Below are 288,358 nucleotides of genomic sequence, written 5' to 3' on the forward strand. Positions count from 1 at the left end.
ACTGTGTTGCCCACTCTTAGCCATTGTGTTGCCTATATCTAGCCACTGTGTTGCCCACTCTTTGCATACACCTAGCCAATGTTGATTGATAGCTGATCGCTGCCCTGCACTCACCCATCATGCCCAACATCACACCCCCACCGTCAGCACTCATCCCCCCACACCCTTCCTTCCATCCTTCTTTACCAAACCCACAGATCACAAACCTAGCACACCCTCGACGCGCCCCAGAGCTACTAACTCTAGAAATCAAATACTAGGCCTCCGCTCCAGATCCTCACCGCAAACCAAACCAGACAAAACTGTAAACAAACCAACTACAGAACACCACAAACTGGCCACTACCAAGAAGACAGCCAAAGGGCACAATACCACCCCACCTCCACTGCCATGCCCAGATTTACAATGTGCATTAATTAATGCCAGATCCCTCCCTGCCCACGCTACTGAAATTCATGACCTTCTAACCAACCTCGACCTTGACATTCTCGCCATCACCGAAACCTGGCTACACAATGCCGCCGGCCCGGCCATCTCCCTAGCCATCCCATCAGGATACTCCATCCTTAGACAGGACAGAACACTATCCACAGGTGGGGGGGTAGCCCTCATAGTCAAAGATCACCTAGAAATAAGACAACTTTCCTCCAAACTAGGGGAGAACGTAGATTCGCTATCTGCCAAAATCGCACTTTCTCCCAATACCACCATCACCCTCAATCTAGTATACCGCCTACCAGGCCCAATACTGGACTTTCAGGACAACCTCTCATATCTACTAGGGGAAAACCTTAAAACTACAACCAAAACTATCCTTTTAGGAGACCTTAACCTGGGACTCCACGACTAGAAAGACAGACCCTCAACTATACTAGCACAAGTTCCCCAGGAACTGGGCTTTGAACATAAAGTACTCCATCCTACCCACAACAAAGGACGTACTCTTGACTGGATAGCTGACCACAGCTGTGGCATCGACATCAGCTCCATCACACCTACCCCATGGTCCGACCACTCTCTCATTCACTTCCTCAACCCTATTCCTAACAACTCAGGAAAAAAACTCAAGCCAGCACCTCCAGCCCTGGCCAGAAGCGCCAAGAACATCACCAAAGAAAATATCCTACCTTACCTAGACACCCTCACTTCTAACCTCCCTGCCACATCAGACCCAGCTGCGCTGGCGGATATCTACAAATCCACCATTAGCACTGCCATAGATATCATCGCCCCTCTACAAAAGAAAAAATCAAAAAATACCAAACACTCAAATACTTGGTTCTCAGCAGAACTAAAAGAATTACGAACCAAAAAATGCAAAACCCTAAACCTATGGCAAAGCGCGCCCAACGCATTCTCGCTATCCTCCTACAAATCACTGGCCACCCAATACAAAAAAAGTATCATAGCAGCCAAATCCGCATCCTACAATGAAAGAATCTCCAACGCCTCCTCTGAATCCAAAGAGCTTTTCGCCATCTTCAAGGAACTATCCACACCGGCTACTAAGTCTCAAGAGATTGTTAAGGACCAAGCTTGGTGAAACACCATACAGTCCGCCCTCATAAACAAAATTCAATTCCTCCAAGCAGAAATCATAGACCACCACAAAAATCTCACTCAGCACAAACTATCAGCATCCCATACGGAAACTGTGACTGAGAACACAAATACTAAGCTCTTTACTCCTTTCAAATTTAGAGAAGTCTCAGAAAAAGAGGTAGTCGACATCGTCAACAGAATCAAACCTTCTAATTGTAAAGGCGACGCCTGCCCCGCTAAACTAGTTAAAGACTGCGTAGAAACACTAGCACCATTTCTTAAAACCTTCATCAATGCGTCCTTCAACTCAAACTCAGTCCCAACCAGCCTAAAAGAAGCCTGGGTGCGCCCTCTTCTCAAAAAACCCACTCTAGATCCCGAAAACGCCAACAACTATAGACCCATCACAACCGTTCCCTTCCTGCTCAAGATCCTCAACAAACTTGCCTACACACAAATACAGGAATACCTGGAAGAAAACCGCATTTTAGGAAAAAGGCAATCAGGTTTCCGCCCGGGGCATGGACCGAATCAGCCCTTTTAGACCTCAAAATCCAACTAAATGACATCATGGACAAAGGCAAACCTGCACTCTTGCTCCTGCTAGACTTATCTGCCACCTTTGACCTGGTCAATCCTGATATTTTAGGCACGCAACTCGCCAGAAGCCATCTCTTGGGTCAAATCATTCCTCGAGGGCCGACTTATGAAAGTCTTTTCAGACTCTGCCAGCGCTACCCCAACCACCATCCACTGTGGCGTCCCACAAGGGTCCTGCACTGCACCCACCCTATACAACCTCTTCACCCTCCCACTGTTCAATGACCTGGACCGTCGTCACATAGCATACACCAATTATGCTGACGACACGCAAGTCCTGCTCCCTCTCACAGGGGTCTATGAACAAGACGCAGCAGCATTAACCAAGATCTATACAGCCATCCAAACCTGGATGACAGCCAATGGCCTCTGCCTAAACGGGGACAAAACAGAGATCCTACTAGTTGGCACCAAAGAAACACTAAACAAACTCCCACCGCAGTACAAATCCTTTAACATAAATAACTCCACCATCACAGTCTCCACTGCAGTAAAAACGCTAGGAGTATACCTTGACTCCACTGTCTCCATGACACGGCAAGTCAATGCCATAGCCCCTCTGCCGCACTAACCACGAAGAAAATCAACGCCGTTAAACAATTCCTATCCACTAAAAACTGCTTGGCCGTAGCTAGAGCCACAGTAGGTAACAAATTGGACTATTGCAATGCTCTCTTCCTGGGCACGTCTGCACAAAACCTAAAAAAAATGCAAGTCACACAAAACAATGCTCTAAGAGCAGTCCTAAGCATCCCTAAAAGGGAGCACATCTCCCAAGCCAGGAAAGAAGCCCAATGGCTACCAATAAAAGAACGGATACTATTCAAATCCATGGCCATCACCCACAGATGCCTTTCAGCCAAGGCTCCGCCCTATCTTTCTGAAAGAATCACCCTTAACACATCCACTAGACCCACAAGGTCACACATGACCAACCAGGCCTACGTACCCACATTCAAAAGAAGCAAAGCCGGGGGGTCTAGCTTCCAACACCTAGCACCCAAAAACTGGAACGCACTCCCCACAGCGCTTAGGAACGAAAACTCTTACCATGTCTTCCGCAGACTACTCAAAACCACGCTGTTCAACTAACTCCACCTCACCTTCCTAACTGCTTTTTCACAACTGTATGTAAATAAGCACAACTGTATATAAACATGCATATATGTTCAGCACTGTATCTATATCTATACCATGTTTGCCTGTAACAAGTAAGAATGCTTTCAGCGCCACGATGCCCCTGGGCAGATGTGCGCTATACAAATCCAAATAAATAAATAAAAATAAATAAATAAACCCAAGAAACCTGAACATAGAATAAGTACACTGAGGCTATTTCACCTTTTTCTTGGTTTCTTCATCAGAAGTTAAAAATATGCAAAATACAGAATGACATGTGTAATGCACAATATCCAAGTTCTATTTCAAACCTGTTTCAAAGATGAAAAGGGAGCATAATAAACACAACTCATTTGCAGATACTTTCCCCACGATTAATTATGAGCTTCAAAAATGCTCTGCTGTATAAAACTAAGCCTTTCCTGCAATGGGTTTCAAAACATTCTATTGGCGATAATGCCCAGAGTTCTGGCAACATTAGCCTTGAACTCCGCAACAAATCTTGGCAGAGAACAAGCTTCTGTCACATCTGAATTTTATTGCATTAAAGAAGAAACATGAACACAGCTGCCTACATTTACAATGTACAGTGGAGCACCTAAAGAAAATTAGCTACCCATTCTAAACTATCTGATACTAAGCATTCACTCATAAGCTTGCTCCTCAATTGACTGAACTTACCAAAAAGAATCTTTAAGTGTGCGTGTGTGTCCCGAGCTGCCAATGACCCGAGTCTAGCAGCCGGACAGAAGAATTATTTATCTGATTCACTCCCTCTGTACTTGGAAAGAGCCCACGGAGTTCTGTGCCAGCCTATTTGCCACGCTTCTCCCCGGGTCAGCCAAAGAATAAGAGCGCCTGAGACTGCAAACTCTTCTGAGACAACTGCCACCCAGGAGAACGAGAGAGCCAGCCCTCCCTCCTGCCAACCTTTTTAACCCCTCTAAACTAAGACTGCCCACCATGTAGGTTCTACTTACACACAATATAGAATTTGCCTGCCTTGCTCTGCGATGTCACCTCCCATAGCCAGCCCTCTAGATAGTTCTGAAGCACGTGACCAATCTATCGGCTTAGAGCGGAACCAAATCAGATGGAAAAGTTACATTTGCCCTGTTTCCTGCTCTGGAAGTCTTTTAAACAATAAACTAGGTTTTTTCGCATTCCATAATTCTGACTTGTTACGTCATCATTCAACAAAGCGTAGCCTTAATTCTGCTTGTTTTATTTGTTGCATATCCAATCTCATCTTGCACAGCCCAAATGCCTTGCACACTGGGTTTATCAATCTGCACCAAGTTTGTACACAACATTCGTGAACTGATTTGCTCAGAATGGTAATAGGGAATATGCTAGAAGCTAGATGCATAAGGTAATTAGTATATGTTACTATGAAAAGGCCTTTCTCCCTCACGGCAGGTCATCGCGGCTTGACGCTGTGGGATGCTGTGGTTCGTTCCCCTTGTCAAGCTAAGGATCATGCCGCTAACTCAGGCATCTTCCATTCCAATCCACAGGGAGCCGCCCCTATTTCTGCCCCCTCTGATGCAGCTATCCCAAGCATCCTCCTGCCAGCCCTTCCTGCCATCAGAAACAAGCATCTTGGTGCGCGCACACGCTCTGCTCCACCCACCACCCTCTATCTCTCTCCCCGCCAAAGAAACCTGCGCCTCAGATCGAGGTCCACAACTGTGCCAAAGGGACACGACACTGATCCAAAGGTGAGGCAGGACTCTAAAAATAATGTTGTGACACCAGTGGCTGATATGACCACATATATTTCGCCTAAGGAGAACACCACATGTGCAATTGTTAAGTTTGATTTGCATCCTTCCAAGACTTTGATGAAGGGCTCCCACACGCCACGATAAGTGAACTATTATCATCACCGGCCTAGTACCGTTGTTACTGACCCCACTATGCCCATGCCATCCAAATGTGATTGGCACTGTACTGCTCATACTGACCCCACTATGCCCATGCCATCCAAATGTGATTTGCACTGTACTGCTGATACTGACCTCACTATGTTTATGCCATCCAAATGTGATTTGCACTGTACTGTTGACACTGACCTCACTGTGCTCAGGACTCCTGAAAGTGATTTGCCTTTGACCAACACAGACGTTTCAGATGTACCCATACCAGTGCACAATAATGGTTACCTGCCCCTGCCTGATATTGCTACAGACAGCCCTCTCACACCAGTGATGGTCAATTCACTGAACCTTATCAATGTCATACCTACTGCCCCCATAACCTTTAAATGTTCATTAATCAATGCCCGGTCCCTCCCAGCCCATGCATTAGACGTTCATGACCTCATTATCAATAGTAACATTGACCTACTGATATTGAGTGAAACTTTGCTAAATGATACCTCGGGCCCTGCCATTGCTCTAGCCATCCCAGCAGTCTATACCATTTTCAGGCAAGACCACACAGCCCAAAAAGGAGGAGGGTATCCCTTATTGCTAAGGAGACAATTTCAATCAGAAGGCTCGAAGAGGAATTGAGTGATACATGTGACTACCTTCTTCTTAAAGTTAACCCTTCCCCCACCTGTACTATCACTCTCCATGTAGTATATCATCCACCAGGGTCAGCCTGGACTTCCAGGAAAGCCTTGATTCATACTCTTTCAGACAATCTGAAACCTACTACCAGATCCATATTAAAGGTTGCACCCTTCATTGGGTGGCACATCACAACTGTTCTGTCCTGATAACAGATATTTCTCCCATTCCATGGTCAGACCATCACTCCATACAATTTGACTTGAACCTCACCAACAGGCCACTGAAGCTAGTGACCCCGTTCCCATTGGCTCTCACTAGAAGTTCTCGTCAGCTCACTAAAGAGAAGCTTACTCCATGCCTCTTGGGGACTGCCTTTCAGCCCCCTTTTTCCCATGACCCTGAGGTCTTCGCTAGCACATTCAAGTCTGTTATCACTCAAGCGGTGGATGCTATTGCTCCCCTCACGCTTCAAAAAGTAAAGCGGTCCAAGCATTCCAATGCATGGTACTCCCAAGAGCTCCATGGGCTTCGGGGCAAGAAGAGGAAAGCCCTGTCCACTTGGAAAGCTAAACCAAATGAGGCCTCCAAACTGGCCTTCAGAAATGTCTCCAATGAATGTAAGGTGGCCATTATTAAAGCCAAAGCAGCCTCATTTAATACAAGGATTGCTAACGCTAAGTCAGGGACCAAAGGAATCGTTGCCATCTTTAGGGAGTTGGATTCTCCTATCACCCCCCACAGACTCTCCTTAAGGACACCAATTTGTGTAATGATATCCAAGCTGCCTTACTGGATAAACTTGACACCTTACAAAGTAAAATACTCACAAATCAACAGGCTCTCAGACACCAAATTGCTAACCTTCATAGCAATAGGTCTGTTGGACCTGGATCTGAGGGACCCCGTCATTCAACTTCAAGGAGATAAGTGAACCTGAAGTCCTGGCACTCCTCAAATCTATTAAACCCTCCAACTGCAAAGGAGATGCCTGTCCGGCGCAGCTCATTAAAGACTGTGCCCCTACCGTGGCACCTTTCATCACAGCCTTCATGAATGCGTCCTTCCAGTCTGCCCATGTTCCAACTGGCCTTAAAGAAGCTTGGGTACGCCCTCTCTTTAAAAAACCCTTGCTTGACCGCAAGGTCCCAGGGAACTATAGACCTATCACTACAGTTCCATTCCTATTAGAAATCCTGGATAAGGCAGCTTATCTGAAAATCCAAAAATTCCTTGAAGCCAACCATCTTCTGGGCCTTCGGCAGTCTGGTTTCCGCCCAGGACACGGCACCGAAACTGCACTGTTAGACTTAAAAAATCAAATGGATGACTTCGATGATGTGGCCAAACTGGCGCTCCTGTTACTCCTTGATTTATCTGCAGCATTTGACTTGGTGGATCATAATACACTCTGCCACCATCTCTCCTCTGCGGCACACTTCTCCCCTAAGGCTTGTGCTTGGATCACCTCGTTTCTTCATGAAAGTGTTGTAAAAGTCTTATCTGACTCAGCCTGTGCACACCCGAGCAACATTAAATGTGGCGTTCCACAAGGATCCTGCATTATTCCTGCCTTATATAACCTATTTACAAGGCCACTGTTCAGCATTCTGGATGCCCTGGGCATCTCACACACTAATTATGCGGATGATACGCAGGTGCTAATCCCCCATACAGTGATTACAAGTCCGACATGAACACCCTTAATTCCATTTACTCAACTATCTATACCTGGATGGCAGAAAATTGGCTTTGCCTCAATACTGAGAAAACTGAACTTCTGCTTATTGGATCCACTGCAACTATCGGACGACTGGACAAACAGTAAAGTTCCTTCCTGATTGATAACTCTTCAATCAAGGTTTCCCAGGTGGTTAAAACCTGGGGTGTACTTCTAGACTCCAAACTTACTATGGACAAACCGGTCAATGCTATTGCTCGGACCTCTGCATACCACTCCTAATTGCTCCATGCAGCAAGACCCTTCTTATCTAAACAGAACTGTCTCACCTTTACAAAAGCAATAATAGGCTCCCGACTGGACTAATGTAATACCCTCTTTGCAGGGACCTCTGGGAATGGGAAAAATATTTCCATGCTCCAAATAGTACAGAATAATGCTGTTAGGGCCACAATAGGTATCTCTAAAGGGGAGCCTATCTCTCAAACAAGGAAACAGGTTCACTGGTAGCCTGTCAAAGAAAGGATCATCTTTAAAACTCTTGCCCTTAATCATAAATGCGTCCATAATCTTGCTCCTCTCTACCTGGCACAAAGAATTGTCAAACCACTTTCAACTAGACCCATCAGAGAGGCCTACTCAAATAGAATTGTCATTCCCAAGACTCTGAGAGTTCGAGCTGTGGGTGCAAGCTTCCCCACCATGGCTGGAACTCACTGGAACACCCTTCCACATCACATGACTCACACTCTGCCTTTCGCAAAGCGATTAAGACGATGTTATTTGTATGAACACAGATTCTCTTCCTTGGTCTCTCCAAGGCTGGATCTGAAATCTGTAATGTATTTTTTTCCTGACTGTACTCCTCATCCTTGAGGTGTAAATGTAATGACAACTAAGCGTATGCTCTATGTAACCCTTGAGCTACTACCATGAACTAAGCTTTCTTTCTTGCTGTAAACAATACAATTCCATGTAACAGCGCCTTGATGCTTTTGGTCTGTAGTGCGCTATACAAATACAAATAAATTAAAAAAAACAAAATGTTAGTCCCACGGCGCACAACAATTCAGTCCATGACTGCGATATGGTATAAAATCCATGTTGTCCAGTATCAATTTCGAATTCATCTTTTAGCTGGCATGTGCTTTATGTATTCACAGTATTGACATCTACTAGATTCAGCCTGAGTCTCCCACACAAGTCTCACACTGGTGCTCACCACTGGGTCCCAACTTTTACCCTTATTGAAATGTGGAGCCCTATTTGAAATTCAGAATGCATTTTCCTATACACCCTCCTTTTTTTTCTGCTGGCACATAATCAAAATCACTGCAGGAAATGAAAAATAAACATTCAATATTACCGGCTTCAATACATCCATGTGATCTTGGGCACACAAAAAAATCTATTGTACTTTGATTTTAACAATTAACTCAATTAAACAAAGCTATAAGAATTAAACAACATGCAATTGATAATGTTCATACATCATTAAAAAAACATTATATAGATATTTTTTAAGAAAATGTTGAATTCTTTGTTATCTTTCCATACTTACATATATTGTAATCTCCTGATCACCTTTATCCTTCCTTTTTTCTATTTGATTTCTTCGTTTTGTCTTCTTTTTATTTTTAACATTTCTTTTGGTATCTTCTGTTTTGTTTTATAAATAAGTCAGTAAAAGAAAACTAATATTACATTCAAAACAACCATTGTCCCAGCGGCATCAGTAAAATCCAAGTCAATGTTTGTAAAATTAATACAAATAAAATATGATGTTTAAAAGTCTTAAAACCAAAGCGAGAGTTCAGTCAGAAAATCCAGTCAGACTCTTGTCTAGGAAATGGTCTTTGGTGAAGTAAACCTCCATCCTCTGCAAGTGGGACTACCTTCCGTGGTTACCACCTTCACTCCCTTTTTCGGTCATGGAGTCTTTTCCAGGGGGCTTCCAGGGATCGGCACACCCCAACTCCCAGAGCGCTAGCGGGATAATCAGCTAATTTCTAAAGCAAAGAGAAAAAGACACATTAAGAATCAAGTAAATCAATCCATTTACTTTTCCCTTTTCATTTGGATATCTGAAATCAGAAATGAATTATACACATAAATGCACATTATACACAAGATACAATATGATGTAGTGAGGACACTTCTTCAGGATCATCCGAAAATAACATAAATTAAGCACAAGGATATAACGCGGCACTCTTCCAGGCATTTGTTTCAAACACAACCAATGTAACGCTCACCTGGCTCCCACGGAGGCGCTGGTCTGGTCTGGGTTGCTGTGGACTCTTCAAGCGTGATGCGCAGAATTCGGACCACCGATTGAACAGGACCCCCAAATCTTGCTTGTCTGGCCCGTAGGAATATCCTTCTGCAGATGAGAAAGGGGATTAACTGTCTGCTGAATAGTGTGCTTGCTCCCCCTTTTCCCCCTTCGTTCTTCTCTGACTTCCTCCAAAACCCCCGGTTTAAGCTCACCTTATGGTTTGGAAGGATGAACTCTCCGTCCTGCTTCAGGAGCAGGGGCGCGTGTTCGTCCAGTTACTTCACTGGTTTTCAGAATGGCGCTGGCAAATCCACTTGACTTTTCTGAGCGATACGCCGTAAGTATGAAGATGCAAAAGTTCAAGTGTGAGCCTCCTTTTATGTTGTTTTTTCCTAACCTGTGATCTGTCCTTTATTTCAGGTGTAGAACGAAGGCGATGCGTTGAGGGGTTAAATTGCCGGTGGTAAAATCAGGTGAGTTAGTGCTGAGGGCGACCCCTCTAAATGTCTTTATAATTCCCCAGTAATGTCTTTTGTCCTTTCCCCATAGGGGCTGGGGTGCGGTACCTGCCAAAGATGCGGCGCCGACCCGAGATGTGGAATGGTTCACCAAGAAAAGCCGGTAAGTAATATGGCTGAAAATTCGGCTTTCTTCTTGTGTTCCCTTGCTCACCTTTTGTCTCTTCTTCTCTCCCCTAGGTGCAGGGATGTGGCGACCGGTGCTGAGAGCCGCGATGGAGCCGGGCGGCGTCTCTGGAACAGGTGAGTGAAGCGCGGCGCTGCAGCGAGCAACGCGGTGCTTTTAAATGGAAGTCTTCCTTCAGGAATGCTGGCGTGAAGATTCCGGATGCAGGTAAGAAGGTTGAATAAGTTCTTGGTTTTCACCTTTCTCTTCTCTTCTTTCCTTACAGGTGTTCCAGGTTCGAGGCGGGCGTGGCTGGAGTCCAGGTGCAGGAGCTGACACGGTGAGCGTTCAGCTGCTGGGAAGCAGAACAACGCGAAGCACGTGTGGCAGTCCGGGCGTGGCTTAAATAGCCTTGGAAGAAGTTCCAGGTGAGTATTCTTCCACAGCCCCACCCAAGTAACAAAATAGTTCCTTCAGAAAAATAGTCCCTCCTAAGCCTCATTTGGCTTGGTTCTTCATGCAGCATGGTCTGCATTAGGTGAGTATGCAGCATGGTCTGCTTCAGCTAAGTGCACCAAACACTTCCCTTTATGAGCCTGGCGCCTATGGCGCCAGGATTGATGTCTAACATGAGCCCGGCGCCAACGGCGCCAGGACAGAGTCCAAAGAGCCCCTATAAAGGGCCGCTGGGCTTTTACCCGGGGGCGTGATGCCTGCTCCCGGGTGTGCTGGGCCTGGCCTGGTGCTTCGGGGGTAGGCATCATGACAACCAATTTCAACACAGCATCTAATAAGAAAATAATAAAAATTAACTAAGTATTTACCTATTTACAATACCCCATTCTCTTAGTTATCTATTTATATTGTTGTTTACTTTGGGAACATTTTGGGCTCATATTTCCATTTTTGTACTCACCTGTTTCATCCCTCCTTTTCTCACATACCATTATAAAACATATACAGTTACCTACCTGATATATCTCCCTTTACCTCCAACTTGACATATTTTCTTTAAAAAAGATTGATACCTACTTACCTTCTATTGTCAATCTTATTTTCAGAATACAATCATGTTTCACTCCCAGCTAGTCTCAATTTGCTCTAGCCTTTTCACCTGATGCTTCCAGTGAAACGGCTTAATCTGATTAACATTGTAGGGTATTTTGTGGAGGTTTGGGGCCTGACGGTATTTTATTACCGCCGAAAAATAACTTAGCAATAATCACTCCTTGTATTCAGATTTGGCCATGTGCAACAATAGTACAGTGGACATGCACTATTTCAGCACCCAGGCATGCATATTTGGGATGCGTGGTTGGTAGGCGTGGTTGGTGGTATTTTGGTGAGCATTATTCCCTTGTTTTATTGGTGGCCCCAATGTCCAGAATCCCTTATCTTTGCTTAGATTTTTCGTGTAATCACTAGAGAGACCTCAGGCCTACATTTCAGGAATACCACATTTTCAATGTTAGTGTTAGTGTTAGTGTGCCACCATGGGCAATCTCACTGACTTATTTACGACAGAGAGCTATATGCGGTAATTTTGTGGTAATTTCCACTACCTTATATACGGTAGGGAACTATGTCCAGAGAGTCTCTCTTCCCGTTGGCTCATGTACCTCCAACGAGCTATGCTACAGTCACTCACAACTGTTCATACTGAATCTGACATGCACACATCTGTCTTAAAATGACCATTGCATTGTTTAAAAATTTCCCCACATCATCAGCATTGTAATGGTAAATAGTAAACACACCACCCGTCTGCTTTCAAATATCTTTCTGTATTATAAAAGTTGCATTTAAACACGATCTCATTCTTTACAGAAATAAATACAATAGCACAGTAACAGCTTTGTCTATGACACACTGCAAAGAGAGTGGCGGAGAACAGAACTCAAATTGCAACATTAGCATTTGATTAAGGCATGCACAGGAATCCTACACTGACTGCATATTCTCGTACACACTCAGCTCCCACACTTCTGTAATTACCTTATCTCTTTAGTTGTTCTCTTTCTGAATATGGCTCCCTTGAAGATTAACCCCAGTGAAAACGAACGCTTTTCGTTCTCAAACCGGGGTTATTATCTGGAATCCTCAGCTTCTGCAGATAGGAATGCCTCAGCCAGGGGAAAGGTCCTTCTTCCAGCTCTGCCAAATCTTGACTGACTTTCCTCTTCCTCAAACTCCCCCCAGCAAAAACCTGATCACTCCCTCTAGCATGATACTTGCTATGACGCTGCTCCAATCAGAATTAATCACGCCATCTCCTCCTTCTCTACACAATGGCTCATTTTTATAGTAATACTTTGTAACCAACTGATTTCCTGCCCTTTCGAGCCCATTTGCTTCCTGTAGTTATGTGGACAGGGCAGCAGAGAGAACAGAAAAAAAAATGGATGTGCGTTTAAAAGTTCACTTTCAGAACAGGCCTAATTCTGCAGTGGAGACACATTTTTATTAGTGGATTATGTTTCATTAGTCAGGTTAGTTATAAGTTATGTTAGTTGTTATTTTCAAATGTGTCTCTCGCACCATAGGCATTTCAGGTGAAAAATAGTGTGCATTTTTAGATGAGCACGTGTGCTTTTAACTGTAAGAATAGATTTGCATCTTATATGTTAAAATCGTTTTTGACTGAATAGCCTGTCTTTTCTTGTTAATCTGGTAACACATATAGCAATGCACCGCATCCTTGTGGTGGTGCTGCAAAAAAAAAAAATTGCTACCTGTGCAGTAGTGCTGTACTCTGTGCTGTTTGCTACCTGTGTAGTAGTGCTGTACTCTGTGCTGTAACACGCCAAATATCCTTACATACCCTCCTTTTGTTTTTAGAATCTGGCTACGATCCAATCCAATTCCTAAAAACAATTCGTTCTTTTTCTTCTTTTCACAATATAGCAATCCAATAAAATGAATATTCATGTGCATCAATGAAAAAGTTGCAATCAATACAGTATTCATCTGAGTTCATTAGTTTACAAAATGTTCTACATTTGCCTTCTCAGTGGAAGTGGCATTACTCTAAGCTTAGATTTTCAAGTCAATTAAAAACAATGAAATAAAACAACTAACCAAAACAAATAATTAATATAACAAATTAAAATAAATAATTAAAATAATAAATACGTGGAACTCCATATGTCAGCACTCTTGTCTGTCTCTGATATGTCCCGACCAGCGATGTCATTTGGTTCATTCGAGCACACTTTCATCTTGGCAATCTTAGATCCATAGGAGTCATCTTTTTCAGCATTCTGGTTATCTTGTCTTCACCTCCACCTGGAGGCAGGCATCTTTTGGTCTTCATCCAGGGGACTCCAGGACTCCATCGTCTCCCGTGGGCTCTGATCCCGGAACCTCCGACCAAATAATGTTAATTGTCTAAATCAAAATAGAAAATAAACAAATTAAGTACATAGCACAATACTAACTTCACCCTTTTGCCAAAAATAAAACATGCCTGGTAAAAATATTTCGTTTTTCTTTTTCTGAAATTAAACACAAGTTAAAAGAAAACAAGCACACATAAACAGCATTCAATATTTAATACATTTTCTCTCTGCACACCAACCATGAGCTTCCATTATATATTTATTTATTTATTTGTTTATTTTTTTTATATTATATATTTTTACATATACTACAGTGTTTATGTGCCATTATAACAATCAACTTTTTAACTTCTTTGTCACTGCCTCCTGATTACACCCATTTATTTTCTCTTTTTGTGTTCAAGGGACTTTATCTGTTTCTACATGCTCAAGCTGCCTGATCTCATGTCTGGGATGGCATGGTTTGATTTGATTTACATGGACAAACTGCTCTATTGCTGTTTCACCTTCATTTTTCAAAATTTTATAAACCACAGGAGAGACCTTATCTATAATTCGAAATGGCCCCTGCCAGGCTGCTAGAAATTTAGAATTTTTCTGTTTACTTTTTCCAAAATGAAACTTGTACACCTGATCCCCTACACTGTATTCCTTTACTGATGTATTTTTGTCATAATAAGACTTTTCACTGTCAGCGGCTCTTTCCAGATTTCTCTGCACAAAAGCAAATGCATGTTGCAAATGCCTCCTCAGTTCATCAATATATTCATGAACTGTGGATGCACTCACAAGGGTTTGCTCATGTGTTCTGTATAGTAGGTGTTGTGGTAACACCATTTTCCTACCTGTTAAGACCTCATGGGGGCTAACACCTGTTGCTTTGGCAGGAGTCGACCTGATTGCCATCAAAACCAATGGTAAACGCAAATCCCAGCTGGAACCTGCTTCTGCCACAAATTTCTTTAAAATATCCACAACAGACCTATTGCTTCTTTCAACTGTACCTGAAGACGCCGCCCGATATGCGATATGTAGTTTCCTTTTCACACCTAGTATTTGCCATACCTTACTCATTAGAGTACTTGTGAAATGACTTCCTCTGTCTGACTCAATTCTTTGTGGCAACCCAAACCTTGAGAACACATGGTTCACCAGCAATGTGGCTGCTGTTTGCGCACTACAATCTGGTGCAGGAATGCATTCAATCCACTTCGACATCAAACATACCACACTCAAAATATAACGGTGTCCCCTGCTCGACCTTTTTAAAGGACCTACATAGTCTATTTGCAAATCTGACCATGGGAGAGTTAGGCCTCTTTTCATCAATGGTGCTCTATGCATTGGTGAAGCAGGTTTAAATTGGGCGCATACTAAACATCCTCTAGTATATCATTCCACATCTTGGGACATATGTGGCCAGTAAGCATAATCTTTTAGTATTTCTAATGTTTTTTTGTGAACCTCTATGGCCTGCAGTTATGGCATCATGTGCATGGTGTAGCATTAGTCCTCTGAATGAAAGGGGTACTGCCCACTGTATTTGCCCTGTTATGGACTCTCTAATCATGAGTCCATCCTGTAATCTAATTCGTGTTTTGTTCTTTAATAGCACCCTCAACTCTTCTTTTCCCATACAATCATTTTCTGTTAAAGGATTTTGTTCAGGATCTATCAAATGATTATAATAGATTCCCAAAATTTGATCATTCTTTTGTGCCTCAATCAAATCTTGGTCTGGCGTGTCATGACTCCACTGCACCACCGGTTGATCTACCTCCTTTGGTGCTTTAGAACGTGTGACTGCATCAATTTGTATTTCACCCATTAAATAATCAATAGGTAGCAATTCTCCCATCACAGCCCCAATCTTAGCCAGGTGGTCTGCCTTATCATTTCCCTCCTTATCCTCTCCTGGTGTTTTTAAATGCCCACAAATTTTTCTCCAGTATATTGTTACATTATTTTCTGACACCAATTTGTCTATGGCTTGTATCATTTTTCCATGTTTAAGTGGCTTTTTGTTGTATGTAACCATGCCTCTTGCTTTCCAACCAGGCAAATACTCCACAAAGCTATTCCGTGCATAGTCAGAATCAGTCACCAGGACAATTTCACTGAACTTTTTATCAACTGCAGTAGCAATTGCTTTATAAATGGCTGCCAATTCCGCCACCTGACTGCTCCTATCTCCAATCCTCATCCCTATACTGGGAACGCCTTCACATTTCAACCAGACATTTCCTATTCCTGCCACTAATTGTTTATTACTGTCATTTTCAATGTGAAAAGCACAACCATCCACATATACAGTTGGCAAATCCTTGCATGTTTTTTCATCAAAAGCTTTGTGTGGTGATTGTTCAAATTCCTGCAAACTAGTTTCCACTTCCATTTCATTTGGTATTTGTTCAGCTGCACAGTCATGTAAGTCAGCTAACCCTTGAGCAATTGGGCTCTTTTTATTTTGTCCATATCTCACTTCTACGGGAAAACCTTGTAATGCCAGCGTCCATGAAGTGATTCTGGATTGCGCTAGATTGCCTGATCTAATTCTTTTACTCTCTAAAAATTGCAAAGGTTGATGATTCGTTTCAATAATCACCTTTTCTCCCTGAACAATGGGGCGGAAATGTTGTAGCGCCCACACAGTGGTTAATAGGGCCTTTTCACATTCATTAAATTTCATTTCAACTTGGGAAAATGCCTTACTTGCATATGCAATGATTTTGTGATTCAAATCGTGTTTTTGTGATAACACTGCTGACATACAATGTTCAGAAAAACCTATTTCTATAAAGAAATCCCTGTCCTTTATGGGGTATGCTAAACATGGTGCCTTTACAAGACATTCCTTTAATTTAGCCACTGCATCAGACTGCCCTTTTTCCCATTTCCAGGGAGTATTCAGTTTAAGCAGTTTAGTCAATGGTTGAGTGATGTCTGCATAATTTTCAATGAACTTTCTGTTATAGCCTGTCATCCCTAATAAACTTTTTACTCCTTTCACATTTTTAGGATCTTTTAATCTTTGTATGGCCTCTATTTTCTTCTTTTGTGGATTTAGCCCATGTTCAGTCACTTCATGCCCTAGAAAGTTCACTTTTTTCTTGCACCATTGTGCTTTTTGCAAAGATACTTTGGCGCCTGCTTTCTGCAATTGGCCAAGTACATGTCTTATTTCATCAAAATTGCTTTTCAGGCTTCCATTTTTTATCAGGACATCATCCACATAAACTATTGTTCCTCTTTCCGCTGCATCCGGCATGGCCTTTCTCAAAAATATGCCAAATTCACTCCCACTATTGATGTACCCGAACGGAGCTCTAAGCCAGGCATATTGAGTCCTGTCGAATGTCTTTGAGCAGACTCAAGGGACATTTTGGCTGACCTGATTTCCATTACTGTGGCTGAGGGTTCTTTAGATTTAGGTCTAGTATCTTTCATTTTATCACTTTCTCTACCCTGACAATAGAGTACCTCATATAGTTTTGTGCTTTGATGTACAATCCATTCAAGGGACTTGTCACGGTCAAATTCACGGACCAATTGGGATATGATGTCTTTCTGTAGCCCATAGAAGTATGCAGTTTTAAACTCATTGGAATTTGAGTCAAAAGATACATCAAAGCGAGAAAATGCTCTTTTTAAGTCTTGTAAAAATTGGCGAGGGGATGTATTAGGTCCAGCAGTAATTGTGTACGCGACTTTCTTTGCCTCCTGCAATGACTGAAAAGGAGAAAAATGACGCCTAATTTCTTTTTCAAACTCCAACCAGGTCATATTCTGCTGTTCATTTAATCCCCTTATGATGCTGGCCGTCGGGGCATCTAAAGTTAAATGAAAATATTGTCTGTACTGTTCCTTAGGTATCTGGAGTGCTTTAAAAATGTCATGCACCGCTTCTAAGTGATCCTCAATGCAGCATTCACCTCCCTTTTTAAATGGTTTGATCAGGGCTTTAATGGATTTCATTATTTTTATGGGGCTACTTGTTGCAATGCATGGAATTGCACTATTTTGTGATTCAATCCTGTTTTCAGGTGTATGAGATTGGTGGCTGCCCCCAATGGGAGTATCAAATCCCCCAAGGGCGCTGCAACCAAGTTCAGTCACCGGCCCAGCCACTGGAGCACTAGCTCTTTGGGCAGAGCTAGAATTCACCTCCACTCCATTGAATGTGGTACCCTGCCGCCTCTCCTGGGACCTGGGAATGCACATTTGCTGTTCTAAGTCCTTACACTTTTTAAGGAGTCTATTGGCTTCATCTTGCAAATAGTTGTTTTCACCATTCATTTTATTAATCACCTCCTGCATTTCGCACATTTGCATTTGGCATTCATTGAACTCTTTATTTCTCTTGTCTCTTTCTTGAATCATTTTAATCATTTCTTGTTCTGCACTCTGGAGATCACCTTCTTTTTCACAATGTTCTTTTTGTAAAATCTGCATTTCTGAAACAACCTCATCTTTATCCTGCCTAATGTGATCCACTAAGGCTTTTAAGTGTGCCAATTCTTGCTCACTATCTTCAAATTGTTTCTTGCTTTTGGATAACTGAGTATCAAAGTCTCTGCATTTTAATTGCATGTCTTTTTGGCATACATCCAATTCTGCTCTCAACATTTCCTGATTTTTACTTGCCCCCTCTAATTCAGTCTTTAACCTGTTAATTAGCTGAGTATCATTCTCTTGCATTCGCAGGGACTTGTTTAAAATAAACCATATTTTGCCGCATAGCCGTATTAAACAGTCTTTCTCTGCACTTTTATCGGCTGCATTCAATAATCTTGTAAGGCAGACCAGAATTATGCTGCCTTCTGCAAAAATATTGTCTAGTTTTTCTTTCTGCACCTCACCCTGAATGCGGTTACTCCATTCTAACGTGCTATTCGAAGACCAATTCCCATGTGCAAATAACTTTGCCTCTAAATATTGCACTATATCTGAGAATGTGGTTTCCCTTTGTGACATTCTGAAATTCGTTTTTAGTGGCACACTGCTATTATAAAATGGGTTCCCTTTAATGTGCAAATGGCAGTGTGAGACACGCTTGCCACGCCCAGTAGGTACTCTATGATCACTTTCCCGGCCTGCAACGCACCATAAATATGTAGGGTATTTTGTGGAGGTTTGGGGCCTGACGGTATTTTATTACCGCCGAAAAATAACTTAGCAATAATCACTCCTTGTATTCAGATTTGGCCATGTGCAACAATAGTACAGTGGACATGCACTATTTCAGCACCCAGGCATGCATATTTGGTATGCGTGGTTGGTAGGCGTGGTTGGTGGTATCTTGGTGAGCATTATTCCCTTGTTTTATTGGTGGCCCCAATGTCCAGAATCCCTTATCTTTGCTTAGATTTTTCGTGTAATCACTAGAGAGACCTCAGGCCTACATTTCAGGAATACCACATTTTCAATGTTAGTGTTAGTGTTAGTGTGCCACCATGGGCAATCTCACTGACTTATTTACGACAGAGAGCTATATGCGGTAATTTTGTGGTAATTTCCACTACCTTATATACGGTAGGGAACTATGTCCAGAGAGTCTCTCTTCCCGTTGGCTCATGTACCTCCAACGAGCTATGCTACAGTCACTCACAACTGTTCATACTGAATCTGACATGCACACATCTGTCTTAAAATGACCATTGCATTGATTAAAAATTTCCCCACATCATCAGCATTGTAATGGTAAATAGTAAACACACCACCCGTCTGCTTTCAAATATCTTTCTGTATTATAAAAGTTGCATTTAAACACGATCTCATTCTTTACAGAAATAAATACAATAGCACAGTAACAGCTTTGTCTATGACACACTGCAAAGAGAGTGGCGGAGAACAGAACTCAAATTGCAACATTAGCATTTGATTAAGGCATGCACAGGAATCCTACACTGACTGCATATTCTCGTACACACTCAGCTCCCACACTTCTGTAATTACCTTATCTCTTTAGTTGTTCTCTTTCTGAATATGGCTCCCTTGAAGATTAACCCCAGTGAAAACGAACGCTTTTCGTTCTCAAACCAGGGTTATTATCTGGAATCCTCAGCTTCTGCAGATAGGAATGCCTCAGCCAGGGGAAAGGTCCTTCTTCCAGCTCTGCCAAATCTTGACTGACTTTCCTCTTCCTCAAACTCCCCCCAGCAAAAACCTGATCACTCCCTCTAGCATGATACTTGCTATGACGCTGCTCCAATCAGAATTAATCACGCCATCTCCTCCTTCTCTACACAATGGCTCATTTTTATAGTAATACTTTGTAACCAACTGATTTCCTGTCCTTTCGAGCCCATTTGCTTCCTGTAGTTATGTGGACAGGGCAGCAGAGAGAACAGAAAAAAAAATGGATGTGCGTTTAAAAGTTCACTTTCAGAATAGGCCTAATTCTGCAGTGGAGACACATTTTTATTAGTGGATTATGTTTCATTAGTCAGGTTAGTTATAAGTTATGTTAGTTGTTATTTTCAAATGTGTCTCTCGCACCATAGGCATTTCAGGTGAAAAATAGTGTGCATTTTTAAATGAGCATGTGTGCTTTTAACTGTAAGAATAGATTTGCATCTTATATGTTAAAATCGTTTTTGACTGAATAGCCTGTCTTTTCTTGTTAATCTGGTAACACATATAGCAATGCACCGCATCCTTGTGGTGGTGCTGCAAAAAAAAAAATTGCTACCTGTGCAGTAGTGCTGTACTCTGTGCTGTAACACACCAAATATCCTTACATACCCTCCTTACATTAGCATTTGATTAAGGCATGCACAGGAATCCTACACTGACTGCATATTCTCGTACACACTCAGCTCCCACACTTCTGTAATTACCTTATCTCTTTAGTTGTTCTCTTTCTGAATATGGCTCCCTTGAAGATTAACCCCAGTGAAAACGAACGCTTTTCGTTCTCAAACCGGGGTTATTATCTGGAATCCTCAGCTTCTGCAGATAGGAATGCCTCAGCCAGGGGAAAGGTCCTTCTTCCAGCTCTGCCAAATCTTGACTGACTTTCCTCTTCCTCAAACTCCCCCCAGCAAAAACCTGATCACTCCCTCTAGCATGATACTTGCTATGACGCTGCTCCAATCAGAATTAATCACGCCATCTCCTCCTTCTCTACACAATGGCTCATTTTTATAGTAATACTTTGTAACCAACTGATTTCCTGTCCTTTCGAGCCCATTTGCTTCCTGTAGTTATGTGGACAGGGCAGCAGAGAGAACAGAAAAAAAAATGGATGTGCGTTTAAAAGTTCACTTTCAGAATAGGCCTAATTCTGCAGTGGAGACACATTTTTATTAGTGGATTATGTTTCATTAGTCAGGTTAGTTATAAGTTATGTTAGTTGTTATTTTCAAATGTGTCTCTCGCACCATAGGCATTTCAGGTGAAAAATAGTGTGCATTTGTAAATGAGCACGTGTGCTTTTAACTGTAAGAATAGATTTGCATCTTATATGTTAAAATCGTTTTTGACTGAATAGCCTGTCTTTTCTTGTTAATCTGGTAACACATATAGCAATGCACCGCATCCTTGTGGTGGTGCTGCAAAAAAAAGATTGCTACCTGTGCAGTAGTGCTGTACTCTGTGCTGTTTGCTACCAGTGTAGTATGTTTGCTACCAGTGTAGTAGTGCTGTACTCTGTGCTGTAACATGCCAAATATCCTTAACTAAGTATTTACCTATTTACAATACCCCATTCTCTTAGTTATCTATTTATATTGTTGTTTACTTTGGGAACATTTTGGGCTCATATTTCCATTTTTGTACTCACCTGTTTCATCCCTCCTTTTCTCACATACCATTATAAAACTTATACAGTTACCTACCTGATATATCTCCCTTTACCTCCAACTTGACATATTTTCTTTAAAAAAGATTGATACCTACTTACCTTCTATTGTCAATCTTATTTTCAGAATACAATCATGTTTCACTCCCAGCTAGTCTCAATTTGCTCTAGCCTTTTCACCTGATGCTTCCAGTGAAACGGCTTAATCTGATTAACATGGACAGATTGTTCCACTGTTAATTCTCCCTCCTTTTTAGCAATTCTGTAGACCACAGGTGAAACCTTATATACAATTCTAGATGGTCCGTGCCATGATGCAAGAAATGTGGCGTTTTTATATTTACCTTTTCCAAAATGTAATTTGTACACCTGGTTGCCTACCTCATATTCTCTCACAGATATTTTCCCATCATAATATGACTGCACTGTCAATGGCTTTCTCCAGGTTTTGCTGCTCAAATGCAAAAGCATACTGCAAGTGCTTTCTCAATTCTTCCACATATTCATTGTTAGAGATATTGCTGACCATACATTGATAAAGGTGGAAAGAATGAACTCAATATGTGGCACAGAAAACAATTCATAAACATGGAAAACAGGATTTTGTTTCCAAGAGCTGCAGAATGAATTCTTGCCGTGTTAAACGGAAATGTATAATTGAGGGGAGATGCTTAGGGCGTGTGTGAAAACCCATACCTAAATTATGAGGGGATGCTTAGTCGGTCTTTGAAAACCCACACCCAAATAAATTATTCAACCCACTCCTTTACTTATGTGAACATGAAAAAAAGTATAGTCTCTATTTCTGATACGGAGATGAGCAGAAGGGTTTACTACAGTCAGTCTTGGAAGACAAAACAGACAACATCCTAGCGTTAACCCATTTCCAACCCACTAGCCTGCCCCGCCCTCCAGATTATTATTACATTTTTTTAAAGCGCATCATGCCCATAGGCTTCAGTGAACAAACAGATAACAGAAAAAAGCATTGTCAAAATAAGGAGGACCAGGGAGAATCGCTCCTTATGTGCGCTCCAGACAATTGACCCAACAATGTCCAAAGGCACGTCCGGTACACTATTCCTGCCTTATCTAGAACATAGATTTTTATTTATTTATTTATTTATTGGACATTTGTATGGCGCCTATACACAAGTGTTTCTAGGCGCCAGAAGAGAAGTTGGGGAGGGTGGAGGAGGGGCATGGGAAAGAAGTAGAAGTAGAACAAATAATGGTTATATTTGCCGTGTGACAATCCTATGATGCAATTGTTAGACGAGGTGGTAAGTGAAGGGGAGGGGTGACGAGGCAGAAGTGCAGGAGTGGGGTTCCCAAGGGAGTGGGTAGATTACTTTGTCTCCAGGGGTTTGTCCTCCCTTTATATCCATAATGTTCACATGACTAACCAATTCCGGGTAAAACATGTTGGTGCTGCCGTCTTTCTGTTTACATCTTCCACAGGGGAGGGAAGACAAGTCTCCACCCCTATGACAGCATACGCTGCAAATGAATGGTTTGTTGTGTGAACAAGTTTAGGCGATGGGATCCATTGGCAACGAGCAGATGTTCTTGCCCCAGTAACCCGAGGCTGGCTGAATGTCCAAAGTCAGAACTTTCTGGTGCCAATATAAACACGGTGTCCTAGCCAAAGTCCACTAATATTTAAGGCAAATAATAAATGTATGTGGTACAGGTGTAAAGATATACCAAGGATTTTTAAAGAGAAACCATTTTCACTTGACTTCTTTTGCCAAGGAAGTGCTCCTGGACCCGCCCCTCTCCCGATTCATGAACCCTTTCGTTCCCATGTCCAGTGTATCATTTCCATTTATTTAACTATTTTTTTATGGGTCATTTATTATGCGCCTGTACACGCGTGTGTCTCAAGGCACAACGAGGCAAGTGGCGTGAGGGTGGAACGATCCTCCTAGGCCTTGTGCATTCAGATTGTACAAGTGCAGGGTATTTATAACGCGATTGGTTTCAAGAGCGGATCCGGGATTCAAACCTGTGTTGCTCAACGTGGTCTTGTTTCCAATAACCATGTGTTGCCACAGAGCTATCCTCCCTTCATAGTTTAAATTGCCTTTCCACACTTATGTGCCTAAGATCCAACTCTTAGTAAAAAGGCATATTTCCTTCAAACTAATATATCAAGTCAGTCTGCCAAGTCCTTCCCCTGAGATGGTAAATGCTAGCTCCCTCTTTGTCCTTTAACAAGTCAACCTTGTCACCGTCCCATGCACCGCATATGTCATAAGTATCTTTCATTTGAGTCTTCTTTATTTTTTCATTCACATTTTTACTCTCAACTAATCATCCTTCCCAGAATGTTGTTGATACCAGGCTTACACTTACATCTAATACAACCAGACAAACTGGATAATGAGCCTCTTCCCCCATGTTTTTAAATTTTTTTAATTCTTTATTTACATTTTAATAACCAGTACATAGAAATGCGATAACCCACACATTTTCATAATATAACCAGAAACGAGATAAACAAGAATAAACAGAAAAAGAAAAACCAACACACCCATATGCATCATCAAAGCAGAACTGGTACATAGTCAAAAAAACACCCCAGGCCTTAGCATGTATATTCAATTTAACAATTTTTCTGTAGATAAGTCTCTCAGTGTTCGCCAAGCAGTTCATTTCTGCAACGCAGTCCTCCGATACTGGCGAAATGCGGGATTTCCAGCTCCTCAAAATCATTTTTTTGCAAATGCAAGCACTTCTGAACAAAAATGTCTTCTCTGATAATGAAAGGTCTTCAAGTAGATCACTACATCCTAAAACCATTGTTTTGAAATCCAAGTTAACATTTTGATTCAAAACCCAGAGGCACATAATGCGCACCTCATGCCAAAAGCCACCGACCCTTACGCAATCCCACAGCAGATGTTCCATACTACCTTTCTCACTTCTGAAACACCAGCAAACATCAGAGTCTGACAAACCTCTATTTTTAAGCCTTTCGGGGCTCCAATAAACTCTAGTGAGAACGTTCACTCAAACTTATCGAGCAAAGCTTCAAATTAGCACACATCTCAAGCCATACGTCAGAAGTGATTTCACAACCCAGTCTTCTACTCCATTCATTCAGCAAACCAGTATTTTCTTTATAGTTCCCAACAATATGGTGATAGACCCTGTTTGCAGGTGACTGATCGCCAGTAGTGAAAAGTTCAGATTTCGCATTCCCATCACAGTGCACTTCACTAATACACCTCTTCAGTTTATTGAAGTCTGAGATAGAGAAATTATCAACAGTAAAATTTGCACACAACTCATCAAAGTCAATCCATTTCCCATTTTTATAAACATCGCCAATCCATTGAATTCCTCCAAGAAACCAGTCCGGCCAAAACAACACCGTGCCATTATCTGTAATAGCTTTATTCTGCCAAATAGATGCATCAGGCGATTTCAGAGCCACCAAACCACACATATCATAGATATTCTTCCAAACGTCTCTAAGAAACTCAGTTAAGGGACACCTTTTACCGTTTCTGCTAACAGTCGTAAAACCCGCTCTTGGGGCAAGTGGGCCTGTCATGCTTGCCTCTGCCACCGCCCACTCACTAGGAGATTCCCTCAGGAAGGGAAGGAAAAATTAGCATGAGAAAGCTAAATGATACGCCTTAAAATTTGGAACACCAAGTCCCCCCTTCTCGACAGGAAGCTGGAGTTTCCAAAGCCTAAGTCTTGGAGGCTTCCCATCCCAAATGAAGGATTGGAGAGTGTTATCAATCAATTTCCAATAATACTGGCCACTTCTCAGGGGAAGCATACTCAGAATATAAGTAATTTTTGGCAAAGCATTCATCTTTAGAGCATTCACTTTACCCCACAGAGATAAGATGTAAAACCGACCACCTTTGGACACTCAATTTCAGTTCCCTGCAGACCACTCCCATATTCTCTTCAACCATATCACCTATAACCGGAGTGAACCAAAATCCCAAATACTTCATTTTTTTCTCACACCATTGAAATCCAAAAACCACTACCAAAGATTTATCACAACGTGCAGTTACTGGCCTCACCTCCGATTTGGACCAATTAATTTTGTACACAGCCACTTCATGAAACCAATTGAGTGTGTTCATCAATGAATGTAGTGACAAATCCCTCATAACTAATAAAAATCGTCCGCGTATAACCAAGTCTTTTGTTCAATACCGTTAAAGGAGACACCTCTCAAATTCACGTCACACCTTAGAGCAATAGCAAGAGGTTCAATGGCTAAGACAAACAACAGTGGTGACAGTGGACAGCCTTGCCTGGTACCCCTTTGTAGGTCAAAAGATTCAGACAAGAAGCCATTTGTTTTAACATCTGCTGTGGGATGAGCATATAAAAGGGCAACCCATGCGATATATTCTTCTCCCATATTCATAGCTCATGGTAATCCATCAGGTCCAGGAGTCTTCCCAGAATTCAGTTTACTAATGGCAATCCTGATATCATCAATAGTCACCTGACTGTTCAAAACTTCTTTCTCATCACTAGTGAGTTTTGGAATATTCAACCTGCTCAAGAAATGTTCACCTTGACCTGTACCATCAGACTCATTCCTATATAGATCAGCATAAAAGTTCTTAAAGACTGCATTAATCTCACGCGGGTCAAAAGTGGTCACACTATTCCCATCCTTGATTGAAGTAATAGCTTCCTTGGAGTGTTGCTGTCTCAGCCTGTAGGCAAGCCATTTATCACACTTTTCACCCCATTCAAAATAAGCACATTTGATCTTATACAAGTCTCTACTCGCTTTCATACACAAAATGTCATCCATTTCTTTCTTCAATTTCTTCAACTCATTTCTCTTACCAATATCATTCGGATCACATACCAATTCTTTCGTTACCTCAATAATACGATTATCAATATCAGAATTCAACCTATCCATTTTCTTCCTTTTATTGCTAGACAGACCTAATGTAAGACCTCTCATTGTACATTTGAAAGACTCCCATATAGTTTTCTTACTAAGTTCATCCGACGAATTTTCCAACACAAAATATTCACCTTCAGTCCTAAGTTTCTCCAACAGGACATTGTCATATAAAATTGAGGTATTCATTTCACATTGAAATGAGCTACAACATTCAAAGTTCAAAGCTACATTCATAAAGATAGGTGTATGATCAGTGACTGCAATAAAGCCAATTCTGCTGTCCAACAGATTTGCAGTCATTCCTCCTGCCGTGAATAACATATCAATCCTCGAGTAAGTAGCGTGTGAGCCGGAGTAAAAGGTAAATTCCCTGACATCAGGGTGTTGCAGTCTCCAGCAATCTTTCAAGTCAAAATCTTCAATAAGAGCCCTAAACGAGCAATAATGTGCATCCCTCCTCTGGAACGTCTTTTGTGTAGAACGATCAACTGAAGAATCATTAACCAAGTTGAAATCGCCGCCAAGTACAACATTAGGACAGTCCAAGTCAAGCAAGATTTGCGACATCTTCCCCCATAATGTTGTGTGTGGTCAGAATGCTCCTCTGGCCCCCTGAGCCCCCCAGCCACAGACCACACACAGAGACATGCTTGCTGTCCGGGCTCCCCGGTTGCTCTGCCATGGCTGTTGCGGTGCCCCGTTTATTGAAAACACACAAGGCGGAATTACGTCACTCTGCTGCGTGTGTGCCCTTAAAGGGGCAGACACCACACTCCTCCTTTTTCATATCAAACAACAACAGAAGGCAAATACAAACATGTCAAAACTGGTACACTGCACACAAGATAAATACCCCTTTATCAGCTTCCCTCCAAGTTCCCAAGTCACTGTGCAGCCTGTGGGCTGGGCACACCAGGTCAGGGGTCCAGTATATAGTCATTGGGATGGGCATGCTTCCCCCTCCCAACCCTTTGGGAATATCTCCTGCCCGCCTCCCGGATCGGGCCCTCCTCACCTGCATCCCCTCGACCTAGGGGACTCGGCAGATGGGCCAGGTCACCACCCTCGTCCGGTATCTCACCACAGTCTCTTCTCAGGATCGCCCCCGGCCTGGTCTCACCCACCTTCTTGAAGAAACTGCCATTGTGCATGACTGTGGCAGTCTCATCCGATGCAGTCACCATCAAGCCCCGCACCACAACCACATCCATCGGACCCGGCTCATACATTAGTGACTGCTTTTCTTGTGGATGCCGGTTCTGCACAAGTACTTCATCCCCAGGACTCAGCTGCTGAGGCCCTTGCCTGATGCTCACTCTCTCTTCCTTTGGCGGATCCTCCTTTCCCGCTCCACCTGAGCGTCATCAATTATGGTCAGCTCCCGCTCCTGCACTTCAGGGATCAGACCCCCTTGGTCAACGCTGGTGCCACTCCAGTGGATGCATGTGGGGTGGTCCTGTATTCACTTAGGAACTGATACAGTGCCCGTTGCAGGGAGTGTCCTTTGCCGTGGGCAAGGTAAAAAACCTTGTTCAGAGTCCTCATGAATCTTTCAGCTTCTCCATTGGCACAGGGGCCAGACTGGTGTAATCGTCCGATGCTGTATTCTCCCATCAGCTAGGTGAAGCTGTCCCCGTGGAATGGGGGTCCGTTGTCTGAACATAGGGTCTGCGGCAGGCCATGAGTGGCGAAGATCTTTTCGAGGGCCACTGCCACCTTGTCAAAAGAGACTGATTCCACAAACTCCACCTCAGGGTACCTTGACCACTCATCCATCACCACTAGGAAATGAGTGTCCTGGCCTGTGGACCCAAAATCAGCATGGATGGTCTCCCATGGCCTAGTTCCTCGGGGCATTGTCTCAATGAGGGGCTCCCTTTGTGCTTGGGCAGCCGCCTGGCACCATACACAGGCAGAGACAAACTCCTCCACCCGTCTCTCAACGTCTCTCGCACCATAGGCATTTCAGGTGAAAAATAGTGTGCATTTTTAAATGAGCATGTGTGCTTTTAACTGTAAGAATAGATTTGCATCTTATATGTTAAAATCGTTTTTGACTGAATAGCCTGTCTTTTCTTGTTAATCTGGTAACACATATAGCAATGCACCGCATCCTTGTGGTGGTGCTGCAAAAAAAAAAATTGCTACCTGTGCAGTAGTGCTGTACTCTGTGCTGTAACACACCAAATATCCTTACATACCCTCCTTACATTAGCATTTGATTAAGGCATGCACAGGAATCCTACACTGACTGCATATTCTCGTACACACTCAGCTCCCACACTTCTGTAATTACCTTATCTCTTTAGTTGTTCTCTTTCTGAATATGGCTCCCTTGAAGATTAACCCCAGTGAAAACGAACGCTTTTCGTTCTCAAACCGGGGTTATTATCTGGAATCCTCAGCTTCTGCAGATAGGAATGCCTCAGCCAGGGGAAAGGTCCTTCTTCCAGCTCTGCCAAATCTTGACTGACTTTCCTCTTCCTCAAACTCCCCCCAGCAAAAACCTGATCACTCCCTCTAGCATGATACTTGCTATGACGCTGCTCCAATCAGAATTAATCACGCCATCTCCTCCTTCTCTACACAATGGCTCATTTTTATAGTAATACTTTGTAACCAACTGATTTCCTGTCCTTTCGAGCCCATTTGCTTCCTGTAGTTATGTGGACAGGGCAGCAGAGAGAACAGAAAAAAAAATGGATGTGCGTTTAAAAGTTCACTTTCAGAATAGGCCTAATTCTGCAGTGGAGACACATTTTTATTAGTGGATTATGTTTCATTAGTCAGGTTAGTTATAAGTTATGTTAGTTGTTATTTTCAAATGTGTCTCTCGCACCATAGGCATTTCAGGTGAAAAATAGTGTGCATTTGTAAATGAGCACGTGTGCTTTTAACTGTAAGAATAGATTTGCATCTTATATGTTAAAATCGTTTTTGACTGAATAGCCTGTCTTTTCTTGTTAATCTGGTAACACATATAGCAATGCACCGCATCCTTGTGGTGGTGCTGCAAAAAAAAGATTGCTACCTGTGCAGTAGTGCTGTACTCTGTGCTGTTTGCTACCAGTGTAGTAGTGCTGTACTCTGTGCTGTAACATGCCAAATATCCTTAACTAAGTATTTACCTATTTACAATACCCCATTCTCTTAGTTATCTATTTATATTGTTGTTTACTTTGGGAACATTTTGGGCTCATATTTCCATTTTTGTACTCACCTGTTTCATCCCTCCTTTTCTCACATACCATTATAAAACTTATACAGTTACCTACCTGATATATCTCCCTTTACCTCCAACTTGACATATTTTCTTTAAAAAAGATTGATACCTACTTACCTTCTATTGTCAATCTTATTTTCAGAATACAATCATGTTTCACTCCCAGCTAGTCTCAATTTGCTCTAGCCTTTTCACCTGATGCTTCCAGTGAAACGGCTTAATCTGATTAACATGGACAGATTGTTCCACTGTTAATTCTCCCTCCTTTTTAGCAATTCTGTAGACCACAGGTGAAACCTTATATACAATTCTAGATGGTCCGTGCCATGATGCAAGAAATGTGGCGTTTTTATATTTACCTTTTCCAAAATGTAATTTGTACATCTGGTTGCCTACCTCATATTCTCTCACAGATATTTTCCCATCATAATATGACTGCACTGTCAATGGCTTTCTCCAGGTTTTGCTGCTCAAATGCAAAAGCATACTGCAAGTGCTTTCTCAATTCTTCCACATATTCATTGTTAGAGATATTGCTGACCATACATTGATAAAGGTGGAAAGAATGAACTCAATATGTGGCACAGAAAACAATTCATAAACATGGAAAACAGGATTTTGTTTCCAAGAGCTGCAGAATGAATTCTTGCCGTGTTAAACGGAAATGTATAATTGAGGGGAGATGCTTAGGGCGTGTGTGAAAACCCATACCTAAATTATGAGGGGATGCTTAGTCGGTCTTTGAAAACCCACACCCAAATAAATTATTCAACCCACTCCTTTACTTATGTGAACATGAAAAAAAGTATAGTCTCTATTTCTGATACGGAGATGAGCAGAAGGGTTTACTACAGTCAGTCTTGGAAGACAAAACAGACAACATCCTAGCGTTAACCCATTTCCAACCCACTAGCCTGCCCCGCCCTCCAGATTATTATTACATTTTTTTAAAGCGCATCATGCCCATAGGCTTCAGTGAACAAACAGATAACAGAAAAAAGCATTGTCAAAATAAGGAGGACCAGGGAGAATCGCTCCTTATGTGCGCTCCAGACAATTGACCCAACAATGTCCAAAGGCACGTCCGGTACACTATTCCTGCCTTATCTAGAACATAGATTTTTATTTATTTATTTATTTATTGGACATTTGTATGGCGCCTATACACAAGTGTTTCTAGGCGCCAGAAGAGAAGTTGGGGAGGGTGGAGGAGGGGCATGGGAAAGAAGTAGAAGTAGAACAAATAATGGTTATATTTGCCGTGTGACAATCCTATGATGCAATTGTTAGACGAGGTGGTAAGTGAAGGGGAGGGGTGACGAGGCAGAAGTGCAGGAGTGGGGTTCCCAAGGGAGTGGGTAGATTACTTTGTCTCCAGGGGTTTGTCCTCCCTTTATATCCATAATGTTCACATGACTAACCAATTCCGGGTAAAACATGTTGGTGCTGCCGTCTTTCTGTTTACATCTTCCACAGGGGAGGGAAGACAAGTCTCCACCCCTATGACAGCATACGCTGCAAATGAATGGTTTGTTGTGTGAACAAGTTTAGGCGATGGGATCCATTGGCAACGAGCAGATGTTCTTGCCCCAGTAACCCGAGGCTGGCTGAATGTCCAAAGTCAGAACTTTCTGGTGCCAATATAAACACGGTGTCCTAGCCAAAGTCCACTAATATTTAAGGCAAATAATAAATGTATGTGGTACAGGTGTAAAGATATACCAAGGATTTTTAAAGAGAAACCATTTTCACTTGACTTCTTTTGCCAAGGAAGTGCTCCTGGACCCGCCCCTCTCCCGATTCATGAACCCTTTCGTTCCCATGTCCAGTGTATCATTTCCATTTATTTAACTATTTTTTTATGGGTCATTTATTATGCGCCTGTACACGCGTGTGTCTCAAGGCACAACGAGGCAAGTGGCGTGAGGGTGGAACGATCCTCCTAGGCCTTGTGCATTCAGATTGTACAAGTGCAGGGTATTTATAACGCGATTGGTTTCAAGAGCGGATCCGGGATTCAAACCTGTGTTGCTCAACGTGGTCTTGTTTCCAATAACCATGTGTTGCCACAGAGCTATCCTCCCTTCATAGTTTAAATTGCCTTTCCACACTTATGTGCCTAAGATCCAACTCTTAGTAAAAAGGCATATTTCCTTCAAACTAATATATCAAGTCAGTCTGCCAAGTCCTTCCCCTGAGATGGTAAATGCTAGCTCCCTCTTTGTCCTTTAACAAGTCAACCTTGTCACCGTCCCATGCACCGCATATGTCATAAGTATCTTTCATTTGAGTCTTCTTTATTTTTTCATTCACATTTTTACTCTCAACTAATCATCCTTCCCAGAATGTTGTTGATACCAGGCTTACACTTACATCTAATACAACCAGACAAACTGGATAATGAGCCTCTTCCCCCATGTTTTTAAATTTTTTTAATTCTTTATTTACATTTTAATAACCAGTACATAGAAATGCGATAACCCACACATTTTCATAATATAACCAGAAACGAGATAAACAAGAATAAACAGAAAAAGAAAAACCAACACACCCATATGCATCATCAAAGCAGAACTGGTACATAGTCAAAAAAACACCCCAGGCCTTAGCATGTATATTCAATTTAACAATTTTTCTGTAGATAAGTCTCTCAGTGTTCGCCAAGCAGTTCATTTCTGCAACGCAGTCCTCCGATACTGGCGAAATGCGGGATTTCCAGCTCCTCAAAATCATTTTTTTGCAAATGCAAGCACTTCTGAACAAAAATGTCTTCTCTGATAATGAAAGGTCTTCGAGTAGATCACTACATCCTAAAACCATTGTTTTGAAATCCAAGTTAACATTTTGATTCAAAACCCAGAGGCACATAATGCGCACCTCATGCCAAAAGCCACCGACCCTTACGCAATCCCACAGCAGATGTTCCATACTACCTTTCTCACTTCTGAAACACCAGCAAACATCAGAGTCTGACAAACCTCTATTTTTAAGCCTTTCGGGGCTCCAATAAACTCTAGTGAGAACGTTCACTCAAACTTATCGAGCAAAGCTTCAAATTAGCACACATCTCAAGCCATACGTCAGAAGTGATTTCACAACCCAGTCTTCTACTCCATTCATTCAGCAAACCAGTATTTTCTTTATAGTTCCCAACAATATGGTGATAGACCCTGTTTGCAGGTGACTGATCGCCAGTAGTGAAAAGTTCAGATTTCGCATTCCCATCACAGTGCACTTCACTAATACACCTCTTCAGTTTATTGAAGTCTGAGATAGAGAAATTATCAACAGTAAAATTTGCACACAACTCATCAAAGTCAATCCATTTCCCATTTTTATAAACATCGCCAATCCATTGAATTCCTCCAAGAAACCAGTCCGGCCAAAACAACACCGTGCCATTATCTGTAATAGCTTTATTCTGCCAAATAGATGCATCAGGCGATTTCAGAGCCACCAAACCACACATATCATAGATATTCTTCCAAACGTCTCTAAGAAACTCAGTTAAGGGACACCTTTTACCGTTTCTGCTAACAGTCGTAAAACCCGCTCTTGGGGCAAGTGGGCCTGTCATGCTTGCCTCTGCCACCGCCCACTCACTAGGAGATTCCCTCAGGAAGGGAAGGAAAAATTAGCATGAGAAAGCTAAATGATACGCCTTAAAATTTGGAACACCAAGTCCCCCCTTCTCGACAGGAAGCTGGAGTTTCCAAAGCCTAAGTCTTGGAGGCTTCCCATCCCAAATGAAGGATTGGAGAGTGTTATCAATCAATTTCCAATAATACTGGCCACTTCTCAGGGGAAGCATACTCAGAATATAAGTAATTTTTGGCAAAGCATTCATCTTTAGAGCATTCACTTTACCCCACAGAGATAAGATGTAAAACCGACCACCTTTGGACACTCAATTTCAGTTCCCTGCAGACCACTCCCATATTCTCTTCAACCATATCACCTATAACCGGAGTGAACCAAAATCCCAAATACTTCATTTTTTTCTCACACCATTGAAATCCAAAAACCACTACCAAAGATTTATCACAACGTGCAGTTACTGGCCTCACCTCCGATTTGGACCAATTAATTTTGTACACAGCCACTTCATGAAACCAATTGAGTGTGTTCATCAATGAATGTAGTGACAAATCCCTCATAACTAATAAAAATCGTCCGCGTATAACCAAGTCTTTTGTTCAATACCGTTAAAGGAGACACCTCTCAAATTCACGTCACACCTTAGAGCAATAGCAAGAGGTTCAATGGCTAAGACAAACAACAGTGGTGACAGTGGACAGCCTTGCCTGGTACCCCTTTGTAGGTCAAAAGATTCAGACAAGAAGCCATTTGTTTTAACATCTGCTGTGGGATGAGCATATAAAAGGGCAACCCATGCGATATATTCTTCTCCCATATTCATAGCTCATGGTAATCCATCAGGTCCAGGAGTCTTCCCAGAATTCAGTTTACTAATGGCAATCCTGATATCATCAATAGTCACCTGACTGTTCAAAACTTCTTTCTCATCACTAGTGAGTTTTGGAATATTCAACCTGCTCAAGAAATGTTCACCTTGACCTGTACCATCAGACTCATTCCTATATAGATCAGCATAAAAGTTCTTAAAGACTGCATTAATCTCACGCGGGTCAAAAGTGGTCACACTATTCCCATCCTTGATTGAAGTAATAGCTTCCTTGGAGTGTTGCTGTCTCAGCCTGTAGGCAAGCCATTTATCACACTTTTCACCCCATTCAAAATAAGCACATTTGATCTTATACAAGTCTCTACTCGCTTTCATACACAAAATGTCATCCATTTCTTTCTTCAATTTCTTCAACTCATTTCTCTTACCAATATCATTCGGATCACATTCCAATTCTTTCGTTACCTCAATAATACGATTATCAATATCAGAATTCAACCTATCCATTTTCTTCCTTTTATTGCTAGACAGACCTAATGTAAGACCTCTCATTGTACATTTGAAAGACTCCCATATAGTTTTCTTACTAAGTTCATCCGACGAATTTTCCAACACAAAATATTCACCTTCAGTCCTAAGTTTCTCCAACAGGACATTGTCATATAAAATTGAGGTATTCATTTCACATTGAAATGAGCTACAACATTCAAAGTTCAAAGCTACATTCATAAAGATAGGTGTATGATCAGTGACTGCAATAAAGCCAATTCTGCTGTCCAACAGATTTGCAGTCATTCCTCCTGCCGTGAATAACATATCAATCCTCGAGTAAGTAGCGTGTGAGCCGGAGTAAAAGGTAAATTCCCTGACATCAGGGTGTTGCAGTCTCCAGCAATCTTTCAAGTCAAAATCTTCAATAAGAGCCCTAAACGAGCAATAATGTGCATCCCTCCTCTGGAACGTCTTTTGTGTAGAACGATCAACTGAAGAATCATTAACCAAGTTGAAATCGCCGCCAAGTACAACATTAGGACAGTCCAAGTCAAGCAAGATTTGCGACATCTTCCCCCATAATGTTGTGTGTGGTCAGAATGCTCCTCTGGCCCCCTGAGCCCCCCAGCCACAGACCACACACAGAGACATGCTTGCTGTCCGGGCTCCCCGGTTGCTCTGCCATGGCTGTTGCGGTGCCCCGTTTATTGAAAACACACAAGGCGGAATTACGTCACTCTGCTGCGTGTGTGCCCTTAAAGGGGCAGACACCACACTCCTCCTTTTTCATATCAAACAACAACAGAAGGCAAATACAAACATGTCAAAACTGGTACACTGCACACAAGATAAATACCCCTTTATCAGCTTCCCTCCAAGTTCCCAAGTCACTGTGCAGCCTGTGGGCTGGGCACACCAGGTCAGGGGTCCAGTATATAGTCATTGGGATGGGCATGCTTCCCCCTCCCAACCCTTTGGGAATATCTCCTGCCCGCCTCCCGGATCGGGCCCTCCTCACCTGCATCCCCTCGACCTAGGGGACTCGGCAGATGGGCCAGGTCACCACCCTCGTCCGGTATCTCACCACAGTCTCTTCTCAGGATCGCCCCCGGCCTGGTCTCACCCACCTTCTTGAAGAAACTGCCATTGTGCATGACTGTGGCAGTCTCATCCGATGCAGTCACCATCAAGCCCCGCACCACAACCACATCCATCGGACCCGGCTCATACATTAGTGACTGCTTTTCTTGTGGATGCCGGTTCTGCACAAGTACTTCATCCCCAGGACTCAGCTGCTGAGGCCCTTGCCTGATGCTCACTCTCTCTTCCTTTGGCGGATCCTCCTTTCCCGCTCCACCTGAGCGTCATCAATTATGGTCAGCTCCCGCTCCTGCACTTCAGGGATCAGACCCCCTTGGTCAACGCTGGTGCCACTCCAGTGGATGCATGTGGGGTGGTCCTGTATTCACTTAGGAACTGATACAGTGCCCGTTGCAGGGAGTGTCCTTTGCCGTGGGCAAGGTAAAAAACCTTGTTCAGAGTCCTCATGAATCTTTCAGCTTCTCCATTGGCACAGGGGCCAGACTGGTGTAATCGTCCGATGCTGTATTCTCCCATCAGCTAGGTGAAGCTGTCCCCGTGGAATGGGGGTCCGTTGTCTGAACATAGGGTCTGCGGCAGGCCATGAGTGGCGAAGATCTTTTCGAGGGCCACTGCCACCTTGTCAAAAGAGACTGATTCCACAAACTCCACCTCAGGGTACCTTGACCACTCATCCATCACCACTAGGAAATGAGTGTCCTGGCCTGTGGACCCAAAATCAGCATGGATGGTCTCCCATGGCCTAGTTCCTCGGGGCATTGTCTCAATGAGGGGCTCCCTTTGTGCTTGGGCAGCCGCCTGGCACCATACACAGGCAGAGACAAACTCCTCCACCCGTCTCTCAATGTCCGGGAACCAAACCTTCTGTCGTAGCCATGCCTTCATTTTTGCAATTCCTTGGTGGCCCCAGTGTGCTAGCTCAATGACTTGGGAGACCTTGCACAATGGTATGACAATGCGGTCACCCCTGAGCAAAAGCCCTGACTCAACAAACGTCCGTTCATCTTTTACTCTCCACAATTGTTCTAGCGACGATCGTGCAACCTGGGTCCTGTGTACCAGCATGTCCACCACCGACTTCCACAATCCTTGCTGAAGGGCCACCTTTAGTATTCGGAAGCACTCATCTTCGGCCCCCACCTTTTCCAGCTCCTGAAGAAGCACTGAGTTTGGGGTTGCCGCCTCCACAATCAGCCTCACGTGTTTGTCAGCCTCCTCCCCACTGATGTTACCATGTCCTTCCACTTTGCTTCTGGGGTGCCTAGACAGATAATCTGCAGCAATGTTACTGCCAGGCTGATATACCAGCGAGACCCCATATTCCAAGTGCGGCAACATCCACCTCTCAATCTGGGCCGGAGGTTTGTAAGACGAGCCAGCCATGATGGGCAGTAAAGCCTTGTAGTCATTTACCACAGTCACCGGCCACCCCAGCACGTACAGGTGAAAATGCAGACACCCCATAGGACTGCCAGAGCGTCCCTCTCAATTTGTGAGTATCGCTGCTCTGTCTCCGACAGTGCCTTGCTCAGGTAGGCAATAGGCCTAATCTCCCCATTAGCGTCCGTTTGGGTGAGAACTGCACACAGACCAAAAGGGCTGGCGTCCACCACGATCTCTGACAACAAAGATGGATCACAAAAAATGCCATAGTGTCCTCTGCCATCAGAGCTCCCTTCACATCTTCAAAGGTGGCCTGCTCCAGTGGACCCCATTGCCATGTTGCCTTTTTCTTGGTGAGACTCCTCAGGGGCTCCGACCGGGAGGCTAGGTTTGGGATGAGCCAGCCACAGTAGGTGACCATCCCCAAGAAACTCAGGACTTCAGACACATTCTCTGGGGGCCTTGCCTCCACAATCTCCTTGACCTTTCGGGAGTCAGGTGACACACCTCCCTCCTTAACACGAATCCGAAAAACTCAATGTCTTTCTTTAGGAATTCGCATTTTTACTTATGCAAAGTGATTCCGAGCACCTGCAGCCATTCCAGGGTTTTCGCAAGCCTCACCGTGTGCTCCGCCTCCAACTTGGCAAACACCAGGATGTCGTCACTGATGTTGAGGACCCCATCCAGATCTGCCAGAGCCCCACGGACGATGCTCTGGAACACCTCTACTGCAGAAGACATCCCGAAGCTTAGGTGCTTGTACCTTTAGAGATCTTGGTGCGCAGTAAAGGTGGTTATATACCTTGAGTCCGGATGCAACACCACCTGATGGTAGCCCACCGGTAGGTCTAGCTTTGAGAAGAAACGGGTCCCTTACAACTCCGCAATGATGTCATCGATTGTGGGCGTGGGGTGTCTTTCACGTCTGATGAGCTTGTTCGGGAGCCTCATGTCCAAACAAATCCTCACGGAATCAGGTTGCGTTAGCTTTCTTGGGATTATGTCATAATGTGTGCTGGAGCCTGATTATGGGCTATGTGTGTTATTATGAGCGGTGATGTTACTGACATGGAATGTGGAGTGTTGGAGTGTTGGTGGAGGTTTGTAGTGCTGGGTTCTGTGGGTTTCAGTTGGACCTAATGTGCTGGGCTGGATGGATGTCCCAGTGCTTTCTCTACCTTACAACTACAGAGAATAAACTTACTTGTAAACTTATCTTCTGGTGGTTCCTGTTCTGTGAAGAAGGTGGCTTAGTTTACATCACTGGCAACAAGATGGGATCCTGCTGGGAAGGAGCAGCGTAGGGGAGCACTGCCTTCCTAAAGACGTCCAACCAGCTGTGTCCAGCCCTGCATTGGCTAGAGGAAATTAGCCTGTGTAGCTCCTGTAGCCCGGATGGTGCAGGAGTGGTGGAGGTCAAAGGTCAAGGTCCAGGAAGGGGGTCCTGATCATCCAGTTGGAGCACTAGCTCTTGAGGACCTGAAAGGAAGAATGGCTGGGAGCCGTTACGTCTGGCTGTAAAGCGGGCGACGTGCAGGCTTGTGAGGTGCTGGCCATGTGTGTGATTGGCGGCAGAGCGGGGCGCCTGCCACAGCCTTCATTTACTGTGATAGCGGGCGTTAGGCACTGCAAGCAAGTGGAGCTGTTTGCCACTTGCAGTGTTGGTGTTGGAGGTCATGGAGCGTGCTGTGTGGCGGGCAGCTCAGCAACAGGGGGACAGTGTCATGGACTGCATTCATGAGTCCGTTGTAGATGTTTCCACCAGGCTGCTGGCTGCCGATATGATCACGTCGGCTGTCTTGGAGAGGGCGTCCAGCATGGGTTGCTGGAACGCGTCGCAGGACTGGAACGCACTGTTGTTTCAGAAGAGCCGGACGTGATCGCGGAAGGTGCTGGAGAATCTTCTGTGTCATGGGGAATGTTGGCGCTGTCCGAGGAGACCATGTCAGGAGCTACTGGGCCATACAGTGTGGCTATTTGCCGGTATAATAGAGTCTGTGGCAGGGTGCAGCAATTGTTCCCTGGATGTATCAAGGGGACGCAGGGAGGTCGCAACATGCTGGAGGTACAGCGCTCCTCTATCATCTGCATCAAGGGATGGACGCGGCAGCAGGATTTTTGCAATGGGTGCTGCAGCGTGGTAATGAGCTTAAGAGAGCTTGATCCTGACTTGTGGGGTCTTTCCAGGATGAAGGCGTTCAAGGAGTTGGAGGTCTAATCAGAGGTAGGCGTTTGGGGAGGCCGGTGTTGTTCTAATGCTGTTGTGTATATGTAGTGGCCTCAGGGTTAGTAGATGTATGGGTTTGGGCCTGGGTCGTGTTAGATTGTTTAAGGCCTGTTAAGATTTATGTACTGCTGTTGTGTTTATGTCATTGGCCTGCTGTGTAGGACATTTCCACTGGGTTTGCAGGGTGGACTCGTGGGTGTGGGGTCCATGGGTAATTACAATGCTTTTCACAATGTTTTGTTGCAGGATGAGTTGAATTGGACATGTGGGTGAGGGGATGGCGCAGGGACCTTGGCGCCATGTAAATTATTTTTTATTGTTCTGCATCTTTTGGACATGAGGGTGTGGGGCTGTCGCAGGAACTTTGGCGCCATGGACTTTATATGGTTATTGGTTCTTGTGGGGTTTTATATGTTGTTCTGTGGTGTTTGTGTTGTTTGTAGGGGAGATTTCCCAGGGTAATCTCTGGGGTGGCTGGTTGGGCTCTGGAGGGGCAGTGAGGCGCTGTCTATGTTTTGGTTAAGGGGCAGTGAGGTGCTGTCTATGTTGAGTTAAGGGGCAGTGAGGTGCTCTCTAGGGTGCGGTTAAGGGGCAGCTAGGTGCTGTCTATGTTGTGGTTAAGGGGCAGTGAGGTGCTGTCTAGGATATGGTTAAGGGGCAGTGAGGTGCTGTCTATGGTGTAGTTAAGGGGCAGTGAGGTGCTGTCTATGGCGTGGTTAAGGGGCAGCGAGTTGCTGTCTAGGTATGTGGTGAAGGGGCAGTGAGGTGCTGTCTAGGGTACGGTTAAGGGGCAGCTAGGTGCTGTATAGGGTGTGGTTAAGGGGCAGCGAGGGGCTGTCTAGGTATGTGGTTAAGGGGCAGTGAGGTGCTGTCTAGGGTGTGGTTAAGGGGCAGCGAGGTGCTGTCTAGGTATGTTATAGGGATAGTGTGTTGATGTTGATGTATGGCGGTAGGATCAGAGTTTTGGTTCTGATGTCTGGCGGTAGGATCAGAGTTCTGGTTTTGAGTTTTTTTGGGTTTGGAATGTTTGAGTTGGACATAGACATGGTGGCCACATGTCTGTATGTGGCTTAGAAGTTGAGTGGAATAGTTTGGTTGTGGCGTGTGGGGTCTCCACCGGGGAAGGATGTGTTGTTTGGTTCCTTCCATTGTTGTTGTTCTTCAGCGGGTGTTATAGCTGAGTTGTGTTCAGGCTTTGGGGAGGGCGTGTGGTTTGGGTTTAGTTTCTTTGTGTTTTGCTTTTTTAAGATCTTGGAGATTTTTGTGGTGTAGCAGTTTGTCTCAGTGGGAGTTATTCTGAACTGGGGTGAGCTGTGTGTTGCTATGTGATGATTGGGGTGTTCTTCCATCTTGTGATTGGTGAGTAGTGTTGCAATCAAAGTGTTGTGTTCTAGTTTTGGGTCATAACCTTTTTGTAATATTGTGTCTGCGCTGTATCCTGATTATGGGTTTAGGGTTATGTTAGTGGTAAGGAGTAAGATGTGTCATAATCTGTGCTGGGGCCTGATTATGGGCTATGTGTGTTATGATGAGTGGTGATGTCACTAAATAAACAAAAGCGATGGGTATCACCTGAACCGTGGACCGGGGGAGCAATATACATAAGAAAACAGGACAAAGGTCACACGGGTAGATACAGCAACTATTCAAATACTAATTGATTCAAATAAATGTGGAGAGGGAAGAGGCTCAGTCAGATAACCAATTATAACATCATATTTTAATATTTATCAAAACCATCATAATAGCATAAAAATGTTTATTACATTCACAGAATAACATCCTAAAATACATTTAAATGTAAATCAACATAGAAAATATACTCAAATATCAAAAAATCTATCTAAAAACAACCTGTCAATTACTGCTGGATGTAGTACATCTCCATCTATATTTCATAAACAGTATATATAAATCACTATGAAGGTGCTGTCACAAAAGTGTGAATATGTCAATATACATTTTTATGTATTTTAGGATGTTTTTGTGTGAATGTAATAAACATGTTTATGCTATTATGATTTTTTTGATAAATATTAAAATATGATGTTATAATTGGTTATCTGACTGAGCCTCTTCCACATTTATTTTAATCAATTAGTATTTGAATAGTTGCTGTTATCTACCTGTGTGACCTTTGCCCTGTTTTCTTGAGTGGTGATGTCACTGACTTGGAATGTGGAGTGTTGGAGTGTTGGTGGAGGTTTGTAGTGCTGGGTTCTATGGGTTTCAGTTGGACCTAATGTGCTGGGCTGGATGGATGTCCCAGTGCTTTCTCTACCTTACAACTACAGAGAATAAACTTACTTGTAAATTTACCTTCTGGTGGTTCCTGTTCTGTGAAGAAGGTGGCTTAGTCTGGGTTGTCAGTGATGTAAACTAAGCCACCTTACCCACGAGCTATGAGGGACCATCATGCACCGCTAAACCTTCGCCGAAGTGCCCTGGAAGTCAGCCTTAAAAAAAACTGTCAACTGGAGATGGGGACCGCCGAGGAAAATGAAGAGAAGCACTGGACAGCCGTCCACCGTCGTCGACCAGGGTTCGCAGGTTTTCTATAACCGCTGAAGGCCTGTCAAAGCTGTGTTGCCCAGAAGTGGGAACGGCTTGATGCCAAGCCGCCGACGACAGGAGCCGCAACGCTCTGTTGATTAAGACACTTTGAATTCAAGGATGCTCTCGTCAGCATCACCGACTGCTTTGTCCCGCCGGAGAAAGTCAAGGCCACCGACGTGCTGAGGAGCATCCACTGGTGGGTTTCCCGCCACCCGAAGACTGAAGAAGATGCAGACGACTCGACACCCTTGCTAGGCCCAAGTTCTTCAGTGACTCTTTTTGCGGCAACAAACTATCATCGTCGAGGTGCTGCGTGGTGCACCTCATCTTCACAGGACATCCACGACCGATCATCGATGAACACTGCCAGGACCGAAGCTACTGCCTCCATGCCTTTGTTCATCAATTCTTCAAGGGATCTCGACGATCTGTGGCTCCTGCCTTAAAAGGAGCTGCTCAAGAAGGATCCATTGACAACCTGACGTCGAACTCTGCTATTCCAGGTACCTTGGAGCGGTAGATCCTTTTTAAAGGGATATAAGACTCATATAAACAATATACGGACAGGGCTTGTATTATATCTTTATTTACAGGTTTCCCAGGTGGAGGATCCTCCCACAGAACTGTGTCTATTGGTAGGGGCCAGTATTCTGCCTATTGTTTTAACCAACCTGCTTCCTCCTATGTCTATCGTTGCTTCACATTATCTACTGATTCATATGACATTTGAACTGAGTACAGTGGATGCATTTTAATGGAATCAAAGAGTAATTGTGGTACCATGTAGAAACTGTATATATTTACCATTTTAGATTAACTTAAGCACAAACTGTGTTATTGTGATTGGATACATAACTTGGACCTAATAAAGAACTGTGTTTTCACTAACATAGTGTGTGGAAATGCCTTTGTGGGTGCTTGGGGACTAGACTGTACTTAAGAACCAGCCTGCATCACCTCCTGAGAGCTTAAGCCTTGATTGCTTGACCCTCGCTACCCTAGAGAGAATCTTGGCTGGGGTGCCCTGTGCTTCCACTCTGCCATATAGAGAGTAGGAGTACAGACACCCCCCTCCAGTCTTTACAATCGAGAGCCACCAAATTGTCCAGTTCCTTATCAACCAGGTCCTGCAGATGGAATAGGACTCTACGATGCTTCAGCACAATAGGTTGCACTGATTCATCAATGTGCAGTCTCACCAGTTCGCCGGCCATTCGGCCTATTCCTTCAAACCGCCGACTGTATTTCATGAACAGCCCCTGTACGTCTTCCACATGTACTGAAAAGGCGAAGCTCACAAAGCCCAATGCTTCGGCTGCCGCACAGCTCAGGGGAGTGTTGCTGCTGACCCTCGTTATGTAGAAACGGGCCTTGATGGGACGAACCTCCATGCTCATCCTTTACCACCAATCACCCGGCCAATGGGATGGGCTGCTCCCTGCCAAAAGTGAATATCCGCACCCTGGGCTTCTGTAGTGTGGGCGGTGCCACCATGGCATCATACTGCACCCTGGCCTTTACATTGACTGATGCCACTGTGTCCACCAGCACCGGTACCTTCGACTCGTTGACATTCACAAGGCATCTTGGCTTCCTTCTGGTGGTGGTACATAGCGCGCCAACAGGAGAGATGAAAATGTTCACCTCCTCATCCTCCTCTTCATCTTTGTCAGTCACACCCTCCTCTCCTTGGTCTACCTGGGAGACACTGGGTGGGCGCTGTGGCCTGAAGAAACCTGCTCTCACTGGCCCCCTTGGTACCACAACTGGCACTGGAGCCTTGCACATACGAGCATAATGGTCAAATGCCCCACAACGTCCACAGGTTTTCCCCTGCGCTGGGCATTCTGCAGGGTCTGGAAGGTCATACCCACACTTGATGCAGGATTTGGGGGCCCTGGCACCTCTGTCTCGCTGGCCATCACTTGGACGTTGCGCCCCTCTCCCACCTTTACCGCGGCCCACAGCACACACTTCCTCTGCCTCCCCTGGACGTGATGCTGCATCCATTTTTTAATCCTGCAGTTCCGACACTTCATGGCATCGGCCAAGTTCTGTGTGAGACCTGGTTCCCGCAGCACCTGTATGAGCAGTTTTCCTGATGCACAGCCTTGTATGAGTTGACTCCTGTCCATCATTTGGGGGTTTCCCAGGCACATGACAGGGACATCTGGCCCAGTCGTCCATAGAAAATGTCCAGAGACTCATTGTCTTTCTGTCTGGCACTGCACACCACGAAGCGTTCATAATCTGCGTTGGCCAGCGACATGAAATGCTCACGCAGTGCATTCTTAGCTGCCGTGTATGACGCCTCCGCAGGTGCCAAGGACTGAAAGAATTCATGAACCGCTGGTCCAGCCGAGTAGATAAGTGTGGCCACTTTACTATCCTCATCCGTCTTACCAGTGGCCCGGAAGTACATGTCGAACCGATCTATCCAAAGCCGCTACTTTGGTCCAAGGCTTTATGGTGCCCCAGAAATATCAAACTCGGGCATTGGTGTGAACGCCCCCTGCTGTCTCAGTGCCTGTGAACCCATTGGGCCTGCTGGTCCCGCCACCGCTGGCGGTGCTCCTGCACCGCCATCCTGGTAATTCATGGTGGTGAGCGCACGATCACCCCACAAGGATACTGGGGCCGCAACTCACAGATGCCCCCTTCGAGGCAAATGTGCCAAAATATTGAGCATGAGGGTGTTGGCTAACAATCCCCTCTGGCTGGTCCTGATGACTTCCTCTCCACCAAACAAACCGTCACAAAGTGCTTCCCCTGGCACCCCGTCCAGAATGTCCAAAAATTGGGCATGCAGCCACTCTCCTCTACTCCACCCTAGGGCTTGCTGTATCTGCATCCCCCTCCACCGATGTCCAAAAAGCTAGGAATAATGGGATAGTATCCCCAGTCTAGAGACTGGAAGCCCCAAAGATTTTGTGGGGTGGGGCCCAGGGAACACAGAAGACAAAACACTCCAGGCCTTCCCTTTCCCCTCACCTAACACTCGACATGTGAAAATTGTTAAAAACACTCCAAACGTGATCAATGTGCAGCATAATGCTGCCCCCTGCGCAGGGGTTCCAAAAATTCCAGAAAATGGCAGCCTACCGCGTGGGCTCTGTCAGCTCCGGCTATGCGGCATGAAGATTGGAGAAAAATGCCTGTGTTTTTTTCACTGCCTGTGCCCGGGTCTGCGTCAGATCACTCCCACAACTCGTTGCCACTGTTGTGTGTGGCCAGAATGCTCCTCTGGCCCCCGTGGGCCGCACCAGCCACAGAGCACACACAGAGACGTGCTTGCTGTCCGGGCTCCACGCTTGCTATGCCACAGCCACGCCCCGTTTATTGCAAACAAACGCGGCTGAATTACATCACTCCACTGCGTGTGTGCCCTTAAAGGGGCAGGCACCACACATGACAGGCCTTCTGACCTTCCATAACTGTCACATCATTGTCCTCTTTGTTGCGGGGTGCTGAATAATGAGCCATCTCACGAGCTGATCTATCCCTAAAACAAAAGTTCTTGCTTCCCCTGCACCTCGCATGTAGCTTATAGCAATAAGTAGAGAAAGGTTTGCATCACCAAAAGGGGACAACAGAGGGAGGAGCAGGTCTCTGGGATATCTGGGAACTATGACACTACACACCTGGGCACTGGCTAAGATAATAGGCTTTTTCCAAGGCTTCCTTGATACAAACTTTCTTACCAGTGGAGTTTCCATTGTCAGAGTAACCTTTAAGGTTTCATCCGTGTCAAAATACATGCAACAGCAGACATGCCAACCCTCCCGATTTAGCAGGAGACTCCCGATTTTTAAATGAAAAATATTGCAAAATATTGCAATTTTTCACGTTCTCCTTGTTACGTTCCGCCCTGCGTCCCGCTACGCGGTGACGCAGGGCGTCCTAAATAAAAGCCCCGCCCCCGCGTTCGGGATGCAGTTCCGGGGCAGACCTATAACCAGCGTGGGTGTTTGATTCCTTCGGCTCCCGCTGGAGCTGCGCCACAGGCCGCGCGGCCTATTAGCATTGTGACAGCCCCCGCGCGCAGGCCGCGGGCCGACAACACAACAATGGCGACGAGGCAAGACGAACTCCAAGACAGGCTCGGTGCTGTGAAGGCACCATAACGCCACACAGCCATCGCGGCTAAATTTTTGGACACCCGGTGGGGGTGCCATCACACACGTGACCCCCCCACCCCCAAAAAAAAAAAAAACAAAAAAAAAATTTTTTTTTTTTTTTCTCCTTCATCAATTCATGCTCTCTGCCACTAAGACCATAGTTCTTCCCTCCGGAAACTGCAGAACCAGGTGGCATCGGACATCCAACACGGGAGAGCAGCATCACAGTGTGTGGGGAGCGCCAGGCCCTGAGTTGTAACACGGCGCCTGGGTACGGCGGCACCTCCAAGGTAGGCCCAACGTCGCAGCATTGGTGGCCGTCGGAGGTACCTACGACACACGGATCAGGTCCACGCCAACATGGCGGCCGGCACATCCACGCCTGGGCCCTCCACGCCGTCCAGAATTGCGGCAAACCTGTCCATGACGCCACCTCTACCTCGAACACAAGGCACTTCGTCGACACTGGTCCAGCCGTTTGACCCATTCACGGATCCGTCGTCATGCGGACCCAGATGGCAGCTGTGGATCCAGAAGTTCGAGATGGCGATGGAGTGCAAAGAGATCACAGCGCCCAGGAAACTGAAGGCACACCTACTACTCAGCGTGGGTGACGAGGTATTGCGCATTTTCAATTCCCTGAACGTTGATGATGGCCAGGATGGGTACCGAAGCGCGAAAGATGCCCTCACTGATCACTTCCTCCCTCAACTAAACCCAGACTATGGCCCTCATTAGGACCCTGGCGGATTTTTTCCGCCATCGACGGACTTTTCCGCCATGGCGTAAAGTCCGTTTACGCCATGGCGGATGGTGGACTTACCGCCCCATTCCGAGGTCGGCGGGGCGGTAAGTCCCCATTGACCCATTTACCCTTCCCCATTCCCATTTCGGCCCCATAGGGTATAATGGGAGTGGGGAAGGAGTTAATTACGCCACCGTAAATTACGGTGGCGTAATTAACACCAAGGTCCCATAGCGCCATGGATTTTTACGCCCGCAAAAAGCGGGCGGAAAAATGACCATGGCGCTCTGGGAACTCGGAATTGGCGGTAAGGGGTCGGCGCAGCTAACGCTAGCGTAAACCCCTTACCGCCAGGGTCATTCATTCGGAAAAATTGAGGCGCCTGATACTTAGCGAGAAGGGTATCCCCCTACAGCGGATCCTTGAACTAGGACGTCAGAGGGAACTGGCACACACCAGAGCGGCCAACATGGAGGCCACGCTACACAGGCTGCAACCTGCTCTCAACACGGCTATGGTAGCCCGCATCACCAACAAACAATCCTCGAGAGACGACAACAGTGGCGGATACGGCCAAAACAGGTGGCAACCGCGCATTCCGGGACCCACAGAGTGTGGCTGGTGCGGTGGCCCACGACATGGCCGTCGCAACTGTCCTGCTCAAGGCACCACATGTGGAGCATGTGGCCGGAAGGACCATTACGCGAAGGTATGCCGATCAACGGACATCCCCATACAGCCCCTGCAGAACCAGCCGGAGAAGGTCGCGACCAAGAAAAAGAAGCAAGCCAGTGCCAGAAGGGTCGCAGTGGCCAGCTCTTCCACGGAGGAGGAAGGGGATGACGTCTCGGCGATGCTGCAGGCCCCCTCCAAGGACACAGACAGGAAAGGAAGGAAGGTATACCTGGTGTCTGCCCTATGCCAGGACCGAGGACCTCGAAGAAAAGCCGCCCGAAGGCGCAAATGCATGGTCACCATCCAAAACCAGTGCATTCTCATGACCATCGACACAGGCGCTTCGGTGAACGTCATGCCTGAAAGCATCTTCCTGACTCCAAGTCCTCCACCAGAGCTGAAAAGCACCGACACTCTGTTGTATGCATACGGCTGTCGAAAGCCCCTGCCGGTAATTGGCAGGTTCCGCACTACGCTGGAACACGGAAAAAACAGACTATGGTCCAAAGTCTATGTTGTGAAGGCAGGTGTTGAGAGCCTCCTGAGTGGGGACGCAGCGGAGGATTTGGGAGTGGTCCAATTCATCTGCCATGTCAACGAAGAAAAGGAAGTGGAGCAGATGCTGAACCAATACCCTGACTTGCAAGAGGGCATAGGCTGTCTAAGAGGCAAAACCATCAAACTTCATATTGATGAGACAGTGCAGCCGAAAGCCGTCCGGCACCGGAGAACGCCTTTCCACATGAGAGAACAAGTGGAGCAGGAACTCAAGGCACTGGAAGAAGCGGGTATCATTGAGGAGGTCACAGGGCCCACACCGTGGGTCTCTCCAATGGTGGTAACACGGAAGCCTAAGCAGCCTGGAAAGGTGCGGATCTGCATAGACATGCGCCTCCCCAACACTGCCATTAAAAGAGAACGCCACATAACCCCAACAATCGACGAGATTGTGGCTGACCTCACAGGGTCGAGCATATTTTCAAAGATTGATCTCAAGGCGGGGTATCATCAACTCAAACTCCACAGAGACTCTCGATACATAACAACGTTCTCTACGCATTTGGGGCTGCGGAGATACAAACGCCTAAGTTTCGGAATATCGTCTGCTGCGGAGGTGTTCCAGCAAACCATCCAGGAGGTCATCCGGGGCATCCCTGGTGTCCTCAACGTGAGCGATGATATTCTGATTCACGCCCCCGACAAAGAAACACACATCAAGAGGCTTCACGCCCTACTGGGCCGACTACAAGATGTTGGGCTCACAATACACCGGGAAAAGTGCGAGTTCCTCAAATCGGAGATCAATTTTTTCGGATACAAGTTTGGCAGCACAGGCATCTCCCCTGACCCGCAGAAGATCGCAGACATCCAGGCGGCAAGTCCACCGATGACCCCCACAGAAGTGCGCAGTTTCTTAGGCATGGCCACCTACTGCGGGAGGTTCATCCGAAACCTGGCCACACTATCTGAGCCGCTGCGGGAACTCACCAAGGCCAACGTCAAGTGGGAGTGGGGGCAAACATGCCAGGACTCGTTTGAAAGCATCAAGGACTCCCTCTCCGCTGACACCAAGATGGCCTACTATAACACTGAACTGCCCACAGAACTGTTTGTGGATGCCAGCCCTGTGGGGCTCGGAGCCATCCTAATGCAAGTCACGAGGGAAGGGGAGAAGAGACCGATTGCATATGCATCGAGAGCCCTCACAGAGACCGAACAAAGGTACTCACACATCGAAAAGGAGGCCATCGCCGTGCTGTGGGGGTGCCGGCATTTTCACCTCTACCTATATGGGCGTCATTTCACGACGATCACGGACCACAAGCCCCTACTACCCATTTTCATGGGAACATCAGCACACCCTCCGGCACGAATTACCAAGTGGTTGTTGCACCTCCAGCAATATGACTTTGATCTCGTCTACCAACCAGGCAGCGGAAACCCGGCGGATTTTCTCTCCAGGCATCCGCGAGAGGCCACTCAACAAGAGATCCAAGTAGCGGCAGAGACAGAGGAACACATATGCCAGGTGGTGCGCGCAATGAGGCCCAAGGCGGTGAGCATCGAGGAAATCGAGGCGGAAACGCACCAGGACCCGTGTTGTGACTTAGTGAAAGATGTCATCCTTTCCGGTGACTGGAAGACTTTCATGAGACACACACACAACAGAACAGCGGAAGCAAAAGGGTTTCTGTCCGGCATATTCACAGTGCGGCAAGACTTGTCAGTCACGGAAGGTGGACTGTTACTACGAGGAAACCGCATCGTGATCTCTCTCAAACTACAGGACAGGATAGTGGCCCTAGCGCATGAAGGACACCAAGGACTGGCAAGGACGAAAGCCCGCATTCGGCACCGAGTATGGTTTCCCCAGATCGAGGAGCGGGTCGAGACACTCGTTAGTACGTGCCTATCCTGTCAGATAACGGGGGCCCCGCCAGACCCGGAACCCATCATATCAGCAGAACGGGGCCGCTCTCGCTGGGAGGCCATCAGCATTGACTTTTGCAAGCTCCGAGAGGGCCTCCACCTGTTGGTGGCCGTCGATGATCACTCCCGATACCCGGAAGTTGAGGTAGTTGAGTCCACAGCAGCTGAAGTGGTCATTCCGGCCCTAGAGAAAATGTTCGCAACCCACGGGCTACCCATCTCAATCAAAAGCGACAATGGGCCACCGTTTACGGGAGAGGACTTCAAAAAGTATCTGCAGGAACTCAATGTGAAATATCATCACATCACTCCAAGACACCCCCAGGCAAATGGGGACGTAGAACGATTTATGAGGACTATCAACAAGGTGCTCAGAGTGTCTAAGGCTAACGCCAGCCCCTGGAAGGTTGACCTCTTCCGATTCCTCCGAAATTACCGGGTCACGCCCCACAGCACAACCGGCGTACCGCCAGCGGACCTCATGTTCGGCACCGTCATCAGATCCTCGATCCCGCATCACCCAAGCAGAACCCCGGACACGGTGAACGAGGAACGCACAGAGAGAAGGAGAAGGGATGCCAACGAACACATGAGCGGCAAGCGGAGAGCGAGGCCGTCCCATCATCAAGTGGGTGACCAGGTCATCATGCTACGAAACCCCTCCAAGTCAAAACTTGACACCAGGTACGAGGAACTTCCATGGACCGTCAGCAACCGGCATGGAACCATGGTAACTGTGACACGAGGAAACCGCCAAGTGACGAGAAATGCGTCATGGTTCAAGGCCATACCCCGTACCCTGTGGACCGATAAGGAGGGCCCTCGGGAAGGCGAGGACACTCCTCCCAGTGAAGAAGAGCCGGAGGCCATCCCTGAGGAGAATGGAGCGGGGGATGGAAACTGGGAGCCGGGGGATGAACCCGGCCTCGAGGGCCCGAACAGCGAAGACGGAACAGAGCCTGAAGCAAGGGGGAATGACCTCCGCGAAGGGCGATACAGACTGAGAACAACGACGAGACCGCCAGCCAAGCTAAGTGACTATGTGTGGTAACTGGTGCCTTGGTGCCATGAACCCCAATGGCAGGGTGGCTGAGTGTTGAAGAATGAAAGCTTATGTTGGACTTCGCCGTTGTTTGGCAGTTAGAGTTATGTGTTTTGTTTTGTTTTATAATAAAGGAGGAATGTTACGTTCCGCCCTGCGTCCCGCTACGCGGTGACGCAGGGCGTCCTAAATAAAAGCCCCGCCCCCGCGTTCGGGATGCAGTTCCGGGGCAGACCTATAACCAGCGTGGGTGTTTGATTCCTTCGGCTCCCGCTGGAGCTGCGCCACAGGCCACGCGGCCTATTAGCATTGTGACAGCCCCCGCGCGCAGGCCGCGGGCCGACAACACAACACTCCCGTCTATAATAATTCTATCCCCAATGCATTCCTATGGGGAAATTAATTTCTCCCGAATTCTCTCGTGAAATCTCCCTCCCAGGTGCCTCAGAATGTTGGCATGTGGGGAAATATCCCATACAAATTCATTGCGAGCGTCCAGATCTGTATCAGGCACTTGCCCCACTCATGCCCCAAGCACATAGGCATCTCCGTGATGTGAGCACCCTGGCATTGGAAGAAGTGGCTTTAATGACCAAAGATGGGGGAACGAGGTATTTGACCTCTCTTTGGCTTTTGGCGTCCCGAGTGGGTAGCCTGCCAAGGTCCCCACAGAGTACTACTCCTACGAATCCTCTTCAACTTTCCTTTTGAGCGGGGATTTAAGTGTGTAATGGCTATCAACCCTCCCGTCTCCAGAAATGGCCGCTAAGCAGGGCTCTGGCTTTCCTCGAGCTGACTTCTGCATCCGAATTCCCAGCACTTCCCTTGTCAGTAAAACAAAAGTGCTTCATAATACTGTTTATTACCAGCAGAGGTCACTACAAGTCATGATTAGAATGGCATCTTCAGTAACAGACCTTTGGAATTCCATTATTTCCTAACATGGAAGGGAAGTATAGAGTCGTATATACATTGTCTTTGGAATGATTATAACTGAGGGACTGGAAAATGCCTTGGCCTATTTTGATCAGATTTCGATTTAAGTCGATCTTAAGACTAAACATTAACACTTTAAAACACTTTTAACAGACTTCACTCCCTTTCACACACTCGACTATATCTTTTTTACGACCCCTTTAATTGTATTCCAAGGCCAACAAACACGTATTAGTCCTGGCGCTCAATACGTGTTACGTCAAAACACGACTTCGTGGCCCCTCCTAAATTTCTGATGCCAATTAAAACACTTCTGCGTTAGGTCACCTTTCCTCCGTGAGAGTAACCACCCTGGAGACCCGCCCGAGGCACCCAGATGATGTGACGCACATCCCAGGGCAGTGTCAGAGGCCCAGCTGGCCTAGTCCATTATGATTTCATCGACAGCAGCGGACGCATCTTAGCCAATAACACGATCCCTCCCGCCATCTCCTAATGATGTCACGAGAGGGGGTGCCATCCCCACCCACACAGGCACAGGGCCTCATTAGCTGCTTTCAGGAAACACCTGGTGACCTGTCGGCAAGTCACTTAATGTCTGATTGTTACACGGGGTTAGGTCATGGAGACCAGCATTGTCGCCCTAGTCTGAGAGGAGGTGGCATTTCTCGACATCCTTGAGGACAATGCATCAGGAGAGACCCGGGGTGAAAACCTCCGACCTCCAGGACGCGTATGATGACAGCAACTCGAGTGAGAGCAGCAGCGAAGCCTCCCTGACAGGCTCGCTGCTGCCAGTCTCCCAGCCGGCCGTCACGAGGTGTGTGCTCATTATCGCATAGTAAAGGTTTTGACAGGTCTCACCTAAAGGGCTTTTAAATGGGTGGATTGGCCTTTAGGGAGTTAACCCAGGAGTTTGCTGCCTCTGGAAGCACGCTAGGGCTGGCTCATGTGACTTACGGTCCCCCGACCATATGTCCTGCGCGAGGCCTATCCGTGCCTAGTCTTGGTCTGATATGTGACTTAGAAGCAGGCCCACCAGCCCTTCCAAAATGCAACGACCTCTAATGGAATCCACTTATTTCGCATTGGGTGGCTCCCCTCCACTGCCCCCCACTTTTTTCAGAGGGCACCTTGATATGCTAATTTCTGGTGACGTCACAATTGGTATGTCACTGAGTCCCCTCCCATTTTTTTTATGACTTGACCCCTGCTAGCTGTCATTCCTGGGTATGTTCATGTCTAAAATTCGCCACCTTTCCTGCAGTCTTGACACAGGACGGACTCTGACCCAACGCCCGGGCCCTACAGGAGCGAGAGCGATAAATATCATGTTTATCCTTCGGGCCCACGTCTGGGGGCAGGCTTGCCAGTCCTTGACACCCGGCCGTACATCTCCGGGAGGCTATCACCAGCCACGTGTTTTCGGGACTAAGCACAGGCTGCCTTGCAAAGGTTAACGGTGGGTGAAGCCGGGGTGAGTGCAGTGGCAGATGTAAGGCAAAAGGACCTGCAGGCAATATTGACAGCAGGCGGAGGTTAGTTTGGATTAGTGCGACATTAATTAAGTTGAGGGACAGATGTTTCATGCAACATTTAACCTGTTAACAGCACTAATCACATCCTGTAGTACATGGTCTGCTTGCTGGCCTGGTTAAAATGATAAGATAACGGTGGGAGACCCCGTGCAGTCCTGGCTGTTTGACTTCAAAGTGAGATAGGCAGAGCAGGGTGTGCCGTCATCCCATGCGCTCTTGCCTCAGTGTTAAATCCGCCCCTGGCCGAGTGCCTAACCCGTCAAATCCTGGGAGACGAGGAAGATGCTGCCACAAGAAGTGTCACGTGCTCAGTCTTTGTGGTGTTCCACTTCCGCCTTTGCCCGCTTGACGCCCGCTCGAGCTTCCTTTATGACGCACGGCTGCAGCCCATTGTGATTGACGTCTACTCGCACCCGCACAAGTGGGGGAGGAGAGTCGTGGGGAAGCACTAGTGAATATTAAAGAATGTTTTTTTGTCAGGATTTATGTTTATTAGCTGTAACATACACAGGTCATGTGATTAGACACGTACACACTGCAGTTATCAACTCTAGATGCTGATGAAATAGCTCAGGGATTTTTTTCTGACAACTTCGTTCTCTCTTTAGAGTTTTTGTGAACAGATCTGGGATCCAGAGCACTATTGCCCAGCTGGGACAGTCATCGTTTTGGGGTGAGTCCAGCTATTTGATTGGTTTGGTTTTATATGTAGCACTGCCTTCATAATCCTATAGTACATCCTGCCTCCTGTTCTGCCGCTGGGCCCAGTCAATACCTCCATTGTGAAATCTCAAGGTTGCAAATATAGCCCTCACATTCGCATTTTCCACATACTCAACATTTTGCACATTTCAATTTTATCCCTTTTTAATGTAAAAAGACCAGCATATCGCAACGTCTCGGGAGGATAGCTCAGCGGCAACATGCTCGCCTTGGAAGCAAGACGACATGGAGCAACACAGGTTCGATCCCTGGGTCCACGCTTAGAAACCTCTGGGTATTAAGCGTGTTATAAATACCCTATCATATCAAAAACAAATTACACTGCTCCGGTTAAGGCCAGGGAAGGATTCAGGTAATTTACATAGAGATGGACAAGAAATGGACAAAGCCAGGGGAGTTGCTAGGTCTAGAAAAGACCAGGGGCTAAGCTGATGTCAGAACTGTTGGGATTGGGGGCTAGCTAGTCTTTTGGCTGTAGCTCCTGGGATTCTATCCGGGGCTACAACCAAAAGATCAGGGGCTATAGCCCCCTTATCCCCCCTAGCAATGCCCCTGGACAAAGCCAATAGTTTGGGGGGACAAAAGGAGGACGTCTGTAGCCATGCCGCCAGCATCCCAGGTCTCTGGCAGGGGGATTGTGGATACAGCCGGCATGGCCAAGGGTGGAGCGCCACTTTGCCAAAAGTTGTCACCAAATCGCCAGGAAATTGCCTTGTCACTAACTGTGCCATCAAATGCCACGGTGCTTGCACCGCTGCCAAGGCTCCCATTGCATGATTGGTCATGGACTATTCTCAAACGGCATGTGCCATGCTTTGGGGATCACACACTTCTTACCACATGGATAAGATCTATGATATTCAAAAAGAAGATGTATTTAACAAGTGTCTACACCACAAGACAGGACAAGAAGAACCAATAATATGTCAACAAAACACCTTAAAAGGTATTTTTATTATTTAAATCTGTAGAGTAAAACACTCCTAAAATGATCAGATTACATAAAATTCAATATTAAACACGATGTCTAAAACATGCAAAACATACACTTTACAAGACACAAGGAAACACATACTGTGTGTTAATTGTTGTAGTGATTGCAACGTTTCTCTGTATGAAATTTCACACTGGAGTAGTTTTTCAAATTCTAAAGTGCAATTGGTATATTTTTCTCAAACCCAACTTGTACAAGTTTCTGTCCTTAAAACACAGACAAATGTAGGACATTCATCAGGGGTAAAATTGCTTGTGTATTTAAAGTGATAATTCTTCTTTCCTATCACTTTCTTTCTGTCTGTTCCTCAACAATGATGAATCCTATGGGTTAAAGACACTGGCCCTCATTACGAGTTCGGCGGTAGCCATGCCGCTATTGGCGGCATGACTGCTGCCGAAATCGCGTCCGTGTCCTCGGAATAAGGACTTACGGGCCAGTTCGGAAGGCCCGGTAATTCCTCCCTCCAAGGACCCGGACACGGTCCTTCCCCATTCCCATTTCAGCTCCCATAGGGCTGAATGGGGATGGGAGAGGGAGCAAACAACGGGCCATGCCTAGCTGATCAAACCTCACATATGTAGGGCAAAAGAACAAGTTATAGAGCCCACTTTTATAACTTATGAGGGATTGATGGAAACACCCAGTAATAACATAAACATAATGTCCACACAATGTTCTCTATCACATACTTGACATGGTGCAAAAAACCAAAATCATTATAGCAAACAGCACAGGTATAATTAGGAGGAATGACATGGTTAAACAATCCCAAATCGTTATTGCAAACAGCATAGATTTTCATACACCATATCGGGGAAACCCACAACAGAAACATATGGTATACAATATCACTGAGCTTATCCTTTACAGGTAGGATGATTTACATTTACCGCCACTTGGAGGTTACAGCTGTTCCAAGATTTATTTCATCTGTGAAGTACATATATGCGTGTATGCTAAATTGCTAAGTAAATATGGTGAATCATATTGTTTGGTTTACAAACCTTAAGTCAAAACACATATATATCTGACAAAGGACACAGCTTGTAGCATCTGCGTTCACCACTTTCACAGACCAGTGGAAATATCTGGTAATATCATAAAACGCATAGTATCATGATGACTTCCTATGACTTTAATTCCTTAATGGAGTGTTCCAAATGATTATTGCCACATTATTTCCTTTACTGTGATTATTGGACCTTTTCGTGCATATACCAACACAAAGTTGTCTTTTAACAACAGAATATATTTCATATAAGGTCTGCCATTTAGTGGTTAGGGTTGTTCCCAGGTTTTTATACAGTATCTTTTCCATCTCCATTCTTTATGCCTATATGACAACAAAAAAGTTCCTTAACGAGTTGATTGGGCACATGGGTATGTATCTTGTATGCATTGTGCCACTCAATATTTTCATTAAGACCTTCAACATGGCTCTTAGTAAAAAAAATGTTTGTTCTAAACTCAATAGTTTTTTGTTAATTAGATCTTGTGTTCATCCTCTTACATGTTTCAAGATGGTCCAATTGAAGTCAGTACACTTATGATCTCTTTCCAAAAAGTGTTTTACAAGTGGTGCCTGATCTGTCTTATTTTTGATACAACTCTTGTGCTCAATCAATCTCGTTTTACACTTACGATTAGTTTTCCCAATGTAAATGTATTGGCAAGGGTGTCTTGTGGGTAGACACCTGTTAAATACATCTTCTTTTTGAATATGGTTGGTCATGGGCCATTTTACCAAGAATTGACAGGCATTTGTGGCATATTGCAATCGAATGCACCATTGCCAAGGATGGCATTAACTGCCCAGGGCCTTGCCTCATTGTGAAAGATCACCATTAAATGGGCATAAGCCTATCTCTTTGCCAAAGATGGCCAATAACTGCCCAAGTAGCTTACCTGGTTGTGAAGGAAATCCATTATTTATCAGGTACGTGCTGCATTGCCAACGATTGGCATCCAATGGAAACAACTTTATTGCCAAGGATTGCTGTGAAATGCCAGGGTACAGTTAAATTTCTGCCCCAGCGCCTCTGGTATAAACCCCTGTGACCACCCTTCCCCATGCCCAGCTCCTCTCTATGATGTGCAGGTGAAGAGCGCAGTAGCGCTGCACTCTTCTCTTCCAGCTGGCTCCTTCTTTGCCCACAGTAGGAGAATAATGCAGGGACAAACGCCTCAGGCAGGTGGGCAGAGCTCTTGGAATGCAAGAACGCTTTGGGTTGGCTTCCTGGTGCTTACATTTCCTCACTGGCCTTCCTGCCACCCCGCCCCCCCCCACCCCCTGCCATTGTGAGACAAAGAGCACCTCGTTCCTGCTCTGCTACCTATGTGCGGTTTTGATGTGGACTAGGGGAGAAAACACTCTGCAGCACAGCTTTGCAATATAGGAGAGGCTTGCGCTATTTCCATGACACCATGGAAAGAGAAGACAGATTACGTTTATGCGGCACGCAGAATAACAATGTGTGCGCTGTCCAATAGGCTCCACAGCCAATATCGCTGCATAACAATGTCTATCCCTCATTTTGGGTGTGGCTTGCGCCACCACCCCAAGCAGCCAAAAGCAAAAGGCTGTTAAGAATATGAAGGTATGGGGTGCCACACATTACAAAAACATATAAGGCAAGTAATAATGTGAAATAGAGATGGGTGTGTGTTTTGTAATGGATTGGAGGTGAGAGAGCTACCACACAAGAAAGGGCTGGTTACCAAAGAAGTACTGTTATTTTTCCAGCCACTTTTAGTTAACCAAAAAGAGATATACAATATTTATGTTGAGAAACTAAAACACAACGCTGTAATGTGGGTTTTTTGTCCGTTCATGTTGAGATTGAAGTAATACATACCTGTGACCAATAGATTGAGACATGGAATCCTATGACTCCTAAATTGATAGGGTGTCCGATAGGAAAACGAGGTGAAAGGCTGTGAGTGGCGTGTAGGGTTGGGAGAACAGGCCAGACTTGCCTTTCAGAAGCAGCACTGATTTCCTTTGCCTACAGGCCAGTGCAACTTTGGGGGATGATGATTGGTTCAATGCCATGACGTTTGTCTTGACAGGAGGAGAAGTGGGAATCAGCAGCAGCAGCAGCGCCGAATCTCTTGCCAGGGGAAGGAATAGCCCAGACGCCCCCAAAGCCTCCATCTTGAAGTCCTTGTCTGCCCTGAGAGACTCCAATCAGCTTGCCGACAAGCCCTGGCTGCAGCGGAACGCCCTGCTCGCGCTTCTCGTCATCAAGTTTCTGTTCACCACTGCGCGTGGGTGGTTTGGCAAGGCATGCAAGACGTTTGCAAGGTAAGGGTAGTCCCTTCTTCGGCATGTGGAGCAGAGCGAACGAGTAGAGGAAAGTAGCCAGCCCAGGGACAGAGGGGCCGGTCCCTCTTTATGCTCGTGCACACAGTACACGCACGCGCTGCTTGAAACACTTCCCGTTTGACATAAATGCAGGACCACAAGACGAGTTGCACCTGCACATTTTTCTGCCTGCAGATATGAACGAATACTCACATGTTGTTTCAAATACTCTGCATGTAAAAAAAATATATACTGTATGTAGATTTTCAGATAAATCAACATGCCATTTTGTCTTCCTAAAAACGCCAAAGAGGAATAGTCATATTTTCGTCTGAAAAGAGCGTATTTTTGAAAAACAGGTAAAATACGACTTCCACTTTGGCATTTTTAGGAAGACAAAATGGCATGGTGATTTATCTGAACATCTACATGCAGTATTTCTTTATCCACTAGATGGCAAAACACGGCAAAAACAGTATTTGATATGAGATAATGAATGATAAAAAAAACGCTTAAACGTTATTTATATAAACACAATTACAATTTTATTATTTATTTAAGAAGGTGGATCTACAACGAGTTTAAAGACCCATAACCGCCAAAGTACCTAGCGGTTTTTTGCTCCAGATAAAGGTTGGTGGTAACAGCTTGTATGTGACGCACTCTAATTCTAAGAGAGTAAGTGCAGAGATAGACAAATGCATCGCTTCAAATGGAAGCACCAACAACGGCAATTCATGCATTGTGGACCGCATGATAACCACACACAATGTATTCACAAACCAATGGCACGAAAATGAAACTGATTAGCCAGGAAAGGTTAAACAAGGCGCAGGTGTACTCAGTGACATGAAAGAGTATACATGGCAAGTGTCCCAGAAAAACGCCATGCAGCAGCATGTATAATTATGCTCTCGTTGGCAGGCACGTGCCAGCGCGGAAGCCAATCTTTGAGGGAGCCGTTGGCATGTATTCCTGCGATCGCTGTAATGCAGTGAGCAACTCTGCTGTGCTTATGCTGCAGTGTGTAGCATGTTGCACATCAACACCGTTATGTGCTGTCTGCCTTCAAACGTCATTTTCTAAACTATTGTATTCTGTAGTTGTTTCACATTTTCCTTCAACAGCAGTGCGCATCTGCGGACTCTCGAGTGGGTACCTTCCCAAAGAACAGGTCAATGGGCCTTGTTCGTTCTCGACAGAGGGGCGCCGGTGGACTATTTTTTAACCATATCATGTGTTATTAACTGTTTCGGGCATAGATCGTATCCATATATTTTAATTTGCATTGAATTGTGATAACTCACGAAATGGCCACTAAACAAGATGATATCCTTACTGAATTTTTAGTGATTGTAGTGTTTTTTGTTTTGTGCTACAGGCGAATGGAAATGTCTCGTGCTTTCACACAGAGGCTATAGTCATAACAATTCGTGGAGCTTTTTCGGACTGGAAACATATTCACGAACGCCTCTAGAGCACGGAGGACCAGCAGTGTCTATACAGTTGAACATTGCTTCAGCAGAACACGTTCCTGAAAACCCCTATCCCCAAAAAACAGAACGGTCCAAATACATGAGCACCGCTTCCGCTGTAACACATTGCTGAGCGTCCAGAACAGCGGCAACGCCTGCCAATGCCAATGACAGGCTGAGAACACCCCATGGGAAACTGCTTTTGATAGGTCAGATGTAGCCCTGTGACAGCCATGGAAAGCGGACACATGTTTTTATAGAGAAGGAGATTTTGAGAGGTTTTTCAGAGTTATCTGGGACCAAGAAAAGGCCGGCAGGATAGATGTAACAAGGAGCTGCACTTTGAACGGGGGGCGGGGCGAGGGGGTGGGTGGTGCAGACAGCTGGATCAAATTTTCATCATGGTTTATCATTTTTACTTTTGGAACATTAATGTTATCAAGGACTTTTGCTTAGCTTGATCTTCGAAACAGAGGTTATTTTCGGTGCGTTTTTTAAATTCTGAAGGCACCTCCTGGTTTTTCCAAGTGGGTGTTTACAGTGATTGTTTCTGGACGAATCTGTGTGAGCACCGCGCCGGCCATAATGTCGACTATTAAATTGTCGACTCCCATTATGGCGCAGCGCATTGATTGTGCAGGGCTTCATCGGGCAACTCAAAGGTCCAGGAGGATGCAGAAAGCTTCATTCACGGTTTCTTCGTCGGGTGTCTATCCCAGTGGCCGACTCGGCCTATAGTCGCCATTTAAGCAGGTTTCCCCCATTCATGCACAGCCTAGGCTGTCAATCACACAGCAGGACGGGTTGCATTCAGGCATTCCTAGAGACGGGATCCCCTCCTCACATCCTGTCCTTCCAGATACACTGGAGCCAGAGGCAGGCTTCAGGACTGAAGCCCGCCAAAGGCAAGACAAACAAATGTCTCAACCCTGTCTCAATGCACAGAGTAAAACCCAAGAAGGACCTCACAAAGAGAAAATGGTGAAAAAAGAAGACGGGCCAGTTTGCCAAAATGCTCACCCATTGGTGCTGTACTGCAGCTGAGGGTTCAGCCTACCATAGAAAAGCACAATGGTAGGAAAAATTAAACCACTACCACCAAATATTTTAAGTAGTGAGGCTAACATAAAAATGCTACATGAGAATGTTTGTCTGGCTGCGGGAATTCAGGAAAGATGGCCACATGGCCTCCAAAGTGCATACGTTCCTAGAACAGTTCAAAGTTCTGAATGAAAGCCTTCTAGTGAAATCGTCTGAGGCATTGAATTCAGAGATGTCTGTGGGTAGATGTGGAAATATTTGCAGAAATGTATCTTTAACCTCGTTGAATCTGAGAGAAAGGGTGAGACAAATTAAAATCCTGAACAGGGTGTTTTGGACCCCACAGAACTTGTATATGAGGGGATTGTTAATGTCTGAGGCTTGTTGGAGATTTAAGTTACAGAGAGGAACATTTGAACACATGATATGGGAGTGTGGATCTGTGAGAAACCTTTGGAGGGAGGTAACCACGACAATTAATCAAGTCTTAATGTTAGATCTAGATTATGATTGATAGTATTATTCTAGGTGAAGAAAACCTGATAGAGGATGTGTCATATTCACAAAGATGTTGGTTTTTTAGAGCATCACTATCTGCTAAGAAAATTATTCTAAGGTTCTGGAAGAGTGATCAAACTCCATCTGTTTATGATTGGCTGAAGGATCTAGAACACATGTCAAACATGGAAAGCTTGATCTTATGCAAATACAAAAAAGACGCTTATTTGAAGATATATGGGGAAAATTCCTAGAAATGTAATTGTTTAGCTCCATTGGTCTTTAAAAACTTTAATACTGTTCTAAGTGATTTGCCACACATGTGAATTGTTGCATTTCTACATGTTAAATAAGTTGTAATAATTGGCACTGTTAATGTTCTTTGTAAAATTCAAATAAATATGTGAATATATATTTAAAAAAAGGGATACTAGATAACCGCCCCAGCACTCCAAATAAGATGGGTTGTGCTGGACCTACAAAGAGAAAAGGTAAGTAAAGTCAATTTCACTTTACTATTCCTGGGGACTGTAGTTCACCCAAGAAAAGGTATTTAAACCTTGTGAGAAATCTAAAGGGATTTCGCTGTGACACTGCACTGAATGTGCTGTTTGTCACCATGCAAAAAGTAGATGCCTATGGAGTTTGTCAGACTCCAAAAACAGTGAACACACATCATCCAAATCAGGTCAAAACACATGAGAGAGTGAGAAAAAGGTCTCACTCACTCCAGGATAAAAAGTAAAAGTACTAAAGTCCAGCAAAAGAGCTGGGGGGTCTCTGAGGTGGAGGGGAATTAGCACAGAAATGAGAATTCTCCCCAACTGTGCCCTTCATCCCCATACCCGCCTCTCCCTATCCACTTACCTTATCGGCAGCACACAGTGAAGTGTGCCGCCGTCTCTCTTCCAACTCTGCAGTGTCATTTCCTTCCACTTGTGTGGGTCTATACTGACGCTGCAGGGTCCTTTCTCTTCATTTTTGTTTTCAACTTATCCTCTGCTTACCAGCAGGGAAACCCCCCGCAATCTCCAACTCCAGTACCTGCGCCCAAGAGGAGCAGGGGACACCCCGCAACCCCTGCTCTGCTTGGGCTCAGTAATGGGAGTCAGTATTTTGTGCACACCTAAAGGCGCATCAACGTAGTGGTCGCAGTTATGGGGTCGACATTTTTATTATTATTTCTTTCTGGACTAGCAAAACATTACCTTTCTACACATCAATTTTGTGAGTACCATATTGCTGTGTTATGGATTACAATGGCTTCACTCATTTAGATTGGCTGTAGAAGCAAAGTACGGAGGCAGTAAGGATGCTAGATTAGTATTTATGTGTAGTCTTAATAATAGGGCGAATGTCTTACTGTTTCTATTCATTTATTTTATTTCTAAATAAATTCATAAGTGTCAACTTGGCCTGAGGGCATCAGAGCACTGTACACGTTTTCATGAACAAAATAAAACAATGTAAAATGTACACATCCTATCAAACCTAAAACTGATTGTTTCCATAAACCCTAATTAAAAATACAGTACTCACTTCCAATATACTGCTGACAGACTAATACATCAATCCAGATAAAAACTCTCATCACACATCCAAATCCTAACAAAACATATCCTCTAACCATGGCTTAAAAAGTTTCTTGAATTTTGGGAAGTCTTCAAACATCCTTATGGGTAGGGTGGTCAGCGGTTTTAAAGCACCTCCGGAAAATGAACGTTTCTTGGAGAAACTCTGCTTCAACATTGGTACTTCTAAAATTAGGGATTCTCGACTGCATGCTCTCCCTGGAACCACCTGAAATCTTCAACTCACTTAAAAAATATTCTTAAAATGTAACGCTTTATACACCAGACATATCATTTTAAAACGTATCCTCTAATCACTCGGTAACCAATGCAGCTCCTTCATGATTGTTGAAATGTGATCACATTTCCTCGCTCCCTGGACCAATCGTGCAACAGCATTAAAAATAGATCTCAGTGGAGTGATATATGCATTTGGGTTCCCCATCAGCAAGGAATTTCCAAAGTCTATTCTTGATAAAAACTAGGGATTGAATCAAAGTGCGAAGATGGGAATTAGACAGAAGTGGTTTTATTGCTGTTAATGCACTAAGATGAAAATTAGCTGATTTCACTTGGCTGTTTATTTTAGGATTCATAGAGAGTTGCACGTCATTCACAAACCCCAAGCATTTTACTGAGGTAGTGAATTCTCTAGAGGCTCCTAAGTAGCATCGTTTTTTGGAAACTTTCAACCAAGGACTGATCGGGTTTCCCACGACAGAGCAGTAGAAACGCGGAGTTGCAGAGAGTTGAAGTCTTGCAGCTTTTTCTGTTCGTTTGGAAACCATGCCTACTTGCTTACCTGCCAGTCTGCTTTCTCTTTCTACTGATGGGAGGACCTGTTAAAACCTTCAGCCCGCCGACGAGCAGCCGCAGAGTTGCCGAGAGTTGCAGTCTTGCAGCTCCTTCTGTTTGTTTGGAAATCTTGCCTACCTGCCAGTCTGCTTTCTCTTTCTACTGGTGGGAGGACCTGTTAAAACCTTCACGCCACCGCAGAGTGGCCGCAGAGTTGCAGACAGTTGCAGTCTTACAGCTCCTTCTGTTCGTTTGGAAACCTGGCCTACCTGCTCACCTGCCAGTCTGCTTTCTCTTTCTACTGGTAGGAGGAACTGTTAAAACCTTCAGCCTGCCACGGAGCAGCCGCGGAGTTGCGGAGAGTGGCAGTCTTGCAGATCCCACTCCTTGACAGCCCCCACAGTCATGGACGAGGGTCACCTGTTGAGGAGCTCGAGGCACCATGAGGAGGATCAGTCTCTGAGGGACATGAGGCGGGAAGTTCCCATGGAAGTCTGTATACTGCCCCTTCCTCAAAGTGAAGAGGAGGAGAAGTCTTGCAGGAGGGGGACTGAAGGTAAGCCTGACAAGCCCCAGGGCGCTGCTCACGCCAAGTGGAGCTCTGCTCAATCCTCCCATGCATGCAAACGCACTATATGAGCAAGAAACCAGAGCCGTCACGCTTGAAAACGATCTAAATAGCACAGCGGTTAATCCTTCCTTCCGCTCCTACCCTGGAGAACTTGTCATATGTGCCAGAACTGTTAGGCGGCACGTCCGTACACAACACAACTAGCCCAGCGGTCAACACAAAAGACCAACTGACCATAAACAAGAACACCTTGAAACATACACGTCACCCGTCAACTTGGCGGAGAGAAGACCTGGATGGGAAATCCTTCGTAACACCCACCAAAAACATTCAACTCCCTTGCCATCCCCTCTCTCCACCCCTCTAGGCTACCCAGCCAAGAGTTAATACCTGTTGCGGGGTCGCAGCCCTGGAGCCCTTCTGGGCTTCTGTCTCCTTCAAGTAGCGGGCCTGCAGTGCTTGGCTTCTGGGCCCGGAGCCCCTTTCTCTCCAGTCGGGGGCTCTGGAGGGCGGCCCAACGCTGCACGTTATGGCTGAGGTGCACAGGGAGCCAGTGGGTGCTCGGAAGGAGTGTCCTATGGTGGGGGTCAGGGAGGCGGAGAGGTGCTGTGGAGCCGCGTCCGCAGAAGAGAGGGTCCTGGCTGGCGACACGGCTCCGCTTGGGGGTGAGGGGACATCGTCCCTGTGTGAAACCCAGACTGAGTCGCCGGGGAGCGGGACCCGACCATAGACGTCGTGGAGCCAGATGGGGACAGAGCTGACTTGTTTTCTCCCTCGTGTGAGAGTGGAGAGAGCAGAGTCCCCGCTCTAACACCTCCCCCTAATGTCAAAACAGGGGAACCACATCTGCGTCAACATAAACAGAAAACGAATAAAATGGTAATAATAACTCAATCAACGTCAAAACAGACCAGGAAAAGACATACAAGAAAAAGGATGCAAAACTCTATACTGCAAAACCCAAGGAAGAGAACCGAAAGGAAACAAATTGTGCCTGTGAAGGTAATTCCAGTCCTAACACCACTCTCAGAACAAAAAAAAAAAACAAACAAGGCTTGCGGCCAACAGAGAATTCCCAAACGGCACAGATTACAACACCCCAATCCTCGGACAAAGCGCTTGGGAAGAAAAATTGTTCCAAAAAAATCATTTATATCAGCGAATCTAGCAAATTGTTTTCTCAAAAAAACGCTAGCTTGTGGGAGCAAACTAGAAAAAGAACCTTTAATAGCCCACGAGATATCAGATGCAGAATTACTGGAAAGCACCAGAAATTAAATTGATGGATCTTGCCACCAGCCCACCCAGTCAGCTCTGGGTGAACTAAACCGGTCAGGGCCAAAACTTACTCCAGAACCAACTATAACACCACACCTAAAAGCAGTTTGGGAACCACATATAGTGCCTTGCGTCGCACTTCACACACCAAATGATTTGACTTCTAACAGAGCCCCCCCACAACCAACTTCCTACTAAACTGGCCAAGGAGGTATAAACCAGCAGAGTGACCATGGTGATAACCTCCAACCCCAGCACAGGACAAGAGATGAACCTAGAATAAACGTGCCTCAGGAAAACTCTACACCGGACATGTGCAAGCAGAGGGAGGTGGCTTTAGGCCTCAATGATTACGTGATAAAAAAAATATCCTGCAATGCTTCCAGATATCACAAGAGATATCACAACTGTAGGCAGTAGAATGAAAGGAAAAGTGCCAGAAAGACCTTACCCTCATGAGACCCAAGATGAAAGTATAATTCTGCCCCAAGATCCCTTGACCGCCCAACCAAGTGACCCATCAAATGGCTGATTGGACCAAAACAAACACACCTTTACATACATCTTGATAACACCAAATTGGAATGACCCATTAACCAAGTGCCTAAAACACCTAGAAAGCGCCTGTCAAGTAAACTTGGTGATCAAACATGAACTGAGAGCACTAGAAAAATGGACTTACTATCCATAATGTCTACGGTCACGATAACTCTTGCTCCGTTCTCAAAGTTATATGAGGCAATTCACGAAACTTTAAAGGACCACACCTCATTGGTGGCAGCAATGCACAACAAGCTGACATACTTGGAAGGGCACTTAATATCCCCTGTCCAGGCTCACATCGATACCCAGCAAAATAAGACATCCGTAAGTAACCAAATTACCTTGATGGACCGCGAAGAGGAAAGCCATCATATTGAAAATCTTCAGTCAGAGGAACCACCCAATTACGGAAGCAAGCCAACCAGCACTGAAAAGAACCTACCACAAGTTCAGCCTGTACAACCAGGCATCCTCAAAGGCGCTCTGAAAAAAGGAAAGAGTAAGAAGGAGGAATTAGCATTGCAAAAAAAAAAAAAACAGCAAGCAGGACCCACAGGGGCCGTAACTCACCAAAAAAGTATCAAAGAATCCTTTATCTTGGAAAATCTTAAAGCTTCCCTGAATAACCTGACATCAAGGGTCCAAGCACAACACCTGGCCGATATGGATGGACCCTATGTTAAGCGCCAACTCTAATCAGCAGCGGCCAGCATCAGTAACCAGATCGCAGGCTTCTGTTGAAATTCGGCAAGAACATATTTCCACTACTCACGCCGAGAGCGAGTTAAACTCAGGCATAGTTGTCTTGGTTGTGAACAAAGATTCAGAGGCCACTGTAGATCTGATGGACGTATCAGAATACTCCTTTGAGTACTCAGAATCGGAGCTCCCTGAAGCCGGAGACACAAGGACAAAAGAATCTACGAGTTGCGCAAACAACTCTCAGCCAAAGACAAATAAGACAGTAATGGCAGTCAAACCAACTCCTGATGAAACGTTTAAGCAACTTCCACCTCTACCTTCTTCTCCATTTCTAACCCTTTCTGAAAAAAGAAATAAACAACACCTCCAAGAGACCAAGAGAAACCTATTACAAAACTAATGAATACATTCACCTAAGAATAATGAAGTGGAAAAAGCATCAGTACAACAACGTACTGGAAGGCTGACAACAAACAAAAAACGATACAGGTCGAGAAGTACAGAAGTGGATGATTTCAGAAAGATGGCTTCCGTGAGACAGTATCCTTGTATAGATGAAAGTGAATTGACAAGAAATGGAGGGCTCGATTGGAAAAAACAAATACAGAAAATGATCAAAACAAGAAGTGGGCGTCATCATTACCTCCCATCACGCAACACAAGGTCTCTAAAACTAATACGAATCCTGGGAAAACGAGACCACTTGATCTTAAATTGCAGAGCAGCCGTGCAATTACTTCAGTGCATCCCGAACTTGAGGTCGATAACTTCAGATGACAAAAAACACGTGACCGACTCAGTATATCTTCACATTAAGTCTGCAGCAGTAACAGCTACCCTCCTCGAAGCTGGGGACAATTGAAAACTCGGATTTGATTTAAGGCCAACGAATGGTGTAGAACACCTAACCACAGACCGTCCAAAAAGAGATCAACAACCATTGAGTCCCAACAACTCATCTAGGTCATGCCCACAACCGAGAATGAAGGAATCAAACTCCGTAAAAATGCCAACAGCACCAAATCAAACACTGGAGAGAGAGTCGAGTCAGCTACAGTTACCAAAATCAAAAACACGAATGGCCCAAAGAAATTCACCTGTAGAACAAGTCTGGGACCCTTCCAGAGTGCCACATGGACCCAGACTAAGACTTAAGGTCTCCTTTCTTCCGGACAACTGAACTGAAAGAACAACAATCGCTACCTAGGAGGACTCACTGAGGGCTTAGAGGAGCAACCGAGGAGTTGAGCTTCCAAAGCTGCCTCAATCCTCACGGCCGAATAGCAACCCAGGAGAAGACACCACTCAAACCCAAAACCAAAAATGGAGACCCATATAAAGAAGAAAGAATTAAAACTAGGATCCTGGAACACACAGGGTTCAACCACCTGACAGCCCCCAGTGACGTGAACCTAGCTTGTTTTGATATCCTGTGCTTACAGGAAACTCTGTTGATCCACAAACCCCCACTGGACGGTTATGATACCGGAGCTGCACCAGCAATCAAAGGAGATGAGGGGCGGCCAGTCTCGGGCCTACTAACCGCAGTGAAAGCTGGTTCAGGCGTTTCCATCTTAAAGCTGCTGGTCTCTGAACTCTTGTTCCTTGTCCTGTTAGCGAGTTGGTCACTGGCTGAACCAGTTAGTCACAACTAAAGTCAACGGGTTAGCAATCCTGTCTCAACCCATTCATGGTTATAACACATAAGAGACAGAATACATTTATTCAATTTGTTCCTCAATCTCAGTTCCCTACATATCACTCTCTGTCCCTACAGAAAAACTAATTATCCCTCAATTAGATGTAACTCGCCCTGGTAGTGTGCTGATGTATCACCTATCAAGGTTAGGGGATAGAAGAGGAATCTCGCCCTATCCTCTCTCAATGCTTTCCTAATCTGCTAAAACTAGGCGCACACTACTATTGGAAGAAGTCAATCTGACTGCTTTTAATACTATTGCTTCCATTTCGTGTGACTTATCAAAACGCTAAAAAAGCAATAACATATGAATAGTAGTTTTACTGATTATGTGTCTCAATGTTGATTCATATTGCTAAGAAATAAAAATAAAAATAAAGACAAATGACGATGTAATTTTTACAGGCCCAATTTTGTTATCTATAGGTACAGGGGATTAGGTCGTCAGTCCAATCCACTCCTTGTCTACCGGTTTCAGCGGTATCGGACCCACTCTTTGCTTTCTTCAGGCCTTTCACTGTGGCAGCTATTATCACAGAGATAATGTTTTAAAAAGACAATCTTCTCAGTTGTTGTCTTGCGCTCCATCTTTCACTGTCAGGAGAGCGTCTCAATTTTGGATGTGGGACATCACAATTTTCCTTTTTTCCGTCCCTAAAAGGGGAATATATACAAAAGGGGGACTGTCAATACTTTATATGTCTACAGGTGTTTGTGTTGCAGCTGACACAAAAAGGAAGGCTTACCTCTCAGGATGTCTGATGGGTGGTAGTGTGTCATTCCTTAGGTTTCAGCAGAGCTGTATCGGTTCTTTCTTTTTTTTTTCTCTCTCTGGGGTGATATCATCTGTGGGTAAATAATACCTACTTACTATCATTTCACAAAACTTATTCCAGCATTCACTATCTCTTAGATATAATCCTTGCTAGAGGTGGTCATAATACTCACCCCAAGGGCTGTATTCTTGTCTTTAAATGTCTGTGTCCCAATGTTGGCCGGATTTAGAGCCCGGTCTGGTGTTTAGGTAGCCGGTGATGTTTCAACAGGGTACAATGCCCTGTGCCCGCTTTTGAACACCTAGTCAAATAGAGGGGAAAATTAAGTATAAGTCCAAATATTCAATCCCTTGATGTATTAGGCTTGTATATAGCAGGCGAGACTCACGCTGACGTAACCTTTTAGTGAGTTATACCAATATTCATTTGTGCGTTATCTAAGTCTGCCACCATATGTGGCTAATTAGCCTGATGCGTACTGCATTGGTCACTCGTACGTCTCCTAATGTGTTTCGCACATTATAGAAGTATATTCCACATCATTACGTCCGTGTGGGGGTATTGATTGATGCCTCCGCCTGTGCACGCTTTATCACGCGTAGTGCACAATAATTAGCCTAACGTGTGTTGCAGTGGTCGCTTGTGCTCCCTCCTTATGCGTTTCTCACTTTAAAGAAGTAAATTACAGCATAGTTTGTTATGTTTTATATTTGCAGATTATATATTACTACACATAGGTTCCCTAGGGTTAGTTAGGAGCTGGACATATCAACCCCTTCCATAGAGAAAGGCATGCCCTTAGTGACTATATAAAACGTAACAAACTATGCAAAGGAATCTACAAAAATATACCCTTTCACAAACAATCTGGCTGTGACACACTCTGCACATGTATATATTATACATACATAGCGAGTCAAACAACAGGGCTGATCTGTTCAGCTCACATATAACCTCAGGGACTCAGTATGGACCGGGATGGAATTAGCTGTCGGCCACTAGAGAATATAGAGCCAATACGTTACTAGCTCGGATCTAAGCAAAAGTATATTTGGGTACTAGCATCTTAGTGTGCCTATTTAATAACATCAATAACTAACATGTGGCATACCTAAAATTAGATTACGAATATACCGAACGCGGTAATAAGACTCCAATGAGCAAGGAAAGCAATTGCTGTAACACTTGAACATTAGTAATAAAAACAAAAAGAGGATCATACTGCCTCGAGTAAACAACGTCATGTGCCAAAACAAACAAAAAGCCAGTACCTCCTAGATGGCGGAAGCTACACTGTTCGAAGCAGACGCTGGCTGTGATACGTGCTCCAACAAAAAACAGAGGTAAGAGCATAGCCGCATGATTATTTTTGTTGTGCCGTCCGTAGTCCCGAATAGAACACCCTGGCGCCTTCAGTACGAATAGTGAGGCCCGACGAACTTGACTACACATCCGGGTATAACTGGGGGTTTACCTGGTGCACTGCGCGTGACACAGCATCCAGCCATCGTGGAGAGGGCAGGAGCCCCATCCATTTCGAGTGCCCAGGCGAGTGCCCCGATGCCTTATGAGCCCTAATTGCTACTTTATGCCAGGACCTCGCCAATGCCCAGCACCGCACCTATTTTCTGGACATCTTGTCCACAATCTGCATCTTTGTGCAGCTCATCCACGAGCGTCGACATACTACCAAAACAAAATGTTGGGCGCATCGCGGGATGAGAGTGAGGCTGGGTTGCCTCTTCGTTGCTAAGTAACGTTGTTTGTTCCCTATTTAAAAGGAAACATCCGCCAGCAGGCAGAAGATCCGGCAGCCACAAACAAGGCCATTATAAGGCCTTATACCCTCTTTGCCCCTGTTCGCCTAAATTCGTCGGTGTTGCCTACAAGCTTCTGCCAAATCTTGGACCTATATTTACGCACACCTACGCAGCAATCATGGAAGTATGGACTTACTGTAAGTAAACAGCATTGTTTGACCTTACATCTTGTGTTACCCTCTACGCACTCGCTATCCCACCCCTGTCCCCTTCTCTATTACCGGGTGCACTACTGGATGCCCCAACCTTTGTTCACCACACATTTGTATGTCTCCACTTAGATGCACACTGTTTACCAAGTAAACGCCGCCTGAATATGCCCGACTACACCATCCCATTGTGCCTACCTTGACTTGCGCTAGTTAGCCCACTGTGCATAACTGTGTTTGAGTATAACTGTGCCTAACTCTGTTTGAGTATTTTAGAAGCATATTGTGCCTCTTTTGGATTATACCAGCTCATCCCACTGTGCCTAACTATGTTTGAGTATTTTAGAAGCACATTGTGCCTATTTTGGATTATACCAGCTCAGCCCACTGTGCATAACTGAGTATGAGTATCTTAGAAGCATATTGTGCCTACTTCGGATTATGCCAGCTCAGCCCATTGTGCCTAAATTACACTTGGAAATAGCATAGCCCATTGTACCCACCTGCACCTGTGCTATTGCAGTCCACAGTGTCTACTCCTGAACTAGCCCACTATTATCCCACTGAGCCCGGAAATAGCATAGCCCATTGTACCCACCTGCACCTGTGCTATTGCAGTCCACTGTGTCTACTCCTGAACTAGCCCACTATTATCCCACTGTGCCCAACCTGGACCGCCTGCATCCCACTGCCATTATGCACCTTCTATGTCCTAATAGACTCCTACTAGGTGCTATACTTACTTACTTTACTATATCCTCCTTTATGACGACTTCAAATAGCATTCATACTCCTCCCACCATGACAGTTACAACATCCCTTAAGCTTAGCCCACAGCAATAACCCTCCATCATACAGGCTCCATGTAGTACTGCTGAGAGAAATACAAGACTGCGTGCACGCTTATCCAAACTATATGAAGTACCAGCAAAAAAAGTAGATAGACTAAACTACCTAAAAAGGTGCCTACTACACAAAGCATCTATAGAACCTCAGTCCTGACTAATTCTAATAGACCCAAACCGAACTCTGCCAGACATACTAGTATAAACAATTTACCATATGTCTCAGAAACTTCTTTACCTAATCTTAAAGGGGCCCTAATAAATGCAAGATCCTTAGTTGCACACGCAACCGAGATATCTGACATTATCTTAACAGATAACCTTGACTTCTTGGCCATCACAGAATCCTGGTTACATGATGCTGCAGGCCTGCCCTCTCTCTGGCAGTCCCTGATAATTATACTATCCTGAGAGCGGACAGACATGTCTCTCTATACGTTCATCTCGGAACATATCTTCATCTGTTATGAGAGTCAATCTGTATCCCTCCTCAAGAGATATGACTGTCTTCCGTGTTCTGCCTTCGTCATCTACTCCTTCAAGCATTGCTATTTCCCCTCATACTATAGCTGCTTCCATTTCTAAACGAATAGTCTGTCCTTTTTCCTCATCTATAGGTACTTGTGGCCTAAATAAGAACTCATCAGGTATTCTCACACTCTTCCATACTAATCCAGGTAGCCATGTTAATAGAACTGCTCAACATATACATAAAAACTTCCAGGTCTACCAGAACTCCTCGAAGCAAAGGCCAGTATAAACTCTCCTACGTTTAAATAGTGTATTGCTGGAGTGAAGCACACTATTCCTTGATCAATAAATGAAATCGTCATGTTAAGTCTTTAAATCTCTTCCCAAGATGTTAACTGCTGTCTGTTGTTAATATAGCAAGGGGACAGACATGTCACATTCCCCTAGAGAAACAGGTAACTTATCAGTAAAAGGAACTAAATTTGTAGCTCCAGAGAACCCTTGAGCATTCATTCCCCAGTGTCTACAAGAAAAGAAAAGGATCGACCCTTGGTTCCTCTTGGGGGTCTGGTCTTACTGATAGTACTGAACACATCTAATCACCCTGTGAGCTTTCCTATTGACGGTACAAATTCATCCCAGTCCCCGTAAAAGGGTTTCCTCCAACCACAGTGACATCCCCAATACTAGGTGTTAATAGTTGCCCTTTATCCGCATTCTGTTGTGTTTGCATAGGTGCTTGTTGTGACTGCCCATGCAGTGAGTACATTTGCACTGCCCCCTGTTATGCCTGCTGTGCTTGCAGTGCCTGTATCTGGTAGGATGTGTGATCCTGGGCAAAACCCTCTCGTGTTTGTGTACTATATGGTGGTGGATAAACTGTCCCCCCTCTTAAAGGTTGTCCATTTTGTTGCAAGTTCACTCGTCTTCTACATACGCGCGCAATATGCCGTCATCGCGCAATTCCAACATACTGGGGGTGGCCCTCTGGCAAACCCACCTTGAGTATTATGACTTCCATTCTGGGCATTTTGAAATCCATCTTGCTGGTTCTGAAATCTGCCTCCTATTCCTCTGAAGCCTACACCCCTACCTCATGGCCAAATCCCATATCCATTTTGATCCATTGGGTGTGCATTATTCACCTGTGATGTACCCATTATTTCTTGCATTTCCACTCCTCTGCTTGTCAATAGTGCCCCTTCTATAGAAAACTTTGACAATTTCTTCTGAACTAACTTGGCTTCCTCAATCTTTCTGTTCTCATCTTTCTTTTTGTTCTTCTCTTTTAATAGCTGACAATGATGCACAATAGTTAACTGTATCTCAGCCCATGGCTCCGCTTCCATCCCTACTTGTTTTTTTATCTATCTCTGTACCAGTTCTGGCAATCCCGGACACAAAATATGGTAAAATAGTTCCACTGTTTTTCCCATAGATGCGTTTCAAGCTGCCATTTCTCTTAAATATCCGGAATATAAGCAATAGGGTCTTCATCTTCCTTAATTTTATGTGTCATAATTACACCCATATCTGATGTGTCTGGATTCTATACCCTGAGAGCCCTCCAAACATCTGCTCTGCAATTATTAAATGGTGCTCTATCATGCACTGTGTTTTGTGCTGCCACACCCGCATATCCCGCTCATCTCCAAATGTTGTCAGCTCTCTCTCCAAGAATAGCTGCCAATAGACCTTTTATGTCTCCTATGGCTAGCGTGTTTCCCCCTGTCATTTTCTCTAATTCATATATCCATTTCCCAGCCCCGAAGTCAAACTTGGGAGTTTTAAGTTATCCTCATCCATCGGAAGCCATGCAATATATTGCGGTCTTGCTCCCCCTTCTCTAACAAGAGGAACTGTGAGAACCCCATCCCATAGTCGGATCCCACTATTTGTTTACCAATGGCAGGGGTGATTGTCCCTATGCTGATAACAACCTCAGCCTACTCACATAAGGTGGAGACTCTCCTCTCCCACTACATGATTGTCTTTGGGGAAATTCAGGATATTGTGTAGGATCTGGTGTTCTTTCCTTAGGGTGTTCCAGATTTGACCATCTCACCTCTTTATTCATCTGTTGACTTCCCAGAGGAACGCGTACACCCTCTCCCTCTGTCTCACAACCTGACTCTCTTTCCTCATCTCACATTGCTAGACCCCAACTAGTGTGTTTATCATCCTCCTCTATCTAAACTTAATCTGCTCAAATACAGTGCTCTGCGTCCATCACTAAACATGTTTCCCCTCATCCCATGGTTTAGATATCGGGGATCGGGTACTGCTCCCTCGAGTCTCATACTCGCTGTCCTGCCTTATTTTCTGATATATCTTTTCAATCCTTTCTCCAATACTTTCTGCATCATATCCTTCCTCTTCCTGTACTACGTTAGGTGTTTCTTGACTTCTTTCTCTCATCGGGAGAGCTTCACTTATCTTGTCCCATTGCTCCTGTATTTCATTGCTTGGTCTTATTCATGCTTTAAGAATAAGACTACCATCAAGACGTTGCTGCCTTCTATTTTGTTTTATCTCTTTGTCCATTTCCCTTTGCTTTCTCGCATCCCTTCTTGCCCTCTCTTCTTGTCTTTGTTCTTCCCATCTCACTGCTTGTCTTTGTTCTTCTTCTCTGCTTCTCTGTAATCTTTTTTCTTCACTTTTTGTGCTTCTTCTTCTTCTCTTTCTTCTATCTCTCTCTTTCTAGTGTCGTACTTCCTTTGTTCCCCTGCCAGATTTTCATCTTTTTCTTGTTCTTCTCTATATATCTGTTCACGTTGGTCGCTACTTTTTCTTCCTTGCTCATCCTCCCTGAATCTCTTTTCTCGTTCCCTATCCTTCTTTACTTGCTCGTCTTTGTCTCCTCTTTGCCTAACCTCCTTGATGCTTTTCCCATATCCTTTTCTCCTTTCCATCTCTTTATTTCTCGGTCTATGTCTGTCGATATATTCGATCTCTCACCTCTTTCTTCCTTATCTCGTATGAACTTACAGGCATCTTCCTTCCTTTTGCTCTCTTCTGGACTGTCATCACTACTGTAAGTAGGGGGTTCATATGTTGGGTTACTATACCCCCTGCTGCTTTCAGTTCCTTTAAAGGATAATCTCCTACCTCGTCTCTATCTGCGCTCTTAATTTAGGGCAAAGTAAGAGGAGCTGAGGACGCAATGCCCTGTCCATTATGCCGATTAAGCATTCACGCCTCCGTTGGTGGGTCCTCTTTCTCCTCTTGATACATTTTCCAAAGTTCTAAAACTGCCATTCTCTTCTCTAATTTCTTTCCTGTGGGCGCAGCGTACACATATGTGGTCATGTGTTATAATACTGCTTTTGACAATGATCCCCCTTGTGGTCATGACATGAACATTTTATCAGCTATTCCCTTTACCCATTCTACACTGTACTGTTTGAGCTTGGACCCATGTCTTGGTAGTGTTTTACAAAGGTGCATGAGAGGAGTGTCCTCCATAATGACAAGTTGCACTTGACTGTCGATACTTACAAGATCATTAATAAAATCTCTATCTCAAGGCTTATTGCTCACCACTTTTAATCTCAAAACAACAAATATGAGCACCATCAATCGCTGCTCATTCCTCTTTTGTTTCAACAATCTATCTGTATCCGGATTGGCGCCAATCGTTTACTACACCTTAACTCAAAACAACGTCACTTCCAACCTTTTCACCTTCTTACCTCTCAAGACTTCACACAACAAATGATACTTAAAACAATAATACAATACACATTAATAACCCTTGTGATCTACTCTACTTCCCTTTTCCTATAACCTATTTATAGTAAGAGGTATACTTTCCCTGCCTCCAATTATATTACCCTATAAAGGGTTTAAGACGTCACCTTTCACAGTCCTCACTGTGTGTATTCTCTCGCTTAATATTCCAATTGGAATTTGAAACATCTTCTATTTCCCTTGAAATAGGATTACCTAAGCGTTCCTTTAGCTACACACAATTTCATGTTACCCAAAAATATCACGATCCCGCCCCTTTATATTGCAATTTCCCTTAGTCTACTTACATCCGTGCATCAACTCGAGGCCTTCGGTATCAACTCCTCCTGCAATCCAACAACTCCGCCTTCCGTCCGCGGAGCACCCGTTGAAACCAAGCAGGGATTTCTGCAAAGTGGGACCTGCCCACCATCTCAGCTCTTCTTGCAAGTTTATTTCTATCGGCTGCTCTTCACAGGAAACTCCAGTATGTTACAGCTAATTGCGGTGGATGCCCGATCATCCAAATCTCTGAAGTCAAACTGGTTTGGATCCGAAACCATACTTTGCTACCATGTGAGTGTATGGCCCTTTGGAACATGCTTGTAATGAATGGGATTACACCAGAATAACTCTGAGTCAAGTAACCGGACAAATTAAAGAAGATGGCAAGTTACTGTTTTATTAACATTTATCTAAAACAGGGAGGTTACAACGAACATCAATGGATGTACACTCATTCTCTTAATGATCTCCACAAAAAATACAATTCTTATACTCAATTATGCATCAGAGTAACGTCATACTACGTGCCAATAGTGAAAAGCCTATCAAGGGTCGGATTGGTTAAGGGAAACATCTAGATATACACTTATATGTGAGCTAGGATTGTTATTGGCTGTCCTTTATCGGGTGGACTTATGCCTACTTCTTAGAACATGTCTTTTCAGAAACATCAGATATAGTTTCTTATTGGTCTTACAAGCTATACAGTCCTTTGTTATATGGAGTAATACAATTGGTTGGCACGCTTGTGCCATGTCTGGAACATTTGGTTAATTTAGCAGCACGTAAGCCCAGACCCAGATGCAGGGAGATAGGACATGAAGCTACCTCACTACCCAATTAGCCCAGCATCTCTCTTCACCCATGCCTTCTGCCGTGAGATTGTCTTTGTACTTGACCTTGTAGAGTATTCTTGTGTTTGAGAATGCACAGGAGTGAGGGCACTCGCTATCGTATCTGGAACTCAAAGCTCAGGCTCTATTTCCATCCTTGGCTCATGTGACAGGAGACCACCATCTGGTCCATTGTGCAGCTTTTAAATGCTCTGAATGAATCTAAACTTGCCATCCTTTGTGTTCTTTCTTGCACCTTAATGTCAGAATATTCATCCTTCGCACACTCATTCTTCTTCAGAGTAGATAGCTGACCGCGATTTCTATGATCTTGACTTCAGGCCAGACAGCCTCGCCATGTAGTTCCATAAACCTGCTATTCTGCTGAAACACAGCTTTTCATTCTCCCTTCATGGTTTCTGGCTTATTTATTTCACAATACCAATATCCAGTTTCAGTACAATGGTGGCTTTGCCTGCATTCTATTTACTACTCATAGCTTGCCTGTACAATGACTTGATCTACCTTGCGTTTCAGTGTCTGTACATTCATTGAACTTCTGTTTTCTGCAGCACTTTAACCTTTAACATGTAATCTTTTTCTTTTACACGTTGATAGTTCACTCGATTCTTTACTTCATTATTTGTCCTCTACTATCCATACATTGTCTTCAGTCAGTATCTTTGAGCACGCTTTCTTGTGACGTCATCAGTTCACTTTCTTAGCTCTTTCTCATTATTTCATGGAGTTCCTCCTGTAGATTGTCATCCCTTCAGGGGCACATTCGATAGGGTTGTCTCAATGGTTATCTCCTTCCAAATACTCTCTGTGGTATTGGTACGATAGCAGGTGTCAGGCAATGCACAGTCTCATGTCCCGAATACAAGGGAGGTAGGGGAGTGGAATCTCCTGCAGATATATACAGGTGCTCCTCTACAAGAGTAGCCACATGGATCAGGTTACAGAGGATCCAGAGATGTGGAAGGAGGCAGCGGCAGAGGAGCCAGAAAGGTAGTGGATGGCAAGGGAGCCCAAGAGGTGGGGGACAGAGGTGGCCGAGGAGTCAGAGCGGTAGTAAATGGCATAGTAGCCAGAGCAGTAGAAGAAGGAGGTGCCAGAGGAGTCAGAGAAGTGGTAAGGAATAGCAAGAGAAGGGAGGAAGCTCATGAGGCAAGGGAGGCACCTATCAAATAGTAGGATATTGGGCTTAGGTCACGGACATCCTATCACCAAAATACGTGGGGTAGGAGGATTGACATCACATGACCTATGACCTTTGACCTCTGATGACATCACAGGAAGTGATGTTATTTCACCCAACCCCGAAATGAAATCACGGGAAGTGAAGGAACCCAACCTTTCGCCCCTTGACAGAACAGGAAGGGGCATCATATAGCATTGTTCCGAAGTACACTACGAAAAATATGGTTACGATATCACTATAATGTGATATACATTTCACACCAGAATGGAGCGTCATATGTATCATTAATATCAGTGTGTATAGGCCCATATTACCAAATTACTGTGAATGCAAGCATACATCCAAGGCCAAATGATAATACGTTTTAATTAAGCACTTATGCTTAAGCGCTTTATATAGAACAAATATACATACAATATCACCCAACCAGTGTTGGTACTCATTTATTGACCTCAGAAGGATGAAAGGCTAAGTTGGTGTTTAAGAACAGACTAAATCAGGGAGGCGTGCCTGAAATAAACTTTTAATGAGTGTAGCAATAATTGTATAGGATTCCATAAAGACACATTATTTGTTATTCCTGTTCTTTCTTATTTAGGGTCACTGCTCAAAGTGTTACACAAGTGCAACCCCCTGTTTTTTTTTTAAAGAAGCCTGAACAAGAAAGCCAGGCACTCCAGAAACAAAGAGCTGCATGGCCCTGGCCACAGCCAGCCCAGGAGCTTACATTAAAAAAATAATAATAATAATTAAACACAATCTTTTTTTTGTAGGGGTTTCAAGGGAGTTGCGACCCCTGGCAATCCCCAAATGACGTCCCTGACAGAGGACCCTTGACGATGACAGTGCCATTTAGATAGACATTAATGATGACTCTGAAGGTCTGGAAGGGGGCCAAGAGGGCCCCCTACCGAGTGCCACCATTAATGGGAGAAGAGGAGGAAGGAGAGAGAAGTGTGACCATATGAAGGGTCCATAGGTTGGGTGAAGGAACGACAAAGAAGATGTCATTGAGAGTCTGTCTGGAGGAAGCACTGACATTGGTGTTAGCAATGGGAAGGCCTGGATTGGAGACCAGGGTGTCCTTTTTGAGCTTCTTCCTTCCAGTCTTAGTAAGAAGAGTAGGATAGGAGATAGAAAAGTAGTTAGAGAAAAAGGGGGATATGAGAGCACCATAGTGGGTGGTGATATGGGGAAGACAAAGAGCAGGCAAGAGGAGAAGAGAAGGAAACACTGCCCACAGGGTGCAGAAGGTGGGGATTTGTGAAAAGGGGGGTAAACAGAGGGAGCAACAAGCAACAACAGAGCGCAGACAGAGACAAGTAAGCAAGGGCAGCAAAAGGCAGTGAGTGGAGAAAATGGTGTGGGGTGAGCAGGCCCAGCTCAACCTAGAGAGGAAAAAACGGCCTGCAGGGCAACAGTAGTGATCACAGTATAAGAGGGAACCTAGAGAAGAGGAGAAAGGCCTAATGGACACAGCAAGCAACGTGCAAGCACGCCCAGGAACATTTGCCTAGAGGGGAGATGCAGAGAATGCAGGAGAAATGCAAAGAACAGTGATAGAGGCCAATAACCTAGACGGGAACAAATGCAGAACATGCAGGGGAATCCAGAGAAACAGTGATGGAGGTCAGAACAACCACCTAGATGCGAAAACATGCAGAGGATGCAAAGGAAATGCAGGGAAACTGTTGCAAAGACACAGAAAGCATAGTACGGCTACCCAGGAGAGGGAATTCCTAATGGATGCCTAGAGACAGTGCCGAGACAGTGCATGGTGAGATTTGCATTGTAATGGAAGTAATGTCAAATTGACCACGAGTTATCACACAGAAACCAATGGACAAATCTGAAAGGGTCAACCAGGAGTTGGAAAAGTATCTACATTGTTATCTGGTGTCTGGAGAGAGTTTGGTAGAGTTATTGTTAAAACAACACGGCTAAGGACTCCACCTCAAAGTCACTGTTTTTTGTAATTTATGATTTTCTCCCTTACATAACATGGATGAAAACCTTGAAGGAGGGGCAAATTCTGCAGATGGAGGACAGACTGCAATTAATGAGGGAGAATTTAAAAAACACGGTAGAAGCCATACAGAAAAGTAAATTAAGTCATAAGAGGCTTGCACATTCTAAGCTTAGTACCGCTCCTAGGTATCAGGTGGGGGATGCGGTCTGGTTGTCTACTAAAAATATTGCATTGAAAGGAAGACAATCCCAGCCCAGTTGAAATTGAGGATTCAGGGATTGAGTATGAGGTGCAGGCAATTTTGGATTCCTGCTGTGTTAGAAGGAAATTGCAATATTTGATTAATTGGAGGGGCTTTGGTCCAGAAGAGAGATTGTGGGAAAGGGTAGAAGATGTGCTTGCTCCCAGATCGGTGAATAGGTTCCATCAAAGAAATCCAGAGAAGCCTGGCCCTGGGACAGGGCCTTACAGAGGGGGTACTGTCAGGGCCCTGCTGAGAAGGTACTTCCAGAAAGGGAAGGTGGTGCATAAGGTTGGGCAGTGCTTCGCCTGTTAATACTACGTTTAGGAATGTGTGTGATTGTGTCTATACATTACCATGTTTCCTTATCAGAAGTTCATTCAGGAGGCTGGAGTGATCCTGTTTCAAGATGGTGGAGGCCTTCCTAGAGGTTGATTGGCTGGAGTCTAGAGAAGGTTGCTTTGGAATGTTGAGATGTGTATTCTAGCTGCCTTTCATTCCAGACACTAGCACGTCTCAGCAACTCTAAGCTCCAGGTGTATTTAGGATAAAACAGCAAATAATTGCCAGAAAGCTGCAGAAAATCTTCCACCCGGTTCTCAAGATAAGTGAATATATATTTGTAGTGTTAGTTAGTCGCTTACAACTTTGAATAGAACTGTACGTAAATTCAACTTAGTAACTGTATTAGTGCTCTAATGGAAGACTGTAGTAGAAAGCTCTGGGGAAGCTGGTATTTGGATGATCGGTGACACAGGAACATTATCTGCTTCCCATCTAGAAAAGTAACACGCAAGCATCAAAGCCCATAATTTGAGAAAACAACCTCCGGTGCACGCGTACAGCGTGTGACGAGGGGATCGGCCGGTAACCAGGCAACAAGGTGACGAGGTAGCAGCAGTGCTAGGGGGCACTAGGTCGTCTCGTAGGAAAAGTAAACAGAAGCAGAGCGATTAACTTAAGAGACAAACTGATCTCTGGAGTGTGGCAGCGCAGTGTACACATTTTAAGGCCAATATGTGAACTACAAAAGACGCGTGGCTATGTGGTGACTTAATAAAACTTCTGTGAACAACCAATAAAATCTTAAAAGTGCAGCGGCGCAGTGAATTAAAAGGGGAGTGGTCAGGGGTGGACTGGCCTATAGGGAACTCTGGAGATTTCCCGGTGGGCCTCTGGACACGGCCTCTTTTGTGTGGTAATTCCAAATTTTCACATAGGAAAAACATCTAGCTTGCTGAGAATGTGTCATATGGAGCCACTTTGAACATTATTTCCAGGGCCTCTTTTGGTCCCCAGTAATTATTTCTAGGACCTCTTTTAGTTCCCAGTCTATCCCTGGGTGTGCTCAGCACAAGAGAGAAATACCCAGTGAGTGTGGCAGCGCAGTGAAAACAGGGAACATAATAATAAAAGATAAGGCACAGCTGCGTCAATTAACAAAAAGACTTTGCAGAAAGCATCATGCACGTATAGCAGAGAAGAGTACTTAGAGCAGACAAATGAGATTTCAAAAACCAGTTTTCAAGTACCTATAATGAGATGGAGAGAATAGTGACATGAAAAACAGTGGTTCAGGAGCTACAATTCCAAAACCCATAGAAGGAAATCTAAAGTTTCAGTCAGTCAGTTTGGATAGCAATAAAGTACTAGAACATTTAAAGAAACACAATAGAGGTTGTTTCATATACAATTGTTGAAGTTAGTAAGACATCCAGTGAGTCTCTCTGCTACATCTTCAAGAGAAGAAGTATCAGAAGTATAGAACCACAGTCAAGTCAGTGAAGAAAGAGGGAGCACTCGGAGGTGCCTTAGAGCAAAAGAGGAGACAGACAGGTAACCAGAGAGAAGTAACTCTACAGGAGGAGAAGGGAATGCAGAAGGTAAGGTCAGAGTATTACTCATATATATTTGGTTTCTACGTCATCAGAATCAGATTGGAGATCTAAGGAGGAGCATCAGAAAGGAATCCCAGTCCTTTTTTTTTTATTGTACACACTTCCCCTTTCCCCTTGAGGTTGTGGGCTCAACAGTAGTCAGAAAAACTCTTGGAGTCCATGGCTTCAAGCGGTTAGTGGGGTTCATCTTCAGCCTGGGATCAGAAGCCAGGGCCTGTGTCAGGTCCTGGTCAATCTTGTCCACAGGAGCTACTGACCACCACAGAACCCCTGGTGTACAGTCAACAACTGATTGATTAAACAGCTGAAATCCAAACTCTCCAGAGGGAAAGGGGAAGTGGATAAAATGAAAAAGACACAGACTTCCTGTCTTCTCACTAGAAAATATCTGCAGAGGACGAGATAAACAAATTATTTCGCAAACCGCACCCTCTACCCTATGCCCTGACCACAATCAGTACCTGTGCAATCCTCTTCAACAGCTAAAAGGAAATTTCGGTATTCTTCCAGATTCTGAGTTAAGAAATAGAACCTTTGGTTGACTTCTCTTCTAGATCTCTATGATTTGTCTCTTAAATCCAAACTCCCAAAAATGTATTAAACTTAGTAACTTCAGAAATTGTTATTGTTTGCTTCTAACTCTTTAAAAAGCTGCTCTCCAGGTTAACTGCTCACCTAATTGCTGAACTGTGAACACTGACCGAGATCAATGTCCTGCTCTCCAAAGAATTAGCCATCCTTAAATTCTTCAATCCGAAGCGCTGTCTTTATATTTAAGTGGTTCATGCTGCATGCATTCAGGGTGTGGAGTTGATGGTTGGGAAGCACTCCCTCTGTAAATTAATAGTTGTTAAGGACCAAACCCAAATGAATCTACAGGATAGACGTCCTAAACCAAAAGAAACAGAAATATGCAAGTGTACAAAGGTATGGAGCCAATGTATTGAGTCAAATCTTAAATAACTCATAAACCAGTCCACCCATGACCAGACCTGACAGCCTGTCGCTAAAAGAAATCCTACAAAACCTTGAAAAAGAGACACTGAGGAATGACAAAACATGCTGGAGAAGCAGTGAAGACTGCCAAGTCATCTTCACAATGAAGGATAGCAACACATGCTAGAGACTGGAGTCAGGAGTTTGAAAGCATGAGTTTCCACTCATTAACAACATATTTCATGATACAGTCCTTAATATTGTCATAAATGAGCACATCCAACCTCTCGATTTGCAAAACATTGATACATTTATGATTTAGTCCACAGCGTAAACATATTATGCATTGTAGCTCTTTTTCAAGACTCAAAATAGTATTTCATTCAAGATGGTTGTAGCAATAGTTTCGCATTAGTAGACTCGTTTAAAATGAACAGCTTGATAATGAGTTCCGCAGGCATGCACATTGAATCAAATTGCCATTTTAAGAATCACAACCAGTGTAAATATCTTCAGATTAGTGATGATGTAGCTATATGTTTTTATGAGGAAGGCAGAAATGTGAGAATGATGCAGCAGTGTAAAAGTGAAAAAGAGAAACCTGGCACTTTTTTACTTCTTTGGTCTCTTTTATTTGTTCTAGAGTTTGTCACACATGCCATATCATTACAGTCATATCACACTGGGCAAGCACACAACATGTGGAAACACTGCTGTTGGCGAAGTTCCACGAACAACGTCCAAGGTTAGAGAAAAAGGATATTTATGTTTTGTATGTAAAGTATCATGTAACCTTAATTGTGGTGTCACTAGTGCAATACCATAGCATACATTTTAAGTGCATTCATTTTAAAACATGTATATAGTACAACACACACTCAAACACATCTTGACACTGATAAGAAGCAGTTACTGTAGTACCCAAAGATCACAGTGAGAGTATTTACTCTCTTTCGAAAAAGACAAATCTTACGTTCAGGGCAAGGTCCTAGGACCTCAAACAAAGCTAAAAAGGATTGCCTCACAGTATTTGCCAGTTCTCTTTAACCCATGCATTCTCATTCGCCCAGTTGGTGGCATAAACAGACTGTTTAGTAGCCTGGATGGGCCTCCTTTGTTCGATTTGCAGTGTCTTTAATTCTGCCTAATGGTTGGGTTGGGGCATTATATAAGGTGGAACACCAACTAGAAATCACTTCTGTGAGTTGCTCACCCTGTGGCAAAGACCCCTGCCTGGCATTGGGGAAACCTAGTGGAGTGACCAAGGTGGTCAAATAAGGATAGCTGAGGACACCATCTACTAAAGAAATATCCATGGTTCAATATGGCAGCTGAAAATAAATTAAGGCAATGATTCAGCGTCTCTCCTTTCCTCAAACATAAGCATTTCATACATTCAAGTAGCTCTTACAATTTGTTGACAAAGGGGCTCATTACAGGTTGGCCGGTATGGTAATAGCGTGCCGGTATTAACATATACTGGCACGTTAACTGTCAGGGTAGGCTACAGGTTGCGTACTGGCAGGGTTGATTGGGGCCCAGTTGTTGTACAGAGGGTGGGAACATGCTTTGTCAGAACGATATGTTAAAGAGGAATGGCCAGGGTGTTTGTTACATATCTTCCTTAACCTAAGTTGTCCGGGTCACCCAGAGCTGATTAGCCGAAGATGCAAGAACAATCACTTGGAATGTTCTGTAGGACTTATAACTGCCTTTCATCAAAGTTACAGTAGAGTCAGGTTGTGGATTTTAGCGTTCCCCAAGGTAGGCTCACAGTGAACCCTGTTTCAGATTAGAGTTTCCAGAACAAGTCAGAAGATATTAATACCAGTAAAGAGGAGGTGGTTTGAAGCTACGGCTACAGGGCAAAAACAGGTGGGAGTGCAGCATAATGCAAGCTTTGGTTTAAACTGTGAAAGTTAAAGTGTACAGAGAAGCCTGATCGTTAAGCTGGGATAGAACCCTGTTATCTGCGCAGCAGTGTGGAAAGAGCTGAAACTAAAAGACTCATTAACTGTTTAGCGAGTCTGGCATAGGCTTAGCGCACCCGAGGAAGCAGTTGTGTAATTACTTGCGTGAGGAAGTCTCAGCGTGCCAGGAATCCAGGGGAAGAACTCACAGTAGGCAGCGTACACGTGTGCCTTCCGAACTGCGTGTAAGGAGGAGCTCAATTTGGCAGCTCTGGAGCTCAGCTCGCGTCTCGTGGCGGCTCACCTTGTAAATTCGGTGCTCAGTGGTGGTCATTGCGTAGCACGGCTTGTGGCTTGCAGCAGCTTGTCTTGTGAAGAGACTTTGCCGCCTGTAATTTCGGAACAGTGTTCTGTGAGGGATTCAGAAATCACGCATGCGCAAGCAGGAAAGTCAGAGTTTTCGGAAGGCTGATCTTCAATTCATAGCAGTTACATCATTTATCGTCACACGTTCACACACCTTCGGATCTTTCTGAAAACAGATCTGCAACTCTAAGCTAATAAGCCACTAGTCATTGCACATGCGCACAGCTTTAAGGAATTCGCTCCAGAAAACAAACTGGTGCAAGCAAAGGGAGCTCTGCAAGACTTTCAATGGTCAGAGTTAAGAAGTCAATGCATGAGCATACTCTGATGAGACCTTTTGGGAACCATTGTTAATAAGTTAAAAACACATGAGCACAGTTAAGGGATTTAAATGCTCAGTTACACAGCTAAAAGGATTACTTTCTTTCATCTATTAGAATAAATGCTACATAAGAGGTAGTGTAAATAATTAAGGTATTTAGATAGGGTTATGTTAGTGCAACAGGAAAAGGGCAGAAAAAAACTCCAATATTTTAGTTTTCCTGCTTAAGAAAGATAAAGGTGAAAAAGAAAGTGAGAGTCTAGAGCTCAAAACCAACCTCGAGTCATCGGCAGAGGTGAGACAGGTAAGAGTAAGTTAAATGACATTTATTAGGAGAAATTATTTTGATTTTGTAAAGTAGTAACAATTTGCTCTTGTTGTCGTTTGCAGAACGTGGTAACCAGAGCGGAGCCAGTTGGCAGAGGGACACCTGTCTTTCTATTATTTTATCCAGCGCCCCTTTCCCCTTCCAGGGATGTCTAACTCAACCATTTCTTCAAAAGGTTGGGTTGGAGACGTCCAGATGGGTTCTGTGGGAACAGCAGCTCCTGCAGAGAAGTTAAAGTACGGAACAAACCTGACTGTACCGCACTGGCCAACTCTGAGTTTGCTGGTGAGGTGGCGGAAGGACCTCCAGCTAAGAGCTAATAGCCCAATCTCCCTTTAATGGGCACAGCATTCTGAGAAACAAAGAAAACATGTAGCATGCAAATCTTTTTTCTAAGACCCTAATAATGGGCTCATCTCAAACATCAGGGGCACTGTGGTGTGTTGGACATAGTCACCATCCATTTTGTACTGAAGCAGAGCCACAGGGAACCAAGTTGGTCCAGCTGCTAAAATGATGTGCCCCCGCAGTGGGTGGTTGAAGCAGGATCCCCTGGGCTCCCGTGGTATCCCCATACCAGTGAGAACAGTACACCCAGTAACACCAGGATGCCATTCACCAACCTGGTGAGTTTTCAAGCCTCCATTCCCCTGAGTACATGAGAGAGGAGCAAGAAAAAGACCAGAGTAAGACGCGAATGCAGAGCGTTCAGCATTCATATCGTGAACTGGCAGATTGCCAGAAGTGAACAGAAGATAAACACTTGATGCAATTGAACACAGACACTGCAGGAGACTGTGTGTCAGTCTCTGGAGGACACAGAACACTGTGTACCAAGGAGCTGCTGGAAAAGATGGTCCAACATGATGCTAATGTTAGGTAGCACCTTTACATTTGTGGAGACACATGTGAGCTAAATTCAATAATTAATCAATGCAGAGCGGCTCATTACTACAAATTTAAAGAACCATTAGAGGAAATTGAACAAAGAGCCCCACCCAAGACCCAGAGAGAAAACCCTAGCAATCTGAGACAATCGCAAAATCTGGTGCAATTAAGGAGAAAGTGTATGCCCAAATCAAAGAGCCTGGCAGAGCCAAGTGGGAGCAACTGCAGACTGCACACAGAAGAACATATTCCTTTACTGCTTCCTGCCGAAGCAGGGATACCACCACTTGATCGAAGGTAGCTGTTTTTCTGGAGGAACTGCTGGTGACCCAGACTCTGATACAAGGATGTGAAGCCTACCAAAAGTCTAGGAAGGACCTGAACACTAAATGCGATGTAACCAAGTGAATGCTGAGAAATCAGGTCTTGGAATGAGCTATCCAGGTGAAGGCTGAGACAGAAGGTTGTGTAGACCTACATAAGGGAATTCTCAGAGTTAAGGTTGTGGAGAGACCTGAATCCATGAATGCTAAAAGACTGCATTACATGAATCATTGTTCGACTGCACTACAGTGTGTAATGAAGAACCTAGAGTGACAGCGATTGAGAAAGACCTGAGGCCCAGAAATAAGGACAGCATGACCATCCCAGTGAAGACCATGATAGTGCAGCCGTAATCAGCATTATGTCCCAGGGGAGTGATGCGGTACTCCCCCATTGGCCAATTTCCAGGCTATACAATCCAGTATGGCTCTCAAATTTCGCATAGCCCAGAGATTAGCCAATGGTGGAAGGCCTGCCCATTCCCACCGGCTCACTGTGCTGATAGCATTGCTCTCAGCACGGCACTCCCATGAGGAGAGGGAACGCTGCGCTGATAGCCCTGCTACCAGCCCTGCATGGCTCTCAGCCTGGCACTCCTGTGATGATAGAGCACCACGCTGACAGCTGCATGGCTCTCAGCATGGCGCTCTCTCTCATCATGGGAGCACCAAGCTGAGATCCATGCTGCCTTGGCGTGGCACTCCCTATTCACTGGAGCACTGCGCTGACAGCCATTAGAAGGATTGGTGGACAGAGCGTAAAACATATCAAGGCCTAGCCACAGGATTCAAAGCCAATATTAATGTGGGTTTTCTTAGTTTATATTTCCTCTCACATGTGGAATGTAAGACATTCATCCCAACATGATCTTTAAATCCTATCCTTTTCTGACCAGAGTTACTGGGCTTGTGTTCTTAAAAATAAAATATGTATCAAAAACGATTTAACAATTCCTTTGACCAGGGAAATCCACATATATTTGTTTTCAAAGCTCCATACTTGTGGCCAGTTTTTTTGCCCAAATTTGTAAATAGCTTGACCATTTTTTGAGAGAGAACTCCAAGCCGTTGGTAAAGTTTAGTTGCTGCCAAGTTTATTAAACAGTTTTACTGGCCTCCTGTGCCTAAATATGCCCCGTTTGCCATGAACACTGTTTTAGGATTACATGCTTAGAATGTTGCAGGAAGGTCGAGAGAAAGGGGAACTCTCCCAGGATCTGAATATGGCTGAAATCATGGTCATCCATAAAAAGGAAAGCCCCAAACCGAGTGCCCATCATACCACCAAATCTCACTACTGAACGTAAAGGTCCAACTCTTAGCAAAAGTTCTAGACAATAGACTGATCCAGCTGATAAGCAAATTGATACACCTGGATCAACATGTTTTCTGGTTTCGTCCCCGGGAGGGCTAGCCGAATGAACGTGCGGAGGATCCACAATGCCCTGGCGCTCTTTGAGTCGTTGGTCGGCCCCCGTGTGGTAATGGCACTTGATTCAGAAAAGGCCTTCGACTCGGTTGAATGGGGGTTCCTTTGGGCAGTGATGGTCAAGATTGGGATTTGGGACTCAATACACCAGCTGGGTAAGACTGCTATATTCCCGACCAACAGCCCCGGTGTGGGTTAACGGACATATGTCCCACCAGTTACCGTTGCAGAGAAACACGCGGCAGGGGTGCCCTTTATCGCCCCTACTGTTCCTCATGGCAATCGAGCCACTGGCACAGATCCTAATAGAACAGACTAGGCAATGTGCCCAGGGGCGGGGGGCAGAATCTCTCTATATGCAGATGTCCTTTTGCTATATCTGGGAGACACAGAGGGGTCCTGTCCTAGGACTATTGAGATATTACAATACTGTGGCCTGAAGATTAACTGGGAGAAATCAGTGATTATGCCAGTGGTGGGGGGAATTGGAGGCCTTACCAAGGGGCTGTCTTAGAGTGAAACTAGAGAGTTTTAAGTATCTGGGGATACAGGTACAGAGGGACATGGGAAAATGTGGGGAGTGTAATCTCAAACCAGCAATCCGTCGGCTCCAAGAGGATGCCAAACATTGGGCCACCCTGCCAGTGACGCTCCTGGGGAGAGTCAACCTATTAAAGAGGCTAGCACTTCCTAGGCTACTATATTTACTGCAAAATACCCTGGTCCAGCTCTGTAACAAGCAGTTTGACACGATCAACAGTCTGATTAGTAGTGTGTTGTGGGGCAGTCAGAGCCCTCACAATGAACTACATACATAGACGAGTTCAGTGTGGGAAGGTGGCTGGGGTTGCCGGACATAAGTACTATTTGGCAACCCAAACAATTGTGGCTAATGAATGGCTGTTTGTGGGGGATCTACCAGACATACGAGACTCGAACAGGACATTATGCAGGGTGTGGACCCACTTCAAATACTATACGGGAGTCCCGGAGGGTGTCACCTTCCCCCAGCATGACAACGAATAGTGCATATGAGGGAAGAAATCACAAGGGCAATGGGGTGGAAAATGAGAATCTCTATTATCCAACATCTATGGGGTAATCCAGGTCTGGGAGAAGTAGAGAAACTGGGGATCCAAATAGGCTGGGTTAGAGCTGGGATCATGAAAGTGGGGGATGTAATAGAGCCCTACTGTCTTTCCAGGGCTTGTGCGGTAAATATGGCTTTGGTCAAGGAGAAATATATACTTCATATGCCTAGCACCTGCAATGGTGGCGCAGTTCCGAGATGACCTGGAGCTTCCCAAACATAGTCCCCTGGAGGTCAACCTATTCAAGGAGGCACTGCAGAAGAAGGGAATCACAATGCTATACCAGGCTATTAACACTTTCTCGGCAGCCCCATTGACTCAGCTGGTGGAGAGGTGGGGAAGGTATCTGGGTACCTTAGAGAGCGAAGAATGGGTGGACACAATGGTGGCAACCAGGGACGTAAGCGTGTCCTCGCGGATGAGGCTGATCCAATTTAAAATCTTACACAGAGTATATTATTCGAGGGGCCGGCTTCATAAAATGGATTGAGCGGAGGACGATATGTATCTGAAATGTGGAAGGGCAGTGGGGACCTTCTACCATTTGCTATGGGAATGTGCTCTGGTCTCGAATCTATGGGACAGAATACTCTGCAAATTAAACAGTCCTGGGTACAATAATCCCAAAGGAACCCAAAATGTGCTTACTGCACATTAATTGAGAATATGAGAGGATGAGATGGGACAGCAAGTTAATTGTGATTGTAGCCATGGAAGTAAAGAGGGACCTGGCAACCAAGTGCAGGTCCCACAATATGCCCACAGTCCGGAACTGGGAGGCGAGAATGGAATACTGCCGCAGCATGGATAAAATAATATACCGGAGTAGAGGGACGCCTCGGAAATATTTCAACATTTGGGGGAAATGGGAAGTGAGCGTGGGATAAGTGAAGATGTGAATGGGAAGTGGGGGGATAACTCGGGAGTCAGGGAGGGGAAATATAATGTAAGGAGTGAATGGGATGCAGAGGTCAGGGGGGTGTGGCTCAGGGAATTCCGCATTGTACTTGGTTTTGTTTCTTGCTGTTTGGTGTTACTCCTTTATCATGAAAATGGCAATAAACAGAGTTTTTTTTTTTAAAAAGTACTGATATTGCTGATCATTACATTTGTTACACACATTTTGTTCATTGCCTAAAAAAGGTTGGGGTCCCCTGCAGTAAATTAACAAGCTCAGTCTATGAGAGACCCTGAGAACACGAAGGTCGTAGGGCCATCCCTACCTGTAAAGAAGTGAAACAGGTCTGGGCAAGACCTAGGAAAGCTGGGAACACACTTGAGAAGGAGACCATCAGAGCAACCCTGCTGAAAGATTCTTGAAGATCTCTGAACACCGAAAGCCTAAGCCAAAAGAACTGTTCTGGTGAGACTCAGCCAGAGACCTATGGATTGAACCTACTCAGAAGCCAGGCCTTTAGCAAACTCAAAGTCTGACAAAGAAATTCAAAGCATCAAGAGTAGGGTCCGATCCCGACACTATCCTCTTCAGCCCTGTGAATACCAGAGGTGGGTGACACCTACGGGTTCTCACTTTGATCAAACCTCGATTTTGTGTTGGCTTGAAGTATTTGAATTCTTTTCTTAGCATTGGGTGAACAGGGAGGCTAGCAGGACCCATTTAGACATTGAACACTATTTTGTTGGCCAGATTAGTTTTAACATTTGTATTTTTTCGTGTGGGGGTGTCTGAAAGCACACAAAGACTTATTAAGCTTAGGTAAGAGACACCTTGCCAGAGGACTTGAAGCCAAGGAATGGAAGATGAGCACCTTGAACCTGACCTTACTTTGACATTGTTGTAGAGTGTATACCTATTGTATTATAAACTGTGCCCCAAGTTTCTCATCTCTGTACTCATTTCATGATACCCTTCCTAGGCACTCTGAACTTTTCTACTTTTCTACACAACTCACAACGTAAGTCCATGCAGACTTCAGAGCATGTTATACTTAATAGGGGCACTCATTCCGTGGGCCCGCTGTAATCTATGATGCCGCGTTAATTTCCTTGAAGAGCTAACTGTCAGCATTCTTGCATGGAAACAGCAGCACATTCAGGCATGCTTTTCCTATGCACCACTAAACAATTCTGTGAACTACAAACAGAGGATCCAGGTTGTCTGCGAACAGAAAGGGACTGCCACAGTGAGGAAAGTAGTCAAAATGGCCGATCAGCCTTTTGAAGTTTTTGTCCAGTCTCCCAAGTCCTAATCGAATACAGATGAGGTTATTACAGGCATCTGACAATGATGTACCCTCCCCCATTTACCTATACAGGTGCAGACAATCACAGAATACCAGGCGTGGGGAAGTCGTTACAAGGCTATATAAGCCCAAGGTCTGAGACAGGGAGTGTGAGTGTTTGAAATAGGAGCTGGTGTTTGAAATAGGAGCTGGCGTCTGGAGTTTGGAGCAAGTTGGAGAGTGAGGAGGGAATTTGGAGCGAGAGTGGAAAGAAGAGGTGGTTTGAGATGAGAAGTACAGGTAAATCAGGAGGCGTTTGCTTAGAAACATCCAGAGAAGGGCAATTTGAGACATCAGGAAGAGGTTGGAGAATCAGGAGAACAGCGAGGTCATAGTCAGCCAGGTCATGTAAGCCTGGGAGGGCATGCTCGGCCCAATGCAGAGGTTAGTCAAGCCCAGAGTGGGAGGAGGAACAAGTATGTGGTACTGGTGGAGACCCGCGACTTCTAAGGAGCTACTGGGCATATCAGAGGTGGTTGTATCCCACCAACTACCAGAGAGAGCAGGACAAATGCAAAGTGAATATCACTGAGAATGTGAGTGACAGGGAAGTAACCCACATCTTGTGAAATGTGTAAGTATGTGCTGACACAGCTGAAACTCCTGAAAAGATCCAGATTACCTACATTTAAGTTTTACCAAGAAACAAATATTTGGGTGTTAAATAAAATTTAGTTTAACCTAAGAATTGTGGCCGCCTCTTTGAGTATCCCACTCGCATATATGACAGCCTGCATCTCTCAGCGACTCTCAAGCAACATGTGAGTCAGGATACCACAGTTTTCCCCCGCCTGTGCACCTGAAGTGTTGTCTGCATTTTCAGCTTTGTAAGGGTTAATTGTGGGCTGAAATTGTGGCAGTGAACTCACTGGATCCTATATCTGGCAGCTGTGCCCTTTCACGTGCATCTCCTTGTGTTGGATGTCTACCTAAGTGATCCTGCAGTTTGCCAGTTTCCTTCAACGTCTAATGTCTCCTTAAAACTTATGATTGTTATTCAATTTTATATTTCATATTTTGAGGCACGCTGATGTCATCATAGAGCATGGTTGATATGTGTTTAGTAGTCTTAGAGCGAGGATGATGATGATGTTTTTTTCTTGCAGATGTATTGGGGATTTCAAGAGTGTTGTCATTCTGCTGTTGATTCTGGGCTATTGGGGCTGGCCTATCGATTTTCCTGGTTCCTTATCAAAATACCTCTATGCGATCGAGCAGAAAGAAGCCCAGATAAGAACGGTCACCTTCCACGAGTGGCAGGTAAGAGTTTAATGGACTACTTTCCTGACCGATCAGATGAAGCGATGGATGTGATCTGCCCTGAGTTCAGTAAAGCCTTCAATACTGCTTCACAGAGGAGACGTGTAAACATATGTTGCCTTGGGATGGAATTCTGGTTGATAAGCTCATTTAGAAAATGACTTGGTCATAAATGGCCGAGATGTACATGCGGGTCTGTGACTCAGAGAACTAATGCATGCACTACAGGGGCTTGAATTTGACCTCATGATCACCGGTTTGAAACCCGACAGGTCCACTCAGCTCTTCACCCGTCTGGGGTCGATAAAATGCGACAGGTCCACTCAGCTCTTCACCCGTCTGGGGTCGATAAAATGAGTAGCATTGAGTTGGGTATTGCAAAACATCTGTTATGTGTCAATAGCGCCAAGATAGCTCTGTAGGGGTGAGCCTGCATGCTACAAATTCACCTGTTATGTAAGTCGGTAATAAGTGGGTGAACAAGGATCTATGCATGGTCCAGTTTTTTTAGCGGCGTTTAGAAGGGACATGACAGGGAAGTTTGCAATTATGGCATCTCTATTTGTAGATAATCTATACATCTATAAACGTGGGTTTCACCCCACTAGGGTCACAGAAATTGTGGCACTATTGATGCCTGGCATTTGCCAATTGGTAGATTCTGGAATTACATGAGCTCTTGTCCTATTGATCCTAAGTGCTGAGTTTGACACAGTTGACTGTGACATCTTATTTGGTCACTTGATGAGATTTGGGGTGTCTGATCTAGCAATTCAATCGATTCAATTGTTTCTATCAGATAGATTTCAGATCATCGCAAAAGAGCCAGACTTTTCAGGTGTTGTTGTGTTCCAATATGGGATGCCACAAGAGTTGGCTCATCCCCCCTTGCTTTTTATTTATACAGTTAGTCCCTAGCTAGACTGCTGCCGGAACACAAATAAACCATATAGAAAGAGGGGGCCGTTATTATTGCAGGATATTGACCCACTGCTATATGTTGACCGGAAGCAAAGCCGAGGGCTGTAAGTTGGGGAAGGGTAATTATTACAATCGATAATGACACCTCATGAGATTTATATGGCTACAAGCAAATGGAGTTGTGAAAATAAACAGGAAAGTGTTATTGTGGGGAAAAAAAGCACAAATTAGTGACTAGTCATGTTGATTTAATGGAACTAGTAACAATACATTTCACACATTTTTATGTTTTATTGTTGTTTGGTAATTTGGGGAGTTGCACTGCACATGTACCTCTCTGCCTGTACATAGTTAAAGGCAATTGTGTTTTATGGTGTTGGCCAGGCTTCTGCTCAAGACATATTAGGGCTCATTATGAGTTTGGTGGTATGTCGGCTGTAATACCACCGAGATACCATCAAATGGTATTACCGTTAAAAAAGAACTTAACAATCCAAACTGCTTTAAATGCTTCCTTGTTGCCGTGTGCGTGCTCCAAGAAACTCGGAAGCCTTGATTGTTGTGGTGAACGCGTGTCCGTTGGACTGCTATGCAGTCCCTCTTCTCTTTCCTCTACACGTTATGTGACGCAGACAAAAATTAAAGGAAAGGAGAAAGAAAAAATGCTTCTGCATAGCACACCTATGAACGCCAGACGCATTTAATGAGGCACCCGACTCTCTCCGTACTGACGCAGAAACAGCGGCACTGTGCCTGCGACCATCCGTGCTCCGAAAAAACACAGGGGTAAGAGTGTCTGTGGTTCACTGTGCCATAGTTGATCGCCGGCTCATTTGTTAAGTTGAGCGTGTAGCTCACCAACTCCCAAACAGACTCTATTTCTTGGCATTTGAGTTCATAAAAAATAAACTTTAACTCATTCTCACTATTCCCAATAAACTCTGTGATTTATCAAAAACACTGAAAGTCTCAAATATTTAAACAATCCCCTCTGGAGCTCAGCATCATGTCCCACGTTGACACTAGATATTTCTCAATGTTACTTTCAAAGGGCTTCAAATTCGAGAGCTTGACAGGATAGCTGCTGCCACTTCTGATGAAAGGCAGTTTAGAATATTGTAAAGATTCCAAGCTGCCTGCCTCACTACAGAACCTTCAATTATCTCTGCCATCTTACCTTGAGCTAACTTCTCCTTCCTGATACAAAATGGTTAAGTAAAAGAAACCAGCTCTTCACAATACTATAATACCACTAACTCAAAACTTCTGACCCAAACTGATCTATGAACCTTTGTTAATCTAGGAACCCTTACAGTCCGGTGGCATTACCACTACTGGCATTACATTTGGCGGTAATTCTGCCATATTACAAGTGGAGATTTGGCGGTATAAATCCCCATTTTATAGGGATTTTGGTGGTATTACCACCGGCGAAATTACTGGGTGGTAATACCACTGATTTATTTAGGTAAAGTGGTGGATCTACCTCTCTTGTAGTTTGACAGTGCAGGAAAAATAGAGGTAACAGAATTACGTCCACTTTATTCCCCCACCGCTAAACTCGTAATGAGGCCCAGTGTTTGGAATGAGCTCTATACCAGAGATTATAGACTGCATACTAATTGGCTGGGAGGAGGTCTATAATGGAAAGCATGTGCTAATATGCCTTATTATGCCCACGTACATGATGCCCACATACTCATAAACTACAATGTTCCGTCAGAAGAATTCCTAGCCTGTCTGAAAACCATTGATTTCTGGTTGGATAGCAACAGATTAAACTGTACCAATTCTAAAACAGAGGTTCCTATAACTTCAGTCCAGCTAATCCCACATCCTACTCTCTTCCATGGCAAGATGACCTGGGATCTCCTCCGGTCCCAGCCTCAGTGGTCAACAACCTTGGCATTTGGATGGACACCAAACTGGACTTTGAATCTCAGATTAATGAACTGCCACAAATCTGCTTTTTCCAACTCAAGCTACTGTGAAAACCCCATTGATCATTAATGTTTCAGTGCCTTTATGGATTGACTACTATTTATTTGGGTCTCCCTCAAATAATTCTCTCTTAACTTTTAAACCCAGAATGAGGGCTAAATGTTATGATATAAGACTAGATGTTAGGCTTAGCAAAATATAGAGAGAGTTATGACCATCAGATGAAGAGAAGAGATTACTCTACAGATTACTGACGAAGCTGGATCTAAATATTGTACCTTCTCCAGAAGACCTTATCCTAAGTTATGCTAAACATTTTTTATAATGCTCAAATAACAGTGGTTTAAAAGTACTGATGCTTGCCTGAAAATTACTGTATTGTTCCCCCCTCCCAGGCTATCCAAACCTTAGTCTATGGAGGAAAGAAAAAGGGAAGGGATGAAGTGGCAGAGGAAAGAGGGTACAGATAAAGCAATCAGGGGTGTTCAAATGGGAGAGGGCATGTTAAAGGCATAAGATTCGGGTTGTTGATAGTTTGGATGCTTAGCGATAAAAATAGATCCTAGATCAGGATTGCAAAAATTGGGAGGGTACTTTCCAAGGAGTCTGAAGGAGGGAATATTTACATTATATGGAATACTGTAGCCAGTTTTGTGTCCAGATCTGTAGACCACGTTTGGAATATTGCATCCAGTTCTGGAGCAGAATCTCCTGCACAAGGGTATATTGAGAACCGTCTAGAAACTGGAGACCAATATTGTGCACAATTTAAACCCTAAACACACAAGAGTATTGCAAGGGTCCAGAAGTAAGAAACGTGACACAAGTTTGGTGGAAATGATTATTATAGAGTTTTATTGGTCTTAAAGAAATGAAAAGGGGTAGGGGCAAAGGCCTAATTGTCTTTGAGCACTATGAGGAGTTGCCATGTCTCAACACATGAATACTATGGACCTGGTCAAGATGTCCGTCAAACAAAATTGCCCATCATTCTGTGTCTTAAACCTATTTTCATCCCTTACACTTTCAATCTAAACAGAAGGAAAGGGGGTGTCTTCTTAATTCCCGAAGGAGAACTCTCCCGTTCTGGATGTTGACACCAAAGTGCAGTTCTTCTGTGAAAGAATGTATACAGTTCAATGTTCACTGTTCGTCCAACCTAAAGATAACCCAGTTCCCCGTTCTGCTGGAAGGAACCTCTTCCTGGGTTTCTGGTACCTCTTGTTCACAACATTCTTCATACATTTTTCCAATTTAAAGATAATTCAGTTCCCCGTTCTCCCGGAGGGAAGCTCTTCCTGAGTTCTACTTGCTTTCACAATAACGTTCTTTACCAAATCCTCTGGGAAATTCTCTGGTGTTCTCAATGTCTAAGTCTAACTGCTATTCTGGATTACCCCATTCTTCACCTGTCATACACCCAGTTCCCATGGGTTCTTCCTTTGTATTAGAGGGACACTATCTTACCAAATGCCCCTTTTCTCCACTAGAAAAACAAATAGTGAGGAAAGGTTTAGGTGTTCTAATTTCCTCGATTTTAACCTTTATCCTGCATTATTATTGGTCTTTTCTCCTCGCTCTATGACTGTCGGGTTCCCATTTTATTTCATTTGATTATGCCATCGCTAGTCCTCTATCTCTCCTGGACTGTTATTTCAGTGGCCAGGGAACAATGCTCCAGGGTTCTGCTTATATTTCTTTGCTCCCATCATCCGCCTTGTGTAAAAGCCTCAGACGTTTATTAGCCTCTGTATGGTTCTGGGCAGTCTCTGTCGCTATGGTCATACTAGGTCTGTTCATCTGAAGGATGGGCCTTTGAAGAGAAGGGGGCAGCCTATTAACAAATTGCTCTAGTGCCAGAGTCTCTAGTACTTCTGTGGGACTCGATTTCCCTAACCAGAGAGAGAGTGTTCTGGAACCTAGCTCCTAACTCCACATGAGTTTCCCCAGGGTTCAATTTTATCTCTTGGAACTTCTTATAAAGGTTTTCTGATGGCCCTCCCTTGAGAAGCAAACCCTGCTGGATTTCATCATACGCTGTGAGTCCTAGGGGGTTAAGGGTCTGATGAGATAACTACAAATCCCCTTTTAATAACGGTGCTAAGTAGCAGCTTTTTAACTTATTTCCCCAGTGGAACTGCTGGGCTAGCGCTCAAAACAAAAAATAAAAAATATCCAAGTCTTCTTCATCCCTAGAGGGTTGCAAGATTCCATGTGGGGTGGGGGGGTTAGGGGTCTTTGTTGGGATGTCATTATCCTCGTAATTCCCACCTGGAATCTGGCTTCTGCTTCTACCTGGTGGGACACAAGACGCTCCAGCAGAGCCTCTAAAGTACTCATGGTGGGATTTGGAATTTGAGAGGCTCCTAGGTCGATAGTCAACTTCAATGGGATTAGGTCATGTAACACCCAGTTGGGGATAAAAGAAAGTATCCCCGGCACATAAGGTTGTGCTGGGGATCCCCGAAATGTAAAAAAAAGAAAATCAAGTCCCCGACGCGAGCCGCGCCGGGTACCCGGAAGAAGGGAAAAACAAGTTGGAGTAAGGGACCTTCTAGTTGTAAGTTAGACGAAGAAGGAAGAAAAGGTGGGTCCCCAAAAAGGAAAACCTCCTCTTCACCTTTTTGGGTCTTTTCTTCACCAGCAAGGGTCTGCAGGTTTGGACTAGGGAATCATCCTCAACTTCTACACATTTTCCTTTAGAGCTTGTCCTGTATTTTTCAGTTTCATTATATGCTTTTCTAGATTTTCCCAAGCTAGGTTTTATATCAAAACATCCTGCGGGATCTCTAGGGACTTTTATTACTAACTTTATCTTTTGGTGTAGTCCAACTGAGAAATCTGACAGTCTCGCTCCATCAGCTAATGAAAATAAATCTTTGATGGAGTATTGCAATTTTCAGTTTGGTTAGGAGCGACTGCTTAATAGTATAAATGAGCTGAGATGGGGAAAGTCTTAGCTGAACTTGTTCCCTTGGGAATCCTTAACTATGATTAGCATAGGGAAAAGGGAGGGGGTTGTAACTGTTCTAAAGAACCACACCAAGGATGCTAAGTGGTTCAATCTACCTCTGGAAAGAAGACAAAACATTATTTTATCTTGGCTATTGAATTAGGGGACTGGTCTCCATCTTGGTTACTCTTTATTCTTGGTCGGGTTCCCCCCAGTTTGCATCAACCAGGTTAGATCCCACCCTGACACCATATGTAATGGTGCAAAAGTAAGAAACCTGACACAAGTTTGGTGGAAATTACTATTATAGACTTCTATTTGTCTTAAAGAAAGGAAAAGGGGTTGGTCAAAGGCCTAACTGTCCCTAAATACTCTGAGGGGTTGCCCTGCCCCAACAAAAGAATACGATGGACCCGGTCAGTATGTTCGTTGGACATAAATGTCCACCGTCCTGTATCTTAAACGTATTTCGATACCTTACACTTTCAATCTAAACCAAAGGAAAAGGGGTGTCTTCTTAATTCCAGAAGGAGACCTCTCCCGTTCTGGATGTTGACACCAAAGTGCAGTTTTTCTGCAGAAGAATGTATACAATTCAATGTTTACTGTTCATCCAACTTAAAGATAACACAGGAAACTCTTTCTGGGTTTCTGGTTCCACTTGTTCACAAAATTGTTCACGTATTCTGCCAACTTAAGATAACCCAGTTCCTCGTTCGGAAGGAACCTCTTCCTGGGTTTCTGGTTCCTCTTGTTCACAAGACTGTTCATACATTTTGCCAACTTAAAGATAGTCTAGTTCCCCGTTCTCCTGGAGGGAACCTCTTCCTGGGGTCTACTTGTTTTCACAACTACATTCTTTATGAAATCCTCTGGGGAATTGCTCTACCCCCAAAAACAAGTATCTTTCCCAGTCTCTTGTCAGGTCTGGTTTACTAATCTTCCAGACCTTACCGTAGACTTTTCCAACAGTGTATCAAGTCTGACTAAAGTCAGGTTTACTCACCTGCCAGACTTGATTTCCATAACCTTCAACTTCAGAAATCTGAGTGTTTTGGGCTTCATCCCGCTCGTTATAAATCTCCCTGTATTCAGATGGGTCCTTGACCCTTATCTATTCCACTGGTGGGTTTTGCCCGTTCTCATCTGGCTCCCAGATCCTGTTCCTTTGACTTCACAGGATCTTTGTCCCTTCGCTACCTAGTATCCACTTGGACAAACCTGGTCTACTACCCTGCCATGTATGTCCCCTTCTAGGTGTACTCCCAATGTCCACATCTCTCTGTTTGCCTCTGTTGTTATTCCCTTGTGTCACTCGGGACACGTTTATCTGCTTCACACTGTTCGAATTATATTGTATAGTCTTTCTCTCACCCACTTGTGCTCTTTGGGATGTTCTTATTGGTTTATAAAGTGTGTGTCTATTTGACTGTTTCCCTTTTCGTCCCCTTGTAATCTTCGGGGTGTTTTCATAAAATTTGCAAAACTTGCATTGTATCTTCTCTTTCACACACCCTTGGGCTTTATGGGATGTTAGATTTATAAAGTTCATATTATATTGTATATTCTCTTTCTCACCCCCTTGGGTTTTTCAGGATGTTAGATTGATTACGTTTGTATTATATTGTATAATCTCTTTCTTACCCCCTCAGGCTTTTCAGGATGTTTTCATGAGCTCCTTCAGCTCCCTTACAGCCCCCTTTCCCTACCTTTGGTTACTCTTGGGTCAGCCTCCAGTCTCTTTTGGGGTTGTAGCCCTGCTTCTTCGCTCCCGCCGCACTCGGTATCCTTCTCCTCGCAGCTCCAGCATTTATCTTTTGGCGGCAGCTGCCTACATCGCTGTTCTTGGGTGGTCTTTGCTGGACGTGCTTCCTGTGTCTCTGCTGCTGATTGTCAAGGCTGAGTCTATGCGTGTATCTGCAGGAGCTGCTGAACCTCAGCAGACCCTCAAGAGCGTTATGCACTCAACTACATAGAATACACAGCTGAGCACGGAACACCCTCTGAGGAAAGGGGAAGTGGATAAAATAAAAAATCAGATTCCTTTCAGCTATCTCACAGAAATCTGCAGCGGAAGACAAGGAAATAGCATATTTGGTTAACACTTCCCACTCTCAATCCCTTGTTACTCTTCAATTATTTCTAAAAGCATTACCTGGTTCTCCTCTGCAATCTGCCTAGAGTAACTCTGTAGTTGATCTGGAATTCTTACTCCATGTGTGCATGAACTCTAGCCTTTTTTGTTTCTTGTAATGTTCTTTATAGGAATGGGTTCAGAGAAATTGTAGAATCTTGTTGTCGCTTCCACCTTATTTAAAGAAATGTTGCCTTTCTGGTAACATTTTCTGTGAACTGTACAGCCAATTGTTCAAAACTAGCACAATATGTTCTAGAGTTTAGCTTTTCACACTAATCCTCTTATGCAGCTGTGTGAATTCCCATTAACGTAACTAGCTTTGCTTAACTTCTGTTCCTACCTGACTCATGAACAACACTGAACCTCCTCTGTTGCCTTAGCTGCTTCAGAGCTCCCGCGCCTTCAGCGCTGTTCCTGTGTCTGGTCTCCCAGCCTCAAAAAGTCACTGCGCATTACCGACACAATAATAATTAACACTCGTCTCACCTTTACTCGAGGAAAGAATTCTGCGCTGTGTGCCCGTCCAAACCTTGGAAAGCGAAATTTAAAACCGTGCGACTCGCAGCCAACGTAGCAAATCCTATGTAACACGTGTTATCAGAAAGCTTTCATTTTAAGGAAGCTCTGACACTCTGCCGTTCCTAGGCAACGGTCTGCAAAACGATCTTACACAAAACTCAACGTGTTCACCAAGCAATTTGCTGGTTTGAGCAAAATGAACTGTGTCACTATATTAACAATTGGAATCTAAGAAACACTAAAGCCCTGATTCACAGAGCGTTTCCAATGGGTTTTTGCCATTATTAAACACTTCTGTGAATTAGGCCCTAAATGTTTAAACACATACTCTCAGTCTCTGAAGTTTTCTTCCCACATTAGTTTGCTCACATTTAGGTAAGTCTATAAACAAGGATAACAGAAAGGTTTCTTTCTTTTCCTTAGCTTGGGTTTTCTTGAAGCCCTTCTACTTGTATCCTGCCTTTAGCTCGCTTTAGTTGAGACAGCGTTCTCCTTTAAACTGCTGGGCCTCTTGACTTTACCTGGAGCTTCTGACTTCACCACCTACTCAGCTGGACTGTAGACAATGAAAGGCAGTTGAGATAGTTCAACAACTCACCTTAAGCCTTCTTTAGCCAATCAGGGAGTTGGTTGAAAACCAGCATCTTGGCTTGGCATGCTGTCCACAGTCTGAAGGCGCCAGTTAAGCCCTAACTCTATCTAAATACTTACTCTGAATGTAATAATAATTTAATAAATTCAACAAATTAGCAAGGTATGACTAGAGACCTGGGATATGGACCAGAATTAAGGGAAACCTGACACCGATCAGGTCTCAGACCTCCCAGGTACCTGTGGCAGTCCACGTCCCAGCCTCCAATCTTCAGGTACCTCAGAACGAGACTAGCATCTCCTTCCCTGCTCCTCCGGGGCTTCTTCCCTTTTTATCATTATATTTTCCTTTGGGCAGCTCCACAGCGTGTGTTGGTTCAGCGATGGACTTTCGCCTCCTTGCTTCATCTTGATCGTCACAGTGATGTTTTGCATCAGGCTTGGGTGAGTCTCCTTCTTCCTCATCCCAGTGGTTTTAAGGATGTCCTCTACTAAACCATAACAAATAGTAGTATGGGGGACCAAAGGGACCTGAGTGGGGTTTAAGGAAGGTGGGGACACAAAAGCGTTGGACGAACATAGCGTCGTCCCAGTGCCCTTGTCACCATTCCCATGAAGGATTTCCCTTTCCATGAGATCCTCCCGCTGAGCACCACCCCCATTGGGACTAACGGGTAGCGGCCTCACCTCCCTGCCCTCATAGAAAGATGCCTCCGCCATGGAAGATGTGACAATACCCAGGGATTCATCACAGTATGCACACAATACAAGAGGCTGTTTTTTACCTATTAGGAGCGTTTCTAGAACAATCGTCCACAATGGTTACTCCCATGATGGTATTAGAGTCAATGAGAGAACAAATTGCAATAGACACTGGAAAACAAATGCTAAAAGGTAGAGCTGAAGCATGAGACCATGCAGGGTCTTTGAGGGTAATTTTAGAGCAGTGGTATTTTTCATACCAGTCCCCGCTACCCCCCTTGAGTACAAATATTGTTTCTGAGCCTCCCTACCTAGGGGTTGCCACCCCTTAGGGGTCCATACAGGATTTGAAGACCACTCAAAATATAAGCAGATTTTCTACGGCTTATATTTTCTTTTAAAAGCAGTCCCCTTAATCCTTTTTTATATTGAAAACAGTAAACTTAATCCCATTTCAAAGGATCTGGGCACCCCACCGGACTTCCTTCGAGCCCCCTAGAGGGGCCAGGCCCCCAGTTTTGAGATCACTGTTTTGGAGAAATCGTAATTTGCACTGTAGGGGACTGTGAATGTTTCAACGTATTGACTTTACACATTTCTTTTATACTGCCCAATACAAATAAGCGTAAATGCCTGCTGCAATTAACGCTTGCAGCAGGCATTTACATAAGATTCCAATGGAATCCATCGGCTTTTACTGGGTGGAAAAAAGAGGTGGATTCCATTGGAATCCATTGGATTACGGCTAGCATGAACATCTCATACTGGTGGCATTGATAGGAGAAGTGGGAAAGGGGGGTGGACATGTAAAGTCTACCGCATTCGCCAACTCCACCTGGCAATCATCTCAAATCATCTGAATTTGTAAAAGTGGCAGTTATCTTTCCCGCCACTATTCCTGATTTATTTTTTTAACCAATTCTGGGTTTTTAGAAAATGATCCAAATTCTGTGTTTCTTGGTCATGAATCTGCAACCTTTGGTGCGTCAGGAGTTTTTCAATAGTACTCTCATGAACCCTAGCCAGCATAGTCAATGGCAAAGGGTCATGGGAGTCGTAGTCCCAAACATCTGGAGAGCCACAGGTTACAGACCACTGTACTGGGTGATACATGGATTTCTATCTTGCTCCACGTGCAAATGATCCCAGACAACGGGTGGAAGATCTATGATATTTCTGAGTCAGTACTTGTAAAACGCACACTCAGTCCCATGATAGACAAAGGTGGCTGAGCTGCAACACAAGATGGAAAGGAACTAGCAACCCATCCATCTTTTATTCTGAATCAGCCCACTTGGTTAACCATCAAAGTGGCACTTTTCTCAAAGATGCTTACACCAAACTTCTCTAGAAGTCTCTTATTAGTCTGTCTGCTTTGTGTCTGAGCTAGTCACCCAAACCGCAATTTTCTTAACCCTCTCCTGACCCCCACACTTTCTGGTTTATTCTTCCCTTCTTTGGCTGCTCAATAACCTTGAGTTGTTCTGCTTCTGTTACAGGAGGAGAATCAACGTTGCAAAAGCACTCTGGAAACCCTGAAGTAAGTAGAGCTCTTACTATTTAAGAAGGACATTAGGGAGGCAGGAGATGGTAGTTTGAAGTGGCTTATAGGGGGTTTAAAGCTCTATACAAGAAATATAAATATATACAATATATATATATATAATATATATATATATATTTGTATAACTATATGTATTTGTATAACTACATAACCATAACCATAGCTACCATACCTACGGCAGGCCCTGTAATATATACATACATATTATGGTTAAGTTGTTCAACCCATAGGAAGAGCCCTTTTTGGATGACTTATAACTCCCCCACACTGAACGAATCCTCACGCAACTTTACAATATATGTATATGGCCCTGTCAGATTGATCCTGCGAAGTTTGGTGAGGTTTCGTCAAGGGGGGGCAAAGTCATAGGAGGGGTCCCAAAATGTGTGGTTTTTCCCATAGACACAATGGGAAAAAATGTGTATCACGTCTACAGCCCAAACCGCTGGACGGATTTTCACCAGATTTGCGGTAGGGGTGACGGCTTAGTCCTGAAAGCGTGGTTTTGTAGATTTGGTGTAAATCTGTCCAGACGATTTTTTTAAACAGCCAAAAAGTAGGTAAAATAAATTAGTGATATCTGGATCGGTTGTGCAGATTTGCTTCCCAGTTCGGACCACAGACGGGCCTCTGATTGGTCCAGAAGGTGACAGTACTGGTTGAGGAAGATTAGTTGGAGTATGACAGCCTACTACTTGCTTAGAAAGGAAAAGCCTTTCTGAGAGCATTGCAGTGGTTGGATTGGGTTTGGCGGCGCATGGAGGTGGTCCCATAGGAGTACTGTCCAGGTATTCCGTGACCAAGTACAACGTTGCACTCAGTGCATTTCACTTTGCTAGTTTTAACCTTTGGTATATTCCCACATTTGTGATGTCATCTTTCATGTTCTGGGTGTTAGTCTTAGCAGTGCACGGTGGTGGCGCTATTTCTGGTTGCTTAGCTTAGCATAACTGGCGAATTTCTGGGGGTTTTCGGTTTTACTTGTAACCATAACGTCCCTTTAACAACATTTTTTCATTGAATTTCATAGGGTTTTATTAGTGCAACTTAACCATAATGTCCCTTTAAAACTTTGGTATATTCCCACATTTGTGATGTCATCTTTCATGTCCTGGGTGTTAGTCTTAGCAGTGCACGGTGGTGGCGCTATTTCTGGTTGCTTAGCTTAGCATAACTGGCGAATTTCTGGGGGTTTTCGGTTTTACTTGTAACCATAACGTCCCTTTAACAACATTTTTTCATTGAATTTCATAGGGTTTTATTAGTGCAACTTAACCATAATGTCCCTTTAAAAAAGTTTGTTCTGCAAACTGCTTTTCCAGTTCCATGTCAGGTACTGGGCTTTGCTTTTACACATTTTTGGTCATGAGGCAATCGTGTTTTATTCAACCTGTTGTAGGTTGAAGTTACACTAAACCACAAACCCAGATTGCGGTTACAAGTGCAGAATTGGTCAAATGATGTTCCTGTGACAAGGAGCCATTTTGACTTGCGACCTGTCGAGAATATTTGCAATTGAACCTGAAATGGGCCATCGTACAGGTTTCTCTTTCTAAATGTTTTGTAGTTACTTTTCAGTTCGTACTGTGACGTTGTTGCCTGTGGGTCTGATGAGAAATGCAGGCACTAAGAGGTTGAATTGAGCGGGCACTAATAGGAACCTAGTCCCACTCATTTTACTGTTTACTCTTAATAGTTTCTCTACTTTTCACATCTCTTTTCATAGCTCCCAAATGTACTTTTTGCAGTTTAATCATGCTTCTTCATACTGCTTGGTTGGCTCTTTGAGGCTTATCGCATCACTTGGGCTCCTGCTTTGCTGTTGGGCAGTAAAACAAAGTAAAGGACTGTGTTACACGGTGGTTACACGGTGCTTCCTGATTCTTATGTGGGCATGGAGGAGACTGCAAGGACAATGCACTCTGATTAACCCCTTAAGAGCCAGGCTATTATGCAAGTCTATGCAAAAAGGACGAGAACACTCGTCCTTGGCACTTTTTAAAGACACACATTTTGGGAGGTACGCTGCACAAGCGGAGGAGCAATTATTCATCTCCTTGTGCATCTAGTTTGTTCTTCTTAAAATCCATGGTAGCACCTTGTTGGCCAAAACAAAAAGTGTTTTGCTTGGCTCTATATGTGCTTTAGGTATTCACGTTTGACACGCCTCTACCCCATTCCATATTTTGCTTACATAACAATGCCTGCATTCATCGTTCCCATAACCACTACTGCTGAACCATTTTGGGGTCATTATCAGCACTACAGCATCTCCCAAAAGCGGGGTATTCTCATAAAATTATTGTGCAGGATAAAAAAATCTGAACATTCCCTCCTCCCCTTGAATGTAGTTTTTTGGAAAGGATAGAGGTCGCTGTACCACTCGTTTCCTTTGCCTGTGAACCACCAGCATTATACATTGAAGGGAGTGGAGGTCTTGTATAACATGTCATATCAGGGTTGACAGTGACAGGAAACGATAAACTAAGCTTGGACTTTTTCTAGAATTTTCAAAAGGAAAATCTCCCTAGACCTTAGTAGCAACATCTAAATGGTAATCTGATGTTTTGACCAATGAGAACAAAATGAAAAACGATCCATGAGGACCCCCTTCTTGTATTTATCCCAGTTGTCTCCTAGACAAAACCCTAACATATGTCTTCATCCATGCTTCCACTCCCCATCTGTCCCCCTTGCTCTCACCGGCATGCCTGCCAGCGCCAATGTTCCACTACTTATTTTTTTAGACTTCTAGCCTTCCATACAACACACACATCTATTCATCACTTAAAAGGGATTTGTTTTAGGCAGCGTAAAGACAGGCAGCCCAATCAGATGTAGCCATCTTCCATTCCAGACTGACCTTTGCACCCGAAAACCGGATCATACAGTAATCCATGTCAACCTTTCCCCAAACACACTTTAGAAATCTAGAAACAAGACAAGTAAACAGGAGGGCGATTTTAAATGTAAGAGTACATTGCAAGAACTGGACCACTTCCTTGTGCACTTAAGTGCAAAATGTCCTCTCTGTGCAATTTTTAACTTTCAATCACGTAGTGGACACATTAAGAGCCCCTTACTGTTCACTTGCCCACTACATTAGAGGAAAAGTTCAAACGCTTCCCATAATTATCGATTGATGGAGACATTTAAAATGGATTCCTAAGCAATCCGCCTACTTTCGCCAGGTGGTATTTTAAGGTTCCCTGGTATTCCAGAGGTTTTCCACCAGCTGAACATGACTGTGTCAAGTGCACTTAGAAAAGGAGGCAGTCGTGTTAGGTTCTATTCTGATCCCAAACTTCACCTGACAAATGCAAGATAATCACCTGGATCGGTGAAAAAGGTGGAAAAAGGGTAGCACCATTTTTGGTATTTATACTCATCTGAAAGACTGTCTAAGACTCCTGAAAGACCCACTCAGGCTTCCCTTTCAGAGTCTTGCTCTGCTGTCTTAGTGGTTACAATATTCTCGTGTTGGTCTCTACCTTAATGGGTCTCTCTCTCTCTGTCTCTCTCTCTTTCTCTTCTCTCTCGCTCTCTTTCTTCTCCCTCTGTTATCCCCCCAACGTTTTACGTTTTACAGATGTTTTACATGTCCTTGAGTATTAACTGTATCTTTTGAAATGTCAGGGCTTTGCAAGCCTTTATACCGAGGATTACCAGGGAATTTCAGTACAAGCAGGGTCCTGCGGCTTTCCAGATGTTTTGAACTATGACCCCTTTGCCGCTCAGCCTATCCATAAGCTATACTGGCTGGTGCTGATGGGAGTTGTAGTCCAACACATCCAGAGAGCCAAAGGTTGGAGACCCTTGAATGATTGGGAATTTCAGTCTAGCCTTTGACCCCTCATTGAGTCTCATTCTACGCTCAGGAATATCTGTATTTTTCAATTCCGCTCCTCCTTACACTTGATGTCGCTGTACTGTTTCGAAAGCATATGGACAGCATTTTCCTTTCAGACCCCCTTCTTAAACTTATTTGTGTAGAGGTTTCACAGTCGGTGTATGGCTGGGGACACAGAACGGATCTCACAGCAGCTAAGGGGCTTTGGGAAAGCCCTCTGCAGAAACGCTGCACACAAAAGCCCCCTTTTCTGTAGGCTCGCCTCTGCGAGGATCCGACGAAGGAAAATTGTTCCAAATAAAAAAGCTTTTCTTAAAAATGTCTGTGGTAATAGTCGATACAAAAAGTTCCCTTTTTCAGTCTCCTCTTTAGTTTCGACTATTAAGTGCTGCTCAAGCACCACCTACAAAACAACACAATTGCACAGTAGAACAGATACGAGGGGGCGGGATGTGAGGACGGATACACATATTTTGGATGATGCTTGGGCTTGTGCGTGAGGTTTGAATTGTATGCACCCCTTGACTGCCCATGGACACGCTAATCCATATGACTATTCTCAACCACTTCTTGCATCTCCATGCCCAAACATGCCCTACTGGAATTTCTTCAGGCTAGCTGTGTCATGTAATAATATAAAACGTACCTGCTATGCCGAGCCTGCCACTGTTATTTGTAAGCAGCCTTCTGGGTGTTATTGTTATTGTTATTGTTATTGTTATTTTGCATTTATATAGCGCCTTATATACCATTGGTATGGTCTGAAGGCGCTGGTAGGTTGAACGCCCTTGGGAACCGAAGTTCAGGTCAGTATAGAGAGTAGAGGGAGTCCAAAAGTGCGTGTGCGCACTAGGTATGTGTGCAGCTGGTGCGGAAATCGAGTGGTAGCTGCTTCTTAGTTGTACGTGTGGTGGTTGAGAGGTCAGGAGTATGTGTTTGCTCTGGTTGGTTTTACCCAGAACGAGTGTGGCTGCGTTAGGCCTGAGGAGAACGCCTGGCTGGGGGGTGTGAATCCAGCAATGATTACTTAGAGTGATGTGGAGTAAGAGGGAGATGTGGATATGAGAACAGTTATACCGAATGGTGTCATAGTATCTCTGTGTTCTAGATGAGTGGTGGTGTAAGAGGGAGAGTAAGCGTGGGGTGTGGTATGATGTATGTTTTCATATTAAGCATCGTCTGTTGTACAAATTCGTCCGTTCCTCATATTCGTCCGCTCCACACATTCGTTCAGTCATTATCATCGTCTAGTTCACACCCTCGTACACTTCTAAACGCTGCTGGGAACAGTTCTGAATTCAACTTTCACAGAGAGGCTATTGGGTGCATCTTTTGGGTGCATCTTTCAAGTGTAACTGGGTACACTTCTAAAATGCTATTGGATTGATTGTAGCTGTAAATCTTGATGTAATACAAATGTATTAGCCATGTCTGCCTTCCAGCAATTCTGGAGTGTGCATAAGTGTCAGATAGCCATTTGACAGGCACTGACATCCTAGGCCCACATACTCGCACCGTTTGCTAGCTGTTGCCGTCGTATGACTGGGTAATACCATAATGCCAGTGCCTGGCAAATGCCTATCCAAGGCCTACACAAAATCCTACATTGTTGGCTTTAATGGAGAGTGGATCCCTCCTTGCCCACGAAACCCCTGATTCCTCCCCCCTTACCTGCCTAATTGTTTTTAACACTTTCCACTTTGCTCAGTATGTTTTTAAAATCACTTAACTGTGATAGTGGGCAGAGTCTACAATGAAGTCTTATGGGAATTCAGGCTGCACATACCTGCCTTTAGCACCAAGCTTATTGCAAAAGGCGTATTCAGAAGACATCTTCCCATGTTAGCCCCTGCTCAGCAGCTCTTTCACTGCACTCCAAGCTCCCCCTCCCTTAAGCATGGGCTAACGTTCCTACACTGCACCTCCAAGTACAACTGTAATTGAATGCCTGTGCTCTGGCTGCCTGGTCTACACTGCCCTTCCAGGTGCATCTGTCCTGGTAATTGAATGCCAGCGCTCTGGCTGTCTGGTCTACACTGCCCCACCAGGTGCATCTGTCCTGGTAATTGAATGCCAGTGCGCTGGCTGTCTGGTCTACACTGCCCCTCCATTCCATATGCATCTGTCCTGGTAATTGAATGCCTGCGCGCTGGCTGTCTGGTCTACACTGCCCCTCCATTCCATATGCATCTGTCCTGGTAATTGAATGCCAGCGCTCTGGCTGTCTGGTCTACACTGCCCCTCCAGGTGCATCTGTCCTGGTAATTGAATGCCAGCGCTCTGGCTGCCTGGTCTACACTGCCCCTCCAGGTGCATCTGTCCTGGTAATTGAATGCCAGTGCGCTGGCTGCCTGGTCTACACTGCCCTTCCAGGTGCATCTGTCCTGGTAATTGAATGCCAGCGCTCTGGCTGTCTGGTCTACACTGCCCCTCCAGGTGCATCTGTCCTGGTAATTGAATGCCAGCGCTCTGGCTGCCTGGTCTACACTGCCCCTCCAGGTGCATCTGTCCTGGTAATTGAATGCCTGCGCGCTGGCTGTCTGGTCTACACTGCCCTTCCAGGTGCATCTGTCCTGGTAATTGAATGCCAGCGCTCTGGCTGTCTGGTCTACACTGCCCCTCCAGGTGCATCTGTCCTGGTAATTGAATGCCAGCGCTCTGGCTGTCTGGTCTACACTGCCCCTCCAGGTGCATCTGTCCTGGTAATTGAATGCCAGCGCTCTGGCTGCCTGGTCTACACTGCCCCTCCAGGTGCATCTGTCCTGGTAATTGAATGCCAGTGCGCTGGCTGTCTGGTCTACACTGCCCCTCCATTCCATATGCATCTGTCCTGGTAATTGAATGCCAGCGCTCTGGCTGTCTGGTCTACACTGCCCCTCCAGGTGCATCTGTCCTGGTAATTGAATGCCAGTGCTCTGGCTGCCTGGTCTACACTGCCCCTCCATTCCATATGCATCTGTCCTGGTAATTGAATGCCAGTGCGCTGGCTGTCTGGTCTACACTGCCCCTCCATTCCATATGCATCTGTCCTGGTAATTGAATGCCTGCGCGCTGGCTGTCTGGTCTACACTGCCCCTCCAGGTGCATCTGTCCTGGTAATTGAATGCCAGCGCTCTGGCTGCCTGGTCTACACTGCCCCTCCAGGTGCATCTGTCCTGGTAATTGAATGCCAGCGCTCTGGCTGTCTGGTCTACACTGCCCCTCCAGGTGCATCTGTCCTGGTAATTGAATGCCAGTGCGCTGGCTGTCTGGTCTACACTGCCCCTCCATTCCGTATGCATCTGTCCTGGTAATTGAATGCCAGCGCTCTGGCTGTCTGGTCTACATTGCCCCTCCAGGTGCATCTGTCCTGGTAATTGAATGCCAGTGTGCTGGCTGTCTGGTCTACACTGCTCCTCCAGGTGCATGTGTCCTGGTAATTGAATGCCAGCGCTCTGGCTGCCTGGTCTACACTGCCCTTCCATATGCATCTGTCCTGGTAATTGAATGCCAGCGCTCTGGCTGTCTGGTCTACACTGCCCTTCCAGGTGCATCTGTCCTGGTAATTGAATGCCAGCGCTCTGGCTGCCTGGTCTACACTGCCCTTCCAGGTGCATCTGTCCTGGTAATTGAATGCCAGCGCTCTGGCTGCCTGGTCTACACTGCCCTTCCAGGTGCATCTGTCCTGGTAATTGAATGCCAGCGCTCTGGCTGCCTGGTCTACACTGCCCTTCCAGGTGCATCTGTCCTGGTAATTGAATGCCAGCGCTCTGGCTGCCTGGTCTACACTGCCCTTCATCGCTGTCCTTCTGCTTTATCATAGGTCTTCTCCTTTGTGACGTTCCTCCCCTTCCTCACAGTGGTCACTAAGCCAAGTGAGATGAAAGACAGGCCAGGAGCAAATTATTTGTCTTCACACTGCTTTATTAGGGGTATTTTACAGCGGAAAACCAAATAAAATCTCACAGGGCCAAGGTTGTGCACAAAATAACGTAATCTGTATCCGGATGTACATTCACCAGGATGTGGTCAGTAAAGTTAGTGCCTCATGTGGAGGTTCCAAACGGCTTCTTGGGCTTCTTCTTTATTCGCTCTCACTTTTTCCGCAAAGTCACAGTCTATAGTATTGGTAATTCTCTTGGCAATTATCTCCTGCAGTCAGTAGACAGTGGGGATGCTTCCACCTCCTAGGTGCACTGAATCTGCACTGAATCCCGATGACTGTCTGTAGTGGGAGTCACACAGGAGCTTGCATTCAATTCAGGTCCAGAGCTATAGGACGACAGGGCGACACTCTTGGGCATATACACGGTTCTTACTAGGCCACTCACCACCTCCTTCCTTAGAGCCCTTGTCTACAGCCTGTTAACCCAATCTCTCTCCTCCTCGACATATCACCACAAACTTGTAAGTAGGGAACCCTGACTTATCCCTCTTGAGACACCACACTGTCAGCTGACTCACCACACTGTCAACTGACTCCTATCGCACCTCCTTGTTAATCTCACAACCTTTAGAGTTATGGCAAGTATGTCCTGCTCTCTCCTTCTCTTTTCTCCACTTCTAAGTTCTTTACTCCCCATAGCTCATCCTATCCCTTCCTTCTTCATAGTGTTTGTGCCCTCCCTGACTTATACGTGTAAAAATGAATAAAACAGACACTCCCTGGACAGGGAATAAGGCACAAAAGCGCAGGCTGCGAGAGTTCAAGGAAAAGTTTATCTAGATCTCTGAGAGCGCTCTGACCACATCAAGGTTACAACACAGTTATATAGCACATTGGCATATCTAACATATGATGCTACGTTGGACCCGGATTGGTCGGCCAGGGTGGTGTCTTAGGTGTGGGCATCATCTCTTCCTCCGGGTTGGTTGCTTGGTTGGTGGGAGGATTGACGTCAGACATCTGTGCTCCGGATGGGTGAAGGTCAGGTCGCTGTGAAACACGGTGGTCACTATCTAAGCTAAGAAAATACATTCTAAATAATGCATGCACTAAATAATGGTTGATCAAAAGACCCTCAGTAGTTTATCATGTCATTGTACAAATTACACAGGGATCTATATCATCTATAACATTTGCGTTATACAGGTCACAGGTTTACAGGTCTTGCCCACCATAATACTCTCATTGAACTGTGGGGTTAGTCTCACAAGAATCTCAGGTATGTGGCATTTGTTAGTATTGGGCACGTTATACTGCAGCAGGGGTCTAATGTTAGTTGGGGGTCTGTTGGGTGGGCTTCATGGCATGGTCAGCGGTCTGGCACATGAAAGGAATACCTTGCAAGGACACAGGGTTAGAATGGCAATAAGTTTCAACTGGCGAGGGTGAGAGGGCAAGGACACTTTTGTGGAGATGGACGAGCTATGTGCTTGGCTCATGTCGGTTCACATGCAGGACAGTGATCTCAGAGGAAAAGAGATGTGTTACATTTATTATTTGTTGCAAGTATCTCCAGCTTCAGCGTGAGAATGGAGCTGCAGAGTTTTCCAGTCAGAGTGGGAACGAGGGTGGGGGCCATGTGCTCCGAGCTGCTGCGGCGGGGATAAGGGAGAGAGCATTTTGTACTATCTCAGTGAGGCCTGGTCACCAAAGATGGAGTCGAAAAGGGGGTACAAAAAATTGATGCCCCGTGTCCTGCTCAGTGGTCCCATCTATGCAAATGTAACCCAAAGTTAACATTGCGTGAGGGAGAGGGGCGTACCCACCACTAGAGGCACTTGGTCCGAGTTTTGTACTGAGAAGTGATGGCAGAGAGGGGCCCATTGGCCCCTCGCTCCCACACATTCCCCCCTTTCGTTACATCTAAAGTAACGAATACTTTTATTTTTTATTCTTTTCATTCTCCCTTCGGTAGTACTCAGCCTCCGCCACAGCCTCGTCCCACGCGGGGGTGCCTTTTATTGGCATCCACGCTCTGCATACACTTCTGAAGCTATTTCCTCTTCTGGCATATTCGTCTGGTGTACACATTAAGTAAATTCCTCCATCCCCATCTAGATCCACCCATACTTCTTGGTACCATTGCAACTCCCTTGGTTCTTTTATCGTTGTATGATGCAAATTATCAACTATATCCCCGTTTTGGCTGTAAATTGCTGTCATCCTGTATTGTGGTGTAGTGTACTCCTCTGTTTACATTTGTGCATCTATCATGGTAGCTACCATTGTCGGTCTGCCCATTGTTACCATCATCGTAGCTGACGTTGGCATACTTTTCTCACAACACTGCAGTCCCAGTTGGCACACACAGAAGAACAGAAGCACAAAGACGATGATGGGGATCAGTATTTTAATTGCCACATTTACCCATGATGGTATCCAACTGAACAAATTGTCGAACCACGTGCTTTCTTCTGCGCCTCCTTCTGTTCTCATCCTTTCCCCTAGATTGTGTACTGCTATTATCACATGTGAGAGTGTCCCGTTATCAGCATCTTCAGTTGGCACAAATGTACAACACGCCCCCCCAATTTTTCGGCAAACACCACCGTCCATCGCCGTGAGGAGATCTAGGACATATCTGTTTTGCATTGTCATTAGGTGCAGTGCGCGGAGCTCTATTTTTATCACGTTGAACCCTTCTTCAGTGCCGTTAACCAGTTGGATGAGCTCCCAGCGCACTATCTGCAACCATTTGGCGTTTGTTCGTGCTTGCAGTCCCGGGACAAGAAGTGAGGCGAAAAATGTCTCTGCTGATGAAAAGAGCTTGTATTTCTGCTGGATCTCAGCAAGGAGTTTCGATGATTCGGATGAGATGTAATTGGAGGATCTTTTACTTCGTGTCAATCTTTTCTCTAGTTCATATTCTGACAATAGTTCATACGCTGGAGCTTCTGTTATCATTACTTGGGGCCCTGTGAATGGTTCAGCCGATTGCTCTGCTGCCGATATGCCAGCCGATTGTCCTGCTGACCCTTGGATATGGCTCTCTGGTATTACCATCAGGGCTGTGTGGAGGGTGGCTAGAGCACAAGTTCCTTTCCATGATGCAGGGAGGTGCAGGTAGGCTTGTTTGCCGCAAACCCAGTACATGTCCATTAGCGCAGTGGTGCCTTTCTTCATGTCAGGTATTATTACCGTCTTGTTACATTTCTTTGTCCCTCCCATGTTTACTCTTCCTTCCCCATGGAAACACAGTTCATGTGGCACTTCTTTCTGTATTTTGACAGGCTTTTCTAATGCTGTGACCCACGTTAGCTTTGTGACATGTTGCGACCAGATGGGGTCACATACCTCCTTTATCCATTGGAAAGTGTCATTGGATAGGCCTCGAAGTGCTTCTGCTTTGCATTCGATAGTTTCTTCGTGACACTTATTTTCTGCATATCGCGTCCCCTTGATGACAATAAATGGTTCCTTGAGGCAAATTACTCCTTGGCGTCTGCTTGTGCATGTTCTCTCATTTTCCAGTTTTTTCAATGTGACGGTGTGCGCTTGGAACATGCTCTTTATTCTGCACAAAACGAGATGAATTAAACATTGGGCCTCCGACAAGGGCACTTCCTGTGGTACTAACATTTTTGGTGTCCCTGATGCATGTGGGATGAGTGAACAGACGTAGCAGCTTTCATTTGTTGCTTGCTTCGCCGTAGCACTCATGTCGGAATACCATTTATTTGATTGATCAGGGTGGCGGGGGTCTTCTATTTCATCTAACCCCAAGTCATGATAAATGTTGTATCTTTTCCCTCCCGCCCTCTTTTTCTCCTCCTTCCCCCTTCCTTGTTATTGTTCTTCACCCTTTTGTAATGTATTGGAAACATTCCAGCCCAGGTTGTATCATTGTTATTCAATATGGCATGTGTATCTTCATCAGTAGCAGCAATATTGCGTGAGGTAGGGTTTATGGTTGTCTGTGAACGAGTACTAGTGTTCGTTAAGTCATTTGGCCAATAATAATCTCCATCATATTAGTTATATCCATAAGCATTGCTCATATTTATATTCAGACGTAACAATGATACACTTGTTGATCCTACAGTGGTGTGTTCTAAAGGTTGCATCACATCTGTATCGTTGAGGTTAATCTCATGTGATTCTTTCCATGTGGTCTTTACCCCAGTCCATATCAAGTGCGACCCTTCTCGTATCAGGTTAGCACCGCTCCCTCTCCTGTCCATGTCATTAACCAAAGATAAAAGGGTATAATACCAAGCCATGAAAAACAACATTACTGACATCAAAACTGCAGCACATTTCAAAACACATTCAATGTTACTGAACCTTTTAGCCCTAATGGCGCCACTATCACTATCTAGCATTAATTGGTTCTCCACGATTGTAGTTCGTTGGGCCATTTGTCACCTGGAGGGGCGATATAAATTTGTTAAGTCACCACAATATATACATGTATTTACATTTTTTGTTCACTTCATGTTTAATCATCATTTTTAGTCATGTTTGCTCATTTTCTCTATTACACATGTACTTTTGCTATGAAGAGGATGAGAGTGAAAGAGGGATGGAGGAAGTCGTGGAGCAAAAATCGAAATGAAGGAGAGAGAGAGAGAGAGAGAGAGAGAGAGAGAGACAGTAGAGAGTTATGGAGAGGATATTGAACAACCAAAAAAAAAAAAGGAAAAAAGGAAAAATTGGAGAAGGAGGAAGTTTGAGATAAGTTGTGCAGAACAAGATACATATTATAACTTTTGTCTCTGCAGGTTCTCTTTACCGACAATTTGGTTATCCCTTTTAAACCTCATTTGTGGTACCAGTGGCACCATCTTGTTCCTCCTGGGGGATTGTACTATCGTGTGCCCTCCTCACATCTGATAAGTGCACCTAATACTCCAATCCTTTCACCTTCACTGCCGTGGGTGTACTATAGATGACCTCGTAAGGGCCATGAAACCTAGGTGAATTCAACCTCCTCACAAAGCTGCGGATGTACACGTGTGCTCCTGGCATCAGCGGCCCGCTTGAGCTGTCTGTGGCCGGTGTGGTAGTATCAGTCGCCACATTTTCAGTAAAAGGCGGTGATATTTGTCGCGCTATGCTGCGTACTGCGCGTGTTAACTGGGTCAGGTATTCCTTGAACTCTTCCCCCAGCACTGTGGCAGCCCTGTGCGCATCCGATGCTCTTCAAATCGGGGATACTGGCGTGTGTATTCGCCTCCCAGTTACAATTTCATGGGGGCTCAGATGGTGGTCTTTACATGGTTGCGTCCTGAGTTGGAACAGTGCTAGGGGCAAGCAATATACCCAGTTCTTCTTCAGTGTGTTACACAACTTGGATAACTTACTCTTCAGCAATCCGTTGATCTTTTCTACCATCCCATTCGCCATCGGATGATAAATTGAGCATAGTTTGTGTTTTGCCCTCAGGAGTGATGTCACTTCCTTAAAGAGGTCATTCACGAAGTGCGTACCGTTGTCTGATCTTATCACATCACATATTCCCCATCGGGAAAACACTTCCCGAACTAGGAACTTTGCTGCACACTTCGCATCTGGGTGTGGACATGGGCCCGCTTCCACCCATCTCAAAAAGGGGCATACCACCACAATCAAATATCTCGCTCCATTACACCGCTATCCCATATCAGCATAGTCTATATGGAGCTCTCTAAATGGCCCTGTTGGTTGGGGCAGTGTACCGCGCAGTGTTCTCAATGTCATCCCTGAATTATATGTTTGGTATGTTATGCATTCTACAATGAATTTTGACAGGTGCTCTTGCAAATTGGGGACGAACCAGTGTTCCTGGATGTCTGCGGCAATGTGTTGTTTTGCTACATGGCCGGGGAAATGCAACTGTTGGAATGCTATTTCTAGTAACTCTACGGGCATTACTACCTTACCTGTTGTCTCCTGTCTCCATCGTTTACATCCCCGTTTGCTCCACAATTCTTGCTCCTCCTGTGGTGCTCTTCTTTGTAACTCTATTATCTGCGCTATTGGTGTGTTACCGTAGGCTTCTTCTAGTGTGTCTGTAATAGTTGTTTTTACAATCCATTCAAGTGTTGGTGTTACATTGAAATACAAGGCATCCTTTGCCGCTGCGTCCGCTGCCGCGTTTCCCAATGAGATTGCATCTGTGTTGTTGGTATGGGCTTAGCATTTCACCACTGCCCTACCGGTGGTACTGCTAATGCATCTATTAACTCATTCAACAATGTTGCATGCTGTACTGGAGAACCGTCCGCTCTCCTGAATCACTGTCTACGCCACTGTGACAACCCTGAGTGGACTGTGGTAGTTGCATATGCTGAGTCTGAATATATTGTCACCGTACATCCCTTAGCTGTGTGTAGTGCTTCGATAAGTGCAGTTAGTTCGGCTGCCTGTGCAGAGTAATGGGATGGGAGGCTCTTTTGCACAATCGTCTCATAGTCATCTTCCTCCATGCGCACTACCGCCATCCCTATGTGTTTTCCCCTGTTTCGGGGTTTATTGATGCTAACCCATCTATGAAATATATTTCTCCCTCCTTCAGGGCGTTTTCACTTGCTTTTGGGATGTCATCACCTTCCCTCTCATATGTGGCGCAATCGTGTTCCTGTATGTCCTCTGTCGTGCATGGCTCTGTGATGAATGTTGCTGGGTTTACTGCTTTGCATCTCACAACGTGTACGTTGGGGCTCAAAATTATTATTTCAAATGCTGTTGCTCTCTGTGTTGTTAGTGTTGATTTTGATCGCTCAAGAATGGCGAATAGGGAATGCTCCGCATATAGCGTTACTGAACATCCCATGACAATGGTGGCGCTCTTTTCAATTGCCAAGGTCGCAGCTGCGAGAGCCTGTTCACACGCGAAATGGCCTTGCATTACTGGGTCTAGTGTCCCACTGTAATAAGCCAATGGTTTGTGACCTAAAGATGTTTTTTGTGTCAGTACTGCCGTCATCAGTGTTCCATTACAGTGTGAAAACAAGAAAAAATTCCCTCTCATAGTCTGGGTTCGCGAGTACTGGGGCATCAACGATGAGGTCTTTTAATTTAAAATACTGTGTCATCATTTCATGTGTCCATTTTATTGCGGCTCTATTTTTCTGTGCTTCTTTTAACGCTTGTAGTAAGGGACGTGTGTATGCCGCATAATCAAGGATCCAGGCTCGGCAATAGTTACAAATGCCAAGAAACTTTTGCATGTCTTTCACAGTTTTTGGGATTATTATGTTGCGTATAGCAGCTGCTCTGTCTGGGAGTATTCGCTTCCCATCTTTTGATATTAGCTGTCCAAGGTATACAACCTCGGCGAGGCAGTATTGCAATTTTCCTTTGTCCACCTTGTACCCCTTGGTAGCTAGCACATTCAGTAGTGCTATCGAGTCTTCTCTGCACTTTTCTTCTGTATGGCTGCAGACGAGTAAATTGTCTACGTATTGAATGATGGTGCTCTCTACATCTATGTTTCCAATGTCTTCACGTAACACCCTTTTAAAATGCTGGGACTTTCGCAATACCCTTGCAGGAGTCTGCAATGTTCATACCTGTTGTTCCCTAATGTGAACGCTGTCAGGTATTCGGATCCTGGGTTGAGTGGTATAGAGAAGAAGGCATTCTTCAAATCAATTACAGTAAAACATGTTGATTCTTTCGGTACGCTGCACAATATTGATGCCGGGTTAGGCACTAATGGGAACTCTTTTTGAATGGTGTCATTGAGTGGGCGGAGATCCTGGATCATCCTCCACACCCCTCCTTTTGCTTTTTTAATCGGGAAAATCGCCATATTACATGGGGAGTTTGATGGCACTATGATGCCTTGTTTTAGGAGTGCATTTATGGTTTCCCTAATTCCCTCCTCTGCTTCTCTCGATATGGGATATTGTTTTACCCTCGGCGGTATTGCACCTGGCTTGAGTTTTATTTTTATTGGTGTCACCTCATGCAGTAACCCTATATCGTGGGGCCCTGTGGTCCAAATTTCAGGTGCTACCTTTGCCATGTCTTCCTCGAATATAGTTAGTGGGGCATTAACGCTAGCCATGAGTGGGTTGTGTGCCTCTCTGTACTGGATCATAATAACACATGGTACACTTATTTCCATTATTATTTCTCCGTCATCTTCACTATCAGTGAATAATTCCTCGTCTGTTATGTCTCGTAGCTCTATGTTTGGGTCTATGCATAACACAGTTCTCCACTCGCACCCCTGCGCGTCCAGCCCTATGACCACAATACGTTTGCTGGATACCTGAACTGCCTCGATGGCCATGGACATCTGTGTGTGCAATTGGGCGGAATATGAAATCTGATGGTGTTCTTCATTCTTTTCTCGTTATCTCTGGTACCACTCGTGCTAATACCTTGATGCCATCAATAAACATGCTTATATCAATAGGTATCCCTCGTACCACAACTTCATTCATCACTGTGCTGATCATCAACATGGTTTGTACTGGGCATACTCCTGGGGTTGAACAAACTATTCCTCGTTCTGTAAACGAGATGGTCATATTTAATTTGCTTAACAAATCTCTCCCCAGCAAATTGATCGGCGCGTCTTCGTGGTACAGTAAGGGTGCGCGCATGGTTTTCCCCCCCACCGTTATATCAAGATCTTTAGTGGAAGGAACTTTCAAAATAGCCCCAGAGAACCCCTGCGTCTCCAAATTCCTGCCTGAGAGCGGAAACCGCCCTTCCATAAGACATGACTTCTCTGCTCCTGAGTCTACCATAAAGATAAACTGCTTATTTCCTATCTCTACCCCCACTAGTGGTTCCTCTTCTGCACGTAGGGTTTTAGATAGGACTGGACACGCAAGTGTTCCCTGTGGGCTGTCCTACTCTGAATGTCTTTCTTGCCCTGGCACTGAAAAGACATTGGGCCTCATTACACGTTAGGCGGTAAGGGTTTACCGGTACCGGTAAGGGCACCGGTACTGGTAAACCCTTACCGCCTTACTACGAGTTCCCTTTGCGGGACCCGACCTTAACGGCTGGTTTGACCAGCCGTTAAAGTAGGGTGCCGCAAAGGGAACTCAGTGCTAATTACGGTACCGCAATTTGCGGTACCGTAATTAGCACCTTCCCCATTCCCATTATGCCCTATGGGGGCAAAAATGGGAATGGGGAACGGCCTTGGTGAATGGGGAATTACCGCCCCGCTCACCTTGGAGTAGGGCGGTAATTGCGCCATCCACCAAGGCGGACACGGTAAAATACCGGCGGTTACCGCCTACCGTGTAATGAGGCCCATTGTCTCCAGCCACGGTATGGTGCGGGCGCACCGTTTGCGGCTGTTGCAAAACAATTATTGTTTGCATTTCCTACTGCGTTATGTCATGCCATAGGTTGTGGCGATGGTTGCTGTCCTTGCTGCATCTGAGGGTCGTTATAACACTGGTCCTGCTGTCTCCCTCCTCCCATCGGTAGTCCACAGGGGCTACCTGGGTGTGGGCACCCCCAGCCTTGTTCATTCTCCATGGGCTGTTGCTCCTGGAAATACCCTGAAGGCCGCATTCTGCAATCTCTAGTATAGTGTCCCCATCTCCCACAGTTCCAGCATGACCCTTGTGGCCCACCTCTCGTTCCTTGACCACCAAATCCTCTATCCCCCATACCTCCAAACCCCCCTCTCTGGCCACGGTACCCACATCTTCCTCTTGCTGGTCTTTCTTGCCACTGTTGTCCACCGTACTGCTCTTCTCCATTCCACGGTCCTTGTCCTCCTGTGGCCTGCAGTGCCGCTATTGTTACTGGTCTGTTTCCCGCTCCTTCATCCCCCTCGTTTTCTCTGTCTGTGGCTACGCTGGCGTTGATGGCGGCGACCTTCACTAATTTGTTCTGTACCAGCTTCGCCTCGTCTGCCAGCCTTTTTTGTGCTATCTCCCTTTCTCTCTCTTTGATCCTCCTTCAGTGGTGTACAATTATGCTCTGTATTTCAGGCCAGCCCTTGGCTTCTATCCCAGCTATTTTGTCCAAAGCCTTCTGCACCTCCTTCGGAGCCCCTTTTTGATGATAAAATAGAACAAGGCGGTGGACTGGTTCGACGCCGTGCCAGTTTTGCTTCTCCATAAATCCTGCACTCGCAGTATGAATTGCGTAGGATCCTCGTTCTCCTCCATTGTACACTGCATCACTAAATGTAAACCTGGAATATCTGGAAACGTGCGCCGCAATGGATCCCACACTTGTGCTCGAACGTTGTTGAACGCTGACCCATCGTGGCAGTCACAACTCATCGTTACCCCGGGGAATCCGGCCTTTTCCTACACTGTGTCTGCTTGGTCACCAATTGCTGACACTAATAAACTTTTCACATCCCCTATCGCTAGTGGCACTCCTGCTGTGTTTTTCTCAAAGGCGTGTATCCATTTCCCAGCCCCTCCCGATAGTGGGGGGGGACCTTCAACAAGTTGTTTTTATCCATTTGAGCCCATGGAATGTAGTGTGGCCTACCTGCTCCTTTATGTATCAGTGGCATTTGTAACTTGTGTTTCTTTCCTACCTTACTTACCGCACCTTTCTTTATTTTACTTACCATCATATTTCCCCCTCGCTGTCTTAGTCTACCCTGCCATAGTGGTGGCGATGGTGTATCTGGTTAACGACGGTTTGGCAGTGGGGACCCGGCCTCGGCAGCTGCCTCTTCATATTCATCTAAGTCACTCCACACCTCTTCTATTTCTGATTCTTGCTCATTGTTTCCTTCACATCCTTCCCCTTTCTCACTTTCTGGGGTGGGCGGGCGTATAATCCTCACAGGTTTGTCATTTAGATGAAACAGGAACTCCCCTGACTGCCATTCTTTCTCTCGCCCTTGTGGTATGCGTGTTCCTTGTGATGATATTGATTGCGCTGGCTCTGAGATTGCTTGCGCCACTTCCCCTGCTGTGCTTAATGTTGGCGTTAGATCTGCCATAGATAACGGTAGCACCTCTCCTCCCCCTGGCAGCATTTGGTCTCTATCTCACAATGCCCTTAGCCGCGTTATTTCCATCTGTGCATGCGCTAGCTGGCGGTCTAATTCCCCAGTTAAGTGTGCCAAATTCACGGGGGGTGCACTTGTCAGACCATACAAACCTCATTTATCATAGGGCGGCGGTGCCGTGGCGACTGCTCCGGTTGAGGGTGTGAGGGTGGGACATGCTGGTATGTACAGGGGCTCGCTGTATCCTACTGCTGGCCTTGACATTAAAGGATATATTTTTGTTATATCGCCTTCAGCTGTAGTGGTTGTGCACTCGCCCTTTGGCGTTCCGCTTACCTCTTCCTGCGTTTTCTGGGTTTCGTTCGTTCTTCCTTTACCTACCTCTGCTGTGGGTGTAACTTCTTCAAACATTCACCACAGGTCTAGTACTTCTCTTCTATTCTGTAGTTGTTTCCCCTTATACCTTGCTAACAAGTGTGTGGACACTAGATCTAACACCATTTCATCAAATGACCCACCTTCTGGCCAAATTGGCGTCACGCTGTCTCCTTTTATCTCCATCAACCACTGATCGTGGTATTTTTTGTATCTTCTCACTGTATAACGGAAGGTGCTGACAAATATAGGCTAGTGGTGTTATTCCCCCCATAACAATATTTTTTCTTCTTTCCCTTTATCTGTATGTGACAATGTGGTCTTTTTCTTGCCTATACATTTATTTAAGTACAATGGGGAGCCCTATTAAAGTCTAGGTATAGAAGCAGGAAGTGAAACCTGCATGGACTTTCCTCTAATCTTTCTGTATGTTGGTTTCCTAGGAAACCGTGGGTAACGAGGAGGTGGACCCCAAAGGTTTCAGTTGGGCGTATTAAGAACAGCTGATCAAGTGAAAACAAACTAATCCTGCGCCGTTGCGAGGATTTCAGCGGTTGAAGTGTAAATATGTTACTGTTGCCGGATGATATTGACGAAGGGGTTCGTCAAGTCAAAGCAGACTAAGCAGCGCCGTTGCGCTCCACCATACCGGGTGAGACCACGACTGTTGTCGCACGTTTTGCAGTAGGGAAGAGGGAGAGAAGCGCTGTGACGCTTTGGTGAAGGGGAACGAAGCGATCGCCGAACGGGGACCGAAGACAGCCTCCCGAGGTCGGAGAAGGAAGAACGAGCTTCGGAAGATAGCGGCCGAAGGAAGGAAAGGGGGCGGAGCCAAATTCCCAGTCCGCCGGCAACTGCGGTCGAGGTTCCTCAGGTAACGCTATGCGGGCTGAAAGAGGACCGGCGTAGAGTGAGTGCTGATACCGACGCATGAGAGGCTGAATAGACCAGAGCAAGCTGTGTCAGGGACCAAAGCGGCAAAACTGAAAGTACTGGAGAAACAAACGCTTAAAGAAATATGAGGCCTTTGAAAGTGAGAGGAATCTGTAACAAGGGCGCAAACCTATTTATATTTTGTATCCTCTTAGATACTGACATTTCAATAGGATTCCTAAGAGCAGAGCCATACATCAGCCCACGGCGCCATCAAAGGAGTGTTATGCCCATTACACTAGAGCTGAAGGAACCAACAAAATAAAGGGAAGCTCTACACAAGGCGAGCAAGGCAGAAGGGGGAAAAGACAAAAGGAGTGCTAGCTGGAGACAAAGAAGGGTTAACATAGACTGACAAGTGGGAAGAGTTAAGAAAAGCACAGAAGCAAGAGAAAGACAAGGATATTTAAGGAGAGAAGAAAAGAGTCAATGTACATTCTGCTTAACAGAACTTACATGTTGAACATTTCCACGTGGATGCCTCCACATCCTTGAAGTCTGGGAGAGTTGAAAAGAAGTATCCTTTTTCTTGGTTTATCTAAAAAGAAATAAGAAATAATAGTTGGTTAATAAAAGAATTGGGCTCTCTTTCAGTCCAAACTACCTAAAGGCTGAAGACTCGTTTTTATTGTACTTGACATTAGAAATATCACACTGTACTTGCCCTTCAACCTCTCTTTCCCTTTGATAACTTCATCACTGGCCTTTCTTCCCTTCTAGCTGGACAATATACCACGAATCTTCTCAATTACCTGTAGTTTGTATGCACATATATGTATCAATATGTATATATAAATCAATTTTGAATGTTGCCCTTATAATGGTTGCATGTTCAAATTCAACATTTCATTTTTGCATATTTTGTCACTTTTACCCACAAATCATTCACAGTATTTGGATATCCTTGACAAAACTGGACAGAGCACAAAAGACGTATAACATATATCATGCACATGCACTACCTGTGCGCTTTTTCTTCCTGTCTGTTCTTTTTACCACCCCTTCCCCGTTTCGCCTACTCTTCTCATTCACTCCCCACCTCTTACACCCTCTTAGTCTTTTCCAAGAATTCTTTCGTACCCAGAAAAAGAATGATCTAAATAACTACTCCGAGTCTACTCAAAATACGAGACTCCTACTGTTTTCTCTGTATCTTCACTTATTTATTCTGCACTGGACGAGACAATGCTACGCGGCGCCGCCTTCTACCCTGTTCGGGCTAGGATACCACTTCTCTTTTTCTCTTCACTTCCTACAAAAACCTAATGGCCATATAAAGGACAGATCAGAAAAGCCTCATCATCACTCACACTGGCCCTACTCTTCCCTATAACCCATTACCACCTGTCCCTCCTATTTCCCCCCTTACCTTTCCTTAGTAACCTTCACAACCGGCACTCACGTGCTCAGTCAGGTGACTCGAGGGTCACCGCTCGCAGTCTGACCCTAGTCAGGCTCGCACCCCAACCAAGCCGTGGCCCGCCTCGGCGAGCAGCTTTTCAGTTGGGTATTCGTCAACCGGGAACCCTTGACCCTTCTTCGTAGTGCGCACAGGCTGGTCGGCCGCGGAGGTGATGGTTTTGCTAGGGGGCGTCCCGGATCTCGCTGCACGGCACCGGCCTCGAAGCACCTCTCCGATCACGTCGCAGGGGGTCACCAAATGTTTGTGCCCTCCCTGACTTATACGTGTAAAAATTAATAAAACAGACACTCCCTTGAAAGGGAATAAGGCACAAAAGAGCAGGCTGCGAGAGTTCAAGGAAAAGTTTATCTAGATCTCTGAGAGCGCTCTGACCACAACAACCCGGATTGGTCGGCCAGGGTGGTGTCTTAGGTGTGGGCATCATCTCTTCCTCCGGGTTGGTTGCTTGGTTGGCGGGACGATTGACGTCAGACATCTGTGCTCCGGATGGATGAAGGTCAGGTCGCTGTGAAACACGGTGGTCACTATCTAAGATAAGAAAATACATTCTAAATAATGCATGCACTAAATAATAATTGATCAAAAGACCCTCAGTACTTTATCATGCCATTGTACAAATTACACAGGGATCTATATCATCTATAACATTTGGGTTATACAGGTCACAGGTTTACGGGTCTTGACCACCATAATACTCTCATTGAACTGTGGGGTTAGTCTCACAAGAATCTCAGGTATGTGGCATTTGTTAGTATTGGGCACGATATACTGCAGCAGGGGTCTAAAGTTAGTTGGGGGTCTGTTGGGTGGGCTTCATGGCATGGCCAGCGGTCTGGCACATGAAAGGAATACCTTGCAAGGACACAGGGTTAGAATGGCAATAAGTTTCAACTGGCGAGGGTGAGAGGGCAAGGACACTTTTGTGGAGATGGACGAGCTATGTGCTTGGCTCATGTTGGTTCACATGCAGGACAGTGATCTCAGAGGAAAAGAGATGTGTTACATTTATTATTTGTTGCAAGTATGTCCAGCTTCAGCGTGAGAATGGAGCTGCAGAGCTTTCCAGTCAGAGTGGGAACGAGGGTGGGGGCCATGTGCTCCGAGCTGCTGCGGCGGGGTAAAAGGGAGAGAGGCATTTTGTACTATCGCAGTGAGGCCTGGTCACCAAGATGGCGTCGAAAGGGGGTACAAAAAATGGATGCCCCGTGTCCTGCTCAGTGGTCCCATCTACGCGAATGTAACCCAAAGTTAACATTGCGTAAGGGCGAGGGGCGTACCCACCACTAGAGGCACTTGGTCCGAGTTTTGTACTGAGAAGTGATGGCAGAGAGGGGCCCATTGGCCCCTCGCTCCCACACAATAGCTCCTCTTATCCCAGCTTCCCTTAGCAACTCCTCCTTATCTCCTCCCTTCAGCTCCTCCCCTGCTCCTTTCTTCATCTCCTCCTTAGTTCATCTCTCCAGCATCCATTAAGCTCTTCCCTTCAGTCTTACCAACTATTCTTTAACTTGTGTCTTCAGATTACCCTTGGACACCCCTATATCAATGGTACTCCCGCCACACTATACACCACCTCCTCCTCAGACACTTGTATCATGTACCATCTTCTCCGCACTATTCACTGCCTCTTTTGTAGTCACCTCCTTCTCAGGCCAGCCTCTTTGGTCTCTCCTCCAGCCTCCGGTGCCGCTCCCCATCCTCCTGTGTCTACCTTTCCCAGTCTCCTGGGTCTTTCCCCAGTTCCTACATCCTCATATCTTCACCTTTCCCCAGCCTCCTGGATACTTCTTTGTGTCGCCTTCTGGCGTGACTGGTTGATTGCCCAAGTTTATAGAGCTAGCTTAGATCCTGCTTTTTATCCCTGCAGTTGTAGGCATAATTTCTGCACCCACATGAGAGGAACTGAGTATGCCGGCATGGCCAGCTCCACAGGATGGCAAGCCCCATGTGACAAGCCCATGCCTTCTGTTTGTGGTATGGGGGGTTAGCCAGGGAATCCCACACATGCTACCCCCATCCCAGCATCACCTGCCTTGTGGTGGCACCTGCTCCGCACCTCCTAGAAACCCTATCATTGACTACTAAGGGTCTGCTTTATCTCAGTCCATCTCCTCCATCACAGCTCATCTCAGTCCTCCATCTCATTCCTTCTTCTTCACAATCCTACTTCATCACAGTCCTTCTCCTTTGTCACAGTTCTTCTCTTTTGTCACAATCCTCCTTTTTTACAGTCCTTTTTCACTGCCAGTCCTTCACCTTTATCACAGTAATTTACATCAAAATCCATCATTACAGTCCTTATTTTCCATCAAAGCCCTTTATGAAAGGTCTTCTCCTTTGTCACAGCCCTTCTCCTTCATCAGTGCTTCTCCATTGTCACAGCCCTTCTCATTCTTCTCAGGCCACTTTCTTCATGTATTGTCCTTTCATCACAGTTCTCTTTCGTCAGTCCTTCTCCTTCCTGATAGTCCTTCATCATATTCCTTTTGATCACAACCCTCATTCATCACACCCCTTCATTACAGTCCATCTCTTTCATCCCAGTCCTTTGTAACCATCCTTCATCACGGTACGTCTCTTTAATCAATATCCTTCACCATAGTCATTCTCCTTCCCCCTATTCCGACTGTCTCAGACACAAATTCTCAGTCATTCCCATTCGCCATCTCCATCCCTCTTTCCCTCATCTATATTGATTTATCTGTGATAACGCACGGGTGCCTTACACCACCTAACAGTTAGATAGTCCATAGGAAGACACCCCTTTTGTACACTTGTGGCCCTCTCTCATATATCCTTATGTTTCCAATAGCATGGGCCATTTGTCGGGTTCACCCAGCATTGTCTCGCTTCTCGCATCCCAAAATCCCGCCCTTGCTTCCCTAAAGAAATCATTAGTAATCAAAGTTGGAGACTCGGACAGGGTTCCAAAGCCCAATGCATGCACAGTTTTCCTCAACATGGCCACCCAGTGAATCTTCATACAAGTATCCAAACCTAGACTTCCTTTCAATGCAACTTGGTATCTTCCAGCTTCTTGGGTTACCCTACAGACTAATACAATATGCAATTGGTAAGCGGGTGATATGATTATTGAAAGGACACACCCTGGTCTCTAGAGACAGGCAGAGCGTCTTTTTGCAATAATAAGAGGCTTGTAAGGAAGGCATTTGCTGCTACAGTCACTGCAGCAAATGATGCGTAGCCCCAGACTTCAGCACCATACATATTTCAATTGATATCATCAAGGGCTTGTGCAGGGGGGTTCCCCCCATATGTACAATTGGACCTCAGAACCGCACTGGCAGATTGGCCCAATGTATTCCCACTCCTTAAAACCTGTGACCCCCATGCTGCTCTATTATCAAAGTGGATGCCCAGAGTTTCAATGTGAGATACTTCATTTAAACATCTACCATATATAACACCTCCTGAGGCATTTTAGCTGGACCTTTATTTTACTCTCAATATTTGTCAGCTTCTTATGAGTGCAGTAATCACAAAAAGGCATCAGTCCGTTATGCATTGCGGTTTCTGTGCAAGTAAGTTACACTGCATTGTCTGTAAATACCAAGAGCAGAACATCCTGGACTTGCACCGTAGGCTCATCGAGTTGCTGGCCAAAGAGAAAGTCCGCAAAAGAATTCATGATCAGGTTAAAAAGGGTAGGATCTAGCACGCTTCCCTTTCTGACCCCCTTCTCTTCAGAGAATTGCCTGCCACTTCTCCATGCAGACTATATCTGACTCTTGCCGCATTGTGAAGCACCTCTAAAGTATATCTATGTACCATATCTTCGGACCTTCCCCTATAAATGACTCCACAACAACTCCCTACTCACAGAGTCGAAAGCAGCTTTCATATCTACACATTTCTTTCTTTCTTTCCCTTCATATCAATTTCTGGGATAGTCTTTAAGGACAGACGTTTTTTACATAGGGCATCATTAGAGCAAATGAGGAAGTCCTCGAGGACCTGTACTGGTACGATCTGAGAAAAGTATAAACATTTCAGGAGTACTGGCATTTCTTTTGCTGCTATTTTGCTAAGCCAAGAAATGGCAAGATTTTGTCATGCGTTAAGTTCTTCCTTGACCCTCTGAAATAAGGATGGATAACTGGCTCCGAACAGGTCTGAAGGGTGTCTAGTAATATCTGTTACAAGATATTTCATCTCATCAGCAGCCCAGCTTCAGGTAGTTTGATTTAAAGGAGGTCACTCTTTTCTAGATTGACATTGAACCCTGTGGTTTTTGAAAACATTCTAGTAATTGTATTAGCGCTGTAACAGAAGAGAGCCGATTAGATCATTTGAGCAAAATATCATCTGCAAACAGAGTAGCCTTTCACTCAATCTTCGCCCTGTGATAGATTCTGTTAACAGATTTTTAACAGCCAACGGTTCCACCCTAAGGCCTTTCAGATTGTGTTGTCAAAGGTAAACCTTTTGAATGTTTTCTCCAGGTTTCAACAGGGGATAATCTTTGGAGAAATGTGCACAATTCATTCAATTTATAAACAGCTATTTACACCGAATGCAAAGTGCCTTCTTGGTACAATTGACAATACTTGTTTGGCACTAACCCTATTATTACATGTGTTCCTAGTGGCACTCTGCGGTAAACTCTAAAGGGCCAATTAACAAAAGGAAAGCAGGCTCAGAAGATCACTTGCACCAACCTATTTTTGGATGTCTAATTCGCACATGAGTAAAATAATACAAAAGGAAATATAACTGCAAATTATTCACAAAATAGAAAGCAGGTTTAAATGCTTTTGGGAGCGAGCCTTCCTTTTGGCAATCTGCCACTGCATAAGTTGTTGTTGATATTTACATATTTTCAGGATGCACCCTCAAAGGTAATTGCCGGTGCTTTGAAATATTTCCACTTTCTTAGGTCCGAAAGGTTCGGGCTACACTCCAAAAAGGGCTGTAGTGTCTCCCCACTTTACCTCAGTTTTTAAGCTTCCATCATCATCATGTTTTGAGACACAAAGAAGACAATGTAGCACTCCCTTTGAACTGGGGGCGCCTTGCTCCAGGTTCATGGCAAAAACTAGAAATACATGTCCAAGGGGAGGCAGAAATCAAATCTTTCCAGGACCCTATCAGCAAATCAAAGACAATAGAATACTACCTCGGTCTATCTTTGATAACAACAGTACACAAATCATGCAAAAGATTACTTGAGAAAGAGTACTGGTTAACTAGCCGCCATCAGTTAAGAAGCACCTGAGCAGACTTGGTTAGAAAAGATACCTTTACCAAGTCTCCCCATCTTCTAATCCTTCTTCTATTTCCTCTCTCTCTCTGCTGATGATCTGGCATCTTCTCCTCCAAAGTCACCCTTCTTTGTTCTGTCATCACATCTTCACTTTCCACTCAGTCTTCTTCTCTATCTCCTTCTGGGGCCTCCTACGCCTCCTTCACTGCTTTTTCTGATTCCGAGTTTGCACTATTCATTGCAAAGTCACATCCCACATCTGCTCCTCTGGATCCTCTCCCCTCTTTTATTCTAAAGGTCTATCCCCTTCTTCCCGTTCTTACCACTATGTTCAACATCTCACTTCAATGCTCGGTTTTTCCCTCCTCCTTCAAACATTCCACAGTCCTTCTATTCTAAAAAAACCCTCTTTGAATCCCTTTCTTTCCTTGAACTATGTCTTATATCCCTTCTCCCCTACCTCTCCAAGCCTCTGAAACGTGTAGTCTCTTCTCAAATCTCTTCCTTTATCACTTCTCATTCACATCTTGCTCCTTTTCAGTCTCGTTTTCGTCCACAGCGCTCCACTGAGATGCTCTACTTTCTGTCTGTGACTGCCTCCTCACTGCACGTAACGCCAAGCACGATTCACACCTAACTCCCCTTGACTTGTCGGCAGCTTTCGTGACTGTGCATCACTCTTTCTTATTCAAGTCTCTCTACCCTCTTGGGTTCTCCACCTCTGTCCTTGACTGGTTTAAATCTTACCTATCCAGTCGTACATAGTCCATCTCCTGGACAGGAACCACCTCTCTCCCCTTCCCATTACATCATGGTGTCAGCCAATGTTCGGCACTGGGTCCCCTCCTGTTCTCTCTCTACACCTGCCCTCTTGCTTCTATCATCTCTTCTTTGGGGTGTCGCACTATCTCTGTTGACAGCACCCAGCTTTTTCTGTCTTTCTCTTCCTTCTCCTCTTTAAACCATGTTACCTCATCCTCCTTTCTTGTGGCCATCCAATCCTAGCTGGCCGATCATTATCTTGTTCTCAGCTCTTCTAAAACCGAGGTTGCTTCTTTCCAGCCTCTTCTATCCATACGCGCCTGCCTCCCCTTTAATCTCATTCCCTCCCTCCCTCTCTACCCATTTCATCTGCAGCTCGCAACCCACGAGTCTACCTCAACTCCTCCCTTTCTTTTACTCACCATATTTCCTCTCTTTCACACTCTTGCCATTCTCACTTGTTTAACATTTGAAAGGCCAGACCTTTCCTCTCCTTCCACGCCTCCAAACTTCTTGTCTCCTCTCTTGTCTTTTCTACTGCTCTAGCCTTCTCTTTGGTCTTTCGCTTTCCCATCTTGCTCCTCTTAAATCCACCCATAACTGCACAATCCGTCTTTTGTCTCATTCTCCTGCTGAGCCCATCACCCCCCCTTTCTACACTTTTCTGGCTATCCTTTCATTCTCATCTTACATTTATTTATTTAGTATTATTATTATTATTATTATTATTATTATTATTATTATTATTATTATTATAACTCTACTGTGATGTAGTTACAGAAAGAAACTTTATACGATATCAAGTTAACACAATAAAATACATTAACATAATGCAATTGATAATTTGTGTCGTGAAGAACACAGTGTACATTTCAGAGCAATTCATGGAACATATGTTAAAACAATCCAATATCTTCTAAAACACAATCCATCTAATTACAAAATGTACATATAATCCTAAACATTATACTCACATTTCAATCCCCATTTAGGCTCAACAAATTCCTAGTCAGTAAAAAAATGTCACCAAAACTTTCTAAAATTATCTTTAGAAATGCTCAAAGAGCTGACGAATATGAAAGGGATTTGGCGATCATCAGGCTTTTCCATAGAATTTCCAGGCAAAACTGCCTCTGTGGAAGCCACAAAACAAGAAAGATTAAATAATCTCCTAGCATTGAGGGCTTCACATTTCACTAGCAGATGATATAAAGATTCCTTTCTCTCTATTTTACATAGCCGGCAAGTAAAATCTGTTAAACCAATACAGGGACACATAACCTCAAGAGTCGGGTAACAATTAAATGTAAACCTAATTAAGCAGTTCCTGAATGCTCATGAAGGTGATTTACGAATATAGAGCAACGGCTGGTTCCTAGGATGAGAATACTCAGTCCAGTTTGCAAAATGTTTAAACAGTACTAAGTTATGCAAGTGCTCCAAAGTTTCTTTCCTGTCCAAAACACTGAGCCTCTGCTTTACGGATAGTACATTTATATCGCCCAAACATTCAATTTCCTTCATATATTGGGCACATACTTCCCTAAACATAGTCAAAGCAATACTAGGCCTAATCTGATCAGACTCCCATAATTTCACGAGAATAGTTGGCTGTTCATCATTGTAAAACACATGGAGTAAACTTATCTTTTTCGAACCACCAGGACCGAAGTCCAAGTTCCAGCACAATAGCCTCGATGTTCATAGGAATGTTAAGGACCTTTCGTCAAAGCGTTCCTTCCATTACACAAAATAATTGTTTTAAGGACTCAGGAAGTAAATCGCAACCATACAACAATGCTGGAGTAACCTTTGCCTTATCAAACTGAAAGGAAGCGCCCCCAATTCAGCACGATCCTCCCCGCAATGAGAGACAATAAGGGACTCTCCCGTAGTGGGAATAAGACCAAGACAGAGTGCGGGTGAGCGTAAGTGGGAGTTTATCCAAGGATAAGGCATGCAAAGAACTCTGCAACCTACGAGAGCGCTCTGCCTGACAATAGCAAAGACAGGCGTATTTCTAATACAAAAAACGTCATCAACACCTAAACACTATAGGGGGCACAAGTCAATTGGGATTGGGTGGTGTCGACTAACTATAGGTGTTGCTGGCGCGAGGTTGGTCTTGGCGGGACGACGTCACTGGTCAGCCTCGTGGGTTGGGTTGGGCCTGGCAGGCCGGCTTGAGGTCATCCATGCGGTGTTGATGTGCTGGGGCAGCCTGTGACAATAACGAATACCTTTCCTGTCTCATTTGCCCTAGGCCATGCACACTACAGTTATTCAGAAAATGACATTTACGTTCATTAATAAATCGCTTCACTAGCTTATCTTATAAAATAAACACAACACATGAGGAATGCACCTCGTGAGAGGTCTGGTGGTTGTTGGTTGGGGTGAGATTTACCTGTGTCTTATTGACCGGTATTTTAGGTCACGGGACGGGGCTCTGGGACCTGGGCCGAGTGATACATGTCTGTCTGCTGCGTTAGAAGTTATTATATAGATGGGTCTCTGTGTCTTGTCCCAATGATGGGGGTCGTCCTTACACGGGGTCAGGATTCTTGGGGGGGTCCGTGGGGATTTATGAGAGGGTGCTGGTAGATCAGTGGGTTCATCCGTGGGTTTATTACCGTGCTGTAAATAACACAGGTGGCGGGCTGTGGCCTTGGTTGCGGCGCCGGGGCCTCTGACTCTCTGAAGTAACGCCAGCTTGGTTGGGGGAGGTGAGGGAGCGCAGCACAAGTCTTAGCTTTTTTATCTGGCAGGCTTGGTGGGGTGGGAGAGGGAATGACCTTGCATATACTCACAAAGGTATTTTCCTCGTGCGTTGCTGATCAGTGAATGCAGAAGTTTTATACTGTTCTGCCTTATCTTAACGTTATTCAGACACACATATATATATATATATATTTCATTTTCGTTACACATTTCTTTAATACAGTCGGTTCCAGTACCTTTTCATTACCTAACATTATGTTCACTACATTGTGTGCGTATTGTATGTACATTAGACGTTATACGAGGGATATCTAGGTTATGGCCTACAGAGATTGATGCTCGCCGCTTTGGGTGATTCAAAACATATATGAGTTCAAGTTTCTACATACTATTGAAAAACACTTTTACAAATAGAGGTTACACGTTTGGTCAACATCTTTCTCCGTGGTTATAGCAGCATTAGTCCAGACCTGGAGGGATATCATATAACGTTACATTTTTATGGTTCGTTCACATTTTAAACAGAGGTAGTTCATTAATACCAATACTTGAACTATTTTCTACCTTCTTCAGATAGTGATGCTTCAGCTTTTTTCCCCGTTGCCCCGGCCTTGCGGTCCGGGTCATACGGGGTGCAATATCACATTGTTACTAATATAATGTTGCCGTGTTGGCATCTCGGGTTTAGCTCATCTCCGACTTTCTCATGGGAACGCGCTCGCAGCGGATCTGCCAGGGCTGCTGAGGCGGCAGAGATGCATGAAAGGCCCTCCAAAGGTGGGGGCCTCGTTACAGTGTGCTGAACTCACACCATGTTTGCTGTGCACGATGGCGTCTAGGCCTAACTTAAGTTTCGGTAAATGCAAAGACAGGGTGCGTGTGGGCAATGTCGTCGGCGGGTGAACCCCCCTCCACCTGGGCCCGGGTGGCATGAGGGTGCTCCCACCGAGCCATGGTCCTCACCTGGGGAGGGAGCTGTAGGTGAGGAGGGCCTCGTGGCCATTCCTCCCCTACATTTCCCCCCTTTCGTTACTTAAAGTAACGAATTTCTTTAGCTCTTCTAATCTTCTACATTCTTGTTCTTCTAACACTGCACCATCCCATGCAGGGGTTCCTTTTATAGGCATCCATGCTCTGCACACCCCCCTTAAGCTCTCACCTCTCCTAGCATACTCGTCTGGTGTACATGTCAAATATATACAGTCGCCGGTCTCTTCCAGATCTACCCAGACCTCCTCATACCATTCCAGTTCTACGTCTCGTGGTTCTTTAATCGTGGTGTGCCATAGCTTATCTACTATGTACTTGTCACGGCACATAGGCACTAACTGGTACCTGGGGGTGTTGTCTGTTCCTGTCTGCACATGTACTTCTTGTGTTGCTTTAATTGTACCACCGGAGTTGCCCATTGTCACCATCATCATTGCACCGTTAGGGACTGCATTAGCACAACATCGGAGGCCCACCTGGCACAGGCAGAACATCACAAGGATGATCACCACTATTGGTATCAGGAACTTCATTGTCACTCCAAGCCATGAGGGAACCCAGGAGAAGATATTGTCGAACCACGAGCTATCCTCAGCTCCACCTTCCATTTTCATCTTCTCGCCCAGGTTATGTACTGCTTCAATAACGTGGGACAGGGACCCATTTTCTGCGTCTTCGGAAGGTACGAACGTGCAGCATGCACTTCCTATTTTTCGGCAAACACCTCCATCGATTGCTGTTAACAGGTCTAGGACATACCTGTTTTGCATGGTCATTAATCGCAGAGCTCGTAGTTCCACCTTTATTATGTTAAACCCTTCTTCAGTGTCATTGGCCAACTGGATCAGTTCCCACCGTGTGATCTGGAGCCATTTTGCATTTGCTCTTGCTTGGACACTTGATACTAGTGAAGCAAAGAATGTTTCCACGGAGCTGAACAGGCGATACTTGTCTGGGATCTGTGCCAATAAATCAGATGATGCTTGTGATATGTAGTTCGAGGCTCGCTTGTTCCTTGAGAGCTCTTCTCCTTTCCCTCCGGAGGACAGGACATAAAGGTGCGCTTGTGTAGTTGGAGACGCTGCATTCTGGTTCAAGCCTTCGTTCATCGTGTTACTTCTGTCAATATGGCTTTCGGGAATCACCATTAGTGTTGAATGCAAAGTGGCCATTGAGCAGCTACCACTCCATGATTGGGGAAGGTGCAGGTACGCCTTGTTCCCGCATACCCAGTAGGTGTCCATTAGTGCTGCTGTTCCTTTTTTCATATCTGGGATGGTGAGAGTTTTGTTACAGTTCTTGTTCGTTCCTATTGCCATTTTTCCTTCTCCCTTGAAACATAGTTTGTTTTGTATTTCACTTTGTAGCTTAAAGGGTTTTTCCATCGCTGTTACCCATGTTAATTTAGGGATGTGTTCTTTCCATATTGGCAAGCACGTGTCACGGCTCGGGGAGCCTGGAAGCTCTGGAATAGGTGGAAGCGGCGTACGGGTGTTCCGATCACGCTTCCTCTACCCAGTGCAGCGGTCTAGTCTTTTCTGCAACGTATCCCGACACAGGATATAGCCCGCCCCTTCCTGTGTTCGGGTGCGTTGCAACGCTCCAGTTTTGGCTGCTGCTTGTTTTCTCCGTGCTAGTGTCCCTGCTACCGTATTGTTTGTTACAGTTACCTTCCGGAGCTCGCTCCGATTCTGGTTTCCTCCCTCTCCCCCTTTCCTCGCTCCCGTTCTCCATTCCCTTCCCGTCCTACCACCTTTACTACGTCCTCCTATTGCTTCTTTCCCGTGTTCCTTACCTCCCCTTCCGCCCGCCTTTGTTTACTATTATTGCCTTTTCCGCCTTGTCTACCCTTCCACCTTTCTTACTTACCTTCCTCCACTCGCCCTCTCTTGTTATCGGCTCCTTCTGTGTACAGCCCCCAGGAATACACTACGGGTTTGCCTTGCCTAGCCCGCTTACCTTGTTGCTGACACTTTGGACTTCCGAATTCCTACCGGTCTCAGCGTTTCCTCCTTGGAGACTTGTTTGTCAAATTTTGGAAAGGAGTGTGCCTTCTCCAGCAGTTTACTCAGCCCTGCAAGTGTCAAGTGCTTCCTACTACCGACGCATCTTCTACAGACCTCTGGGGTTTTTTCAGCCTCTGGCTTTTTCCCCTCACTCCGCGGCCGCGGAGGGTCACCACCGATCACCCTTGGGGTGTCACGGTGGCGGCCTCCTTCGGCCGTTCTCATCTACAAAAAAAAAGGGAAGGCCAAGCCTAAGGAGAACCGGACCCTGAATCTACGCCGGGGAATACGAGGTGAGGAGGAAAGGGAAGTAAGGGAGGCCGAGATCCTACAGGATCAAGAGGAGATTCACGATACCCTTGACAGTTTGCAACGCCACGATACCGCCATGGCCTCTCCTCAACAGATCCAAGAACTGATAGCAGCAGTTCAAAACCTCAACCTAGAGGTGCAAAATCTAAAAGGGGCCAATGCTACTCTACAACAACGGATCGCAGAACGGGATCTTCCGTCCACCGACCTGCCTCCCTTACCTCTTGTGTCGGGAAAGTTTGATGGAACCCCCAAGAAACTCCAGGAATTTTTGGATGCATGTCATCTGCATTTTACATTCCGTACACATACTTTCGCCTCTGGCCATGCTAAGGTGGGGTTCATGATTACCCATATGTGCAGTAACGCCTTGGCCTGGGCCACTCCTCTAGTGAACAGATCTGATCCCGTCCTCCTAGATTACGAGGCCTTCAAGACTTTGATGAAACAGACGTTTCTACGTACCGAGAGTACCTACTTGGCATCCGAAGATCTGCTAGACATCAGACAAGGAAACAATGATGTTATGTCATATATCACCTCCTTTAGGCAAATCGCTGCAGAAGCAGGATGGCAAGAACAAGCACAGTATGCCATCTTTAGAAGGGGACTGCGTGAGGAGTTGAAGGATGAACTAGCCAGGATAGAACGTCCCCTTACCTTTGCTGACCTGATCTCGGCTACTCTCCGGATAGATTTCCGACTGGCAGAACGTCGAGCAGAACGCCGCAAGACTAAGAGCAGTACATCAATACCCCCTGGCCCTTCTCTTTCCTTCCCCCCTACCGCCACTCGTCTCACAAGAGAAGAGCCTATGCAGATCGGAAGCACACGTTCCCCTCTCACCGCAGAGGAACGTAGAAGAAGACGAGAAGGGAACCTGTGCATGTATTGCGGATCGCCGCTTCACCTACTCAGAGATTGCCCCGACGTTCCACCCAGGCGTTCGGGAAACGAACACCCTCGGTAAAGCTGGGGACGCACTACCGAGGGAGCGAAGCTAGTCCCTTTGTCACCCTTTCTGTTACTTCTCCAGAGTGCACCGAAGACCACCGTCTTATGGTTATGGCGGTCACCTTGATCATCAACAAGACTACCATTCAGACACAAGCCCTGTTGGACTGCGGAGCCGCAGGCAACTTCATGGACATTCTCTGGGCCGAAAGGCAAGGCATTTCCCGTATTGCCAAGGCCGAAGATCAAAAGGTAGAAGGTGTTGACGGAAGGCCTTTGAGCTCTGGTCTCATTACGCACACTACCGAAGCCCTTGTCTTACACATCATGCAACACTCTGAACGTTTGTCTTTCGACTTGATCAGGGCTGCGCACTTCCCATTAATCCTCGGGATTGGGTGGTTAAGAAGACACAATCCTACCATTCTCTGGTCCGAGAACGTTCTGAGTTTCCAATCCTCCTTTTGCAAGACCAATTGTCTACCCCAAACAGAATTCTCTACAGTACACACCTTTTGTGGTGAAGATCCCAAAACAATCCATTGTTTGCCTGCTTATCTCGCTGAGTACACCGATGTAGTTACCGAGAAGATCCCCCTGGATCTTCCTCCGCATAGGCCAGAAGACTGTGCCATTGACCTTCATCCAGGGTCCTTGGTTCCGTTCGGTCGCCTGTACCCGCTAACCCTCCAGGAAAGACATCATTTGAAGGAATACCTGGACAAGAACTTAGCCAACGAACTCATTAGACCTTCTAAATCCCCTGCCGGTGCATCATTGTTTTTCATCCCCAAGAAGGACACCAAAGAACTACGTCCTTGTATTGACTACAGGGGTCTTAACAAGGTCACCATCAAAGATCGCTATCCTATGCCCCTCATTTCCGAGATCATTCAGGCCGTACATTCTGCCACCGTCTTTACTAAACTGGACCTGCGCAATGCGTATCACTTGCTCAGGGTACAAACAGGAGACGAGTGGAAAACGGCTTTTCGGACACCTTTTGGGTTGTACGAGTACCAGGTGATGCCGTTTGGGTTAGTCAACGCTCCATCTATCTTCCAGCGCTTTATGGATAGACTCTTCTCGGATCTCCTAGGCAACTCGGTCATCGTCTATCTCGATGATATATTGGTTTACTCTCGCACCCAAGAAGAACACTGTCTACACGTAGTGGAAGTTTTTCACAGACTACAGGACCATCAACTCTCAGTTAAGCTGGAGAAATGTGTTTTCTCAGCATCAACTATACCCTATTTGGGTTACATTCTTTCTTCGGCAGGGATAGCCGTTGATCCTCGCAAAGTCAGTTCTATTTTGGAGTGGCCATCTCCTGCTTCTGTGAAGGACATTCAGAGATTCTTAGGACTCTCGAACTTTTATCGGAAGTTCGTTCCGAACTTCTCCCAATTGGTGCTTCCGATGACCTCTCTCCTCAAAAAGACCTCTTCGCCATTCCGGTGGACTACCGAAGCAGAAAAGAACTTCCAGCTGCTAAAACGATCCTTCTGTGTGACTCCTATATTACGTCAACCCAATCAAAACCTTCCCTTTGTGGTGGAAACTGATGCCTCTTCAGCCGCTGTAGGAGCCGTCCTACTTCAGGAGTACCAAGGAAAGGAACACCCGGTATCATACTATTCCAAGACTTTGAATCCCAGTCAACGTAACTACTCTGTTATTGAGAAAGAACTGCTGGCAATGAAACTGGCCTGTGTAGAGTGGCGTCATCTACTCCAAGGGGGAATGCATCCGTTCACACTCCGAACGGACCATAAGAATCTCCAGGTGTTACGCCAGTTTGAATGCTACAACACCAGACAAGCAAGATGGGCGCACTTCTTCGCGCAGTTTGACTTTAACATCACATACATTCCGGGCAACCAGAATGTAGTAGCCGATGCCCTATCACGACGGAGTGATTATTTTATGGAACTGGAGACCAAGCCTGAGCTAATGTTTCCTGAGTCCCGTACCATAGGAACGTTGTCCGCGTTCCTACAACAAGTCAAGGAAGACTCTACCGGAAGGTTTGAGGCCGAGACCGGTCTAAAGAAGAAAATGGATTATGTTATCCAAGACGGTCTATACAGTGTGGACAAGAGATTGTATCTACCAACCCCTTCTCTCCGGGAAAAGGCTCTATCCTGGTGCCACGACGCCAAGGTGGCAGGTCATCGTGGCATCTATAACACTCAGGAACTCCTATTACGCTATTTCTTCTGGCCTCGAATAAGGGAAGAAGCCAGGTTATACGTCCAGTCATGTATTACCTGCCTCCGCAATAAAGCCTCCACTCAAAGACCTTTAGGTCTGCTTGAACCGGATTCTATCCCTACCGGTCCATGGACCACTGTCTCTACCGATTTCATCGTAGAGTTACCTGAATCCAGTGGTTGTACCTGTATCATGGTTGTCGTTGACTCATTCACCAAAATGGCCCATTTTTCCCCCTTACCAGGCATACCAACCGCGTCAAGTATGGCCGAGGTGTTCCTAAGAGACATCTTCAAACTGCACGGGATTCCTACTAAGATCATCTCTGATCGTGGCAGCCAGTATACTTCCCGATTTTGGTCCTCTCTCTGCGAAAGACTAGGCATCGAGAGGGCTTTAACATCCGGGTACCATCCCCAATCGAACGGCCAGACTGAACGTCTAAATGGTACACTTGAGCAATACCTAAGGTGTTTCGTCAATCAACGCCAAGATAACTGGGTTCAACTGTTGCCGACGGCCGAATTCTCGTACAACAACTCTTGTCATTCAGCCCTCGGTATGAGTCCCTTTTACTGCACCTACGGTTACCATCCCCGTGCCTTATATCCTTTGACCGGCATTGAATCCACAGTCCCTTCTGTAGAATCTATTGCGGAAAGCCTCCAAGAAGCTCATCGTAAGGCCAAACTAGGGCTCCAAGAAGCTCAAAACAGACACCGTTACCAGGCGAACAAACATCGGAGATCAGTTCCTGAATGGAACGTGGATTCCAAGGTCCTGCTATCGACCAAGTATTTACCAAGGTGGGTGCGCCCTTCCAAGTTGTCTCCCAGATACATAGGGCCCTATAAGATAACCCAGAAAATTAATCCAGTGGCCTTCCGCTTGCAATTACCCTCTCAATTACAACGTATACATCCCGTTTTTCACTCTTCTCAGCTTAAAGACTTTCATGAGGACAAATGGTCTCGTAGGAAGACTGCCGCTCCTGTGCCAAAAGGTCCAAAGACCGACATCTTCGAAGTCTCTCAGATATGCGATTCACGTTACCATAAGGGTCGTCTAGAGTATCTGGTCCACTGGAAAGGATACCCACGATCAGAAGACTCCTGGGAACCTAAAGGACATCTGGACTCGCCCCTCTTGCTACGCAAATACCATCGTAGTCACCCTGGCAAGCCAGGAGGGGTGGACCTTAGGAGGGGGCATACTGTCACGGCTCGGGGAGCCTGGAAGCTCTGGAATAGGTGGAAGCGGCGTACGGGTGTTCCGATCACGCTTCCTCTACCCAGTGCAGCGGTCTAGTCTTTTCTGCAACGTATCCCGACACAGGATATAGCCCGCCCCTTCCTGTGTTCGGGTGCGTTGCAACGCTCCAGTTTTGGCTGCTGCTTGTTTTCTCCGTGCTAGTGTCCCTGCTACCGTATTGTTTGTTACAGTTACCTTCCGGAGCTCGCTCCGATTCTGGTTTCCTCCCTCTCCCCCTTTCCTCGCTCCCGTTCTCCATTCCCTTCCCGTCCTACCACCTTTACTACGTCCTCCTATTGCTTCTTTCCCGTGTTCCTTACCTCCCCTTCCGCCCGCCTTTGTTTACTATTATTGCCTTTTCCGCCTTGTCTACCCTTCCACCTTTCTTACTTACCTTCCTCCACTCGCCCTCTCTTGTTATCGGCTCCTTCTGTGTACAGCCCCCAGGAATACACTACGGGTTTGCCTTGCCTAGCCCGCTTACCTTGTTGCTGACACTTTGGACTTCCGAATTCCTACCGGTCTCAGCGTTTCCTCCTTGGAGACTTGTTTGTCAAATTTTGGAAAGGAGTGTGCCTTCTCCAGCAGTTTACTCAGCCCTGCAAGTGTCAAGTGCTTCCTACTACCGACGCATCTTCTACAGACCTCTGGGGTTTTTTCAGCCTCTGGCTTTTTCCCCTCACTCCGCGGCCGCGGAGGGTCACCACCGATCACCCTTGGGGTGTCACGGTGGCGGCCTCCTTCGGCCGTTCTCATCTACAAAAAAAAAGGGAAGGCCAAGCCTAAGGAGAACCGGACCCTGAATCTACGCCGGGGAATACGAGGTGAGGAGGAAAGGGAAGTAAGGGAGGCCGAGATCCTACAGGATCAAGAGGAGATTCACGATACCCTTGACAGCACGTTCTTTCCATCCACCGCAACTTTTCCGGTTGAACACCCTTCAGTGCTTCTGCCTTGCACAGCACTTCTTCGTCTTTCCATTTGCTTTCGGAAAACAGTGTCCCTTGTATTGCAAAGAAAGGTTCTTTAAGGCAGATCACTCCAGACGCTTGCGAATAGCACGTTTTGTTGTTCTGTACCATTCTGAAAGAGACATCGTGTGCTTGGAAAGTGTTCTTTATTCTACACAGCGTGAGATGAAGGAGACATTGGGCATCCACAATGGGCAATTCTCGTGGCAACAATACTTTAGGTGTGCCTGATGCATGGGGGATAAGTGAGCAGACATAACAGCTCTCATTGGTTGTTTGTTTAGCTGTTGTGCTCATATCTGCATACCATTTATTTGCTTGGTGAGGGTGTCGTGGGTCTTCCATTTTGTCTAACCCTAGCCCATAATACTCATCATACCCTTTTCCACCAGTCTCTCTTCTCCGCCTACTTTTCTCCCTTCTTCTGTACCTTCTCGTTATAGGAGGTGAAGAACCAGGCCCCCCTTCCTCCCTCCCACCCCCCTTTTTTAATTCTTCATATAGGGACTTGTGTTCTGTCATCATAATCACTTTTCCATCCTCATTAATAAACAAGAGATCGTTGTTTGAAATTGGGGCGGGAGGGATCGTGTGGTTGTTGTATGTTCCAGGTTGGGACATTGTGTCATTATCTACATTTTTGGTTCTCCATTGTGAGAGGACAGCAGTGGGTGGTGTAGTATAGTATCCCCACACAAAGTGTGATCCATCCCAGACCAAGAAATCACCTTCTTTGATACCTACAGTCGGAATTGTTTTCGTTCCAGGAGCAAGGGTGGTGTTGTTCCCCCCTCCCCCCTCGTTCATCTCGGTAGAGATGAACGCTATAATCCAGTGTAACACCAGACAAAACATTGAGATGAAGAACACGATAGCACACATTGATAAACCACATTCAAATGAATATGTTAATCTAGCCACTAACATTTCTCTAAATCTAACATATCTATTAGTTGCAGGCTGCCCATTCGATGCCATGATAAATCCTGTTTGAGACACAAAAGTTCATTAAATACAAACATGTAAGCATTTCCACATTGTAACGTTTCGGTGATAAAATATAGGGTTGGGTGAGGAAGGGGGTTTGTTGACAGACAAGGTAGCTTTCAGTCAATATTATTCGTACCTTACTATATATATATATAAATAATAAAAAACATGACATTTTTAAAAACAACAATAATAAAAAACATCTTAAAGAGTACAGGAAGGGAAAAAAGAACCCCACGCAAAACTTTCAAAAATTGTAAAAAGAAAATTTACATATACATGTGTACATGTTTTAGTCCAGGACATTTGTTGCGCGCTAATTGTGTTCACTGTTCATCTCATGAAGCACACAAAATTCCAATCATTCATTCCGCACAACTTCATCGTCCGCTGTTGCCTGTGCCTCATCCTGCACCTCACTCTCCGCAGCGCTGTAAGCTTTACGTACATCTGTCAAATGCACCCAATATCGCAGGCCCTTAACCTTTACTGCTGTAGGCGTGCAAAACACTACCTCATAGGGGCCATGGAAGCGTGGTGCGTTCCACCTCCGCACAAAACTTCTAACATATATAAGGTCCCCAGGCATTAGCTGTAGTGGTTTTTCAGGCAAACCGTTTGGTTCAGTCGCGTTCCCCTCCTCTCTTGTCGAGGGGGGGGCTAGTTGCTTTGAAATTACGCGCGCTGCCCGTGTCAATTTTCGCAGGTATTCTGTGAACTCCTCCCCCAATATAGCTGCGCTTCTGTGTGCATCAGAACGCTCACGGAGAGGCGAATGCGCTGTGTGCATTCTTCTTCCCGTGACGATCTCGTGCGGGGACAAATGGTGATCCTTACTTGGCTGGTTTCGTAGCTCAAACAAGGCCAAAGGCAGGCAGTACATCCAAGTCTTTTTAAGGGAAAAACAAAGTTTTGATAATCTGCTTTTTAACAGGCCGTTTATCTTTTCTACGACGCCATTACTTTGAGGATGATAAATCGAACATAATTTGTGCTTTATTCCCAATAATGTAGTCACTTCTTTAAAGAGTTCATTAACAAAATGCGTCCCGTTATCTGAGCGAATAACGTCGCAAATTCCCCAGCGCGGAAACACTTCCCGCACTAGGAACTTCGCGGCGCCCTTCGCGTCAGGGCGGGCACAAGGGCCTGCCTCCACCCACCTCGAAAATGGACATACAACCACAATCATGTATCGAGCCCCGTTACACCTTTCTCCCATGTCTACATAATCAATGTGGAGCTCTCTGAATGGGCCACTTGGTTTTGGTATCGTACCCCTTAGTGTACGCAATGTCATACCTGAGTTGTAAATTTGACATGTCGTGCATTCTAGAGCTAACCTTGTGACGTGTTCCTGGAGGCAAGGTGTAAACCAATCTTCTTGTATCTCTGCCATTATGTGTTTCTTTGTGTTGTGTGCAGGAAAGTGTAGTTGTTGAAATGCTATTTCTAACAGCGTGATTGGCATTACCACTTTTCCTGAACTCTCTTGTCGCCACAATAAATCAGTCGGTGATTTGCTGCATCCTCTCTTAGTCCACAGCAATTTTTCCTCTGCACTAGCTCCCTCTTGCAGCTCTATTATCTCCTGTGTGGACATCATGTTGTATCCTGTGGGGACTTCTTGGCTTGCTGTGTGGTGCAACATGTACTCTCCTATTTCACCTTTTTGTAGATATGAAGCTGCTTTGGCAGCGGCGTCTGCTGCCGCGTTCCCCAAAGATATAAAATCTGTATTTGCGGTATGAGCTTGACATTTTACGATGGCCACTGCCGTGGGGTCTTGCAGGGCCTCAATCAGTTCTTTCAATAATTCTGCATGCTGGACTGGCGTTCCGTCTGCTCGCCGAAACCCTCTCCGCCCCCACCGGGCCAACCCGCCGTGAACTGTTGTTGTCATGTATGCTGAGTCTGTATATATGGTCACTGCGCACCCCTTGGCGGCATGCAATGCTTCTATTAGCGCTATTAGTTCTGCTGCTTGCGCTGAATAGTGTGATGGGAGGCGGTGTTGTACTAGTATCTCATATTCATCTTCCTCTAATCGTACCACTGCCATACCCACATGCTTTTCTCCTGTCTCCATGTCTATTGATGCTGACCCGTCCACAAAATACACCTCACCCTCGGTCAGGGCATTTTCAAAAATCACTGCATCCTTACCTTCGTCACCTGTGTACGTGGCGCAGTTGTGGTTTTGCATGTCCTCTATGGTGCATGCCTCTGTGATGAATGTGGCTGGGTTCACTGTTTTACATCTTACTATATGGATGTTAGCGCTGGACAGTATTATCTCATATGCTGTGGCGCGTTGTGTTGTCAATGTGCTCTTTGTTCGCTCTAATATTGCAAAAAGTGAGTGTTCCACAAACAGTGTCACCGGGCAGCCCATTACTATCGTGGCACTTTTTTCAATTGCGAACGCGGCTGCAGCTAGGGATTGCTCGCAGGCGAAATGACCTTGCATTACTGCGTCTAGGGTGCCGCTGTAGTAAGCTAGTGGTTTGTGCCCTAAGGATGTTTTCTGTGTCAGTACTGCTGTCATCAATGTTCCTTTGCAGTGTGAAAATAAGAAGAATTCGCGCCCATAATCTGGGTTTGCTAGTACTGGAGCGCTTGATATCAGCTCTTTTAGTGAGTTAAATGCTGTGTTCATCACCTCTGTCCATTCTATGTGTTTGTGTTCTTGTTGTGCTTCTTTCAGTGCCTGTAGCAGGGGCCTTGTGTACGCCGCATAGTCCAATATCCATGCTCGGCAATAGTTACACATACCCAGAAATTTCTGCATCTCTTTTACTGTTTTGGGCTCCCCAATTGTTCTAATCGCCTGTGCCCTGTCTGGTATAATTCGCTTGCCATCCTTTGATATCAACTGACCCAAGTATAGGACCTCCGTCAGACAGTATTGTAACTTCCCCTTGTCCACCTTGTACCCCTTATTTGCCAATAATGTCAAGAGTGTTATCGAGTCCTGTCTGCATTCTTCCTCAGCCTGTGCACAAACCAATAAATCATCAACGTACTGAATCACTGTGCTTTCTACAGACAAATTCCCCAGATCTTCATGTAGTACCCTGTTAAATATGCTTGGGCTCTCGCAATATCCTTGTGGTAGTCTGCAGTGTTCGAACCTCCTTCCTCCCAATGTAAATGCTGTCAAGTACCTGCTCTCTTCTGCCAAGGGAATCGAAAAGAATGCATTTTTTAAGTCAATTACTGTGAAGTGTGATGCTATTTTTGGAATGTTGCACAGTATTGTCGCCGGGTTCGGGACTAAAGGGAACTCCTTCATTACCACATCGTTCAATGGGCGTAAATCTTGTATCATCCTCCATGAACCCCCCTTCGCTTTTTTGATTGGGTAAATGCATGTGTTGCATGGGGAGTTTGAGGGCACTATTATACCCTGTGCTAGCAGTGCTTCTATTGTCTCTCTGATCCCTTCTTCTGCTTCTCGCGACAGTGGATATTGTTTCACCCGGGGTAGTATTGCTCCTTGTTTTACTTTTATCACCACAGGCTGAACTTCATGTAGCAACCCTACATCGTGGGGGCCATTAGTCCATAAGTTAGCGGGTACTGAACTCATGTCTTCATAAAAAAATGTATGCGGTGCTCCTACTACCGCCATTAGTTCAACTTTAGTTTGTCTGGCTGTAACTACGATGTCGCAGGGCATTGCCAGTTCCATCACTACTTCACCATCTCCCTCAGTGTCAGAAAATAGCTCCTCGTCCGAGAGCTCTCTCAGGGGGATATTTGCATTTGTACACAATACTGTCCGCCACTCACACCCTTCCATGTCAATACCAATCACGCATATTCTGTTTGCTGATACATGTATTGCATGCAAATCCAATGATAGTACTTCCCCAAGAGCAGTGTCAGGGCTTGCTATGGGACGAAAAAGGAATTCTGCTGGTATTCTCCACTCCACCCTTTTTAGTTCTGGTACTATGAGAGCCAATGTTCTCATGCCTTCAACAAACATCTCCTCATTTCTTGGTACCCCTCTGATCTCTTTTATTATTGTGTGGCCGTGTATTACTGCTAATATACGGAGGGGGCATATGCCTGGCGTTGAACATACGATGCCGCTCCCTGTGAATGATATGGTCATGTTTAGTTTGCTCAAGAGATCTCTCCCCAGTAAGTTGATGGGAGAGTTTTCATAGTACAGTAAGGGTGCTTTCACTGTTTTACCCCCCACTGTCACATCCAATACCTCTGTGTAAGGAACTTCAATTACAGCCCCAGAGAACCCCTGCGTCTCTAACGTTCTATTAGATAACGGGAACCGGCCCTCTCTAATGCATGATTTCTCCGCTCCCGAATCCACCATGAATATGAATTGCTTGTCTCCTATCTGCGCTCCTATCAATGGTTCCTCTGATGCATTGTGGGTCGTAGACAGTACTGGACACGCAAGTGCTCTCTGTGGGCTGTCCTATGCGGGGTGTCTCATTGCCCCCCCTTGATCGAAAATATTCCCCGAAACTACTGACACTCCACTGTAAGGTGCGGGGGCTGGTGCCCCATTAGCTCCTGTGGCGAAAGTATTACCAGGCGTGTAGTGCACATTGTCATTATTCTGTGGGCTGGTTTGTGTTCGGTATTGATGTCCGTGTAGTTGTGCGTTACTCCTTTGTACTACATTGTCTGGTTGCTGGTATTGCCCCATGGGGAGGCCGTAGGGGCTTCCTGGATGGGGGTGTCCGTACTGTTCTATCTCTTGGAAACCGTTGTTTTGTCTGCTCCTACATTCCCTTGAGTAATGCCCCCATCTCCCACAATTCCAACAGCTCCCCTGTGGACCTCTGGGACCCTGCCACCCATTTCCTCCCATTCCTCCATACCCTTGTCCTCCTCTTCGCCCCCTGTACCCACCTCTTCCTCCTCTTGGGGCCCACTCTTGCCACGTTGGACCTCCGTTCTGCTCCTGCTCTGTCCACTGTCGTTGCCCTTGTCCTGCCCAATTCGCTGCTATTCTTCCTTGTATTGCTATTTGCCCCTCCTCTCCTTCCTCTCCCTCCCGTATGAGTGGGAGTCCCGCTACCGCTGCTGCGACCTTCACCAATTTTGATTGCACCAACTTCGCCTCGTCCGCCAACCTTTTCTGTGCTACTTCCCTCTCTCTTTCTTTGATCCGTTTACAATGGTGTACTATTATGCTTTGGATCTCCGGCCAGCCTTTTGCCTCAACACCTGCTATTTTATCTAGTGCCTTTTGCACTTCCTTTGGGAGCCCTCTTTTAATGATGAAGTAAAATAGAGACGTGGATTGGTGCCAGGGCGTACCCGTTTCCGCTCTCCACATCTCCTGCACCCGGAGAATGTAATCCATAGCGTCCTCCCCATCATTCATGGTACATTGCATTACTGACTGCAGATCAGGGGTATCTGGGAAGGTTTCCCGCAGTGCGTCCCACACCCTTGCTCGCACGGTGTTAAAAGAAGCCCCATCATGGCGATCACACTCCAAAGTTACAGCTGGAAAACCCGCTTTAGCCCACACTCTGTCTGCCTGATCCCCTACTGCGGACACTAGTAGGCTTTTCACATCGCCTACTGCCAGCGGTATACCCGCGGTATGTTTTTCAAATGCATATATCCACTTGCTTGCCCCTCCTGACAGCTGTGGTAGTAATTTCATTAAGTTAGCCTTGTCCATCTGAGCCCACGGTATATAGTTCGGCCTCCCACCTCCCCTGTGGAGTAATGGTAGTTGTAATTTCCCTTTTGCCGTTGCAGCTTCCTTTTCCTTAGTCACTGCTGACTCTAATGACGCCATCTTCCCCACCCTATTTCTTAGTCGTCCTATCCATTCATCCTCTATAGTCCCCAGTGAACATGCCCCATCTAGCTCCTCGCCTTCTCCTCCTACTGCCATGCTCAATCTATCACTCTCATCCCCCCCTCCTCTGACATCACATAACAAATCCTCTCTGATCCCTCTCTCTCGCGAGACATCACCAATGCTTCCTTCTGCTGTCCCTACTTCTATTATCCTGGTCGGTTCTTCCTCAATTCTGAACAGTATTTCCCCCTTTTTCCATCCTTCCTCAATTTGTCTACTTTCGCTCGACGCTCTAGACGTGCGTCCAGATTGTGTGGGGGCGCACGCTGTGCGTTCACATATGTCTTTTATTCTTGAGAGCTCATCTCGTGCCACTGTAAGCCTCGACTCTAAGTCACTCGTTAACTTCTCTATGTCCACTCTCTGTGTGCCTCCCTGGGTGCGCTCTCTGGTGTTTTCGTATGGTGGGGGTGCAGTTGGTCTTTGTGGCGTGCTTGTTGAAGGGGGAGGCACATAAATCGGGTCGCTATATCCTGCTGCAGGGGCTGGTTTAGGTAATATTGGGTACAACATAACCACTTCCGCAGGCTGTTCTGTACTTAACTGTTCCTTTTCCTCTCGCGGGATCATTAGTGGATTGTCTGTGGTGGAGGGTAAATCAATATTTGGAGCTGGAGCTTTGGGTGGGGGTACTTCCTCAAACAATCTCCAAAGATCTAATATCTCCTTCCTGTTCTGCCATTTTTTTCCCTTATACTTAAGGCGAATACATGTACATACCATATCGAGAACGCTTTTGTCAAAAGACCCTCCTTCTGGCCAAATCTGGGGCAACCCCTCCCCTTTCAATTCTGTTAACCATTGATCATGATATTTATTTATGCGTTCAGCATATCCCGGCAAGCTCTTGCAAATGTGTGACAAGGGAGTTTCAGCCCCCATCCTTTAAATCGCTAGCGCTACCTCGTTCGCTTTCGTTACCTTTTATTAGCTGTAAATATGCGTATGTATTCCTTTATGGCACAGACAAGAGCGGACCTCTTAAAATTATCACCCACCGTTATTCACTGCACAAATCTCTTCTCACTCACCATATCTCATCTCCTTCCCATTCCCAGGCACTCTTATGTGATCTCACTTGTAATTGATCAAGTACTGGTTATGGCCACACTCTCTGACACCACCTCGCGGCCACCCGTTCGTCTCTCACACTCGTACGGTGCGCGCACCCTTCACAATGCTTTCCACTCACACTCTTTGTCTTTCTCCTCCCTTTCCTCCCTAACCAGCTGTCCCTGTTTTCCTGCTAAGGTTACTGTGTTCACGTCTGTACGTGCCACTACTGAGTCCCCGCTTTTTAAGATGTTCTAACTTCTTTATACCCTTCTCATTTTCGCCCCCTACCCCGTGGAAATGGAAAAAGAAGAAATAGAGAGAGAGAGCACAATCACTAAAAAATATTCCCGGTGTCTCCTTTTGCTAGACACCAATAACTTATTTCTCACTTCTTCATATATTCCCAGTACTAGTCTAGATAGCACTATGCGGCGCCGCCTTCCACCCCCTCTCGGAGCTAGGTTTCCGTCACTTCTACCACGTCACTTATTTCTTACTCCTAATGGCCATATGCAAAAGAAAGAATAAAGAAAATTTCAAGACCCGTCTGTAGTAGACCCCCGATATTCTTCTCCTCTACCTGTCCCCGTTCTGTTATTCCCAATTCCCTTTCTTTTCCCCTTGACGATCACTCGCACTCGGTACTCACGTGCCCGTCTTGAACCGATACTCTCCGAAACTGGGTCCGTCCAGGCGGCGTCACCGGTAACTCAACGGTCAGCCCCTGGCTCCGGCGAGCGGCACTCAAAGGGGATTTTTTTCCAATCGGGATCCCGTACCCTTTCTCATTGAGTGCGCACTTCTTATTGTGCCGGTCGCCGTTGGCGGGCGGCCTCCCGGAGACGGCTCACCGTGCGTATCCCTTCTCGACCGGAGATTCTCGTGCCACAAGGGGGTCGTTTAAGAAGGAGTTAGGAAAAATAGTTTGGAGATATCACGCTATCGGGGTCACCACTGAAAGGAAGCGCCCCCAATTCAGCACGATCCTCCCCGCAATGAGAGACAATAAGGGACTCTCCCGTAGTGGGAATAAGACCAAGACAGAGTGCGGGTGAGCGTAAGTGGGAGTTTATCCAAGGATAAGGCATGCAAAGAACTCTGCAACCTACGAGAGCGCTCTGCCTGACAATAGCAAAGACAGGCGTATTTCTAATACAAAAAACGTCATCAACACCTAAACACTATAGGGGGCACAAGTCAATTGGGATTGGGTGGTGTCGACTAACTATAGGTGTTGCTGGCGCGGGGTTGGTCTTGGCGGGACGACGTCACTGGTCAGCCTCGTGGGTTGGGTTGGGCCTGGCAGGCCGGCTTGAGGTCATCCATGCGGTGTTGATGTGCTGGGGCAGCCTGTGACAATAACGAATACCTTTCCTGTCTCATTTGCCCTAGGCCATGCACACTACAGTTATTCAGAAAATGACATTTACGTTCATTAATAAATCGCTTCACTAGCTTATCTTATAAAATAAACACAACACATGAGGAATGCACCTCGTGAGAGGTCTGGTGGTTGTTGGTTGGGGTGAGATTTACCTGTGTCTTATTGACCGGTATTTTAGGTCACGGGACGGGGCTCTGGGACCTGGGCCGAGTGATACATGTCTGTCTGCTGCGTTAGAAGTTATTATATAGATGGGTCTCTGTGTCTTGTCCCAATGATGGGGGTCGTCCTTACACGGGGTCAGGATTCTTGGGGGGGTTCGTGGGGATTTATGAGAGGGTGCTGGTAGATCAGTGGGTTCATCCGTGGGTTTATTACCGTGCTGTAAATAACACAGGTGGCGGGCTGTGGCCTTGGTTGCGGCGCCGGGGCCTCTGACTCTCTGAAGTAACGCCAGCTTGGTTGGGGGAGGTGAGGGAGCGCAGCACAAGTCTTAGCTTTTTTATCTGGCAGGCTTGGTGGGGTGGGAGAGGGAATGACCTTGCATATACTCACAAAGGTATTTTCCTCGTGCGTTGCTGATCAGTGAATGCAGAAGTTTTATACTGTTCTGCCTTATCTTAACGTTATTCAGACACACATATATATATATATATATATTTCATTTTCGTTACACATTTCTTTAATACAGTCGGTTCCAGTACCTTTTCATTACCTAACATTATGTTCACTACATTGTGTGCGTATTGTATGTACATTAGACGTTATACGAGGGATATCTAGGTTATGGCCTACAGAGATTGATGCTCGCCGCTTTGGGTGATTCAAAACATATATGAGTTCAAGTTTCTACATACTATTGAAAAACACTTTTACAAATAGAGGTTACACGTTTGGTCAACATCTTTCTCCGTGGTTATAGCAGCATTAGTCCAGACCTGGAGGGATATCATATAACGTTACATTTTTATGGTTCGTTCACATTTTAAACAGAGGTAGTTCATTAATACCAATACTTGAACTATTTTCTACCTTCTTCAGATAGTGATGCTTCAGCTTTTTTCCCCGTTGCCCCGGCCTTGCGGTCCGGGTCATACGGGGTGCAATATCACATTGTTACTAATATAATGTTGCCGTGTTGGCATCTCGGGTTTAGCTCATCTCCGACTTTCTCATGGGAACGCGCTCGCAGCGGATCTGCCAGGGCTGCTGAGGCGGCAGAGATGCATGAAAGGCCCTCCAAAGGTGGGGGCCTCGTTACAGTGTGCTGAACTCACACCATGTTTGCTGTGCACGATGGCGTCTAGGCCTAACTTAAGTTTCGGTAAATGCAAAGACAGGGTGCGTGTGGGCAATGTCGTCGGCGGGTGAACCCCCCTCCACCTGGGCCCGGGTGGCATGAGGGTGCTCCCACCGAGCCATGGTCCTCACCTGGGGAGGGAGCTGTAGGTGAGGAGGGCCTCGTGGCCATTCCTCCCCTACAAAACTCAAGCAGAGGTACTAGTGAGAAAAAGCAAAACATACACTGATACATCATTTGTGTAAGGAACATTTCCATGTTCACATCCATCCTGCTTTTAACATTCTGAATATAATTATAAGGAGAAAAGAAATATCCCAGATAAATAAGAAAGTGAACACGCCTAATAGTTTTTTCCGCAATTAACTATGTATCATTCGTACATTTCTTTGGTGCATTATAACAAACAGTTGTCGATTTAGCTGGATTAACAAGCAGCCCATCTGCAGATAAATACGTATGGGTCACATTTGATCTCCTTTGCAAGCCTATGGGTGTTGTGTCAATGAGCAAAATGATCGTCCGCGTAGGTGAGCCACCCAAGTTCCAATGTACCCAACCTGGGAGGAAATAAAGAGGCAGACTAAAAGATTTGAGGAAAATCAGAAATGTACAAATTAAATTAAATAGGAGAAAAATCACAACCCTGATGCAGACCAGCATTAGCAACAGCATCACTTGAAAGTAGTCCCTCTGCATTTAACCTAACCGTAAGAGTATTTTTGGAGTGAAATAAAAACAGTATGAATAGTAAATCTCTGGGGTCCCCCACCCACTAAGCTTTGCCCAAAGGCATCCTCGGTTAACTTCTACTTTAACAACATCTCTTCCTTCATAAAATGGTTGTATTCCAGTAAATACATTGTGAGAACGGTAGAATTAGAAGCCAGGTCTGCGGCCCTTATAATCTAACAAAGCGGCAGGTAATCGCCCCATGATCCTTTCAAATCACATCTCTCACTGTCTACACAAATCCTTTGACTCCCTAAATAGCCCACAGTGCAGCGAATATTCATCAAAGGCTTATCCTCGGGGGGGCGTGGCCGACAACCAGAGCATGAGCACATAGCTTTTTGCAGCTCCTGGGCCACCTGTAGATATCCTGTTAAAATCCTGCTTATCTTGTTAAAAAATCTACAGCATTGGCGTGAGCCCCGAAGTTGGGATCCCGAGGGGCATATTTGGACAGGCTTACAGGGAAATCCGACCGCTACTGAAGCCCCGGTGGTGGAGGCCGGGGGACCAGAGGCGTCGGTGCAAACTGGAAGCAAAAAACGGCCACCTGCAAATCGATGGGACTGCTGTGAAGTCTCTCAGGCTTCGTTGCCGGCAGAGGGGGACAGCGGGAAAAGAACCGGCAGCCGGTGTGGTGACGAGGATCGACCCGAACCTTGGCTGAGGTGCAGATGAGGATGCCTGTCGAGGGAGCAACCGGAGAGTGTGGCCGGACATGGGAGGGTGCAGGGAGGGGCAGCACCCCCGGGCAGGAGTAGCGGTCTACAACTGCACGGCCAGGCGCTTGAGCCCTGGTGGACAGGCCTAAGGCAGGAGAGAGCCCGGAGTAACGTGGTGCTCTGGGGCATATCCGATGGCTCCTCGTCGGATAAAAACAAAGAAAATAAAGAAGGAAAAAGTGCAACGACGAGCGGCAGGGATCGCTGCCTGTGAGGAAAGAAAGGCGAGGCGAAGCCGGAGCTGTGGGACAGAGCTGGTGAGGTGGGAGTGTTATGGAGACTGCAGGCAATGTGACAGTGAGCAGTTGCCAAAGAAACAGATCGCAGAGGATTGACTTGGGGGGCTGGAAGAGAGCTCTGGTTGCGTTCCTTGCAGAGCGACGTAGCAAGATGAAGCCCATTGAGACTAGATGACTCTCTGAGGAGAAAAGGGCTAAGTAGCATAGCAGAGACAGTCCCCTGAGCGGGGTTGGATAATTTAGGCACAGGTCCAACCGACTGGAGCTGGAGGACCACCCTTGAAAACTCCTGAGTACTCAGTTCGGGGCAAGTGCAGCAAAATCTCACTAGGGGCTGCAGGTAGTGTGGTGGTGGATGGCGAGTCAGTTGTTCTGACATCAGGAAATCGGGCAGGAGAGAGACAGGTTCACTCACACCTTGCCTAGAGAGGGGGCATTGTGCTGCTACCGGTAACGGTGGTGAAAGGGCCACAAAAGATGGAGAAGTACACTGACCCCAAATATAAACAGCAGACGGGTGGGGAAGCAAGTCAGGCGGCGGATGGTGAGGCGGCGAGGAGCCCAGTGGGGTGATGTTGGAAGCCCTGATGGAGGCTATTCAAGCCACCAAGACCTCTCAAGAAGGTAGCATTATGGTGTGTCCTCTGTGAGGGCAGATTTGCGGAATGTGTGTGAGAGGGCCACAGAATTGGAACAAAGGGTGAGCATGGTGGAGGATGATCTTCAGCACCTCATGAACCAAGTGGCAGGCCTGGTGGGAGCGACTAGAGCGCGGGAGTCAAGGGCTGAGGATGCAGAGGGACACTCCAGGCGTTGTAATATTCATTTGGTGGGGGTTGCCGAAAGGGATGAAGGGCCCAGTGTGGAGCTTTCTGTGGAACACCTTATCTTAGACACTTTACGCATAAAGGGGCTCTCGAAATTGGTTACTGTTGAAAGGGTGCATAGGGTGCCGGGCATGGCCCCCCGCCTGAGGGGCAGCCAAGCGTTATAGTGGCCAAGATCTTAAACTTCAGGGACAGAGACGCTATCCTGCTGGAGTCCCGACGTGTCGGCTATTATGAGGTGGGCAGCATGAAATTGCGTAGCTTTCTGGATTTCACACTGGAGGTGCAAAGAGAGCAGAGAACGTATGACGCAGTGCGGTGGCACCTCATAATTAAATATCAAGTACATGATGTTTTTCCAGCCAAGTTTAAGGTCAATGCAGATGACAAGTCCTCTTTTCTTACGACAACGCAGGAAGTGTGGAACTGGTTAGACTCGATGATAAGGCGCCCTGGACTATTGGGGGAGGGGGAAGAGGGAGCTGCACAGTCAACAGTGGATTGAGGTCAATTACAAGATACACTCAGGGGCTCCAGTCTGGGTGGTAGGATTGATGGGGACGGGAGCGGAAGATGTTTGAAGTAACGGGTGGGACGGGGGTTATCCCCAGACCTACGGTAGATCATCCACGGGGAGGAGGAGTGGTGTGAAGGGATTGGCTGGTGTGTCAGGAGTATTGAGGGGTCAAGGAGTGTTTAATTCACTCCCCATTTAGACCCCATCATACATGTCTCCCCTACCTCATTTCCCCTCCCCATCATGACCACTCACCCCTCCTGTGTCGCCAAAAAGTTACACACCCTCTTCGTCCTCCAATCTACATACTCCCAATCTCCTGCGGCTGCCTCCCCCCAAAACACCCATTCTGACTCTCTAGAGCCTCTACTGCCAACTCAATCAATAACCCTACCACCTGAACATACTCACCCCTTCTATCAATGTGGCCCTCCTTCCTCCCCCCTTTCTTCCCCCAACCCATGATTCCCTTCCACCCCCTCAATCATAACTGTCAACAACCCCTCTCCACCTACCTCCCCTCCCCCTGTAGTCCCTTCCCCTTGCCCCAACTCTCCCCAAACCAGGCCGTAGCCAACCTTCCCCCACCGGCATCGGGGTTCCCTTCAAGAATGACATTGGGAGGACGGTGGTGCTTAGATGGATACTCGGAGGGAGGGATATGTGTGTAGTGAACTTGTATGCGCCAAATATTGATGATAAAGATTACTTCCTGGCAGTGGTGGACCTGGTGGGCAGATGCAGGGAGGGCTTGTTTATATGGGACGGGACTCTTAAACTGCTTGTTAGATTTGGAATGAGACAGTACGGTGACGTCATGGTTGCAGAAGCGACAGCAGCAGCAGCATTGCAGAAAGTGGTGGAGGGTTTGGATCTGGTGGAATTATGGCGTGAAACACATGAGCAAGAACAGGGATATTCTTACTTCTATGGGGTGCATGGCTCTCACTCCCATCTTGATTATATTTTTGTGGGAATGGAGAATTTTCACTCTTTTGGTGGTACAGAGTACCTGGGGCACACCCTGTCGGACCACTCGATAGAGGCCCCTGAGGAGGTTATGGCATCTACAGGTAACGGCCTTAGAAGACATTGGGTTTAAGGGGATGCTACGAGAGGAAATACAGCATTTTTTAAAGCATATTAGCATAATGAAGGGTCGGTGGCGACAGCAGGGTCTCTGTGGGAGGCGTTTAAGGCAAATATTAGGATAGTTTGTATTTCCAAGACTATAGGGATTATGAAAGAATTACAAGAAGCATTAACGAGGATCGAGAGACAGGTGGAGGGTTTAGAATGGGATATAACAGAGGGGAATCAGTCGGGGGGAGAGCTGGCCCAGGAGCTGGCCGCTCATCGCAAGACTATGATGTCGCTGGCCAACTTTGAGAACAGTAGGCAGGATTACTCAAAACCACGACGAGGCGGGGGAGTTGACCTGCACCCAGGAGGGGATTAACAATGCTTGTCAGGGATTCCTGTCTGTACTGGAGGGGAATCTGAGGAAGGAAATAGAGAGGACGATTGAGGTATGAGGATATATGTGGTGCGTTGCAGTCTATGAAGAAGGGTAGGTCTCTTGGTAGTGATGGCTTTCCAGTTGAATTTTACACTGAGTATGCAGAGCTGGTGATCCCAAGACTTAAGAAAGTTTACGATGAGGCATTTGAAGCGGGGGCCTTGCCGGCCTCACTGAGTGAGGCAATTATAACAGTATTGTTGAAAGAAGGGAAGGACCCACTGGACTGCGCATACTAACGTCCTATTTCATTATTAAATGTAGATGCAAAAATCTTGGAGAAGATCCTAGCCACTAGGCTGTCGAGTGCGCCGCCGATGTTAGTGCATCCGGATCAATGCAGATTTATTGGGGGCCGTAGCAACGCAATGAATATTTGCTGCTTGCATCATGTAATAGACCAGGTTAAGCAAATGGAGGAAGAAATGGCACTGGCCTCCTTGGACGCAATGAAAGCGTTTGATTCTTTGGAATGGGATTGGCTGTTCAGAGTGCTGAGGGCCTATGGGTTCGGGACAAATATCTGCCGCTGGCTGAGTCTGCTATATAATAAACTGGTAGCAGCGGTGAAGACTAATGACTGGGTGTCACGACTGTGGACGTTGGACAGGGGCATGCATCAGGGATGCCCGATATCGCCAATTCTTTTTTCCATGGCACGGGGACCACTTGTGCGGTTTTTGAGGCAAGAGATGGGTGAAGCAGGGATTTTAGCAGGGGGAATACGGCATGTAGTTTCGTTATATGCAGATAATTTACTGCTGTATGTGGGGAACCCATGGGATAATATGCCAATGCTGCTTGAGGTGCTTGGGAATTTTCTGAGGTTATCCAGATTCCAGATTAATTAAGAAAAGTTCCTTCCATTCCCACTGGGAGGACTTAGAAAGGAGGATCGGGCGGATCTCCCTGATTGGCGGATACGATGGAAGGGGGAGTCATGCAGGTATTTAGGGATCCGAATCTTTCATGACATAGAATACACGTTTGTGCACAACACAGGAAGGGCGCTGTCCGGGTTAGGGGATTCCATCCAATTTTGAAAGAAAACTACTGCTGTCACTAATCGGAGGATTGGCGCTCTGCAAAATGGTGATACTACCAAAGATACTCTTCTATTTCACTAATTTTCCATATGTGATAAAGAGGGTGTTCTTTAAGATGTTATATGAAATGATTGGCTAACTGTTATGGAATGCAGGAAGGAGGAGGGTGTTGTTGCTGACCCTACAGTGATCGCACACAGAAGGGGGTCTTAATATGCCCGACTTTGAGGCATACTTTATGGTGGCACAGTTGAAGGCAGTATTGGAATAGGGAGATTCGAGAGTGGAGCTATTGAAGGGATTGGTCGGCAACCTCCCAGGGGCTAGACGGGGTAACAAGCCTCTATGGGGCACGATAGGAGCAAAACGGGAGACAGATGTGTTCCAGATTGTATGGGAGATATGGTGGAAATATCTTGGGAAGATTCATGTTGCAGGACTTTGTAGCGCTGACCTGCCATTGAGCGCAGACCGACCTGAAGCTATGACAGATCATTGGAAGCATAGGCATAGGGTGGCTGCGGGAGAAAGGGTGCCAAACCGTGGGGGACCTGTTCAAGGGTGGAAAACTGATGACGTTTGCGGAATGGAATGGGAGATATGGAGTTTCAAAGTGATATTTTCTGACGTACGGGGTGGTGGCCAATCGGTTAGCTGCAATATGGGAGGGGATTCCAGAAGAGCCAGGTATAAGCCCACATATGCAGATGCTGCCTGATCAGGGAGGAGGTGGGGTGAGAATCTCCCGCATTTACCAGGCGGTGAGAAGCGAGACCCCTCTGGGGGAGCTATCAGTGAAGAGTAAGTGGAAGAGAGAGGGGTCTACCAGATATCGGAAAAGGAGTGGATGACCCAGTTTGCAAAGTCTCAAGGAGTCAATTTGAACCCGACTAAGCCCCACACTATGAACACTGCTCCTATCCTTGTTCCTTTTTGCTATTTCTTATTTTGTACGCAAAATCAATAAAAACAGTTTTAAACAAAAATCAAAGGCTTATCCTCTAAAGCAGTCGGAACCATACGCTTCTCAACATAATGAGGACTATCAGACTTCTCAGATCTCACTAAAGTGTTATCATAACCTGAATTCAAAATGTCCTCATGAGCTTCCATTATCATGTTACCCACAAATGTAGAGTGGAAATAAACAATGCAACATTACAAAGGTCTACATGATTCAACTCCACCCAATTAATGTCTTCCGAGGCAATCTCAGATAAAGTAGGTATTCCCTGCAAGAGCGATAATATTCTGCTTGTATTTAGCGGTAACTCCACTTCATCTCAAACAATGGCAAAAAATGTCACTCTTGTAGGCAAATTGTCATAAAATAGTCCCTCCTTCTTATGGTGATTTAAGGCCAATGAACCAACATCTGCCAAAGTTACTAATTCTCTATTTTGCCTCATATTTTGTTAATGCGGGCTCGGTTAATCCTGGGGATCATTATAACCATTAGAGGCCCCCCGAGCTCGTAGCCCCTGAGGCTCCCCTTCACTGGCAGTTGCCAAGTCCAAAGTTGTTGATGAAGAACTATCCCCAATTTCCATGGATGGTACAAGTGTGTCATCAGCGCGAGACTGAAAAAAGAGCCTAATGTCCTTATATTTTTTCTTACATTTTTTTCTTCAAGCCTCTAGACCTTGGTCCTTTGTAAAGGAGCTAGTTTAGCGCATGAAGCATTTCTTACCTCTGGCCCCGAAGTTGCAGGGTCAGAATTCCCATCCCCATCCATACTATTTATAGGTGAAACCTTATGTTCAGGATCCTCAGTAATTACCATAATATCAAAAATAGGTTTCTCTTGTGAATCGACAATAACTATTGGGGAAAGAGGCATGGGAACCATTTGCTGGGAATCCTCAATTAAAGTTTGTTCAGGAGGAGGACTCCCTCCTTTGACCTCATTGGTAAGGCAGCTCCTCAAACTAGTGTGCTGCAGAATAGTTCTTAAATAGCTTGATTCATAGCTGCAAGATTTTTCATATTTTTGTATTCCTTTCTTTAGTTGCATGATCTCTTTATGCTTATTAGGGGCTTGAGGTAATCCAATACCCACAAGGAAAGCCAACAAACCAACAGCCAAGACCTGCTGCCTTCCCTTAGGTGGCATGTGAGAGTCATCTACTTTGGGTAAGGGATCAGATAGAGACAACTGCACACCCGGAACCCCTGCAGTTTGTCCATCCAGCAAGAGGATAAAAAGTTCTTTAATATCCAAGAACGTCAGGGAGTGTGATTTAGCCTCATAATGAATATGGCATACATCCTGAAAAGCGCTTGCAGCACAAAATTCAGTGCTGCAATGGACTGATCCCCCTCATGGTAGAAGAATCCAACACTTGAGAATCACCTATATCAAACATGGTGGGTGGAATTCTACCACGGGAGTCAGACGATGAGGAAAGATGCGAACAGGATTGACTATCAATAGCAGAGGGAGAGTTTTTGAACAGGCACAGAGATGCAACTCTATAATTTCATCTTCCAAACTAAGACCCACACCCATTAAGGATCGATGTTCCTTCCCAGCTGATTCATGTCTGAGTCAAATGAGCGGGACCATGTGCAATTAATCCTCCATGCGGGTCAACAGGCCTTTCAATAACCATTCCCAGATTCAGTGTTAAATTGGCTAATTGGGAATCATTGGGGGACATTCCTCCCTGCGGAGACTGCAAAATAGTGCCATTTCCATTTACATCCCTCAGGTTGCCAGTCGGCCCACTAGCCAGTCCCAAATTACCAGGGGTGCCTTCATCTGAAAGGAACCCCTGGTAAGAGGTGGTCAGAGAAATTCTGACTAGCTCGGGTGATGTGTGCACCTCAGAAAAAGAGGCAGGTTTTGTTGAGTGACAGGGACAGAGGCTTACAGGTAGACGAACAACAGCTGAGCAGAAGGCAGGCGATAGACGGGGGAGCGGTTATCCTGGCATAGAATTCACATTATCCCTGTGGGCTGCAGGTCGCGACTCCATTTGGTGCCAAGATGCCACAGAGAGGGGTGTTCCAGAGAGAATCTTCCGTGTGCGAGGTGAGCATGCTAGTAAAGCATGAGGGCATGACTGAATGAATAGATTTTTCTTAGTCAGCCAGAAGTTTCAATGTGTAATTGCTCAATGTCACACGCAAGACAACAGTTTGTTATTAAGCAGGGTTTCTTCATGGTCCCACGATCCAACGTCGGGAAACTGATTACAGTCCATTATTATTGAATGGTGTCTATTTTTTAAATTGTTTTCTTTGCCATTGGCAAAGAAGCAGTCATTTTCGTACTAGGATTCGCTTCCATTGGTTTGAGTCCGTCGCCTCATCTAATAGTTTAGAGATCTCTGTATCAAGTGGATTAGGGATAACACTTCTTAAGTTATAGCAATTAGCTTTACCTCCTTTACCCAGCATTTAATTTCAGTCAGGCACAGGCTGTCCGATTCCGCTAGAAGTGAGTAGGTGACTGGGGGAAAGTAGGATGAAATCAATTCAGCTTAAGCAGAAAGACAGAAATCAAAACATTCCTACCTTGCCGAGGCGTGCCAAGCAGATATCTTGCTGTAACACAGCAGTCTGCCCAGCCATCACAGACTGCCTCAGACTGTACTTGCCTCCATACATCACGCTGGCGCTTTGCGCACAGTGCTTTATTTATAGTGAGACCCTCCTCTGCTCACTTAAAGGTACAACACACTCCAGCAATACTCGCCACAGGCGTTGACGTCCACACCCCAAGGATAATCCACACAAGTGCCTCAGACTGTACTTCATCTATGTTTCCAAAGTAGTCTGATTTTGGTTGCAGTCCATTTCTCTTGTATCATTTATGTTCTGATCCCTGAAGTTTTACCCTTTCTTCTGCAGCCTTCTTTCCCTGAAGCGACTGCTCTTCTGCAGTCGGTAGTACTTGTCCAGTTTCCTTTGATTATTTCTGCCTCATATTCAAGACTCTTCACAATCTCTCCCCTTCCCATCTTTCTTTTCTTGTCTAATTCTACTCCCCTCCCCGTTCTCTCTGTTCCCATTCCTTATTCCTCCTAGACCCTCCCCGTTCTCTCCGTTCCCATTCTTTGTTCCTCCTAGAGAAATCTCGCCCTCTTTGTGGCCAATGTCACTTTTGTTTTTTCTCCCTTTTGGCCCCATTAAACTGGAACGCTCTACCACTCGCTATTTGTTCTCTTTCTTCCAATCCTTTGTTTCGCGTGATCACCTTCTGTCCTCCTAATTCGGTTCTGTTTTGGCATGTTCTTTCTCCACTTATTGCACCATTTTCTTAAACAAATTTTGATTAGCGCTTTGGTGTATAGCGCTTTATAAATACAAATAAAATACAAACACAAATCTGTGCTATCTCCAGCAGTGTAGAGAAGCAGGGATGCAATCAACAATTAGGCTTCACCAAGACACGCTCACATGGAGTGGAATTCATTACCTGAGACTTTCTCTTAAACTGTCTTTGATCAGTGTCTTTGCTTTGGACAAGGGCAGTTGGCTGCCCAGATTGGTGGACATGCTCCTTTCTCCAACAGTACTTAATTGCGCATGTCTGTAACAAATGTAAACATCCGCCATTTTATGTTTGCTTTTTCACTCCTACTCTTCAACCCAAGCTTCTCACTCCAGTGTCACAACTGCACATTCTGCTTTACCTCACACTTCCTAGAGGAGCCACAAGCCTTATTTAACAGCCGCAGTTTCTTGAACACTCCAATCTAAGCATCTTTTAATGCAGGTTTGAGTCTGAAATACATCACGCTCAAATCATATTTTCTGGGTTTGTTATGTCTTTTCCAGCACTTCAAGGCAATATAGGTGCCCTTTTCCGGGCTTCAGATTTGGATGGGAACCTGTACTCTTCAACAGCTCATCTTCACGCTGTACATCGTTTTCTCTCTTACAATCTGCAATTTGGAAGGCCCAACAGTGCAAGTCAGGATTTCTTTCATTGCAGTCACTGGAGTGTAAATAATCACGTATGAAACTGAGAGCACAGCAAAGTCAAGTTATTGTTTTTGCTGGTGTGTTCAAAATGAAAATTCTCCTCCCACCCCCATTTTTCCGGCTCTGCTAAGTGTTCTATTTGCAAACCCAATGACCCTGACATTTTCTGACAGTGTCTAACATCTTCCATTTCCTGCCATATTTGTCTAAGATTTTCAGAACTTATAGGGAATGTGCTATTTTTCTGCTCTGCTTTAAGGATTGCAGTTCAGTACAAAATAGTGTTTATGGTAAAAGGAGAGCTTTGTTCTGATAGTGCAGCCTATGTCTCTGTATCCTTTGTATGCCTTTGAGGCAGTCTGCCTTGATTGGACTAGTGCTAAAGCCTATTGACTCAATTCCAACTTCCTCCTTTGCTATCCCTTTAATAAAACACACTTCTCGAAACTCTCACTATTCCGTCTCTCTTGCACCTCCTACTTCCAACAAACAAACCCGATGAGCTAATGCTACCTCCCCTAACACCTATTCACCTCACCCATCTTCCTCTGAGACTCAACTTCTCTACACTTCCTTACTGCATCAACTGAATATTGCACTCTGTAATGCTCAGTCTATATGCAACAAAACGTCCTTTATCACTGACTACTTTGACACCAGCTCTCCTCCCCTAAACCTTCTTGCTATCACAGTTTTATCACTGAAACATGGATTTCTCCATCTGACACTGCCACTCTGGTTACCCTACATGGATCCAAATTATTCTTCATTCACTCTTGTCTGACTGGCAGAGGTGGAGGCATCAGACACCTACTCTCTTCCCACCTCAACACCTCACAAATGTGTAATGCCACACCCTCTCCTACCTCTTTTGAATTCACAATCTCTACTTTTGTTCCACCTCACTTGGTTTGCATCATCTCCATCTATCGGCCTCCTGGTCCCACTGGACCTTCTCTTAGGTGACTTTAACCTTCCCTCTATGACCACTTCTCAGAAATCTGAACTTCAGTCTTTTCTTAGTGACCACACTCTCGACTCTATCCATAGCCTACCAACCCACACCGGTGGTAACTCTTTAGATCTCTTATTAATCTCCACTTCTCTCTCTCAGCCACTAAAACTACTGTCACCCCAACCCTATCTGATCACTTCATTGTTTCCACCACCATCTCCTTTCCACCCTCAGTCCTCTCCTCACCACTTGCCTCACCTATTACTAAAAGGAAATGTAAACCCTCTGCTATTCCTCCCTTTCTCTCAGACCTACAGTTCCCACTCTCCTCCTTCACACCTGATGCCTCTTCCACTAACAGTGTCTACTCCAGCTTCCAATCCCTACTATATGACTCATTCTTCTCTCACTCCCCACTGTTAACTTTCACCCCTAAATCTCAGCATCCTCAACCATGGGTCACCCCATTCATAGGCTCTCACTGCACAGATATGCGTTGGCTGCTCTTCAAGTTGAGGTGTACCCATTTGCATGCGCACCTGCAATTCTGTCTCTGCCATGAACCCTCTCAAGTCCTCTTTTGATAGAGTGAGAAGGGAATTCTGCCTCACCCTCATTGCCTCTCACTCCAACCATCCTTGCCTGGTATAGAGCACCCTAAACTCACTCCTCCTAAAGCTTTGACTATCAACTCCAGTCTCAGAGCTAATGACCTACCTGAATACTTCGATGCAAAATATCCAAAATTAGAGACTCTCTCCTGACCTTTGTCACACTCCCTCCTCCTACATTCTACACTCCACCTACTCTACAATCATCCTCTGCCTCTATCTCCCACTTTAGTCACACTAATACTGAAGAAGTCCTATCTCTACTGATGAAGGCTAACCTCTCTTATGTCCCCTCAGATCATCTTGCTCCTCAGCTAGCCAAGCCTATTGCCCCTTTAGTAACCTCTCACCTCGCTGAACTCTTTAACCTATTCTTTGACCTAGCTTGCTTTCCCTCAATTTTCAAAACAGCCACAGTCATCAAAAAACCAAGGGGCTGACCCAAACCTACTGGTTAACTTTCTCTCTGTGTCTCTTCTACCGCGCTACTCTAAAGTGCTCAAAAGGGTTGTGTTCAACCATCTTACCAATTTCTTATCCATCCACAACCTTTGAGACCCCCTACAGGCAGGTTTCCTCGCTGTCACTCCACAGAAACTCCTCTCATGAATGTCTCCAACTTCATCGCTTCTGCTAAGCACTCCCAACCTATCCTCTATACCAGTTCTCCTTGACCTGTTCACTGCCGTTGGCACTCTCAATCATTCTGATCTCCTTAATATTCTCTTTCTATGGGGATTCGCGATCAGGCCCTTGCCCTAATTGAATCTTACATGGCACTTTGCCATTTCTCTGTCTCCTGGAGCAACACCACCTCTCAACTCACTCCCCTAACTGTTGGTGTTCCACAAGGCTCTGTCTTGGGTCCTCTCCTCTTTACACTCTACACCTCTGCTCTTGGGGAACTAATCTCCTCCTTTGGATTCCCATACCAACTCTTTGCGGACTACACCCATATCTTCTTCTCTTTTACCGAACTCTCCTCTATCAATTGTTTCCGACTGTCTCGCTGCCATTAAATATTGGATGGCTTTGCACTGTCTGATGTTAAACTCTACTAAAACAGAGTGTTATGCTTCATACCTGAACCTGGTCTTTATGGGACAGGTGGAAGAATGCTGCGTCTCATCTGCCAACCAAGCTCAGCTGTAAAGCAATCAGCGTACATTGCCAACCACTGCTGAGGAGTTTTTGCCCATTCAGCAAATACGTAATTCGTCTGCAGCTTACTGCATTGCAACTTAGTTGCCAGTAACGCTTGTTCACTCCTTTCATATTGCTACGGCTGCTTTGTCTCTTCCCCCCTCTCTGTATCCTTTCCTGCCTATGATCCCAGCCTGTCTGCGACCTGAGCTTTCAATAGCTGCACCTTCCTTTCTTTCTGCTGATTTACTGACTGCATTCGGATCCGTTCTTCAGCTCCTCCTGCACTGCCTCTATTCATCCAGCACCATTTCCAACTGCACGCTGTTCTACAACAGACCAAGGTTTACCCAGCACCTGGATCCAATCAACCATACCACATGTATACAGCGCTGACATCTCCTCCAATGACCTTAGATCCTCTTACCCATTCGTTTTTTCCATTTTGTGGATTTTTTCCTTGGGTCTGACCTTTCTGGCGGCATGTCCACCCTGTTTCTTTTTGGGAGTCCTGGCTACTAGGAAGGAGGGTCCCTATCCCAACAACAAAAAGACTTCCACCAAAACACAGGCAAGAGATAAAACTGAAACAGAGTTGCTCTTCTTCCCTGTCAAATACTCTCTCTCATCTCTTCCCCTTCCTATCCAATTCCCACCTGATACTATCCCAATCTCTTGTTCAGCTAGAAACCTCAGAGCCATCTATGACCCTTCTCACACCTTCTTCACTTTCATCTCCAAAACTATAACAGCGGCTCCCTTCAACCTTAGGAGAATCAGGCACCTCCTTCCTTTCAACACCACCAAGCATCTCCTAACCACTCTTGTCTTCTGAACTGGACTACTGTGCCAGCATCCCCTTAGGTCTCCCCAACTATGCTTTCTGTCCTCTCGAAAAGATCATTAACTTTGCTACCAGTCCTCTCTTTGAACTCCCTCACTTCACACCTACTTCCTCGTACCGTCACCAGGCTCGATGGCTGATGATGCAAAGCAGGGCCAGATTTAAATGTCTTCACTGGGTTCACAAATCTGTCCCCGGTAAGGTACCACCATACCTATCCTCTTCTATCCAACCCTACAAGCCTTCTTGCAATCTATGCTGTGCCACCTCGACTCCTCGTCTACCCTTGTGCCACCTCGCCCTCTCTGTGCTTCCTCTTGCTTCCACTCTTTCTGTCTTCTTGGTCCACTTTCATGGAATTCTCTTCCCCCAGACATCCAACAGTCAAAAAGCATTTGCTCAAAACCAAGCTAAAAGCATACCTCCTCGCCCCTGAGTTGCCCTCTTAAGCTACCTCTCATCTGCCTTCTCCTTAATCTATGTATGTCCACCCATGTATTGTCCCTGGTGACTGCTCTATTTACTTCCCTCCACAACCTGATCAGAATGTCACTCAAACTCACCCCATTCTAAGACGTTCACTGCATCCTGTCAAATATGATTGCTTATATACTGTACGTTCTTTTGTGATCAAAAGACCATTGTTCCTCCATGGGTATAAATAAATAAATAAATACATAAATGGTTTAAATCAGGCTAGGCCTATGTGGAAGATTTGGGAATTCCCCTTTATTGAAATGCTGAAGTATGATTCTGTTTAAAGCACACAAGGTAGAGCTTGGATGTCTGCACTTTTCCAATTGAGTTTGTCATTGAGGAATGTGCACCACCACATTTCAAGCAATGGTCTTCATGGTTCACAGTGGCATGTGCAAGCCCATTGGCTCTGGTGCAGTAGTCATTCCTGGTGCTGGCCGAGCATGTCTGGGGATTCACCCAATCTCATGAACTGTGCCTGTTCTTTGTTCCTGTGAACCTCTCTAACTTTTCCAGAGATTCATCCAGAAATGTTTGAGGTCACTCGGGGTAAAAAGCTCCCACAGCGCCATATGACAGTCCCACTGCGCTCTTGGAGCCTGCATGTCGCCAAAGTGCAGTGGGACATGTTACGACATATTTTTTTCCCTCGCTCCAGCTTAGTGATTAGAAAAAGTTTAAACTGTTTTTAGGGTGCTAGGGTGCTGGGAGGGAGGCCATTGGAAACCTTGTGTGTAAGAGTTTATTTGAATACTTGTCACTTTGAATCTCTGTTTAACTCCCCTACAGCTCACATTGACCCCTCTTGAGATAAGCCTGGCTACTCAACACGCTACCAACCTGTGTAGTACAGATTTATACCAAAGGTTGGGTTCCTATTGCCAGGAGGTCAGGGTTGTTGTAGTGCACCCAAAAAGTACTGCATACAATCTTGCCTAACACTGGTTCCCTGCACAAATTTGCAGATAACCGAACTGCAGGTCATTTTTGGAGAGGTTTGTCCAGAAGCAGCCCTTGCACACTGCTGCCTCAGTGGACATGGTAACTCCTTGTTATCCACGGATCCCACAGGTCGACGCTAAGGAATGCAACGAGGTGAGGGAGGAGGGGAGTGCAAAGCCCGCCAGAATGTTCTCTGAAAGGTCTGACTGTCTTCTCTTTGCCCCAGGCATGACTATCGGACGCTGAATGGCCGGCTCCTACCCCTGCAAGAAGAGCTGCAAGGGCTGCATTCAGAAATCGGGTTCATCAAGAAGACAGCGCACGAAGAGGCCCGCAACGTGGTGGAAGACGCCTTATATAGGCAGCGTGCGCTGGGGGCTGTCTCAGAGCAGGTATGCCCCTACTGTTCGCCCCTTGCTTACTGGACATTGCCATGCCACTGTGCATCCATGTACAAGCCATCAGACAATGTCAGGGGTTCAGGGATGCTGGGGCATCAACCCCTCGCCCAGCGCCCTCCCCACATTAAGCTATTTATTTATTTATTTATCATTATATAGCACCAAGAGTACGGAAGGCAAAGACAGACATATGAACAATCACCCAAAAAAAGCGAACTACCTGCAGTCCAGGGGCGTGGGGCAGGTAACGAGCCACCAGAGCCGTCAACTATGTAGGTTCAAGAATAATGTGTTTTAAGGCTCCACTTACAGACCTCCAATGATTTAATCGCTCTGAGATCTGGAGGGAGAGCTATGCACGCCCTGGGAGCTGCGGTGTAGAAAGCACCTCTTCCTACTGTGGACAAAATGGTCCTTGGGACATTGAGCAGATGAGTGTCTTAGATCTTAGCACCCTCTGTCGGCGCTTTCTAGACAGTCTCCGCCAGATATTCCGGATGGGCAATCACTTTAGTATAGTGATAGTAAATGAGGTGGCAATGCAAAAGATAATCGAAGTTTAAAACTGGGACATGAAATGGCAGACCCTTTATATAATAGTGTGCCTACTATGGTGTAAAAGAGACGTGACTTGAGAAGTAGGCCAAGTGCTGTAGGTGAGCGCTTTGAAACACGTGCCTGTGTATAGGCGCTATTTAAATAAACATTACCATACCAAGGGAATGCAGTGCCTCTCTGTGTCGTGTGGGAGCAGCTAAGGAAAGTGGATCATTTGATTGACGGCAAAGGTCGAAGTGAGCGGGAACTCAGTTCCAGCACTTTTGTTTCTAAGGACAGTTCTTTGTATAGTTAAAGCAGGCCGAGGTATTTTACTTGAATACTTCTTTGACGGTCATCACTGTAAGTGTGCTTCTGCTCTGCTAATACGCAGTATTACAACAGAGTTTAAGTGGTATCTTTGGGCTCCTGTATGAAGTATACTAGGCGAGTGGATAAGCTCATATAAGCTCATATAAGCATGAAGGGCCTGATTCACAGAGCGTTTTCCTATGGTGTTGCGCCAGTATAAAACTGTGAATCAAGCCCTTTGAGTCTACAGTATTTGTTATTGTAAAATGCTTTGACAGAATTTCGGAGGCCAAAATATATAGTTTATAAATTAGAAAAAAAACCTCTCCCCAAACTTTGAACATCACAAACTTACACCTCTAACTAACTACAGCCAGCACACGCCCACACTATAAGCACAAGGCAACTCCTCCGGACACAAAACCTTTGATGCTTCCATCTTTTCTTACCTTGAAAGGTTAAAAGCATGCAGAGCTCAGGGTACTTCCGATCGGCAACCTCAACGCAGGGCACTGCAGTCTTGCCTGTCCCGGTCCTTCCAACTAAGCAAACCCCGCTACTCTCTTCCAGATTCACCAGAGTGCCTGGAGACCGCGCAAATTGCAGCAGAGAACAGTACACAACCTAGCATAACAGGTTTCTAAATTTTTTGTGTTAAGGTGTATCCCATGTTTTTTTCTAACTCAAATGCGTACTCATTTTTAATTCACATCAGTCCAACTACTCCAGGATAACTTAGGTACCATTCCCAGCATCTCCCAGAGCTTGTAAAGAGGCAGAGGAGCAGATTTGCCAGCATGATTATGCAGGGGTGGACAGGGCTATAGGGAACTCTGTAGATCTCCAGGTAGGCCTCTGCACCCTGGCCAGGGGGGGACTGGCCTATAGGGAACTCTGGAGATTTCCTGGTAGGCCTCTGTTCCCTGGTCGTCTTGTGTGATAACTTATTTTATTTCCAAATTGTCTCCAAGGAAAAGTGTTGGGCTTGCTGAACATCTGTAATATGGGGCTACTTTGAAAATTATTTGCAGGGCTTCTTTTGGCTCCTTGTCCACCCCTGTTCTTAAGGAGTCAGGGCGCTTCCTCCTCGCTTTAGTTTTTTCGGAAATCTTGGAGGTCGATGGGCCACTAGGTTTCTTTATATTAAAAACTATATGCATTAAAATAGGGAGCTAATGTTGTACCATGATGTAAAAGGTCTAGTCAGGGATGTCAATGACAGAAAAGTGTGGCTGGCTACCTGTCTCGCCACGCACCACCCCTTCTCGAATTTATAGGAGTGGAACGCACTCTGCCCCCCAAATAAATCTGCTTATTACCAAAGAGAAAAAAATTCAAAAGCAATCCAGGAGACATTGCTGCTTTTTCCCCATGCGCCACCCCGCCATCCTCACACACAGTTACTCCCCCACCCCACCATAGAGGGCCGCGGCACCACTCCTCTTTTGTTACACCTCGACCTCTGAGTTAGAGTGCATTCCGGAACACTATGGAGATGACTGTAGAGTGAGAGAGAAAAGAGCAGGGGCGGGAGAGCACTCAGGCAGTAGCAGCGACCCAAGTGGTGTAGACAAAGAAACTCCCCCAGTAAGACCTCTCTTTAAGATGGAGAGCATCAGCTGCAGGAGGACTATTCTGAAGCTGGAGACCTGCAGAGTGTCAGGCCGAACCTCGGAATGCGGACAGATGCAAAGCAGATGCACTGAATGCAGCTGAGCTGGTCAGCCCACAGGTTGGTTCCGGAAAAGTTCTGTAGGCTCCACAAGGCAGGATCGGTGTGCCAGGGTCTGGACTGGTTGGTCCCTTCAGCTCGAGTGTCAAAGCACCAATGAGGGTATTAAGGAGGTTATTCTGGGGAGGCAGGGCTTCATGGGGGCTTAGGTGGAAGCAATGCTGGATGTCTTTAAGGGTAATCCTCGGGTCTTCAGTGGACTGCTGCTCTTCATCTGAGTCAATCTGAAGAATGGCTCCAGGTGTCCTCCTTTTATCCTAAGTTCAAGCCATTGTCAGCCCAGCCCACCAATGCTATGGATCGGCACCATTCAAACTGGCAACGTCTATCCAATCATAGACTGTGTCTTGTCCCACCACTGCCCACAACAGACATACCCCTGACCAGAGTGTGGATTGAGACGAGACAGTCCCAGTCGCCAGACTTTGCCTGAGAAATTCATGGCTTTGTCTAGGAGAGCACATAGCATATATGCCATTTCCGGACCTGAGAGGGGAGGATGAAGGCCAAAGGACAAGGCGAAAAACACGTGGCATGGCCATTTTGAGCTTTTAGTACTCAAAATGGCTTTATGCGGTAAAATGCAAAAGTGCACGTGTGAAAAACAAAAAACTCAGTAGAATAAATATCCACTGCCACAAGCCTGTCCTGGACACATTGGGAAAGTAACAGAAATGTTACCAAAAGAAAACCAAAAAGGGATACAAAGTATTCCTGCCACACTTCACTGTAAACTAGTAATCTCCCAAGCAGCGATGCAATCCCCCTGCACTGGTAGCCTCAGGGACTGAACAGTGCCCCAAAACAGATCATCTAAGCCAGGGCAGTAAAGCAAAAGGGCTTTACTTACCTCCAAAAGCCAGGACAGGAATCAAATAGTAGCTGAAAAATCGGGGGTCCCATTGATGTCAATGGAGAAAATGCTGTAAAAAGAAAATCTTTCCTAACACCCACTCTACCCCCCCCATTTTCACGATACCCGTCTACTTATAGTCTTACAGCCCACTATGCTGCCCCATACAATCACCAGTCCGCCCTAAATATCATGGGGTTCAAGCTTCTGCAATAAACCGCAATTGTGCAGTTGAACATGAAAAGACACCAACACATATCTCTATACCCTATAGAATATAAAATGAAGCAGTATTATAAGGTACTGACCAATCACACTGGCTTTCCAACTACTCGGAAGAAAAGAGTACCTAGAGCCGTATAAGGTAGGTGACACCTGCCTTGCCATTGGTGCCTAATGATTGAGTCAAAGCTTTATGATCTGGGGTGAATGGTTCTTAGCATCTGAGGAGTGAGATACACCATTGATCGGCACAGTGCTAAAAATAACTAAGGAAAATCGTGAAATCTAAAGCCCTGGGCTTGGGAGGACTATATGTCGCCCCCCCCCCCCCCCCCCCGCTTACAGGTATGTGCCACGACCGGTGCCAAAGGGTAATATAACTTAATGGGCCATTGAATGGGTTGCAGAGCAACAGAGAAATAGCCATGTTAGATGAATGTCTTGAAACAATTCTTTTGTGGTGTGTGCTGTGAAGACGGCTGATATGTGTAACCTTTGTTTGTTTCCGGTTTTCTCCCGCGTGTCCCTCTGGTTATCTGGTGCATTCACATTTCTGAGGAAAACCAGGAGCAGCCAGTGCGAAAGCAGAGATAACCGGATGTATCAATAATCCTAAAAACAGCGCCATATGTTCTGTGGTCCACCGACATCTTACTCATATCTTTGTACCCTTTCTCTCTTCTCGCAGCAAGTCCTGGGGTTGGTAAATAACGCTGTGAAGAGACTGCAAGAAGACCACATCCAAGTGCCAGACTATGCCCTGAAATCAGCCGGTGCCAGCATCCTGAGGAGTCGGACATCCGAGAGCTATGAGACCAACACGGCGCAGATGCGCTGGCATAACTTTGCCTTCTGGAACTACTCACCTGACCCGGACATAATCCTCCAGCCGGACGTGAACCCCGGGAACTGCTGGGCTTTCCCCGGGGCGGAAGGACACGCCACTGTGAAACTGGCTGAGAATATCTGTCCGGTGGCTGTAACCATACAGCACATCCCGAGAGCGATCTCGCACCCGGGTGACATCACCAGCGCTCCCAAGGACTTCGCTATCTATGTAAGTCTTGCAAATTAGGAGGCTGATGCTTGCTAAATTAGGATGTTCCATACAACATGCTCAGAGATCCTACAAAGTTATACTCCCACTACTGGTTATCTACATTTTGGAACAAGCCTGCAGAGCATTGCAATGAGGGCTGTCAATTCACCTAAATCACATGGGCAGCGGAAGTCACATCACACACCCTTTGACCCTCCCTCCTAGTGACACCACATGATCTTTGACCCTAATATCATTACATGAAGAAATATTGCTGTAGTGCGTGTGCGTGCGTGCGTGCGTGCGTCTCCGTCCATCCGTCCTTGTGGGATGTGCCCTTTCACACATGTCTATCTTGGTTTTGATTTGAGCCTTTTAGATGGGTGGTTTTCAAGTTTGAACGCGCTGTGGCTTTCTCTTCTCTCCACGTCAGAATTTGAGGCAGGCACAAGCATCCCCGTGGCATGCACTGTTGCTTTGGGGAGTTTCTGTATTTTGAGGGTGCAGTGGCATACTGCCACATTTCCCAGGCTTGTGTTATGCGCTTTGGTGCTTGTATCCAGGCACATGCAGCCTGTTAGCAATGGGAATGTGCAGCTTTGATGTAACTTATATAAAGCTTCATGGTTTTAGCAGATCTGAATTAACCCTGTCGGTACCCACGTTTTACAATGGGTTATTATCCGAGTCTCAATGAATTGAAAGGCTGTATTTGCAGTGCCATGCCTTCCATTGTACCAGGAAACTGTGGCGTGGCACTCCAAACAGCAGTGTTGACAAGGAAACATGATATAGTTCATGGCCGAGGTGTAAATCGTAATTCAGACATTTGGGGATTTTAGTAATTGGTTGGGTGTGTAAAGTACAACTGCGATAAATTTGGAGTAGACGAATTCAAAATGGCCCTAGACAGCATCCCTTTAGTGTGATTTGCCATAAAGTGCTCCCTCTCACAATAAAGTCACTGGTCTGAAGAGCAGTTTCCTCGCCCCTATCTTCCTGGCTCAGAGTACTGCAATCTAATTGCCTGTGTCACACAGGAGTTGCAAGCCATGGCCCTGCAGTACCATGGTCAGAGGTAGCCGCTAGTAACCCTGCTTGCCTCTGAATGACTGAAGGCTTGCGTTCAATATGTGTTTTGAAGGCTGTAGCAGGCAAAGCACTGTTTTTTGCCAAAACGCAGACACTGTCTAAAGCCGGAAATTCAATGCTACTGAAGGCAGCGTGGTGGGACATATTTTTATCAAGGGCCAGGCTAAGACACCCCTGCCGTACAGGGAGCAGGAGATATCAAAGTGGTGCTCTGAAAAGCTGGGTCTGAATAGCAAAGCAGGCAGGCTCGTCCGCAGGACATTAAGAAGGTGCATTGGAGTCTCTGAATGTAGGCATTGCAGAGCAGAACCTAGGTAGCAATATCAGTGCATGGACGGAAACCACAGACAGGGCAGCACTGCGACAGCACAGCAGCATTTTAGAGACCTGCACACACACTGACAGTTCAGTGCCAATGTGTAGATCCACAAAAAATGCCAGGACAACATCAGTGTGGAGACTTTCACACACACTCACAGGACAGCAGCAATGTGACTATCCATACAGACTGACATTACAGTGAGAATGTGACAACCCACACCCACTGACAGGACAGCGGTAATGTGGAGACCCATGTACACTTTGAGTGCACAACGGCAATGTGGAGACCTACCCACAGACACGGATAGAGAACAGCAACAACACGGAGACCCGCACACACACTAACCGGATAGTGGCAGTGTGGAGATCTGGATGCACACTGAGACAACACTGATAACGTGGAGACCCGCTCCCACACTGACAGGACAGCAGCAAAGTGGACAATCACAGACAGACTGACAGTCCCTCAAACACTGACACGACAGCGGGCGGCAATGTACGGACTCGCACTCACACTGAGTTGACAGCAATGTGGAGACCTGAACACACACCAAGAGGACAACAGCAATGTGGAGACTTGCACATACAATAACAGGACAATGGCACTGTGCAGGCAGGCCCATAAGCACTGACAGAACAGAGGCAGTGTGGAGACTCGCGCGGACGCACACACAATGACAAGGCAGCTTAATGTGTAGACCCCCACAAACACTGACAGGACAGCAGCAATGTGGTAACCCGCAAACACCGACCGGACAGCAACAACATGCAGATCTGCACACACTGGCGCAACATGAGTAGGCCTTGGGAAGGAACACCAACCTGAGGCGGTCAGTCTTATGAATGTAGCCCTATAGGGTGAAGGAGAAGTCCCTCCTGCTTTTCCTATTTGTTTAATTCAAATACAAAGAAAATACCAGAGCATCTCCAAATAGTCTACATTCGGGGTCACGTATGATACATTCCATAGAAATCCATTTTAATAATTCCTTCTTCCATCATTGTGAAAACAACGGCATGTTCGTAACTCTCAGTCACCATATGATGTAAGTACAGCAAAGTAAGTGGTTAAAAAAATAGAATTGCACCTGTTTTTTCTCTTAGTCCGTTTCATATCAAACAACTAAGTATGTTAGTTTGCTTACCTAAGTAATCTGGTCGTCACTACGGGTTTACCGGTTACCGGCAAACACACCTTACCGTTACCATTGACCAATATCTCGGTGTTACCAGACTATTACGGGTGCCGGCAACATCGCTAAGTTCCCGTTGCTTAGATTCCCACAGGATTCCACGGAATGGGCTAGCCGCAATACCGGTGCCAGTGATTGGGGCAATTCTTTACCGTAGTGGCCTGAACTCCCGGCAGGTCAGGCTTACCGATAGTTCACTAACCCTACCCGCAAACCGCAGTGTGGCGGTCTGGTAAAAATGCCAGATCCGGTATTACTGGCATTTCTTCAGGCATTTTGACCGGACCGGCGTTCTCATAATGAGGCCCTTTGTCCCCAACATATATTCAGACAGAAAGCATGAATGTGTGGTAATGAAGTTTGCCGTGCACAGCCAAAGCAGATATTTGAGTCCCTATTGATTTCTGTGCAGAAAACTCTTAGCAACAAAAATGAACAGCTGTATTTTACTTAAATGAGATGGTAATTTAAAACAGAAAGATGAACTCTGGGTAACCTCCAGTTTTAGGCAGTAATCAACCCAAGGGGAAACATTGATCTAACAGCAACCCTCTATGGAGCCGGTTATGTGCTCAGTGTTCCATAATTTGTCACATCAGGTTTCTGAGATGATAATATTTCATTAATATGCACATAAGAAATTAATTGGAATTCATTTGGACCAAACCGTTTTGAGGAGCATAGTTCACATTTTTCTCCCCAAGGAAACCAAGTATCCTTTCATAGTATTTTGCCCTTGGTAGCCCTGCTGCTGTGGCAGAACAAGCCAGGCAGCTGCATTCCCTTTCCTTCCTACCTGTTTGTCTTCATCCCCCCCTCGTCTCAACATGCCTCCTCTATTGTGCCTTTGCTCAACCTCTCCTCTCTAGTTGAGTGCTGCACTTGCACCTCCTCAATTTTCACCATGCCCCTATTCCTCCACCAGAGTCACTCATTTCAGGCTTAGAGTCTTCTTCTGGCACCTCTACCAGTTTGATCTTGTGAGGCCGTGCCTTGCCCTATCCTCCATCGTCCTTCACTGCACTCTTCTCTCCTTTCAGGATATCAGCTCCAACCACCTCCCTCTTTAACTCCTCCCCTTCTTTGAAATCACCACCCACCACATTTCTCTATCTCATCTCCCTTCTGATGTTCCTCATCTCCACTGTGCTTCCACTTTTCTCTCCCCTCCTTGTAGTCCCCCTCTCTTCCTCTTTTCCTTTAGTCTCTTCTCACTCCAACTCCTGGTATTCCTCCTCAACCCCCCTTATTCTCCTTCACCTCCTCCACAAGCCTCTCCTGCCCTCTGGTCACCTTCCGCCAGCCTTCTTCCCCCTCGTCTAGCTCCTTCTGCTCCTCCAGCCTTCTTCAAATGTGCTCCTTCCAAACACCCACTTGGTGCCTCACCTTCGGTGCACTCCAGAACTCCTTCACTTTGCTGTGCTGAGCCGATAGCGGGGCCTTATATAGGGTGTGGGAAACTGTTGTTACCTGGATTTTCCGGGCAAGCCAAATAATCTATCCAACCCTGCTCATTCTTTGGGAGGTCTGTAGTTCTGCTTTCTGGGACCAAGTCTTCAAACGGTTCCAGCCGCCATCTCAGATTACAGTACAAAATGTCTCAATGAATGGGCTGTAGCAGCTCCAAGCCCCCCTCTCTGCCTGATGTTGAATTACCCCCCTCCATATGATATTTTGGCTTTCTCCTCTAGCCGGCAGGTCAGTCTGGGTGCTGTGAACTCTTCTCAGGCGGTGGGAAGTCCACCAAACAGTTGCCTTTGGATGTGGTTTGGTGTTTGTGTTTCCTTCGTTTATTTTAGGATGGAGAGTGGCTGCACCTTCTTCTGCCACGCTTGTTGAAAAAGGGAAAAGAAGGTACAAGCTCCCCAAGACTATCTTCTTGGGTGGCCTATAAACCCTCCTGGAGGGTGCTCCAGTCCTAACCATAGTTGTCCTGCCCCAAAACCTGCACACTGTCCTGCCCCAAAACCTGCAAGTGTGCTTTCCTAATCTGGTCTGTGTTTTCCCTCAGTAAAGAACAGGCTCATAGGAGATGTAGTCCTCCTCCTCACCTCTGACTTCCCCAGCTCATCCTCTCGGTCTCACCAGTACTATCAGCCCCTGTGCGCACCCGTATGCGTCGCAGGGGCTGACTGTTTGAGAAAGACCGCTCTGTGCGGTCACAGAGCGGTCTTTCTAAATCAATCTTTTTCGGTTTCGTTTTTTTGAAAAAGGACTTTTAACCTAATACCGGTGCAGGTGGTTCTCCAAGTCCAGACGCAAGCTGTCCAAAAACAAGTGTGGGTCACTCAAAGCCCCAGAGACACGGAGTGACTGTTTACTCCTGAAAATTTGTTTTGGGGAGAGATGGAAGGACTGAGGAGCATGGTTCGTGGTCCTAATGGGTGCTGACCATGACCCACCCCTATACCAGAACCCCATTCCATGGGTTCAGCCATTCCTAATCCCCTGATTTTCTATTATACCCAATAAAGAGAACTGAACCCGTACTTTGGCTGTGAATTGTCTGTTGATCCCACCAGCCCTCACATATGGTGTTAGAATTGGGTTTGCAAGCCTACCTTATCCAAAACAATCTGGTCCAGTTATTAAAGGGCCCCACATTGACCTTCCCCTCCTCTGAGGGGAAATAACAGGGATAGATCAAGCACAGTAAGGTGCAATTTCAAAGCACATACCAAGCAGACTTGGGTACCTACATTGTCCTACAACCAAGCTAGCCCCCTCCCCAGAAAAGAAGGAACTTTTCATCCGAGGGGAAGACAATGACAGGGCCTGGAAGATCCAGGAGGAACCAAAGGAGGAAGGTTAGAAGATTGTAACCCCAATGGCCTACCAGGTGCCTCGCCGGGATTATTCCCCTGTTACCAGCCAGGAAAGTGGTGAAACCTGTGCCTGCACTGATGGAACATTGTCCTAAGCACACTCGAGGGGCAGAGAAGGCATGGAGCAGACCAGGCCTCACTGCCACCGCAGCATTGGTTGTCCACTGCGCACACTTAAGAGGAAAGGTCTGCATCAGATGTCTCTGGATAGGCTTATTCAGGTGCTGATCACCAGCCAGCTGAAAATGATTGGCGAGTTAAACAAGGCCATAGCAGGAGCTGGGATCATGAGGGCCAATCAGGAGTAGAGAAACACAGGAATTAACAGAATAGCCAGTCAGAGGCCTTACTGCACAATTCACATAATTATCCATGCCATAGAAGACAGCTAGACTCCACTAGCCTGGTGAGACAGAGGACAGCATTCCAGGTGTGGAGGGACCACACCAAGAGCATGGGTGAGAGCGGGAAAGAAGGGGGAGCAGGAGTGAGAGCGGGAGGGGGGGCAGGGGTGAGAACAGGAGAGGGGGAGCAGGAGTGAGAGCAGTAGGGGCCGGGGGAGAACTAGAAGTGCAGGAACAGGATGAGGTGGAAGAGTCAGAGTGAGAGCAGGGTAAGGTGGAGGAGCAGGGTGTGCTCTGGGGTAAGGGAGACATTGTCTAGAAGATGATCAATTCCAGAGAACCACAGGTTCCCAGGTTTTAAATCCAGGCAGAGCCAAGAAGGCTGTTGTGGGCCTGCGGAAGGAGCTAGCAAACGTCAGACACAGAGTGATAGAAAGTTTACTGAAGCAAATCAGGGGTGCCTATATGCCGTACGATTGGCAGAGTAAGCGGGACCAGAAAACAGGACAGGATTCAGAGTACAGTGGCAATAAGCAGGATCCATCCACACGACCTCAAGACCCTAAATTGCTGCCCAGTTTGGAATGAGAAAATTCTATGTAGCATGGGACGATTTATCCAAAAAGTCCAGGAGGGACAGTCAAGTCTAAGAGTCTCCTGAGACAGGAGGTGGAACTACACATCTGGCTACTGCAAAACCCAGAGGGAACTATGGATCCAATGACCACTGGAGGCCACCTTACCATGCTATGAAGCGCTGGAGTCAAAGCACAGACATGAGACATCAAGCAGCAGCGAGGGTCCAAAGAACCGGACCCCAGGACTGTACAAGGGCACTGGGACACTGTGACTCACTATAGCTGGTAGTGAGTATGTTGGACTCAGGAGCCTTGCGTTCTAGAACAGGCCTTCATTTTTTGGGCTCAGTACCATAGGTCCTTTTAGTGCGGGATATAGATTGATTGAGTGTTGACAGACCCTGATCCTTGATTTTTTGATTGGTAAAAGCTCCCTTCTGTGTGGCAAGGAACACCTAGGGTTCCACGGGAGATCACAGAACCCATCCCTACGATCGTTACAGTCTGGAGGTCTGGGCATGCAGGCAGCTGGAACCTTGGCAGGGAGACTGTGAGGTGGAGAGAGCATTTTGTGTGTTGTTATCCTGAGGGCTTTCCAGTGTCATCATCAGTACACCCGTGTGAGGACTCCAGTTCCCAGGGTGTTCTGTAACCCCTTTACGGTAGTATCCACATATAGCTGGATAAAACCATTTCAGGACATTTTTACTCCCAAATTTGGTAATTTGGATTGAAATTGGACATGTATAGTGTGCAGGGCACGCATACAAAACAGTCAATACATTCAACCATGAGTCTGATCAAAGCAAAAGCAAAACACAAGTGCTTAAACTTTGCCACCCTCTTCTGCTGGCTCCCCCGTTGGGCAAACAGCTGACAGGAGACCTTTGCTCGCGCTGCCTTGAGGCTTCAGAGTCAGTGAGAGCAGCGTTGAAAGAGTTATTTTAAGGGGGGAAAACACATTCACACAAGGAAGCAGCGGGGAAAAGTTGAAAGTCGAGAATGAGATGGAGGCAGCTGTAACTTGTATTTATTTATCCGTCCCCCACCGCCAGCATTAATATTCTGTCAACACAGAGAGAAAAAATGCAGCATCACCAAGCTAATAGTTTTATGGCACTCCCAGAGGCTATAACGCATTTCACTTTCTAAACTTCAGCGAGCAACACGACGAGGCAAGTATCACACAGCATAAACCCAGGCGCGCCTCTGAATGTTAGGTATCCTTTGAATGCATGTATTGGTTATTTGGGAAATTTATTTATTGGATAGTTATTTTATTTCTTTATGTTTTCATTTGTGTAGCGCGCGCAAGCCCTCGGGCATCAGGGCGCTGTGGAAAAATGGTTACATGAGGCCAATAGATATGTTTAAGGCGCCTACACAGCAAATGGTGTTTCAAGGCGCCAGTGGTGTTTCAAGGTTGAATAACTCCATACTGACATTAGCTCTAACCCCCACTCTCCAATGCCTTTGAGGGTCTTTGTATCACATGCCAGCCCTATTCTTTGCTGCTTAAAAAGTCAGCTAGTTAAATACCCTTTTAATGCTTTGTTTAATTTAGTATGGATTGTGCGTGTGTGGCAAGGGCTGCTCTGCTGACTAACTGCATGTGGCAGTGCAAACAAGTGTCTGTCTTGTGTCTCTTAATTCAACCAACCTTGGGGAACTCACTGACCTAAACACATTTGGGATCGGCCGCAGAGTCTGCTGTGGGCAAGAGTGGTCAGGAAGGCGGGCAGATCGCACATGCAGCACATTCATAAATGTGGTGTCGCCCCATGGTGGGGGGGGATGATGCCAGGAGCACCACATGCAGGGGACCATTTTCAGCCCAGTCACATTCACGACTGTGAAACAAAGGCACAGTCTTAGGTGGCCAGTGTGGGATGCGGAAACAGCGAGTGTGTTACCCCAGATGGAAAGTAAAAAAAAAAAATTCAGTCAAACATGCCGCTTTACAACCACAGTGATCCTGGATCCTAAGGAAAGTAAGTGGTAGGTGGCAGTGTACACCCTTAGTTATGTTAATATAATCCAACATCAGCAAATTGCCTTAATACTAAGGATGTTAGAGACTAGTGGATACTGTAGGTCCTTTTAAGGGCAAAGAACTCATTCAAGCTGCGCTCGTAGAACATATGGTGATGACGCAGCTATCTACACGTAGCGTAAAAAAGGCGAATCCATCTCAAGACAGAGCGGTGTTCAGGCTCTCCAGGCTCTTGGAATAACTCCAGAGAGAGTAGGTCGGCCCGGACGGACCATGAAGAGAGCTTTAGCGGCAATGGCAGATGACCTAAAAAAGAAGGAAGCGACCTCTATCAAACTTGGAATAGAGACAAACGGCTCAGGTTTCTCCCTTGTCCGAACATCACCATATGCAAAAGTCAAGCCAGGTTTGTGAGAGATGGCATTGGTAGCAGAATTCCAGAATGGTGTGGCAAAATAGATCTGGCATTTTGTAACTCATCATCCTAGGATGGGTATACAAATCAATTCAAGTGTTTTACAGTTTACAAAAGTCCACTTCTAACTCGATTAAAACAATCAACACACATAATAAAAACAAATGGAATATATGCCAGGCAAAGTTACAAATGCTTAAACAATTCCCTAAAAACCTGTAATTCCTATATTGGTCATTCGTATATACCCAGTAAGTATATCGTAAAGTTGCCAGCATCAGACTGTTATCTTGTCCCTTCATCAACCTTCCCCAAAACAAGTCTTTCATTATTTCCACAATTGAGCAAATACTAAACTTCTCAACTGATCGTGCTTAGAACACTAGACATTTAAGTGTCTTAGAGTTCCACCCCTATCCCCTCTCCCTCCACCTTGCATCCCCCGCCCACCACAGATGCCCCACCCACAGAAGCAGCGTATTATAAGACAGCACGGTATCTTGGTATGGGCCACAACCATTTCTAAAGAACTTAGTTGATTGAATCTGAGTAATGTATACTGCCTCATCTTCAGGCAAAAGCGAAAGGCATTTTTGATGTGAATGTGTCTCTAACCCTTGCCCAAGCACTAGTCTTAATAGTCTGCATTAACTCACCCTTAGCTGGTAATCTAACTCACATGATTTCATCATCTTGTTCTGGTAAGACCGGCCTCCATTTTTTTATGGGATTGTTTAAGTTACAGACTCATTCTGGGGAAAGCAATGTAGATTTCGATCCTCTACTAATCCTATATTTTTTAAAGATGATAAATAAGAGTAGTTTCAACAATGCAGTGGCAGGTATGCATTCATCACTTAAAAAGGTGTCTCCTGAGAGAGGCAATGTAATCTCCTGTAGGCTTTAGCTTCTAATCTTTTCAAGCAGTCAAGGTCACCATATGCTCCATTTAAGGCGTTGGGAATTAACTTTGTCTTGACAAACCATATTGATGAATGTCTCCAGCGACCCGCACGCTACCCTAAGGTTATCAAAAAAGCCCTTAAAGAAAAGTGTTAGTAAGTTGAGGAGCCTAATTCAGAAAGCGACAACATATTTTCTTGGATTTTTGCTCTAAGTAAGAGGACAAACAGCTTATATTTGAGCCCGATAAACCACACTACCCGCAGCCATCTGAATAATGACCAGTACCACATGTGGTCCTGGACAGGGAAACACATGTATGAAGTCTTCGTCGACCTGAAGGCAGCTTTCGACACTATGCCCAGAGAGACCCTTTAGGCGGTCCTAAGGAGGAAATACTCTGCCTGACTCAACCTTTATATGAAAACAACAGGGCAGTGGTGAGGTGGGATCTTGGGGGTGAGGTAACAGATCACTTGAAGGTGGCCAGAGGGTCCGTGAAGGATGCATTCTTGCTCCCATTTTACTTTGCCTATTCATCAACACAGTAATGGAGAGGCTCAGCAGGAGAATGCAGACTCACCTAGAATGGGGAAAGAACGCATCCTGGTCCTCTTCTTTGCAGATGATGCTGTTCTCCTTTCCACTTCCCCGATGTGCCTACGGCGTGCCTTGGCAACCTTTGAATCTGAGTGTGTAAAACTGGGCCTGGAAATTAATGCCTCGAAACCAAGGCAATGGTTTTTACATCTAAAGTGACCAAGCCAAAAAATCTGAATTTGCGCGCGGTATGACTACTTGGGGGTCTGGTTTTCCATGGTGGAGGTGCTGGGAAAACCAAGTGTCCAGAGCAAACATTACCTTGGAAAAATGAGCGGGGCATTTAAAGCCTATTATGCGAAACATGATAGAGTTGTTCTGGGCCCAGCTCTGGGTTTATATCAAGCTCAGGCAAAGGCATCAGCCATTCATGGAGCCGAGGTATGGGGGTATGTGGACATATCGGCAATGAGAAAATCAGAAGATAAGTTTCTAAAAGCAATCCTCCTCCTCCCACAGAGCACCCCGACTAGTTCAGCCTGCATGGAGTTTACTCTCCCCCCAATAGATGAGGAAATTGCCATCAGGCCTGTCTACCGTTGGGTAAGGATCTGGGGTAGCCTCGATTTAGAGACATACCGATTGACATTGGAGCATGTCCTGTCATTGAGGGGGTGGCAGAAGATTCCCTGGCTGACCCATGTAAAAACCTGGTTGCTTCAGCTGCGTCTTTCTGCCTATTGGCAGAATTCCCGGCAAATGGAAATTAACTCTAAAATGGTATTAAATAAGGCATTTGTTAGATACAAAGAAATAAGGGCGAGCGTAGTGACACCTGCCCTGGCCAGATGCCTGGCCTATCTAGCAATCAAAGAGTCACAGGGATTTGAAAGCTAATTGAATATTAGCGCTTTGAAACACATTATGTGTATAGGCGCTATAAAAACAAACTATCATATCATATCATATATTAAACCAGCATGTGCAAGGGCATTGTAGATGAGGCTACGCCTAGGATCCCTGCCGTTGCGAGATAACACGAACAACTGTTCTGGTTCAATCACCAACGTTTGTCTGTTGTGTGAATCTGGGGAAGAAACTATAGGGCATTTTGTGCTTTTTTGTGACAAACTGAAGGATTATAGAACCACCTACCTTAAACCTATTTTTAAACTCTGTGGGGTCTCCACAGTCAGTGGAAATACTCACCTTTGTAAAAACTCATCGGATCTCACAGCAGCTTATTTTGTCACCAAATATATTCAAGGCACTTCGGCAAACTCCATGAAGCCATGGAAACGTGCTTCATCATTAACACAAGGGTAGTTTTTAAAAAGAACATTTTTTTATGGAGAAGTTTTTATTGTTGCTCCTGTGTTTTTTATTTCTGTGATGTATGAATTGTGTTCTTAATGTTCAACACTTTTCCTTTCTCTCTTCACTTTGTATTTTAACTATTAAAATGTATTGCACTGCTGTGTTTTACCGATATGACCTATGCCGAATAAAGGTATTAAACAACAAATGTAATGAACTGTGTCGACTTGTAAAACACGACACAGGAGAACTGTACCTGTCTTCTGAACTAACTTTTCTTCCATTTGTTTACACCATATAAGTCATTTACTCCCAGAATATTAAGCGCATAGACATATCAAAGACATATGGAAGGATTGCGAAATGTAGAGGCTTGGAATTTTACATCTCCTAAAATGTCAACTGAAGCTCTGGGGGCGTCTAGCAAATGAAGTTGATGCTGTGTGCTCTTCTATTCTTGCTGCTAGCTATTGTAAAGGCAGTGAAATGCCAAACATCACCAAAACCTTCCATTAACTCACAGGAAGATCTGAGCATTGCAGCTTTTTGTATAACGGAGGATAGCACAGGGTCAACACGCTGGTCTTGGAAGCAAAACCATGCAGGGCAACAGAGGTTTGAATCCCATATCCGTGCTTAGAAACCAAACTCAAGTGAGCTCCTTCATAAAGTAGGCTTCTTTTGGAGACTTAAAAGATCTGCCCAGAATTTCGGAAGGCCTCCATCAGAAATGGATGTGCTCCTGTTAGGAATATTTATAATGTTTATGCTTCATCCCCTCTTTTAGGGAGACCCTGAGCACTTTTTGCTGGACATCTGGACCCTTTACTTTCAATCTTGAATGAGTGGAACCTTTTTCCACTCGTTCATTCTTGTGATCTCTGTCTTTTAAAATTCTTATTTGTTGTACTCTATCTGTACTGTGGAGTCTGTCTGCTCCATAGCTCTTAAATGGATATGTGTTTTACTACTGCAGCACACAGCTCCTTATGGGCAGTGTTGCTTAGGACCTTTAGGACCGCCCTTTAAGATTCTTTTTCTATATCCTCGAGAACTACTGTTCTTAGGGATAGAGAGATACTTAGTATCTCTCCCAAAACTCTATAGTCTGAGAGATTGGCACACACCGCCTTCAATGGAATGCCAAAGGGATAACTAGTATCCTCCTCTCTAGTCCTGTGACTTTTTCATCACATAGACAATCTCCTAGGCTGATGTCAGTGGATGTGTTCTACCAAATATTGTGTAATCTTTATACCGCAGGCTATGTCCATAGCCTCGGTAGTGCACAATAGGGGCACCTGAGTACCAACTTGGGGCCTCCCTTCTTTTTTGCCATTACTAGTGTGGTTGTTCTTTGTTAGCCCTTCTTCTACTATTACAGTACGGGGAGTCCGTGTATGTGTTTTGCCTATGCGGGAACCCTTGGGTATCCCCGCTTAGGGTCCAGAGTGTCTGGGCAGGCAGTAAGTCGGGGAGGAGTCTTCCACCCTCCTGTCCTTTGTCTGCCGGAGTGCCTGAATAGGACAACACTCCCACAGGGGGTCTGGCTGTTCTGATTGGACAGCCAATTGCCCCTTTCTGTACAATGCTGAGATTGCAGAGGAGTGTGTGCTGGAACTGTATACAAGGTGAGGCTTCTGGAGTGAGAGGCAGGTCCAACACTGGAAGCTGAAGTAACTGAAGAAGACAACCAGAGACGCCTGCAGACCCTTTGCAACACCGTGAAGTGACCACTGCTGTCCTGCCCCATTTTCTATGTGACATAGGAGCAACGAAGAGGATGACTCCTTCCCTTTGGCTGGTGGGAACAACCAGTCCCAAAACAAACTTTGAATTGAGCCATCTCCCAAGGTGCTAGGAATTACCAGACTTGTGGAACCCCTATACCCGGAAACCTGCTGCCCATCTCGAGTGCATCATTTTGTAAATGCCGAATCGGTCCAAATCTTTGGTGAACTCGTAAGGACACTCCAGAGATCCGATCCAACCCGACCTGACCCCCTCACCAGAGTGCAGGAATGCAGGAAGTGAAGATTGACCAGACCATCTGTGTCCTTGGATGGTGCTGCAGAAAAGGCTTCAAAATCGCAGAGTGAACCAAGAAGTTGCTGAAAGTCATGCCCTACGTCCTCCCGAGACTGCTGCTGAGAGATCCCATCCATTGTCCTACCTTCAGTCATCAGACCAAGGAGTCCAGAGGTCGGGTCCAAAGCTGCAAAATCGTGGAGCATCCACCACAAACCTTTTCTTCTAGCCTAAGGTACTGTGGGGAAAAAGGTATTTCTTACCTGATTCCAAGCAGTCGCTCCAGGGTGTTGGAGTGCACCTAGAGGTGTCCAGAGTCACCCCCTCTTACCTCTGACTCAAGCCGCTGCTTCCGTCCCTTCATCAATTCCTTTTATAGGTCTCCTTTGTTAGTTGCTATCGTGCTGCTTCTATAACACTAGAGGCTGAAGGAAAACCTGAAGGAGCTGCCTGTCAAGACTTTCAGCTCTCTCCAAACTTCCTTTAGCCAGGGTTTATTTTTTGGACTTAAAAGACTTCCTGTGTGAATAAACCCCCTCTAGAACCTTGAACCGGGCTAATGTTAAACTAACTAACCATTTCCCTCCCTTAAAGTCACTTTACTATATGTGTTTGCAGAGTAAATCTATTACTGTATGAGCTGTTAGAAACCACATGTGCGCGTAATAACCGATAATACGATAACATTGTCTTTTTCCCTTTTTAACATTGCTACAAATGTAAGTGCGAACAAATGACTTTGTAGCATTGTTATTTTGTCTGTTGTAATTGACTATTGCTCCACCCCTATCTTGCCAGGGATTAAATGAGGACATGGAGGAGGAGATAACGTTCCTAGGAGAATTCACCTATGACTCTGAGGGAGATCCAATCCAGACCTTCCAACTAGTGGTGCGTATGTTCTGCAGCATCGAGTTAGGGACAAAATGTTGAAATGAAGTTGACCCTTAACTTTCCTAGTACAACATTAAATTGAACCTTTTTATTCACCTCAATATTGCAAAAGTCCATCCGCCCATGACCAGTAGTTTTTTTTTCAAGAAAATATATTTAAATTGGAGCCTCAAATAGCTTCCCTACCTCCTTTAATGCTAGGCAGCCATTTTGTTTGGTCGGAGAGTCCTTCCCCCCCTATTGCCTGCTTTCAAGAGCCAGCTGCCACAACAGAGGCATATGTTAGCATTTTCTTTTTAGTTGCAGGAAAAGTGGGCAGAGTTGCACGCAGTAGGGAGCTATGGAAAAATGAAATACAAATGCACGTAGAGGCCTTCTGTTGGAGGTGCAGCGACTCTTTAAAACTGTGTTCATAAATACCTCTAGCACTGTGGATTATAGTCTTTTGTAAAAGAATAAATATTGAAATGCATATTGACAGATGATTGCTTGAAAATGGCCACCCTGCCTAGTCCATGAGAAAGAAAACAACATAGCAACCAGGCCTTCTAATAGTCCCTTCAAGTTTCACTCACTGTGTCAAAGTCTTACACATAAAAAGCAGCACTAATCCTAGCTAGCTTCAATGGGCAATAACGCAATACCGGGCTGCAGTATTCTAAGGTTTCACACCTTAGAAACAGTAATGGAGCCGATATATTCCTTGCCACATGACAGGAGAGATGATCCTTTTCTTTTTTTAAACCTACCAACTCGTGGTTTCCAAGTCTGGTCCTCAAGAGGTTTTTAAGATTTCCATATAATATGTATCTGTGTGCCATACGCATATGTGTCTGAACCCCGGGAATCTAAGTGGTAGTTATTTACATAGACAGTACATATCTTGAAAAACAGTCCAGTTGGGTCACTGGAGGACCATCAATTAGAGAATCTACCCCAGGTAACATTTGGAATAACCTTCTCATCCTGCAAGTATTGTTATCCTTTTTCTGTTCTTGATCCACTTCTAGGAGGGAAATTCGGACAACTTTAAATATATCCAGCTAAGAGTTCTGAGCAACTGGGGAAACCCTGACTACACCTGCATCTACCGATTCCGGGTGCACCGAGAGCTGCCGAAGAACCTGCATGCTTAGGTGAATCAAGGAACTAAGGCTGGAGTGGGTTAAAAGAGCCCCACACCTAGACCAGAAACAAAGTGATGGAGCTAGGAAATGACATTATGAGGGAACACAAAGGACACATTTCAAAGGAGAACATTAAAATTCCTTTTCTTATTCCCACCCAATGGCTGTCTCCTCTTTCCTTTCATTGCTGATTACGGGCAAGAAAATAAATATCGAGGCCCCCAGAAGGGAGGTTTCTTCCAGGACTTATGAGCAATATTAATTATCATGTATCACCATGTATCTAAACAGTGGATCTTTAAGTCCACTCCATGTGTTCAAGGTAGCCACATATAAATACATTTCAATACCGTGGTTCTAAATTAGGGCTACTTACATAGCCAATGGTTAACCTGAAAACCCGAGGTCGCTGGGGCTTTGAGGGCATGATATCCAAAACTATGCTGCCAAAGTGTTTCAGAAGGTAAGCAAAAAGGAAGATCTTGGGGGTGAAATGGATATTGTTGGATGATCTTGTGGTAAGTCCAGTGTGAGAGCAATATAGACTCGTGCACAGGTCAGTTTCCCCCGCCCCCAAATGGTGAGTGATTTTAAGAAACACAACTAAGCAATATTAACATCTGGAAGTCCTTATTGACCTCTCCGAAACCGAACAGAATGCTTGGAATGCTGTCAACATTCTCTGCTGTTGACCTCATTCAAAACATGTTGACTTCAGAGGCAACCTTACAGCTGACATTGCATACTGTAATGGGTGGTCTGCATTTCAACCATACAGAAAGGTTGACACAGCTCAGTTTAGGGTGTATGCCAGTAAACACAGAAAACGTTCAGATTGCTGTGGAGCTTAGGTGTGCTTTAGCGCTGATGTAGGCCAATATTGTGTACCAATGGAGGGATAGCTAGGGATTTGCTGCGCAATGGTAGTGCAAATTTGCAGGTAGTGTAGGAACTAACAACTCCTTAACCTCTAATCCTATTAATACCTACTCATTTTTAATCTTAACACCTAACATATTAATACAATTAGTGTTTAGAGCTGAGTCCATAGAATTTGGGTGCAAACTGGGATGTAAATGGGACTGCAGACACAGACTCTGCGAGCCTGTGTAGAAAATAACTGCAAGAATGAAAGCTGCTCTTGCAACAGGAGCTGTGAAGGTTCGATATCTTGGAGCGTGCACAATCATGTTGCTCAAAGTAGCCCCTTTGTTTAAAGCTTTCCGTGCAGGAAGGCGGGAAGAAAAGATTTCAACTAAGCCACTTAGACTCACTGAGATAAACTTTGTGTAAAAGGGACAGAGCAGGGGCATATGTTAGTGTTCTGGAAGGTTCTAGGGGGCCTGACATCTGTGAGGATGTGGCTGATTGACATCTGACATCAGAGTCAGGGGCAGGCCTATTTTACACTTTGTGCAGGAGAATATACATGAAGTGGGCAGATGGAAAAAGAGGCTTTAAAAAGAATGCACAAAGTGAAAAAGGGGCTGGTGTTTTGCTTTTGGGCTGCAGAAAGAGGAGGCAAACAGACCAGTACTGACCGTGGTAAAGATGCCCTTCCTGCAGAAGAGGGAGGCAAGGAGGGAGAAGGAGAGCCGCAGAGAGGAGGCAGCCAGTCAAGCTGCCGTGACAGAGTCCTGCTGCGATAGAAGAAGGAGGGTGTGCTCGGAGAGAGACAGCCAAGCAGCCCAGGGCACGAGGAGGCATCTATTGATGGTGTTGCAAGCAAAGTCCTTTTGGACATATTTGGGTAAGCATATCAGTACAAAGTGAGGGCTTTTTGTTGTGTTTGTGTGCGATAGAATATAGCTGGGGTAAGTTTTGCATGTGGGAAAAGAAAATGATATCAGACATCAGGGAAGTCTATTTGTTCTCCATTTGCTGAAGTGAAGTGCATTTTGCCATGCAAGATTAGCTGCTAAAATAAATATTAATACAAAAAAGAAGTTACTGCTCTCAGAGCTAAGAGCAATCAGTTATTCCTCAAGGTTGTCCACACAGTGGCTTCTGCCAAGTTGGGAGGAGGGGGAGAGAGCAGCAATAATTCTCTTGGCAGACAGAGGGACATTTCGCCTGGGGTGAGAGAAGCAGAAAGTATTCTAAAACTGCTACTGACATAAATGCATGGCATCATTTTTGACAGATTGTGAAACCGTCATGTGTCGATAGATGGGAGTATTTCTTTTGTTCTTAGGTCAGTTTCAATATACAATGATTGCATATTGTGTATTCCGTTGTGTGATTTTATTCTGATCTGTAGACAATCTATAAAGTATCCTATGAAATAACGACAGCACAATCATGCTTTTCCTCATGTTATAAATATATCATTTTTCATTTAACCTGGTATGTTTATTCTGAGTTATTACACTGAACCACCAATGCAATAAACATAATGTAGAGAAATTGTGCCCCTAGTGCAACCCTAAGTCCTGTTTTTGCTCCAACAAGTGATCCCAATGTGAGTCTAGCCCCGTGTTTAGTGGCAAGCTAGGAAACCTCACAAGATACCCTACAAATTTATGGTGCGTTGGCCGGGAATGGCTGTAAAGAAATCTCTGGGTGTGGTTTTGCATAACGTAGCCATATTGTGTTGCGCTAGGTGCACTTTAAATTTTGTTCACTTTGTCCTTTCCCTGCAAGAAGTGCATTGTGTGGGAAGCGGTGGTGATTGCGGTGGATGCATGCTGAATTTCTGTGTATTTTTTTTCTGACACTTGGTTCAAACATGACAGAAATAGAAGATGAATTTACTGATGTGTCCAGTTATCTAGGGACAAAACTGTTCGCTTTAGCAACATGGTCATGTGATACTTTGTTATTTGGTGAGATAGAATTAACATTGAAGTGGAAAAGAAGAATCACAATGGCATTTTTGCGAATGGGAGCATGTCAAACGTGTCTCCTCTGTCTCTTCCGGGCAGGAGACCGGAAACAAGAGGTTGACTGTCTCATCCGTTTGTGCGCCAAACTGTGGTTCACCTTATATAAACTCATTAAGTTGCATGAAAAAGACATTGATGCGATTGCAGAATTACAGTGTGACTTTACTGCAGAGCGTGAAAAATTGTTGCAAGTGCAAGCTGAGTTGAAACATAGAGAGCTCGATTCGCAATTACGTGCCAAATTTGATAATGTCAGTGCACAGTTGATTCAGAAAGACAGTTTTCATAGAGTGAGGAAGAATGAATGCTTTTAAAAACCATTTTAGATGGTATCCAGAAAGATAGGGACATAGCAATTACAGAAATTCAGATAGTAAGAAAGGGCGGTAGTGAGAAAGCCAAGCAATTGCACGCGTTAGAAGATGACATTTTTAGATTTATGGATGGCAATGATAGAAAAACCCAGGTGATTGATCATTACAAAATGCAGGTTACTGAAATGCAGGGAGCGGTTGTTCAACTGAGAAGGGTGAATTCTGCCCTTTACAGTCAAACCCAGGACCTCCAAGCCCAGTGTAGGGTGGTAAGAAGAGAAATTAGTATATGGGGCGATAAGAGTACTGAGTTATTCTCAAATCCCTGTAAGCAAAAGGGGAGCACTTTCACTGAGACTGAATGGAATCATAATCTGGGAGATGGGCCAGCTGTTATTCAGCCAGCAAGAACTGGATGCTCTCCAATGATGTCCCAGCACAAAGCACTAAACTGGGCAGTACACTGCACAGTGCACTGAAGATAATGGAGTCTATCCAGGTTTTGGCGAAACCATTCAAAACCATTCAAAAATGTGTATCGAAGATCACCTTGAGGTTGTAACTGACATTTTTCAAATGCTTTAAATTCCTAAGGCACAATATGGCCGTTACATCCATCTTACCCTGTATCTGCCAGGTGTGAGACAGGCATGATATCAAGAGAGACACAAACTCCACGTTCAACAGAAAAAAGAAAAAGAAAATATTAAAAAGAAATAGAAAAACAGTTACTCTTTTGACTTCTTGGGGTTTCCTTCACCGAGTAGAAGTTCACCTCTGTTAGCCCTCGTAGGATTCCCTTACCCAAGCTCGGGCCCCTTCAGTTTCGAACCCAAAATTCAACTTGGTTAGGCTTCTTAGGGTTCCCTTTCACAAGCTCAGGCCACATCAGTTTCAAACACAAGTTCAGTTTAACAACACAGTTTCTTTTAGGCCTATCAGGATTCTCTTCCCCAAGGTCAGGCTGCTTCAGTTTTACACACAAAACTCAACTTGTCAGGATATACATGTTCCTCTATATACAGATACTCTCTCAAATAACCTTCTCATGGGGTAGAATGCAAGACTTTCGAAAACAGCAGGTCCTTTGCCCTCCTAAGCGCGACCACTCTGATCTTTGGCCCCTCTCTTTATTTCCTATATTTGCTTTTCTTCTATCCTTTCCTCTTCAGGTGCTTCCTGCACCCCTTTGTTATCCTTCACTTCACTGTGACCACTGGCACCTTCTTTGGCTTTCTCTTCTATCACTGTGTTGTGCACCTTCCTTTGATTCACTTTACTTTCATGCACCCTTGCACCTGTCCTTTTCCTTATCGTGCTTCTTGCACACTTATTTCACTCTTGCACCCTTCCTTTACTTTTAGGTCACTCGCCCCCTTTTATTCACCTTTATGTCTTTCCTTGAAACAATACTGGCTTCATTTTGGCTGAATCAATGCTTGTCTTTCAAGTAATTCTCCTTGTTTATTACATGGCTCCCGGACCACTTTTACTTTCTCATATAAGCGGGTCCCAAATCCCTTTGTCTTTTTTATTTAACTTGGCTCTTTACTACAAGTCCCACAATGCCCCTCTTCTTATGGACAATAGTGGACTTTAAGTTCTCAAAAGGATTCTTTTCTCTCTCTTTCCTGCTTCCTGTCGCTTTACACTCTTTTCACTTGCTTTCTGGTTCCTGCTTCTTTGCAATCTGTCACTTGCTTTTCATTCCGTGCCACTTTACAGTTTGCGCCTTTCTCCCGCTCCGCTGCAGTCACATGCACGCTTCCCAGTTTCTCTCTCATTGACTTTCAGGGAACTCACCAAGCAGCATCGCGTTGACAGGTGGTCCCTTCAGGATACACAGGATTGAGGTCAGGATCTCACCACCTGCCCCTCAGACACCCATGGGGCTAGCACAGGTGCCAAGGGAACAAGCATTCCACTGAACGCTGCCAGCAGGATGCAGGCAGCCTCACTCCAGCTCCTTCTAGACGCAGCTCCCTCTCCATGCTGCAGCCCCTCACAAACACCGGACCAGCGTATCGGCATGCCGTTCTCCAGCCTTCAGCTCCTGCCACTCTCTGCTCCTTGGCTTCTCTGGTCCAGACAGCATCCCCTGCTCATTCTCTGCTTCTGACAAAAATTGGACTGGGTCTAAGAAAGGATTCCTCTGCTGGACTCATGTAGCCCGTGGCCCCATGGGGCTCGGCTAGTGGGCTACATGCTGGTCCCTGGAGGATATGCACATCTATGAAGACGCAGACATCAGGGTAAAAAAGGTTTATTCATGGGAAATGTAGTGTGGGTTTATTTCTTTGTGTTCTGTGTATGTGTTTCGGAAGAATCCATCCAGCACACCATGGGACTGGGTGGAATGTTAAAGCAATGAGCAATATGAAAGAACTCACCTGTTCAAAAATGGACTGGACAAGGGAGAGAGAAAAAAAAGAATCCAGAATGATTTAAAAAAGGACATTTAAGAAAATGTGAGAGCAAGAGAGAGACTTAACTGGGGGGTCGAATTGTAAGCAGGGGGGCTGAGCTGTTATGTCAAGGGCAGCTCAGCTGCCCCTGGGTCGTGGCACCTGTTGGCCATCCGGGGGCCGGACCGGACATACACCAGACACATTTGAGGCCCAGGCAGCATGGCAGTGGCTACCCGGGCCCATTATTGAAAAAATCCTCCTGTGCTGTTAATGTCAGAAGCCGCCCAGGAGGGAATCCAGAGATGCGCAGCTGAAGCCCGGTCACGGTCAAGCTGGAAGCCCTGAGTTGGCTGCCACCAACCCAGGTGAAGAGGAGGCAGGTGGTGGAGTCCTGGGTTGCTCCGTTGAACGGCCAGAGTGTAGAAAGCCCTGGGCTGCCCAGCGAAGCAGCCCAGGAGAAGACGTGGCTCATCACTTGCATTGCTACAGCGCATTGCTGACGGGGCGGGCCAGGAGGAGGTCAGAGCGTATGTGTGGCGACATTCCCATAGCAATGGGGACGCTGGCAAAACAGGAAATGGCTCCTGGGCCGCACAGTGACTTCTGCATCTTGCGTAACAGGGCCTACCCATGGATTTAAAAGATGCTCCGGGTCGTGGCAGAGATGTCGGGTAGGCCCCCCAGGCAACTGGGCTCACCCTAAAAGAACATATATACCGTGGGCCGCGGCATGGAGTGTGGGCGATCCCCAGGTACATAGGGGGACGTCCAGGACATTATGAAGAGCACATGTTGTGCGGAGGCCCCATGTGGTGTACAGGGCCACACTAGAAGAAGAGGAGTGGCCAGGCCCCATCATCTTTGGTTATCAGCCAGTGCCATCAAGAGCAAACAGCCCTGCATCTTGGACAGACCTGAAGGTACTGTAAAGGGGTGGCTGTCTTCATCAGTCACCCCATTGTGACATTGGGTTCTTGTGTTTATGTAGTATGTCCTTTATATATGTATGTTGTGTGTATAATTGTGTACCGTTAAGTAGGGTAAATGTTAAGTAGGGGAGGTTAGGGAGTTGGGGTAATAATTAGAGGGAATGTTAAGTAGGGTCATTGTTAAGTAGGAATAGATAAGATGTTATATAGATGGTCATTAGTTTATGTAGGGGGTAGAGGGGAGGAACACCGGTGTGAGTTGGTCAAAAGTGGGGTGGCCGGCCTGCCCAAGCTGCCTTGCAAGATGGGACCACCCACAGAGGCCTTCCTCTGGCCTCACACTCCATGTGGGTGGTGCCTGAGCTTGGAAAAGGGATTGGGTGCAACAAGCTCATCATAGGGGTCCCTGAGACCCCTCCAAAGAGGGATGAGCTGACGAAGTCGGTCCCCGCTTAGATAGAGCTCATGCCAGGGGAATCCTAGTGTTAAAGTGTAATAGATAAGGAGTAAGGTATGTTCAATAAAGAGGGGTCCCTGTGAGGATCCCTATAAAAGTTTACTCTGGTATCTGTGTCCGTTAGTCATAAAAGAACTCAGGGTGTAGCCCATCTCCTGATTGGTAACTATTTTATTTGCAGCTTGCTCAGCGCCCCACCAGAGCAGCTGGTCTGGGATGCTGGGGTGGTGTTGGTGAGTCCATTCCTGGCCTGGAGGATTTATAATACTGCGCTCACCCGATCCAGGAAAAAAATAACAGAGGCTACACTCAGCCACACAGCCTCCGTTCTGCTCTCCCAACTGCTGCTCTCCCTGCTCTATCAGCAGTCTCCTTTTATACACCTGTGTTGTATCAATGGGCCGCAGGTCTGTGGTCAGGGCTGGGTTTGTCTAACCTTCAATACTCTAATTAACAGGACATGCCTGTCCTTCAGTCCAGAAATGAGAGTCAAGTGGAGTCAGGTGTAAGTGATCATTATTACATGCTTGACCCTGTCTGATGCTATTAGTGGGACAGCTTGAGGAGTTTCTACAGTAGGTTTCCCTTACTTTCCTCATGTTGGTTCTACGGGTAATCCTCTCAACTCTTGGTTGTCTCTTCTTCTTCCCAGTATTAGTTGGAAATGGGAAGGGGGAGATGAAATGGGATTGAAAATTATCTTTATGGGTGGAATAATCATGGGATGACTGACAGGAAAGAGGAGAATCTCCTGGCTCTATTTTTATACCACCGGGGTGATTCTCATTTTGTTATGTTGTTTCCTACTGCTGGTCCCCTGCTATAAAGGTACTGATCTTGTCGGCCTCCCCTTAAGTCTGACATGTGGGGTGATAAATAGGTGTTAGGTTTAAAGTCATAGGGCCTCATTACGACCCAGGCGGTAAGTTACCGCCTGGGCCGTGACTTTACCACCATGGCGTAAACTACTTTTGTTGGTTGTTTATTTTTCATCTGGCGGAACTATTGCATATACGTGGGACAATCCAAATGGTATGTGTGAATTTGTTAATATATTGTATTTAAACCGTAAAGTGTATTTAAATTAATGAATACATAATTATGACTAGCTTGATGATGTAATCAAGTGCCTTTATACAGCCCTGACGAAGGTTCAAACCGAAATGCATTGGCAGAATGTATATTGAAGGCAAAATTTGATCGCCCAACACAGTGTAATGTGAATCAATACATGAGAATGTGAATAAACATTCCTGTCTAAAAGTACATAGATATATTTGACTTTTCGTATTTGATTGAAATAAGATATCGAAGAAGGAATCGAATTTTTCGAAAATTTGCAGCCCTATAGAAGGGCCAACTGAGATGCGCCAGTTTTAATAAGGCAGAGTTGCCTTGTTTCTTCATTTGCAGTAAACTACGTTTACGCCATGGTGGTTGGCGGATTTACCGCCCCATTCCAACCTTGGCGGGGCGGTAAATCCCCATTTTCCCATTTACCCTTCCCCGTTCCCATTTTGCCCCATAGGGCATAATGGGAGTGGGGAAGGCGTTAATTACGCCACCGTAAATTACGGTGGCGTAATTAACTCCATGGTCCCTTAGCGCCATGGATTTTAACACCTGCTAAAAGCAGGTGTTAAGTCCGCCATGGCGCTAAGGGACCTCCTACTCAGGCGGTAAGGGTCGGCGCTGTTTACGCCGCCATAAAACCCTTACCGCCTGAGTTGTAATGAGGCCCATATTGTTGTTTCCTCTGACCCAACTCTCTGTCTGATTTTGTTCTAATATGGTATTCCCGCCTCTCTCTTGGATCAGGGACAATGGGGCCTGCATATCCCATAAAGGCGTCTGGGACTTCTTCCTCCTTGCCTATTATCCTGTTGGGATACCGCGCCTCACCTGGGGTTTTTCCATGATCACAACCCTGGACTCTCCTACCCAGGTGATCTGCCCTCGCTCGTCCACCTCAAGGGTTTTTTTTTTATCTGAAAGCTACGTCCCTCTCCTGGCCACATGAATAGAGGATACTCTGGGTCTACTTGGGATAATACCCCTAGAAAATTGCAAACCAAATGTTGCTGCAGAGTCAGATCAGGAAAAATATATTTCAACAATTGCAGAGATACACATGGAAGAAGGGCAGGCCTGGATCACAGTGCATGTGAATGGGCATCCAGAAGTGATTGAAGCAGTGCTGGCCCTAGAGCAGGAAAAGAGTTTCATTAATGAAAATATGTTCAAACAAATGCTTGGCAGAGAGGGAATACCAAGTTTTAAAATAAAAATCAACAAACCTTCGGTCTGAATGACCCTGAATTTGAGCAAAGAATTGTGGGAAGGTGCATGTTAAGAATCACAGTTGGTTCCAAAAGCATTCACCACATTGTTTGGATTGTAAGTGGAACAAAAAATTAATTCGATTTGGGTTGGGAAATGAAATCATGCACAGAATGTGTATGGTCTTATAATTCTTGAATCAAACGGTTTGGTATGGGCTGGGTGGAGCAGCACCTGCATTTGAGAACAAAAGGCAGGCTTATCATTGGGACCAAATAGTAAAGAAGTATGTCACTATTCCTGCTTTCACCAGACAATTTGCAATGGCATTAAAGTACAGAAAGGGACAACAGAGGAAAGGGCCTGTTGCATTTGTGTGCCTCAATAAATCCATGAGACAGCAAGGGCTAGAATGCGAATATAAACCATTGGTAGAGAATGGGGAGGGCCCCATTTGAATACTGCTTAATAACAAGGGATGGCAGGACATTCAATTGGAAGAAAATATAGCATTAGGGAAGGCAATACAGGAACCCCTCTACACTGCTGATTTCAACAATACAGTGATCGGGAACATCCCTGAAAGCTATATAACTTCCCAGGGTGAATTGCCTGAGTCATTGGATTGTAAACCAAAGGGGATTTTCAGTATGCAGTCTGTTTATCCGTACAAACCAAAATATGGGATAAGCTGTCATCAGGATAATTGCATCCTATTTCAAGTGGATGAATCGGAAAGAGAAGAACAGCAAGTTGAAATGGAGGCTAATGTGCCAAGATACTTGGGTGTGGCAGCTCTCCAAAGAGACACTGCCACACAATTAGAGGAAAGTACAGAAGTCCCTCCTTTGGAGGACTTCCCAGAATTCTCTAAAATGGTAGAGGAGCAAATCCAAGCTCTAGATGCTTGCACACATGAAGAGGAAAAAGACCAATTAAGAAAACATTTTGCAGAGTTCAAGGAGATATTTGCTAAATACGCCTATGATTGTGGCCTTACCGATTTACATGTTGCCACACAACCAGAAGGGTATGGTAGGGAGCCAATATGTGTGCAACAATATAGGTTTCCCTTGACCTGTCTGGAGTCTCTAGCAAAAGTAATACATTTTTTGAATACAGAGGCATCATAAGGCCTATCCACAGTACTTCAAATCCTCCCATATTAGGTGTGCTAAAGCCCAATGGTCAATGGCACTTATGTGCAGACTTAAGATAATTATACAAGAGGGTACCTGTTTCAAGGTGGCCTCTTCAATGTATTGATCAAGTCTTTGCACAGGTTGAAGGATCATAGGTTTTTACCACTCTGGATCTTACAGCAGGTTACTGGTGTGTGCAATTAGCTGAAGATATCCAAAATCTATTTGCCTTCTCCTTTAACCGATTATAGTATCCATGGGTTCGGACCCCCTTTGGCTATATCAATAGTGGAAGTGAGTATAAAATATTTCTAAGTAAAGTGCTGCCAGATGCAGCTGAGAGAGGAACTGTAATTTATGCTGATGATGTGCTAATACAAAAAGTCACTTCAATGAAATTAGAGATGTGCTCAGTCAGTTACAAAAGGCTGGAGCAAAATTATCTTTACAGAAAGCGCAGTGGTGTAGAAAAAGGGTACACATTATAGGGCATGAAGTAACAGCATGGGTTAAATCCACAGAAGAAAAAGGTGGAAGCTATTCAGAAACTAAAAGATCCCACCAACTTGAAAGGGCTGAAGAATGTGTTAGTAATGATAAGTTATAACAGGGCATTTATTGAATATTATGCAGAAATCACACAACCTTTGACTAAATTACTGAAGCAAGGAGTACCCTGGAAATGGGTAAAGGAAAAGGAACAAAGTGAATCAGTGGACTGTTTGATGAAAGCCCCATGTTTAGCTTACCCAGTAAAGAATCAAGACTTCTTCTTAGAGATAGGATTCACAGATCAATGTATGTCAGCAGTCCTGTACCAAAAAAACCATGCAAATAACGAAACCATTGCATATGCCAGTAAGGCATTGTCACAGGTAGAAACCAAATGTAGTGAATGTGAAAAAGCACTTTTGACCGATGTCTGGGGCATTACAACATTTCTGCCCCATTATTCATGGGGAGTGTGTGATAGCTGAAACAAGTCATCAGCCTCTACAATTTCTAGAAAGTAAAAGGATCAGATCGGTGAATTTGGCCCAGTCAAGAATCACTTCATGGACATTGGCGTTGCAGGGATTCCTAGTGGAAGTGAGATATGGACGGAATAAAGAGTGCAGTCTTAATGATTGTGCAGCTGCCTGTGCCTCTGATGACACATGACTAGAAACAAGTCTAACCGAATTTGAACAATCTCCACATAAGGCATTCAATGAAGAAACATACATGCATCTCCCAACTGTGTACTTGGATGGATGTACATACCACGTGGGAGGTGACTCTGAAAAAGAATTGGTGGCAGGAATAGGAAATGTGTGCGTCAAGTGTAATGGCATCCCAAGAGTAAGCATGAGATTGGGCCCCAAAAGCAGTCAAGTCGCAGAATTGGCTGCCATTTATAAAGCAATATCCACAGCGCTAGAAAATACATTAAAATAGTTTTGGTCACTGATTCTGATTATGCCTGAAATAGTTTTGTGGAATATTTACCCGGTGGAAATTGAGAGGAATGATCACATATAACAAGAAACCTCTCAATCATGCAAAATGATCCAAGCCATAGATAAACTTGTTTCAGAAAATTACATGATTATTCACTGGAGGAAGATATGAGGCCATCTGAAAACACATGAGGAAGACAAGAAAGGGAGTAACAAGGCAGATCAGTTAACCAAGATTGGGGCTGTGATGGGGGAGTTATTTCCTATTGAGCACCTACTTGGTGAAATCCAGGTGGATGCAATAACACACTCCAAATCTCAGAATAGTTGATCAGCCAGTGGCACAGTGAGATTTGATACCCCTGATCAAAACTTAGTCGAGGCACAAAAAGAAGATCCCATTTTAGGCCTGTTATATAACCATTTGATAGATGGAGAGCTAAATCCTCTGACTGAGGAAAAAGGGAAAGAAGAGCTGAGGGTTTTGCTAAAGAACAAAAAAGAGAATTTGATTACAGGATGGACTGATGATTCGGGAATCCATATCAGGCCAAATTCAATGGGTGGTAACATTATAATTTCGGGGACTGATGCTTCATCATGCCCACGATGCCATAACCGCAGGCCACAAAGGTTTCCAGAAAACATTGGAAATTCTAAAGGAATATGCTTATTGGCAGACATGTCCCAAGATGTAGAATGATATGTAAGGGAGTGTTTGGTGTGTGCAGTTCCAACCTACTTCCCCGACACACAGAGCCCTATTAATGAAAAGAGGTCTGACATTTCTATGGTCCAATTAAGAAATCGATTTCATAGGTCATGTGCAAAGATCAGCATGGACAAACAGACATATGTTGACGCTCACTTGTTTAATGTCCATGTGGCTGGAACGCATTCCAGCACCTGATTGCAGTGTGCAAACAGCAACCACCCTGTTAGTCAACCATATTTTCTCTAAGTTCGGTTTGCCCCAAAGGATAGAATCAGACAGTGGGAGTCATTTCACCAGTGCAGTGACTGGAGGTGTGGAACATTGCAACAGATCATTCATTGACAATTAGTTTAAAGTTTGTAGCTGATGCAGGGTCCAGCTGGGATGTGTGACTCCCTCTGGTGCTCATGGCTATTAGGTCCACACTGTCCAGATCCACAAATCCTCAGTCCACACAAGATTCTAACATGCAGTAAGATGGTTTTTGCCACAACATTTGCTATACTGGACAAACAAACAGGTTCTGGTCAATGCAGCCATAATTCCTGAATATGTGGAAGAACTCAGAAAGCACTTGCAGCATGCATTTGCATTCGCACAGCAGAATCTAGAAAAAGCACCTGACAGTGCAAAATCAAACTATGACAAAAAGAATCTGTGAAGGAGTATGTAGTAGGTGATCAGGTATATAAATTCGATTTTAGAAAAGGGTAAACATAAAAATGCGAAATTTCTTGCATCCAGGCACGGTCCATACAAAATTGTCAACAAAATATCACCTGTGGTATACTAAATCATAATAAAAGGAGATTTGGCTGTGGAACAATTTGTCCACGTTAACCAAATCAAGCCATTTCACCCAAAACATGAGCTGAAAAGACTGGAGGAAGCTGAAGAAACCAATAGGGGATGAAAGGTGTATTTGTTACATTGAGGTCAAAGTAGGACAACAGATGGCATTTGCTCTGGAGGGATTTGCCGTAGTATGTAAGTAGGGGTGAATGTAAATATTATAGTTAGAGTGGAAAAAAGGGGGATGAAACAGGTGAGTATAGCTGGAAATATGAGAGCAAGGTGTGTGAATAGGAATCAAAGAGCAGAAGTAGAATCAGATTGATAGGTATTCCAAATAGATATTACATTCTTATGGTCACGCTAAGTGAATATTATAAAAAGAAGTGCATGTTGTGTTTTGTTATGTTCAACCCACATGTTTATTGCAGCCGATTATAATAGGAAATTATATTGTTATATGTTTATGTTTAATCCACATGTTTATTTCCAGGCTGTTCTGAAATATTCATGAATGCTGCAAGTATTATGGAAATATTGTATAATCATATTGCATAAAACACATTTTTATTTCAGGAAAACCCTGAAAAGAAAGGAAATTAATGAGTTTGGTGTACTTGATACTTAATCTGTCTATTTCTCTTTTGATTTAGATACTAATTAATTGCCTCACCAGTGCTCCTGGAACTGGATTCCCAGACCCCTGGATCCCTAGAGGAGGCCGCTTGATGAACTGGAGCCCACTGCAGCCCATCAAAACCCCTGGATCAAAAAGGGGGGAGAGTCGACGGAGTCCTCAGGAGTTCCACAGGAGGCCCACAGGAGGCAAACGACAGGAGAAACAAAAAATGATGAAGAGGCTGCAGTCCACGCATTGTCGAAAAGGACAGCATACTTTTAAGTTAATTTTGACAACTGTCGTTATAATGGCAATATCATACAACATTTCAGTTGAAGGTCAAGTCCTGGTAGAACCGGGACCAGCCTCTGGGATTGCAGTGGAGGAAGCCACAGGCTTTATACTAGGGAACAGAAGACTTTTGTATCAAAATATTTACACCAGTTTGAATCCAGAACTGGTGAATGAAAAGTTTCTTAATGTTTCAGAGATCAAATCGGTTCAAGTGAAAGAACGGGTGCGAACCCGCAAAGATGGAGCTCAAAGAGCGTTAAAAGAGGTGATGTTGCAGTTTGAAAAGACATTCATGAGTTCATCTAGCCCCAAGAAAAAGATGGGAAAAAGAGTGTCAGGTTTCTTGGTTGCAACAATTGTAATGACCATAATTGGCGCTGTAGTGGGCACTACTATATATACTGCAAATACGGTATATGGAAACACGCTAGGTGCTAAGGCCCAAGAACTGGGGCATGACTTGAGACTGATTCAACAGACCTTAGATGGACTTAAGGGCAAACAAAGCGAGGTGATCTGCTATTTGAACCAGACTATTCTGACTCTTAAAGAACAAGCTACAATGTTGAAAGATTGCACCAGTGTCAAAGTAAAGCACAACAAATTATTGGAGGCATTCTAAATGTGGTAAATCTAATAAAAGACATCCTGACAAAGTTTCTACGGGAAGTTCAAAATGAAGTGTCTCAACTGATTCAGGGTCATATAGCTCTATTATTTGTGTCATCTAACATAATTTGTCAGATGATGGCACATGATAACACAAAGAGAAGTGGAAATGGTTCAAGAGAAAATTGCATTTGGAGTAAGGAATGCAGTCCCATTGGTCATTGATGTAGAAAGAATGGAGATAAGTTTTCTTTTGTGTATTCCATTTATTACTCCAGAATTGATGTATCAAACTAAATTGGTACATAATGTAGGTTTCTGGCAGGGGGACAGATATGTCAAAATTGTAACTCCTGAAATGTTGGCTTTTCGAGCCTGGGAACCTACTTATATTTGATCCCAAAATGGTATACCTGTGTGAGATTCAAAGAACAAAATTTTATATGTCCTGGGAAGCCATTTGTTCCTGATGCAGTGAGCGTGATTTGCAGGTTGAGGGCAGAACATAGTGTCTCAGAAGGATGGGAAGTGTCTATAAGTATAAGTAACCCAAAGCATGAATAATTAGTCTATGTCAAATTATGACAAACTATGAGTGACTTAGGCCTGAAAGAGGGAAATACCTTCACTTGGGCTACCTGTTTGGTATGCAGCTCTCTCCCCATTCTCTCAACTTGACAGAAGCCACAGTGCGGGCAGCCTTGAAGAATAACTGATTGCTCTTAGCACTGAGATCAGTAACTTCTCTTTTATTATTATTTATTTTTTTGGCAACTAATCTCGCATAGAAATGCACTTCACTTCAGCAAAATGGATGCCTGATATGATTTTCCTTTCCCAAACGTAAAACTCACCCCAGCTAAATTCTATTGCACACAAACACAATGAAATATCCTCACTTGGTACTGATATGTTTGCTTGCTTGCAACACCATCAAGAGATGCCTCTCCGTGCCCTGGGATGCTTGGCTGTCTCCGAGCACACCCTCCTTCTATCGCAGCAGGACTCTGTCACGGGAAGCTTGCTTGTCTGTCTACTCTCTCTGCCACCCTCCTCTATTCCATAGGAACGGCCTCTTTACCACGGTCAGCCCTGGTCTGTCTGCCCCCTCTTTCTGCAGCCCAAAAGCAAAACACCAGCCCCTGAATGTGGATAGGCTGCTCGTAAGATCTCCTACCCTTGAGCTTTAAAATACTTGTTAGCTAAATATATGAAATTGATACTGTGGGGAAACTGTTTGTGGAGGGTTTGGGGGGCTGATTTACTGAAATAGATTAAAGCTTTTGCTTTGAATTCCTTTTAACAGTAACTGTTTTAATGCAAATCTATTTTATAATTGAATTTGAATCAAACGTCTTTCTTCCATGTCTACTATAGGATGCGCTGCATCACAGCCCATGTGGTCTCCCTGAGGACCTTATATGTCAGGACTGATGTCTGCACACCGGCTGCTCCTTTGATATCCGCCCCTTGATCTTTCCAATACGTGTTAACATTCTAGCTAACCTTGCCTAAATATATGAAATTGATCATGCAGGGAAATTGTGGAGGGTTTAGGGGGCTGATTTATTGAAATAGATTACAGCTTTTAGTTTGAATTGCTTTTAACATTAACTGTTTTACTGTACATTTATTTTATAATTCCATTTGAGTTGGAAGTCTTTCTTCTGCGTCTACTAAAGGACGTGCTGCATCACAGCCCACGTGGTCTTCCTCAGACACTTATGTGCCAGGGCTGGCGTCTGCGCAGCATGCTTGCCATAGGTGTGCCAAAGGCAATTCTATCTGCACCCGTCTGTACCATGGTCGAGTCCTGAACTCTCTGAACACCTTGGAAGCTGCCAAAATTACCTTGGTTCTGCTAAGTGGACCAGGGTGGGTTTTCAGGCTGATAAGCATTAAACCGTTGTGTCTCAAAAAGTACGCGAGGGAGGTTTTAGTCTCCCTTGCTCCGGCTTCCAATTGTTTTCCCCTGGGCTTTTTTGATTCTCCAAGCCCACCAGTTCATCCTTCTGCTGAGGTTTTGTCTGCTCCTCCTACTGAGACCGGAGATATCGCTCCATCATTTAGTAAAGTTGCTTTGGGTTTGGCGTCTCCCAGTTTTGGGTCTCCTGATTAACGCTAGATCTGCAGAGGTACATCAGAACAACATCTTTTCTATTTTAGATGATCTTAAACCTGATATTTTGTGTCTTACAGAAACGTGGTTTTCCAATACTTCTGACCCTGATATTGTGCAACTCCCGCCACCTAATCATATGATTAAACAGCTACACTGTCCAACTCCTGCTCCCGGAGGAGGTCTTGCACTGGTATATTTAAGCTGTTTAAAGTGTCGGGTCATATAGTTTGCTTGCAAACTGTTATTGACCCATCTCCAGCTTTCTCCTAACTTCTAAGTGCATAGTCATTTGGTGTATCGTGCTCCCTCCTGCCCCACACTCACTCTCATTAAGAGTTTTGTTCAGTTGGATTCCGATCTTTCACTTGACCATTCAAATTTGATTGTGTTGGGAGATTTTAATGTCTGCCCAAATGTCCCTTCTGATGTTTATGCTGCAAAATTAACGGCTGTGTTGGCGGATTATCATCTGTATATATGTAATTATCTCCCCACACATAATAAAGGAAATACGCTTGATTTCATTTTTTCTAAAAATTCTTTAACAGCTACGTTCAATGCTCTACCAGTTAACTGGTCCGATCATTTTCTTCTTTCCATTTTGTAATTTGGTTGCCTTTCGTTCATGAATCTGGTTTTGTGATTCACCATGTTCGCCGTAGTTGGAAAAACATTCTTCCAACTCAAAAAGCCAAAACATTGGAAGCACATATAAATTCCCTCAGAGATACCGATTATATGGACCTTTGTACATCATTATTAAAGGCTATTACTTTAACTGCTGACCCACTAGCACCTGCTAGGTCTGGATTCTGCTGATCTAAACCATGTGCTCCCTGGTTTTCTTCAAAGTCAGACTGCTTAAACCCACCTGCTGTAAGGCAGAGCATAATGGCGTATTGATCAATCTCCGGCAGTGAAGCAGGAATACAAAACCGCTTTATCAGTTTTTCATTTAGCTATTAAAGATGCAAAATCTTGCGTTTATGTTAACTGAATAGTGGGGAGGCCTGTTCTTCACGTGAAATTTTTAGGGCTGCTATAGAGCTCACTTTGTCTCGTCCCCCACTGGTTAACCCTTCATGTTCACAAGCAACTTTGTTGAAAACATTTGTAGATTCTGCCACCAAATTGGTTCTGTAGGAGTGACTGATATAACTCCCACATTTATTGCAGATCATGCAGATCATGCAACAGACTACAATGGATCCTTTCAGTTTAAATCTGTTACAAATGAGATGGTGACTTCAGCGTTAGGTAAACTTAAATCCTCATCGCCACTCGATCCAATTCCTCTATACCATTTTTGCGATTTTTCGGCGAACTCTATTTCTCTCTTTACTGAAGCTTGGCGTCACTCCTGGCTTATTAGCTCTATTCCAGGCTCTCTAAAACAAGCACTGGTCACAACTCTTGTAAAGCAATCCCATCGCCTCCCAATTTTGATGAAGCTTATGGACTCTATTGTTACCCCTCAGCTTTCTTAATATCTTGAGTCGAGCTCTCTTCTTCATCCTTCTCAGGCAGGTTTTACAGATCTCAGAAAGACGGAATCAGTGATTATTTCCATTCTGGAGGACATAGCCATGTGCTCCAGGACCACGGTGAGGTCAGAGTTCTTATTCTTCTTGACCTGTCTGCAGTTTTCGATAAGATTGACCATCTCACTCTTCTTAGAAGTATGGAAGCAATGGGCATTGTTGGCCCTTAACTCACTTGGTTTTATTCTTTTTTATCAGACCGTTCTGAAACAGTTTATTTATTCCTGTTTCAATCTACATCAGTACCTATCACTTGTGGTGTCGCTCACGGTTCTTCTTTGTCCCCTCTTCTTTTTAACTTCTATCTTTCCCCTTTGGCTGATTTAATTTTGTCTCATGGAGTATGATTCTACACCTACGCTGATGACACTCAGCTGATTTTCCCACTTCACTTTCCTCAGTCTGATCCCCCTGGCAAACTAAGAACATGTTTAGCGTCTATAGGGTTTTTGGATGTCAGAAAATTGCCTGAAGCACAACGGAGAGAAAACTGACATTTTAATAATATAATTGGCCACGAGGAGTCTAACTATATGTGGAACTCACATTTCTGGCTGGAGTCTTTCGGCCCTTGTCCCACTCCTAGTTTCTCAGTTAAAAGTCTTGGAATTAAATGGCTATCCTCTGGCTCAAGAGAGGCACAGATCACTTCTGTCTGCATTGCTGGCTTTCTTAATCCTGCATTTCTGTGGTCACTGCTTCTATCATGGAATCTCTGGATTACTGTGATGGCAGCTATTTAGGCCAGCCAGACTTTCTTTTGCACCGCCTACAGTTTCTGTACATTTCTGTAGCGTGCCTCACCCTCAATACTCCGAGGCTTGGTCATAACACTCCCCTTCTGTGCCAACTTCATTGGCTTACGATAAAACAACATATTGAATTCAAGTTTCTTTGAATCGTGCATCGAGCCACTCAGCAGTCTGGCCCCTCTTTTCTTCGACACAAACTCTTGCATTATGCTCCTTCTAGAGCTGTGCATTTCTGTTCCCAAACTTTGTTTATAGTCCCTAGGTTCTGCAGAGCATGGGCGGGTGGGGTGATCTTTTTCAGTCTTGGTCCCAAAGTGGTGGAATACTCTTCCATCTCAACTACGGAAAATAGTCCACCACCTACATTTCCCTAAGGCTCTAAAGACTTTTCTTTTTGTTTAAGGAACTGGGGGTTGGGGAGCTTTGGCAGTCTTGCCTTCAGCGCCCAGGCGCCTTTGTGCCTTGGTTTGGGCTTTGTAAATCTCTATGCATACGTAGGTACCTACATAGGCACACAGGGAAGCCTTTGAGGAGGCCTAGGAAGCAGATGGAGAGTGGGACATATGTATCCCCCTCATCTTTGCCAGTGGAGGGGATTAAATATTATTTTAACCTCCCCCCGCCGCACCGCCACGCACACATTTCTAAGCTAAGAGAGGTGTTGGTGGGTAGGCAAAAGAACCCCACCTTGGGAAGGGCTTTTGCTGGATGATGCAAAGAGGTTAGTTCACATTTCTATTACAAAACATTAAATAGCATGTCATTAAATTATGTATTGTGCTGCTGGGGCAACGAGCCTACTGCCTGTCTGTTGTTGACAACTCCTTTCTGATTTCAGAAGTGTTTTTTTTAATCCAGTCATGTGATCTGGGGTCACTGTTCTACATATAGTTTGCACATTCTCTATAGCACAACTCATGCAGTGTTTCACCTTCCTTTGGAGAATAAACTGATCAGGTGAAATAAGTGAAGTTAAAATGGGTATTGGTAAACTCAAATGACATGAGGGTTAAGACGATAGCTCAGTGTGTTAAGGACTAGTTACAGAGATCTGTGTTCACATGGCAGATCACAGTGCCAAATCCCAGCAAATAAGTCCAACTCAGCCTTTCTGCTCTCTGAGGTAGATACATATTTGTATATAAACTTATGTAAGCACCTGCTATGCTACGAAACAATGCACCTACAACAGAAAGGGCTAGTTAGAAAAACTAACATAGCATGCGTACGGTGTAGGTCAAGAGCACATACCTCCAAGCATGGAGCATAACAACTGAGCTGTAGGTTGTTAGGGCTTTGAAACAATGCACCTAAAATAGAAAGAGCTAGTTAGAAAAACTAACATAGCATGACTAGGGTGTGTGTCAAGAACACATCCCTCCAAGCATGGGGCATAACAACTGGGCTGCAGGTTGTTAGGTAGAAATCCCACTTTGTACCTGATGAGAACTTTCAGCTGGCTTTTCTGGGTGTTTCACTCCCTTCATCCCAGACAGGCTTAATTCAAAGCCTGGTTGAGAGGGTGGCTCTATTTGGTGTGATCTGCCTTAAGAATCCTTATGACTCTCGAGGCAGTGGAACCCCAAAGGTACCCAATAGCGACCCAGAGAATATACCCTTCTCTGTTTGTCGTGCGACTGGGCTAGTGGTAGCTTTTCCACCTTTGTAAAATGGTTCCACAGGGTGGAATCTATTTGACCTGTTTGGGTCCTTTTGTCCCCCTCCTCCATTTCACAAAGCGAAGGTTGCGTTTGTTTGCCTCTCAGACCTAAGGGGTAACATGACTATCCGTTGTGCCTCTTTGTGTATTTGAGAGGAGGTGTCCATCCACTGGATGCCTGAATTCCCAGGAGTGGGGGCTGTAGTTAGACTTAAACCAGCTTTGGCTGGCATATGCAGATGCCTACCTGGGATAGTGTGAATTCATCCCTTTGTGTTAGAGGCCTTCCTGAGTACATTGATATACTTGGCGGGGGATGGCTATCATGACTAGTCTTTGGCTGACGATCCCTCTGCTTGAATTACGTTTGGTGTGATTGGACGCTGTGCCTTCCAAGGGGGACAAAAGCAGACCTTCTTGTCCACTCACCTTTCCTGCATCTGTAACTCTTTCCTGCACTCTGGGAGGCCTGCTGCCCAAAGAAGGATCAACGCTCTGCATCAGCATCCTTTGGCGATTCACCAAATCTGACGGTGAAACTCTACCCCACCAGAAGGAACCAAATGTAGTGCACCTACCCCTTAGTCCAGTGGGAACAACTTGTTCACAGCTCCTGCTCAAGGGACTCGTCTCCATGAAGCTCTCGAATGTGTCTGCATCTCCAGATCCAGAAGTTGGTGCCCCTTTGCTACCAGGACTCTGAAGACTCTATATGCCAAACCAGCCAGAGACTCTTCATCCCTGGACATCAACCTACAGCCTTTGATCCTACCGCCACACAGACAAACCTGCCTTCAGGTCCTCTACTGGCTCCTCACTGGTGTGACTTCACAAGCTTTTCATCAATGTTCATTCTTCTGTGAGGTCTTCTCAAGCCCACCCCCATCCTCAGAAGCCAAATCATGTGCTCAAAAACAGTGGAGTAACCCTGCAACGCTGACTACCGCTGGCCAAAGTTTCTTCCCTGTTCAGCTCCTTTGGCTCTGCCCCCTGACCTAGGAATCACTGATCATCAATAATCACTCTTTTCAAAGAACTTGTGATCCCTCCTTCACCAGTGTGTCATCACTGGAACCCAAGGCGGCCACCAAACAATGCACAGCAAACCACCTCTGGAATCTGCTAGCCACTTCTGCAGAATTGCTTTTCAAATCCAGGTAATTCCTCTCCTAACTCTCCCGCCCTGCTGGCAAGTCCTTTCTTTGTTTATCCCAGGGCCTCCTCTTCATCATCAGGGGTCTTCTGTGACTCGAAGTCCACCAGAGCTCCAAAAATGCTTCTTGTCACACTTTAATAGAATGTAACTCTTTCCCACCAAAGAATGCCACAGAGCCTGAAACGTTTTGACCTAGTTAGGAAAGGTGTGTTGCTTACCTATTGTATCAGACCCTGCTTGTCTGATGCAATCACACCATAGACAGGGGCCACAAATGTATACAATTACAATTTATTCAACATTAACAAATTGATGTTACTAGCATGTAAAATGCTAAATAACAGTAGCGTACATTGTTCCGCCACCCATCTCCTGCACTGGAGAGCCACTTGAGTACCGCTACTTTTGTGGACCTGGCAGTGTTACACATTATTTGCGGGATTCCAGGGTGATGACAGATATGCATTCATTTATAAATGTTATGGCATCAGCCTTTGGGAACTTTCCACTACCTTCTATCTGCGGCATGCATAAGAAATGACCAGGTGTTCTAATATCCTTTAGCTGGATTAATCCAACCAAAAACATAACCTCTCTCCTTGAATGGGTGGAGGAATATATGAGAGACTTTGAAGGTTTCGCTGGCCTAGTACGTTATGTGTATTCACTATCTGTTAACCCTTACGTTCCCATCAGCTTCATCCCTCTACAATAGAGGAAATATGACATATTCAGTACACCTGTTACTGTGTTTTCTTTTCAAGGAAAGACTCTTTATGCAACTCTAAGAACTCCTCTTCAAACAGTTTTATTTACCTGTTATATTGTGGCAACTTTTATTTCAAGAGGTTTATTTACCTGTAAGTGTGGTGATTTATCACTTCTTATACAAAGATAATGCTTTTATAAGAATACCAGAAGTCTGTGTATACGGGCCAAAGTTGTGTTTGGTGGAGGTTTCCCATCATTGTTTTTGCTAAATTTCTGTTGAACAGCTTAATCAAAGGAATTCCTGTTTTTATGTTTTTTTAAAATGTATATATTTTCTTAGTGTATGCAACTTGAAGTAGGTCATTGTTGAAATACAAATTTTGTTCTCCTGGAAAATGAACTTGAAGTCTTATTATTGTATGCGTAAGGCAACAGCTCCCTCTAGCGACGGTAACAGGTGAAGCAGGCACATGACGGCTTCGGACAAACATACATCTGGCCTTTTATTATATAGTATAATAGTATGTGGACATTATTTATTTCAATATTTATAACGTGTCACATGCCCATGGCCCTCAAAGTGCACTCTCTCATGCTGGTATTTGTGAAAAGTGCACACAGTACCTGAGAACTGCCATACCCCACATCCTGAGAGTTAGGCAAATCGCTGGTACTCCTAAGTCAAGAAAATCAACCTAACGCCCAGTAAACTGGGCTTAATAAAATCTTGCTAGCACAGGGAAGCTTAATGAATTAGTGAGGAGGTTATTTAGCAACGTTGGGGACAGTGGAAATAAAGTGTCACGACTCATATCCCGGTTTTGCCAAGAAAGATACTGTGATCCTGAAATAGCTTTTCCCTTGATGTAGTAATGTGCTGGCTTTCATCAAAAGGTTTGCCATCTCACATTCTGGTGGCATTTCGTAGCCCATTGGCTCTTAACAGGAGAATGCTGACCAACTGTCACAGATCTCTGGCAGGCTTATTTTCAGGTTTACTTATTTTACACAAAAAGTAGCTTTTTGTAGAATTTCAAATGTTCCTCACTTCATGCATTACAATCAAAGAATTAATATAGGCAGGTGACTTTATTGCGCAGTTGCATTTGCTGTGTGTATTTAAATCTTTAAAATACAGTAGGAAACCACAGCTGAGATTTCTTTAGTCTCGCATCAATTATGAATTTGGTCATTTCAGTTATGATGAAGAAATAATTCTCTAGTCTTATGCAACTTGTTTCTGTAAGATTTGTTTCAAAATATTGTCATGTGGTTTGTGTACTTTCTGAGTCAGCTCTACAAAACAGGATATTATTTTAGTTCTTGAAAGTATTCAGAAATAGTTACCTTGGCTTTAAAGCATGGAAAAAGGAAAGAATGCGATCAAGTGCCAAACTTACAGGTTGTGCTCAGACGTAGCCTTACCATGTTACCATAGACTCTGATCTTGGCCTACTCAGCTCATCGTACATAACCTGTCAATATTGCTGTCCCTAAATGTTTCAAAATTGTGAATCGCTAAGTGTGATTCGGTTCTGAGGGTATGCTCTTAAAAAGTACTCACTTACCGTTTAACTGCATATATGGGCTCATTATGAGTTCCAGGTCTGGAAAAAATGCTGGTAAAAATGCTGGTGATTCCGACACAGGCATTTTTCCAGACCGGGGAAACACAAATATGCTGGTGGAGGCAGTGAACTACCGGCAGGCCTGATCCACCAGGAGTTCAATCCCGTACCAGCAAATAAACGACAGAATCACAGGCACTGATAGTACCGGGCCGGTAATTCCAGCAATCCAATCCATGAAGTCCTATGCGACTCCATGGAATGGGAATTTACCGGCATCTATGCTGCCTGTAATATCCCGGTAATGCAGGAATATCGGGCAGCGGAAGCGGTAAGGCAGCTTTGCAAACCTGTAATGAGGGCCACAGTCTTGCTTCAGATATATTAATAGTGGCCATCCATGCATTGCACACCACAAAGACATTTGTTTCTTGACTCACTCAAGGCAATACTACTTGAAAATCATGGCCTTCTACAAATCACTGTCTATATATGTATACGTCCACCTTCCTGTTAGAGTCTGATCCATATCCTCTCTGCGATTGCATGGGTATATTCCTTGCTACTTCCAATGGGTCCCCGGGATCCATGGTTGAGCACTTGTACATTCGGTGAGGCGGCTGATATGAGGTTTGGGTCTGTTGCGATAAGTGTACGCTCTCCATATGGCTACTGATCTATGTCCAGCATTGATACCGCAGCCGGCATGCCTTCCTCATGAGTGCTGTTGTTACAGAGATCGAAGTGAGCGGGAATGGTCGGGAGCGGTGTTCAACTATTATTTTTTTCTGTTTACCATTCCTCAACTCTTTACAGCCATATGCACCATTCTATATAGAGGATGTGTGCATTTGTGCGATTGTACAAGTGTAAAGTTGTAATAGGAGCCTTAGTTACTAGTCACTTAGACTATTGCAATGCTCCGGCCGCAACACTGTGTCATGTATCTACGCTAGGTCTAGGAGCAAGGTGGGCAACGCCAGGAATAATGTAATTAAATCTTCTCTAGATTTCTTTTTCTATGTATCTACCTAGAACACAAGTAGCCTCACCCTGGACCTGGAGATACCACTTGTTATCCCGAATCCAGCATGAAGGAAGGGGGTCAGGAGATTCCAAGGGAGCTCCTAAGCTTGTTTTGATTGCTGCCAACATAGCGTATCTAGCTATGGCTTGTGCGTAACTGTGGCGAAGGTGAAGGGGCCGAGATGTTTGGATCCCTTAATTTCGTACGTTTGGGAGGGGGGAAATGTGACTGTGTAGAAGGCCCCAAAACCTGTAAGATGACTGTATCTGAGCTATGTACCGTCGGGTCTGGGGATATCCATTGCTGTGCTGCAGGGCGAGAGATCAGGGTGGGCATTGGCGTTTGAGCATTTGAGTCCGCAAAGGTTCCCTGCCCCAGGGCTGGCTGTGGACGTGTGTTTGACGTGCCATGCACAGGCAGGCGCTGCCTTGGATGCCATCAAGTCCTTGAGATGAGACACTGACTCAGTCCTGCGAGGGCAATTGCAAAAGTAAAAGCTGCAGAGTTAGCAGACAGTTTGCTTTGGCTGCGTGCCATGCGCTGAACTAACAGTGTTCCCCACTCCCACAGGGCCCTGCACTTGCATCAGCCGCCGGTGCTGCACTAGCACACAAACAACAAACAGATCAAGGATCAGGGGAGCTATCCGAGTCACACAAACTGCGAGATAGACCCCTCTTGTGATTTAAATTGGAGACCCTAGAAGCGAGTGTCTATGCACAGACCTCATCAGCTGGTGTGCCACACAGCTCAGCCCTTTGAGCTCCGTGACAGCTTTTTGCTGCCAAGTTCTGAAGTTGTTTCTATACCCAGCCTCCACCTTCCCCGTTATGTAAATATATCTCATAAGCCATGAGTATAACTCACGCGTGACATTAGCACACAGACGCCGACTGGCCCAGCCACTGCACACTAGCTGCTACCAGGGACTGGGAGAGTGTTCTTGCATAGTGCCAACTGCAAGCTAAGTCAGCTCTTGGCGCTAGCTGGATTTTGTACCGTGGAGGTACCAGATGCGGGAGCAGTGACGTGTGGACTGAAGTGTAAGCTTCCAACTCTTCTTATGTTTTGGGGGAATATGTTCTGCCATGGAAATTATTTTGATGACGAATATTGTAATTAGATTAGCACAAAAGGGCCTGAAATAGGTTGTGGGGGATTAGGATCAAAAAGACTGTGCAGGAAAAAGGGATACATAAAAGAGGAAACGAGTAAATATCTGTAGAACTATACATCCAATGAGCCACTCTGTTTTTGGTGGTTATTTGGAGGCGAGCTCAGACACCATGTTCATTCAGTCCTTTTTTAGCCTCTCTTCTGAGACTGGTGGAAATTATGGCAGTGCTTTGTGGCAAAATGATCTGAAGAGGACAAACACTCCCCTGGCTTCTGGTGCAGGTGTTAGGTGCAGCTGATTCCTTTCAGACTTTTGAGACCGCCTGCTCCTTTGTTGGACTTGGGACCTTTTAATTTTAACTCCTGAATGAGTGGGACCTTTCTCTCACCCGCTCATGTAGTTTTCCCAGATTTGAATTTTGTGTTTTCACTGGTTTTGGAGTCTGACAAACTCCATAGGCATCTGCTTTTTGTATGGTGACACACAGCACATTCATTGCAGTGCCACTGAGAAATCCTTTTGATTTCTCTTAAGGTTTAAATACCTTTTCTTTGGTGAACTACTGTTCCCAAGAATAGTATGGTAAAATTGATCTTACTGACCTTTTCTGTTTGTAGGTTCAGCACTACTTTCTCATGTAAGATGTTTTGTTATCCTCACTACGTTAAATGGCTGGTGGCAGTGGTTTAGTTTTTACTACCATTGTGCTTTTCTACCACAGGCTGAACCCTCCGCTGCAGTACTGCACCCATTGGGTCCATTTGGTCAAAATAGCCCCTGTTTTCTTTTTCACCATTTTCTGTTTGAGAGGTCTTTCTTGGCTTTTACTCTGTTTGTTGAGACAGAAGTGAGCCCTTTGTGTGTTGTGCCTTTGGTGGGCTTCAGCCCTGAAGCCCGCCCCTGTCTCCAGTGGGTCTGGAAGGGCAGGAAATAAGGGAGGTTCCTGAAACTCCCCTGTCCTTTGTCTCTAGGATTGCCTGAACGAAACCAGTCCTGATTGGCTGGCTGTGTGATTGACAGCCTAGCCTGTGAATGAATGGGAAACGTACTTAAAAGGCGAGGGTTTTGGGACTAGAGGCAGAGTCGACCACTGGAAGAAACATCCAAAGCAGAAATCATGAAGAAAAGCCTGCTGCAACATCCTGGACCTCGAAGTACCGGTGAAGCCCTGCTGCTGTGCTGACCTCCTTTTTCGAATCGACAGAGAAGCTCCGGGTGGAATGACTTCTCCGCTTGGGATGGTGGGACCAACTAGCGCCTCGACGAACTGCACTTTGGCTCAATCCACGTCTTGCTGTGCCTATCCGTTGCTGCAGAAGCCCAATGCCTGGGATCGAGTGCCCATAGTCAAGTGCAACGTCTGCCGCAGAATGAATCTGGCCAAAAGCTCCAGGAGCCTCCTAAGGACCCTCCAGAAGCAGGAAATCACGATCCAGAGCCCCCTCACCATTGTGTCCACGACCGAGGGAGCAAGGAAAGTCCAACCAGAGATTTCTTCTGCATCAGTGATGTTTGCGAAGCACTGAAACCGCGAAGTGCCGCTGAATCGAAGAGAGCCTGCAGCTGCTGACAACCTTTCCGAGTATTGCCACAGGAACCCTCCAGACATCCTCATTCTTGTCCCCACGGCTGCGGCTCCGGAACCAGGGTCTGCATAGCTGTAGAAAGACGGAATCCAGCTGGACCACTTTTTTCCTCTAACCAGAGGTACTGTTTGGGCTTGAGGCTATTTACCTTCAGAGGAAAACTTAGTTATAAATATCTCCTCTTACACCTTAAATCCATTTGAATTGAGGACATTACAAAAGGGTCTTTCGTTTGTCCCCATGTACAATAGTAGCCTTCTTAAAAAAAATATGTATTTCTTTCGTTAGACAAGAAAAATTAAACTCAAACTGTTTTTTGACACCACAGAATGGTCACAACCCATGGAACCTTCCAGATATTTAGAAATTCTTCCTAAAAGTCAGTTCTCGCCCCGGTGCTGAATCATTTCTTAGATGTTTTTTACAAAAAACTTTGCGTGAATTTGAGAATCTCTCATTTAAGAAAAAAAGTAAACTTCACAAAACACGAAAGAGAATTATTATCTCGCTTGTGGGAAAATACTGACATTATATGGAAGCCAGCAACAGGGTCGGACTGGCCGTATCGGTCCATCGGCCCGTGGCCGATGGACTTTGAGGACAGTGGGGGCCGGTTTTCCTTCAAGCCACCCAGGGCTGTTTTTTTTGTTGTAACGTGCAGCGCCGCGCGGCGCCGGCGTGGCTCTGCTGCAGGCAGCTGAGCCACAGATCAAGTGCTGCGGCAGGCAGACCGGGCCGCCATCACCCGCCCAAGCTGGGCCAATGCCATTTTTTCTTTTTAATGTAACTGTCAGTGGCGCGGCCCGGGCCTGGTCAAACACAAACTGGGCAATTTTTTGTAATGTAACAACTTGTTCGTCGCTGCCAACAGCCAAGGCTGTGTGGGTGCCGCTCGCGCAGCCGCGAGCCGCGCTGCCTGCCTGCCTCCGGCGTTGCGGGCGGGGCGGGCCGCCCTACTAAGTGTGTCTGTGCAGCATAAAATTATTCATCAAAGCAAGGTAACAACACATACACGTTCTTGTTACCTTGCTTTGATGATTTCATTTGCATGCAGCATGCATGCATCAATAATAACTAATTTGAATGCATATATGGGGCCGCCGTGGTGGCGGCCGCCCGTGCACTGTCTGCAGCCACTTTGTAGTGTGCCTGGGGGGGCGTGGCCAGCGAGCATGCCGTGAAGACGTGTGCTCGAGAAGCTCCTGCCCGCGATCCTGGTACGGGTGAAATTGCGCCGATCTAACTACCCCATAAGCGCCCAAAAACAACATATCTGGAAAGGGGAGCCTCTCCCCCCTACCCGGAACCTGCTCCCAAGAAAAACCGAGCCGGGCAAGCCTAAGAACGGGACCGGCGAAGAGGCGCCCCTCGGCCCCACAAGATGGCGGCGCCCGTGGCGCTGATGGGGGAGGGGGACTGGAGCTCCCGGACGAAGAGACTCTGAGACCCGGACGGACCAGCGGAGACCACCTCCCGCTTGCCCTATCCTAACGCTGTGAAGACCCACCCCCGAACTGCTGGAGATTTGGCTGAGTGTGTGGCTGGGCCGCGGTGCGAATTGAGAGCGAGAGGCGGACACCTGGGCGAGCGGGTGCCCCTCTCCTCGGCCGGCGTCCTCGGAAGCCTTACCACGAGCGAAAGGCGGCGAAACAACGGTACCGCTTGGAAAGACTGGGAGACACACCACGCGACCCCGTCGTGCTGAGCCAGAGGAGGAGCAGGAGAGGCGCCTGGAGCTGGAGAACGGAACGCAGACTGTGGCGTCCGCGGAGGCCTACCGCGCAGGGAGGTGAGTCCAGGGTCCGTGCGGCCGCCGAGGAGGTCAAGCTGCGGCCCCCGCCACTCCCACCCCCAGTGAGGCCACACTTTATCCCTTGACTGCCGCGAGCAGGAAAAGGCTCGCGACACCTACGGAGCAACTTCTCCCCACTGCAACTGGGTGGCTGCACACGCAGACGAAGATTGCACCCCACAGTCGCAATCTGAGGCGACGCATAAGCCCACGACAGGAACTAAATCGTGGCTCAAAGCAAGCTTGTACCCTACTTAACACTGGATCTACAGGCAGAGATGCCCCCAACTAAAGCGAAGACAAAACTGTCAACGACAATGGACTCCTACACGACGGTCAGGCCCAAACAGCCGTTACAACAGGCCCCAGACCCCAATGCAGCGCAGTCGCAGCCGGAGGCGGAACCCAAGGACACAGTGGTCCTTCAAGCAATCGCAGCACTGCGCACCTCTATCGAAACCAAAATAGGGGAAATGAGGGCGGACATGCAACTCATGCGACAAGATGCCCGCAACCTAACGGAGAGAGTAAACACGAATGAAGCTACCCTGCGAGACAACGTCACTAACACCTCAGACCTAAAGGCAAAGGTAACGGAATTGGAGCTGAAAGTAGCGAGGCTGGAGGCGAGATCTGAGGATGCGGAGGGCCGCGCACGACGCAATAATGTCAGGATCCTGGGGGTCCCGGAAGACATGGAAGGCTCGGACCCCACAGACTTTGTAGAGACATTGCTCCTACAAGAAATCGGAGCTGGGAAACTTTCCCAGGGGTTCTCAGTGGAGCGTGCCCACAGATCTCTCCAAAAGCGTCCCCCCCCGGGGTCGCACCCGCGCCCGATAATAGCAAAAATCCTCAACTTCCGCGACAGGGAAACAATACTACGCCACTCCAGGGAAGGCGAAGCGATTAGAAGACAGGACTCCAGAATAGTCGTATACCCTGATTACACCCCTACGGTACAACGAGCCAGGAATTCCTTTATACCAGTGAAAGCCAGGCTACGAACACTTAACATAAAATACATGCTGCTCTACCCATCTCGCCTTAAAGTCTTATACAAAGGGAAGGCAATCTTCTTGGAGACCCCGGAGGCGGCAACCATGTGGATGGAGCACAACAACTTGGCCGGGAATGGAGAGGACCCTCAAGAAAACAGATAGGAGCGAAATGGACAACAAAATGTACACCCATGAAATGTCCCACATTGATGATGAGACACTCAACCGGATACTACAAGGGACCGCACTGAGATTATAGCTACGTCGGGCAGGACCACGAAGAACCACGAGCAAACACACCGCTGACACGCCCCTCCACGGCAAGTGCAGGTCAAATGCCTACACACCACCCGCGCAGAAAGGCCTGGAGAGGCCCAGAAGGCCCGGGAGCCCCTGAGCGCTGCAAGTTAGAAGCAACTGCTGGGGGCAGTTTGCAGTTAGACATTTTTGGTTATTCATCCGTTCAGATGAAAGTTACAACCGTTGGTAAGTCTCCAGAATGTATCAACCTGAATGAAGGGGAGTGGGCTGGAGGGGGCAACACCCTGGGGGTAGCCTCCCTGCGAAACATTGAGATCAGTAACCTCCAACCTAAAACAGAATGGCGGGAAACACGAAAATAATGACATGGAACGTGAGGGGCCTCGGTACTTACCTCCGAAGGAATAGAATTAAGTCATATATACAGAGGAAGAAGGTTGGGATAGCGCTCTTACAGGAGACGCACTGCACAACGACATCTATGGGCAAACTCCAGGAGCACTGGGGGGGACAGGGATTTGGTACGGCCTACTCGAAATATGCTAGAGGGGTATACACATGGATCCACCCCCAGCTCCCTTTCCGCCTATCCAAATTTATTACCGATCCTGAGGGCAGGTATGTGATTGTATGGGGACACATCGAACAACAAGAGCTATGCATAGTGAACTCTTACTTACCCAACATTAGCATCCCGGCATACCTGGCCTCGATGTACGACATAACCACCCTACACAGAGACTGCCTTTTTATTTGGGGTGGTGACTTCAACTGTGTACGAGATCCCATGCTAGATAGGTCGCTACCACCGCCCACCACCACTATGGCAGCCTCGACAGCACTAAACACACTGATAGACAGACTAGAACTGGCTGATATATGGAGAGAACTACACCCCCATACACGGAATTATTCCTACTTCTCATCCCCACATGGCCTCCACACAAGGCTAGACTACATTTTTGTCGGCAGGGAACACCTATCCCAGATGGAAGAAGCAGAATACTTAGGAAGAACGATCTCAGACCACTCCCCCCTAATTGTAAATTGGAATCGTGCTGGCCCCAGGCCCCCCATCCCTATGTGGCGCATGCCAATAACGGCCCTGAAGGACCAGGCATTCAGAGATGAACTGCAGGACACGATAGACGACTACATAGAGCTAAATAAGGGAAGCGTAGAATATGTAAGCACGACATGGGAGGCCCTAAAGGTGGTGACCAGGGGAGAGATACTGGCGAAAGCGGGTGGCATCAGAAGATCGCTACGCAAGGAATTAGAGCTGGGCGAGGCGGAGATTCAGAAGCTTAGCACGGACCCCATAGACCAACAACAGCATGAAGGCAGACTTCGTACACTCCGCGGAGAATGCTCGAATGCTTGGAATAGGCTCGCTAAGTTCGACTTTGCCACCAGAACGAACAGGACGCACACGGAAGCAGATAGACCTAGTAGGCTCCTGGCCTGGCTCTGCAGGAAGGAGCACCCCAGACACACCATTACCCTGATCCAAGATGAACAGGGCAATACACACCAGACTCAACAGGAAATAAATGACACCTTCAAGAATTACTACGAACACCTATACTCCCACGAAACAGAAATATCTGGGGACTACATAGCGGACACCTTAGACGAGATAGGGCTGCCTAGGCTCTCCCCTGAGCAGGCCGAGGAACTAGAGGCAGATATTACAACAGAGGACATTGCCGAAGCGATCAAGGCACAAGCTGCGGCTAAAGCCCCGGGGAGCGATGGGTTGCCCTCGGAATTCTACAAAACTTATAGCTCCTCTTTGACACCACTCTTACATGAGGTCTTCCAGGAAATATACGAGCGAGGTATCTTACCCGACAGCATGAAGGAAACCCTAGTGGTCCCAGTTCTTAAGCCGAACAAGCCAGCGGAGCACTGCGATTCATACCGCCCGCTGGCCATGCTCAACCACGATGTTAAATTGTTAACCACAATCCTGGCTCAGAGACTGTCCAGACAGATAGGAGACATCGTACACTCAGATCAGTGTGGGTTTGTCCCAGGCCGAAATACAACCATGAATTTACGCAGACTTCAACATGTTATTGCACAAACTGATACGATCACTGAACCCTACGCCCTGCTGTCACTAGACGCCATCAAGGCGTTCGATTCCATATACTGGGAGTGGTTATTAGCAGTTCTGAAGGAATTCGGGTTTGGCCCACGCTTTATCAGGTGGATCCGAATACTATACACCGAACCAAGAGCACGGGTAAAAACTGGGAGACATGTGTCAGAAGTTTGGGAGATATGCAGAGGTACCCGTCAGGGCTGTCCGCTGTCCCCCATGCTTTACATACTGGGACTAGAACCCATAGCTATCTATTTTCGGAAACAATTTTTCGATGCTGGAATAAGGCTAGGGACGACAGATCACATAATCTCACTGTACGCGGACGATGTGCTTTTGTACGTCAGGGACCCCCACCTCAACGTCCCAACCATGCTGGACGTCCTTGATAACTTTTCCAAAGTCTCAGGCATACAATTCAACAGGGCAAAATCCTGCCTATTCCCACTAGCTGGCCTTAGGGACAGATGCTCGGAGGAGCTTCCAACACTAGGGATACAGTGGCAGACCACCAGGTTCCGCTACTTGGGCATCCAGATTATGCACACCCCCCAATTGATGCACGAAAATAACACTAATGCAGCAATACCCGCGCTGCGAAGATCAATGTCCTTCTGGGCAAAGCTCCCACTGTCGGCAATGGGGAGAATTTCGGTGACCAAAATGATAGTCCTCCCTAGGCTCTTGTATAGGTTCCAAAATGTGCAATATTACATCAAGAGCTCATTTTTCCGCCTCTTGGGGTCCATAACACGAGATTTTATTTGGGGGCGGGGCAGGCACAGAATAGCACACTCCACACTAGTTCTGCAACACGCTCAAGGTGGAACCCAACTCCCGCACTTCGAAAAATATTACTTAGCAGCCCAGCTTAGCTTTGTGTCCAAATGGCTAGCTGACGAGATCACATCCGAGACTCCCCTGCTACAGTCCCTGATTCCTCCACTGCAACTTAAAGAACTCATTTGGGCGCCACAACACCTGCTGAAAGACACACCCTTCATAGCCACTCTGGGGAAACAAATCTGGCATAGAACGAAATCACTAAGGAATCTAACACACCTGTACTCCCCAGAGATACCACTGATCTGGGACCTGTGTAGGTCAGACTTGGACTTGTTACATCTCAGGACCTGGGAGAAGAAGGGGGTTTACACGTGGGGAGATCTCTATGAAGAAGGCTCCTTTAAAGAGTTCAACACACTACACAATGTAGACGGAATACCCACCAGTCAATACTTGTGGTACCGAAAGATACGCGAAATAGCAAGACACAAATGGGACACCTGGCCAGAAGAACCTGAGTCTGATCCTCTCACAACTTTATTATATAACCTAGGCGAGGGGCAACGGCCGGTCTCCCAAATATACAGCCACCTCAACGATAATCCCAACCCAAAGGGAGAGGCCCTGAAAAACAAATGGGAAACGGACATTGGCCGAGAACTCTCGGAGGCAGAATGGTCCAGGGCGCTAATATTCCCTAAGGCTGTGTCGAGAAACCACAGATTCCGCTTTATACAACTAAATGTCCTGCATCGGACATATCTCACCCCGCACAGACTGGCGACATTCAACAGGAATGCGAGCTCCGACTGTCCATGGTGCAGGGCAGAAGGGGCTGACCTCACACATATGTTCTGGAAGTGCAACAAAGTACAATCCTTCTGGGCAAAAGTCAAGCTAACACTTGAGAAGGCAGGAGCCTCCAAATACAGATGGACTCCTGAAGAATGCATCCTAGGAACGTACTCTAGACCGGCCAAACTTAAGCACATGGTGAAACTAATGGACCTATCGTGCCTTCTGGCCAAAAGACATATCGCCATGTCCTGGAAAAAACCAACAGGCCCCAGACATGGCGCCTGGCACAGCGAACTTATCAGATGGGCCGATGCAGAAACTAAGGCTTGGGAAGACAGCGTTTCCAACTCTACCGATGACTCCAGCTCCACCCTAGAAGCATGGAGGGAGATAGTTAGAACTATCACATACCCCTCGGACGATAAACCCCCGTGAACAGGCACTAGCTAGATTGTGCTGAACTGCAAAACCTAGAAACTCATGTGGGAGGCCCCCAAACACCTATGGAAACTGCTGCACTCAAGAGCCCCCCCCCCCATACCACCCTCTACAGAAGCCTTGGCAAAAGCACGAAGAAGACTAGATGCGGAGACGGTTTATGTTAATGTTATTGGTTTACTGTTTATTGTTTGGAACACCCCCCCTCTTCCCTGCGCCCTCCCTCTCCCCTCTCTCTCTCTATCCTCCCCCCCTACTTTCCCCCCCCCCCCTTTTTTCTTTTCGCCCTTCCCCCCCTCCTCCCATCCCCCCCTCACCTTTGTTCACTAAGATATTACTGCAAAGAGTTAGCTTCATTTGGCACGATTGACCGGCTATGTGCTACTGATTTTATGATAAATGCCAATAAACAAATTTGAAAATAAATTTGTAGTGTGCCTGCCCCCCAGTGCCTGGTGCTCCGTGCTCGCCGCCGGGCCGCCCGCCGGGCTTGGTAAGTGGCGAGGGAGGGGGGCGTGCTTCGTTCCTTCGTTCCTTGTGTGTGATAACTTGCTAAGCCTATGAATAATAATAAGCAGGCTGGGCTGGCCTGGCCTGGGGCTGCCTGCCTCCAGCAGGGCTGGTGGCGGGCTCGACGACCCCCCGGCAGTTGTTGCTTTCAACTTTAGGAAGTAACAACAACACATTTGTTGCACTTTCCAAAGTTCAAACGCAACTTGTGCCTGGGGCTGGGCCGGTCACAGACTCCGTGTCGCCAGGACTGGCGTCTGGTCCACGTGACTGAGTGTGCTCTAGGATATAGTTGGGCCGTTTGACCCATCCTGGGCATGATGATTTTGGAGTCGGACTCGGGAGTCGGACACACACACCCACGGCAGCGGCAGACAGCACGACACGACACCACAGAGTCTGCACTGCAGTCTGTAGCAGGCAGGCAGCCAGCAAGGACCCCGGTCCCCACCGCGCACACCACACCGCAGACAGTGCAGCAGGTGGCCCCGGCCCGAAGAAGTCCGGTCCGGCCGGACCAAGACGAAGAGACAGCTGAGCCTGGATATTGGACAACAAACAGGTAAGAAGAATCATACAACAACAGAGCATAGTTGACGGCTCGCGCTGTAATGGAACCCCCCCAGGAAGGAACTTGGCATCATGATTCACATCCAGCTCTCAGGCTCAGCCCTGAGGCTGGCCTGGAACTAAATTCTGAATCTGAGCCCGGGTGGGCAGGGCGCTGGGCCGCTGGCGCTGCCCATCCGGACGTGGCATGATGGGCCGCATGGGCGTGTATGTTTGTATGTTAAGAAAATATTTGAGCCCCGGCAGAGCTGCACATGTGTCTGAGCCCCACTCTTTTTGGAGGGAGCCCCTTTAGGCATTGTACAGGGTTCTGGTGTGTTCCACATTATCTCGCAGGTTTGTGATCCCTTCTCAAGTACTTTTTGCTGGTGGCTTTGTTTATTCTGCGTGATCTGTAATCAGGGTAAGCGTAGTCTGCGTGGTATCTTATGTACTGGGTGCAGTCCTGTATTGGGAGACCTTGTAGTCCTCTCTATGATTCTTTGCAGCAGGGCAGCCAGCTGTTTCCCAGCTTGTCCTGCTAGCTGTATTATGCGGACCATATGTTCAGTGAGTCTGTAGTACTGCGTTTCATCTTGTGGCTTGCCTTTAAAATGTAACTAAAATGCAGTTTCCTATAGTGTAGTCTTGTTGAGTTGCAGATGTGTCCCCCCCTATGTACCCACTTTGTTGCAGGGTTAGAGTACTTGCCACTTATGCTCACCATGGAGCGTCCTCCGGATTGAAGATCTTACGGTGCTTCCACAGGGAAGATCTGTAGTTTTTGCGGTCGCCAAGAATACTCCTGGAGGGGCGGAGAGGGCCGTAATTGCTGTTGTGTCCGAGGGAAGTTGCAGTGTATTTCTGCCCGGCGTGCAATCTGCCGTGCGTCCGGCGGTGCTACACTGTGTGCATGCTGTCGTGGACCCAGGGGTTAAGGGGGGCACGTCTGCATAGCATTGGACACCATGTGCTTCCTCTGTGCGAGCGACGTTCGGGCCCTGCACCCCTCGTATGTTCTTTTGCTTGCCATGCGCCCTTATGTGCTGAGAGATCCTGCATCCGCTTTGGGTTCTTTGCGAGCCGGGAAGCCTATTGTTCACCCCGGGTGCTTTCCAGCCTGCAGTGTTATGTAGATACAGTTCTTGCAGCTGTGTTTCCTCGTGTGGCCTGTCTTTATAATGAACTTATACGCGCTGCGTCGCAGTGTGCAGGTTTGTTAAAGCACAGCGTCTCTTGCTATATGTGCTCGCTCCTCTCCCCCTGCTTAAGAGCATGTCACCTGTCTTTATGGGTAGGGTGTCCCCCTCCGCTAAAGGTCTTACTCTGCTTCCATAAGGGCAGGCTAGCCGTCGTGCTCTGTGAATTTATTCTCGGGGGAGCACCGGGGGATGGCGGCATTATTCATTGCGTCCAGGAGTCTGTGCAGACTGTGCGTTATTTGTCAGCTCAGCGTGCAGGGTGCTATGTACTCAGTGTTGCCCCCGTGTTGCTCACGCGGGCATGTGCATTATCGTTCCCTGCTATGCAGCACGCCGAATGTGTGATGCGCTGTCGATGCCCCTGCTTCAGTAATGGTGGACCCAAAGTCTCTTCCCAGGTATGGGGTTAGGGGGGGTGGTTGTGTCTGCTCAGCCCACCGAGGCCCGAGGGGATAGATCAATGGTAGTATGGGTGCGGGCCTTCTCTTCCCTCCCCCTCTGCAGCATTCATCCGACCCGTTATCTGTTTCCTCTTTGCTGCTAGGGCCCCTGTGTGCAGAGCTGCACATGTGTGTGGGACCTCTTTGCTGCTAGGGCCCCTCTGTACAGTGCTGCTCATGTCCACAGGACCTCTTTGCTGCTAGGGCCCCTGTGTGCAGAGCTGCACATGATGTGTGTGGGACCCCTTTGCTGCTAGGGCCCCTGTGTGCAGAGCTGCACATGATGTGTGTGGGACCCCTTTGCTGCTAGGGCCCCTGTGTACAGAGCTGCTCATGTCCATGGAACCCCTTTCCTGAAGGTGCACCCGTGTGTATGCTCTCTGCCCTCCCTACTGTGACAGCCTAGGCAGGTTAGGTTAGGTTAGGTTCGCGCCTCGGGCTGCATGTTAAGAATGCACATAGTTGATTGGATGGAAAACACACAGACCTGCACACCTAAAGCCGGGTCGACTACATAATGTAATCCCCAGAATTGGCAAAGTCTTTATGCTCATGTCTGTGGAGCGGAATGTGCTTGTCCAATTGCAAAATCCGGACATAATCGACCTGGTTGCACATAAAAGTGCATTGTTGCAGGAACTCTTGATTGAGTGATTTCCAGGATTTTCATGAAGCTGGAAGCAGGATTTCCAGGAGCGGTGGACCCTGTCACAGAACTGTATGCAAAGTTTTTATGAGTTGTGTTGTTATTGTGTCATCATTATTAAATACAACTATTTTCATTACTGGTGGCAACGAGTAGACATGATTTGAGTCTGGTTCTGCAACATAAGTATTTTACTATGTGATGATGTTTTTTTTTTTAAACAAAAACAAAAGGAATGTTATCACTTTCTCAAGCATTTACACAAAACATAACAACATGCAACAGACACATGAACCCTCCATAAGTAGCATTTTCTGTAAAGTCGCAAATTTACGTGATTCACGGATGATGGTTTGAGGGCCACTTTTTTTGAAGTGAGGGGTGGGCCACTTTTCTGAGGCGAGGGGTGGGCCACTTTTTTTTGGGTGTCCGGGCCTATTTCTTGTCCCAGTCCGACCCTGGCCAGCAGACAAGGGGGGAGCCCTAGGAATAATGGACCATGTTAAATATAAGAATTAAGTTGAACGCCAATTACTAGACCAAGAAACATATCTGGAAGTATTTCAAGACCCAACTGAACAAGTTAAACATATCATGAATTCATTTCTGAATGAAGCAGAGCAGAACGAATGGATATCAGATAATACAAAATCATTTTTGACCAAACATTATCCTGTTATGCCGGTATTATACATTTTGCCAAAAGTCCACAAAAATGTATTAGATCCTCCTGGAAGACCGATCATAGCAGCATCAGACATTCTCCTGGAACCCCTTGCACAACATATCGACAAAGTGATTGAACCCTTGGTACAATCCACACAAACATATTTGAATGACACTACAGATTTCTTCTGAAGATTAAAGATCTAGAATTTGATGATGCAGTTGATATACTGTTTACAATGGATGTGTGTAGTTTATACACCAACATCACGCACGAAGCAGGGTTAGAAGCAATGGAGTGGCTTCTTTTATCATCACAAGCATGTACAGCCAACAAAATATGTGTATTAAGTCTCTTGAAATTGGTCCTATTTAACAACTACTTAAGATTTGAAAACCGATATTTCGTCCAAATATCTGGAACATCCATGAGGGCAGCCATGGTGCCAGGATATGCGAACACGTATTTGTCATATTTGGAACAGACATTGGTTTTGAATAAGCCAGTATACCAGAAACATCTGAGATGTTTTTACCGGTTTATTGACAATGTCTTTGGGGTGTGGCGAGGCACTCAAGGAGAATTGTTGAATTTTTTCAAACATATGAATCATCTAGCACCAAGGACCAAGTTCACGACTCATAGCTATTACTATCCGAATTCAATGCCTGGATGTGGAAATGTATGTCAAAATCAACAAATTAGAGACAACAATTTACAATAAACCAACGGACAAAAACAGTATTTTATTAGCATCCAGATTTCACCCAACGACAACAATAGAAAGTATACCTTGTAGTCAATTTCTTCGATACAAGAGAATCATTTCAGAAGTCAGGGAGCCTGGTGAACAATCATTGAAATTGCAGGGTAAATTCCTCAAGCGAGGGTAATATAAAGAGACAGTGGCAACGGCACAGATGAAAGCCAAAGCGGTTCAGAGATCACAAACTCTAGAATCCTCATCAAAACCAAACTCAGAAACATTGGTATATGTCACTACTTACTCGGAGCAAAGTTTCAGAATTAAAAAAATCATAAAAAATAACTGGGAAATGTTAAAAATGGACCCAATCCTTGCTCAACTGTTTAAAAACATCCCAACATTTGCTTACAGAAAGAGCAAATCTATCAAGGATCACTTGGTCTGAGCTAACTACTTTCAAACTAAACAAGAAAATATTCCCCGCAAAGGAACCCTGCTGTGTAACAACTGTCGGCACTGCCATAACATAATTAAAGGAAACAGCACGAATCACCTCCACACAGGAAAAACAATTCAACTAAGACATACCAGCACCTGTGACTCTACTAACGTAGTTTATGGAATCAGATGCCCATGTGGATTGTTCTACGTGGGATTGACAACCAGGAAAGCTAAAACAATATGGACGGAGCACAAGTCAAATATCCGTACGGGGTCAGTACATTCACCGGTAACTCAGCATTTCAAGTTACATAAACATACAATAGCAGAAATGAGACTGATTGTACTAGAACAGGTGAAATGCCCAAAAAGGGGGGCTGATATAAATGTTCTATTAAGACAAAAGGAAATCCAATGTATTGACAGGTTGGACTCTCTGGACCCCAAGGGGATGAATATTAAATTCGATTTGAGTTGCTTTATTTTAATATATTTTTATGATGAGAAGAGAAGAAAAACTGTGATTTGTACATCCTATAGCAACATGTGAGATTGGTGCATTGAACTGAATGTGCTAAAATGATTTTCTCTTAAACAATCAAGCATTTAACAACAGTAAATGTATCATGACAAAATATCTGTATATTACTCATATCAATTGGAGATACCGATGAGGACTTATTATTGCACGATCAGCGTATGAGAGTCAAACGACATATATAACAGCAGACATAACAATATGGTTAACAGTATTTTTTAGTACATAATATTATAACGTGAGACCCTGTTTCCATTAGAAAGCACAGTAATGAGAGATGGTTTATAGCATTAACATCATAGCCATTGTATTCATTATCTACATTCAAGTATTTAGTTAGTTACCATAGTAACAGTAAGCTTTGCACCACCGTAAAGGCAGGCACGTGTTTGGGAGACGATCACAATATTATAATGTGAGACTATTTCTCAGACATTGAAAAGCACAGTAACGAGAGATGGCTTGTAGTATTAACAGCATAGTCGGTGTATTTATTATCTACAACCAAGTATGAAGTTAGTTACCATAGCAACAGTAAGCATCGCACCACCGTAAAGGCAGTCACCTGATCAGGAGATGATCACAAGATAAACCAACAAATACAAGTGAGTCTATGGTGCTACCAACTCATAGTGCTCTTTCTTTATATCATTAACACATTAAACAAGAAGTAATAAGAACCATCTTGGAATACACACTATCATCGCATTGGCGGTCACGTGATCGGGCAGCGATCACCTGACCATTTCTGGAATACATTTATATATGCGATGTGGGATGGGAGGCTGTTTCAGTAGCCGTGCCTTTGTTCCTGCATCACGTCTAAAGGAATAGAACTACAGATAAGATGTAGGGAGATTGCGTGCAGAGACCAGCTGAATATCAGCGCTGCAGAATATATTTAACGCGGGAGAAGAAATGCCTTGAAACATAGGTTCTCTATTCCTTGCAGATTGCAAAGGGGACACGTTAATGAAGCACATATTGACACAGAGCATCATCTTTTGTTTCTACTCCCATCAACGAACAAGTAAGCATTTTTGATTACTACTTGACTGTTCTTTTTACATTTGGCTCTAAATTAATTGAAACTTAATTATTATTCAATACTGAATGACAATCCTTATACTTCCCATAGACTTGACTACCAGGGACAATTGAGACAATACCAATATGAAGAAGAAGAGACAATCAGACCACATAGGTTGGTATAAATAATGATATTAGCTTTAGTATTGATTCAGAAATATATAAATTAGTCTAGTGATGGACTCTCTTTCATTTTCTTGACAGCCCACAACACAGCAACAGTTTCACCTGAAGAAGGGGCCTTCAGCCCCAAAACGCATAGTGTGGTGTTGAGTGTGGCCACAACACTTTAACAAGATTTTGTTTTACTGGTGTGGTGTTAACAGCACGTCGACACAAAACTGTGACTGTATTATGTATAGTTTGCACAATACAAATCTGTGGAAAGTGCATAGATGTACTTATGAACTGAACTCTTCTGTGAAGTACAACAAAGGAGAGGATTAAGGACCCTGTTTTTCTTGGGTCATGATAACAAATGTATGATTTCTTTGATTTAATAAGTTTTCTTTGAATTATGAGAATACAAAAGTATTGAATCATATCAAGCATTGTGGTTAGATTGAAATAATTGTACAAAACATATATATTTCTTTGATATCAAATTAAGAGGTCATTGGAATACCTTGAGGAGGGACCGCGTACGTTCATCAGTGGTTCTGATGGACTAATCAGATATAGGTACTTGCCTTCTTGCCTTAAGTCGTGCTGTCTCACTTGAGATTTTACCCTGCTTAACTTTGAGTTGATTTCAATTCCCGTTTGCACAGGCCTAACAGCTTGTGTATCTTCAGTGATTTCCTTTGGAACAATCTGACTTTGTGAAAGACTTTTATCCAAGAAGTGCATCAGAACTATTGACTTTGTCCAAATTACTTTGCTGTCCTAGCTCCCTAAAGGCACTCTTCTAAATCCATTGACTTTGGCATTGCTTGTCCCTCCATAGGTTGTAGCTTGTTGAATACTGTTACAGCTGGGAAAGGCTTACCAAGACTTCATTGGAGGATTCAGTTATCCTCACCTTTTTAAGAAACTGTTCTAACCTTTTTATTTTCCGTAACCCTTTCTTTCTGCAACCCAGAGTCTACAAAGTATATTGGTGCGGTATATAAATGCAAATACTATTCTTGTAATTGAAATCACTTAAGGGTATAGGAGAAGTGTATTGAGCATATCCAAATAATATTAACCAGCTTTATTGATTCTGTAAAGTATTTCCAAAGCTCACTTGAACTGTTACAAAGAATTGCCTTTTTAAAGAATGCTTGTTTAAAACTGATGTTAAATAACAAATTATTTATAACTGAAACCTTGAATGTGTTACTTGGCTACTTGTATTTACGGATTTCATTTGTACAGCTCTACAGCTCACATTTACCCCTCTTGAGATAGGCCTGGCTGCTCAGTCACACTACCAACTTGTGTAGTACAGACCTATACCAAAAGGTGGGTTACCTAATACCATGCATATACGTCTTGTGTAGTCTCACACAGTGTGACTGCACCAATTCTTACCTAACACTGGTGGCACTGCTTCATCAGCAGAAAGCTGAAGGACCGAGAGACAAGGTGGGCAACCATAGAACGTGAATGTTTTGCCATTGTGTGTTAGCTGAAGACGTTTAGGCCATACTTGTATAGTTCTACTTTCATTATTCAAACTGACCACCAACCCTTGATATGGTTAATGCAGATGAAGGTGAAAAATCCTAAATTGTTGAGATGGTCAATCAGCCTTCAAGGGTTTGATTTAACTATAGAACACAGGTCAGGGTGTAATCACCAAAATGCTGATGGTCTCTTCAGAAAGTATGACCGACTGGAATAAGAGATTCATCCAGGAGTGGATTAAATCCTCCTGTCTCTTAGTCTGGGTGGGGGGGGGAGTGTGAGGGAGAATTTCCATTCCTGTGCTAATTCCCTTCCACCTTAGAGACCCCCAGCTGTTTTGCTGGACTTAGAACCTTTTAATTTTAACTCCTGAGTGAGTGGGACCTTTTTTTCACTCTCTCATGTGGTTTTCCCTGAATTGGATTTTTTTTGTGTTTTCACTGTTTATGGAGTCTGACAAACTCCATAGGCATCTGCTTTGTGTATGGGGACACACAGCACATTCAGTGTAGTGTCACGAGAAATCCTTTGATTTCTCTTAAGACTTAAATACATTTTCCAGGGTGAGCTGCTGTTCCCAAGAATAGTAAGGTAAAATTAATCTTGCTTACCTTTTCTCTTATGCGGGGTGCTTGGGGGTTACTTAGTAGCCCCTTATCATACTTTCTCATGTAACATTTTGTGTTACCCTCACTACTTTAAATGGCTGGTGGAAGTGGTTGAATTTTTACTACCATTGTGTTTTTCTACCGCAGGCTGAACCCCCAGATGGAGTTCAGCACCCATGGGTGTCCATTTTGTCAAAATGGCCCCTGTCTTCTTTTTTCACCATTTTCTGTTTGTGAAGTCTTTTACTCTGTGTGTTCAGACAGATTTGAGCCTTTTGTGTGTTTTGCCTTTGCCTGCCAGTGTTTCTGGAAGGGCAGGAAGTGAGGGAGGTTCCCGAAACTCCCCTGTCCTTTGTCTCTAGGATTGCCTGAACTAAATCAATCCTGATTGGCCGGCTGGTTAAGGTCAGCCCCCTTGTTGTGTGATTGAGCGCTTAGGCTGTGAATGAATGGGAAACTTGCTTAAGAGGCGGGTGTTTTGGGACTAGAGTCAGAGTCCACCACTATTACTGCCGCCTTTTTACTGCATCGCTCAACTTGTGATCAGGCCCTTGGCTCTAGTGATGTCTAAGAAGAGATGGTAACTTCCTTTCTGTAAAACAAGTGGCAAATGTTGACTTTATTTCTCTATCCTTTACATACATATACATATATAAATCTACATATAAAAGAAGTTGGTGCATTGGTTGGTGCATTGGGGCTTGCATATGTGGCTCATGGTTCGGAACACTTTCATATTAGGTTATGTGTTGTGTAAAATTAAATGAGCACCAAGCCCCTTGCACATTATGTACTTAGCTATTCAAGCATATAACCTTTTTATCATAGACATTTGTCAGATATAAAGCTCACCATGTATTCCTATGTACTGAAAGGCACTCTGTTTTCATGCACGGTAGCCAGGAACCTTGAAGGGACCATTTGTAACATTCTAATATTCTTATTATGACTACATTATACACTGGAAGCAATAATTGGAGAATTTAAAGAAATCCAGCTTACAATGTTCGAACAATTTAATAATTTCAGTTTCTATTTACTTAATTAGCATAGAATATACAGCATTTTGCCTTTTAAAATGTCCTTCTCTTGGAAAGGGATGCTCTCAGATTAAAAACAATTATCAATTTCTTCTGTGAGGACCAGGGCAATTCGTTTTATCTTACATGCTGCTACTGATTGGTTGAAAGTGCTACTGAACATGTGCATTTGTTACAGTATGCACAAACAACTATAATTAGCCAAACATAGAAAATAAAAACCTAGTTGTGGTCCATGCGGACTGGTCCTCTGGTTCCTTAACCTCTGTCAGAGCTCCAGAACCCTTCATAGCACATCTACACACCCCTCAACTCCTCCAAATGGATAATGTAATCTAAGTGACTCAGTCAGAGTGAGGAATGGAGTGTGTGTGTGAGAGAGAGAGAGAGAGAGAGAGAGGGAGAGAGAGAGAGAGAGAGAGAGAAACAGCAAGAGAGGGCAAGATTTCCCTCCGGTCTTACATTTGGCCTCTGGAATGCCCAATCTCCTTGCAATAAACCTTCTATTATTACTCAACACTTTGATTCCTATCTTGCTGAATAAACAATGAATGCAGTGACAGAAACATGGATTACACCCCCATGACACAGCCACACATGCAGCCCTCTACATGGAGACTGCCACCTTCTCAGGCTTCCCTTTACAATCTAAAGAAGAGGTAGAGTGGGCCTAATGGGCAGGAAAAACATACACTCGGCCCATTTACCCCCCCTTAACTTATCTCCCTCTTCATTTGAGTACATGGAAATTCAACTCCTTGCTCCCCGTCATATAACTATCATTACCATCGACCTCCCCTGGTGCTTTTGATCTTATTCATGACCTTGTGCTTCTAATGGAATCCCTCGTAGCCATGGCGTTCTTCATCCTCCCTAACATCAACAAGCCACACTGTCTCCTACTTGATTCATTTCCCTTTGACCGTTCCCTGGTCTCAACATAATCAGTCCACTTGCATTTATGGAAATTCTCTGATCCTTATTTTCTTGCCCTCTTCTCTCCAGTCCTCCCTACAATCCATCTGCCCTCCTCCTCTAACTACGTATTACTACACTTTACTGTCTCCATCCCACAGATACTCCACCCCTTCACCTACCATGGTCACCAAATGGAAGTCTCTCCCAGAATCCCTACTGCCATATCTAGACCTGGTGAACGCCCTTGAAGCCCTCTCACCATTGGATGCTTGCTCCTTTCCATGTCCTTTCGTTATTGTCCCCTCTTTCTGTACTACCAGCCACTATTACCATCATTTATTATGTTCACTCATACTCCACCTTTCCTCATTATAAGGCCTCCCTGAGAGTGTCCTGTTCCCAAATGTGCTATTTGCAAACGTTTTGTTGAAAACTTCAATAAAAGCAAAAAGAAAAAAAGGACATAAAGAGAGAGAGAAACCAAGGCAGAGAGTGAGAGACAGAGAGGGAGAGATAGTACTCAGAGAGGCTCTTGAAGCAAGGACAGAAGAAGAGAAAGAGATATGGGGTGAGAGTGGGGAATGGGAGAGGGAGAGAATGAGAAAAAGAGAACCAAGTGAGCTTAGGTCCCTTTAGTAACATGCATGCAATGGATGGGTTCACAGAATAACTCTTGAGTCCAAATAAACAAACCAACTCAGGAAGATGGCAAAGTACTGTTTAATCATCAATCATCTAAAACAACTGACATCAACGGACGTTTGCTCGATTTCTCTCAGCAATCTTTTCACAAAACATAGACTTTATACAGAAAATACATCAAAGGTGACATCATACTACATTGCAAATAATGAAAATCCTACTAGGGATTGTGATAGGCTCAAGGGGAACATCTAAGTATACATTGCAAAGGAACTGGGATTGTGATTGGCTGCACACTGTCAGGTGGACAATATATGACTACCTCTAAAACATGTCATGTTTAAAACCATTAAAGGATAGTTCCGGGACTTTTTTTTTATTGTCCCTACGGTTCGGCCATGTGTTTTTAAGCATAAATCGGTAGATCGTAGAAAACTTTCCTATGGACCTTACCCGACTTTTCGTCCATTAACGCACTCGAAATCAGCCGCCATTTTGTGATAATCCTATCATTTCCCCCCATCGACCTGGCTCACCTGCGTTTGCGGCACTAAATCAAATCCCCCGCCCCTGAGCCTGACATCAGCAGACGCGTACCGCCCATTTCCCAACGGCAAAGCACGTTTCGTGTCAACAATCGCTGCGCCTCAGCTAATGAAGTGTCGCCATGGAAATGGCAGGACGCCTCTTTCCTCAATAAGTATAAACACACCGTTTCACAACACACAGCAGCAGATTTTCGATTCCATTACTCTCTCTGTGTTACTTTGAGTATTCTGTGACTCGTTTCTGTGCTCTGGTCAGCTACCTTCGCCGCTTCTAGGCCTTGTGAACACCTGTACCATCTCTGTAAATTATTTTACTTTCTTTACCACACAATGGCTACAATAATGCCGTATATGTACGAGCCCGAGTACACCGAGGAGGAACTACTGGAAAGGCAAGCACGCGAAAACGATGGGGATTCGGACGGCAGTTGGGAGGACCAGTCAACGGATGAAGAGCCTGGACCATGTCGCATGGACGGCGTCTCCACCTGGTGCACGTGCAATCGGTGCGAGCTAATGCCAACTGAGGAGGAGAACTGCTGCTGCCGTGAAAATTCCGGGTGCTTGGCCTACATTTCGGAAGGCGAGCCAAGTCCGCAATGCATCACCAAGCTGCCAGAGTTCAGGGAAGCCTGCCTCTCACGGACCGTGTTGAGGATGATGATGGTGATTATGCACGAACTTCGCGGCACTGTTCGTCCGCGTAATCCGAGTAACGAGTAAGTATACTCTGGTTGTGATGTCAGTGATGCCACTACTATTTCATGGTCGTCTCCCACATATAAAATTACATCTACATATCATTCGAACGCATGTAAATTGGTTCCATATTGTGCATTTTCTAGATAGAATTTTTTTCAAAGCAGAATGACATTTTTTACCTGAATCGACATTGATAAGAAAGTTTTGTCATTTTAATACAGTTTGCATTTTTCTTTTTCACAGGTGGTACAGGCTGGTGGCCTATCGTTGCTTCACTTGGTGGCTTCACGGGAGGCTCGGACACCGCGTTCGGAGAGTAATACCTGCCTGTGCGGTACTTGCCATTAGACAACATTTCCCCAGCGACAGTGGACAATACCGCGGATTTTCCCTGGATGTGCTGCAACCGGATCTTTACAATGTGTAATGTTTATTATTTATGTTCAATTGAAATTAAGATCTTAAATAAAACCCAACATATATTTTAACAATGGTTGTTTTGATTTTTTAAATGAATCTAGTGTGTCTCCATTGAATAGTCTTCCTGTGCCTTGTCTTGTCACACCACATGTCTCCGGCCAGCATCCTCCCTCACGCTGGCCGCCCACCTTCAATCCACATAACCGTTGAACCCATATGCAGCAGACATACATATGTTATTTTGCGGGTTGGCATCAAGCCTCCCGGCCTTGCCTCCTCCCCCAAAAATACTTACCACACCACTTTGTTCAAGCGTTGGCAATAAAAGGTCGTTGGATTTTATTGATACAAAACATGGTTATAGGTAAATAATCAATATGGTTGATCATAATAAATCATCCTTTTGGGCACCGGGTACAGAGATGACCCCCTCTGGCCCGTGCCGCCTTGCCACCACAGGCCAGCCTGCTGCTGACTAACTGCCTAGGCATCCAGGGTCTCCAGGGTGAACTGCACCCATATATTCTCCTGGGAGGGTGAGGTATTTATAAACTCACCCCCCTGCCTTCCATGTACTAGATCCTGCAGCCTGCCTCTTACATGCAGTTAGATGACCTCTCCTTGGTGAGGCCCTGCGGCAAACGAGTCTTGTCTGCACGACCACCGCCCCAATCCACCCCCCGCCCTATCAAAGGCAGTTCGCACCGGGGTACTTGCGCTGGCAAGTGGAGCTGTCAGGGAGCGATAAAGGCCAAGAGGTGCCAAAGACCATGTACACTTCAAAGTGGTCTATAGAGCATGGGTTGTTGTTCCCATGTCTACCTCCAGACCCCGTGTCTCCTGCCAAGCATCCCCCCTCACGCTGGACGCCCCCCTGCAGTCCACATAAGTGTGTCTCCATTCACGAGTCTTCCTGTGTCTTGTCTGCACGACCACCGCCCCAATCCACCCCCCGCCCTATCAAAGGCAGTTCGCACCGGGGTACTTGCGCTGGCAAGTGGAGCTGTCAGGGAGCGATAAAGGCCAAGAGGTGCCAAAGACCATGTACACTTCAAAGTGGTCTATAGAGCATGGGTTGTTGTTCCCATGTCTACCTCCAGACCCCGTGTCTCCTGCCAAGCATCCCCCCTCACGCTGGACGCCCCCTGCAAACCGCATAATGCCACGACATATACACGTCATTGATTCACAAACACACCCCTGTTTCGAATTCTTTATAACCCACTTCATATTTCTAATGAGAACTTCTTTGCGCTTTGCTAGTCAACCCGTGAAGGTGCTGGTTATCTGCTCTTCGTCTCTGTGAACTTCCGTGACCACTTCGAGCAAACTCGTCAGTTTGCAACCTGTGAACTGCTCCCTGTTCTACGACAAGAAAATACTCTGATCCCTGCATCTAACTGTTTGTTCGTCAAGGTAAGGCCATGTACCATAATCATTTTGCGTCCAATTTTTTAATTTATATCTATTTGCTAGTAGTCATCAAATTGCATCCATGTTTTCTTTTTGTTCAAGACAGTACATGCAAGGAACTAGTCACATGTTCTGAGTTTAGTCAAATTATTTTTCTATTTTTTTAAAGTTATTCAAATACTTATCCGCATGTGAATAACGTGTATAGTTCCAAGAACCAAAACGAACCTTGCATTGAACCTTTTATGTGTCATTTAATTTTTTAACACATTGGTATTCATAGAGAATTGTTGATCTTTACTTTTCAGAACTTTCCACAATCCCTGCCTGTTCCATTGGCGGTTGCCCTTCGAAGACCCATAAAAAATCTGAAGGTACTATAATGCATGTTTTCCCTAAGACAATAGATCAGATAAGAGAATGGGTCCGATATTGCGGATATCCACCGTCTGAGCTTGAAAGTAGAGTCCTAGAAGTCTTTGCGGACAAGAGGGGTGATCGATACCGCATCTGCAGCAGGCACTTTAGCTCAGACATGTACTCCACATCATTGCTAATAAAGAAGAACACACCGCGAGCGAAGCGAAAATTGCTCTCAACCGCTATTCCCACTCTATTCGTCCACATCCCTCCACTGGTGAGTCAAGTTTACGGATTTAGCTCTCGGCCTTGCGGTAGTGTGTAGCATTAGCTAACAATAATTTCCCCATTTATGTATCCACTCAATATGAAGGCGGGAGATTCTCCATCCGTGTCGTTATTGCAGTCATCAGCCACTTCAAGCGCCTATCGGGTAATCTTACTTAGCTATTCTGCCACTGACTTGTTTTAGGCATGTAAATCAATAGTTTTAATTTATCGTGTAATTATTTTACCTAATGGTACACCCTAGTACTCGTCCTCTAGTCTTTGTTTTCAGTTATAATTATTGTTATCCAAAATAATGCAAGTACTGTCTTTCAGGGAGATGCTGAGGAGTCCAACGCATTGACGACAACCGTTGATGTCACTCAGATGCTCGAGGTACGTTTCCGGACAGTTCCATCGATGGAGATCATCAGATCTTGCATTCTTGTAGCGTGATTGTTACACACAATGTTTCTTTCGTTTTCGGCTATACTTCCTTCTTTATTAACGCAAGTACTATGTTTCAGGGAGATGACGGAGCTTCTTCTACAAGAACATCACCCCTAGTAGTTGATGCAGATCTCTGGGTGGTGACACTTCCAACGATCGAGCAAATCGAATCATATTTAGATATCTATTACTTATTTTAGACAACTGATCATTTGTGCAGGTCTATTTAGATGAGCCGTTGACGCCTGCACAAAGTTTATGTTCTTTTTAACAAAATAGAAAACCATACTAATTCAATTACTGTGTTTCAGGGAGTTGCTGAAGCGTCATCTTCAATAATATCATCAATGGAAGTCTATGCGGAGCCCGAGGTATGGATCTTGACAGTTCCATCTAACTAGATCAACAATGCGTGAATAATTGTCGTTTGAATGTTCTACACAATGCGTTCATTCGTGTTTTGCTATTGAGATGTACGTGGGTATTGGTCCCCAAGTACATTTTGTGTTTTCAATATTATTATACATACTAATGAAAGTTCTATGTTTCAGGGAGACGATGGAGCGTCAGTGCGTGATGGATGTGCTTATCATGAAAATATAGTCGTTGCAGCGCAAGAGGAAGTGGAGACATGCACACACGAGTCGGAGCATCAGCGTCCTGATGTTGAAGTTCGAGGCAAGAAAGTTTCAAAGAAAAGAAAGCAAAAGAAGGTTAGTGTCCTGGTCACTATATTATGTTGTTTTTCACTGTTAATAGTTCAATACTGTAAGTTGTGTTTAAACTGAACATCCCTTTTCCAATCTGTCCTCTAGTTGCGAGTGGGTGTACAAACTAGATCTACACAGACAGTGAAGCGAATGAGAGATGTTGCTTGTCAAACCTTTTGGCAGGGACTTGAGACTGGAGATGCATCGTGCCAATGGGAAGAATATGAAGTGATTGACAACGGAGCTATACCACCACCAGCCATTGATAGTGAATGTCCTCCTGGTAGTTCGGATGCAGTCGGAGATCAATTCACAGAATCCACACCCGCAAAAACTAAGACCGCAAGAAAGTTGAAGAAATTGTTTTATTCACCCATCGCCGGAGAAGGAACAGATGTTGCAATGGAAGAGAATGAAGTGGACGACAATGAAACACCATCAATATCACTGAACATAGCGGAAGACGATATCAGAGATTCTACCTTTCATGTGAGTGACATGTCCTCAACGTTACAGGCTGAACCAGCTGGGATGCAGAGTGACAGTATAAGGAAAGAGGCCAAATTCATTGTATTCGATAGTTGTTTGATTGATATTATTATTAGGATGAAATGTGGGCATTCGGTTGGTGGGGAAGTATGTGGGGAGCCATTGATTAATGTGACTCGTGCAATTCGAGGCACTAACCTTAAAATACATGCCACCTGTACAAAATATCATCCTTTCTCATGGTCTGCACAACCCATGCTGGGGCAACTGCCAGCAGGCAATCTACTTTGTGCAGCGGCCGCACTTTTTAGTGGTTCAAGTTTTAAAAAGTTAGAGTATTTCTTTCAGTTTGTGGGAATCCATTTCATTGCGAAAACTCAGTTCTACAAATACCAAATCGATTATCTATTTCCAGCCATTAGCGAAGCTTGGAGAATGGAAAAAATGTCTATTGATAGTACATTCGCGGGCAAACGGTTCAGGCTAGCCGGTGATGGACAGTGCGACAGCCCAGGATTTTCAGCCAAGTACTGCACCTACCACTTTCAGGACATGGAAAGTAAGAAAATTGTGAGTTTGGTGGTCGTGCAGGTGTCACAAAGTACATCCTCAGTGGCCGTGGAGAAAGTTGGCTTTGTAGCATCATTGCAAGAACTACAATCGCGGGGAATGGTGATCGACCTGATAGCCATGGACAGACACGTTTCAATTGCCAAGACAATGAGAGAAGAGTACAAAAATATAAATCACCAATTTGACGTATGGCATCTTGCAAAAACAATCAATAAAAAAATGTCGGCTGCAGGTAAAAAAAAAGACATGCAAGGTATTTCACAGTGGTCCAAGTCAATCAGCAACCATCTTTGGTGGAGCTCAAAAACATGTGGAGGGTCGTTGGAAATTCTACTGGAAAAATGGCGGTCAGTAATGCTACACTGTAGCAACGTTCACCGCTGGACCACAAACCAACATTTCCACAATTGTGAACATGGCCATTTGTCCACAGAGGAGGCACGGAACAAGAAGTGGTTGATTCCTTCATCACCCACTCACAAAGCCATTGAAAAGATTGTATTTGATAAAACTATAACAAGTGTAACGCTCACCTGATTCTCGCAGAGGCGCCGGTCTTGACTGGGCGACTACCGTATCTTCAAAGGTGATGTGTAGCACCCGGTTGGCTCTTTGGGCTGGACCTCTGTGCACTGTATGCCTGACGTGTAGAGTAAGATGTCTGCAGATAGAAAATATGGGGTTAATGAACTGGGGTTATTGGGGTGTCCCTATCTCTTTCCTCTTCTCCTCTCCTGTAGACCCCCAAAGGTTAACGCTCTCACCTTAGGTAAGTGAATGCCAAGCTCTCCATCTGCCTCGGGGCAGGGTGCTGTAACCAGTTTCTTCACTGGATAGGTAGCGCAGGCCTCTTGACTTCAGAGGACTGCTGTCCGTCGTTTACTGCACGAACGGTAAGTTTCGAGTCATCCAAATGTCTTTAAAGTCTTTAGTAATGATGTCTCTTGTTTTGCAGGGTTCCGGCGATGGCGGATGACGGGCTGAAGTGAGTTGAAGATGGAGCCCGTGTGATGAATAGAAGCGCCTGGAAGCACGTAAGTAAGCGCTTGTTGCCTGCTTCACTATGCGCTCTAACTGTCTTTTTATTTTGCAGGTACGAGTTCGGAGCGGCTGCAGGGTGCCGGAATACCCACTGGATTAGATGTGGAAAGGAGTAATGGCACGTGAGTATTAAAGTTCCCCAATGTCTTTAAACGCACCTTGTTTTGTCTTTCAGATGCGGGATGCAGCGCCGAAGGCCTCCGGAGCGTGCGAAGAGTTGGTAAACTTTTGTCTTTCAGATGCCGGAATGCAGTGTGAAGACCTCCGGAGCGCACGAAGAGTAGGTAAGCCTTTGCCTTTCAGATGCCGGAATGCTAACCTGTTCTTTCTTGTCTTTATAGGTGTTGCTGAAGACTGGATTCAGGATGGTAAGCCTTTGCCTTTCAGATGCCGGAATGCTAACCTGTTCTTTCTTGTCTTTATAGGTGTTGCTGAAGACTGGATTCAGGATGGTAAGCCTTTTTCCTTAGGCCCAGGACCGGATGCAGAAGACACGATGAGCGTTCTGCTGCAGAGGTTGCAGAATAACGCAAAGCAAGATTCATCCACCGGGTGTGGTTTAAATAGCCTCCTGTAGTGCTTAGGTGTCTCCTTCCACAGCCACGCCTAAGTAAGAAAAGAGTTCCTGGTAAGAAAAGAATTCCTGCCTTCCAGAAGAGTTCCAGTGTTCTGAATCTAGGGAGTGGCTCCAGCCCCACCCAACAGGAAAAGTAGTTCCAAACAGAAGAGGATCAGAGGCTCAACTGGCAGGCAAGTAAGCAGCATGGTCTGCTGAAGGTAAGTCCACCCAAGCATTATGAGCCCGGCGCTTCCAGCGCTGGGACTGGGCATATTTATGAGCCTGGTGCCACTGGCGCCAGGACTGGGTCCAAAAGGTCCCAATTGGGACTGGTTGGCACTCGGAACCTGGGTTATAGATCTGCTTCCAAGGGAGTTGGGAAAACCCTGACCTTTTGGAAGCAGAGATCATGACAACAAGAGATTTGAGGGGACTCACGGAATTCTGCCACACAGGAGATTTGGAGGTGTTCCACACTATGTGCCTAAAGTACAGGCCAAAACGATTGCATTTCGGCATGGAGGGCATGATAAATCGGACTCTTCTAGCGGTCTTGGCACATAACCATAATGTTGGCCGTCAACAAAGTAGGACGACCGGAACTTTAGGGACGCTTCGCTACAATAAGCCCTTCACTAAAAGAAGTAAACAATGGGTGATCAAACCAGTGTTTGAGGATATGCAATATGAATTTATTGAGAGACTTATTGTTGATGTCCTAGATAGGCACATACATGGAGTTGTGAACGAACCTGTGCAGGGGACAACTGCATTGCCACCCAACATTGCCTCTGTTCCATGTCCACCTAAAGCAGAGCTCATTGAGAAATACACATCACGGTTTAAATGATTGTAATTTGATTGTCTGTTCTCTCGAGTTTCCTCATGTTGCAGGCCCATTGAATATGTGTATCTATGTAATGTGTAAATTAAAGTGATTGCTCAGTGTACATGCAATGTGTCTCTCCACCCTTGCCCCTCCCTTCACCGTGCAGTTGTGCGAACCACCCGGGTGTCACCTGTGACTTTGCTCTGGAGTCTCCTCATGTCGCAGGCCCATTGAATATGTGTAGCTATGTATTGTGTAAATAAAAGTGATTGCTCAGTGTACATTCAATGTGTCTATCCAACCTTGTTCATTTGCGCATTAAATTAAACCAAACAGTAATATAAATCATTTTTCAAAAAATATAGAATGTCTCCGTATTTATGGTTCTCTGGGGCTGCAAATGCACGCAGACAAAATGCAAAGATGGAGTGTAAATTTCAAGTCCTGTGAGATGGCCTTACACTGAATGTAGCTAACTAGGAATGTGTGCTCGTTCAAAGTGAAGGTCAGCTGCTTTGATTTTTTGCTCGGGTGCCGGAATGGCCCACGACTCAGTATAAGGTTCTATTGTTATTTGACCTTGACAGGCCGGGACCATCCCGAAAGACTTCTTTTTGGGGGTGTGGTGCAATAACGTAAGAAACAATAATGAATACAATTTCAGAAACGAAAGCCATTTAATGTTCGTTCATTAGAAGAAATAACGTCGGCATAGAAGGAGTGGTATTTCGGGGCTGCCCTACGCACAGACACAATGGAAAATGCAAATATAATGTAAGTAACTCTTTAGATGAGTTTATACCGCAATTTAATTACTATACAGTAGCTTTAAAGACGGGTTAAGTTGTACTTGTTCGTTCTATGTGGCATATTGTTTTGTACCGCGCACTATCTTGAGGAGAACCATCTCCTTTTACGGAAGCACCTCAAAACCTTCCTCTTTGCTTCTGCTTTCTCTCTCCCTCTCCCCTGCTACAACTGGTCCACTGTCTGCGACCTCGGTCCTGGGCCCTTTCACTCTCCACCTGCACTGCCTCCCTGTCAACCCCTGCACTGGGGGACTGTCTCAGTATCCTACAGCCCCCCCTTCCCAGCACTTGTTCTGCACTTACCTTGCACTCGCCACCAGCTGGCCCTATGTATTTATTATTTTATGCTACTTACCTTGTACTCCACTTCCCCCCTCCCCTTCCCCTTGCACTTTTACCTTCCCCCTACCCCTGCACTTGCGCGATCTGAATGACACCTGGCCTAGTAGGATCGTTGTCTGTCTTCTCCTTGTTCCCCCCCCTCCCTGCCTCGCCACGCCTTGAAACACTTGTGTATAGGCGCGTTGCAAATGCCATATTATATCATATCAGTGACGAAGTGGTCCACTGGCGCTCAGGCGGCTCTGAAAAAGGCGGTGGAGAGGGGGTGGGTTACTGGAAATGACGTATAATACCCAGTTGCACTGTCCTAGCTATGAAATAATTTCCCGACCTAATATATAAAATGAATAATTTTAATAAAGATCTGATGGTGAGACTAATTTCATTTTTTATGTTTTTAAAACAGGTACATCCTTCATTATTGTATGTGTCACGAGTACCAGACACCGGCGGATGGCTTTTACAACCGCCAGTTGCTTCTCCGCGTGAACAACGTTACCACCCTGACCATTTTATGGGACGATCGCCAAGTACAAGTATGCCCTTACGCGGTACTAATGGCTAGATGCAACATACATACCGTTGTGGTGGCCTAGTGCCTCGTTGTTGGAACAGCCATGCGATTATCAGTGCGACCGAAGAGCTTATTTTATCGTAAACCAACACCCTGTGTACTGCACACGAACATCGCTTGCCTCAAGACGAACTATTTTGGATCGAGAGCAAAGAAAAATGCAAATCGCTGAATATTCTCTAAACATTTGATGTCAAATAAATGTACTTTACCAAATTTACAATCTTGCGCTTTGATTTAAAAGTACAGTTTCATATTCCGAATGGTGGCGCGCTGTGTTGTGAGCTGATCTGTGTTGGTTTCCGGGTTCTGTGTGGAGTCGCGTAGAAGACGCCTGGGCGCGTTTGCCTACGCAGCACAGTCACGTCACGGATAGAGGCGGGGAATATGAATGTTTTGATAAAGTCTGTTTCAGGGGCGGGGGATATGATTTAGTGCCGCAAACGCAGGTGAGCCAGGTCGATGGGGGGAAATGATAGGATTATCACAAAATGGCGGCTGATTTCGAGTGCGTTAATGGACGAAAAGTCGGGTAAGGTCCATAGGAAAGTTTTCTACGATCTACCGATTTATGCTTAAAAACACATGGTCGAACCATAGGGACAATAAAAAAAAAGTCCCGGAACTATCCTTTAAGTACACTGTTTTCAATTGTTCTTCAAATTATAAGGTCCTTTGTTATACGGACCTCTACAATTGGTTGGCACGCTTGTGCCATGTCCGGAACATTCGGTTCACTTAGCAGCATGTTAGCCCAGACCCAGGTGAACGGAGATGGGCTTGACGCGAACTTTATCAGTTTGTCTAAATGGATATCTCCAGATCATCACCTCTACCCGTTATCTGTGGAGTCTTGCGGGCATCCACCCTCTCGCTCATGATTTTCAACCTCTATATGGAGCCCCCTGGAACTCACTGTCCAAGATATCCGCATCTACCAATACACACATGATACATAATTCTACTTGAAAATATCATCCATAGAAGGCATACACCAGCTCAAGGTCTCCCTCACACTAATCCAGACATAGATGTCCAGAGTCCACCTCAAACTCAAGCCCACCATTATGCAAGGCTTGCTGTTCACCAAACCCCCCCCCCCTCCCACCCCCAAATCACCTACAACCAGGCCTGTCTGTTCTCTGTGAACCCTGAGGCCTTCACCCCACAGCTGAAACCTTCTGTCACATCTCTGGGATTCCACATAAACACCCACCTATGATGAAGAAAGCTCAAACAGCAATTCCATCTCTGGAGGAAATTCAAGCCATTATTACCAGACTCCAGAATCAGAGCCACCGTACAGGCCGGTGTTCTCTCTTAGTGGAATGGAGGAAACACCCTGTTCTGATTTACCCGCCACAAGCCTAACACCTGCTAGACGTGCCCTGCATATCACTGCCCCCTCATCAAGGGTCTTCACAAATACAATCCCATAACAGCCACACTCGCCAAACTTTGCTTGCCACCTTCAAAGCCAGCACTCTGTACACTCCTCACTACCTCAGAGATAAAGTCACATACTTTGGTGGTCATTGCATCACTTGAAGTTAGGACCTGGCAAGACTGGAGCAGCAGAAATGAAAAAAGAAAGAACCAGGTAAAATAACATTCTCCATCTATTCTCCAAGACTATGGCACCTCACAGCCATCGCCGTCAGGATCTCTCTTCAAAAACGAAATTCAGATCCTCTTAAGGAACATCGTCTTCACACCTTGTAAAATGCCCACCCCAAACCCACACATACCAGTACTTCTCTTGACCAACAACGTTTATAGGCCACCCACTGTTCCACCCCATGCACCATTTCACAGCTATTATATGTTCAACACTAACTGCAAATGTAAGCCATTCCCTGCTACCCTAAATTGTATGCTGGAAATGAATACCAGGCTGTAAGGTCTCTCTCCTCCTGTAACCTCCTAATGTGTGCCTGTAACCCCTACTGATGCACAACGCTCTCTTGCTTCCTGAAGCCAGGTTTGCACTCAATACATTCCCCAAATGAAATAAAATGGAATTTTAAAGAGAGTCTATCTTATTGCATCCTTTCTCTTTCATTTTTAAATAGAACTTTAATTAAACCATTGTGTTGCTCCCTGTCCTATAGAAAGTGCTGTGAATTCATTGCTTCGAGCCCAGTTGCGTGGTGTCCATGGAAGCCTTACTCTGTGCTATCCTTCTTTAAGAAGTTAACCCTCCATCTCACTTATAGGGTGTTCTCAAATGTGAGTTTTGGTAGAGTTTAGAATCCGAGTTGTCTAAGTCTGGAACATCCGAGCACTAAATAAATAGCTCCAATTTGGATTCACTGTTTTCAAACAAAATTGGTGCAGATATCCTGAAAATCCAAAGTGGATTTGGCTCTAGAGGAACAGACTTGAAGATGAATGGTTTAGATGGGTGCCCGACCCCCGCTGGGCACGGCGTGCAGAGAGTCTAGTTAGTAACAATTTTGAGCCAAAGGAACCTGAAAGGTAGTGAGGCAGTTGCGATCGGAAGGGTTGAGGACGACGTGCACTACAAACACATTAGAGCAGGGACTTGCAACCTGTGGCTTTCCAGAAGTTTTGGACTACAACTCCCATGAGCCCTAACCATTGATTATGTCGAGTATGGGAGGTGTAATCCAACACATCTCGAGAGCCAAGTGTTGCAGACCGCTGTACTAAGGCCAAAACTACTGGCAGGGCCTCACACAAAGAAAAGGGAAGGCAAAAGTGCAGTGGTAGCAACCAGAACAGAGTCAACACATGGAGTAACATCCTCGAGGGCTTCTGGTGCATTGGTATCCAGCTTCCAACAACTGACAGACCCTACGTGTGTAAGCGTGAAACCTGCATAATAAAGGCACCAGGTCCTTCTTCTAGAACCGAAACAGACTGGTTGAAATGGCTATTTCAGTATGGGGCACCAGTCGTAGGCAGGAGAGCAAGCCACACTGAATAGAGTTTCCGGTACAGTGAATGCATTAGAAAGCATCTTGTGTGGTACAGTGAGTGTAACATTGGTGCATGTAGTATGGGGGTTCGTCCACATAAGTTTACCAAGACTGCATTAGAAGAAGGGGTGTTGCATGTTCGCAAGTGAAACCTCTTAGCATCTTATGGATCTTCTCCCGCCGTCTGCTATAGCATGTGAAGTCCAAAGAGCCCCAGCCTCCTTGCACATGCCACATCCAAGCCAGGCAATTGGATTAGTAGGTTTATAAAGAATAGGTAGGATAGGCTGGGTTAGGTTCAAGTATAACCATTTACTGACGCTTGGATTATATGGTGTAGCTTATTGTATGCTCCAAAACCGGATGATTCCACAAAAACAAGAAAGCTAATTTAGTTTGCAATATCTAGGGCATCCCACCTTTTTCTTTATTGTGAAAGAATTTTGGGAAAATCAATACATGAATGCTGTTCCAGCCAAACTGGTTGTTGGGTCTCATTCTGTCTTGGGTGCCTTATTCTTGTGTAGGAGAAATAATATTTTGCCAATTTACACATAATAATTAAAAAAATATTTAGGCTGTGTGCAATCCACACAAATTGTCAACACCGCTGGTAAGCATTAACAGTAAAAAATTAATGAATGTGGGCGCATTAGCAAATCGTGGCTTCCTTTGTTAATACATTCTGCAGGATTTTCAGATCTTTATTCTAGGAAATGTCACTCTTTGAATTATTGAACATTTATCACTTGAATCGTATTGATCAATTCAACCTAGCCAACAGATGGTTTATTAAAATTGCCTTTTGTCCTGACGAAGTCTGTTTTTAGAACTGAGATTTACTGGAAACAACGTACACATGTTTTTATAATGCCTTCTCTTCCATGTCCCCTCTTTGACTTTCTCCCGTTTCCTTTTCTCTGATTCCCTTCCCACGATTTAAAACAACCTCGTGGCTTTGTTGAGTAAGTGGTATTCTAGAAACCTACATCCATAAGTAAGTAACACGTGTGCAACCCTTGTGACAAGAATCAATGATTTAGGTGTCATGTGTTGTTCTTCATTAATGTCAATTCTAATTGACGTGTGCACTGCATGACTGAAAGCTGTGCATTTGCATTGGTTTTGCCATGTCTCGTGGTGGTCTGTTTGGCACTCAATGATATTTGGACCAACATGACACTTGTGGGCATCAGGATCAGAGTGGTGGCATATGCCATTACGGCCTACATAGTGTAATAGTGTCCATTAGCCTGCCATGCCACTCGGGTGTCAGGGCCAACATGTTGGTGTTGGGAGTCCAATGTGCATTCATCAGTTGTGATGTTGGTTGGCATTTGTTCTTTATGTGAGGTTCAGGCCTTCTAGACAGAATGTTTTTTTGTCAACATAATAGAAAAATGACAAGTGGTTAATCCATTCCAAGATGTCTGCCACCTTTGGTTTTAGCCCATTGTAACAAGGCCATTGCGTGTTATTTGCTGAGATGTTCCTGATTTCTAATAGCTACTTAAGTTGCATGTGTTCCCTAATGTCATTAGAAGAGAATATCACAGTCCAGTGACAAAACGGATGTGTCTTTAACTCTCCATGGTTGCTGTCAAACTCCTTACCATTTGATTCCAGATCCTTTAATTTCCGAATCATTTTGTCAGATTCCGTCTATGGTCCTATTTTTCTGTTGTTGGCTTTTTCTTTTGGCTATGCCAGCCCCGGTATATAGCCTCTTCCTCTCTCTTTGGCAATCACAGAAGACAGGGTGGCTACAGAGAAGGGTCATGCTGTTCTCTGGATAAAGAGGGAGAAGGAGACACCAATGGTCTGATGCATGTTTTGCCTTTTATATCTGTAACCGTAATACAGTCAAAACAGTGTAAATCCTGTACACACTAACTTTGAAAGTTAAAAATAACAAATGTCATTCTAGCACTCTTATGCTCTTTCTCTCTCGCTCTCTCACTCTCTCTCCAACTCTGCTCTTTCTGTCTCTGATTCGCTTTGTCTCACTCTGCGCCTGTCTCTGGTGGTACGAATGACCATGCCAGGTGAGCTTTCACCAGGGGTGTTGCTAGGTCTGAAAAAGATACAGGGCTAGCTATAACCTTTTGGTTGTAGCCCCTGATCTTCTATCCGGGTCTCCAACCAAAAGACCCGGGGCTATAGCCCCTTCAGCACCCCCTTGCCCCTCTCCAGCAATGCCTCTGGCTCTGTCACGCTCACCTGATTCCCACGGGGGCGCTGGCCTGGTTTCGAGTGCTGATGCCTCTTCAATGGTGAAGCGCAGGGCTCTGAAGATGGATAGGACGGGCCCCTCTACTCTGGCTAATCTGGCTCGCAGGAATATCCTCCTGTACGTGAAAAGGGAGTATTACAATCTGGCGGAATAATGCTCGAGCCTCCCACTTCCTTCCAACCCTCCTCGATACCCTTCCACGATCCCCCGTGAAGTCTCACCTTAAGGTCTGAAAGGACAAGCTCTCCATCCTGCTTCTGACGCAGGGGCGCGTTGAACCCAGTTACTTCACTGGATTGAGGTTGAGTTCAGGTAAGCTTGATTATACTGGTAAGGCGCTGTAAAAGTTCTGTTGCAAGTTCAAAAGTTCAAGCTTTAAATAATAATGTTCATTGTCTTTTTCAGGTGATGAAAGAAGATTCCTTTGGAGACTTCTTGCAACAAAGCGCTAATGTTGAAGTCTTTTCCCCATAGGGGCCGAGGTTCGGAATGCCGGAGATGTGGCGCCGACCCGAAGTGAAAAGTGCAGTTCCAGTAAAGATCTGGTAAGTCCTAGATGAGCGCTCAGGTAATGTTTTTGCATTCGCTCATCTAATGTCTTTGTCTTTTTTCCCCATAAGGGCCGGGGTCCGGAAAATGCCTGGAAGCAGCAAGAACCGAAATGAAATGGGAATGACCCAACAGGTAAGTCTTAGAAGGAAACTGAGCTTTTCCTATTCCCTTCCTTCTCTCACCTTGTGTTCTTGTCTTTTTCTCTCTAGGCTCTGGGAAGTGGCTGCGAATCCGGATGATCGCTGCTGAAGATGGAGGCGCCAAAGAAAGGTGAGTGAAATGCAGCGCTGCAGCGATCGGAGCGAAATGCTTTTAAAAATGATGTCTTCCTTTTCAGGATCATCTGTGAGATGTCTCTGTGATGCAGGTTTAGCAGGTAAGGCCTTCTTCCTCTCCAATTCTCTTCTTATCACCCTTTGCAGGTGTCCCAGGATGCTGACAGGCGTGGCTGAAGTCCAGAAGCAGGAGTTGACACGGTGAGCGTCCAGCTGCTAGGTGCAGAACAACGCGAAGCACGTGTGGCTGTTCGGGTGGGGTTTAAATAGCTTTGGAAGAAGTTCCAGGTATGTATCCTTTCACCGATCAGGTATGTATCCTTCCCCGACCACACCAGGGTGGAAAGTAATCCCACAGGTAAAGTAGTCCCATTCAGGCCTCAAGAGGGCCTGGATGTAGCAGCATGGTCTGCATCAGGTAAGTGCACATAAAAACACTTGAACACATGTCCAGCTTTATGAGCCTGGCGCCTAAGGCGCCAGGACTGGGGTCCAACATGAGCCTGGCGCCTAAGGCGCCAGGACTGCGTCCAAAGGGCCCCAGCTTGGGCCCACTGGAACTTCCCTGGGGGGAATGATGCCTGCCTCTGGGGTTGCTGGGTCGGACCTGGCTCCTTGGAGGTAGGCATCATGACAGTACCCCCCCTCAAGGCCCCTCCCAAGGTTGTTCCCTCCAGGGGTTTTGGCTTGTTCGGAAATCTCCGGTGGAACCTTTGTATTAATCGAGGTGCGTGAACATGGTTACTAGGCTCCCACGATCTCTCCTGAGGTCCATATCCCTTCCAGTCAACAAGATAGAAGAGTTTTGACTTTAACACCTTGGAGTCTAAAATGTCTTTAACTTCGAATTCTAATTCCCCTTCAATTTGAACTGGGTCTGGAGGCTTGGACAGTCGGGTTCCTGGTTGTACTGGCTTCAAAAGTGACGCATGAAAAACTGGATGAATACGCATGTTGGACGGTAAATCCAGTTTAAAGGCCAATGGGTTGATTATAGCTTTGATGGGATAAGGTCCTATGAATCTGGGATTGAATGTTCGCGGGCCCTTGAGGGGTAAATGTTTAGTTGCTAGCCATACCTGGTCTCCTACTTGGTAAGGAGAAGTTTTACTTCGGTGCAAATCAGCGTTTTCTTTATACTTTTTCTTGGCTTGCTGTAAATGAGTTGCAGCTTCTTTGAAGGCTCGGGTTATTGTGGAATGCAGATGATTTACTGCGGGCATTTCCAGGGTCAGAGGTGGATCTAGGTCAGAGGTCCGAGGATGGTGACCATACAAAGTATAAAAAGGAGTTTGTCCGGTTCCAGAATGCACTGAATTGTTGTATGCATATTCTGCGATCCAAAGGATGTCTTTCTAATTCAACTCGGATTGGTGTAACATGCACCGAAGATATTGCTCGAGAGTCTGATTGGTTCTCTCGGTTTGTCCGTCGGTCTGGGGGTGGTGGCTGGTGGATAACCGCACATCTATTTGTGCTAGTTGACAACACTTCTTCCAAAAATGGGAGATAAATTTACTTCCACGATCCGAGACAAATATGGAAGGGAAACCATGTATGCGAACTATATTTTCCAGAAATTCCTTGGCCAAGGTGGAAGCTGAAGGCAACCTTTTTAAAGGGATAAAGTGGGCCATTTTGGAGAATAGATCCACAATTACAAGGATAGTGTTGTAACCACCACAAGGAGGCAGGTCAGTTATAAAGTTCATTGACAAGGTGTGCCATGGTGCCGGTGGAATATCCAAGGGTTGAAGTAGGCCGGCTGGCCTTTTCTTTTGACCCTTGTTTTGGGCGCAAATTCCGCAAGACAACACAAGACTTTATGTCTTTTCTCCAAGAAGGCCACCAGAAGTGGCGTTTGATTTTTTCCTCCGTTTTAGCGATACCAGGGTGTCCTTCCATTAATAATTCATGATGATAGGCAATAACAAGTTCCTGCAATTCTTTACTTGGCAGAAACAACCGCTCCTGGAAGTAGGGTAAATCATCCTTAACGGTGTAATGAGGACCCTTTTGACTCCATTCCAGTAAGGCTGAAGAGTCTAGAAGTTGTTTTACTTGCGTTTGGATATCCTCAATAGTTTGCAATGAAGTTAAGCCTAAGATTCTTTGTTCAGGTATGATTGGCACAGGTTCTAAACTCGAATTGGGTTCTTCCATGCCAATCCGGGATAAGGCTTCTGCTTTACCATCCCTTGCAGCCAGGGCGATAGGTAATTACAAAATCAAATTCCGCAAAGAATAGAGCCCATCGGAGTTGTCGTGAAGATTGAGCTCTGGCCGTCTTTAAATACTGCAAATTTCTGTGGTCCGTAATTATGGTGATGGTGTGTTTTGCCCCGAGAAGGTAGTGACGCCAAGCCTTGAAAGCAGATTTAATAGCCAGTAACTCTTTGTCGGTAATTGCGTAGTTGATTTCAGGAGGAGAGAATTTTCTGGACCAAAAGGCCACAGGGTGTAGTTGGTTAGTTTCTGGGTCTCTTTGCGACAGGACAGCTCCCATGGCCGAACTGGATGCATCGGTTTCCACAATGTAAGGGAGATCTGGGTGTGGGTGCCTCAATACAGGTGCAGAGGTGAATTTGGTTTTCAGGTCCTGAAAGGCTTGTTCGGCCTCAAGAGTCCATTCGAAGCGTTTATTTTTCTTTAGGAGAGTTGTGATGGGTTGGACTGTTCGGGAAAATTCCGGGATGAATCTTCGATAGAAATTGGCAAAGCCAAGCATGCTCTGAACTCCCTTCACCGAGCTAGGAGATGGCCATTTGAGGATGGCGTCCACCTTTCGCGAGTCCATTCGGACTCCTTGAGGTGTCAGGATGAATCCGAGAAACTCAACTTCTGTGGTATGAAAAACGCATTTTTCGAGCTTGGCAAATAGTTTGTGCTGGCGCAATTTCTCAAGAACTGCCCTAACATATTTTCTGTGATCGGCTTCTGAGGAAGAGTACACCAGGATGTCGTCAATATAAACAATGACACAGACATCAATAAGTTCCCGAAAAACATCATTCATAAAGTACTGAAAGGCGGCAGGTGCATTGCACAAACCGAAGGGCATCACCTGATATTCGAAGAGCCCAAATTTGGTGCGGAATGCAGTCTTCCATTCGTCGCCTTCTTTTATACGCACCAGGTTATAAGCTCCTCGGAGATCTAACTTGGTGTACACACTAGCGTCTTTCACCTGGTTGATAAGCTCAGGGATCAGGGGCAGAGGATAACGATTCTTAATCGTTATTTGGTTTAGGGCGCGATAGTCTATACATGTTCTAAGGTCGCCCTCTTTTTTCGGCACGAAGAACAAAGCTGAAGAGACAGGAGACTTGGACGGGCGAATAAAACCATTGGCTAGGTACTGATCTAAATACTGACGCAAATGCAGGTTCTCAGGTTCCGTAAGAGCATAAATCCTACTACAAGGTAGTTGAGCATTGGGTACCAGATCGATTTGGCAATCATAAGATCGATGGGGAAGTAACGTGTTAGCTTGTTCTTTCTGAAAAACGTCTTGGAATTCTTGGTATTCTGACGGTAGCTGTACAGAGGTGGAAGTTGCTGAGGCTAAACCCATAGCTGGATTTCTTGGATAACAAGTTGGTTCACAATCAGGAAAACTTATCTTCTTTGCTCGCCAGTCTATTCTTGGATTATGTGTTTCTAACCAAGGAATTACTTGAAATTGTGGGGCCTTGATCACATCAAACATGATTGCTTCCCGATGTCCATCCTGACCCACCAGTGTCAATTCAACAATGGAATGCGTTACAGGCCCTGAGGCTATTTCGGTTCCATCTACTGTAGTAATGACATCTTGGGTTACTTTCGGGCGGAGAGGGAGCTTAATCCTGGAAGCCAATTCACGGTCTACGTAATTTCCAATAGCTGCACTGTCGATGTATGCTTTTATAGCATGCAACTCCTGAGGCTGTTTTGGGTCCACGAGCACCATTGGCATGACAAAATGCGAGGTCAAAGAGTTTGTTTTCAAGCTCGGCAAGAGGACCCCTACGCTTGTCGGGCTAGGTCGTTTCCCGAATCAGGTGTCAATAAATCGTTATCAGTGGCTCCAACCACCTTCTTAGGTGGTTTAACCGGACAATTTCGAAGAAAGTGACCGGAAGCCCCGCAATACCGACAAAGTTGCATTTGCCGCCTTCTCTCTCGTTCCTTCTGCGTTAATGGTCCTTTAACACCGCCGATTTGCATAGGTTCGGATACATCGGCGCTCTTGGAGTTAGCGTGGGTTTTGATCGGTACTCGAGTTTCGTACTTGAACCGATCTGCTTTTCTATTTTGAAGTCTGTGATCAAGTTGAACCACAAAGTCTACGTAGTCTGCACAGACCTGGGGTGGATTTACTATCTCAGCGAGAACACCTTTAAGCTCTCCGCGCAGGCCTCAATGAAACAATGTGATCCTTTTATTTTCTGGCCATCCAGTTTCCACAACCAGTCTATTAAAGGTGGCAATGTAGGACAGGAGATCCTGATTACCTTGTCGTAAGGATAGCAGTTTGTTATCAAGGGCCTGTCCTTGAGAGTGTCGAGCAAACAATCTTTCCATGCTGGGCTGGAAGCTCTGAAAATCCTGGAGAATGGGATCATCCTGATTTACCAAAGGAATAGACCAATCGGCAGCACTGCCACTGAGGTAAGATAGTATAAAGGCTACCTTGGTCTGGTCGTTAGGGAAGGCCCCGGGTCTGCATAGAAAGTGTAAACGACATTGGTTCATAAAGACTGCATATTTCTTGGGATCCCCCGCAAAGCGTTCAGGCAGGGCCAAAGGCATGTGTCCAGGTAGATTGATTTGTACCGGGTTATTCAAACCCATTGATGTGGAAGTACCACCGGAATTTGGTAAAGGAATGTGCCCTGCCTGGGCCTGCAATAACCTTTTGGCCAGGTCATCTGTTCTTTCCTTGGATAGGATCAGTTCTCTTTTGAGAGCGTTAGTCTCCTGACGGGCTGAATGCACCTCTGCCCGTAATTCCCCCAAAAGCTGGGCCAGCTGGTCAGTCTCGGAAGTCTCCATAGCGCCCGGGTGGGAAATTGTGGGTAGGCTTCGCGTTCTGTCACGATCACCTGATTCCCATGGGGGCGCTGGCCTGGTTTCGAGTGCTGATGCCTCTTCAATGGTGAAGCGCAGGGCTCTGAAGATGGATAGGACGGGCCCCTCTACTCTGGCTAATCTGGCTCGCAGGAATATCCTCCTGTACGTGAAAAGGGAGTATTACAATCTGGCGGAATAATGCTCGAGCCTCCCACTTCCTTCCAACCCTCCTCGATACCCTTCCACGATCCCCCGTGAAGACTCACCTTAAGGTCTGAAAGGACAAGCTCTCCATCCTGCTTCTGACGCAGGGGCGCGTTGAACCCAGTTACTTCACTGGATTGAGGTTGGATGGGAGTTCAGGTAAGCTTGATTATACTGGTAAGGCGCTGTAAAAGTTCTGTTGCAAGTTCAAAAGTTCAAGCTTTAAATAATAATGTTCATTGTCTTTTTCAGGTGATGAAAGAAGATTCCTTTGGAGACTTCTTGCAACAAGCGCTAATGTTGATGTCTTTTCCCCATAGGGGCCGGGGTTCGGAATGCCGGAGATATGGCGCCGACCCGAAGTGAAAAGTGCAGTTCCAGTAAAGATCTGGTAAGTCCTAGATGAGCGCTCTGGTAATGTTTTTGCATTAAGTATACATTGAGAATATAATTCCTATAAAATCTAATGTCTTTGTCTTTTTTCCCCATAGGGGCCGGGGTCCGGAAAATGCCTGGAAGCAGCAAGACCCGAAATTAAATGGGAATGACCCAACAGGTAAGTCTTAGAAGGAAACTGAGCTTTTCCTATTCCCTTCCTTCTCTCACCTTGTGTTCTTGTCTTTTTCTCTCTAGGCTCTGGGAAGTGGCTGCGAATCCGGATGATCGCTGCTGAAGATGGAGGCGCCCAAGAAAGGTGAGTGAAATGCAGCGCTGCAGCGATCGGAGCGAAATGCTTTTAAAAATGATGTCTTCCTTTTCAGGATCGTCGGTGAGATGTCTCCGTGATGCAGGTTTAGCAGGTAAGGCCTTCTTCCTCTCAAATTCTCTTCTTATCACCCTTTGCAGGTGTCCCAGGATGCTGACAGGCGTGGCTGAAGTCCAGAAGCAGGAGCTGACGCGGTGAGCGTCCAGCTGCTAGGTGCAGAACAACGCGAAGCACGTGTGGCTGTTCGGGTGGGGTTTAAATAGCTTTGGAAGAAGTTTCAGGTATGTATCCTTCCACCGATCAGGTATGTATCCTTCCCCGACCACACCCAGGTGGAAAGTAGTCCCACAGGTAAAGTAGTCCCATTCAGGCCTCAAGAGGGCCTGGTTGTAGCAGCATGGTCTGCATCAGGTAAGTGCACATAAAAACACTTGAACACATGTCCAGCTTTATGAGCCTGGCGCCTAAGGCGCCAGGACTGGGGTCCAAAATGAGCCTGGCGCCTAAGGCGCCAGGACTGCGTCCAAAGGGCCCCAGCTTGGGCCCGCTGGAACTTCCCTGGGAGGAATGATGCCTGCCTCTGGGGTTGCTGGGTCGGACCTGGCTCCTTGGAGGTAGGCATGACAGGCTCTCACTGTTTCTTTGTGAGTCCGGTACACTCTTTCTCTCTCTGTCAGTGCATGCTGGTTCTCTCTTTCTCAGTGTCAATGTGGTCTGGCCCTCCTTCTACCTCTTCCTCTGTTTTTTTGGTACTGCAGGCTCTGTTCCTTCTTTCTGTCTATCTGTCTGTCTGCTTATCTGTCTCTCTCTCTCTCTCTCTCTCTCTCTCTCTCTCTCTCTCTCTCTCTCTCTCTCTCTCTCTCTCTGGCTGTCTCTCCCCCTCTCTCTCTCTCTGTCTCTCCCTCTCTCTTTCTGTCAGTATGGTCTGGTGTTCTCACATGCTATTCTGCTCCTTCTCATTGGGCCTCATAACAAGTTTGCTGGTATCCCACAGGTATTACTGGCGGAATACCGGCAAACTGTAATACCGTTGCCGCCACTTGTTCGGCCGCAATTACCCAAGTGACAAAAATGCAAGTAAATCCCGATTCCATGGGGATTTGATGGTATTACTGGCACTGGTATTAACGCGCCAGTAATACCAGCAGCTTTTTGCTGGTAGGGTGCAGATATACCTCCAGCTCAGAGCTGGAAGTAAATCCACCATCCTACCGCAAACTTGGTACGGTAACATGCCGATATGCGCAAATACCGGGACGTTATTACCGCACCAGCACACTCATTATGAGGCCCATTGTGTTACTCACCAACTCACTGACTGGATCTTTGGGAGGAGTTAGGCTTCAGGGCTCACCGCAAGGAATGCCGAAGAACCACAGTTCGTGGGTGGTCGAACCTTGAGCCCGGGTTTCCCTAAACCTGGGCATCCTCAACTTGAGGGAACTCTTTTCTATGATACCCCCCTCTGCTGGATGATATTAAACAGACAGAGGGGTAGATCAAATAAAAGAGCGGGTAACACGCGCCCTGCCAAAATAAACCAAGCTGTGAGGAGAGAACAAACCACAGGTTAAACAAATGTGGACAGAAATGAAATTTAGTATTCCCTAATCTTCTCTTAGCAGTACCTTAAGCATCGTATGCAAGGCCGGAGGAGATACACTTCTTATGGATAACAATAACAACCGGGATTACCCCCTGACACTAGGACTGTTTACTGACCTACAGGAGAAATTGAGAGTTTGAACAGGCTTACCACTGGGAAGAAGGACAAGTCACTGGAGAGGCTGGAATGTCTGGTAACAACGGCTGGGATAAAACAATAAAGAGAAAAGTTAGTAGGGTGGATGTCCCAGGCAGCAAGAGGGTCGCATGAGGTCTGGGTTGGTGCACGGATTCTGCAACGCGTCCTAAGTGTACGTGGTCTTTATATCGCAGTCCAGTAATGATGTCCCTCAGGGTTGGAAGTGGAATGGAGATGGCAGTAAGAGCAGCATGGTTTTAACAGGGGATGTGACTTGGATAGCAGTGCCAAAAGGGCGTGGAACAGTATGAGGCACATATACCTCTAAAGGTGAAGAAGACTGTAGTCACGAGACTTGCAAGCTTACCAGGTACCTGGATAGACACTAAGCTCTGTGAGGCAGCACCAAGGATAAAAGCTGGCAGGAGAAATCTCACTACTCAAAAGGAGCAGCCCAGGGTTGGACAGCAGGAGCAGAATTAAAGGCAGTCCAATGAACGGTCCAAGTTTTGCAACGAAAAACAAGCAAGGAAGCAAAGCATACAGGAAGAAGACAGTCGGTTGAGCAATCTGTGGTCAGCAGCGGCGGGTCAAAACAGGATAGAGCGCGAGACAATAAGGAAGTCCAGTAACAAATTACAAGGTCATTCAGGAGTATCTCGGACAAAGGAGTTGAATGAAAACGCTACAAATAGAAGCAGCGAATGTAGCCAGTTCCCCCTGTATTTACACATCCTTCCAGAGGCGGGACTCGTGGAACCGGGCAGCGGCCGACATCACGTGACGTGGCACGTGGCACGTGACACAGCCTTCGTGGAGGTACCATGGCAACAGATGCCATGGCCCGTCGCCACGGTTAACGACAGCACTCTAGGAAGGGAGCCGCCAAATGACAGTGTGAACAAAGATGAGGGAAACGGGCATGAGCGCGCCAGGGCGTGACTGGATGTAACACATTGTCTCTCTTCTCCGTCCATCTAGCTCTCTGCCTATCTCTCTCCATATATTATAGTCGTCGCACTTTAGTTGAGCATCAAGTTCCATAGGAAACTCAAAAATGTAATTGTTAATAACTTTTGACTTGCATGACGGTTTGGCTGATATTTTGCAAACAGAAAGTTTGTCACGGGCCCCCAGATTTGAGATTTTGGGAAAGATTTGTTAGAAAATGAAAAAATGATTAAGAAAGCAAAGAAACGCTGTTTTTGTCCTACTCCCATTAATTTCCCCGTAGAGAAAAAGACAAGATTTCTGTGCAGCGCACAGCAAAACTCACTGGACGGAACTGGACCACATACAAAACAAGAATTTGTTTGTACTCGGATACCTTGCGCTTGTTAAATGATTTTTACTCTTTACTTCCTTGTTGGTAATGGTTCTGTGCATTTTATTGTAGTAATTGGTGGTCAGCCGATGCGTGTTTCGAACTCTCATGGTCGTTATCAAGGCTAGATTGTGTGTTCCATGATTCCCCATTGGCAGACTGGTTGTGGACATTGCAGTCCTGTTGGGCTGTTGGGAGGTCTGCCTAGATGGGCTTGAGTCTGGCTAGATGGCCTGGAGTAACTTGCTATGTTTACGTACGGATGTGAACATAGCAAGCTACTGGTCCGGGTACAAACAAATCCTAGTGCTGACAAGAGATGTGGGCAACGCCTCCCAAACCCTTGATCTCGCAGCTGACTAGATCGAAAACACTCCAAAAACACCAAAAAGCAATGAGTGCAAGTTGATTCAGAACCCTAATGCCCAAATGCTTCTACTCACATACAAAACAACTTGGGCATGAAGCGTTGGCTTCAGTTCCAGGAGAGGTCTGGGGTTTTTACGTCCAGTAGTTGTTAAAATATTTGACGGAGAAGAGGGTGCCCTCTTCTCTCAAAATAGAGCTATAAATGTGTCCCATAATGAATCAGCAAAGCTTTTCAGAAAAGAAAAAGCTGCCAATTTTCTTTGTTTGATGCTAGCGATAACCGGGGTTATAACAGTAATAACCAGGGTTAACCGAAAACAAAAAGTGGAAAAAATGCCATTCGGAGGAGGAGAAAGGATGAAATGGCATCAGGCTAGAGGTGGGGAGGGGGAAGAGGACACCATGTGAAATTGGGGAGTTGGAGGGGACTGGAGACTAAGTTCAGAGCTCAAATGTTTTCGCATTACCGGAGATATAGCAGGAATAACCAGGGCCATAGTAGAAAATGGGACCGGGAATGAAAGTGTGTCACACGAATAACCTAGTTTATTTTAAGAATAACCAGAATTATTTTACAAATAACTTGGGTTATTTATACTAAATTACTATTATCAGGGTTATACTAACCACTGTTTTGGGAAAACGTTTGTTTTTTTAAAGAGAGAGTTACAAAAATTAGAGTAATACAAAAAAACTGACAATGTTACAGCTACAGTGAGGAGGGGGTAATGGGTGTGGCCAATGGTGCAATATAGAAAATGGACATGGCCGAAGGACATGGCTAGTTGGCCCCAACAAAACCTATTGGGGTAACATGTCAAGGGACCATGTTGAAAGGCCGAAGCCACTGGCTATGGCTAGTGTGCCCAAAAGAAACCTTGTGGTCTGGGCACGGCTGAAGGCCATGGCTAGTCAGGCCATTTAGGAAACCTATTGGAGTAATATGTAGAGTGGCCATGGCTGGAGGCTGTGTGCCCTGGCAAAGGTCATGGCTAGTGGGACTGGAAGAAAGCTATTGGTGCAACATGTAAAGGGGCCACGGCCAAAGGCCAAGGCCAGTGGTCATGGTCGAAGGACATGGCTAGAGAGCGGGAAAGAAAGATGGTGTTTTAAAGATACAATGGGCATGGCCAAAGACCATGCTAAATTACCAGGGCTGAAGGCCCTGGCTAGTTAGCCTGAAAGACATGTAGAGTGGCCACCTAGTGGGTCAAACAGAAAGGGGAACTTGTAAAGTGGGCACGGCCAAAGGCCATGGCTAATGGGCCGTTAAATAGCATTATGGGGAGCTGCAACAGGAGCATGCCAAGCTAAGCTGGTTTTGGCTTCCCACATCCACTGAATTTCATGGGTTTTGTTGTGTTAAATCTCCACAAATTAATTGCACCTTAACTGAGGATTTTTCAGTAAATATATATTGATATATATTCAGTGAAAAAGAGAGAGTTAAGGTGATCAGATTTAATGCAACAAATCCCTGAAATTCCTCGATCGCATTTCGAGCAAGTCCACCTTAACTATGTGCCCACTGTTGCGCAGTGTATGACCAAAATGATAACATCACAAATGGCATCACTGAAGACATCACTAATTACATCATACATGACATCAGCAATGAGATAAATATTTATATAAAATGTGACATTACTATTTTAAACAAGTTAGAATATTTTTGTTTACAACTTTTGATACATATTTTATTTTATTACACTTAACAATAATAAAAACATGACATGGAACAAGCCACTAACACATAAGTATGATATGATTACGTGTGGCGCATTCATTTGTAATAGTTATCAACTTATAAACTTTAAAATAAAAATATGTAGCTTTATACAAATGGTTTGAATTTCAATTATTAGTTGTGCCGAATTCTTGGATGTCATCACTTCTCCTCAACGAGGAGCCCCTTCCCATGAGTCCAGGGAGGTGAGGCCGCTACCCGATAGTTCCCCCTGGGGGTAGTAATCAGCAAGAGGATCTCATGGGGAGGGACCCCCTTGTGGGAGCATGGACGACTTTCCAGGAAGATCACTGTATTCTCCACTCCAATCCCCCTCACCTACCCCACTCTTGCCTTGTTATCGCATGTACGTATGTTATGTAGCCAAAATTACATGTACTGGGACGAGAAAGAATCTAGTCAACCCAAGGAAGTACAGGGTAAATACTGGGATGAGGAGCCAATGCGGAAGCATGAAGAGCACACCTGGAATCACTAGTGAACATTCTAGTGGTTCCTGAATTCCCATTAGTCAAGGCAAATATCTCCTGAGGGTTGTGTAGGATATTTTGTCTTAACAGGGTAAATTCGGGATTTGGCGGTATTTTCTTACTGTAAAAATATTGATGGTAATTTTGCAGTAAATAAGTCTTACATTTATAGTGGGTCTGGTATCACACTATTTTAGTGACCATGGGCCTCATTACGACCCAGGCGGTAAGTTACCGCCTGGGCCGTGACTTTACCACCATGGCGTAAACTATGTTTACGCCATGGTGGTTGGCGGACTTACCGCCCCATTCCGACCTTGGCGGGGCGGTAAGTCCCCAATCCCCATTTACCCTTCCCCATTCCCATTTTTGCCCCATAGGGCATAATGGGAGTGGGGAAGGCGTTAATTACGCCACCGTAAATTACGGTGGCGTAATTAACTCCATGGTCCCTTAGCGCCATGGATTTTAACACCTGCTAAAAGCAGGTGTTAAGTCCGCCATGGCGCTAAGGGACCTCGTACTCAGGCGGTAAGGGTCGGCGCTGTTTACGCCGCCGTAAAACCCTTACCGCCTGAGTCGTAATGAGGCCCCATATCTTGTTAGCCTGTATTGGCGGTAATTTTAGTGGTATCTGACTTTGCGGTATTTTCAGAATTATCTTATTCCTGTGGTATAGTGGTGAGCATGTTTTTTTTTATACTATAACCCCATCATAAAACAAACCTTTCCTTTCTATTAGAATGCCTTCTAGTCGCCTGTAGAGAGCCCCAGACTTACAACACTTCAGAGAACCCAATGAGTTTATTCAATGCGCCACCTATATTTTGTGGCTGATATTACTGGCTTATGTACATCCAGTAATATATGTGTCGGATTAGACACCCGTTCCCATCATCATGCAAGGAAGGACTCACTCATCATATTGCACACAACTCTCTACTTTATAGCTGTTTATTACTGACTTTCTCTTGTTTGCTATTTTAGTTACAGTAGTAAATTTGTAAATGCACTAATGCACTGATATAAACCTCCCCTCTGTACTTCACTTACATAAATAATTCACAGATGCATGAATGACACTAAAGTCTCAGTTGTTTTTATATACACTTTGTATTAGATGCCATTTACAAGCCATCAAATCTTACCACATGTTATTTACAGCATCATCTGCAAGATAAAAGAACAAAACAGAACAAGCAGGTATTTTGCAAACATGAATTAATGTTCCCACACTTTGAATATAGAGCGAGAAATAAACATATAATATTCCTAACCTCCCTTCACTGCAATAAATCCTAGCCACACACGTACGGCATACAATCTGTTCCTCACTTAGCACTTCTTACCAAGGCCAGTAATCTTTGAAGTCCTTGCACGACCTCGCTGTGTTTTGCAATCCAGTCTCAGTGCGAAACTTTCCAGTATGTGTGTGGGGAGTGTTAGGCATAATCCTGTGCAGCGCCCTTAGGGACCATAACACACAATTAAGACTACAGGTGGTGATACAAGTTTGGTGCAAGCCTGTACTACTATGTCATAGTGGTAGCAGTGGCGGAGCAGCCAGGCTGATCTCAAGAGTATATGAGCAGTAGCAGAGATTACACAAAGGGACCACAATTACTGTGACTCAAGCAAACACTGACTCAAGGTTTCAGGTAGAAAAATATAAGTACATTTATTTTTAAACCATTCGTTATAAACACAACACTTCTATGAAACGTCAATAAAAACCACACGTTAAATATACTACAACTAACCAATTCACTTTGTACAGTAAGTCTCAAGATAAGTACCCTGTGTTGGAATGAACCGGTGTTAGGCACAAAACACGTTACCGCGAATACGATTGCGATCACTTTTTGACAGTTCGGTCTACTAAACAAACACGTATCCATGACATGAAATGCTACCGGAGCAAAAACACACTTAGCACCTGAGATACCCAGAGGGAGTTGGAAGCAAAAATCACAGGCAATATTTTGGTTAGGCAGGCAGAATCAAGAAACACTCAAGAGACAGGAGTTCAAAAGTCTAAGGGCCAGAGCCAGGGTCGAAAGACACCGGGGCCAGTTGGCGAAGATCACACGGTCAGACAGTTCACGATTCAACGCAGCCAAAAGTACTTCGATATTGTCAATGTTCGGAAGCAAAAGTTCACCCAGTTTCCTCAACTGAACATAGTACCTTGTTCCAATGGTGCAGCTGGTACCCTGACAGTTGTTCCTGCTGGTTTCCCGCAGAGCCACGATTCCTGGAGCTTTGTCGAGAAGGAAGGACGTCTGAAGGTGGTCTGCACCACACAGGGATGAGGCCGGCAGCAGCAACTCGGAATAAAAGGTGCGCTCCTTAAAAACAGGAGAGGCTCTTCAGGTGGCAATCTGGACCACTACAGCAGTGTGCAGCAATTTCGACCATGGAAGAGGATCCTCTGGCTGAAGAAGATGAGCTGGTTATCCCCACCAAGCTCAAGGGAAGAAGACTCCGGACTGGATCTTCTCATAGTTGTTGAAGGGCAGATAGCGCAGGACTGCAGCAGGGCTTCACCGGGACGGGGTAGTTGCAGCAGCCGTCGTTCTCTCCGCTTCTCTTCGGTTCCTTGTAGTTCCAGTGGCGACTCTCTGACTTCTAGCCCAAGAGACTTGCCTTTTATGCGAAAAACCCCCATTCCCGCAGCCTGGCTGTCAATCACCCAGCAGGGGGGTTGTCCAGCCTGGACAACTACCCTGACCAATCATGACAAAGTGCGACTTGGGTTGCCTAGGATACCCTGTGCAGGGGGTGACTACACCCCTCCCTCACATTCAGCCCACCTAGACACCTAGAAGTCCGCCAAAAGACAGTGAACAAAGAAGGCGAACCTGGTTTGCCGCGCAAAGTAAAACACAAGAAGGACTTTAACAAAAAGAAATGGTGAATAAACCCAACCGGAGCCAAAAGAAAGACAATTTGGTCAAGCGGGTTTATGTTCGAGGCTAATATAATAGCCAAGAACAGTACCAGGTTTATCTAATATAATCGAGGTAGAAAGGTTAGGGTAGATACCACTGCCACCAGCCAAGTCTAAATGTTAAAAGAGCGAAACAATGCTCTAGGAAGTACAGATAAAAAGGGATACGAGTTAACCCTTTCCAGTACTCCATGGAAGATGGGGTGTACTGGATCTGTGGTAGATTGACTAAGTAAAGTTAATGGTAACTTTACCCTTTTCTGGGGGACAGTAGTCGCCTCAGAAAATGGAGTCGAGGGAAGTCTCAAAGACAACCCTGTGCCACGGCACTGAAGAGGCTGTGTGACACACATAAAGAAGGGGGCTACTGAAGTGGTGTACTTCAGAGTCCACACTTACAAAAACAGATGAAAACACATAGAAAAACACAGGTAAGAGTGGGGGAAAAGCTCTCACTCTTACCAAGTGGAAAAAATAAACTCCAGAAGTCCAGCAAAGCTGCTCTGGGACTCACTAGGTGAGGGAAATTAGCCATAAATGAGAATTCTCCCTAACACTCGCCCCTCCCCAGACTAAGGAACAGGAGGATTTAATCCACTCCTGGATGGACCTCATACCTCTAGTCGGTTACAAACATCCTATAGAGACCATCAACATTTTGGTGGTGACTTCCTGCTCTGTGCTCAATGGAAAAATCACATCCTTTCAGGCAGATTGACCATCTGAGTAACTTTGGGTTTTCCCCTTTCATTTGCATCAGCCATCTCAAGGGTTGGTGATCAGTCTGAATAGTGAAGGTAGATCCATACAAGTATGGTCTAAACCTGTTCAGTGCCCACACAATAGCAAAGTATTATCTTTCTATTGTTGCCCACCTTGTCTCAGGATCCTTTAACTTCCTGCTGATGAAACAAATGGGGTGTTCCGTACCTTTCTCATCCAGTTAACTAAGGACTGTACCTATACCTACATTAGAAGCATCAGTTTGTACAATGAAGGGTTGGTGATAGTCAGAAGCTCTTAGGACTGGAGCTTGACAAAGGGCTTTCTTTAGGCCTTCAAAGGCTTGATTGCACTCCTCATTCCACCTGACCTTCTTAGGAAATTTGGGAGAGGAGATGACATTCAAGGGAGAAGCTATGGTCCCATAGTTCTCTATGAAGTTCCTATAATACCCACTGAGACCTAGGAAGGCTCTCACTTGGGTTTGAGTAGTAGGGGTGGCCCAGTTTTGTACAGCTTGTACTTTGCTAGGCGGTGGCCTTATTTCCCCTCCTCCTACCTCATATCCAAGGTAGACCACTGCACTCTGACCAATTTGACATTTGCTTGCCTTTATGGTCAGATGGGCCTGTTCAAGAGCCTGCAATACATAACCTAGGTGTTCAACATGTTATTTCCATGTAGGGCTGAACACTGCAGTGACATCCACGTATGCCATGCAGAAGTCCTTCAACCCATTCAGAACTTGATTGACCATCCTCTGAAGGTGCATTCTTTAATCCAAAAGGCATTACCTTGAATTGGTAGAGGCCAGCTGGGGTGGAGAATGCAGTTTTCTCCTTGGCATGGTCTGTCAGGGCTATTTGCCAATAGCCTGACGTAAGGTCAAATGTGCTGAGGTACTTGGCTGCACAAATTTTGTCCACCAGCTCATTTGTCCTAGGCAAAGGATGGGCATCAGTCGTGGTGACTGCATTTAGAGCTCTATAGTCCACGCAGAATCTCAGCTCCTTGGATCCTGCCTTTGGTACAAGCACAACTGGGCTAGTCCATGGGCTAGTAGAGGGTTCTATTACCCCGAGTTCAAGCATCTTGTTGACCTCATTCCTTATGTGGGATCTGACATTGTCTGACATTCTGTACCCCCTGCTTTTGACAGGCAAACAGTCACGTTGGTGTATGTCATGCTGGCCCCAAGGGGTCAAGCCTGGTGAAAGTGAGAATAGGGAGGCAAACTGATTTAACAGTAACTTGCACTCATCCTGCTGGTCAGATGTGAGACTGGAAGAGAGATTAACTCCTTCCACTTGCTCATCTAAAGGTAAGCCTCTGAGGAGGTCAGGTAGAGGTTCACTCTCCTCCTCCTCCTGAGCTGAAGCTAGAAGCAGAGTTCCTATGTCAGGTCTGGAACATAAACCTTTAAACGGTTGGTGTGAAAGACTCTGGGAGCCTTCTTCGGATTGCCTAAGTCCACCAGATAGTTCACCTCTCCAAGTTTACCCACAACCTTGAAGGGTCCTAGCCATTTGTCCTGCAAGGCCCTCTGCCTTGTGGGGACCATAACAAGAACAAGCTGGTCTTGAGTAAACTGAACCATGTTAGCCTTCTGGTCATGCCAATGTTTGACCAGAGCTTGACCAGCCTTCAGGTTAGCACTTGCTTCTGCCATCATGTGTGACATTCTCCTCCGGAGACCTATCACATAGTCAGTCACTCTGACTGTCTTGGGGGAAGGAGCACTCTCCAACCCATCCTTAATCAGGGCCAATGGACCTCTGACTGGATGGCCATAAAGAAGTTCGAAGGGACTAAATCCTGCTCCCTCCTGAGGGACTTCTCTATATGTAAAGAGAAGGCATGGCAGTAGAAGGTCCCACTTTCTTTTAAGGGGTTCTTCTAAAGCACCTATCATGCTCTTCATAGTTCTGTTAAACCTCTCTACCAGTCCATTGGTTTGGTGGTGGTAGGCAGTTGAGAACTTGTAGGTAACTCCACAGGTTTTCCACATAGTTTGCATGTAGTGGGACATCAAATGTGATCCCCTGTCAGATATCACCTCCTTAGGAAAACCTACTCTGGTAAAAATACCAAGTAGGGCCTTAGCTACAGCCGGAGCCGTAACAGTCCTCATAGGTATAGCTTCAGGAAATCTAGTGGCATGGTCCACTACAACCAGGACAAACCTGTTGCCTGAAGTTGTGGGAGGGTCGAGAGGACCAACAATGTCAATCCCAACCCTCTCAAAAGGAATTCCCACCACTGGGAGAGGCACTAAGGGTGCCACATTCTTGGATCCACTCTTGCCAGAGGTTTGGCAAGTGTGGCAGCTTCTGCAGAACTTGTCTACTTCTGTACCCATCTTAGGCCAGTAGAAGTGCAGAGATAGCCTTTCTTTGGTCTTCTTAAAACCTAAGTGACCAGCCAAAGGTACCTCATGGGCTAACTGCAGAAACTGGAGTCGGTTCACTAGAGGTACTACACGTTTTCTGTAGTCTCCAGGGGTTGACTCAGTTAGTTCACTGTAGAAGAGGCCATCTTCCCAGTGCAACCTATACTTCCCAGGCTCAGTCCCATTAGCTGAGAAGCTGCCTGTTGGCGCAGACCTTCCAAGGTAGGACACTCTCTTTGTCCCTTACTGAAATCTTCTCTGTTGGATCCACCTTCTGCCAGTAAAGACTGCAGCTCAGGATGGTCAACAGGGTTAAGATCTCTTACCAAGGTAAGATCCTCTTCTAGATCCGATTCCTCAGTATCTAGTTTGACCATACAGGGTTGAACCTCACACTCAGCCTCAGCTGGTGTGGGAGTCACAGGTGTGACTTTGGACAGTCTTGGAGATGTCCTTCCGGGCACAGGAGTGTTTGCTGGTTTCTTGCTGGCAGACTTAGGTTTCCCCTTTGTCTTGTGTTGTCCTGCAATAGCAGTAAGTAAGTCCTGTGGACTTGGGGTGATAGCTTCCTCTATCATGTCCCCATGAGAGCCTCTTAAGGTTCTCTCCCTTGCAGACCTTGTGAGCTCCTGCTTCCTTCTGCTGGGAGGCCTGGGGTGCTAGACACAACTCCAAGAGTTTTAAGGTCATTACCCAACAGGACCCTCCCAGGTACGTTATTTTGCATGCTTACAGGTATTCTGACAGTCATGTCATTACACTGGATGAGAGCTGGTAACTGGGGAACCATTTGCACAGGGCCTCCAGCTAACTTGGTTAAGTGTTTGGGTGCCTTAGCAACATCCTCCACTTTGGAAAAACATTCATCAACCAAAGTTATGCTGGCTCCAGTGTCTCTGATGGCAGGGGTCTTCTGACCATTCACAACTAACACGTTCTTTTAATACTCTTTAGTATTATCTGGGATTGAGTTATAGACATCTAAGTTCTGTTGTTTCCAAAGACCCAAGGACACTAAAGAAACACTAGCTGAGACTCTCATGGGCTCATCAGCTAGTAGCTGAAAGTTTCCACTGGTCATAGGTACTTCATCCACCTGGGAGAAGGCTAAGGAGACAGTGTTGATCCCTGAAGGTTTACCCTTACACTTGGGATCACCTTTCACATGGCCAGGCAACCCACAAACAAAGCATTTCCCAAATGCTCTCTGGAATGGGTGGTTGATCTGCCCTCCATCTGGTGTGGAACCAGGTGGTACACTAGCCTGATTCGTTTTACCTTGTGGCTTACCCTGGTTATGTTTGGGGCCCTCTTTTGGATTGGAATTATTGGAATTCTCTTTGTTGTCTTTCTTTGGCTGCTTCCCCTCATCCTTCTTCTGAGTAGCCCCAGAATCCTTGTGAGTAGCCCTGTTGGCAACCCACAAGTCAGCAGCCTTAGCTAGCTTCTTAGGATCTATCTCCTATGAGTCAGCCAAGTACTGTCTAAGCTCAGGAGAGCAGACATCAAAAATAGACTCCAACATTACAAGATTCCTCAAACCTTCATAAGTGTTCACTTTGTAACCCTTAATCCAACCATCTAAGTTTTTCAAACATTCACACACCCGGGTAGCCCAAGGGGTACCATCATGCTTTTTGAAGGTTCTAAACCTCTTAAGTTACTGGGAAGGGGTCTTCCCCAGTGGCGTAACAGGGGCCCCTGCAGCCCCCGCGGTCTGGGGGGGCCCCCACGCCATCGTCCCTGAAGGGGCCACGTGGCCCTTCTCCCAGCAACATCACTGTGCTGCTGCTGCACTACAGTTCTCACTGCAGTGGGCCACGGCGCTGCCTGGGCTGGCAGCGGTCAGGGGTGAAGACTCCAGTTTGTCAGGAAGGCATTGGCAACAGTTGCACATTGCTGAGGCAAGCTGGAGCCCACAGCACATGCACAGCTATGGCAAGCCCTGCCTTTGAACATGCCACAAGCTCTGTCTTACAGAGGCGAGCAAGGCGAGCCTGACCCTGACACCACGTGCTGACTGTTATACTGAGGGAGAAGGAGCAAGGAGTGAGTCGGGTCACCCACCTGTGTCGGACAGGATAGGGACTCTCAAGATAAGTAATTTTGAATTTAACTGCTGCAGGCTGGCAGGCAAGCACTACATTGTACTGGTCCATGCGTCATGTCAGGCACTGCCAGCATGCGTTAGGCTGGCTGCTCAGCTGCTGTTCTGTGCTCCCTGCTCTCTGAGCAGATTGTATTTTCACACGCCGACTGCGGCCGTGGGGGCCTCAGGCGTCCTCCTGGGCCAGGAGGTGAACGCGTCTTTTATTGTTTATCTTCTGTGTTAAGTGAGAGTTCTGTGTTTGATTCTATGAAGTCCTGAGTCGCAGTTAGGGTTTAGGTGATAGTATTATAACGGAAGATAAAAAGTGAACATTTGCTTTGTGTGTCTTCTTGTGCTTTGACCCTGAGGTGAAATCCCCAGACAAAGAACTGCAGGGCAGGGGGCGTGGGTCTGGGTGATTTGTTAACTTTTCCCCAAAAAAGTTGGCCTGCACATTACAATGGATGCTTTTTTTTTTTCAAACGTGCTTACGGGAGAATTCAATGAGTTTGTTGCTGTAGGGGGCCCTTGGACTGCGTCACCAAAGGGAGGGTTGGGGCAAATATCACCCAGAAATGTGTTGTTATGTACAAGTGTACCATCTCTAGATCATGTTTATTTATTTATTAAAGCTCTCACACAGCCTGGGGGCATTGAGGCGCTGTTACAGAATTTGTTTTTGTTGTTGTCTTAGTTACATATTTATAATGCGCTTAAATACCCAGAGGTTTCTAAGCGCAGACCCGGGGATGAAACCTGTGTTGCTTCATGTCGTCTTGCTTCCAAGGCAAGCACGTTGCCACTGAGCTATCCTCCCGCTGCTACTAGGTCCAGACCTAGGAAAATCAGCAAGTACTGCAAGCAATCCAGACGTTCCCATGAATGCCAGGCCGTGCCATGCCCCAATCTGTCGCCCACGCCACAGAGGTGGACCCACTGTGCTTTTCCCAATTAAAAAAAAAACTTCAAAAGTTCATGGCCTGAAAGAAAAAAACACAATTGCCTGAAGCTTGGTTGATATGTTTGTGATTCTCAGCTAAGCTTATTTCTCTGAACAGACAGTCTTGTTGGTTTGTGCAGACGTGGCGGAAAAGCAAAAATGCTTCACGTACGCACCTGATGGATTATTATCATGCACACATTGGAACCCAGATGAGGCTTCTTATGCATTTTTAAAATGTGTTTTTTTGCCATCGCTTGAGGAAGCTATCGTGTATTTTTTCCCCAGTGTGGAAATGTTGAGGCCGTTGGACTTCAGACCTGTTCGGGAGTCTCATTACTGTACAAGCTACCATGACCACCGACGCCTGTAACTTGGGACCGGGGGCAATATAATCACAACCTGGGTCCAGGAGCAATTAAATGACATATGGAATCTCAGGTCAGGTGCCTGTCATTTTGTGATATGCGACTAATTTTGTCGAGCCATTCTCAAAATGGACCACAAACATGGCTAGATGGCACTTGAATGTGCTATGTAAGTAAAGGGGCACCATGTGCAAGAGCGGAGAGGCATTTACTCTGACATAGGCCAGCCCGGGATGTTTTTTTCAGAGTCTGGAGGCAGAGATTGCTTAGGCTATTTTCCAGGCCTTTTCCCTTTTAGACGTCTCGATTTCTTGTCTCAAAAGTTGTAGGTTCCTGTTTTGCATTGGTCATTGGAGCCAGTTGATTTATTTCTACCAGGCTGGGAGTGGGGCAATTTATAAGCGATGGCTCATTTAACAAGCCATTGTTTTTATACGGTATGTGCTTAACATTTCAGTGTTACGAACTGAAAGTTACTTGAAGCATTTCTCTTCACCAGGCCACAAGTGTCAGTTAGCTGATTAAACCTATGCAAAAGAAAATTGACAGGCCACACGGACAAGTTGAACTATTTTCTTTATTTTCATGTCTCCTTATTTGACACACCAAACCTTTTCTTGTATATCACTTTTAGTTACACATGTCGCATCCTTGGGAAGGTTAACCTGTCATTTTCTTGCTTAAGTATTCTAGTAGCTGCTTTGGGACGTGGACTAAATGCATCAGCTTGGCAGCAAAGGTCTTTTCATTTTCTAAACAAGCCAACAACTGCCTAGGGCGCTCACCAGATTGCACCTCAATACTACTTGGCACCTTGATTAGGAAAACAGAGTTCACCATGCAGACAGTAGTCCATGGCAAATCAATGCAGTGATATGTGTGCACCGATGATTTGTGCGCTGCCCAAGCCACCATCCTGTTGGTTAATGGCATCTATGTGGTGCTCCCTTATGCAACAACACATTGTTGTTTTCTGATGTATTCAATGTCCATAAAATAGCACACTGGAATGTTTTGTTTATGTGGCTCAGACGAACATGCCATACTGTGCCCACACTTAAACACAAAAACAAATCAAAGAAGTTGCCTCAAATTGTACATCCACTAGGCCAAACGCCCATTCTAGACTGCCACACCATGGATTTCACTAGCTGCAGGCCAGCACTAATAAGAGATGCTAATGCCAGCTCTGTTAGAGCATGGGCCTGCTCTTTTTTGCGAAATAAACTCTCAGGCCTGCGTAATAGTGAGGAGGTAGTGGCTGAGGAACTGTGGACCCTTTACCACGCATTAGAAGCCGGTTTTATTTAAAACACTTCATCAGCTTCTGGTCAAACTAAAGTTTGTAAGAGGTACAATCCTTTCTGTATAGACTTTCTGTGCATTGTTTATTGGGTCTCTTGTGTGGTATCCTGTCCTGTCTGTAGTTATGATTCCCTAAAGATGTTTCCTTGTTGGGGTTGGACATGCTCACACTGAGACACAGCCCTTCCTCATCTAACATTCTTCAGAAACAAGAAGCAAAAGAGCCCTTGTACCCCATTTCAGTGATTGATGTAGCACCCATTTAATACTCGCATCCAAAAACTTAAGCTGTCCAAATGACCATGTGGTTAGAAACATTTTAATGTTAGGGTGAGTATTGTGAATCGTGATGTGAGCACCAAGCCATGCATCGGTTATGAATTTAGAGATTTGCACATACAATCCTTTTGTCACAGACTTGTTTATCCAATAAAGAGATCTCTGATCACTGTTATAGTCCTGAAATGCTCGGATTTAATGCAAAGCATATATGAATCCTCATTTTTGCTATTTGTCCCCTTTGCCACTCTCAGAGAGGTATTTTGAAAAAGTACAATAAAAGTCTACCAGACTGTCCATCTTGGAAATATAACATACTATCAGAAAATAATTCATATGGTTAGTCTAGCATTGTCCCTTGCGAAATACAAGTGAGGTGGTACTAATAGAACACCTGCAACACAGGGCCAATGGTCAGTGGGCCCTCAGACCCCGGTAAGCTTATCACACTGTAGTGTGCCAGTACTGACAGTTTGAAACTGCATTCAGGCAAGGGCAAGGCCTTCCCTAATAACAGGTGACAGAAAAAATAATTTACTTGGGCAGCAACAGCTGTGTTTTCACATTGTAATTCAAGTACTTTACAGAAGAATTGTAATGAAACCAGCTTAATTTATGTTGCAATGAATAATTCATATTGAGGAGGGGTTTTGTCGCACGACAGAGGTGTAGTTTGGGAGTGACTTGAGCCAGTCGGGTGGCGCATTCTGATGTTTCGCCCTGAGCACCAAGTTGGCTAGAAACTGCCCTGGATAAGGTGGAGAGGTTTTGTGCACGCATCCCTCATATAGGAGCCCTTTATCTATTCAGTGCTATTCAGTATTCTCTTCTTATCACCCGCTGCAGGGAATAGGCAGGTTACGGCTGGCAGCCTCGGTGTGAGAGATGGAGCCTCGGGCTAGACTCACACAGCCTAACGGGAGAGCAGGGTTTGCTTGGGAGAAAGAAGCCTGGCTGTAGCATGAGAGACACTAAGAGACGGTGCAGACTGAAATGTTATCAGTTGCGTGCAAATCCCTTATGTCTCAAAGCACAGCGAGGGATCCGGCGAGGGAGGGGGGATATGAAAGGAAAGTGGGAGCAAAGAAGAAGGAAGTGTTGAACACATTTTATTACACCAGCAGTACATTTACAGTTCCAGTTACACCTTTAACTCTCAGATAACCTGTTTGAAATAACCCCGTCAGGCACTTTGAGCACACAGTTTAATGTTACTGCATGATAAAGCTAGCTCACACAGACACTAGGAGGCTGTGTTTGGAGAGGGGGCAGCAGGGAGTGGGTAGGAATGGCCACAGTCATTATCATGGCAAAGTGCAGTGAATGTGTGGGTAAATAAACAAACACCTACCAGCTTTGTGTCCTTCATATCTCACCTCCCAACTATGTATTAAAATGCAATAGTTTTGGCTTGTAGATGGCCCTTTGGCACCACCGAATAGTGAAAAATAAAACTGGGGGCTCACATTTACATAGCCTATTACTGCCGTACACATTGGATATTTGCAAAACGAATTGCCCAGGTTGTGTAAAGGAAGAGGACCCTTTTTTTATGAAGTCCCACAGAACAAAAAAAGTGTATTCTTTACATTTGCAAAACAATGCTTATTGACTTTACCAATGCATGTTATATATATGAGGTACTGAAGTGAATTCCCAATGCTTCCATGACGGCCAGATTGCAATTCCAAATGTCCAATACTTGATTTGGGATAATTACTATATTGTGTTACTGACAAGCAGAAGCATATATTTTATAATAATTTACATCAATCACTATATTTATCACTTCTTTATGTATATTTGCTTAGTTTGTATGTGTCGTAGGCTAACATAAGTATTGCATTATATTCTGAATGTGCTATGTATTAGATACAATGCATTGTACATTAATTGGCAGCAATGTTTACAAAAATAAAAGTGAGAACGTTGTACTTGTGTGCAGATGCTCGTCAAGGTATGAGCGGGACGAATGGCTATGAGTGGATCATAAATATACGAGTGGAGCAAATTTGGATGGGCGGGGATTATGGTGGTGGGCGTGGTCTAAATTGGTGGGCGGGGCATAGCCATGTTGGGGCAGAGCTTAGGGGGGCCCTCACTGGGACATCTCGCAGGGGGGCCCCCACATTTTGTGTTATGCCACTGGTCTTCCCAAACCCAGCTATTAATGCTAGTTTCACACATTCATAATCCTGTGTATCCTCCTCCCCCAACTCCATTACAGCATCACTTGCAACAGGGGGGAGCCTGGAGAAAAGCCAAGGAATCAACTGATTCCCTGAGATACCTTGAATTCCATGATTGTACTCAAACCTTGCTAACCAATCCAAAATATCAAGTTTAGTCTCATACATACCAATAATTTCCTTTGGCATACGGGGGCTCTTAGGGCTTGAAGACCTAGAGGACTCCGGGAGAGAAGCATTTTCTGGAGACAGTTTCTTCATTTCTAGTTCATGGTTCAGCTCCATTTCTCTGAGCCTTAACTCTTGATGTTTCATGGCAGTTTTTGCATCAATATGTTTCACTTCTAATTCAAGTCTCATTTTCTCAAGTGTAATAAATTCAGGAGTAAGTGTAGGACCTGTGGGGGTCCCTGTGGACAGAGGGTGTGCATTCTGAGCAGGCAAGGGAGTTGCAGGATTTCCTAGCAAGGACTTATCTACTTCTTCACAATTAACACTCTCAGAATCAGAAACATCAAAATCGACATTTGCTGGAGTGGTAGGTCCTTCTGACCCACTCTCCAGACTTTCTCCCATTAACTTTGCAACCAGTTCAGATTTCTTACCTTTACCAGAGATATTCTTAACAAGCATATGCATGTAAATGCAATTGTTCACCAATCAACATGTCTGATGTATGTGATGAACCCATCAGGCACCACCACACAACTAATTGCATGCCCTCTGTGTCCCCACAGCCATATCAAGTGACAGTGACACCGCACAACAGCCCAGGCAATCGGCTCCTGCACATGTGAAAGCCAGCGACCCTGCCCAGGAGGATGCCGCTAGCAGTTTTGCAACTCTGCCCCCAGTAGCATCTGGTACACATGTTTCGGCCACCAGCACCACCATCTCCACCATCCCCACGCCGCCTGCTGCAACACAGGTGCCACGGGTAGCCATCATGCCTACACAACCCACCACAGATAGTATCTGCACTGCAGAGGAGGCAGCAGGTAGCGACAACAGTGCCCCAGCACTCCATCTGATTTAGGGCCACAGGTGGAGGTGCCCAACCTGCATGACTTGGCTTTGTTTCATAACCTGGAGTTCAGCCCAACATCACTCCACAGTCCAATGAGGTCGCCTACCCCCTCAATGGCTGAGCTCAATGCCCCCATGCAGCGGATGGAGGAGCAGCAGGCTACCCTCACCCAGCTGGTGGAAAGGCAGCTTGAGGAATCCAGGCTGCAGAGGGAGAGCTACAGCACATCTGTGCGTCGGCTCTCAAGGTCAATTGGTCGCTTCGCAAACACAATAGTGACCCTGGCATGCCATGTGCGGGAGGGCAATAACAACACTTCGAGTATTGCACTAGTCAATGTTGCTAGCCCACCAGGCATAACTTGGAGGTTTGCCACCAATGCCAGGTACAGTGCCATCCACTAGCACCACTCCCTCCAGCTCAACCTCTGCCAGTCCACGGAGGTGCTCAAGTCGCCTAGCAGGGCCCTCGGACAAGGAAACACAAGCTCCGAAGCGCACACGCAAATTATGGCATGTGTGTTTGTCACTGCAGGACACATGGGGACTAGAAGGGTGTAAGGGAGTGGGTACATTTGGGTGGTGCGGGAGGTCCATTAGGGGGTTAGTGAATTGGGGCCTGGTTGGGGTTGGGTATGTTTGGGTGGTGGGGGAGGTTCATTAGGGGGTTAGTGAATTGGGGCCTGGTTGGGGGTGGGTACGTTTGGGTGGTGGGGGAGGTCCATTAGGGGGTTAGTGAATTGGGGCCTTGTTGGGGGTGGGTACGTTCGGGTGGTGGGTGGGCACGGGTGTACAGCTTCCCTAACCATTGCACCTCCTTCCCTGTTGTAATGTTATCAATATATCATCATTGAAAAAAACCATTCATGAGTGGACATCCATCATTTCATTTTCAGTACATAAATTCATTTACTGGCATCGTCATATCCATGCAATGCTGTTAATGTGCAGTCTCTCAAAAGTAAATGCGAATCAGTGCATCCTGTGCTCGTTGTCCATCTAATGCACCCCCGGGAGGAGGTGGAGCCATCCCATCCCCATCTCCATCTCCATCCCCATCTTCATCCTCTGCGTCTGGGGGCATCGGAATGTTCCTGCGCAGGCACACACTGTGCAGCATGGCACAAACGAGGGTAATTATACCCGTCTTCACTGTGCTGTACAGCAGTGATCCACCAGATCTGCTCAAACAGCAGAACCGGGCCTTCAGTAGTCCAAATGTCCTCTCAATCATGCCACGTGTGCGGACGTGTGCCCTGTTGTATGCCTCCTCATGTCTGTTCCTTGACCTCCGTGCAGGCGTCATGAGCCATGGCATGAGTGCATATCCAGCATCACCTAAATGGGATGTAGATGTGGGGGACATGTCAGTGTTTGTCGTATCATGGCTTCAACAGATGCATTGCAATGTTGTGTCATTGTTCATTCATGCATATGTGACATGCAGTGGTTGGACCGGTGGGTGATTACCATTCCTGGGTCATAGTAGTGGTCGTTGGCATCTGAACATTGGCCAACGCGTTGGTGTGCATGTTTACTTTGCCCTGCGGGTGACATTGTTTGGTAAGTATGGCATTGTGCAGTGATGTACTCACATGGCAGAGTCAATCAGTCCACTGTGATGATGTTGTCAATGCAGGGAGTCTCATGTGCAGGCATCATGTGCATTGGGGGGGGGGCAGTGGTGCATATTGTGGGTGGATGTATGCAGTGGCTCCAGGTAAATGGGCTAGTGATACTATCGGCTGTGTGTGTCATGTGGCAGGGTTTGTACGGGCACACTGTGTTAACCTGTCATGTGTAGCTTGGAGATGTTTGGGTTGTGCTGTCTAGTCAGTGGATGGCGGGGGGGGTAATGCATGTGCAGTCGCAGCAGCCCACTCACATTGTTCATTGCCCTGGACACACACCCCCTTCCACATGGCCTGGCCATTGGCAGCTGTACTCACCCAATAACCATGTGCTTTGTCCAGCAAAGCGTTCCATGTACCGTGGCAATGTCGAATTCTGCACAACCATTGAGTCATGTGTTGAGCCCAGGAAATGTGCGCAGCAATGTGTTATTAGTTGTGCGGCATCACATACCATCTGTACATTCAGTGAGTGGTACTGTTTCCTATTGCGGAACACCATCTCGATGGCACATGGTACTGTGAGCTCAATGTGGGTGCAATCGACTGCACCAATGTAATTTGGCATGCCTGCAATGGCATGGAAGGCCAACTTGGTGGCAATGACCGCAGGAAGGGCACGGGGTAGGGCAATGTGTTCAGACACACGGCGCAACAGGGCATCCAGTACATGAACCAAGATTTTAGAGAAACAGGGTTTTGATAGCCCGTGCAGCTCACCAACTGTGTGCTGATAGGTTCCGGTGCCAAGAAAATGCAGCACCAACACCACCTTCAGGAGGGGGTGGGTGGAGGTGGTGATGTCAATGTGGCTGCTGATGTCGTCCGCTATCATGGCGGTGATGTACAGGATTGTTGGGCGATCCAGCCGGTATGATGTGTGGATCTGTCCTGGGGTAAGGTTACAGGGTGAGGCCCGGATGCGTGGTATTGCTGGCTGCCTGCGGGGTGATGCCGGCTGGACAATAGGGTTTACCATGGGTACAGGGTTAGGTAGTTGTCGCCTGCGCCTCCTGCACCTCTGCCTCCTCCTCTGCACCATTACTGCCAGCCTCTGCAGTACTGCCTGTTGGTTGAGTAGCCCCAGTCCCACTGCTACTAGAGCTGCTGACTGCATGGTTCTGTTTGGAGTTGGCCTGGGTGTGGCCCTTTTGTAGGCTCCCAGTGGTTTGGTCCAGCTGGGCTCATTTGGTGCACCTCTGGCCTCATTCAGATCACCAGGCACTGTTTAACGACATGTTGGTGGTGGCGTCCATACCGCTACCGTGGTAGCGGCACAATTTTTGTAGCAGTGTTTCCATGTCCATGCTACTTGTGATGCGCGCAGTGTTTCGTATTGCTGGTAACGGGGGGTTTGCCGTGCAGGTGAAGTTTACAGGCGCTTTCACTCTGCGGTGGCGTTTTGTGGTGGTACTATTTCCGGGTCCGTGGGTCATAATTGTGCGGTCGCGGAAACAGTGCCGGTATGGTTATACCGGCAGCGTTAAATCCGGACCGCAGTATTTGTAATGAGACCCTCTATCTTTAATATCTTGTAAACTACTGGGGAAACTTTATCCACTATCTCAAATGGACCCTGCCATGCTGCAAGAAATTTGAGTTTTTATGTTTACTTTTTCCAAAATGAAACTTATATACCCGATCACCTACATTATACTCTTTCACAGATGTCTTTTTATCATAACATGATTTTGCACTATCAGCAGCTCTTTCCAAATTTCACTGCACAAATGGAAATGTATGTTGGAAATGCTTCCTCAGTTCATGACATATTCATGAACTGTAGATGCACTCACAAGAGTCTGCTTATGTGTACTGTATAATAAATGTTGTGGCAGTACCATTTTCCTTCCTGTTAACACCTCATGAGGACTGATAACTGTCGCTTTAGCAGGAGTTGATCTGATTGCCATCAATACCAGAGGTAATCGTAAATCCCAACTGGAACCTGCATCCGCTACAAACTTCTTTAATATCTCCACAACAGACCTGTTGCAATATTCAATATTTCCGGAAGAGGTGGGCCAGTATGCAATATTCAGTTTCCTTTTCACCTCCAATATCTGCCACACCTTACTCAGTAAGGTGCTTGTGAAATGACTTCCTCTGTCTGACTCTATTCTTTGTGGTAACCTAAATCTTGAAAATATATGATTTACCAGCAACGTAGCTGCTGTTTGCGCACTACAAGCTGGTGCAGGAATACACTCCACCCATTTCGACATCAAACAATCCACGGTCAAAAGATAACGGTTTCCCTTACTCGACCTCTTTACAGGCCTTACATAGTGAATTTGGAAATCTGACGATGGAAGAGTTAAACCTCTTTTCATCAGTGGAGCTCTATGCATCGGTGTCATGATCTCTGCTTCCAAAAGGTCAGGGTTTTCCCAACTCCCTTGGAAGCAGATCCATAACCCAGGTTCCGAGTGCCAACCAGTCCCAATTGGGACCTTTTGGACCCAGTCCTGGCGCCAGTGGCACCAGGCTCATAAATATGCCCAGTCCCAGCGCTGGAAGCGCCGGGCTCATAATGCTTGGGTGGACTTACCTTCAGCAGACCATGCTGCTTACTTGCCTGCCAGTTGAGCCTCTGATCCTCTTCTGTTTGGAACTACTTTTCCTGTTGGGTGGGGCTGGAGCCACTCCCTAGATTCAGAACACTGGAACTCTTCTGGAAGGCAGGAACTCTTTTCTTACCAGGAACTCTTTTCTTACTTGGGCGTGGCTGTGGAAGGAGACACCTAAGCACTACAGGAGGCTATTTAAACCACACCCGGTGGATGAATCTTGCTTTGCGTTATTCTGCAACCTCTGCAGCAGAACGCTCATCGTGTCTTCTGCATCCGGTCCTGGGCCTAAGGAAAAAGGCTTACCATCCTGAATCCAGTCTTCAGCAACACCTATAAAGACAAGAAAGAACAGGTTAGCATTCCGGCATCTGAAAGGCAAAGGCTTACCATCCTGAATCCAGTCTTCAGCAACACCTATAAAGACAAGAAAGAACAGGTTAGCATTCCGGCATCTGAAAGGCAAAGGCTTACCTACTCTTCGTGCGCTCCGGAGGTCTTCACACTGCATTCCGGCATCTGAAAGACAAAAGTTTACCAACTCTTTGCACGCTCCGGAGGCCTTCGCGGCTGCATCCCACATCTGAAAGACAAAACAAGGTGCGTTTAAAGACATTGGGGAACTTTAATACTCACGTGCCATTACTCCTTTCCACATCTAATCCAGTGGGTATTCCGGCACCCTGCAGCCGCTCCGAACTCGTACCTGCAAAATAAAAAGACAGTTAGAGCGCATAGTGAAGCAGGCAACAAGCGCTTACTTACGTGCTTCCAGGCGCTTCTATTCATCACACGGGCTCCATCTTCAACTCACTTCAGCCCGTCATCCGCCATCGCCGGAACCCTGCAAAACAAGAGACATCATTACTAAAGACTTTAAAGACATTTGAATGACTCGAAACTTACCGTTCGTGCAGTAAACGACAGACAGCAGTCCTCTGAAGTCAAGAGGCCTGCGCTACCTATCCAGTGAAGAAACTGGTTACAGCACCCTGCCCTGAGGCAGATGGAGAGCTCGGCATTCACTTACCTAAGGTGAGAGCGTTAACCTTTGGGGGTCTACAGGAGAGGAGAAGAGGAAAGAGATAGGGACACCCCAATAACCCCAGTTCATTAACCCCATATTTTCTATCTGCAGACATCTTACTCTACACGTCAGGCATACAGTGCACAGAGGTCCAGCCCAAAGAGCCAACCGGGTGCTACACATCACCTTTAAAGATACGGTAGTCGCCCAGTCAAGACCGGCGCCTCTGCGAGAATCAGGTGAGCGTTACAATCGGTGAAGCAGGTTTAAATTGTGCACATACCAGGCACCTCCTGGTATATAATTCCACATCTTCGGACATATGTGGCCAGTAAGCATAATCTTTCAGTAGCTCTAAAGTCTTTTGTGAACCTCTGTGTCCTGCAGTTATTGCATTATGTGTATGGTGTAGCATTAGCCCTCTGAATGAAAGAGGTACCACCCACTGTATCTGTCCTGTTCTGGATTCCCTGATCATAAGTCCATTCTGTAGTCTGATCCATTTTTTATTCTTTAATAACACTCTCAACTCTTCTTTTCCTGTACAATCATTTTCAGTTAAAGGATTTTGTTCGAGGTCCATCAAATAATTATGATAGATCCCAAATATTGGATCATATTTTTTGCGCTTTAATCAGATCTTGATCTGGTGTATCATAACTCCATTGCACTACTGGTTGTTCCACCTCTTTTGGAGCTTGAGAGCGTGTAACTGCATCTATTTGTATTTCACCAATTAAGTGTTCAATGGGTAACAACTCTCCCATAACAGCCCCAATCTTGGCTAATTGATCTGCTTTATCATTTCCCTCCTTATCTTCTCCTGGAGTTTTCAAATGTCCACGAATTTTCCTCCAGTATACCGTTAAATCATTCTCTGACACTAATTTGTCTATAGCTTTTATCATTTTCCCATGCTTGAGGGGCTTTTTATTATATGTAATCATGCCTCTTGCTTTCCAGCCAGGCAAATATTCTACAAAGCTATTTCGTGCATAATCAGAATCAGTCACCAGGACAAGTTCACTGAATTTGTTAACTGCAGTAGTAAAGGCTGCTAACTCTGCTACCTGGCTACTCCTAGCCCCAATTCTCATTCCTATACTAGAAATATCTTCACATCTCAACCAGACATTTCCTATCCCTGACATCAACCGTTTATTGCTGTCATTTTCAATGTGAAAGGCACATCCGTCAACATATACAGTTGGTAAATTCTTGCATGTATTTTCATCAAATGCTTTGTGTGGTGACTGTTCAAACTCCTACACACTAGACTCCACCTCTACTTCGTCTGATACATATTCAGCTGCACAGTCATGTAAATCTGCCAACCCTTGAGCAATTGGGCTCTTTTTATTCTGGCCATATCTCACTTCTACAGGAAAGCCCTGCAATGCCAATGTCCATGAAGTAATTCTGGACTGTGCTAGATTGCCCGATCTAATCCTTTTACTCTGTAAAAACTGCAATGGTTGATGATTTGTCTCAATGATTACCTTTTCCCCTTGAACAATGGGGCGAAAATGTTGCAACGACCACACAGTGGTAAGAAGAGCCTTTTCACATTCACTGAATTTAATTTCAACCTGGGAAAATGCCTTACTTGCTTAAGCAAGAGTTTTAAGGTTCAAATCATGTTTTTGAGATAACACTGCTGACACACAATGTTCAGTGAAACCTATTTCTATAAAGAAATCTCTGTTTTTCATGGGATACGCCAAGCATGGCGCCTTTATGAGACATTCCTTCAATTTAGCAACTGTCTCAGATTGCTCCTTCTCCCATTTCCAGGGCGTATTCAGCTTCAATAGTTTAGTCAATGGTTGAGTAATTTCAGCATAATTTTCAATAACTTTCCTGTTATATCCCGTCATTCCTAATAAACATTTTAAACCATTCACATTTCTAGGATCTTTCCATTTCTGTATGGCCCCCACCTTTTTCTTTTGTGGATTTAGCCCATATTCAGTTACCCCATGGCCTAGGAACTTCACCTTTTTCTTGCACCATTAGGCTTTCTGTAAAGATACTTTGGCACCCGCTTTTTGCAATTGGTCGAGTACATGTCTAATTTCATCAAAGTGACTTTTTAAGTTTTCATTTTTTATCAGGACATCATCTACATATACTATGGTTCCTCTTTCCGCTGCATCTGGCATAGCCTTTCTCAAAAATATGTCAAATTCGCTCCCACTATTGACCTACCCGAATGATGTTCTAGCCCAAGTGTATTGCGTTTTATCAAATGAAAATGCAATTCTGAATGTCCTCTGCCAGTGGCACTCACCAATATCCAGATGTAAGATCTAATGTGGTAAACACCTTTGACCCATGCATTTGAGCTAGGCCTTGATCAATGAATGGCAGTGGCCATCTAGACACTGGCACTCTTTTATTTAATTCCCTCAAGTCTGCACGCAGACGCCATTGACCATTTGGCTTTAACACACCCAAAATAGGAGTGTTGGAGGTACTATGAATGGGCCTGATAATTCCCCTAGACTCCAAGTTTTTAATTATCTCTGCCAATGACTCTAAGTATGCCAGTGGCAATCGGTATTGGCGCAAGAATACTGGATTTCTACCACACCCCTCCGGTAATGTGGCAACATGTAAATTAGTTAGGCCGCAATCATATGTATCTTTGGCAAAAACTTCTTTAAATTCCATAAATATTTTTCTCAATTCATTCTTATCCTCTTCGCTATCACATGCATCTGCTAACAGAATGTGCTCCTTTACCATTTTTGAAAATTCTGGAAAATCCTCCAGTGGAGGAACACCTGTGCTTTCTTCCAACTGTGTGGCTGTATCTCTCTGTAACGCTGCCACTTTTAAATATTTTGGCATATCAGCTTCCATTTCAATGTGCTGATTTTTTGTTTCATTTTCATTTAAGTCAAATACTATACAATTCTCCTGGTGACAGCACACTGTCTCATTAGAATCAAGGGTATACAGATTGTATTTTGAAAATCCCTTTGGGCTGAGAATCCAGATACTCTGGCAACACACCCTGTGCATCTACATATCTCTCAGGGATATTTCCAATCACCATGTTATTGAAATCTGCAGTATAATGTGATTTCTGTATGGCTAGTTCTAGTAATGAATTCTCTTCTAAATGTATATCTTGACATAATTTATTATTTACCATAATTTTGACGGACCTCTCCCCAATGTCTATCAATGGGGTATATTCATAATCCAACCCTTGTTGTTTCCTGGATTCATTCAAGCACACAAATGCATCAGAATCCTTCATTTGCTGTCCATTCTTGCACTCTAGTGTTATAGCAACCTGCTTGGTGAATGCAGGGATAGTAATATCCTTCTTCACCTGTAATTCAATTGCATATGGGACCAATTGTGCACAATGATAAGCCTTTCTCTTGTCTTCAAATTTGGGCGCAGGGCCACCTAGCCGAACCATATTTTTTGGTTAAGGAAATCTAACACCATGCACATTCTGTGCATGATATCATTGCCCAGATAAAAATCGATTTGTGTTCCACTCACTACCCACACATTGTAGTAGATAGTTGTTTGT

General features: G+C 45.5%; 2 protein-coding genes across 3 annotated transcripts; one reads left to right on the forward strand and one right to left on the reverse strand.

Annotated features, from left to right (window-relative positions):
• Positions 1-52,117: 52,117 nt before the first annotated feature.
• Positions 52,118-205,647, forward strand: LOC138580306 (SUN domain-containing protein 3-like). Of its 2 annotated transcripts, none has more exons than XM_069650729.1 (9): positions 52,118-52,582; positions 53,909-53,973; positions 58,090-58,324; positions 93,660-93,813; positions 105,077-105,117; positions 170,257-170,422; positions 174,776-175,144; positions 189,474-189,566; positions 190,580-190,857. In XM_069650729.1, exons 1-9 carry the CDS (start codon positions 52,449-52,451, stop codon positions 190,703-190,705), a joined length of 1,383 nt encoding a protein of 460 aa, XP_069506830.1. In that variant the 5' UTR covers positions 52,118-52,448; the 3' UTR covers positions 190,706-190,857. The 2 variants fall into 2 exon arrangements, with proteins under 2 accessions (XP_069506830.1, XP_069506829.1); XM_069650728.1 differs by lacking the exon at positions 190,580-190,857 and adding an exon at positions 204,711-205,647 and having other exon boundaries at positions 52,257-52,582.
• LOC138579525 (uncharacterized) lies at positions 113,758-125,834 on the reverse strand. Its single transcript, XM_069649837.1, has 2 exons — positions 125,560-125,834; positions 113,758-117,281 (listed from the first exon to the last, which is right to left on the reverse strand). The coding sequence occupies exon 2, from the start codon at positions 116,574-116,576 to the stop codon at positions 115,110-115,112; it is 1,467 nt and encodes a 488-aa protein (XP_069505938.1). The 5' UTR covers positions 116,577-117,281; positions 125,560-125,834; the 3' UTR covers positions 113,758-115,109.
• Positions 205,648-288,358: the final 82,711 nt, after the last annotated feature.

Source organism: Ambystoma mexicanum, chromosome 3p, assembly GCF_040938575.1.
Source record: "Ambystoma mexicanum isolate Mex_15411 chromosome 3p, UKY_AmexF1_1, whole genome shotgun sequence".
Classification (NCBI taxonomy): Eukaryota; Metazoa; Chordata; class Amphibia; order Caudata; family Ambystomatidae; genus Ambystoma; species Ambystoma mexicanum.

Bases quoted from the DNA above. Each gene is read 5' to 3' on its own strand.
- LOC138580306 (XM_069650728.1), top strand. From the start codon at position 52,449: ATGCATCAGGAGAGACCCGGGGTGAAAACCTCCGACCTCCAGGACGCG. The intron at 93,814-105,076 runs GTAAGAGTTTAA...CTTCTGTTACAG, and splicing joins TCACCTTCCACGAGTGGCAG to GAGGAGAATCAACGTTGCAA. The intron at 175,145-189,473 runs GTAAGTCTTGCA...CTATCTTGCCAG, and splicing joins CCAAGGACTTCGCTATCTAT to GGATTAAATGAGGACATGGA.
- LOC138579525 (XM_069649837.1), bottom strand. From the start codon at position 116,576: ATGAGTGCTACGGCGAAGCAAGCAACAAATGAAAGCTGCTACGTCTGT.